At 41.6% G+C, this 288,358-nt stretch overlaps 3 protein-coding genes, 1 non-coding gene and 2 pseudogenes across 17 annotated transcripts; 3 read left to right on the forward strand and 3 right to left on the reverse strand.

The window, feature by feature from the left end:
• Positions 1-901: 901 nt before the first annotated feature.
• On the forward strand, positions 902-965 carry LOC120095382 (U7 small nuclear RNA). The gene has a single exon (XR_015632450.1). It is a non-coding gene; the product is annotated as a U7 small nuclear RNA (small nuclear RNA).
• Positions 966-25,326: 24,361 nt separating this feature from the next.
• On the forward strand, positions 25,327-26,771 carry Aurka-ps2 (aurora kinase A, pseudogene 2; annotated as a pseudogene). The gene has a single exon (XR_015631376.1). The product of XR_015631376.1 is annotated as an aurora kinase A, pseudogene 2 (transcript).
• Positions 26,772-28,503: 1,732 nt separating this feature from the next.
• Positions 28,504-44,339, reverse strand: LOC120095234 (multidrug resistance-associated protein 1-like). The gene is made up of 10 exons (XM_087574833.1): positions 44,306-44,339; positions 43,619-44,232; positions 37,818-37,994; positions 36,424-36,549; positions 33,819-33,956; positions 32,404-32,528; positions 31,840-32,035; positions 30,429-30,595; positions 29,199-29,393; positions 28,504-28,695 (listed from the first exon to the last, which is right to left on the reverse strand). Exons 1-10 carry the CDS (start codon positions 44,337-44,339, stop codon positions 28,587-28,589), a joined length of 1,881 nt encoding a protein of 626 aa, XP_087430959.1. The 3' UTR covers positions 28,504-28,586.
• Positions 44,340-63,342: 19,003 nt separating this feature from the next.
• Potea (POTE ankyrin domain family member A) lies at positions 63,343-205,493 on the forward strand. 3 transcript variants are annotated; one of them, XM_087574849.1, is made up of 18 exons: positions 63,346-63,761; positions 66,674-66,788; positions 67,474-67,647; positions 69,560-69,666; positions 82,497-82,558; positions 98,735-98,771; positions 106,766-106,827; positions 131,469-131,505; positions 139,200-139,272; positions 150,183-150,383; positions 161,497-161,733; positions 164,040-164,153; positions 181,970-182,149; positions 182,237-182,395; positions 184,679-184,927; positions 195,598-195,828; positions 201,554-201,805; positions 203,473-205,493. In XM_087574849.1, the coding sequence occupies exons 1-18, from the start codon at positions 63,508-63,510 to the stop codon at positions 204,022-204,024; spliced, it is 3,096 nt and encodes a 1,031-aa protein (XP_087430975.1). In that variant the 5' UTR covers positions 63,346-63,507; the 3' UTR covers positions 204,025-205,493. The 3 variants fall into 3 exon arrangements, with proteins under 3 accessions (XP_087430974.1, XP_087430975.1, XP_087430976.1); XM_087574848.1 differs by having other exon boundaries at positions 63,343-63,761; positions 181,970-182,395; XM_087574850.1 differs by lacking the exons at positions 63,346-63,761; positions 66,674-66,788; positions 67,474-67,647; ... (7 more) ...; positions 161,497-161,733; positions 164,040-164,153 and adding an exon at positions 165,610-165,708 and having other exon boundaries at positions 181,970-182,395.
• On the reverse strand, positions 165,634-167,343 carry Ctps1-ps1 (CTP synthase 1, pseudogene 1; annotated as a pseudogene).
• A 36,313-nt stretch (positions 205,494-241,806) lies between the features above and the next one.
• On the reverse strand, positions 241,807-271,095 carry Ercc4 (ERCC excision repair 4, endonuclease catalytic subunit). Of its 11 annotated transcripts, none has more exons than XR_015630716.1 (11): positions 270,855-271,095; positions 269,072-269,252; positions 259,724-259,919; positions 258,717-258,924; positions 256,855-257,035; positions 255,723-255,851; positions 254,092-254,202; positions 250,849-251,559; positions 248,873-248,965; positions 245,532-245,644; positions 241,807-243,048 (listed from the first exon to the last, which is right to left on the reverse strand). XR_015630716.1 is itself a non-coding variant. In XM_087572646.1 (11 exons), exons 3-11 carry the CDS (start codon positions 259,762-259,764, stop codon positions 242,315-242,317), a joined length of 2,211 nt encoding a protein of 736 aa, XP_087428772.1. In that variant the 5' UTR covers positions 259,765-259,845; positions 269,072-269,252; positions 270,855-271,095; the 3' UTR covers positions 241,807-242,314. The 11 variants fall into 11 exon arrangements, 9 of the variants coding, with proteins under 9 accessions (XP_087428772.1, XP_087428777.1, NP_001434163.1 ...); XM_087572646.1 differs by having other exon boundaries at positions 250,959-251,559; positions 259,724-259,845; XM_087572651.1 differs by having other exon boundaries at positions 250,959-251,559; positions 258,573-258,924; positions 259,724-259,845.
• Between the last annotated feature and the right edge of the window lie 17,263 nt (positions 271,096-288,358).

The following is a 288,358-nucleotide window of genomic DNA, read 5'->3' on the forward strand; positions in this document are numbered from 1 at the left end:
ATCTACTGAGTAAAGAGCATTTGCTGCTCTTGCAGAGGACCCTGGTTCTGCCAAGTCCTGCATGCCTTGCTAAAGGGAGAGTGTGACATAGTTCCCACTCCTGGAGCAGAGTTAGCAGGGCATGGGCCTCCACAAGTGTTGATGGATGCTAGGCATGAGGCTTGTTTGTATAACAGTGTACATAATTTACTTATGTTTCTCCTTCAGGAGATGTTCTCCCTGACAAGGTTAAAGACTCAATGATAATTAGAAGGAGAATAAGTCCAGAAGGCAAGAGTGTATCTAATGTCCTTAGCAAATGGTAAAGACTGTGACCTTCAGGACAGCCCTTAAAACTGTGGGAAAGAACTCTGAAAACATGAGTTCAAAAATGTATAATTTCTCAACTATGCAAAATATAAAGATACGATATGAACTATATGATACAATATGAATTATATGAGGGGCTTCATGGACCTAAAAGAACAGAGACAGCTATACTATGAGACAGCTTGTCAGAAAGATACTCAGGAAAGAGATACAAAGATTTAGGGATTAGTGATCTCAGAACAGGAGCCACCCAGCTAAATTTATTGTTTGTGCAGGGAGATTCCTGAGTTCAAGGTCAGCCTGGAACAGACCTAGGTTAGGCTCAGGTGTAGTTGGAACTGCTAGATCCCATCCAGCTAGCTTATTGTCTGTGCTTACAAAGGCAGGCAGATCTTGAATTCATTTGCTATATGTATATATATGTGTATATATATATATACATATATATATATATATATTTGCTGTCTTTTCTAAGAATCAAGAGGCTAAGTTCATAAAATGCTGATTCACAGGATAATCAAAAGGGAACTTGGGTAAACAATTAAATTAATATGTAAATAAAAGACCAGGCTGCAAGAAAGAACTATTAGTGAGCAATCACAGCTCTTTTAGAGTTTTTTTCTAGCAGCTTTTCTGGCTTTGGTCAGAAAACCCATGAACTATACAGAGAGCTTTTAGCATTTTTTTCTAGCAAGAGAGAGCTGTCTGGAGATCTCTGGGGAGATGTCTTGAGCAGAACATAGCTATACCCACGATTGACTTGGAGTTGTTTCTTTTACCTCTCCCAAACACCCTTTCCTCAAAAACTCTCCAAGCGAAGGCTAGTCCTTGACAAAGTTCAGTTCTCAGCAGAAGGCTGTCTCAAACCGAGAGCTGCCAAATAGAAAGTCTGGAGCACACTATATAGCCAAAAGCCATCTACAGAGATCTGGCTAGGGAGCCATACTGAGCAGAATACAAGGCTGTCAGCTTGTACCCATGATTGACTTCTAGTCTTTCTTTTTTTTTAAATTAAATAAATTTTTATTGGATATTTATTTATTTATTTATTTACATTTCAAATGTTATCCCCTTTCCTGGTTTCCCATTCATTAAACCCTCTATCCCCTCCCCCTTCTTCTTCTTCTAAGAGGGTGTTCCTCCACCCATCCACGCCCCCTTGACTTTCCCTACCCTGACAGTCCCCTACACTGGGAGATGGGGTGAACCTTTGCAGGACCAAGGGCTTCTCATCCCAGTGGTGCCCAACAAGGCCATCTTCTGCTACATGTGCAGCTGGAGCCATGGGTCTGTCCATGTGTATACTCTTTGGATCATGGTTTAATCCCTGGGAGCTGTGGTTGGTAGGTATTGTTGTTCTTATGGGGTTGCAATTCAGCTCCTTCAATTCTTTCTCTAACTCCTCCAATAGGGACCCCATTCTGAGTTCAATGGTTTACTGCAAGAGTCCACCTCTGTATTTGTCATGCTCTGGCAAAGCCTCTCAGGAGACAGCTATATCAGGCTACTGTCAGGATGAACCTCATGGCAACCTCAGTAGTGACTAGGTTTAGTGGTTGTATGTATATGGGTTGGATCCCTAGTTGGGGCAGTTTCTGAATGGCCATTACTTCAGTCTCTGCTTCAAACTTGGTCTCTGTACCTCCTTCTATGAATATTTTTGTTCCCTCTTCTAAAAAGGCCTCAAACATCCACACTTTGGTCTTCCTTCTTCTTGAGCTTCATGTGGTCTGTGGATTGTATCTTGGGTAATTCGAACTTTTGGGCTAATATCCACACAACAGTGAGTACACACCATGTGTGTTTTTTTATTATTGGGTTACTTCACTCAGTATGATATTTTCTAGTTCCATATACTTGCCTATGAATTTCATGAAGTCATTGTTTTTAATATCTGAATAATACTCAACAATTGTATAAGTGTAACACATTTTCTGTATCCATTTCTCTGTTGAGGGACATCTGGGTTCTGTCCACCTTCTGGCTATTATAAATAAGGCTGCTATGAACATACTGGAACATGTGTCCTTGCTATACGTTGAAGCATCATTTGGGTATATGCCCAGGAGTTGTATAGCTGGGTCCTTAGGTAGTACTATGTCCAATATTCTGAGGAACCATCAGACTGATTTCCAGAGTGGTTGTACCAGTCTGCAATCCTACCAACAGTGGAGCAGTGTTCCTCTTTCTCCACATTCTTGCCAGCATCTGCCGTCTCCTGAGTTTTTGATCTTTGCCATTCTGACTGGTATGAGGTAGAATCTCAGAGATATTTTGATTTGCATTTCCCTGATAACTAAGAATGTTTAACATTTCTTTAGGTACTTCTCAGCCATTCAATATTCCTCAGTCGAGAATTCTTTGTTAAGCTCTGTTATTTGACTCTCTGAAGTCTAACTTCTTGAGTTCTTTGTGTATATTGGATATTAACCCTCTCTTGGATGTAGGATTGGTAAAGTTTTTTTTTCCAATCTGTTGGTTGCTGTTTTGTCCTAATGACAGTGTTCTTTGCCTTACAGAAGCTTTGCAATTTTATGAGGTCCCATTTGTCAATTGCTAACCTTAGAGCACAAGCCATTGGTGTTCTGTTCAGGAAATTTTCCCCAATGCCCATGTGTTGGAGGCTCTTCCTCATTTTTTATTCTCTTTGATTGAGTGTATCTGGTTACCTGTGGAGGTCCTTGATCCATTTGGACTTGAGCTTTGTACAGGGCCATAAAAATGGATCAATTTGCATTCTTCTACATGCTGACTGACAGTTGAACCAATACCATTTGCTGAAAATACTCTTTTTTCCACTGGATGGTTTTAGTTCCTTTGTCAAAAATCAAGTGACCATAGGTGGGTTCATTTCTGGGTCTTCAATTCTATTCCATTGAGCTATCTGCCTGTCTCTGAACCAATACCATACAGTTTTTTATCACTATTGCCCTGTAATACAGCTTGAGATCAGGGATGGTGATTCCCCCAGAAGTTCTTTTATTGTTGAGGATAATTTTCACCATCCTGGGATTTTTGTTATTCCAAATGAATTTGCAAATTGCTCTTTCTAACTCTATGAAGAATTGAGTTGGAATTTTGATGGGGATTGCGTTGAATCTATAGATTGCTTTTTGGCAAGATGGCCATTTTTGCAATATTAATCCTGCCAATCCATGAGCATGGGAGATCCTTTCCGTCTTCTGAGATCTTTAATTTCTTTCTTCAGAGACTTAAGTTCTTGTCATACAGATCTTTCACTTGCTTGGTTAGAGTCACACCAAAGTATGTTATATTATTTGTGACTATTGTGAAGGGTGTCATTTCCCTAATTTCTTTCCAGCCTGTTTATCCTTGGAATAGAGGAAGGCTACTGATTTGAGTTAATTTTATACCCAGCCACTTTGCTGAAGTTGTTTATCAGGTTTAGGAGTTATCTGGTGGAATTTTTGGGGTCACTTAAGTATACTATAATATCATCTGCAAATAGTGGTATTTTGACTTCTTTCCAATTTATATCATTAGTTGATTGCTGTGGCTAGAACTTCAAGTACCATATTGAATAAGTAGGGAAGGGTGGGCAGCCTTGTCTAGTTCCTGATTTTAGTGGGATTGCTTCAAGTTTCTTTCCATGTATTTGATGTTGGCTACTGGTTTGCTGTATATTGCTTTTACTATGTTTTGGTATGGGCCTTGAATTCCTTATCTTTCCAAGACTTTTAACATGAAGGGTGTTGAATTTTGTCAAATGCTTTCTCAGCATTTAATGAGATGATCATGTGGGTTTTTTTTCTTTTGAGTTTGTTTATGTAGTGGATTATGTTGATGGATTTCCACATATTGAACCATTCATGCATCCCTGGGATGAAATCTACTTTATCATGGTGAATGATCGTTTTGATGTGTTCTTGGATTCAGGTTGCAAGAATTTTGTTGAGTATTTTTACATCGATATTCATAAGGGAAATTGGTCTGAAGTTCTCTTTCTTTGTTGTGTCTTTGTGTGGTTTAGGTATAAGTGTAATTGTGGCTTCACAGAAAGAATTGGGTAGTGTTCCTTCTGTTTCTATTTTGTGGAATAGTTTGGACAGGATTGATATTAGGTCTTCTATGAAGGCCTGATAGAATTCTGCACTAAACCTATCTGGTCTCGGGCTTTTCTTTTGGTTGGGAGACTTTTAATGACGGCTTCTATTTCTTTAGGGGTTATGGGACTGTTTAGATGGTTTATCTGATCCTGATTTAACTTTGGTACCTGGTATCTCGAAAATTGTCCATTTCCCCCAGATTTTCCAGTTTTGTTGAGTATAAACTTTTGTAGTAAGATCAGATTTTTTTTAATTCCTTAGATTCTGTTGCTGTGTCTTCCTTTTCATTAATTATTTTGTTAATTTGAATATTCTCTCTGAGTCCTCTTGTTAGTCTAAGGGTTTATGCATCTTGTTGATTTTCTCAAAGAAGCAGCTCCTGGTTTTGTTGATTCTTTGTATAGTTCTTTTTGTTGATTCTTTTTGTTGATTCTTTGTAGAGTTCTTGGTTGATTCTTTATATAATTCTTTTTGTTGATTCTTTGTATAGTTCTTGGTTGATTTCAGCCCTGAGTTTGATTATTTCCTGCCATGTGCTCCTTTTGCTTCTTTTTGTTCTAGAGCTTTTAGGTGTACTGTCAAGCTGCTAGTGTATGCTCTCTCCAGTTTCTTTTTGGAGGTACTCAGAGCTGTGAGTTTTCCTCTTAGCACAGCTTTCATTGTGTCCCATGAGTTTGGGTATGTTGTACCTTCATTGTCATTACATTCTAAAACGTCTTTAATTTATTTCTTTATTTATTCATTGACCAAGTTATCATTGAGTAGAGCATTGTTCAGCTTCCATGTATATGTGGGCTTTCTGACGTTTTTGTTGTTATTGAAGACCAGCCTTAGTCCATGGTGATCTGGTAGGATGCATGGGGTTATTTCAATCTTCTTGTATCTGTTGAGGCCTGTTTTGTGACTGATATGGTCAATTTTGGAGAAGGTACCATGAAGTACTGAGAAGAAGGTATATTCTTTTGTTTTAGGATGAAATGGTCTATAAATATGTTAATTCCATTTGGTTTGTAACTTCTGTGATTTTCTTTTGAGACCTGTTTTGTGACTGATTATAAGGTCAATTTTGGAGGTATCATGAGGTGCTGATAAGAAGGTATATTCTTTTGTTTTAGGATGAAAGTTCTTTACATATCTTGTTAAATCCATTTGGTTCATAACTTCTGTTAGTTTGTCTGTGTTTCTGTTTAGTTTCTGTCTCCATGATCTGTGTATGGATGACAGTAGGGTATTATTGTGTGAGGTATCATGTGTGCTTTGAGCTTTAGTAAGGTTTCTTTTATAAATGTAGGTGCCCTTGCATTTGGAGCATAGATATTCAGGATTGAGAGTTCATCTTGGTGGATTTTTCCTTTGATGAATATATAGTGTTCTTCCTTATCTTTTTTGATAACTTTGGTTGAAAGTCGATTTTATTCAATATTACAATGACTACTCCAACTTGTTTCTTGGGATCGTTTGCTCAGAAAATTGTTTTCCAGCCTTTTACTCTGAGGTAGTGTCTGTCTTTGTCACTGAGATGTGTTTCCTGTATGAAGTAAAATGCTGAGTCCTCTTATATTTTTGGTTGTGCTAGCCTTTAATGGCTGAGCCATCTCTCCAGCCCGAGTCCTCTTTACATATCCAGTCTGTTAGTCTACATCTTTTTATTGGGGAATTGAGTCCATTGATGTTGAGAGATATTAGCGACCAATGATTGTTGTTTCCTGTTATTTTTGTGGTTAGAAGTGGAATTATGTTTGTGTGGCTAACTTCTTTTGGGTTAATTGAAATTAGATTACTTTCTTGCTTTTTCCATGGTGTACTTTTCCTCTTTGTGTTGGAGTTTTCCATCTATTATCCTTTGTAGGGCTGGATTTGTGGAAATATATTGTATAAATTTGGTTTTGTCATGGAAAATCCTGGTTTCCCAATCTATGTTAAAGAGAGTTTTGCTGGATATAGTAGCCAGGGCTAGCATTTGTGTTCTCTTAGGGTCTGTGTGATATCTACCCAGAATCTTCTGGCTTTCATAGTGTCTCATGAAAAGTCTGGTGTAATTCTGATAGTTCTGCCTTTATATGTTACTTGACCTTTTTCTCTTACTGCTTTTAATATTCTTTGTTTTGTGCATTTGGTGTTTTGACTATTATGTGAGGGGAGGAATTTCTTTTCTGGTCCAATCTATTTGAAGTTCTATAGGCTTCTTGTATGTTTATGGGCATCTCTTTCTTTAGGTTAGGAAAGTTTTCTTCTATAATTTTGTTGAAGGTATTTACTGGCCCTTTAAATTGGGAATCTGCACTCTCTTCTATACCTATTATCCTCAGGTTTGATCTTTTCTTTTGTCTTGGATTTCCTGGATGTTTTGGTTTAGGAGCTTTTAGCGTTTTGCATTTTCTTTGATGGTCGTGTCAATGTTTTCTATAGTATCTTCTGCTCCTGAGATTCTCTCTTCTATCTCTTGTATTCTGTTGGTAATGCTTGCATATATGACTCCTAATCTCTTTCCTAGGTTTTCTATCTCCATGGCTGTCTCCCTTTGTGATTTCTTTATCATTTCTACTTCCATTTTTAGATCTTGGATGGTTTTGATTAATTCCTTCACCTGTTTGTTTGTGTTTACCTGTAATTCTTTAAGGGATTTTTGTGTTTTCTCTTTAAGGGCTTCTACCTGTTTACCTGTGTTGTCCTGTATTTCTTTAAGGAAGTTATTTATGTCCTTCTTAAAGTCCTCTATCATCATCATGAGTTATGATTTTAAATCAAAATCTTGCTCTTCCAGTGTGTTGGGGTATCCAGGGCTTGCTGTGGTGGGGGAACTGCTTTCTGATGATGCCAAGTGGCCTTGGTTTCTCTTGCTTAGGTTCTTGCCCTTGCCTCTCATCATCTGCTTATCTCTGGTGGTAGCCGGTCTTACTGTCTCTGATAGTAGCTTGACCCACCTGTAAGCCTGTATGTCAACATTCCTGGAGACCAGCTTTCTCCTAGCAGGATATGGGTACAGAAAGCTGTGTCACAGGTTCATCTCTGGGCGCAAGCAGAAACTGGAAGGCTCTTGTCCCAGGCTGCTCCTCTGTTCCTGTGTCCAGAGGGCTCCTGGCAGGTTCCTCTTGGGCCAGGAACATGAGCAGAAGAGGTAGTCTCACCTGTGCTCTCAGGATTGTCCACACTTCTGAGAATCTGGCTCTCTACCCACAGAATCTGCTAGTTGTTCTTTTGATGTGCCCAAACATAGCTGTCAGCTTGTATCCACAGTTGACTTTGAGTCATTTTACTTCTGCTGCTCCCATACACTCATTCCTTAGGATCCCCTCTTCAAGCTGAGGCTGGTCCTTGGCACCCAGGCTCACTATGCAACTCAAACTCACTCTGTAGATAGGGATACTTAAGTGCAGGTACAATGAAATAAAAATTATAAGGTAGAATAAAAATGGAACTTGATTTAGTCTTTTATGCTACTGTAACAGGATATATGAGATTGGATAATTTAAAAACAATAAAGATGTATTCATCAAAAGTTTAGAGTCTAAGAGGTCCAAGGACAAGGTGCTAGTAAGTTTCATGTCTGGTGAGAGCCCAGTGGTGATTTCTAAGAGAATCCATTGTTGCTGAGTTACAGGGGATGAATGCTGCACCCTTTCATGATAGAGAGAACAGAGGTGGGCTGAGGGTGAGTGCTGGTATAGCTTAGTGACTGTACTCCTGCTGGGGTTCAACACCCATTCCCAAAAGGGGTGTCAAGAAATTCAAGAAGAGACAAAAGGCCTAAAAGAACCTATCACCTCTCCCCCCACACCACAAACCCTCATGTAAGGCTGCAAATCCAGTCCCTGAGACTCTGAACACAACTCAAAGGCATTTTCTTAGTCCCGAGAGTCCCTCTAAAAAGCAGCTTTCAGCTTGGCATGGTGGCACATACCTTTCATCCCAGATCTGGGGCAGAGGCAGACAGATCTCTGAATTTGAGGTTTATAGAGCAAATTCCAGGACAGTTAGGATACACACTGAGAAAACCTTGTTCCTAAATCTTCACCCAAAGAAAATAAAGAGGCTTTCCTACTGCTTTCCATTGTTAACTGGCTTTCAACAAATGACTTTGGAAGAGATTCCATCACATGTTGTTCATCTTTAATATTTTGCATATACAGAGTCCTTATCATTGAGAATATAATTTGTTTCATTAGGTGTTATGGTGGGGGCTTTTTGTTTGTTTTTGTATTTGTATTTTAACAGCTCTCACTCTTTAGCTCTGGCTGTGCTGGAACTTGAGATAACTCTCCTGTCTCTGCCTCCCCAGAGCTAGGTTTAGAGTTACGTGTTGCTGTAAAATTATAAAAAATATAATGCTGTCTTTTACCCCCACTAGGTCTGGCACCGCAGTGCCCCAAGATATCTGATAGATATCTTAATCTCAGTCGGCAAGGCCTCTCACCCGCTTTGCTGTATCCCATATCACACTACCAATGGCCTCTCTCTCTCTGAGCCTGGCAGCAATCTCTCTACCCATCTAGTTCCCAAGGCAGGCTTCACCATGCCATAAATATACATCTCAATTCCGTGGCGGCCCACTGTCTCTGCTGCTACACACTCTCCCAAACTTAAATCGCCACATGAAAGAACACACAACACAATAACCTCTGATCCAATTCAGAAGATATAATTGCCCACCTAGACATACAAAGCCCTGTACACATCCATCCCTTAAGAATATTCATAACAACCTGAAAATACACAGAGTGGAATCTTAACACCTGCCTCCATGTTCTCTCTGCCGCCTTCTCTCCCCGTCTCCTCCAGTCTCTGTCAAACTTTTTTCCACCCATCCTTCCTTCTCATCCAATGACAGGCCTTGTTCTACCTTGTACCTGCCTTCACCTGCGTAATGACATCATCCCACATTATGAGTTACATTACCCGGCTGCTACTTTTTTGTTAGGGGCTTTTTTAAATATTACACTTAAGTCTGGGGTGGTAGCATGCCTTTAATTCTAGCACTTAAGAGGCAAAAGAATCTGCCTGATTTACACAGCAGACTCTAGGACAGCTAGGCCTAAAGAAAAAGACCCTGTTTCAAAAAATAAATATAAAATAAACAAAATAAAATTATATTTAAGACATATTTTAATGGTATTTTATGTGTATTGGTGTTTTTGCCTGCATAAATGTTTGTATACCACATGTGTGCCTGATGTCTTTGGAAACCAATGGAGGGAGTCCAGTCTACTGTGCCTAGAGTTATGGACATTGTGAGAAATCAAACCCAGATCCTCTACAAAAGCAGTCAGTGCTCTTTCTAGCCTCCAAAATTGTGTGTGTGTGTGTGTGTGTCTGTGTGTGTGTGTGTGTGTGTGTGTGTTGTAAGGGTCCATGACTCACTGAAGAATGATACCCCAGACTCATATAATATATAAATGCAAAGAGTGTTTAATTCTGCAGAAGTCCAGCATGCTGGGGTCTCCAAGATGGAGATCCCAAAGTGAGCTCTCAGACCTGATTTAAAGCACATTAGGGGATTTCCAGGGTAGGTGGCTTCTATCTTAATCTGTTGAGTCCATCTCCAGGGACATTCTAGAACCATTTCCAGGACATGGGGCTGGAAACTTTTGCTGAGGAAGTCTGGAAACTGCTGCTAACCCATTGTCCTTACCACAGACGAGGTGGCAGGGCAGCTTCTGATAATAGGGCAGTTTCTGACTAGCTCCCTGAAGCCTGGGTTTTTTGATTTGAGGGTTTTGGTGGTGGTGGTGGTGGTGGTGGTGGTGGTGGTGGTGGTGGTGGTGGTGGTGGTTTATCTAGTAACTGACTTCCTGGGCTTGCCTGGACTTGCCCAGTTCTTCAGCATAGTATCCTGAACTGCCAATTTGAAGCCTGTCATGGAACCAGCCTAGACTTCTCAGTGTGTGTGTGTGTGTGTGTGTGTGTGTGTGTGTGTGTGTGTGTGTGTGAGAGAGAGAGAGAGAGAGAGAGAGAGAGAGAGAGAGAGAGAGAGAACATAAGGACAAAAACAACTTTCAAGAGTTGTTTCTCTCTACCATGTGAGTCACAGGGATCAGACTAAGGTTGTAAATACTTGGCAGTAAGAGACTTTTAACTACTGTAGCCTGCTTTTGGTTTTTTAAATAGCATCTCAAGTAGCCCAGGCTGGCTACCTTCAACTCTGACCTCTGGAGATTTTGACTTTTGATCCTACTCTCCCAAGTGCTGGGGTTACAGAAATGCATCATCATGTCCAATTTCCTATAGTTTTAACTTATTTTTAAAGCTACAACCAATTCTTTATGACTTAAGATAGTTATTACTGGTCATGGACTATTCCTCCCCAACTGTTTCTCAGGGTATGAGGAACTGAATCTATATCCTACATCCTGTCCTATCCTATATCCTGTCCTATCCTACATCCTATCCTGTATCCTGTCCTGTCCTACATCCTGTCCTATCTTACATCCTGTCCTATCCTACATCCTGTCCTATCCTACATCCTATCCTGTATCCTGTCCTGTCCTACATCCTGTCCTATCCTACATCCTATCCTGTATCCTGTCCTATCCTGTATCCTGTCCTGTCCTACATCCTGTCCTATCCTACATCCTGTCCTATCCTACATCCTGTCCTATCCTACATCCTGTCCTATCCTACATCCTGTCCTATCCTACATCCTATCCTGTATCCTGTCCTGTCCTACATCCTGTCCTATCCTACATCCTGTCCTATCCTACATCCTGTCCTATCCTACATCCTATCCTGTATCCTGTCCTGTCCTACATCCTGTCCTATCCTACATCCTATCCTGTATCCTGTCCTGTCCTACATCCTGTCCTCTCCTACATCCTATCCTGTATCCTGTCCTGTCCTACATCCTGTCCTATCCTACATCCTGTCCTATCCTACATCCTATCCTGTATCCTGTCCTGTCCTACATCCTATTCTACACCCTATCCTCAGCACTGTTTACTCTTCAATGATCTTGCAATGCAAGGTAAAAATGGAGGGTGAAAATGGCTTCTTGGGGCTGAATTATAATCTTATAAGCAAACTGACACTTTATAATCAATTTTAATCTTATAAGCAAACTGACACTTTATGATCAGTTTTGACTGAGAATGTAACTCAGTTGGTGGAGCACTGGCCTGACATACAGGAGTCCCTGGGTTCGATCCCCAGCACCATATAAACCATGATTGGTCACAAATACCTGTAACTCTAGCACTTAAGACATAGAGGGAGGAGGATCAAAATTTCAAGCTCATCCTCATTTTCACAGTTTAAAGGAGACTAGGTATAAGAACATGTCTTTTTTTAAAAAGCTAAAATTTTGAAGGTTTCACCTAAAGCATTAAACAATTTTAATTTTATCTTTTAGTGTGTATGTGTGTGTGCAGATGCATGCATGCTGTTGTACATAAGATGTACAACTCTGTGAAATAAATTTTCTTCTACTACCTTTGTGTGTTTTTAGCAGGCTTACAGAGTCAGTATTTTTTCTGCTGAGCCATATTGACTGCATTATTATATCATTGATTGTTTGAGACAGGATCTCACTGTATAGCTATGGCTACTCAGCAAGAGCAGGCTAGCCTAGAACTCATTGAGATCCTGCATTTGACTCCTTAAGTATTTCAATTAAAGGTGCATACCACCACAAGCCAGCTTACTATACTTGTTTAAAAGCTCACTTTTACTCAGGTGTCATTTCTTATAATTCCAACTGTTCTGGAGGACACAGCAGGAGCCAAAATGAGTAACAAAGACACACACGCACACACACATACACAAAATAGGGCTACAGAGCTCATAGGAGCACTTGCCTGGCAGGAGCAAGGTCCTGGGTTGGATGCCAAATACTGCAGAAACTAAATATACATTCATATACACCACATACCTGTAATATACATTCATATACATATACATAAATATACATTCATATATAGCACATGCCTGTAATCTTACCACTTAGGGGGGAGAGACAGGAGAGTCACTTCAAGACTAACTTCAACTACCTAAGACTTGTCTCAAAAAAAAAACTGAAAAATCAACAATGAAAGAATGACAAGGCCAGGGAGATCTACTCTGAGTAATGACAGAGAGATCTGCTCTGAATTATGACAGGGAGATCTGCTCCGAAAAGTGACAGGGAGATCTTCTCTGAATGATGACAGGGAGATCTTCTCTGAATGATGGTCTTGAGATCTACACTGAAAGACTACAATGAGATCTGCTCCAAATGATTTGAGAGGATCTGCTCTTAATGATGCCGAGGAGATCTACTCTGAAAGATGACAGGGAGGTCTGTTCTGAATGATACCAGGGAGATCATCTCTGAAAGTTGATGGGAAGATCTGCTCTGACTTATGACAGGGCAAACTGATCTGAATGATGACAGGGAGGGCTGCTCTGAATGATGAGGCCAAGGAGCCCTGCTCTGACTGATGCCAGGGAGTTCTGCTCTATAAATGACAGGGAGATCTACTCTGAAGGATGGCAGGGAAAGCTGCTTTGTATGATGCCAGGGATATCAACTCTGAAAGATGACAAGAAGGTCTGTCCTGAATGATGACAGGGAGACCTGTTCGGAATGATGACATGTAGATCGGATCTGAATGATGCTGCCAGGGACATCTCTCTGAATGATTACATGGAGATCTGCTCAGAATGATTACATGGCTATCTCTTCTTAAAAATGACAGAAAGATTTGCTTTGAAAAATGCCAGGGTGATATGCTCTAAATGATGACAGGGAGATCTACTCTGAAGGATGAGGCAGGGAGGTCTCCTCTGAATGATGACAGAGAGATCTACTCTTAATGATGATGGGGAGATCTGAACTGAATGAGGCCAAGGTGATCTTCTCTGCATGATGAAAGGGAGAGCAGTTCTGAATGATGACATAGAGATGTACTCTGAATAATGAGACCAAGGAGGTCTGCTCTGAATGATGAGGCCTGGAAGGTGTTCTGTGAATGAGACCAAGGAGGTCTGCTCTGAATAATGAGGCTGGGGAGGTCCAATCTGCTGAAGACTTTAGATCCTATTGACCTACTCAGTTCCTCTTCACGTTCAAGACTGATTTTAAATGATTAGTGGAAATGGGACACTCTAAAGCTGTACACTAAACACATTAACCTTTTGTGACATCTTTTATAATGAGATCACAATCCTAGTCTTTTTTCCTAGTGGGCTTTAAAAAAAAAATCCTTGGCACTGAAATTGCAGTTTTTAGTGCCATGTAGGGTACTGGAAACAAATCCAGTCCTCCAGGAGCCCTGAAAGTGTAGTGTTTTTATTTATTTGATTGATTGATTGATTGAGACACGATCTCTGTACATAGTTCTAGCTGACTTGGAATTCACTATGTAAACAAAACTAGCTTCAGTCTCTCAAAAATCTTTCTGCCTCTGACTACCTAGTGATGGACTCAAAGACGTGCTATCATGCCCAATGGCAAAGTACTGTTTTAATTTTACTTCTTAATGCCTATTTGTATGCAAATTTTATTTATACACATGTTATATAGGACGTCATTTTTCATTTAACTTGCTGGATTGCTTGTACAAGATTAAGTCTACTTTCTTTTTTTTTTTCATCTTTATTAACTTGGGTATTTCTTATTTACATTTCGATTGTTATTCCGTTTACTGGTTTCCAGGCCAACATCCCCCTAACCCTTCCCACTCCCCTTCTTTATGGGTGTTCCCCTCCCGATCCTCCCCCCATTGCCGCGTACCCACTACAATCACGGTGACTGGGGGTTCAGTCTTGGCAGGACCAAGGGCTTCCCCTTCCACGGGTGCTCTTACTAGGCTATTCATTGCTACCTATGAGGTTGGAGCCCAGGGTCAGTCCATGTATAGTCTTTGGGTAGTGGCTTAGTCCTGGAAGCTCTGGTTAGTTGGCATTGTTGTTCATATTGGGTTTCAAGACACTTCAAGCTCTATCAGTCCTTTCTCTGATTCCTTCAACGGGTGTCCCATTCTCATTTCACTGGTTTGCTGCTGGCATTCGACTATGTATTTGCCATATTCTGGCTGTGTCTCTCAGAAGAGATCTACATCCAGTTCCTGTCAGCGTGCACTTCTTTGCTTCATCCATGTAATCTAGTTTGGTGGCTGTATATGTATGGGCCACATGTAGGGCAGGCTCTGAATGAGCGTTCCTTCAGCCTCTGTTCTAAACTTTGCCTCCCTATTCCCTCCCAAGGGTATTCTTGTTCCCCTTTTAAAGAAGGAGTGAAGCATTCACATTTTCGTCTTCCTTGAGTTTCATGTGTCCTGTGCATCTAGGGTAATTTGAGCATTTGGGCTAATATCCACTTATCAATGAGTGCATCCCATGTGTGTTTTTCTGTGATTGGGTTACCTCACTCAGGATGATATTTTCCAATTCCATCCATTTGCCTATGAATTTCATAAGGTCATCGTTTTTGATAGCTGAGCAATATTCCATTGTGTAGATGTACAACATTTTCTGTATCCATTCCTCTGTTGAAGGGCATCTGGGTTCTTTCCAGCTTCTGGCTATTATAAATAAGGCTGCTATGAACATAGTGGAGCATGTGTCTTTGTTATATGTTGGGGCATCTTTTGGGTATATGCCCAAGAGAGGTATAGCTGGGTCCTCAGGTAGTGCAATGTCCAATTTTCTGAGGAACCTCCAGACTGATTTCCAGAATGGTTGTACCAGTCTGCAATCCCACCAACAATGGAGGAGTGTTCCTCTTTTTCCACATCCTCGCCAGCATCTATTGTCACATGAGTTTTTGATCTTAGTCATTCCCACTGGTGTGAGGTGAAATCTCAGGGTTGTTTTGATTTGCATTTCCCTTATGACTAAAGATGTTGAACATTTCTTTAGGTGTTTCTCAGCCATTCGGCATTCCTCAGCTGTGAATTCTTTGTTTAGCTCTGAACCCCATTTTTAATAGGGTTATTTGTCTCCCTGCAGTCTAACTTTGTGAGTTCTTTGTATATTTTGGATATTAGCCCTCTATCAGGATTGGTCAAGATCTTTTCCCAATCTGTTGGTTGCCATTTTGTCCTAACCACAGTGTCCTTTGCCTTACAGAAGTTTTGCAGTTTTATGAGATCCCATTTGTTGATTCTTGATCTTAGAGCATAAGCTATTGGGGTTTTGTTCAGGAAATTTTCTCCAGTGCCCATATGTTCAAGATCCTTCCCCACTTTTTCTTCTATTACTTTGAGTGTATCTGGTTTGATGTGGAGGTCCTTGATCCACTTGGACTTAAGCTTTGTACAGGGTGATAAGACTGGATTGGTCTGCATTCTTCTACATGCCGACCTCCAGTTGAACCAGCACCATTTGCTGAAAATGCTATCTTTTTTCCATTGGATGGTTTTGGCTCCTTTGTCAAAAATCAAGTGACTATAGGTGTGTGGGTTCATTTCTGGGTCTTTAATTCTATTCCATTGGTCTATTTGTCTGTCTCTGTACCAATACCATGCAGTTTTTATCACTATTCCTCTGTAATACTGTTTGAGTCCAGGAATAGTGATTCCCTTGGAAGTCTTTTTATTGTTGAGGATAGTTTTAGCTATCCTGAGTTTTTTGTTATTCCAGATGAATTTGCAAATTGTTCTGTCTAACTCTATGAAGAATTGGGTTGGAAGTTTGATGGGGATCGCATCAAATCTGTAGATCGCTTTTGGTAAAATCCTGCCAATCCATGAGCATGGGAGATCTTTAAATCTTTTGAGATCTTCTTCAATTTATTTCTTCAGAACCTTGAAGTTCTTATCATACAGATCTTTCACTTGCTTGGTTAAAGTCACACCGAGGTATTGTATGTTGTTTGGGTCTATCATGAAGGGTGTCGTTTCCCTAATTTCTTTCTCAGCTTGTTTCTCTTTTGTGTAGAGGAAGGCTACTGATTTCATTGAGTTAATTTTATACCCAGCCACTTTGCTGAAGCTATTTATCAGCTTTAGTAGTTCTCTGGTGGAACTTTTGGGATCACTTAAATATACTATCATGTCATCTGCAAATAGTGAAATTTTGACCTCTTCTTTTCCGATCTGTATCGCCTTGATCTCCTTTTGTTGTCTGATTGCTCTGGCTAGAATTTCAAGAACTATATTGAATAAGTAGGGAGAGAGTGGGCAGCCTTGTCTAGTCCCTGATTTTAGTGGGATTGCTTCAAGTTTCTCTCCATTTAGTTTAATGTTAGCAACTGGTTTGCTGTATATGGCTTTTACTATGTTTAGGTATGGGCCTTGAATTCCTATTCTTTCCAGGACTTTTATCATGAAGGGGTGTTGAATTTTGTCAAATGCTTTCTCAGCATCTAATGAAATGATCATGTGGTTCTTTTCTTTCAGTTTGTTTATATAATGGATCACGTTGATGGTTTTCCGTATATTAAACCATCCCTGCATGCCTGGGATGAAGCCTACTTGATCATGGTGGATGATTGTTTTGATGTGCTCTTGAATTCGGTTTGCCAGAATTTTATTGAGTATTTTTGCGTCGATATTCATAAGGGAAATTGGTCTGAAGTTCTCTTTCTTTGTTGTGTCTTTGTGTGGTTTAGGTATAAGAGTAATTGTGGCTTCGTAGAAGGAATTCGGTAGGGCTCCATCTGTTTCAATTTTGTGGAATAGTTTGGATAATATTGGTATGAGGTCTTCTATGAAGGTTTGATAGAATTCTGCACTAAACCCGTCTGGACCTGGGCTCTTTTTGGTTGGGAGACCTTTAATGACTGCTTCTATTTCCTTAGGAGTTATGGGGTTGTTTAACTGGTTTATCTGTTCCTGATTTAACTTCGATACCTGGTATCTGTCTAGGAAATTGTCCATTTCCTGAAGATTTTCAAATTTTGTTGAATATAGGTTTTTATAGTAAGATCTGATGATTTTTTGAATTTCCTCTGAATCTGTAGTTATGTCTCCCTTTTCATTTCTGATTTTGTTAATTTGGACGCACTCTCTGTGTCCTCTCGTTAGTCTGGCTAAGGGTTTATCTATCTTGTTGATTTTCTCAAAGAACCAACTTTTGGTTCTGTTGATTCTTTCTATGGTCCTTTTTGTTTCTACTTGGTTGATTTCAGCTCTGAGTTTGATTATTTCCTGCCTTCTACTCCTCCTGGGTGTATTTGCTTCTTTTTGTTCTAGAGCTTTTAGGTGTGCTGTCAAGCTGCTGACATATGCTCTTTCCTGTTTCTTTCTGCAGGCACTCAGCGCTATGAATTTTCCTCTTAGCACAGCTTTCATTGTGTCCCATAAGTTTCGGTATGTTGTATCTTCATTTTCATTAAATTCTAAAAAGTTTTTAATTTCTTTCTTTATTTCTTCCTTGACCAGGTTATCATTGAGTAGAGCATTGTTCAATTTCCACGTATATGTGGGCATTCTTCCCTTACTGTTATTGAAGACCAGTTTTAGGCCGTGGTGGTCCGATAGCACGCATGGGATTATTTCTATCTTTCTGTACCTGTTGAGGCCCGTTTTTTGACCAATTATATGGTCAATTTTGGAGAAAGTACCATGAGGAGCTGAGAAGAAGGTATATCCTTTTGCTTTAGGATAGAATGTTCTATAAATATCCGTTAAGTCCATTTGGCTCATGACTTCTCTTAGTCTGTCGACATCACTGTTTAATTTCTGTTTCCATGATCTGTCCATTGATGAGAGTGGTGTGTTGAAATCTCCCACTATTATTGTGTGAGGTGCAATGTGTGTTTTGAGCTTTAGTAAGGTTTCTTTTACGTATGTAGGTGCCCTTGTATTTGGGGCATAGATATTTAGGATTGAGAGTTCATCTTGGTGGATTTTTCCTTTGTTGAATATGAAGTGTCCTTCCTTTTTTTTTTGACGACTTTTAGTTGGAAATTGATTTTATTTGATATTAGAATGGCTACTCCAGCTTGCTTCTTCTGACCATTTGCTTGGAAAGTTGTTTTCCAGCCTTTCACTCTGAGGTAGTGTCTGTCTTTGTCTCTGAGGTGTGTTTCCTATAGGCAGCAGAATGCAGGGTCCTCGTTGCGTATCCAGTTTGTTAATCTATGTCTTTTTATTGGGGAGTTGAGGCCATTGATATTGAGAGATATTAAGGAATAGTGATTATTGTTTCCCTTTATATTCATATTTGGATGTGAGGTTATGTTTGTGTGCTTTCATTCTCTTTGTTTTGTTGCCAAGACGATTAGTTTCTTGCTTCTTCTAGGGTATAGCTTGCCTCCTTATGTTGGGCTTTACCATTTATTATCCTTTGTAGTGCTGGATTTGTAGAAAGATATTGTGTAAATTTGGTTTTGTCATGGAATATCTTGGTTTCTCCATCAATGTTAATTGAGAGTTTTGCTGGATACAGTAACCTGGGCTGGCATTTGTGTTCTCTTAGGGTCTGTATGACATCAGTCCAGGATCTTCTGGCCTTCATAGTTTCTGGCGAGAAGTCTGGTGTGATTCTGATAGGTCTGCCTTTATATGTTACTTGACCTTTTTCCCTTACTGCTTTTAATATTCTTTCTTTATTTTGTGCGTTTGGTGTTTTGACAATTATGTGACGGGAGGTGTTTCTTTTCTGGTCCAATCTATTTGGAGTTCTGTAGGCTTCTTGTATGTCTATGGGTGTCTCTTTTTTTAGGTTAGGGAAGTTTTCTTCTATGATTTTGTTGAAGATATTTACTGGTCCTTTGAGCTGGGAGTCTTCACTCTCTTCTATGCCTATTATCCTTAGGTTTGATCTTCTCATTGAGTCCTGGATTTCCTGTATGTTTTGGACCAGTAGCTTTTTCCGCTTTACATTATCTTTGACAGTTGAGTCAATGATTTCTATGGAATCTTCTGCTCCTGAGATTCTCTCTTCCATCTCTTGTATTCTGTTGGTGAAGCTTGTATCTACAGCTCCTTGTCTCTTCTTTTGGTTTTCTATATCCAGGGTTGTTTCCATGTGTTCTTTCTTGATTGCTTCTATTTCCATTTTTAATTCCTTCAACTGTTTGATTGTGTTTTCCTGGAATTCTTTCAGGGATTTTTGTGACTCCTCTCTATGGGCTTCTACTTGTTTATTTATGTTTTCCTGGAATTCTTTCAGGGATTTTTGCGATTCTTTCAGGCATTTTTGCGATTCCTCTCTGTAGGCTTCTACTTGTTCTCTAAGGGAGTTCTTCATGTCTTTCTTGAAGTCCTCCAGCATCATGATCAAAAATGATTTTGGAAATAGATCTTGCTTTTCTGGTGTGTTTGGATATTCCATGTTTGTTTTGATGGGAGAATTGGGCTCCAATGGTGCCATGTAGTCTTGGTTTCTGTTGCTTGGGTTCCTGCGCTTGCCTCTCGCCATCAGATTATCTCTAGTGTTACTTTGTTCTGCTATTTCTTACAGTGGCTAGACTGTCCTATAAGCCTGTGTGTCAGGATTGCTATAGACCTGTTTTCCTCTCTTTCAGTCAGTTATGGGGACAGAGTGTTCTGCTTTCGGGCGTGTAGTTTTTCCTCTCTACAGGTCTTCAGCTGTTCCTGTGGGCCTGTGTCTTGAGTTCACCAGGCAGCTTTCTTGCAGCAGAAAATTTGGTCTTACCTGTGGTCCTGAGGCTCAAGTTCGCTCGTGGGGTGCTGCCCACGGGCTCTCTGCAGCGGCAGCAACCAGGAAGACCTGTGCCGCCCCTTCCGGGAGCTTCAGTGCACCAGGGTTCCAGATGGTCTTTGGCTTTTTCCTCTGGCGTCCGAGATGTGTGTGCAGGGAGCAGTCTCTTCTGGTTTCCCAGGCTTGTCTGCCTCTCTGAAGGTTTAGCTCTCCCTCCCACGGGATTTGGGTGCAGAGAACTGTTTATCTGGTCTGTTTCTATCAGGTTCCGGCGGTGTCTCAGGCAGGGGTCCTGCCACTCCTGGGCCCTCCCCCACGGGAGCCCAGAGGCCTTATACAGTTTCCTCTTGGGCCAGGGATGTGGGCAGGGGTGAGCAGTGTTGGTGGTCTCTTCCGCTCTGCAGCCTCAGGAGTGCCCACCTGACCAGGCGGTTGGGTCTCTCTCTCACCGGGTCTGGGAGCAGAGAGCTGCTGCAGGCCGGGATCCGTGGGTGTGGGACTTCCGGTAAACACAGAACGTGCCCAGTCCTAGAGAAATTCTGCTTCCGTGTGTCCCAAGCTCACCAGGCAGCTTTCTTGCAGCAGAAAATTTGGTCCTACCTGTGGTCCCGAGGCTCAGGTTCGCTCGTGGGGTGCTGCCCAGGGGCTCTCTGCAGCGGCAGCAACCAGGAAGCCTGATGATCTTTTTACTTTCCTCTGATTCTGTAGTTATGTCTCCCTTTTCATTTCTGATTTTGTTAATTTGGACACACTCTCTGTGTCCTCTGGTTAGTCTGGCTAAGGGTTTATCTATCTTGTTGATTTTCTCAAAGAACCAACTTTTGGTTCTCTTGATTCTTTGATCAGTCCTTTTTGTTTGTACTTGGTTGATTTCAGCTCTGAGTTTGATTATTTCCTGCCTCCTACTCCTCCTGTGTGTGTTTGCTTCTTTTTGTTCTAGAGCTTTTAGGTGTGCTGTCATACTGCTGATATATGCCCTCTCCTTTTTCTTTCTGCAGTCACTCAGAGCTATGAGCTTTCCTCTGAGTACAGCTTTCTTTGTGTCGCATAAGTCTGGGTATGTTGTACCTTCATTTTCATTAAATTCCAAGAAGTCTTTAATTTCTTTCTTTATTTCTTCCTTGACCAGGTTATCATTAAGTAGAGCATTATTCAACTTCCATGTATATGTGTGCGTTCTTTCCTTACTGTTATTGTAGACCAGCTTTAGGCCGTGGTGGTCTGATAGGATGCAGGGGATTATTTCTATCTTTCTGTATCTGTTGAGGCCTGTTTCATGACTGATTATATGGTCAATTTTGGAGTAAGTACCATGAAGTGGTGAGAAAAAGGTATATCCTTTTGTTTTAGGATAGAATGTTCTATAAATATCTGTTAAATCCATTTGGTTCATGACTTCTCTTAGTCTGTCTATTTCTCTGTTTAATTTCTGTTTCCATGATCTGTCCATTGATGAGAGTGGGGTGTTGAAATCTCCTACTATTATGGTGTGAGATGCAATGTTTACTTTGAGCTTTAGTAAGGTTTCTTTTATGTATGTAGGTACCTTTGTATTTGGAGCATAGATATTTAGGATTGAGAGATCATCTTGGTGGAGTTTTCCTTTGATGAATACGAAGTGTCCTTCCTTATCTTTTTTGATGACTTTTGGTTGAAAATTGATTTTATTCCATATTAGAATGGCTACTCCAGCTTGCTTCTTCAGACCATTTGCTTGGAAAGTTGTTTTCCAGCCTTTCACTCTGAGGTAGTGTCTGTCTTTGTCTCTGAGGTGTTTCCTGTAGGCAACAAAATGTTGGGTCCTCATTTTATATCCAGTTTGTTAATCTGTGTCTTTTTATTCGGGAATTGAGTCCATTGATTTTGAGAGATATTAAGGAATAGTGATTCTTGCTTCCTATTATATTCATGTTTGGATGTGAGATTATGTTTGTGCTTGTCTTCTCTTTGTTTTGTTGCAAAATGATTAGTTTCTTGCTTTTTCTAGGGTGTAGCTTGCCTCCTTATGTTGGGATTTACCATTTATTATCCTTTGTAGAGCTGGATTTGTAGAAAGGTATTGTATAAATTTGGTTTTGTCATGGAGTATCTCCATCTATGTTAATTGAGAGTTTTGCTGGATACAGTAACCTGGGCTGGCATTTGTGTTCTCTTAGGGTCTGTATGACATCTGTCCAGGATCTTCTGGCTTTCATAGTCTCTGGCGAAAAGTCTGGTGTGATTCTGATAGGTCTGCCTTTATATGTTACTTGACCTTTTTCCCTTAGTCTTTTAATATTGTTTCTTTGTTTTGTGCAATTGGTGTTTTGACTATTATGTGACGGGAGGAGTTTCTTTTCTGGTCCAATCTATTTGGAGTTCTGTAGGCTTCTTGTATGTTTATGGGCATCTCTTTCTTTAGGTTAGGGAAGTTTTCTTCTATGATTTTGTTGAAGATATTTACTTCTTCTTTGAGCTGGGAGTCTTCACTCTCTTCTATGCCTATTATCCTTAGGGTTGATCTTCTTATTGTGTCTTGGATTTCCTGTATGTTTTGGACCAGTACCTTTTTCCGTTTTACATTATCTTTGACAGTTGTGTGGGTGATTTCTATGGAATCTTCTGCTCCTGAGTTTCTCTCTTCTATCTCTTGTATTCTGTTGGCGATGCTTGTATCTATGGCTCCTTGTCTCTTCCTTTGGTTTTCTGTACCCAGGGTTGTGTCCCTTTGTGCTTTCTTTATTGCTTCTATTTCCATTTTTAATTCCTTCACCTGTTTGGTTGTGTTTTCCTGTAATTCTTTCAGGGATTTTTGTATTTCCTCTCTATAGGCTTCTGCTTGTTTATTTGTGTTTTCCTGCATTTGTCTAAGGGAGTTCTTTATGTCCTTCTTGAAGTCCTCCATTATCATGGTCAAATGTGATTTTCAATCTAGATCTTGCTTTTCTGGTGTGTTTGGATATTCAGCGTTTTCTTTGGTGGGAGAATTGGACTCTGATGATGCCATGTAGTCTTGGTTTCTGTTGCTTGGGTTCCTGCTCTTGCCTCTTGCCATCAGGTTTTCTCTGGTGTTACCTTGTTCTGTTATTTCTGACGGTGGTTAGACCGTCCTATAGGCCTGTGTGTCAGGAGTGCTGTAGACCTGTTTTCCTGTTTTCTTTCAGCCAGTTATGGGAACAGAGTGTTCTGCTTTCAGGCGTGTAGTCTTTCTTGTCTAGTGGTCTTCAGGTGTTCCTGTGGGCGTGTGTCCTGAGTCCACCAGGCAGGTCGCTTGGAGCAGAAAAGTTGGTCTTTCCTCTGGTGTCAGGCCTGGAGTAGCTTCTCAGATCTGGGTTTCAGTTCTCCATGAGAGCAGCAACCAGTAGGGCCTGCCCTGCCTTCGCTCGGGACCCTGTGCACTGGGGGCCCAGATGGAGTTAGGTGTTTTCCTCTGGAGTCAGAAATGTTGGCAGAGTGTAGTCTCCTCTGGCTTCCCAGGCATGTCTGCCCCTCTGAAGGTCTAGCTCTCCCTCCCATGGGATTTGGGTGCAGGGAGTTGTTTGACCGGGTCCCTTCAGATCCCAGCAGTGTCTGGACCGCAGCCTTGAGTACCCCTATCTTCCTGTTCCCAGAGGCCCTATACAGTTTCCTCTTGGGCCAGGGATGTGGGGAAGAGTGGGCAGTACTGGCAGTCTCTTCTGCCCTACAGTATCAGGAGTGCCCACCTGTCTGGGCAGTGAGTTCTCTCTCCCACAGGGTTTGGGAGCAGGGAGCTGTGGGCTGGGATCAGCAAGGTTCGGGGCCCAGCTAGAAACCGGAAATGCTCGGTCCCAGAGGAATTTTGCTTTTGTGAGTCCTGAGCCCACCAGGCAGGTCACTTGGAGCCAAAAAGTTGGTCTTACCTCTGGTCTCAAGCCTTGAGTTACTTCTCAGAGTCGGGTGAAGCCATGGAGAAAACATCCTGTGAGCAGTTCACTCCCCTATTTCCTTTGTATTTTGGTTGTGGCTAAGCACACAGCTGACTTTGACAACGGACTGTGAGGGGACACTTGTCCCCTCCAGTTTTAGAAATGGAAGAGAAGCTGATCGTCATCCACATTCTCTGATCTTCCACTAGGGGACCCAGTGGAAAGACACAATGAATTTGGTTTTTACTCTGGAGAAGAGCCCAACTCTTTAGAGCTGTCAAACCTGTGTCCATTTTGTGTGCACCTGTAGCCCAGAGGCTGCTTGGTATTTTTCTCTACCTTTTAAAAAGTTATTTTATGGGCTGGAGAGATGGCTCAGTGGTTAAGAGCACTGACTGCTCTTCCAGAGGTCCTGAATTCAATTCCCAGCAACCACATGGTGGCTCACAACCATCTGTAATGGGATCTGATGTCCTCTTCTAGTGTGTTTGAAGACTCATAAAAATAAATCTTTAAAAAAATATATAAAAAAGTTATTTTATGTGTATGGGCATTTTGTCTGCATATGATTCTGTGCACAATGATCAGAAGAAACTGGCGTTACAGACACTTATGAGTTGTGAGCTGCCATATAGGTGCTGGGAATTGAACCCAGGTCCTCTGGAAGAAGAACTAATGCTCTAACCACTGAGCTGTCTCTTCAGTCTATCTTTTCTCTTATTCATTTTATTTGTTTTGTGAATGTGTGTAGGTTTGTGTTTATATGCACATGAGTGCAGGTGAGCTTAGAGGCTGGAAACTCAAGTTATAGATAGTTCTGAGCTGTCCAATATGGGTGCAGGGGACTGAACCTGGGTCCTCTGCAGGTGCATCATGCATTCCTAACCAGGGAGCCACTGCTCTAGCTCCTACCTTATGCTCTCACTGAACAAGGAGCTCAGTGACTTGGCTAGGCTGGCTCTCTAGAGAACCCCAAAATCGCTCCTGTTTCCTCCCCAGTGCAGGGGCTTGTATGCATGTAATGTTACACCTGGCTTTTTTGTTGAAGATTGGAATGCAGGTTCCCCTGCACCAGATGGCAAATGCTTTACCAACTGAGCCATCTTGCCAGCCCCATTTCCCAAGATCTTAAGCAATGTCATAACAAATCAGCTCCACCCACTACAAAGAAGTTTTTGGGACACTTGTGACTGAGGCACACAGCTTGCCTAGGGTCACATGTCCAAGAAAAAGAATGACAGCAGGACTCAAGCCTAGACATTTGTGTACTTTGCCATTCCGACTCATTGCCAGATCCGGGCAGCTCTTAACCTTGGTTTCCCCCACCTTGTTTTTATTTTTAATTTGCCCAGAAAGGGGCACTGGCCCCTTGGAGCTAGAGATATAGGCAGTTGTAAGACACTGAACACAGTGCTGAGAACTGAACTTTAGACCTCTGTGAAAGGAGGAAGCATCAACTGTGCAGCCACCTCTCCAGTATCACAGCTGTCCTGGCCTGGGTCTTCCAGAGTAGAGGTTGGAGTCCTTGTGCCCCACCCCCCAATAACAAATAAAGTGGTTTAGAAAGAAGTAAAATATTTTTCTTTACTGCAAATTATTATCAAATAGTGACATTTCCAGTGTCATTACAGAAACTCTCAGGAGAAATCTGGGTCCTTTAAAGTGAAAGGATGGTATTAACTTATAAAAAATAAATATAAAGCGGGTTCCTGCCTGTGAGTCGGAAGGGGACCGGGCTGGTGAGGACGAGCCTGGATGCTGCAAACCGAAGGTTGAGTGGCACCGGGGTGACATGGACAGATGTAAAGAAAACTGTGTCTCCAGGCCTGTTAAGACCACAGTTCCCTTCGGTCCGAAACGAGTCTTGGTGACTGAGCAGATTCCTTCTCAGCACCCAGGATCAGCGAGCAGTGGCCAGGCCCAGTGGGTCCTGTGTCCTTCCAACTCCCAGCGTGTCCCTCCACAAGCACAGAAACCTGTCGCAGGTCAGAAGTCAGTGCTAAAGCAGTTGCCAGCTGCCAGCGTTCCTCGACCTGCGTCCCGGCTAAGTAACCCCCCAGAAGAGTGAGCAGCCACAGCCTGCAGCCTCGGGAAATTCTGAAAAGGAACAGACATCCATCCAGAAAACTGAAGACTCAAAAAGAAGGGAGTGGACTTTGGAAGATTTTGACATTGGCCGCCCACTAGGAAAAGGGAAGTTTGGAAATGTCTATTTGGCGAGGGAGAAGCAAAGCAAGTTCATCCTGGCTCTGAAGATGCTGTTTAAAGTACAGCTGGAGAAGCAGGTGTGGAGCACCAGCTTCGGAGAGAAGTGGAGATCCAGTCCCACCTGCGGCACCCCAACATCCTCGGGTTGTATGGGTATTCCCATGACGCCACCAGAGTTTATCTAATTCTAGAATATGCGCCCCTTGGAACAGTGTATAGAGAGCTTCAAAAACTCTCCAAGTTTGACGAGCAGAGAATAGCTACCTACATCACGGAGTTGGCGAATGCTTTGTCCTAGTGCCATTCAAAGAGAGTCATCCACAGAGACATCAAGCCAGAGAACCCGCTGCTTGGCTCAAATGGGGAGTTGAAGCTCGCAGACTTCGGGTGGTCTGCGCATGCTCCATCTTCCAGGAGACCCACGCTGTACGGCACCGTGGACTACCTGCCCCCGGAGATGATTGAAGGGCAGATGCATGATGAGGAGGTGGATCTCTGGAGCCTGGGTGTGCTCTGCTATGAATTCCTAGTGGGGATACCTTTGAGGGGATACCTTTGAGACACACACTTATCAGGAGACCTACAGAAGGATATCACGGGTTGAATTCACATTCCCTGACTTTGTGACAGAGGGAGCCAGGGACCTCATTTCATGACAGTTAAAACACAACTCAAGCCAAAGGCTAACATTAGCAGAAGTCCTTGAGTACCCTTGGATCAAAGCTAATTCCTCAAAACCTCCAACTGGCCACAGTAGCAAAGAGGCAACTAGCAAATAATCTTAGGGAATCTGGAGCCATGGGCATTGTGCAACTGTGAGAAAGGCCCCATTGAAGGCACCGGAACCATCATCGCTGCCCTCAGGGTGCCTTGCTGAGCAACTAGACCTTGGCCTTGGATCCAGGAAGTCCCACCTGTTGCCCAGCCCCCAAGAACCATGCTGCTTTTTCTGATGTAGTAATCTGGAAGGAAGGTTCCACTGCAGCTGTCCCCCCAGCCTATGCCCCAAGGTGTCCTTCTGGGGGTCTCCGTGGGAAGTTACCAGTGATCACCTGCGTATTAGCCTCCAAGTGCCAGTGTGTAACTTATTGGGTCGCCAGGACAGGAAAAGCTGTTGGAATGGATATGTAATCTTTTAGTGTCAAAATAAAGATTTGTGTAGACTGTTTTTCTTAAAGAGACACCCATTCAAGGCCCTCCTGTCTTAATTAAGCCTCCTGAAGCCTATGTGGGGTTCAGATCCCCAACCACTGTTATAGAGCCTGTGCTCAACCTGTCTTGGGACCTGACTCAGGTGTTTCTGGATGTTAAAGGCTATATTTTATGTTGTTCTGTCATGTATGCAAACTTGTTAAATATATATGTATAACACCATATATATATATATACATATATATACACACACACACACACACACACACACACACACACACACACACACATATATATCGCCACCTAAAGAAAAAGGATACTTCTCTGGGACCAAAATCAGAGCCAAAATTCATAGCAAGTATGAACTGTGGCTGGAATCAAGTTCTTGCTGCCCATGGGGGTCTCTCTTTGGTCTGTAACCCACACACCTAGAGAACCACTTTGAAGTATTCAGACTGAGGATCAAGTACAGAGCTGGGCATGGCCGCTTCCTGAATCTAGTACCTCCTTCCTAGACATCAAATTCTTGGGACTATCTTTCTTCCAGAAACAATGCTCAAAAGTAGGGGGTAGAAATCATTGATATCTGTGAATGGTTCTCTTCTTGTCCTATAGGAGACTCTGGCAGTCTTTGATACCAGATTCTTGCCAGTTCATCCCTCCTGCTCTTGACTTTTGCTGCTTATAACTATTCATATGTTATGTGAGGCATGAGCCCTCTCCACCTACGGACAGAAAGAAACGGAAAGCAGGGGCAGGGTAGAAGTCCTTGTGAAGGGAGTGTTGCCTGGCCTGGTTCTAAGCCTGTTTGACCAGGTCCCTTCACAAAGCTGTGTCTACAGCTCATACTGTGAACACTGCTGAATGTAGGGAACGGTGTCAGAGTGTGTGAAGACCAGATGGCAGGAGGGGGACATCACTGACATAACAGGGACAGGATTTTTAGGAGTTTTCTTTCTTTCTCTCTTTTTTGTTCGTTTGTTTTGGTTTCCATGCTTTCAACTGCAAGACCTGAAGGCAAGATACACTCTTCTGTCACCAACAGGACTGTAGGTGACAGAAGAGCTGGCAGGGCCAGGAGAGGCTCTGGCTTGGCCTCTATAAATGTGGCTGAAGAGGCATGAGGCAGTGGCTTGTGTTTGGTCACTAGTGTGTTTGGCTGCTCATGGCCTTGCTTTGGGATACAGCAGGAGCATGGGTGAACTTTCAGGGAGCCTCACAAGTGGTGCCAGAAGCCAGACGTGTTTGAAGTGGGGCACATCTGTCTTCCGGCTTCTTCGAGGTCAGATCCAGGCTGGGGCAAACTGTGACTGATGCTTTATGTGTTTTGCTTCCTTTTAATTTGGTTTTCTTTCAATTTTTGGTTTTTCTCTGGGGAGTGTAGGTTTCCAGGGTTGCTGGCTCATGCCTGGACACTGGGATCCTGGCCCTGCAGTCCTCATCAGATATGCCAGAGATCAGTTCACACCAAGCCAGCATCCTTGGCCATGCTATAGAAGACGCCTCTTTGCTGCAGGAGCTCAGAGGGTGCACCACACTCCCGAATTTCTCCTTTGTCCAGGACAATCACCCTGCATGGGGAGGGACACAGATGTTAGCGTTATGTAAGGAGATGCAACTGATATCTGTGAGTTGCTTGCTCTGCAAGAACTATTATAAACTCTAGAGGCTGGAGAGATGGGGTTAGCTGGTACCTGCCTTCCCACCTCCTTGTTATCACTTGTACCTAGCACATATCTCTCTTTGAAATCAGCGTTTGTTGCTGTGATCGTTGTCTCTCTCTCTTAAGTAAGTGCCCTGGTCCTTAAGATGGTCCATATGCCTTGTCTGACAGGGGACCCCAGAGTCAAGAATAATATGGAGCCCACATCAGGTATCTCATGTATATGAATATGTTTGATAACCTGTTCTTCCTGTGACAGAAGAGTTCCACCAACTGGGAATGCCCCTGAGCATAAGGATGGATGGTGATGGATGGATGGATGGATGGATGGATGGACGGACGGACGGACGGACGGACGGACAGAAACAGGATTAACCCTGCAAGCCCACAGATCCACTCTGAGGGCCTCACCTTGTATAGTCCATTATGGTATTCAGCCGATGAGCAATAGTGAGCACAGTACTGTCTTCAAACTGCGTCCAGATGGTGGACTGAATAAGGTCATCTGTCTCCAGATCCACAGCTGCTGTAGCCTCGTCCAACACTAGAACCTTTGTCTTCCTCAGCAAAGCCCAGGCCAGGCACACAAGCTGTCGCTGCCCCACACTAGGAATGGAGAAAAACTCAGAGAGAGGGGCTCAAGCTACCCTGATCCTGAATTAGGCTTCAGGCGAAGAAGGCTGGCAGATAGTCTTGGGGTGGGCTTTGGGCAGAAGAACAAGGCCAATCCCCATATCCATACATAGGATGGATATTACTAATCAATTGTTATACCTGGTTATTTCCTGGTGAGCAGGAAACAAGCTTAGGAGCATTCCCAACAAAAGGCTCAAAAGTGATATTCAAAGTACCAGCTCCATTCAGTGTGGGTGACAAAGACAGCAAAGGGGGCTCAGCTACAGAGGCCTTAGCACTGGCTGGACTCAGCCAATGGGATATTGGCCAATGAATGGCCAGTAGAATATTTTTTTTTCATCTTCATTAACTTGGGTATTTTTTACTTACATTTCGATTGTTATTCCCTTTCCTAGTTTCCGGGCCAACATCCCCCTAGCTCCTCCCCCTCCCCTTCTCTATTGGTGTTCCCCTCCCCATCCTTCGCCCATTACCGCCCTCTCCCCAACAATCACGTTCACTGGGGGTTCAGTTTTGGCAGGACCAAGGTCTTCCCCTTCCACTGGTGCTCTTACTAGGCTATTCATTGCTACCTATGAGGTCAGAGTCCAGGGTCAGTCCATGTATAGTCTTTGGGTAGTGGCTTAGTCCCTGGAAGCTCTGTTGGTTGGCATTGTTGTTCATATGGGGTCTCAAGCCCCTTCAAGCTCTTTTAGTTCTTTCTAAGATTCCTTCAACGGGGGTCCTGTTCTCAGTTCAGGTTTAATGATGGCATTCGCCTATGTATTTGCTGTATTCTGGCCAGTAGAATCTTGACATGGGAATGGACATTGAGAATATTCACTGAGGACAAGTAGATCAGCCAATGGTCAAAAGCACCCCCAAACCCTGCCCCAGCCAAGATAAGCAACACAGCCACTGGTTGACCATCCTAGCACTGAAACAAGATAGGAGCTGGTTTCCATGATGATGGATAGAGCAAGTGGGTAGAATCTTTCCACAAACAGTTCATGTTTGCCTACTTACCTCAGATTCTCTCCACCTTCTGCACACTCATGGTTCAGCTTGTCAGGCAAGGCTGACACAAAGCCCTTCAGGTGAGCAAGCTCCAGAGCCATCCAGACTTCTTCATCAGAATACTGACTGAAAGGGTCCAGGTTCATGCGGAGGGAACCCGAGAACAAAACAGGATCCTATGCAAAAACAGTAGATGGCACATACAAGAGTTTAGATCTGGAGGTTCCCCACAGATGGATGCTTTGAGCACTTGTTCCCCAGTTGGTGGTGTTATTCTGGGATGCAAGGAGGTGGAGCCTGGCTGGAAGAAGTAGTTTGCTGAGGCAAACCTCTCAAGGATACACTTGACTTTGATTCTGGCTAATTCCTGTTTCCTTGACATGGAGAAGCCATCACCACACATATCCTACCGCATGACCATGTTTTCCCTACTAGGATGGACAGCAATCCTGTGATACTATGAACCAAAATAAACCTCTCTTCATACAAGTTGATTCTGTCAGGTATTTTGTTACAGCGATCAGAAAAGTAACTAAGAGGAGATGACAACCACACCACACTGAGCAAGGGACGCTCAGAGATGCAGGGCATGCGCTATATACACCGGAGCAGACAGAGCTTTTAGAGGCCTCCAAAGCATGAACGCTGGGGGATTTTTACAACAGAAAATGTCTGAGAACCCCTGGGATAACTGAACTAAAACTAGTACTTTTACAAAATTTCTCCAAATTTTCAGTATGCAAACCCTCTATGTTGCTTTTAGCAGTGGTATTTCATCAGAGCTATAGAAAAAGAACTAATCACTCAACCTACCTCCAAAAGAGACTTTCAGAGAAACTTAAAGAGAATCCTAAGCACAAGCAACACATTAGGGAATTCATACCCATAGGAATTGGCTTAGAAATCATCTGTAGCTCAGCTCCAGATTAACACACTGGCAGAGGACAGTGTCTTACTGAGCCCTACCACCACCAAAATCCATAGATGCTCTGGTTCTCTGTATGAAATGGTACAGTATTTTCACATAACCTACTCACAGCTCCTGTACACAGCCATGTCTAGATGACATACTAACTAATGCCAAGAAAAGGCTAGGAAAATAGATGTGCATTTAGGGATGAAAATCTATGACTGGTATTCCATGCAGATGGCTAAACATGAAAAACACAAAACCTAGCCATGGTCTCCATGACTAAAGGCACATCCCACCAAGCTTGATGACCTGAATTTGATTCTCAGAATCTACATGTAAAAGGAGAAAACAACTCCTGCAAACTGTCCTGACCTTCACATACATGCTCTGTTCCCTTCCTCTCGATGAGTATATGAATGTAAAAACACCATCCCCACTTCCACTTGGTTTAGTCTACGGAGGCAGAGCATGTAGCTTCAGGGTACAGGACCCACCAGCCTCACTTACCTGTGGAATGATGGTGATCTTGAAGCGCAGGTTGTGCAGGCCAATCTTAGCAATGTTTATCCCATCAATGATGATCTCTCCTTCTGCAGACTCATTGATCCAGAACAAACCCAGGGTGAGAGATGATTTCCCAGCTCCTGTACGACCCACAATACCAACCTGCAATACAGAAAGGGGCTGTGGTGAGGTAGGAATGCTGTAGACTCAATCTTCCCCAGCAGGGGTCTGGGTCAGAGCTGGGAGGTCATCTGGTTGATCCAGCTACCACCTTCTCCAGAAGCTACTCACATTTTCTAAAATCACCATGCTAAGTAAAAGTTGCCAGCTGGCTTGTAAGGCACAGCCCAGGACACTGGTATATCCAAGCACAGGTTTCTACCTGACAAGTGAGAAGAATGGTTTTGCTATGGGCTTCTGCAAGAAAGGACTGTGAGTCTGCATTAGTGAAGTGGGACTCAGAACGAGTACCTAGATGGTGTTGGGTTCAGGACCTGAGCCCAATCAGAGTTAGCTACAACTGCCTATTTCTCTCCACCTGGGCATACATGCCTGGGTCACACTTACGGGTCACGGACAGTTTTAGAGAACAAGGGTGAGCTGTCTGAGAAGCAGGACAGCACGAGCTGAATGAACACGGGGGTGAAGTAGAGATAGAATGCAGAATCTCGAAACATGTCCACTTGAGCATCCTTAGAGGGGAGAAGACAGGGACACAGATTAACATAATCTTCCCTGAAGGCAGGGTACATATGATTCACCAAATCCTCAAGTCACAGGTAATGGTGTTCAGTGGCGAGGGCCCATGATGGTGGGAAATGGCCCATCATGGGCCTCTGCAGGAAATCTGCCAGCAAAGCCTTCTCCAGATGCTGCCCCAAAACCTCAGACCTCTCAGCCTTCAGAACCACAAGCTCAATAAACCTCTGTTTTCTCTTAATCAGCCTGACTATGGATTTGGTTACAGCAAGAGAAAAAGGATTAAGATAAGCCCGAAGAGCAGGCTGCAGACAGCCACCTCCCCTGCCACAGACCTCCCCACATTTCCCTCCCCTGAAAACAAAACAGAAGGAAGGTGGCTCCATCTCCTGTTCCTTGACAGCAGGGAGTGGAATAGATCTGCTCTGCTCCTTCTGGCTATGGGACCTTATCCATTTACTTAACCTTTCTATGCCCTGGCTTCTCCACTGCTGAACTTACCAGTAGTCCTCCACCAAGGGTGGTTTTGCCTGCCAGACAACAATTCTAGTAGATTCTGGGAATGTTTGACATTAGCTCCTGACACACCAGGAGCTAAGGGCATGGAGGCCAGGATGGCCCTAGATATCCTACAAAGCACAGGAGAGTGCCCCACAATGAAGAAGCCTCTGTCCACTTGTCAGTGCTGAGGTACAGGTGCCTCATCAGAGTCACTGGGCCATGGTCCTCAGATTATTCATGAGAAATGTGCAGTCCCTGAAGAAGCACTTAGGAAAATACAAACTCAACTGTGCCAGCCACTGTCCCTGTCCACTGTCCTTGTTCTTTCATAAGTGCTCCACATCTATCCTCCCTCCTCCATGCTCCCTCCCTCCATCCTCCTCCATGCTCTTGCCAGTCTCTAGCTCCCAGATAACAAGAAATGACAGACTAGCCAAGAAGTGTATACTCTTCAAATGTTTTGAGAGTGGCACAAGGAGCCAGCCTCAACAACTTCCTGTCAGAGTTACAGTTGGTAGCACCAAGGTCAACATGTCTAGGGTACTTGGGGAGCAGCCACTGGGCAAACATAGCTCCCAGCTCAGCTCAGCTCCAACCCGGCCAGCTTACAGAGGCACTACAGACAGAAGTATAGTGTGAGTTAGCATTTGCCTGTAGACAGGAAGAAGGGTCTAGAGTAGAGATGTTCCTGGAAAAGCAGCAGAACCTATTTGGTCCCCAACCTGTGATTCCCATGGCAACACATGACCATACAAAATGGAGGAAGCATCTCTCCCGATTACCTTTTTTAAGGCAGAGATGATCTTAGATCTCAAGATGGCAAGGGCGCAGAGTAGGGCTACAAGCCAGAAAGTAAGCATTATCCCTGAGGACTGGACTCCTTTCCTTCGCTCAAACTGAATTAAAAAGGTGGCGAGCAGCTGGAAGCGAAAAGTATACAAGAGGTTAGAGAGGCAGGACTGCAGGGTCCCATGGTGTCTGAGTAAGCATGTCTCAGGGGTCCAAGAGCTGCCTGGAGAGGAGGCCTTAGCCCAGTCACAACGGTACCACAGCAGCTACCTAAAGAGCTGTAGTCATTTTCTAAAGGTATCTTTCTTTTTATTATCTGTGTGTATCGTGTGACAGTGTGTAGTATATATGCACATGTCTGCATGGGTGCACTTGGGCAGAGTCCAGAGGATGATTCTGAGTATTCTGCTCTCTCACTCTCTGCCTTATTCTCTTGACACAGAACCTCTCATTTAATTTAGAGCTAGGTTGGTGACCAAGCTGCCTCTGCTTTCCAATTAAAGATATGTGTGGCACGCCAGACTTTTTACATGGGTGCTGGAGATCTGAACAGCTCTTAATGCTTATGCAGCAAGTGCTCTTAACGACTAAGCCGTCCTCCAGTCTCTGAGTCACGGGATTCCAGTAAGACCCGAACAGGGATGTGAGGAAAGCTCAGTTTAGAGGTGAGATCCAGCTTTGAGAGGAGACAATGCAGAGCAGACCCCACTCACTGTGAGGCTGCAGTGCCTTGGGGCCCTCTACCTCCTACTGGAACATCCTCTCTCATCTCCTCCTCTCCATTGCCTGTCCCAGGCACTCAGGCCAAGCCTCCATTTCTTCCTTACCCTGAATGTTGGATCTGCTGCTCTCAACAGAATGGTCCTCTGCCCTCAGTCCCTTCATCCTATTTACCCTTTGGGCTTCAGCTCCACTCTTCTTCCCTTCACTGAAGTTTCCTTAAGTACGAGCCCCAGATCCAAATTCAGAGCTCCCTGCTCAGATCTCCACAGATCAGGACACACAGCTTTAGTCTTTTATAGAGACACCATTTGATCTCTTTGTGCTCAGCCAGGCCACACATTTTTATCTCACACATAGTCAGGGCAAGAATATGTTTGCTAAGTGCCCGCAAGGAATCGAGCCCAGCCAGAGAGCCAGAAAATAAGCCAAGAGCCATCACAGACATCAGAGCAGCATGGGAATGTGGCTCTACCATTTCCTGGCTTTGTGACCTTGGCCCACCTCCTTCACTTCTCTGGACTTCCACTCACTTAACTACAACATGAGAAGAATGTGCAAATACATGAACATAGGTCATTCAGGAGTTAGTCTTGTGCCTGACACCTGGTTAACACAGCCGTCAGCACCACCGTGTCTTCGTTGTCACCACCCCTCCCTCCTGAGCCTCCACTGTTCCTGACTTACAGCCTGTTCTTCCCTGTATATGTCCTTTCAGCTCCAACCCTTCAGATAAACTGATTCTCTGCCCCCAAGTCTGCTCTAAGCTTGCTCTTCCTCCTCTTCTTCCAGCTGCCAAGGTCTCTCTCTCTAAAACCCTTCTGGGTTTCGCACAGGACCCAAGTGTGGCTCAGCTACCCATGACCTCATCCACAGCCCTGGGCCTCTCACCTGTAAGAGGAGACACATGGTGCCTGTCCCACTCTAAAATGACCTCGAGCTCAAGCACAATACCAAGAGTCCTACCGGACTCAAACACATTCACCGTCTATCTGTAAATTTAAAGTCACAGCTGTCTGTGTTGCTTACATGTAGGATCCTAGGGGCCATTCTTACATTACGTCCCTAAAGCCTTCTCGAGGACTCCCAGTCCACCACTCCTGAAAAACTCCTATAAATGACATTCTGTGAGCTGCACTTAAAGATGCAGGGAGCTGCAGGTCAGGGTAGGCAACGCAGCTGCTGCTGACGGCTTCCCTAACATTACAGATTCTGCATGTTTTGTTGAGGTTTTAATATGTTTTATTATTGTGTGTGTGCACACATGCCATAACGAACATTGGAAGTCAGAGCACATAGATGGTTCCCTTCTCCCTCCTTTGCATGGGATTTATACCACTAGCATCTTTATCCTCTGAGCCATTTCTTCAGTATTGTGTATTGGTTTTAGGTTTAAGTTTTGTTCCTTTCAGATTTTTTATTTTTATTTATTGGTATGTGTATGCATCTATGTGTATACCAAATATATTCGAGTACCCGCAAGGTCTGAAGAGGATTCCCCTACAGCTTGCATTACAAAGGGTTGTGAGCCACTCAATGTACATGGCAGAACCAAATCTGAGTCCTCTGCAGGAACAGCAAGCACTTTTAGCCACTGAGCATCTCTCTAGCCCCTATTTCTTGGTTTTGTGAAACAAGGCTCCCATATAGCCCAGGCTGGCCTCAAGTTCACTATTACAGCCAGACTGGCCTTGCCCTCCACATCTCTCCAAGTGCTAGAATGAAAGCATGTGCCACCATGTTTGGCTCACAACGCAGCTTCTCTTTTATAGATGGAACTCATGACCTTGCTCATGCCAGGCAAACACTCTACCACTCAGCCACACCACAGCCCACGTCCTCCATTTCTTGCTGCCAGCCCCACCAGCCAACCCTCACCATGGTGATGCCTAGCAGTGTCGGGCTGACCAGTAGCACCGGGGCTAGGAGCATTCCCTGACTTCTTTCCCAGAAAGAGTAGAAGAGGTCTGCCCAGCAGATGATCCACAGAAAGAATCCTAAGGCCTGGAAGAAAAGGGACATCATGATATGTTTCAGCAGCAATCCTGGGATCTCTCTGAGCACCCCAAAAATGTCACCATGAGGACACCAGCTAACCTCCAAGGTTCTCAGATAAAGAGTCAGCTTCTTACCCTTTCTCTTTCTTCATGACAGGGCCTCACTATGGAGCCCAGGCTGGCTTTGAACTCCGGATTTTCCTGCCTTAGCCCCCCAGGTCCTAGGATGAGAGGTTTATTTCACCGTTCCCAGCTGTGTAATTCTCATACCCCTAGTACCTTGCTCAGAATCTGACCTCTAGTCACAACTTCGAGATGGTTCTATCCCTACCTGTCACTGGTGATACTTAATAAAAGAACAGTCCAATTTTAGGAAAGAAACACTAATGATTGATGGACAAGCCAGGCATAGTGATCTGAAACCCTGGAATGAAGGAAGGGGCAAGGCAGGGGATCTCAGGCCAGCCTGGGTTCCAAAGTAGGAACCTGCCTCAAAGAAATAAAAATAATGAATTAGAGAACACAAGGGCATGTCACCTCTTCACTGATGGCCAAATTTAAAAAAAAAAATGACCGAAATATGTACATGTGGAGAAAGCAGAGACTAAGAAAGAAACAAATGACAAGAGTGGAAAGGCTGGCCAATGGGAGCCTTGGCAGAGGGGCCGGCACAGGCTCTGGTATTATTCTTGCAGTTTCCCTATAACCTAAACTAATTTCAGGACCATAACCTTTTCAGCATGTTAATGTCATGTTTGTACTTGTGTGGGGAGACACACATGTGTGTAGGTACAGGTGCGCACTGAGGCACCTTTCACTCTACTCCCGACTCAGTGTCTCTTATTTGAGCCTGGGATCCCTTTCCAGATAGTCTGGCTAGCCAGCCTGCCCAGAGAATTTCTGTTTCCACCTCAATGTTCACGGGGATTCTGGTCCTCACATTGCGCAGTACTTTACCCAGTGAGCCATCCTCTCGGCCCTGAAAATACTTCCACAGTCAAAATAAATAAATACAAGGAAATTGCTTTAGTAAACAAAGAGCTTATGAGACTCCCCTGAGAAAGTTTCCATCTTCCCCAGTGTAAACACAGGGAAACTGAGGCAATGGAGGTTAAGGATTTCACTCAAATGTCCTGTGGCCTGAGTTTTGACCTATGCTTGCCTCCAAATTCCCAGCCTTGATCTACCACATTCTTCTGTCTTCTTTACACAAGGCTAACCTGTGCTACACAAGTATCTGGATGCCCCACCCCAGAGGGACACCAGGTGACTTACAGTTTTGGCTTTGTTGAGGTGTGTCATCTGGATGTAGCCCCGGTCATGTCGAGAGAGATAGAGGAAGTAGAGGGGGAAACAGGACCAGAGGTAGAAACAAGGCACCCATGTGAGGACCGTATTCTGAAAGCACTTGGTAAAGTCAGGGTTGCTGGTGTGCCATGTGACATTCCAATCCTGGGAACACAAGCACATGCAAAGGGCGCTGTCACACAATGAAGGAACAGGGACTCACAGGATTCCAATCCTGCTGCTGTAGGTTCAAAGAAATAGATCATGATTCCTATATCCAGGGATCTCGCACAAGTATGCAAACTTCAAAGGGTCAGTGACCAGAGAGCTTGAACACCAAGTCACAGGAGCAAAGAAGAGGTGGTCTTAGGGCTGCTGCAAGTCCCCTGCTCACAAGATGGGGGAGGCTGTCACCTGAGGGGACCTTGATCCCTCGAACCTGAAGAACCTGGGCATCATACAGATCATTTGCATGCTTGCTTCATACACTAAAGACCCCAGACCTTTACCTTGATGGTTCAGCACACATAATGCCCAAATGCCAGTACTATGTGTGCATTCCGATGCTAGATGTTCACAGAAAATGGTACTGTCGGGAGCAGAGGTGATGGCTCAGTGGGTAAACACTTGTTGAGCAAGCATTAGGATCCGAGTTCAAGCCCAGAACCCACACTTAAAAAAAAAGTTTGGGCTGGAGAGATGGCTCAGCAGTTAAGAGCACTGACTGTTCTTTCAGAAGTCCTGAGTTCAATTCCCAGCAACCACATGGTAGCTCACAACCATCTGTAATGGGATCTGATGCTCTCTTCTGGTGTGTCTGAAGAGAGGAGCAGTGTACTCATATATATTAAATTATACTATTTTTAAATCAAAGACATTTGATTTTTGAATGACAGTTAAAATGACAATTGAGGATGTCCTCTGGCTTCCACATGTATACATAAACATGTGAGCCACATATGTTTACACAGCACAACTTTTGCTGTTGTTGTTTGGGTTTTTTTGAGACAGGATTTCTTTCTGTAACATCCCTACTACCCTAGAATTTACTATGTAGACCAGGCTGACCTTGAACTCACAGAGATCCACCTACCTCTGCCTCACAAGTGCTGGGATAAAAGATGTGCACCACCACACCTGGCAATACAACACAACTTCTAACATTTTACTGAGTGTGTGTGTGTGTGTGTGTGTGTGTGTGTGTGTGTGTGTGTGTGTGTGACAGCACCTTTATCCACTGAACCATCTTACTGAAGTCACAATTTTTTTTAAAGCACTTTTTTTTTTCCGGAGCTGGGGACCGAACCCAGGGCCTTGCGCTTCCTAGGCAAGCGCTCTACCACTGAGCTAAATCCCCAACCCCTGAAGTCACAACTTTAATGTTATACATAAACCATTGGGCTGCATGTGATGGTCACACCTTTAATCCCAGTACTTGGGAGGCAGAGGCAAGTGAGCCTCTGTGAGCCTGAGACCAGCCTAGACAACATAGTTGAGTACCAGGATAGCCAGGAATACTAGTGAGACCCTGTCTAAAACATAATATAAAATGAAATAATAAAATGTCCTCTCCTTTAAGACTATGAATTCAGTCCTTTACCATCTCCTCTTTCTGATGGCAACACAGAGCGTGTTACTCAGTGCTTGGACCACTGGAGTAGCATTCAAACCCAGCTACTGGATCTGCATAATCCTCCCATGACAGCAGGCTGCTACTATATCCACATATCCCGCATGCCTACACATCACGACCCTGTCTCCTACCTGTCTGTGTGTCTACCTCTCCACCTGTACAACCATCCATTACCTATCCAGGCACACAAAAATTTACCCACAACCCCTCTCTCTCTTTTGGTACTTTCTGGCCCTTCACAGGCTCTCTCTCTGACTCTCTCTGGTTCTCTGGCTCTGGCTCTGGCTCACTATGTAGACCATGCTAGCCTCAAACTTCAGAATCTCACTCGGTAGGTCAGCTTGTCTTAGATCTTAGAATGTAGCCCCAGTTGGACTCAAACTCAGGCAATCCCGTCTCAGCCTCCTAGACTGGGATTTCAGGCACGAACCAACATCCATCCACTCCCTTTTGAGTTTGCTTAATGCTGAGCTTGGAATCCCTTTTCCTATCTTGAGTGTCCCTGTTGTTTATAAAGTCTGCGTGACAACATCGTACAGCAATGAAGTTTGAAAACAAGAACTAGTCAACATTCCTACTGGGTACTGGGACAGTAGAGTATAGTTAGTTATCTGTTGGTCCCAAGTCTTTCAATACATTTCTTTTGGAGCAGTAAATAAAGGGTAACCTAATAGCCATAATATAGTCTGGTTTGGGGATTAACAAGCCCGTTATAAGTTACTTTGTTTCTTAAGACATTTCATGTGTGACATTGGCATCAGGACAACTATTTTGTAAGGCAGTTGTGTGAATTAAGATGTTACTCAAAGTTCCTGTACAAATGTGGATACTAAGTATTCCAGTTCATGGCAGTGGTGGTGGCAGACAGTCAGCACCAGGGCAAGGAACTTGGCCTCCCAGGGTAAGGGACGACAGGCTGAGGGATGAAACTGAGAACTAGTGCCCCCTCAACGTTCTCACTAATTAGTTTGTTCTCACTAATTAGTCTGTGGTTCCTGGTAGTAAGAGAGATCTCCCAGTTCATTAGGTACCTAGAAAACCTGTATGTATCCACTCTCACTGCCTTTCTGTGTTCAACCTTACTGATCACTAACTACGGGGACCAAGATCCTGTCAGACAGAGGAGAGGTGTGTGGAATGGGGCAGTTCCCGTTCACTCATGGGCATGTGCTGCACAGCATCTTTTAAGGGTGCTTCAGTGCACAAAGTGCACAGAGGAAAAATGCCACCGCTGCTGAGTTCTCATTCTATTCTGCTGGAGTTATTTATGATAAGAGCAAAGAAAAAAGTCCATATAGCATATAAATAGCATTTAAATATATTTAAGTAAATAACTCCTGAGTCTCTGGTAGTAGAAAATTCAATTCAGATGGAAACTTGTAGTTTTAAATTGTAGCAAGAGTTGTTGGCCTTTGAGACTATGAGAGCAAACCTTTTATTTTTGTCCAAGCTAAGGGTGGAACTTACCTGTATTTGAACTGTCTTCAGTTGGACTTTTCCTTCTGTAGTGGGCCTAGCACTTCATGATTACCAGGCGTGCCCACCACTGAGGTCCATCCCTAGTTTTTGGAGGGATGATTTGAATGGTTTGCCCTTCCTTCTTCCTTCCCTCATTAGACAGGGTCTCACTGTGTAGCCCTGTCTGGCTTTGAATGGAAGGTGTTCACCACCAGGCCCAGCTGTGACTTGGGTATTCACCTAGGAGTGTGACGATACTGTGGGTCACAGTAGTATGCATGGTAACTGTCTGGGAGGCTGAAGCCAGGGGATGGTTTGACCTGTAAGTTCATTATCAGCTTGCAAAATACTGAGCTCTGTGTTTAAAAGGAAGGAATGAAGGAGAAGGAAAGAGCTAAGGCAAGCCAGAGGCCAGCCTTGCCCTGTGAATGGTTGTGGGGTCGCTGAAAAAGGTCTAAAAGTCCAATCGTGATAAATGCCTTGTAATATTCTGAGGATGTTAGAATGTTGTGTATTTTTAATTGCTTTATGACTTATTTTTCCTAAAGCCTTCTTTTTTCCTTTTAGGTAGAAGAGCTTAGTAAAATACTGCGTTGTGGGAAAAATGAAGATAATCAAACGTCTGATGTAGAAGTACAGACAGAGCCACGCTCCTTGGTCAAGCTCAGGTGTTCTGTGTCTAGTACCCTCGGAACATCCATGGCACACGGGTGCAGTGTTTCTTTAAAAATAATACAGACAAAATATGTAAATATGAAGAATCTGATACAGATTTCTTGCCACTTCTTTTGGTCAATTTATGGATGACAAGCTAGAAATATATTACAATTTCCTCAGTGCTTGTGTGTGTTTTCACTGCTGCACGAAGTGTTCTCGTTGCTCGAGTCAGGTCCTCGGTATGGAGATGAAGGTAGTCTGGAATTGCTGGGTAGCCCAGGTTGGTTTCATTTACCTCAGGCTCTCAAGTGCTAGGATCCCCCTCCCCCATAGGCCCCCATACTGATTATACTGAATAATGTTGTCAATAAACCTTCTGATCCCCACCCTCCGCCCATCCTGCTTACATCTGCCCTGGCCTTGTGGCCAGATGTAATGGATGGAGCTCTGTGTTCCACACTCAGGGGTTCAGTGCGTGCAGGTCTGTGTTTGCTATTTGTTTGCAGTTAACAATTAAACTTTTTCCGAAGACTCACCAGCTGTTTGCTTGTTTCTTGTCTCTACAGACTATTACTATCAGACATATTATAACGATGATAATCTTCCCAGTAAAGAGACAGAACTGTGTGCACAGCAGAGTCAGTTTGTTCAAGCGTCTGCTCTCGACTCTAAAGCCGAGTCACGAATAGACAGTGAGAGCTATAGTACTGAGGTGGCAGAAAGTGTTAACCACAGACACGAGGATCACTTCACCTCCGATTCACAGGTAATAAAGGCTAACCATGAACCCGAGGTCCAGGAGGTGGGGAGAAAGATAGGATTCCTTGGTCCTGTAGGATACAAACATGAATTACAAGTAGTTGTGAGTGAGTTATAAAATGTATGCTTATGCACAGAGCACCAGGTTTGCTTTGTCTTTTGGAATAAAGTTTCGCTTTGTTGCTCAGGTTGGCCTTGTTCCCCGCAGAGTCCGACCTCGGTCTGTGTGTACCTAAGAGCGTAGGTTTGTACCACACACTCAGCCGTGGTTGCTAAAAAACACAAGTGGGAGTGTATTTACAGTTGTGATGATTTCTCTGTATTGATTATATGAGCTATATTGTCAGTACAGTTTCGCTCAGTCCATGAACCTTGGAGCTCAGTGCGGTGACCCCGGAGGTAGAAGGTGCCCGTTACACAAGCCTGACGGCCTGAGTTCAGTTCCTAACTCTGCCACCTCCATAAAGGTAGAAAGAGAGAACCAGGAGCACACAGTTTTCTCTGACCCATATCTGTGAGTGCGTGCAGGGGCTCTCATGTTTACAGTCACACAGGATAGTGAGGCCCAAGAACAGTGTCGTTTTACATGTTTGAACCCAAAGTAGTTATTGGTTATTTTGACATGGGGTGGCCCTCTGTTGCCCACACTGATCTTGAATTCTCAGGCACAAAGTGTCCTCCGACCTGAGCCTGCCAAGTACATACGCAAGCTGGCCACACCCGGAAGTAAAACGCAGTTTCCTCTCTTGTTCCCTCACCCACCAATCCCAGGGCTGCGTGTGAAATGCCTCCTCATTACTTAGATTTCCTGAATGGTTTTCACAGTTGTTTTACTTATGAATGTTTAATCTAGAGTTTCTCTGTCTCTAGTTTTAAAGTGCCTTTATTGTTGACATATCGAATAATTAGATCATTTGTTTTAGAGGCACCTCATAGTCTGTACTTTATGGTTCCTTCCTTGATTTACCACACATTTAACTTTGAATACTTGTTACCATTTACTTTAGTGTCTTTAACACTCAGACAAGAAAGATGCATAAATTCTGGGGAAAATTGCAGCTCATAGTACAGTACTGGCCTCGCATGTGCAGGCTCTGTCTTATCTGCAGCAAAAACAGAAAAGACAAAATTTAGGGCCGAGGTTAAATTAGAAAACATTTGAATGGTCCTGATCATAATTAACGGCGATACGCTTCCATTGCAAACTGGAAACAAACTGAAGCCCGTCCTAAATCCACGTGGTTCCGTTTCCTGGGGCCCAGCTTAGCTGACAGTGTGTCACTTGGTGGCATGTCTCCGCAGGAGAGCGCTTCCGCGGTAGCAGAAGGCTCAGCGCTTGAAGGGTCCTCGCTCGCTGAAAGCTTGAGAGCTGCCGCAGAAGCTGCTTGAAGGGTCCTCGCTCGCTGAAAGCCTGAGAGCTGCCGCAGAAGCTGCTTGAAGGGTCCTCGCTCGCTGAAAGCCTGAGAGCTGCCGCAGAAGCTGCTTGAAGGGTCCTCGCTCGCTGAAAGCCTGAGAGCTGCCGCAGAAGCTGCTTGAAGGGTCCTCGCTCGCTGAAAGCCTGAGAGCTGCCGCGGAAGCTGCTTGAAGGGTCCTCGCTCGCTGAAAGCCTGAGAGCTGCCGCAGAAGCTGCTTGAAGGGTCCTCGCTCGCTGAAAGCCTGAGAGCTGCCGCAGAAGCTGCTTGAAGGGTCCTCGCTCGCTGAAAGCCTGAGAGCTGCCGCAGAAGCTGCTTGAAGGGTCCTCGCTCGCTGAAAGCCTGAGAGCTGCCGCGGAAGCTGCTTGAAGGGTCCTCGCTCGCTGAAAGCCTGAGAGCTGCCGCAGAAGCTGCTTGAAGGGTCCTCGCTCGCTGAAAGCCTGAGAGCTGCCGCAGAAGCTGCTGTGTCGCAGACCAGCTTCACCTACAACGAGAGCACAGGCCTGTACTTTGACCACAGCACTGGATTCTACTATGATTCTGTAAGGGTCTCAGACCTTCCGAATACTGCACTGTTGGCAAAAAGTACATCCCAGTAGAAGAGAGGAGGAAGAGTTGGCCGAGTTTTAAAATTGGGCTCGAGGGTTGGCGAGTAGGCTTCCATGTCTGAAACTCTTCCCACGGTCTTGTCTGTTAATCATGGTGTCTGTTGGACTTTGTAACGTTTTGTTGACTGCAAATGGAGCAGCATTTGCATTTCAAACATTTCTGTTTTTCAGTGTTTCAATCCCTTGTTTAAGTTTTCCTTCCTATTTTGAACTTTTGCCTCCAATTTTCTAACGAGAAACAAAGGAATAGAAATTTAGTGAACATAGTCGTTTGTTTACCCATTTCTTACACCTGATCCCGGCAGCCCCGGTTTCTTTAGTTTGTTATTAAATGTTAAAGTCAAGAGTTATGTAGTGGTATGAGGCTTGGCCCTCCGGTCCCGGGACACTGTTGGTCTCCTGTGCAGTTTGTCATCTGCACCTTAGTGTTTATGCTTCAAAAACGTTTCTTTCATTTCTTTTTAATATGGTCAGTTGAACCATATGAAATTACCATTTCACATAAAGTAGAACATCGTAAATACTGGCAGTTTCATTTGATGCAATTAAGATTAAATTTTTCGCACTGTGGAAAGCAGAGCAGACAATGATTTTTTTTTTAAAGTTGTTTTTTTCTAACTTCTCTAATTCATCTGAAATACAATAACTGTTAAAAACAAATGTATCCACTATTTTTGATTACATTTGGCATTTTTGTTGTTTATTTTTCTCTTTTGTTTCATTATACATGAGTAAAACTTACTGTCTTGACTTTGAAAGGAGAACCAACCGTATTATGATGCTTCCACCGGGATTCATTACTACTGTGATGTGGAAAGTAGTAGGTACCAATTTCACTCGCGCGTAGATTTACAGCCTTACCAGACCTCTAGCCTGAAACCAAGCAAAGATAAAAAATTAAAGAAGAGAAGAAAAGAACCAGGTTTCTGGACAGCAAATGAAGAAAAGATAATGCTTTCTTTTAAAAATTTACAGTATTTTAGTATCATTAATTAAGCCACAGATTTTATGAATGTAAACATCGTTTTGTATCTTTGTATTTTATATTTGTTTTTATATTTGTATTTTATTATTTTATATATTTGTATTTTATTATATTTGTATTTTATTTGTATTATCTTTGTATTTATATTTGTATTTTTATATATTTGTTAAGGTTTCAGATTCTAAAACTAAGGTTCAAGTGAAATGGTTTCGTTTTTCTTTTTTTTTATAAACTCAGTCATTAGAAGTAGGTGTTTTGTAATGTTTCATTAGAAGTATTATGTAAAATATGAAGGAAGTGTTTATTTAAGATATTAAAACATTTTACAATGTTTAATGCAGAAAAAAACATCTAGACATTGATTCAGTAAGTTGGTTACTACAGTTCACAAAGAAAAATAATTTATATATTGGCATGTATGGAGTCAATTTTTTTTTTTTGGTTCTTTTTTTTTTTTTTTTTTTTTTTTTTTGGTTCTTTTTTTCGGAGCTGGGGACCGAACCCAGGGCCTTGCGCTTCCTAGGCAAGCGCTCTACCACTGAGCTAAATCCCCAGCCCCTTGGAGTCAATTTTTTTAATCAACTAGTTTCTCACTTACTAAATTTCAAACTTAAAAGTGCATTCCTGGAGCTGGCGCCCAAACCTCACTGATCCTGGCCCACAGCTCCCAAACCTTGTGGGAGAGAGAGCTCATCGCCCAGATGTGTGGGCAATTCTGAGACTGCAGGACAGGAGAGACCGCCACGTCTGCCCACCTTTGCCCACATCCCTGGCCCCCAGCGCATGCCCTCACAGAGAGCTGAATCCCAGCCCCGAGGAGTGACTTCACGCCCGAGACCAGAGGTAAGACCAACTTTTCTACTCCAAGTGACCTGCCTGGTGGACTGAGGACACAGGCCCACAGGAACAGCTGAAGACCAGTGGACAGGGCCGACTACACACCTGAAAGCAGAACACTCTGTTCCCATAACTGGCTGAAAGAAAACAGCAAAACAGGTCTACAGCACTCCTGACACACAGGCCTATAGGACAGTCAAGCCACTGTCAGAAATAGCAAAACAAGGTAACACCAGAGACAACTGATGGCAAAAGGCAAGTGCAGGAACCCAAGCAACAGAAACCAAACTACATGGCATCACCAGAGCCCAATTCTCCCACCAAAGCAAATACATAGGTAAATGCCAGCAGCAAACCACTGAACTGAGAATAGGTCCCCCGTTGAAGGAATCAGAGAAAGGACTGAAAGAGCTTGAAGGGGCTTGAGACCCCATATGAACAACAATGCTAACCAACCAGAGCTTCCAGGGACTAAGCCATTACCCAAAGACTATACATGGACTGACCCTGGGCTCCAACTGCATAGGTAGCAATGAATAGCCTAGTAAGGGCACCAGTGGAAGGGGAAGCTCTTGGTCCTGCCAAGGCTGGACCCCCAGTGAACAGGATTCTTGGGGGGAGGGTGGGTGGTGCACATCATTAATTCCAAGCACTTGGGAGGCAGAAGCAGGCTCATCTCTGAGTTCAAGGCCAGCTTGGTCTACAGAACAAGTTCCAAGACAGGTAGGGCTACACAGAGAAACCTTGTCTGGAGCTGGAGTTAGAGTTGGTTGGGAGTGGACATGGGTGCTAGAAGGAACTTGGGTCCAGTGCAGGTACTCATTGCAGAGCCGGCATTTTGGCCTGTTTTTTTTTTTTTTCCACCTTGTTTTTTGGAAAAAAGGTTTACTGTATTAGTAATGACAAGGTTTTTTGTTTGCACTAGGTGGAGAACCTCAGTTAGTAATTTATATTCAAAAAAATTAAAGTGAAAGACAATTTCTTTGCTTAATTAACACAGCCATATGCATAAGAAATGGAGGGAATGAGGTCCTGGAATGTAGTATTTGATAGTTTCTGTCCCATGTGTGGAGTGTACCGTACTATTTGATAGCTTCTGTCCCATGTGTGGAGAGCACTGTGAAGAGCATCTCTTTTCCAATGCACATTTATCTCTTGTCTGTACCCCATTTTTAATAGGGTTATTTGGCTCTGTGGACTCTAACTTCTTGAGTTATTTGTATATTTTGGATATAAGCCCTCTTTCAGATGTAGGATTGGTAAAGATCTTTTCCCAATCTGTTGGTTGTCGTTTTGTCCTAACAACAGTGTCCTTTGCCTTACAAAAGTTTTGCAGTTTTATGAGATCCCATTTGTCGATTCTTGATCTTAGAGCATAAGCCATTGGTGTTTTGTTCAGGAAATTTTTTCCAGTGCCCATGTGTTCCAGATGCTTCCCCACTTTTTCTTCTATTAGTTTGAGTGTATCTGTTTGATGTGGAGGTCCTTGATCCACTTGGACTTAAGCTTTGTACAGGGTGATAAGCATGGATCGACCTGCATTCTTCAACATGCTGACCTCCAGTTGAACCAGCACCATTTGCTGAAAATGCTCTTTTTTCCATTGGATGGTTTTGGCTCCTTTGTCAAAAATCAAGTGACCATAGGTGTGTGGGTTCATTTCTGGGTCTTCAATTCTATTCCATTGGTCTATCTGTCTGTCTCTGTACCAATACAATGCAGTTTTTATGACTATTGCTCTGTAATACTGCTTGAGTTCAGGGATAGTGATTTCCCCAGAAGTCCTTTTATTGTTGAGGATAGTTTTAGCTATCCTGGGTTTTTTGTTATTCCAGATGAATTTGCAAATTGTTCTGTCTAACTCTCTGAAGAATTGGATTGGTATTTTGATGGGGATTGCATTGAATCTGTAGACTCAGATTTTATATTATTTGGGTCTATTATGAAGGGGGTCATTTCCCTAATTTCTTTCTCGGCTTGTTTCTTTTCTGTGTAGAGGAAGGCTACTGATTTCTTTGAGTTAATTTTATACCCAGCCACTTTGCTGAAGGTGTTTATCAGCTTTAGTAGTTCTCTGGTGGAACTTTTGGGATCACTTAAGTATACAATCATATCATCTGCAAATAGTGATATTTTGACTTCTTCCTTTCCAATCTGTATCCCTTTGATCTCCTTTTGTTGTCTGATTGCTCTGGCCAGGACTTCAAGAACTACATTGAATAAGTAGGGAGAGAGTGGGCAGCCTGGTCTAGTCGCTGATTTTAGTGGGATTGCTTTAAGTTTCTCTCTGTTTAGTTTAATATCAGGTACTGGTTTGCTGTATATGGCTTTTACTATCTTTACGTATGGACCTTGAATTCCTGTTCTTTCCAGGACTTTTATCATGAAGGGGTGTTGAATTTTGTCAAATGTTTTCTTAGCATCTAATGAAATGATCATGTGGTTTTGTTCATTCAGTTTGTTTATATAATGGATCACGTTGATGGTTTTCCGTATATTAAACCCTCCCTGCATCCCTGGGATAAAGCCTACTTGATCATGACGGATGATTGTTTTGATGTGCTCTTGGATTCAGTTTGCAGGAATTTTATTGAGTATCTTTGCGTTGATATTCATAAGGGAAATTGGTCTGAAGTTCTCTTTCTTTGCTGGTTCTTTGTGTGGTTTAGATAGAAGAGTAACTGTGGCTTCATAGAAGGAATTCAGTAGCGCTCCATCTGTTTCAATTTCGTGGAATAGTTTGGATAGTATTGGTATGAGGTCTTCTATGAAGGTCTGATAGAATTCTGCGCTGAACCCATCTGGACCTGGGCTCTTTTTGGTTGGGAGACCTTTAATGACTGCTTCTATTTCTTTAGGAGTTATGGGGATGTTTAAATGGTTTATCTGTTCCTGATTTAACTTTGGTACCTGGTATCTGTCTAGGAAATTGTCCATTTCCTGAAGATTTTCAAGTTTTGTTGAATATAGGCTTTTGTAGTAGGATCTGATGATCTTTTTACTTTCCTCTGATTCTGTAGTTATGTCTCCCTTTTCATTTCTGATTTTGTTAATTTGGGCACATTCTCTGTGTCCTCGGGTTAGTCTGGCTAAGGGTTTATCTATCTTGTTGATTTTCTCAAAGAACCAACTTTTGGTTCTGTTGATTCTTTGTATGGTCCTTTTTGTTTCTATTTGTTTGCTTTCAGCTCTGAGTTTGATTATTTCCTGCCTCCTACTCCTCCTGGGTGTATTTGCTTTTTTTTGTTCTAGAGATTTTAGGTGTGATGTCACGGTGCTGATATATGCTCTCTCCTGTTTCTTTCTGCAGGCACTCAGAGCTCTTAGCACAGCTTTCCTTGCGTCCCCTAAGTTTGGGTATGTTGTACCTTCATTTTAATTAAATTCTAAGAAGTCTTTAATTTCTTTCTTTATTTCTTCCTTGACCAGGTTATCATTGAGTAGAGCATTGTTCAATTTCCATGTATATATGGGCATTCTTTCCGTACTGTTATTGAAGACCAGCTTTAGCCCGTGGTGGTCTGATAGGATGCAGGGGATTATTTCTATCTTTCTGTATCTGTTGAGGCCCATTTTATGACCGATTATATGGTCAATTTTGGAGAAAGTACCATGAGGTGGTAAGAAGGTATATCCTTTTGTTTTAGGATAGAATGTTCTATAAATATCTGTTAAATCCATTTGGTTCATGACTTCTCTTAGTCTGTCTATTTCTCTGTTTAATTTCTGTTTCTAGGATCTGTCCATTGATAAGAGTGGGATGGTGAAATCTCCTACTATTATTGTGTGAGGTGCAATGTGTGCTTTGACCTTTAGTAGGATTTCTTTTATGTAGGTAGTTGCCCTTTTATTTGGAGCGTAGATATTTAGGATTGAGAGTTCATCTCGGCTGATTTTTCCTTTGATGAATATGAAGTGTCCTTCCTTATCTTTTTTGATGACTTTTGGTTGAAAATCAATTTTATTCAATATTAGAATGGCTACTCCAGCTTTCTTCTTCAGGCCATTTGCTTGGAAAATTGTTTTCCAGTCTTTCACTCTGAGGTAGTGTCTGTCTTTGTCTCTGAGGTGTGTTTCCTGTAGGCAGCATGCAGGGTCCTCATTGCCTATCCAGTTTGTTAATCTATGTCTTTTCATTGGGGAGTTGAGGCCATTGATGTTGAGAGATATTAGGGAATAGTGATTATTGCTTCCTGTTATGTTCATATTTGGTTGTGAGATTATGTTTGTGTGCTTTTCTTCTATTTGTTTTGTTGCCAAGACGATTAGTTTCTTGCTTTTTCTAGGGTGTAACTTGCCTCCTTATGTTGGGCTTTACCATTTATTATCCTTTGTAGTGCTGGATTTGTAGAAAGATATTGTGTAAATTTGGTTTTGTTATGGAATATCTTGGTTTCTCCATCTATGTTAATTGAGAGTTTTGCTGGATATAGTAGCCTGGCTGGCATTTGTGCTCTCTTAGGGTCTGTATGACATCTTTCCAGGATCTTCTGGCTTTCATAGTCTCTGGTGAGAAGTCTGGTGTAATTCTGATAGGTCTGCCTTTATATTTAACTTGACCTTTTCCCCTTACTGCTTTTAATATTCTTTCTTTGTTTTGTGCGTTTGGTGTTTTGACTATTATGTGACGGGAGGAGTTTCTTTTCTGGTCCAATCTATTTGGAGTTCTGTAGGCTTCTTGTATGTTTATGGGCATCTCTTTCTTTAGGTTAGGGAAGTTATCTTCTATGATTTTGTTGAAGATATTTACTGGTCCTTTGAGCTGGGAGTCTTCACTCTCTTCTTTACCTATTATCCTTAGATTTGATCTTCTCATTGTGTCCTGGATTTCCTCTATGTTTTGGACCAGTAGCTTTTTCCATTTTCCATTATCTTTGACAGTTGTGTTGATGATTTCTATGGAATCTTCTGCTCATGAGACTCTCTCTTCTATCTCTTGTATTCTGTTGGTGATGCTTGTATCTATGGTTCCTTGTCTCTTCCTTAGGTTTTCTATATCCAGGGTTGTTTCCCTGTGTTCTTTCTTCATTGCTTCTATTTCCATTTTTAATTCCTTCACCTGTTTGGTTGTGTTTTCCTGTAATTCTTTCAGGGATTTTTGTATTTCCTCTTATAGGCTTCTACTTGTTTATTTATGTTTTCCTGCGTTTTTCTAAGGGAATTCTTCATGTCTTTCTTGAAATCCTCCAGCATCATGATCAAATGTGATTTTCAATCTAGATCTTGCTTTTCTGGTGTGTTTGGATATTCATTGTTTTCTTTGGTGGTAGAATTGGGTTCCGATGATGCCATGTAGTCTTGGTTTCTGTTGCTTGGGTTCCTGCGCTTGCCTCTTGCCATCAGGTTGTCTCTGGTGTTACCTTGTTCTGCTATTTCTGACAGTGGCTAGACTGTCCTATAGGCCTGTGTGTCAGGAGTGCTGTAGATCTGTCTACCTGTTTTCTTTCAACCAGTTATGGGAGCAGAGTGTTCTGCTTTTGGGAGTGTAGTCCTTCCTGTCTACTGGTTTTCACCTGTTCCTGTGGGCGTGTGTCCTGAGTCCACCAGGCAGGTCTCTTGGAGCAGAAAAGTTGGTGTTACCAGTGGTCCCATGGCTCAAGTTGCTCGTGGGGGACTGCTTTTGAGCTCTCCATGAGGGCGGCAACCAGGCGGGCCTGAGCCATCTTTTCCCTGAATCCCCGTGCACCGGGGTCCCAGATGGAGTTAGGTGTTTTCTTCTAGAGTCAGAAATGTGGGCAGAGTGTAGTCTCTTCTGACTTCCCAGGCATGTCTGCCCACGTGAAGGTTTAGCTCTCCCTCCCATGGTATTTGGGTGCAGAGAACTGTTGATTGGATCCCTTCAGTTCCGGGCGGTGTCTGGCATGCAGGGGACCTGCTGCTCGAGTGCCCCTATCTTCCGGTTCCCAGAGGCCCTATACAGATTCCTCTTGGGCCAGGGATGTGGGCAGGGGTGGGCAGTATTGGTGGTCTCTCCCGCTTTGCAGTCTCAGGAGTGCCCACCTGTCTGGGCAGTGAGCTATCTCTCCCACAGGGTTTGGGAGCAGTGAGCTGTGGGCCTGGATCAGCGAGGTTGTGGCTCCAGCTAGAAACTCGAAGTGTCTGGTCCCAGAGGAATTTTGTCTCTGTATGTCCTGAGTCCACCAGGCTGGTCACTTGGAGCAGAAAAGTTGGTCTTACCTGTGGTGCCAAGGCTCAAGTTGCTCGTGGGGGGCTGCTGTTGAGCTCTCGGTGAGGGCAGCAACCAGGAAGGCCTGCACCGCCTTTATCCAGGGCCCCCGTGCACCAGGGTCCCAGATGGCCTTAGGTGTTTTCCTCTGGAGTCAGAAATGTGGGCAGAGTGTAGCTCTTCTGGCTTCCCAGGCCTGTCTGCCCCTCTGAAGGTTTAGCTCTCCCTCCCATGGGATTTGGGTGCAGAGAACTGTTGATCCAGTCCTTTCAGGTCTGGGCAGTGTCTGGAGCGCAGGGGCTGGTGTATTTCTTTTAAGTCTGTCACTTGACCTTTTTCCCTTACTGCTTTTAATATTCTTTGTTTTGTGCATTTGGTGTTTTAACTATTATGTGACTGGAGCAACTTCTCCTCTGGTCCAATCTATTTGGAGTTCTACAGGCTTCTTGTATGTTTATGGGCATCTCTTTCTTTAGGTTAGGGAAGTTTTCTTCTATAATTTTGTTGAATATATTTACTCGTCCTTTAAGTTGGGCATAATCACTTTCTTCTATACCTATTATCCTTAGGCTTGATCTTCTCATTGTTTCCTGGATTTTCTGTATGTTTTGAGCTAGGAGCTTTTTGTGTTTTACATTATCTTTGACAGTTGAGTCAATGATTTCTATGGTTTCTTCTGCTCCTTTGATTTTTCTCTTCTATCTCTTGTATTCTATTGGTGATGCTTGTATCTACAGCTCCTTGTCTCTTCCTTAGGTTTTCTATATCCAGGATTGTCTCCCTTTACTCTTTCTTTCTTTCTTTCTTTTTTTTTTTTGTATTTGTATTTTCTATTTGTTCACCTGTTTGTTTGTGTTTTCCTGTAATTCTTTCAGGGATTTTTGTGTTTTCTCTCTACGGGCTCCTACTTGTTTATTTGTGTTTTCCTGCATTTCTTTAAGTGAGTTCTTTATGTCTTTCTTAAAGTCCCCCATCTTTATCAAAAAATGTGATTTTAAATCTAAATCTTGCTTTTCTGGTGTGTTTGGATACTCAGTATTTTCTTTGGTGGGAGAACTGGGCTCTGACAATGCCAAATACTCTTGGTTTCTGTTGCTCAGGTCCCTAGGTTGCCTCTAGCCATTGGGTTGTCTCTCTCTGGTGTTTGCTTGTCTTTCTGTTTGTGAGAGTGACTTGACCCTCCTGTAGGCCTTTGTGTCAGCACTCCTGTGGAACTGTTTTCCTCTTTTCTTTCATCCTTTCCTGAGAACAGGTGTTCTGATTTCAGGTGTGTCAGTTCTCCTGGAGACTGTCTTCCAGCTCTAGGTGTGAGCAAGAATTAAATGGTCCTGTCCCTGATTACTTGTAGTTCCTTGCACCCATTGGGCACAGTTGGCACTATGCGATTCCCTCTTGGGTCTGGACTGAGGGCAAAGGGTAGTCTCCTTTGACTTCCCAGGATTATCCACACTTCTTAGGGTCCAGCTCTGCCCCTGACATAGGATTTGGGTGCAGGTAGCTGTTTGGCCGGTTCAGTTGAGTCCTGGGTGCAGACTAGAACCTCGGGTACTGGCGACTGTCTGTTCCTATATATGGGTCTAGAGGCACTCTGCAGTTTCCCCTTGGACCAGGAATGTGGGCAGAGGTGTGCAGAGGTGGCAGTCTGTCCTGCAGTCTCAGGATGTCTGCACTCCTGGGTGTTCAGCTCTCTTCCCCACAAGATTTGGGTGCAGGGACCTGTGGGATGGTATCAGTTCACTTCTGGGCAGAGCCAGAAACAGGAAGTACCCTGACCCAGAGGACTTCTGCCTCTGTGTATCCTGAATCCACCAGGCAGGTCATTTGGTCGCAGAAAAGTGGGTCTTACCTCTGCTTTCAAGTGTGGCAGCACTTCTGGAGACTGTCTTCCAGCTCTAGGTGTGGGCAGGATTCAAAGGGTCTTGCCCTTGATTGCTCATAGGTCCTTGTACCCAGCGGGCACTGTTGGCACCATGCGATTCTCTCTTGTGTCTGGACTGTGGGCAGAGGGTATTCTCCTCTGACTTCTCAGGGGTATCCATACTTCTGAGGGTCCAGCTTTTTCCCCCAGGGGATTTGGATCCAGGGAGCTGTTTGGCCAGTTCAGTTCGGTCTTGGGCACAGACCAGAACCGTGAGTACCAGTAGCTGTCTGTTCCTATATCTCTGTTTCCAGAGGCACTGTGCAATTTCCCCTTGGACCAGGGATGTGGGCAGAGGTGTGCAGAGGTGGCAGTCTGTCCTGTGGTCTCAGGATGTCTGCATTCCTGGGTGGTCAGTTCTCTTCTCCACGGGCTCTTTATTGTTTCTAATTCCATTTTTAAATCCTGGATGGGTTTGTTCAATTCCTTCACCTGTTTGGTTGTGTTTTCCTGTAATTCTTTAAAGGATTTTTGTGTTTGTTCTTTAATGGCTTCCACTTGTTTACCTGTGTTGTCCTTTATTCTTTAAGGGAGTTATTTATGCTCTTCTTAAAGTCCTCTATTATCATTATGAAATGTGATTTTTAAATTCAAATCTTGCTTTTCTGGTGTGTTGGGATATTCAGTATTTGCTTTGGTGGAAGAACTGGGCTCTGATGATGCCAAGGAGTTTTGAGTTTTGTTGCTTAGGTTCCTGTGCTTGCCTCTCACCATAAGGTTGTCTTTTGTGTAAACTTGCTTTGCTGTCTGTGACAGTGGTTTGACCCTCCTGTAGGCCTGTGTGTCAGCACCCCTATAGACCTGTTTTCTTTCAGTCAGATCTGGGACCAGAAAACTGATCCTGCATTTGAGTGACTTGAAGCCTCCATGTGGGTTACTTGGCGCAGAACAGTTGATCTTACCTCTGCTCTCAGATGTGTAGGCACTCCTGGTGATAGGGTTTTAGCTCTTGGCACAGGTAGTAACCCAAATGGTCCTGTCCCTGGCTGCTCCTGGGTCCCTGTGCCCAGAGGGCACAGAGGGCACTAGGCGAGTTCCTCTTGGGTCAGGAATGTTGGCAGAAGTAGTTGTCTCCTCTGAGCTCTCAGGATTGTCCACACTTCTGAGAGTCCAGCTCACTCCCCCATGGAATTTGGGTGTAGTGAGCTGTGGGACCATTTCAGTTCTGGGCCCAAGCAGAAACCTGCAGTTTCCTTCTGCTGACTGCTCCTATATTCCTGTATCCAGAGGCCACTAAGCAGGTTCCTCTAGGGCCAGGCATGTGAGCAGAAGTGTCTATCTCCCCCGAGCTCTCAGGAATGCCCACACTTCTGAGGGTCCAGCTGTCTTACCCAATCGATGTAATTGTTTTTAATAGCTGCGTAGTACTCCATTGTGTAAATGTACCACATTTTCTATATCCATTCCTCTGTTGAGGGACATCTGGGTTCTTTCTGGCTTCTGGCTATTATAAATAAGGCTGTTATGAACATAGTGGAGCATGTGTTTTTGTTTTACGTTGGAGTATCTGAATTCACTTTCTAATCTTGCTCTCTCCTTCTGCTCTGATGTAACAATAATTATGCCCTTACTCCCAATGCCTTTACTCACAATTGCCATGCAATGTAATGTTTCTTAGTTTTTGTATTTTTTCTAGGAGAAAAAAATCATATGGTTTTTCCTTGCATCTTTTTTTTTACAAAAGTTCAGTAGATGTTCATTCATAAATTCAAATCATAAATTGAATAAGAACTTTACAACAGAGATTATTTACATGCATATCCATTAAGAGTAATTATCTAGCTAAACATTAATTATCTGTCACTAGTTCTGCAGGTTCTTGGAGAGTTAAAGACCATAACTAAGTTATTATTGAAGTTTTGTAGAGGTAAACCACATCAATGTTTTATCTTCAGTCTTAGCACCTATAGTAAAGTGTTAGTTTCCTTTTTATGAACTTTGGTTGATTGTTTTACAACCTCTTGGAATGTATTCTAAGTTACTTTCTACATCAGAAGCAATTAACTCATGACACTTGAAGATTGATAGAGTTCTCATTGCAGTTTTGACATCAGAAAGGACTTAATAGCTGCCCTATTATAAAAGATCTTAATAATTACTAATATAATTTTAGAAATGATCAATTTGTCTATGTAACATCACTGCAAGACAGTACATCTTCATTGCTCTGCAGACATCTGCTGAAAAGGATGGTCTAATACCTCATGATTCATATATATATTTAAGAACAACTGGAAAAGCATATTAATAGCAGGAATCTTTCCTCAGATGTAATCTCCTCAGCCTTTCCTAAAGAAGCAAAAGTGTCATAGAGTTATAGTCCGTGGCAGAACTATATCAGGAAGATCATCCGTTAGATTTTAGCTTCTGCTTGATGGCTCCTGACATGCTAGAAGGAAAACTCCAACCTAAAGAGAACAAAGGGAATATGTAATCCCAGACCAGAAAACTCAAAAGAAGATAATAAAACACACACACACACACACACATGCACACGCGCACACACACACACACGCATGTGCGCGTGCGCATATACACAAAACAAAATGAAAAAAAACAGGAATCAACAATAATTGGTCATTTATATTCTTCAACATCAACAAGGTGTTCAATTCCTCAATAAAAAGACACAGACACAGTTGAATGGATGTGAAAACAAGATCCATCCTTCTGCTATATTCAAGAAACACACCTTAACATTAAGAATAGATATAACCTCAGGATAAAAGGTTGGGAAGAGATATTTCAAGCAAATGAACCTAAGAAACAAGCAGATATAGCCATTTTAATAGCTGATAATGTACACTTTAAATCAAAACTAATAAGAAGAAATGTAAGAACACTACATACTCTTCAAAGGAAGAATATACCAAGAGGACATTTCAATTCTTAATATCTACGCTCCAGATACAAGGATACTGTGTCTGGAGCAAATTTGTAAATGAAACACTAATATAGCTTAACTCACATATTAATTCTCTCACACTGATAGTGAGAGACTTCAATATCTCACTCTTGCTAGTAGGTCATTCAGACAAAAACTAAATAAAAGCTGGAGCTGCTGTAATAAACCAAGTGGACCTGACAGACGTCCACAAAACATTTCACCCAAACACAAAAGAATATACCTTCTTCTTAGTACCTCTTGAAACTTTCTCTAAAATTGACCATATATCAGACACAAATCAACTCTCAACCAATACAAGAAGATAGACATAATATCCTGCATCTTATCACATCAATACTATCAATGATGGATATCAATAACAAAAGACAGAAATAATGAAAGTAATTAAAGAATTTATAAAATTGAATGAAAATGAACACACAGCATAGCCAAACTTATGGAACACAATGACGGTGGTTCTAAGAGGAAAGTTCATAGTACTAAGTGCATACATGTATAGTTGGGGCAATCTCATACTAACAACTTAACTGCACAACTGAAGGCTTTAGAACACAAAAAAGTCGTCATGCCTAAAAGGATATGACAAGAAATAATCAAACTCAGTGTGGAAATCAGCAAAATAAAAATAACAATAACAGCAATGAAACAGTACAAAGAATCAGTTAAACAAAGAATCAGTTGAAATAATCAATAAAATTGACATACCCATATCCAGATTAACTAAAAGACGGAAATTCCCAATTAACAAAATGAAGAATGAAAATGGGGACATACCACAGACACTGAGAAAATCTAGAGAATTATATAGAAGTTGATCTCATGTATATGTTAACCAACAACAAGGCCTCAAAGAAGGTTGGGGAAAAATACCTCACTTCTACCAGCATTATTGGATAATAAATAAATGGCATTGCCCAAATGAACTTCAAGACTACATCCTACCAAAGGTGAGTCAGGACTGCATCATAGACTTTTGTGGGTGTGAGCTACACGTGGACATAAAAAATGCCCATTCTCTTTCTTTTACTCATCTTCAAGCCCTAAACAAGGCCTCATTTAAAGGCAGAGACTGCTCCTGACCCCAGAAAAGTCTTCAAATCTCTTATATCATATCCCTCATATCTCTTAGTTAATTGATCCATAACTGTACCCTATTGCACATTAAGGTTCAACCTGACTGCAAACATTCTGGAAAATGTTTGTCTATGCAGTACAAAGACCGGGTTGAGACCTGAAGAGCCTGTACTGCTCCCTACTAGATTAAGACCAAACAAAACAGCGACCTTCATGAAGAGGCTGTTGGTGTTAGTCTTACACCTTGCTATCAAGGGATTTTGCTTGGTTTACCCTAACTTCAAGATTGTAAATCTTGTGTCCTGACATCAGAGGTTCTCTGAAGCAGTCTTGGATGTGGATTTTGAGTAAATGCCTGGATTTAGCAGGATGCTGAAACACATATACACACTAGAGGCTGAAAATAAAGTAAGTTTGGGAGAAAGCCTTTTTCTTAGGTGTACACTTCAATCCTTAAGACTCATAGTGGCTGGGAGAGGGGAGCCCCAAAACCAGGGAAAGGGGGAAGAATCCCACCCTCTGGGTTATGCAACAGGTGGAGAACTTAGTCTGTTGATTGGTAAGGGCACTTATTCTGATGAAGCTCACTTGACCTATGAGAGGCAGATCTGAGTGGGTTTCCTGAAGCTTACAAGAATCTTTCTGAATTTACAAAAGGAGATAAATTTGTTAACAGAATGAATGGTCTTTAAGGTAAGCTCAGGGGAGAAAAAAACTCCAAAAACCTCTTGTGGAACAGACAGAAGCAGAAACCTTTTGTGGAGCAGAAGGGACAAGAGGGATTTTTCCCCGTTTATCCAGAAGACGGAATGTACATAAATTTAGCATAAAAGATAGCCTTAAAGATAAACTTAAAATCTTGAGATTATGACTATGATTGTATAAATTTAGCATATGAAACACCTTTAAATCTATAGTTAAAAGACAACCAAGGAAAACTTAAATTTCTGACTATGATAGTTGATTGTGTAATATGGGGCGGTGGGTTGTGAAAGGTATCCTGGTTCCTGGTTGAGCTGAGGTTTGAAACCCCAGTGACCCTAAAAGGGACAGTAGGTGTTTTTCCTAAACTCCCAGGAAACAAGGCCCCTGTCACATAGCTACAGCCCCCCAAAGCCCCTGTAGAGAGGTTTGTGACCATCAGTCACTTAGGAGCAGCATCCCAAGCCCTGCCACATGTAGATAAGGTATCCCCAAGCTCTCAGACAAAGCCAATAGGAAGTACCCACTGTCGGACCCTGACCCACTCCAAAACTATAAATAAGAATCTTTTCCAGAAGGAATAAAGGAGCACAAGAATTACTCCGTCATCTGAGAGCTTCTGTCATAAGAGCTGTAACACTGCCACTTGGGGAAGAGATCTGCTCTCCTGAAATCACTCCAGAAGCTCCCCTGCACCCCTTGCTGGCCAGTCAGCCTCCTGCTGGCTCAGCCCAGCTGATGACTTGGACTAAGCGGCAGTGGCAGACAGAGGTGGAGCAGCACCAGCAGCGGAGGCGGAGGCGGCAGAGGCAATTTCCCTCCCCTGCTGAGTTCTCTCGCCTTCCCTGAACCCTCACACCTGGCTGGGCCAGAGATCTCCGTGGGAAGCCTCCAATGCACAGCCCACAATGTAGTGTGATATTTTATCAGAGTTAGGCAATAATTTATCAGAATTCTATTGATTAATGTTAGAACTCTGAGCTTTCAAAGTCCTAATATAACAGTGATATAGCAGGGGGAGCGGGCGGTGGTGGAGAAGAAATCTGAAGAAAGCACAGCGGTCTCATTGAAAGCCGAACCAGACCTTACCCTCTCCCCTCTCAGGAAAATTCTTGGAAGGTGGTGCTTCTCCATGATTCGTCCTGACTGTCCCTAACAATCCCTGCCCCTCCTACTCATCTCCCCTCCGAGACCATTTCCATTTCTGAGATTTTCCTCAATTGTTTTCATCAGAGACTTGAAGTTCGCATCATAGAGCTCTTTCACTTGCTTGGTTACAGTCACACCGAGGTATATTTTATATTAATTGTGACTATTGTGAATGGCGTCATTCCCTAATTTCCTTCTCAGCTTGTTTGTCTTTTGAGTAGAGGAAGGCTATTGATTCTCTGAGTTAATTTTATATCCAGACATTTTGCTGAAGTATTTTATTCGGTTTAGGAGTGGAATTTTGGGGTCACTTAAGTATGTTATCATATCATTTGCAAATAGTGACATTTTGATAGCTTCCTATCCAATTTGTATGCCTTTGACCTCATTTTGTTGTCTAATTGCTTGTGGACTTCAAGTAGTATATTGAATAGCCTTTTCTAGTCCCTGATTTTAGTGGGATTGCTTCAAGTTGCTCTCCATTTAGTTTGATGTGGGCAACTGGCCCAATTTGGGATCAATCTCAAGGGGAAGCTCAAAGCTCTGATACTATTACTCATGCTATGGTCTATTTGCACATAGGAGCCTAGCATGGCTGTCCTCTGAGAGGCCCAACAAGCAGCTGACTGAGACAGACTAAGATACTTACATCCAGGACTGAAGTTGGGGACCCCTGTCATTGAATTAGGGAAAGGCTGGAAGAAGCTGAAGGGGAGGACCAGCAGTCTCAACTAACGTGGACCCCTGAGATCTCTCAGACACTGAGCCACCAACCAGGCAGCACACATTAGCTACTCTGACTCTCCCGACAATATACAACAGAGGACTTTCTGGTTTAGCTTCAGTGAGAGAAAGGACAGCTAACCCCTGAGAGACGTGAGGCCCCAGGAGTGGGTGAAGTTTGGGGGAGTGGACACATCCTCTCGGAGATGGGGGAGGAGGAACGGGATGAGGAACAGTTGGATAACGGACTGGGAGGGAGAATAACAGCTGCATTGTAAAAGAAATAAAAGTAATAAAAAATTGTGCTAGATGTATAGCTAATAGGAAGAGAGCAGCTGCCTGGGGTGCCACCAAAGCATGAAGTCCCAGAAATACTGAACACAAAAGGATTAATAATTAGCATAAAATACTGTGGTATACCATAGACACCTTATCTTAACACAGGAGATAGTTAAGGAAAGAGCATGAAAATACTGTGTAAAGTGGACTAAATGTAGGAAGGTGTTGACTACATTAGTAAGAATAAAATCAACATTGAAAAATTAGTAGTATTTTATCTCTTTGTAGTGTAAAAAATTTAGTGATATTGGAGGACATAATGATATTCATGTGCAAAATATGATTCATTGTGATAGAACTGGAAGGGAAGTTTAATGTATAGTAAGTGCTATTTGCAAATACAGATGACATATACAAGGTTTGAGGTAAAGGATCTTCGTCTAATCTGTACAAATGCAACAAATATACCTAGGGACAAAATAAAACAAGCTCAAATTTTTCAGACAATGTAGTTCCAGACTTAAAATTTCTTAAGTCATCATTACAGATATGTCAAGAAACAATTGAGAAAGAATATGACTAATTGACCTTTGATCTTGAGTATAAAGCAACATTTTACTCTTGTGACTAGGGTGGAAACACCCCTCTAGCAGCTCACCAGCAACACTATGGACAGACTCTTCAGCTGTTGGTTTTGGCTCTTTTTCAGTTATTGTTTCAGTATGAAATATAAAAGTGCTTTTAACATTCATATAAAAACTCTTTTAGTAAGTATTCTGAGTTCTTATTATGACTTCCCAATGTACCTCACTTTAGAAGTTTTCACATATATTAAACTTGTGTTTCAGGAGTTGATTATGATCAGTCACTGCTTTCCTTACAACTTTTTGTTATGTTGAAGACATCAAGAGAGATTAACCCCCAATTAAAGCAACAGCACTCACCCCCACCCCCCAACAAATACAGACAGAGAAGGGGGGTGTGGTTCTTCCACATGCTTTGTTCTGGTGGCTGCAGTAATTGATGGTGTTTTGTTTACATGCTCATGAAGTTAGTATTCCTATTTCATTCATCCTCCATGCTCCTAGAGAGCAATTCAACCTTGGCTCTGTCTTGATAGCTTGCTAGCATTTCCTTGAGACTAATATTCTTTCCCAAGTAGTGGTAAACTACAAAATTGACCCCTGCCTCCAAGCATCCCTCTCCAGCACATTCAGAATTTTAAATCACTCATGAGTAAATACTGAAACCATCAACTGGATGGTTTTGTGCTCAACAAGCATTTCTGTGTAACACTGAGTCCTTATAACTTACAACCTGTGCCAAAACTCCACAGGAGAACACTTCTTTCCTTTGACTCACTGTGTTCCTGACTATAGCTAAGAGTTTCAGACTCCAGGAGCTGTAGTTAGTAAACTCTGAGATAACAGCTTCGTTTTCCTCTCTTCCATTTTTTGTCACCTCTGCTGAGGATCTGATGGAGTGGACTTTGAACCTCCTCTTCAGAAACTTGTTCAGTAGTGTTTTAGGATATGAGATAAAGACAGAAATATAATCTATACACTATTTCTGCACACTATTGAATGTTTATTTTAATTTTAATTTTAATTTAAATCCATCCCTAAAGAAAGAAAATTTTAAGGGAGAATTTTAGGGCAGAAGTGTCATACCCTTTCTATATTGTCTGTGCTTGCAGGATTTTTTTTGGACACAGCTAAGAGTTGAGGAATACAAATTTTTAATTAAGCATTAGAAAAAAATAGAAATATCAGAACAGATTTTTGTAAACTTAGTCTTTCTAGGAATCCAAGCATATCAAATTTAAAAAGGGTCCTCACACTTTAATTTTAGGGAATAAGAATGACATGACAGATTGACTGATGGGCAATACCTACAAAATGTTAAAAGATGCCAAGAAAAGAACACAAATGGTATGAATTACAGGTTAGCATCAGGAAAAGAGTTCCTTGCAGGGCTCAACCTCAGGGCATCAGGAAATGCAATAACTAGGCCTTCTGAGCTGGTGATCATAGCAGGGCTATAAAGGATTTGAACCATCACTCAGCTCCCCTCAGCAATTGCCTTTGAAAGCTAGAGTGGTAGTCTACTCCAGAGTTAACAATTAGCAGGGCTTTGCAGGTAAACTGTGCAAGGTAGGTGAGGTTCCTGTCGCTGGAGTCTGAAGCAGACAAGTGTAATACACAGTTGTGAGCACATGCACTCACGAGCAGCATGCTTCCTCGTTGCTAGGCAACGAAAAGGGATTCTGCTCAAACTGAACCACTGACCTGGTCTGGCTGGATATTCTTTTTGTTTTTCTAAGTTTTTGTGTGGGGCTTAGGAGGAAGTAGCTGACAAAAGGGGAGGGAAGGGACGACAGCACGGGCCTCCGTGGCCCTAGGCCTCTATCATGCCGGAGGACATCGATTTTGATGGCCAGACACTGAACACCTCTGAGCAGCCACACTGGTATTGGCGCCTGTGGACCTGCTGCTTGGGCTATGGGTGCCTTGATTACCAAGTGGATGAATATCCTGTCTACCTCATCCCATATGAACCTGTGGGGCAGTTCCAAAAGGCAGCCAGCATGGGTGATTTGTCTACAGTAGAGCACTTCATCACCTCCCGAAGATACCATGTGGATAAATATGACAGGAGGAACAGGTAATATGGTCTCGGAGGGGAGATGAGCAGGAGGGGCAGGGATTGTTAGGAACAGTCAGGACGAATCATGGAGAAGCACCACCTTCCAAGAATTTTCCTAAGAGAGGGGAGAGGGTAAAGTCTGGTTCGGCTTTCAATGAGCCCGCTGTGCTTTCTGCTGGCTGTAGACCCCTAAGTATTTGGGACCTGCAACCTTGGAAAGAACCAGCTCTTAGGCCTTCTTTTTTTTTTTTTTTAATTAACTTGAGTATTTCTTATTTACATTTATTCCCTTTCCCGGTTTCTGGGCCAACATCCCCCTAACCCCTCCCACTCCCCTTCTTTATGTGTGTTCCCCTCCCCATCCTCCCCCCATTGCCGCCCTTCCCCCAACAATCACGTTCACTGGGGGTTCAGTCTTAGCAGGACCCAGGGCTTCCCCTTCCACTGGTGCTCTTACTAGGCTATTCATTGCTACCTATGAGGTCAGAGTCCAGGGTCAGTCCATGCATAGTCTTTAGGTAGTGGCTTAGTCCCTGGAAGCTCTGGTTGCTTGGCATTGTTGTTCATATGGGGTCTAGAGGTTGATACTCTCTTTCTCTATTGCTTTTCACTTACTAACAAAATCTGTGTACATTGCATGCCTACATGCGCAATTGTGTGAGTGTACATCCTACAGGTAAGTGCATGGAGGTCAGTAGGTAACTCTATTTGGCAGTTTGGTTTGGCCATATTGTGGGTTCTGCTCATCAATCAGGCCATCAGGCCTCCACTTGGGTCTTTTCTGAGCCACTCTGTGAACCCTAGACCTCAGTTTTTGAGACAAGTTATTTCACTAACCCATATGTCCACTGTATTTGATTTAGTGTATTGAACTTTACTGCATCATCTAGACTTCCACACAAGTAAGTTCCAACATCATCTGGCCTCCACAAACTAGTTTTCCAAGGTTCAGGGGATTCTGAACACAAGTGCCCAAATTACAGGATGAGCTTTTTAGCAATTGAGTTGTTGCCTCAGACCTCTTTTGTTCCTACTTCAAGCCAAGGGATGCCAATATCACTCAACAGTAGATATTCCACAGTTCACATGCTGCTTTAGTCAAAAGTGTAGATCTCAGGAGTTCCTTAGTCTTCTAAGTTGGATCTTTATACATATAAGACATAGAAGAATAAATTATTGTTTCAAAAATAGTATTTTAATTTATAACTGTTTTCTTAAAAATGAATTTTCCAACTGTATTTATCCATTTTGTGAATCTACTTATTTTCTACATGTTACTTAGATATCTACTATACAGCATATACATTCTACTGTCTCTTAAGATCCTTCCATTTTTAAACCTTTATATTTCACCACTGAATCAAGAAGTTAAGAAAGTTAAAACTTGCCTTAATTTTAATAGAAACTTCTCTCCCTTTCTACAAAAAACGACAAATACAAAAACAAATACAAAAACAAATACAAAAATTGTTTTGAAAGTAGACTGTAAAAAAAAATCACATAACTATTCTTTAGTAAAATTATATCACATGCTATAAAAAATTCCTTTTAATGTATGATGTCCTCTTAAGTGTGATATTAAATATTAAAATAATAGGTGGCTTTACAGTCTATAAATTTAAATATTAAATAAAGCAGTGCTCATTTAATCCCTAGGCTCAGTCTTGGTGTGAGTCAATAGATGCATAAATGACTAGAAGGCAACCAAAGATGATCTTCTTTACTAACAATTGGAGTCTAGAGTATCACCTGGGGACTAGGCTATGTTCCTGTTGGCTGCAAACATGGAAAGGTTATCTGTAGGCATTAAAAAATGAAAAGAAGGGGGGGGCTAGAGAGATGGCTCAGTGGTTAAGAGCACCGACTGCTCTTCCTGAGGTCCTGAGTTCAAATCCCAGCAACCACATGGTGGCTCACAACCATCTGTAATGAGATCCAATGCTCTCTTTTGGTGTGTCTGAAGACAGCTACAGTGTACTCATATACAATAAATAAATCTTTTTAAAAAATAAAAAAAAACAAAGTACTGATGACTGAGAGTTTAGATTTTTGGTTTTTGTCTTTGCTATTTTAAATCTCTTTACCTAAATTTGTTTTAAGAGCTAAAATTTACATAGATACAAGATTTACCATGAACCTATGGATTGTGTTTTATATTGCTTGATGTAAAGTGCAACGAACTTATTTTGTACAGTAATAAATTTAAAAATATTACCAATTATAGTTGTAAAATGTCATGAATCATTAGAATTATTCCAGAGATGCTAAAATGTGAATGAAGAGTAAGTAGTAGTTATCCGGCCTGCAAACTTAACTACTAGGAGAATGAGTTAGGAGAATTATCAAGTTCAAGGCCAACCTTGGCAATATAATTTTAAAAAATAGTAAACTTATTTGAATAAAAAATTGTATCTGTACAATTCTTTAATTTGTATTTATTAAGATGTTGTATTTGACAGCAGTAGCAAGAATAATCATCATTATCCACCAAATGCTGAGGTGTCTGGTGCTGGAAACACTTTTACACGCTTTGTGTAGACTTGAACTGAAACATCACAGCAGCACCATGTAAGACAGTTACTGTTTGTTCCTTATCATATGGATGAGGAAACTGAGTTTTGGAGGTCATAGAAACCCTAAGAAGTAGCTAGAGAAGGATTCAAATATAAGCTGTGTTCAGTTTTCTGAGTGTTGTTATTTAAATAGGCTGCTCTGAGCAGGAATGAAGCTTGTGATAGACCAGTTGAATTGGGCAGCCATGCACTGTATCCCTAGTAAGACAAGTGAACACGTGAGTAGAGACATAAATAAATAAGCAAATCCCAGGTGAAACTCTTACTTCAGATGGAAACAAATTACATACTATTTACAATTGAATGTATTTTGTCATAGTATTCCATAATTTCCTAAAATATCCTTTCAATTGGTAGGACTTCACTACACTATGCATGTGCTCATAACCATCCAGAAGTGGTGATGCTGTTAATCAAGAGCAACTGCACTATTAATGCCCAGGACGATGAAGGCTGCACACCCTTGATTAAGGTAGCTATTGGACAGCAATTTTAATATGAAATGGATAAGACTTTGTCCATGTTTGTTTTCTGTTCCTGTGATAAAACAATGACCTAAAGCAGTTCAGGGAAACAAATGTTTATTTGGCTTACACTTCCACATCACAGTCCATCATCAAGGGAAATCAGAGCAGGAGTTCAAGTCAGGAAATTGGAGGCAGGAACGGAAGCAGATACCACAGGGGAAGGCTGCTTTCTCACACCCTTTTCCATGGCCTGCTCAGCTTGCTTTCTCATACAACTCAGGGCCACTGTTGAGTCATGCCATGGCCCCAGTAATCTTGTCCCTCCTACATCAATCAACCGTTCCACAGATTTGCCCATGGGCTAATCTGATAGAAGCAGTTCTTTAAGCTAGGCTTCCCCTCTTTGGCTACTTGGAGCCTATGTCAAGTTATCAAAACAAACTTTCCCTTCCCAATACCAGTCAACTAGCACAGATCTAGGTATTGTAGAACACTTCTAAAACTCTCACATTTGGGAAACTGAAGTAAGAGGATTTTGAATTTAGGACAGCCTGGGGTACTTTACAAGACCCTGTCTCAAAAAGAGAGGGGTAATATACATAACTTAGGCAAGGGTAATTATTCAATGCAATTGTAAGAATGTTTATCTTGCCTTTCTTGAAGAGCAATTTTTTTGAACAACACCTACAGGCCACAGAGCGAAACAACCTGGAATGTGTTTCTATATTACTGAAGCATGGTGCTGATCCACACATGGCAGATTTTACTGGAAATACAGCCCTCCACTATGCAGTGTATAATGGAAACAGAGCAATCGCCAGTGAACTGCTCAAGTACAAAGTAGATATTAACGCCATAACAAAGGTAAAGACCCCAATATATGCTAGCAGTGACACTAGGATCCATTTTCTGCATGCCAAAGTTCAGGCATTCTCACTGATTCTGTTAAGAGTAAAATATTTTTTCTCCAAATGTGTTTTTCATATTTGTGGTAGTGGAAAAGAGCACAATTTTTCTGAGAATTGGGCTTTATTTTAAAACTCAAAAATAAAATTGGTGGATTTGGGCCCACCTATATCACATATACATGAACAATAAAAATAAATAAAATTTTAAGATAAATATTTTTAAATAAACAGAAATCTGTAGCAGTTAGAGGTTATAGGGGTGGTTTGTCTCTCAGAAATGAGGCAGGAATGAAAAATAAGGAAAGATACAGTCAAAGGCATATAGGCCAATTGTGAAACTTAATCATTAAAAAATATCAAGGTTTTAAAAACTTTTTCAGACGAGATCGGGCGCGTTCAGGGTGGTATGACTTAACTTTTTCAAATTTATGTGTACATAAGAAATGCTGTTCAGTTTGGGAGTTAATAATTCTCAGTCTAGAAAAGAAGTATTTTTGAGATACAGGTTAAAGCATTCTGCTCCAGAGACTCCACTTGAGCTCATTCATTCATTAGGGACATGCGAACCATTACCATGTTTTGGATTTTTGGGTATTGAAGGAAAAACTTCATTTAGGTAAGATTCTTTGAATCAGTGAATGTTTGGGAAAAGTACTGAAGAGGAGTGAGGTTCACAGGAGGTGTGGGGCAGGGGATAGGCGTGTCAAAGGAAAGGAGGCACCTGTGTGTGGGAAAATGAGGCAGAGGGAAGGAAAATCTACTCACCACGACTCTTATAAAAATGGTTATTTTATTTATTTACATTTCAAGTGTCCCATTCCCAGCTTCTCCCCAGCAACCCCCACCCCAGCTGTCCTCCTTTTTGTGTCTATGAGGGTGTTCATTTAGTCACTCACCCACTCCCACCTCATAGCTCTATCATTCCCCTGTGCTGGGGCATCAAGCCTCCACAGGACCATGGTCCTCTCCTCCCATTGATGCCAGATAGGCCATCCTCTGATTTGATGCAGCTGGAGCCATGGCTCCCTCCCTCCATGTGTACTCTTTGTTTGGTGGTTGTCCCTGGGAGCTCTGGGTGGTCCCGTTAGTTGATATTGTAATCCTTATGGGGCTGCCATCCCCATCAGCTCCTTCAGTCCTCCCCTCAGCTCTTCCATTTGAGGTCCCCAGGCTTAGTCCAACGGTTGTCTGTGAGTTCTGCATCTGTATTAGTCAAGTGCTGGCAGATCCTCTACCGGCACAGCCATACCAGGATCCTGTCAGCAAGTGCTTCTTGGCATCAGCAATAGTATCAGGGTTTGGTGTCTGTAGATGGGTTGGATCTCAAGGTGGAGTGACCTCTGGATGGCTTTTCCTTCAGTCTCTGCTCCATTTTTGTCCCTGCATTTCCTTTAGACAGGAATAATTCTGGGTTAAAATTTTTGAGATGGGTGGGTGGTCCCATCCCTCAATTGGGGGCCATGGGAGGTTATGTCTCCCTTTTGTTGGGAATTTTGGCTGATGTCATCCCTGTTGAGTCCTGGGAATCTCTCACTTCCCTGGTGCCAGGGACTTTCTAGTGGCTACCGCCAGCTCCCCATCCCCAACTGCTACACATTTCTATTCAACTTCCTGACCCTCTGTCCTTCACCTCTGTCCCTTCCCATTCCAGATCCTGTCCCCCCCTTCCTTCCCAGTCCTCCCTCCCTCTACCTCCTGTGATTATTTTGTCTCCCCTTCTAAGTGGAGTTAAAGCGTCCACACTTGGATCTTCCTTCTTCTTAAGGTTAATAAAGTCTATGGGATAGTATGTATTTATGTACATAAACATCTGTGATGGGTTTTCAGTTGATAAACACGTTGAACTATAAACATTTTTTCTTTTCTAGCATGGCTTCACACCATTTTCCCTTGCTGTATTTGAAAAAAGAGAGAAGATGGCAGAGTTTTTAACAGAGAGGGGTGCAGATGTACATGAAGTCATTGAGTCGAATAGGTACGGTTTCTTCTTTTTCTCAATCTTCGTGTTGTTCTTGTTAGTGACAATGGCTTAAGTCAGGAACACCAAACTGATAGGGGGAAGATTCCCTTAAATTTGAAGGTATATTGTAAGGAACACCATGAACTGTTACCTGGAAAAGAACTGCACCAACCACATCAAGAACACAGAATGCACTAGGGTCCAGCTCCTCTTTGGATACTGACTTTGTTATTCATAATCTGATTTTACTGGTGATTTTATTATCGAATAATTATTTATTTACATTGCAAATGTTATCCCCTTTCCCAGTTTCCCATCCATATAAGTCTCCTATCCCATCCCCTTACCCCTACTCCTATGAGGGTAAGGGTTCCCCCACCCACCTCTTCCAACCTCCCGGCCCTGACATTCCCTTACACTGGAACATCTACCCTTGGCAGGACCAAGGGTGTCTCCTCCCATTGATGCCCAACAAGGCCATATTCTTCTACATATGCGGCTGGAGCCATGGGTCTGTTCCTGTTACTCTTTAGATGGTGGTTTAGTCCTGGGAGCTCTGGTTGGTTGGTATTGTTGTTATTCCTATGGGGTTGCAAACCCCTTCAGCACCTTCAGTCCTTTCTATAACTCCTCCATTGGGGACCCCATTTTCAGTTCAATGGTTGGCTGTAAGCATCTGCCTCTGTGTTTGTCATGTTCTGGCAGAGCCTCTCAGGAGACAGCTTTATCAGGCTCCTGTCAGCATGCTCTTCTTGGCATTAGCAATATTGTCTGGCTTTGGTGGCTGTATATGGGATGAATCCCCAGGATAGGATGGCTTTTCCTTTAGTATCTGCTCCAAACTTTGTCTCCCTATTTCCTCCTGTGAATATTTTTGGTCCCTTTCTAGAAAGGACGAAGTATCCACACTTTGGTCATCCTTCTTCTTGAGCTTCATGGGATCTGTAGATTGAATCTTGAGTATTCCTGTCTTTTGGGCTAATATCCACTTATCCAGCAATACCCTGTGTGTTCTTTTGTTACCGCACTCAGGATGATATTTTCTAGTTCCATCTATCTGCCAAAGAATCTCCTGAAGTCATTTACTTAATAGCTGAATAGTACTCTGTTGTGTAGATGTTCTACATTTTCTGTATCCATTTCTCTGTTGAAGGGCATCTGGGTTCTTTCCATCTTCTGCTTATTATAAAAAAGGCCGCTATGAATAGAATGGAGCACGTGTCTTTGTTGTATGTTGGGGCATCTTTTGGCTATGTGCCCAGGAGTGGTGTAGCTGGGTCCTCAGGTAGTGCAGTGTCCAATTTTCTGAGGAACCTCCAGGCTGATTTCCAGAGTGATTGTACCAGCTTGCAATCCCACCAACAATGGAGGAGTGTTCCTCTTTCTCCACATCCTCGCCAGCATCTGTTTTGATCTTAGCCATTCTGACTGGTGTGAGGAAGAGTCTTAGGGTTGTTTTAAATTGCATTTCCCTGATGACTAAGGATGTTGAACATTTATTTAGGTGCATAAATATGCAGGATTGAGAGTTCATCTTAGTGGATTTTTCCTTTGGTGAATATGAAGTGTCCTTATCTTTTTTGACAACTTTCGGTTGAAAATTGATTTTATTCAATATTAGAATGGCTACTCCAGCTAGTTTCCTGGAAACATTTGCTTGGAAAATTGTTTACCAGCCTCTTACTCTGAGGTAGTATCTGTCTTTGTCACTGAGGTGTGCTTTCTTCATGCAGCAAAATCTTTCTATATCCAGTGTGTTAGTCTATATCTTTTTATTGGGTAATTGAGTCCATTGATGTTAAGAGATATTAAGGAATAGCAATTGTGAATTATGTTTGTGTGGCTCTCTTGTATTTGTTGCAAGAAGATTATTTCTTGCTTTTTCTATGGTGTGGTTTCCCTTTTTGTATTAGAGTTTTCCATGTATTATTGTTTGTAGGACTGGATTTGTGGAAAGATATTGTATAAATTTGGTTTTGTTGTGGAATAACTTGGTTTCTCTATGGTAATTCAGAGTTTTGCTGGATACTGTATCATGGGCTGGCATTCGTGTTCTCTTAGGGTCTATATGACATCTGCCCAGGATCTTCTAGCTTTCCTAGTCTCCATTGAGGAGTCTGTTGTAATTCTGATAGGTCTGCCTTTGTATGTTTCTTGTCCGTTTTCCCTTACTGTTTTAAATATTTCTTTGTTTTGTTCATTTGGTGCTTTGAGTATTATGTGACAGGAGGAATTTCTTTTCTGGTTCAATCTTTTTGGAGTTCTGTAGGCTTCTTGTGTGATTATGGGCATCTCTTTCTTTAGGTTATGGAAGTTTTCTTCCATAATTTTGTTGAAGATATTTACTAACCCTTTAATTTTGGAATCTTTGCTCTCTTCTCTACCTATTATCCTTAGGGTTGATCTTCTCATTGTGTCCCAGATTTCCTGGATATTTTGGCTTAGGATCTTTTTGTGTTTTGCATTTTCTTTAATGTTTGTGTCAATGTTTTCTATGGTATCTTCTGTTCTTGAGATTCTCTCTTTTATATCTTGTATACTTTTGGTGATGCTTGCATCTGTGACTTCTATTTTCTTTCCTAGGTTTTCTGTTTCCAGGGTTGTCTCCCTTTGTGATTTGCTTATTTTTTTCCTATTTCTATTTTTATAATCTGTTGTGTCAATATTTTCTATGGTATCTTCTGCTCTTGAGATTCTCACTTCTATCTCTTGTATTCTGTTGGTAATGCTTGTGTCTATGACTTCTAATCTGTTTCTTAGATATTTTATTTCCCTCAGTTGTCTCCCTTTGTTATTTCTTTATTGTTTCTATTTCCATTTTTATAACCTCTTTGGTTGATTTTTCTGTTTCCTCTTTAGGGACTTTTACTTGTTTACCTTTGTTACTCTGTATTTTTTTAAACGAGTTATTTATGTCCTTCTTAAAGTCCTCTAACATCATCATGAGTTGTGATTTTAAATCAAAATCTTGCTTTTCTGGTGTGTTGGGTTATTTAGGACTTGCTGTGGTGGGGGAACTGGGTTCTGATGATGCCAAGTGGCCTTGGTTTCTGTTGCTTAGGTTCTTGTCCTTGCCTCTAGCCATCTGCTTATCTCTGGTATTAGTTGGTCTTTCTGTCTCTGACAGTGGCTTACCCTCCTATAAGGCTGTGTATCTGCACAGTGGGAGACTAGCTCTCTTCCAGTAGGATGTGGGTACAGATAGCTGTGGCCCTGAGTCAGCTCAGAGTGCAGACAGAAACCAGAAGGAGCCTGTCCCAGATTGCTCCTCAGTTCCTGTGTCTTGAGAGCCCCAGACGGGTTTCTCTTGGGCCAAGAATGTGAGCAGAAGTTGTGTTCTCACCTGTGCTCTCAGGATTGTCTGTGCTACTGGGAGATGTTTTTCTTCCAGCAGGATCTGGGTACAGAAAGCTGTGGCATGGAGTCAACTCTGGGCACAGGTAGTAACCAGCAGGATCTGTCTCAGTTTACTTCTTGGTTTCTGTGTCCAGAAAGCTCCAGGAAGGTTTCTCTTGGGCCAGGAATGTGGGCAGAAATGGTGGTCTTACCTGTGCTCTCAGGTGTGTCAGCAGTTCTGGGAGACGCGCTTTCTCCCAGCGGTATCTTGGTACAGAGAGCTGTGGCACAGCTTTACCGGTTATTTTATGTTACTTATGTCAACTACACATTAATGTTGTTTATTTTGAAAATTATCTACCTAGTTTGACATTATTGACCATGAAATTTATAATCACTTTTTATATTTTCATTTTGTTTCTTACATATATTCCTTTCAAATGCTATATTCGACATTAATAGGTTTAGAAAACCATGCTGTCTCTGACCATTCATTGCTTTGAATGGTGTTTAAATAGTCAAAATACATTAGGTCAAAAACATCATAGCAATTAAATGCCATCACTCATGGTATTCTTTTGTTCCTGTCCTCTCTGAATTGTTGTGTTGCTGTGTTAGTCAGCTATGCACTGTAACTCCTGAAACATCCATGGTTAGGATGTGGAGTACAAAGAACTAAGACTCAAGTTCCTTGACTTGGCTGGGGATCTCATCAGCTGAGGCTTCTGGAAATGGTTCTGTGGAGCAGGATCATGCAACAGAATTGAGGCCAATGTGGAAGCAGAGAGAGCTATTGCATCACAGTTCACCAACTAAAAACCTCAGGAATGGAGCTTAGCCAGGAAGAAATGGGTATGGAGGGACGGTGTTCCTCTTCTGTCAGTTCTGGAACAGGATGTAACTCAACACCACATAACAATATTTGGTGATGTTTTGACATTTAGTAGCAAACAGGTAAGTAACAAAAGCAGTAAGCCTGTTTGTTATACATATAATGGCTGGTGAGAGTGCTGGCAGATTAATGCTTATAAGCAAGATTAATTTCCAATTCCTCCAAGTCATGTGTCTTGGGAGGGAACAACAGACTCACAGTTCAGTGTTGGGACATAGTTTAAGTTATTTATAAATAAATAAATATCTAATGTAAGCTATATTAGGAATTCAAAAATATACCTATGCCAAACATTTGGCAAATATTTTTCATATGAATATTAAAATAACTATTACTTTCTCACTACATCACAGTGAAGCTTCACTTGGCAAACAGTCAACATCAATGCTTATTTATGATGCACAAATCAATACAAGTAGGACTTTTGATACTGCTTTACTCTAAGGCAGAGTTCTCAATCTGTGAGTGACAACGTTTTAAGGGTAGAATGGTCACCTAAGATCATCCTGCATATCAGATATTTAGATTATGATTCATTAGAGTAGCAAAATTATAGTTATCAAGTAGCAGCAAAAATAATTTAATGGTTAGGGGTATCACTGAAACATGAGGAACTGTATTAAAGGGTCGAATTGGGATAGGTGAAAGTCACTGCTCTAAGTGGTCTATCCTAAGGAAATACACAATTATGAAGATTGAAAATTTAAGTTCCGGGCTGGAGAGATGGCTCAGCGGTTAAGAGCACTGACTGCTCTTCCAGAGGTCCTGAGTTCAAATCCCAGCAACCACATGGTGGCTCACAACCATCTGTAATGAGATCTGGTGCCTTCTTCTGGCCTGCAGTCACATATGCAGGCAGAATGCTGTACATAAAATAAAAATTTAAGTTCCCCAGAAAAAGAAAATAAAGTATAAATGCAGAGATAATTTCTACAAAAGTTTATATATCAAACCATATTGTCCAAGGAATATGAGTTTTAGATATTTAAGAGTATATTAATATCTCTTAATACAAAAGAAAAAGGGTTTTTAATATAGTACTTTGTATGTCTTCTCTATAGGTACATTGTAGCAAATTTTTTTTTTTTATTAACTTGAGTATTTCTTATATACATTTCGAGTGTTATTCCCTTTCCCGGTTTCCGGGCAAACATCCCCCTCCCCCTCCCCTTCCTTATGGGTGTTCCCCTCCCAACCCTCCCCCCATTGCCGCCCTCCCCCCATAGACTAGTTCACTGGGGGTTCAGTCTTAGCAGGACCCAGGGCTTCCCCTTCCACTGGTGCTCTTACTAGGATATTCATTGCTACCTATGGGGTCAGAGTCCAGGGTCAGTCCATGTATAGTCTTTAGGTAGTGGCTTAGTCCCTGGAAGCTCTGGTTGCTTGGCATTGTTGTACTTTTGGGGTCTCGAGCCCCTTCAAGCTCTTCCAGTTCTTTCTCTGATTCCTTCAACAGGGGACCTATTCTCAGTTCAGTGGTTTGCTGCTGGCATTCGCCTCTGTATTTGCTGTATTCTGGCTGTGTCTCTCAGGAGCGATCTACATCCGGCTCCTGTCGGTCTGCACTTCTTTGCTTCATCCATCTTGTCTAATTGGGTGGCTGTATATGTATGGGCCACATGTGGGGCAGGCTCTGAATGGGTGTTCCTTCAGTCTCTGTTTTAATCTTTGCCTCTCCCTTCCCTGCCAAGGGTATTCTTTTTCCTCATTTAAAGAAGGAGTGAAGCATTCACATTTTGATCATCCGTCTTGAGTTTCGTTTGTTCTAGGGATCTAGGGTAATTCAAGCATTTGGGCTAATAGCCACTTATCAATGAGTGCATACCATGTATGTCTTTCTGTGATTGGGTTAGCTCACTCAGGATGATATTTTCCAGTTCCAACCATTTGCCTACGAATTTCATAAACTCGTTGTTTTTGATAGCTGAGTAATATTCCATTGTGTAGATGTACCACATTTTCTGTATCCATTCCTCTGTTGAAGGGCATCTGGGTTCTTTCCAGCTTCTGGCTATTATAAATAAGGCTGCGATGAACATAGTGGAGCACGTGTCTCTTTTATATGTTGAGGCATCTTTTGGGTATATGCCCAAGAGAGGTATAGCTGGATCCTCAGGCAGTTCAATGTCCAATTTTCTGAGGAACCTCCAGACTGATTCCCAGAATGGTTGTACCAGTCTGCAATCCCACCAACAATGGAGGAGTGTTCCTCTTTCTCCACATCCTCGCCAGCATCTGCTGTCACCTGAGTTTTTGATCTTAGCCATTCTCACTGGTGTGAGGTGAAATCTCAGGGTTGTTTTGATTTGCATTTCCCTTATGACTAAAGATGTTGAACATTTCTTTAGGTGTTTCTCAGCCATTCGGCATTCCTCAGCTGTGAATTCTTTGTTTAGCTCTGAACCCCATTTTTTAATAGGGTTATTCGTCTCCCTGAGGACTAACTTCTTGAGTTCTTTGTATATTTTGGATATAAGCCCTCTATCTGTTGTAGGATTGGTAAAGATCTTTTCCCAATCTGTTGGTTGCCGTTTTGTCCTAACCACAGTGTCCTTTGCTTTACAGAAGCTTTGCAGTTTTATGAGATCCCATTTGTCAATTCTTGATCTTAGAGCATAAGCCATTGGTGTTTTGTTCAGGAAATTTTTTCCAGTGCCCATGTGTTCCAGATGCTTCCCTAGTTTTTCTTCTATTAGTTTGAGTGTGTCTGGTTTGATGTGGAGGTCCTTGATCCACTTGGACTTAAGCTTTGTACAGGGTGATAAGCATGGATCGATCTGCATTCTTCGATTGTAGCAAATTTTAATGTAATGTAGGATATGTTGGCCCATGACTTACAAGCTCCAAAACACGATTTCCAATTGTTCACAGAAGGAAAATTGAACCAATGACACCATTGTGTAGTACACAGCACTAACTGTACTGTCCTAGTCCACAGAGTCTTACTAGCTTCTTGTTAACAGTGGAAGGAACACTGTCTTCGTATCATCTTTCTACCTTGTCTTGAAAGCATGTTTCTGTGAGGAAATACTGAAATCCAATCCAAATGATCCTGTTCTCTAAAGAGATGAGATGGACAGGGTCAGATTATAACAAGGGGGAGTTTATTTTGTATTTTTATTATGAATATTACTGTATTTTTATTTATGTGGATGAGGATTAACTTAAGGAGTCCCACGTACTGTGGACAAGTTTTGCCATTAAAGCCACAGTACACGTCTATTTGTTTTGAGGGTTCAAATGCTTTATCCTGGTCATGGGAAATGCTAAGAAGTTTTCACTGAGCTTTTACACATTTTTATAATGAAGTTTTAAAACATAATTGTTTTATCCCCTAGGGGGAGTAAAATGGAGGCATTTAATAAAAACGAGTAAATGAATGGTTTATCTATAACCATATTAAAATATTTGTTGTGTCCTACCTTACTCCTGGAACTTCCTTCTCTGTACCCCAGGCTCATGCTCTTCTTCCCTTTCACTATAAACGTAGTACAGGTTGATGAACTACTAAGGTGTCTTTCCACTCGTTCTTGCCATGGGAAGTGATGAGAGCTGATCATGAAATTTCTTACACTGCACAGAACAGGAAGAGCGAGACTAGAGTGCAGGAGACTCTTAGTGTCTTTCCCAGAAAGGGAGGGAATGTGAACCTGCTGAAATTTGCTGCACTGCAGCTGGAAATTTTTGCAAAGATTGTCCCTGGTCTATTTTTGTCATCTGAGTTTTGCCATGCTGCAAGAGAGTCACCACGCATCCATCTTCCTTGTACATGGCATTTCTATTCTAAAGTGAATAATTTTCCACTGAGCAAATAGAAAACACTTCATATTTTAGTAAAATAATTCTACTCTTTTAAAATTTTTGCTAGCACCATTGGTCAAAATCACTACACCACCACACCACCACCATTACCACAATAAGAAGAACAACAACAACAACAAAAATACCCATGTGCTGTCATTGTCAGTTTATACTAGTAAATACCACTTTTTGGCAATCAGTAGTCAGTTGGGATCAGAGTCATTGTCACAGATATTTATTTTCAGCTATAAATGTCATTAACTTTCTTTTCCCTGCATTCGACTGATTCAACAAAATATAAGCAAGATTTCTTAATGTATTAATTACCTATAAAGCAGCATTTACTATAAAATACTCTTCATAATATAGAATGGTCTCCAAGGAGTATCTGAAAAATGTTAGTTTGCCATTTTAATATACTATATTTTTCTACAGTTATTATAAAATACATTCTCCCTCATTTTAGAAGTGGATGACAGTACTGAACATGCATCTTTATCTAGGTAAGAGTTCATGGCTTTTAAATATGTGATGTCATTGGTAAGCAAAGATAAGAAGCTAATACTTCTGCAACACACATTATATATGCCTAAAACAATCAGATAAGGGCTGTGGAGTAAGTATTGCTATCTCTGTAAGCTAGCTCCCACTTTCTAGGGAACCAAATACAGAGAGCTTGATTCTATAATTGATTTTGGCTTCCCAGTGCATCACTTGCCCAGACTGACTGAGATGCACATGCTCTTCTGTCAAGAAGCAGACATACTTTCATACCAGTTCAGAAAGTTAGACTAAATTATGCCATGCAGCCCTGAATGAAACCCCGGTTATATGACCCTATAGCTTGTCTTGATATTTTTGACAATTGCAGCTGTAACCAATACTTTGTTTTTGTCATCACAGGTTTTAAGGCAGATCAGGTTTAGCTCTGGCCAGATATTCATAGATTTTACTTATGCAAAATCAGGCAAATCCTGTAGAGGAGTTTGTATGATAATTGAAGAATAGTTGTTAGCACCTCATTAGAGGGATTTTAAATTGATTTTTCTATTTACTATGATTCTGTGGGATATTTTTGTTCCCTTCCTATTTTGGTTTTTCATTTTATGATTATACTCTTTTTAAAAATTTTACCTTTTGATTTTTTGCCTTTTCGCCTATATTATTTTTCCATTCCTGAAAGTTAAATGTTTATTTTCTTCTGAAGGCACATAAAAGAATCTACAATTTCAAGATTTTAAGGACTCTTAGAGACATATACCTAAAGTTTATATACAGTAAAATAACATATGCATATAGTAAAAGTCAGAAATGAGGTATTTTTCAGTACAGCTCTTTAAGTGTAAGGTTAGTCTCTTTATTTATCCACCAGAATCTAAGAATCTAATAAAGTTAGAATGTATGTAGTGAAGCCACGAAGAGAATAAATGTGGAATTATCAAGATAGCCATATAGAGGAAGGTGGGCATGAGTTAACAGTGCAAAAGAGAGCTTGAAGAGAACAATGGCCTGTGCTCACTTGCATTTTAGAAACATAAACATAATATCATTTCAGTGTATAAGTTTGAAAACAATAGTTTAAAATTTATATTTAAAAATATTAAAATTATTCCAGAAAGCTGAGTTACAGATATTGTGGGTAAAGTTTTAGCAAATAAGTTCATATTGAACCCACTTAAAAGATGGTTGTTGCTAATTGTATTTGCCATCCCTGTATAGTGGGAAGTGACTCTTCAGGCAGCAGTCTATCCAGTTAATAAGTATCAGGTTTAATGAAAGATCTCGTGTGGAAAAATCCCTGGTGGGTAGTGGGTAGCTCACTGAGTAACACTTGCTGTTCAGTCCAACCGATCTAAGTTTAGTGTGGTGTGGAGAGTTTTGCAAGAGCAGTTAGATAGTTCGTTTTTTATCAACCAAATAAAAGGATAAGCCAGATGGGTGTAGCTGGATGGTGTCCTGCAGTAGGTCTGCTGTCTGACAGTGTGTGTCACTCAATTCAGAGCCTCATACATGGTTGGCATATGTTGTGTCGTGATAGTACGTCCACAGTTAGGAATTCTATGACCTCTTCTTTTAAAGTGAAATGAGACTTTTTTTTTCCCGGAGTTGGGGACCGAACCCAGGGCCTTGTGCTTGCTAGGCAAGTGCTCTACCACTGAGCTAAATCCCCAACCTCTTCTTTTAATACCTAAAGAATTAGCAATTTCTTTTGAAATATACCGTCCATATCCATGGGTAGCAAATAGAGTTTCCCAGTGATTTGTTTGACTCTTGAAATGTCCAACTTGGCAGAAAATTACCTTTCACTTGCAGCTTTTAATTTCATTATCCTAGAATTATCCAGAACTTTTGAAGAGTCTGCAGTACAAAATAGACATTTTGTTCTTAGAATTTCAGGTGGAACTTTAAAAGTGGGAATATAGCTAGCTTCTTTTCTGCAGAATCTGGAACTTCAGAATTATAAAAATTGAATTCTGGAAATGTTTAAATATAAAGAAGTTTGTCTTTATAGGTCCATATGCCACATACAATGGAATATACTGAAAGTTCCATTTCAGTAATATTATGTTTAGCCAATATTTCCAAAGTAACAGCTCTCTGCTTGAAGATGAGCCTTTTTTAAAAGAAAAAGATATATTTATTTATTATATACGAGTACACTGTAGCTGTCCTCATACACACCAGAAAAGGGCATCGGATCTCAATACAGATGGCTGTGAGCCACCATGTGGTTGCTGGGATTTGAACTCAGGACTTCTGGAAGAGCAGTCAGTGCTCCTAACCACTGAGCCATCTCTCCAGACCCTGAAGATGAGCTTTTTATAATTATTCATATTTTCTGAGATCAACCTAACTCTCCTCACCTATTAAAAACTTTATTTTTAAAGTTTGTGTGTATCAATGTGTATATGTGTATTTCCCCAAGAATGTGGTATCTGAAGAGGCCAGTAGAGAAAGATCATATGTTTTTGAGTTATAAATGTTTAATGAGCTGCCCAGCATGGGTGTTGGAAACTGAACATGGAGCCAAAGTTGAGTTCTTTACAAGAGCAGCAAGCTACCTTCACTACTGAGTCCTCATTCCAGCATCATATTCAAACCCTTCTGTGAAGTTCAGTGTGAGCTGGAGTTTCACAGGGAGTCACCAGACTGAGGTCTTTTCTTGTCTTCTGTGGCAGAGTACATGAGTTAGGGCCATTCTCAGTCTCAGATCAGGCTATGAAGACAGCACAGTTGCTTGCCTTCTTTCACACCGGATCTTCATGATAAGGTCTTTTTTAAATCTTGTGCAGCAACTTCGTTGATGCAGTTATACTGTTCTAACCCCAGATGGATGCCACCTTTCCATTGCCCCTCAAGTGGTCTGTTTTTCCCAGTAGTGAATTCTATCAATCCAAGTATATTCTTTGGATTTAAGAGCCAAACTATGTCATGACTCTTCATCTGTGTTTAAAGGGGATTTTATCTTTTATGTCAACTAGAAATCAACATAGGAGTGAAGGGCCTTTCCTTTCTGTAATGTGCCTGCTTAGACCAACCGGTTAGGTCAGGAAGTCAAAACAGTAGGAAAAGAGGCCTCAAAACTAAGAAGGCAAGGTCTGACTGTCAAGGCTGACCTCTGATGCACTGGGGCACATGTTCAATAGACAGCAAATATGTGTGAACAGGAATACATATCATACATGGATATTAAACATCATGTCAGGAAACTGATTGCGTATGAGTAGGAGATAATTATCTGCTAAAAGCACTGAAAATACGTCAAGGATGAAAGTTCAGGAGAACCTGGGAAGGTTTTGCACTTCAGCCACAACTTTTGGAGAAGATTTTTACAGCAGATTCAAAGGTCCCATAACCAGTTCCAAGACAATGGTGACACCCAAAGCAGAACCTAGAAAAATCTGTTGCACCGTAGTTCAGCAGCAAGAGGATCTTAATAAAGATTAGCATTTTAGCTTTGTCCAGGGAGAATGTAGCTGAGGAGAGAGCATCACGTTTCTTGAACTTTAGAGTCTATTGTTAGTTATAAAGGCTCAGCATTACACAGAAATGCAACTGAAAGAAACGTCCAGCTGGTGGTCTCAGCATTTACTCAAATAAACTACTACAAAACCACTTGAAGGTAACAAAAATGTGATGGCTTCTGAGAGTTCTGGCCAAGGGATGCTTAGGATAGGAATCAGATTCATGATATATGGAACCCCCTTCTTTGTAGAGAGCACCCCACTCAGTGAAATGCCTCCAAAGTGAAGACAGAGATAGGACTTCATGCCCTAGAGACATGGAGCTGAATGAAACAGGAGCACTAAATCTATGAACACATAAATATAAGGTACTACAGCCATCAGAATAAAACATGGACTATTACTGTCTTCTTTCCCTGTATGTGCCTGTGTGTGTATGTATGGGTGAGTGCATGTGCTTTTGTGGGTGCGTGTGTGTGTGTGTGTGTGTGTGTGTGTGTGTGTGTGTGTGTGTGTGTAGTTTTGTTGCATTAATCAAGAATTAAATTTTTATCATTCTACATGAAGAAAGATGGTAAGGACAGCAGCCACCAATCATAATCGACTTTCGAAGAATGAATTCAAACTTGTTTGTGCCATGTATTTGTCTATGCCTTTAATCCCAGAGCTCAGGAGGCAAAAGGAGGCAAATCTGTGAGTTAACATGGTTCACATTCTGGGTTTCAGGCCAGCTGGGCTACAGAGTGAATTCCTGCATCAGATAAGAACTCAAAAATAAAGAATTTAGAATACCTGCTAAATGTTTTTCATATGGAAAGTAAAATAATGATTGTTTTTAACATGTGTCACAGTGAAGAAACATCTTTCAAACAGCCAGAACAAAGAAGTAAAAAGCATATCAGGTTCAATGAAGGTAAGATTTCTATAATTAATTACTCTTTTTGCTCTTACCTACCCTAAACAAAATAAATACGAGTAAAAATTCAGTACACCAAATGGAGTTAAGCAAATCAAATATAAATGCAGTTATGTTGTTTTAATATTTCTCTAATATTCTAGAAAGTCAGAATTAATTATTTATAAACAATTTTAACTATGAAATGTACTGTCAAAATGTCATATATTTGATTTTGGTGCTCATATATGTACTGTCTTTATTTAAATAAGAGAGCAATTTGGCAAGGGATCCAAGGAGTCACATTGTAGCAAATTGTACTGATTTTCTTTTAGTTTTCATAGCAAACGATTGTACTTTGTACTATATGAGTTTATAGTTCAAAGTCACTAAAATGTAATTATGCCACAAATAAAACTTAATATTCAATCACTTCTCTTCTTTCATTGGTTTTGGGTTTTTTTTTTTTTTTGAAGTGGTTGGGATTGACACCAGCTTTGTGAACATTTTAGGCATGTACCCTTCCTATTAATAATACCTTTATAACTTTTTCCCTTTAGTTTTTGTTAAATAGATCAGGGTATGATAAAACATGGTTTAACTTGTTGTAAAGCACAATTTCCAGAAAAAAGTTGGGCGCAAAGAGGTGAGTTCAGAAGGCATTATTCTGTATTTCAAAGCATTAACTGTACATCCACTGAGTTTGAATAGTTTTTGTGACAGTGGAAGGAACACTCTACAGAGTTCACATTTTTATCAACTGTCATCACAATATCTTTTAAATACCTAACTTGCCATTGGTAACCACCTAGGTAGTGCATCTAAATTCTTTCCTTAAGCTGTATTGCATGTGTCCTGGACAACTCAATGCCTGATCCTACCTGCCCTTGGTGGGTTGGAGGTAAGGTGGTGCAGAGTTAATGGTGACAGCAGGTGAGAAATGTGACAGTAAGCTCATCTGAACAGTGCTGGTAAGCTCCTTTAATTCCTTACACCCTGAATCATTGGTCCAAAGAAAGCATCTTTACTTTTCTTTTTTTCCCCTCCGTCTTTTCTTTATTAAGTTGTGTATTTCTTATTTACATTTCGATTGTTATTCCCTTTCCCGATTTCCATGCAAACATCCCCCTAACCCCTCCCACTTCCCTTCTATATGGGTGTTCCCTTCCCCATCCTCCTCCCATTACCGCCCTCTCCCCAACAATCCCGTTCACTGGGGGTTCAGTCTTTGGAGGACCAAGGGCTTCCCCTTCCACTGGTGCCCTTCCGAGGCTATTCATTGCTACCTATACAGTTGGAGCCCAGATCAGTCCATGTATGGTCTTTGGGTAGTTGCTTAGTCCTGGAAGCTCTGGTTGGTTGGTATTGTTGTTCATATGGGGTCTCAAGCCCCTTCAAGCTCTTCCAGTCCTTTCTCTGATTCCTTCAATGGGGGTCCTATTCTCAGTTCAGTGGTTTGCTGCTGGCACTCGCCTATGTATTTGCCATATTCTGGCTGTGTGTCTCAGGAGAGATCTACATCCGGTTCCTGTCAGCCTGCATTTCTTTGCTTCATCCATCTTATCTAGTTTGGTGGCTGTATATGTATGGGCCACATGTGGGGCAGGCCCTAAATGGGTGTTCCTTCAGCCTCTGTTCTAAACTTTGCCTCCCTATTCCCTCCCAAGGGTATTCTTGTTCCCCATTTAAAGAAGGAGTGAAGCATTCGCATTTTGGTCATCCTTGAGTTTCATGTGTTCTGTGCATCTAGGGTAATTCGAGCAGTTGGGCTAATATCCACTTATCAATGAGTGCATACTATGTGTGTTTTTCTGTGATTGGGTTACCTCACTCAGGATGATATTTTCCAGTTCCATCCATTTGCCTATGAATTTCATAAAGTCATTGTTTTTGATAGCAGAGTAGTATTCCATTGTGTAGATGTACCACATTTTCTGTTTCCATTCCTCTGTTGAAGGGCATCTGGGTTCTTTCCAGCTTCTGGCTTATTATAAATAAGGCGAAAGTATCTTTTCTAAACAGCAGTTCCTGATTGGCTGACATTGTCTGTGCCAGCAGTCCTCGGCCTCTCAGGCAGTCCTCAATTAAGTTCCCTTGCAGGAGGTAATTTTGCAGCTGTGTGGCCCCCAGCATGTAGAGTGGCCCCACCATTCCAGCTATATTTCTACCCCTTTGATTTCAGATTTTAACAGCCTAGTGGGAGCCTGGATGCCATTGCCTTAATATCTTTGACCTTACCTCAGAGGATTCCCAGTACATTGGACTGTGCTTGTCTTAGGTTGTTCTGTCTTCCAGGATCTTACCTGTCATCGACTACAAGCTCTCAAAGAGATATCACTCTGGAGGCATGGCACACAACGGGGAGATGAGGAACAGCCTATATGGTGGTCTCTTGAATCTCTGCTATCCATGCTTTGATCACTTCCTTAGTGATGTGCAATCAGGATTTTCGAGAGCCATCATCACCTGGAGGGTCACCTTATTTATGAAACACTGCCTGGAGATATGCTATGCCAGACACTTAAAATAATTATTAATATAACAATCCCTCCCATCATTAAGTGGCTATCCATGAGGACACTGTCTCACACTTTTCCCAAGAATCCAGCATCTAGGGGAAGCACAGATATCCTGGTCACATTGCGGTTGACAATGCTCTTCATTAGCAGTACAGAATAGTTAAGGAATTTTTCTGATCAGCTACCTTCAAGATTTCAAGCCAACAGTTGTCAAGCTTTAGTAGCATTATGTACCTGGTAATAGGTTAGGCAGATTGAGTGAAACCTGAGGTCACAGGCCAATAGAGACATGTCCCTATCAAGAGCCAACTCTTCTGTTAGTAAATTAATCTGTTGTTGTAAAATGTGGATAACTTGATAAAAATGTTGATTTAGTAACTCCTGTGTCTGTAGCACCTCAGCTGGCTTAGAGACTACAGCATTGACAATCTCTGCCATAGTGGCTGTCTAGGTCAAGGCAACACCAGTTGTCGCTCTGGCAATGCCTACAATGATGGCCCCAGTGATGGCAGCTGTAACACCAAAATACCTCTTTCCAAAATGAAGGGGTTGTGAGTGAGTGAGTCTAGGCCATCAGAGTGATGGCATGAAAGTGGGCGGTATTTGCCACCAGCATCCAATTAGTGGCTGGTTTCTTCATCAGAATACCATTGTTGAATACCACATCCAGCAGATAGTCGGGAGACATTTTTCATTAAAGCAGTTAAGACTGTCTCTGACAATGAAGGTATTGATGACCAGAAAGAAAAAGGTAGATCGGGATATGGGAACCTAGAAGCAATCAGGAGCAGGAATCTTCTGGTTTCTGCCTGCCTTGAGAGCTGAAAGCCAGTTGCCAGGAGTGCTGACACACCTGAGAGCAGAAGTAAAACCAACTCTTCTGCTCCAAGTGACCCACCTGGTGGCCTCAGGACACAAAAAGGCAGAAGTCATCTGGGACAGGACACTTCTAGTTTCTGCCTGTGCCCAGAGATGAACCACTCCCATAGCCCCCTGTACATAAATCCTGTGGGGGAGAGAGCTGGACTCTCAGAAGTGTAAACAATCCTGAGAGCTCAGGGGAGAAAGCCACTTCTGCTCACATTCCTCGACCAAGAGGAACCTGCCTAGTGCCCTCTGGATATGGGAATTTAGGAGCAGTCAGAAGAAGGACCCTTCTGGTTTATGCCTGCATCAAGAGCCGGATGCCAGTTGCCTAGAACGCTGACACAACTGAGAGCAGAGGTAAGACCAACTCTTCTGCTTCAAGTGACCTGCCTGGAGGCTTCAGGACACACAAACCCAGGAGCAACTCTTCCCAGATCCAGCTGAAAGAAAACAGGACTACAGGAGGCTGACACACAGGCTTACAGGAGGGTCAAGCCACTGTCAGAGACAGTATGACTAGCCAGAGAAAACCCGATGGTGAGAGGCAAGCTCAGTAACTTGAGCAACAGAAACCAAGACTACTTGGCATCATCAGAACCCAGTTCTCCCATCAAAGCAAGTACTGGATATCCCAACACACCAGAAAAGCAAGATGTGGATTTAAAATCACATCTCATAATGATGATAGAGGACTTTAAGAAGGACATGAATAACTCCCTTAAAGTAATACAGGACAACAGAGGTAACCAAGTAGAAGTCCTTAAAGAGGAAACACAAAAATCTCTTAAAGAATTATAGGAAAACACAACCACACAGGTGAAGGAATTGAAAAAAACCATGATTTAAAAATTGAAATAGAAAAAATAAAGAAAGCATAAGGGTAGACAACCTTGGAGATGGAAAACCTAGGAAAGAGATCAGGAGTCGTAGATGCAAGCATCACCAACAGAATGCAAGAGACAGAAGAGAGAATCTAAGGGGCAGAAGATACCATAGAAAACATTGATACAATCAAAGATAATGTAAAACACAAAAAGCTCCTCACTCAAAAGATCCAGGAAATCCAGGACACAATGAGAAGATCAAACCTAAGGATAATATGTATAGAAGAAAGTGAAGATTCCCAACTTAAAGTGCCAGGAAATATCTTCAACAAAATTATAGAAGAAAACTTCCCTAACCTAAAGAAAGAGATGCACATAAACATACAAGAAGCCTACAGAACCCAGAAAAGACATTCCTCCCATCACATAATAGTCAAAACACCAAACACACAAAATAATGAAAAAATATTAAAAGCAGTAAGGGGAAAAGGTCAAGTAACATATAAAGGCAGACCTAACAGAATTACACCAGACTTTTCACCAGAGACTATGAAAGCCAGAAGATCCTGGACAGATGTCATACAGACCCTAAGAGAACACAAATGCCAGCCCAGTCTACTAACTATATCCAGGAAAACTCTCAATTAACGTACACGAAGAAACAAAGACATTCCATGACAAAAACAAATTTTCATAATATCGTTCTACAAATCTAGCCCTACAAAGGATAATAGATGGAAAAACTACAACACAAGGAGGAAAACTACACCATAGAAAAAGCAAGAAAGTAATCTTGCAATGAAAGCAAAAGAAGAAAGACACATAAACATGATTTCACCTCTAACAACAAAAATAACAGGAAACAACAATCACTATTCTTTAATATCTCTTAACATCATTGGACTCAATTACCCAATAAAAAGACATAAACTAACAGACTGGATATGTAAAGAGGACCCAGCATTTTGCTGCATACAGGAAACACACGTCAGTGGCAAAGACTAGAAAACAACTTTCCAAGCAAATGGTCAGAAGAAACAAGCTGAAGTAGTTATTCTAATATCAAATAAAATTGACTTTCAACCAGAAGTTATCAAAAAAGATAAGGAAGAACATTCCATATTCATCAAAGGAAAAACCCACCAAGATGAACTCTTAATCCTGAATATCTATGTTCCAAATGCCAGGGCACCTACATTCATAAAAGAAACCTTACTAAATCTCAAAACACACATTGCACTTCACACAATAATAGTGGGAAGCTTCAACTGCCCACTCTCATCAATGAACAGATCATGGAATAAAAAACTAAACAGAGAAATAGAGAAATTAACAGAAGTTATGAAGCAAATGTATTTAATATTTTTATAGAACATTTCATCCTAAAACAAAAGAATATACCTTCTCAGCACCACATGGTGCCTTTTCCAAAATTGACCATATAATCTGTCATAAACCAGGCCTCAACAGATACAAGAAGATCACCATGGACTAAGGCTGGTCTTCAAAAACAACAAAAATGACAGAAAGCCCACATATACATGGAAGTTGAATAAAACTCTACCCAATGATAACTTGTTCAAGGAAGAAATAAAGAAAGAAATTAAAGACTTCTTAGAATTTAATGAAAATGAAGGCACAACATACCCAAACACAATTAAAGCCATGCTAAGAGGAAAACTCATAGCTCTGAGTGCCTCCAAAAAGAAATTAGAGAGGCCATACACTAGCAGCTTGACAGCACACCTAAAAGCTCTAGAACAAAAAGTAGCAAATACACCCAAGAGGAGTAGAAGGCAGGAAATAATCAAACTCAGGGCTGAAATCAACCAAGTAGAAACAAAAAAGAACTATACAAAGAATCAGCAAAACCAGGAACTGGTTCTTTGAGAAAATCAACAAGATAGACAAACCCTTAGCCAGACTACCCAGAGAGCACAGAGACAATAACAAATTAACAAAAACAGAAATGAAAAGGGAGACATAATAACAGAATCTGAGGAAATTCAAAAAATCATCAGATCCTGCTAAAAAAGCCAATATTCAACAAAAGTGGAAAATATGGATGAAATGGACAATTTTCCAGACAGATACAGGTACCAAAGTTAAATTAGGATCACATAAACCATCTAAACAGTCCTATAACTCCTAAAGTAATAGAAGCAGTTATTAAAAGTCTCCCAACCAAATAAAGCCCAGAGTCAGATGGGTTTAATGCAGAATTCTATTAGATCTTCAGAGATGAACTCATACCAATAGTGTGCAAAATATTCCACAAAATAGAAACAGAAGGAGCACTACCCAATTTCTTCTATGGAGGCATAATTATGCTTATACTAACCCACACAAAGACCCAACAAAGAAAGAGAATTTGAGACCAATTTCCCATATAAATATAGATGCAAAAATACTCAATAAAATTTTAGAAAACCGAATCCAAGAACACATCAAAATGATTATTCATCATGATCATGTAGGCTTCATCCCAGGGATGCGGGAATGATTCAGTATATGGAGATCCATCAACATAATGCACTACGTAAAGAAACTCATAGAAAAAAAACCCCACATGATCATTAGATGCTGAGAATGTATTTGACAAAATTTAATACCCCTTCATGTTAATAGTCATGGAAAGAAAGATCAGGAATTCAAGGATCATACCTAAATACCAGAAAAGCAATATAGAACAAGTCAGTAGCTAACATCAAACTAAATGGACAGAAACTTGAAACAATCCCACTAAAATCAGGGACTAGACAAGGCTGCCAACTCTCCCTACTTATTCAATATAGTACTGAAAAGTACTAGTCAGAGCAATCAGAGAACAAACGAAGGTCAAAGAGATTCAAAGTGGAAAGGAAGAAGTTAAAATATCAATATTTGCAGATGAAATGATACTATACTTATCCGACTTCTACAATTTCACCAGAGAACTACTAAGCCTGATTAAAAAAAACTTCAGCAAAGTGGCTGGGTATAAAATGAACTCAAACAAATCAGTAGCCTTCCTCCACTCAAAGGATAAACAGGCTGAGAAAGAAATTAGGGAAATGACACCCTCCACAATAGTCAGAAATAACATAAAAAAACCTCAGTGTGACTCTAACCAAGCAAGTGAATGATCTATATAGCAAGAACTTCCAGTCTCTGAAGAAAGAATTAAAGATCTCAGAAGATGGAAAGACCTCCCATGTTCATGGATTGGCAGAATTAATATAGTAAACATGGGCATTTTGCCAAAAGCAATCTACAGATTCAATGCAATCCTCATCAAAATTCCAACTCAATACTTCATAGAATTAGAAAGAACAATTTGCAAATTCATTTGGAATAACAAAAATCCCAGGATAGGGAAAACTATCATCAACAATAAAGAAACCTCTGGGGGAATCACCATCCCTGATCTCAAGCAGTATTATAGAGCAATAGTGATAAAAACTATATGGTATTGGTACAGAGAGAGGCAGATAGATCAATGAAATAGAACTGAAGACCCACAAATGAATCCACACACCTATGGTCACTTGATATTTGACAAAAGAGCTAAAACCATCCAGTGGGGAAAAAATAGCATTTTTTAAAAATGGTGCTGGTTCAACTGGCCATCAGCATATAGAAGAATGCAAATCGACCCATTCTTATTGCCTTGTAGAAAGCTTAAGTCCAAGCAGATCAAGGACCTCCACATCAAATCAGATACACTCAAAGTAGTGGAAGAAAAAGTGGGGAAGAACCTTAAACACATGGGCACTGGGGAAAATTTCCTGTCAAAAACACCAATGGGTTATGCTCTAAGATCAAGAGTCAACAAATGGGACTTCATAAAATTGCAAAGCTTCTGTAAGGCAAAGGACACTGTCATTAGGACAAAATGGCAACCAATAGATTGGAAAAAGATCTTTACCAAACCTATATCCAATATATACAAAGAACTCAAGAAGTTAGACTCCAGAGAGCCAAATAATCCTATTAAAATGGGGTACAGAGCTAAACAAAGAATTCTCAGCTGAGGAATATTTAATGGCTGAGAAGTACTTGAGGAAATGTTTAACATCCTTAGTCATCAGGGAAATGCCAATCAAAACAACCCTGAGATTCCACCTTGCATCAGTCAGAATGGCTAAGATCAAAAACTCATGTGACAACAGATGCTGGTGAGGATGGCGAGAAAGAGGAATACACCTCCAATGTTGCTGGGATTGTAAGCTGGTACAACCACTCTGGAAATCATTTTGGAGGTCCCTCCAAAAATTGGACATTGTACTACCTGAGGACCCAGCTATACCACTCCTGGGCATATACCCAAATGATGCTCCACTATGTTCATAGCAGCCTTATTTATAATAGCCAGAAACTGGAAGGAACCCAGATGTCCTTCAACAGAGGAATGGATACAGAAAACAGTAAATAGGCCAGAGGGGTAGTGCAACTAAGCTAGAGTAGTAACAAGGGTTGAGGGTGGGTGTTGGGAAGACAAAGGATGATTGAACCAGGTAACTGTTTCGTGGGTTATACACTTTGAGGATATTAACATTGGTTTTAAACAACATTAGATTAATTTAGCTAGACATCATGTTTTTCTTACTATCACGTAACTTTCCCCAAGTTCAGTAGCCATTTGGCTTTGGCAAGAGACTTCATCTATAGCTGAAAGGTCCCAAGTCTGGGTCACAGCTGTAATCTGTGGGTCTTATCAGATGAGGTGTCTGGAGGAAGGCCCCTCTGTTGTCCCAGGCAGGTCCGAGGAGAAAGCGTTCAGTCTCGGCTGGATCTGTGGGAGCAGCACTGTAGGTAAACCTGTAGGGCGATCACAACAGAGGAGCAGAACCCCAGCAGGGGGGTGTCTGCACGGGATGGGTAGCGTGGGTTAAGCCTGTGTTGGTTTGCTTGGGAGCACATCATGGTCTGTTATGATCTTAGAAAAGCAAGGATGCTTGAGGAGTTTAAGTCATGGAAGGCCTTCTTTAAGTCTGCTTTGGATGGCTGAGGAGAAAATATCATGTTAATTATGTATTTGGGATAGGCAGTAATAATTTGTGAAAGAAACTGGTTAATTAAGGATTAGGTGGTTTGACCCATGGGAGTAGATTAGATGACTTTTAAACCTTAGAGGAAATTTGGAAAATTTTTGGACATAAATTTCTAGGGAGAAAATAAACATTTAAATAAAGACACGAAAATTTTGGGTTGAGAAGCACGGACATTGTCTTAGATGTTCCTGTTAGAGAAAACAAGCATTTAAACAAAGCTTGAAAACTTTTTGAGTTTTCTGGTGTTTTTCCATTGTCTTTGGCTGCTGGCCTAGATGTAGCTGGGAGGGGCCTGCTCTGCGGTGCTGCAGCAGCGGTGCTTTAAGCAGGGCGATCTCTGTATTTTACCCATTTGTTTTTCCTTGGCTGGTAAATTCTAAATGTAGATTAGAAGGAATTGGGGGTGATTTGGAAGAGAGTTTTTAGGGTCTCCTTGGGTATTCCATTGTCTTTATAGGTAATATCTTCTGTCCTAATGTGGTCTTTTTCTGGTTGGGCGGTAAGAACTACCTCTAAGGCTTGTAAGAGATCTCCCTAGTTGGATGGGGGGAGGTGGAGTAAGGGGAGGGGCAGGTGGAAGCTCCTTTGTTTTTTAATGCAGCCCTGCCCTTGGGTGGGAGAGGAAGGGGCAGGAGAAGCAGACAGTTTGTTTAGGGTCTCCTGTGTAGCATTGGGAGTGGGGTTGGGGGGAGGGGTCCTGTGTCTGCTCCACCTCAGGGCACAACTGCTAGGGAACACATGATGAGGAAAGTTTGACCATGCTCACTGCTGCCACTGCAGGGCAGTGTTAGGCTGTGGTAAGTGACAGGAACACTGCTGGGGAGAGGGGTGGGGGAGCATGTTCTGGGAGATTTTTTTTTTTTTTTTTTTTTTTTTTTTGGTTGTGGTGGTGAATTGTTCTTTACAGAAAGAGGAGAAAAGCTTTGTCCACTGGGAACATTCCTTTGGTCTATCAGCTTTGGAGGATTCCACAGAGGTCCAAAACGCTAAGCCTTCCCGCAGATTTAAGAACTGGCAGTCACCCTGTGGCTTTTAAGTGACTGCTGCATTACCAGGTTTTCTTTTTGTTTAAAGGAAAGGTTAGATGGAGAGTCTTTGCTAACACTTGTTGTGGGCTGTCAGGATTTAGACAGGAGCTAGAGGGACCTTCTGCCAACACCAGAGAGTAGCTCTGGCCAGAGGCTTCAGTTGCCTCTTCAGCTTGTCCAAACCCACGCGATGGTGCTGACTGAAAGCACAGCAGGAAAGGATAGGTTGCTTGTCTCCAGAGTTGGGGTAAGAGGGCTCACCTTCCCACAGTATCTGTGCAGTCTGTCACAGGTTCAAGCACCAAGTTGTGGGCACCAGTTGTAGGGCTCTAGTGCTGGGATGATCGCCCACGGAGATCTCTCACCCCACGAGCTGTGTGGGTTCAGGCGAGGGAGAGAGAGAACTCGGGTAGGGAGGGGAACAGCTTTTGCGCCCCCAGCTGCCAGTCCTTTTCCTTTCTGCCGCTGCTTGCCACTTCAGTTCCTCGGGCTGGACTGAGCCAGCGGGAGACTGACTAGCCAGCAAGGGGCACAGGGAAGCTTCTGGCAGATTGGGTCAGTGTCTGACTGCAGGTACCTCCTATTGGTTTGGCCTGAGAGCTTGGGAAGACCTCATTTACATATTCGGGGGCGTGGTCCTGTCTCTTCGACTGATCTGTCCTGAACCTATGTAACCTGTGGTCACGTCCTCACCTGTGGAGGAGGGGCTTGGGGCATTGCTCTCTGTGACAGGTCTGTCTCAAATCTCTCTACAGGGATGGGGAGGGGGGGCGCTGCAGCTTGTGAGGCCCTGATCTGGAAGGCTGGGAATGCACCCGCTGTCCCTTTTAGGGTCTCCCGGGGATTTAACCTGTCTTGACCAGGAATCAGGGTGCCTTTCACTGCACACTACCCCACAGGTGGGGAGGTGGGAAGGGGCGGGTGGTTCTTATAGAAGAAGGGGAGGGAATGGGATAGGGGGCTTATGGATGGGAAACCGGGAAAGGGAATAATATTTGAAATGTAAATTAAAAAATATCCAATACGAGAAATAAAAGAACAAAAAAGAAAAGGGGAGGTTGGACACTGACTGGGCTTGCTTTCTAGCCAATCTGGCTGCTAATGGTCACGTTTACATGGGTTGCCCCAGTCCACGTTTTGCCGACCATTTTATGTGGTAATACATCCCATTAAAAAGGCAGACACCTTTTAGGAGAGTAAGGGGACATAAATCAAGACAGAAGGGCCCCATAAATCCCTATTTCTCACAATGGGGTCATACTGGAATCTAATTGTATCCCTGTTAACATAGGAAGTAATATTGTAAGCATCGTGTGATGTAAACCACATGCCAACTGTGAGGTTATATGACAATACTGGGTAATCCCCAGTGAATTTTACACCTAGTGTAGGCTCCCAAGGGATATGAAGGCCCACAAAAGTGGGCATTTGAGAGACCCTTGGACAACGAGGCAGGGGTGGACATGATATGCTTGGGGAATCCTTTGGGGGTTTGTAATCAGTGAGGGGAATGTGAAGTTTCATGCCTACCCTGGTGCCATAGGTTAGATTACCATGAAAGTTCCCCATGGTCACATTGCATAGCTGGATCAAGAGCAAATGGAGGAGACATTGGGCGTAAAGCAGAAAATTTCCTCTGTGGGCCAGTTTCCTTCTAATTGTCTTATAGTAGTGACTAAGTCCATGAATGACAAATTCAAACTCACATTGGAAGAGAAAAGAACAGGGTAGGTCAGCGAATTAACTTCCCCAGGGAAAAAATGGGGGACGAGGGCACCAAAGCCCAGAGCTCATTAGCCCTCCCAGGCTGAAGAAAAATTAATAGACACAGTATGTACATTATGTCTCTTGGTCCTGGTCTTCTTTTGGCCTCTTTATCACCCCTGGTCTGTGGCCAGTAAGTATATCAAAATTAGCATTAAGGTTATATTTCAGGTTAATTTTAGCCTGATTCTCAACCAAGTCATGATATGAAGAGCTCCAGTTAAGAAACAGAGTGAGGGTCTGGAGAGATGGCTCAGTGGTTAATAGAACTGGCTGCTCTTCCAGAGGTTCCAGCAATCCCAGCAACCACATGGTGGCTCACAACCATCCGTAATGAGATCTGATGCCCTCTTCTGGTGTGTCTGAAGACAGCTACAGTGTACTCATATATAATAAATAAATATTAAGAAAACACAGCAGGGTTGAGCACTGTCTTAAGATTATACCAATTTTAATAGGTCTAGAGAGGCACTGTCCATTGCTTCAGTACTTGTTCAAAATAAGGGGAATCTGCGTCAGAGTAGTTGGCAGCTTTTCTGATTAATGCCAAGTCTGCCAGAGGAATAGGAATCCAGGGCCTACTCACTGCATCAAGGACAAGATTGACAGGGAAAGCCTCAAGATATATCTGAGGAGATTGAGGCCCCTAGGGAAGGACAGGTATTGTAGGAACGACCACTGCAGGAGTGCCTGCTGGAAGGCAAAGTCCCCCTAAGTCATGCCAAGGGTAAGCTGGCGGTACCTCTGATGAAGCAGGAGCAGAAGGGCTAGTGAGTGAGGGATCTGGGACAGCAGGTCTAGAGGATGGCTTGGAGTGTTGGGAGTGATGCCCTTGAAACCCTCCATTATTGATGTTATTATTATGGTTAGAATTAAGTATGACTAGGTCCATGGAAAATCCCCAGCCAGCTGCAGAAGACTAATACAAATCCAGTGGTCAGGATGAATAATGAATGATAAGCTCTGACCTTGCTGAGAAATACATCTGACATCAAGATGCCCACTGTGATGACCTGTAACCTTTCTGAAAAACCAACATCCTGCTGACATCAGCTGACCACACGAATACTGTGTCCTTGGCCTGTGTAAATGTTTCCCACTTTCTCCCCTCTCTGTTACCCTGTTATGGTATAAATTCAGCCTTGGGAAAAAATAAAATTGTCGCCTTGATCAGACTCTTGGCATCCTTCTTCGCATCTCTTGTCCCCCATTCTTTTCCAGGTACCCTCTACATCATCATTGACATTGGAGCATGATGGCCAGAGGGCTAGAGCATGATGGCCAGAGGGCTAGAGCCCTCATCCTCATCCTCATCCTCATTGTCATTCTCATTGCTAAAATCAGCCTCTTTGCCCAGAGAAAGCAGGACAGGGTCAGTAATGAAAATGATTAGCCTGATCCTGGCAGTGTTTATTGTGAGCAGCCACCACATACTCTGGGGAAGATTTCTTAAGACTGATGATGACTGTGTGGAGGATGAGGACAAAGAACAAGGGAGGAGTAATCCCAGACTGTACATTGTACTTAAGGGCAAGGAAGAGAACATACATCCAGAGGTCAGGGTCCCACGTGTTCTCTGGCAATATCCAGGGGACCAAAATAGTAGCTTCCTTCCAAAACTGGTCTCGGTCATTAAGTCTTAACCTTGAGATCATGAGTAACCAGAAGGGTTTTCAGAGCCCTACTGTGGGGTTCCTTGATGTTGGAGTGGAGAGAACCCATGACAATAAGCACAAAGGAAACAAACATGAAAAGATGTGACAAACATGACAGAGGAGGTGACAAAAGTCACTTATTAAGCAGAGGACTTCCTCAGTTGTAGCTCAAAGGTTCTTTGCCTGCACAGTGTTCCCAGGATGGAAAAGGCATTTGGAAGTTGATCCCTGATACTACCACCTGAGAGACTGGCCCCTGTGTCAGATACCAGGGTGATTCCAGACCAAAAGTAAAAGTGAGCAGACAAAGACAAAGAAAACAGAAAAGATGCCTATTGTATGCACATCTATACAAATACAAAGAAGAAAAAATTGGCCACCTCAAGCTTACCACAGCAAGTTCACCCAAAGACAAAGAACAACGAGAAGAAGGTCACTACATGCTTACCCTCAAACTAACCAAGATCAAAAGTGACGTCACGGGAACAAACAGCAAAGACAAAGAAGACAGAAAACACCTAGGAACCATCACCAAAGAAGCAACTGAATGGGGCACAATAGCAGTACCACGAGGAGAAAAGCAGATTAGGTCAAACCACATGTATAGTCCTTGCAGCAACGGGCAAAAAATGAGCTCCGAGAAAGGAGGTTCACAAGCAGCCACAAATCGAGGATGATGAAATAGTCCATCAACCACATTGGACGCTAGATGCTGCTTGTGCCCAGGACTACTTGTTGCCTTACCCTACCTATCCTTGGAGGTAGGAGGTGAGGTGATGCAGAGTCAACGAGATGACTCCAGACACAGGTGAGAAACACCGAAGCAATCTCACTTGAGCACTGCTGCAAGCTCCTTTAACACCCTCCACCCAAGCCCCATTGGTCCCAAGAAAGCATCTCCTCTATACAGCAGTTCCAGTTAGCCATAACATCGTCTGCACCAGCAATCTTTGGCCTCTCAGGCAGTCCTCAATTAGGTCTTCCTTCAGGAAATACTTTTGCAACTGCAAAGGCCTCTGGCATTTGCGTAGAGGTGGCCCCACCATTCCTGCTACAAAGATGTAAAATGCCGAGTGTCAGGATTATGATAAAAGAGGTAATTTTCTTATATGACATTTTTACGAATTTTGTTGTTTTGCATTTACGATGATGAGGACTGACTGAGGCCTCCCCTGCCATAAGCGTATTCTTTAACCTTGAGCTACAGACCCAGCCCATTAATTAGTGGGAAATAAGCCCTTCCTGAGTCATAGGGAATGCTAAGATGATACAATGAGATTTTTTTTGAAACCAGACCAAAAAAAAAAAAAAAGGAATAATTTTCATTTATGAAAAACAAATCACTGTTGTACAGTGAAAACTTGAGTGATCTCATAATTTGTGCATGTAAACGTGTAACTTGATTGCATGTCAGAAAGTGGCCCATGGAATGAATGTGCTAGTCCACACTGTTGTTGCTTCTCTGTTGCTCTCTCCTTGTGAGAGACAGCTCAGGGTACATAACTCCCAAGGGAGGAGCCTTTCCCATAATTCTTACCATGAGAGATAATGGACATTGTCATGAGCATGTTTTCAGCTGCCCAGAAGATTGGAAACAGCTGGAACTAAGAAGATGAGTAGATTAAGTATATTATTCTCTCTTTACCTTTTTGTAAGGGTTTTCATTCCTGCTCTGTTTCTGTCTACTATGCTTCAACATGCTGCAAAGGACAATTGCCTTACATCTACCTTCTTATGCTACAGATTTTCATTCTAAACTGAACAATTTCAACTATAAAGCTGAACAAACTTCTTTTGTTTCTGAAAGAAAAAAGATTATACAGTCTTAGATGATTTTCTGTTTTCTTTTCTTCCCTCTTTCTTTCTTTCTTTCTTTCTTTCTTTCTTTCTTTCTTCCTTCCTTCCTTCCTCCCTTCCTTCCTTCCTTTCCTCCTTTCTCTCTCTCTCTCTTTCTTTCTTTCTTTCTTTCTTTCTTTCTTTCTTTCTTTCTTCCTTCCTTCCTTCCTTCCTTCCTTCCTTCTCTTTCTTTCTTTCTTTCTTTCTTTTTGGTGTGTGACAATTTCTCTCTATTAAGGTTTCACCTGCCTCTGCTGCCTTCCAAGTGCTGGGATTAAAGATGTGCACCACAACAGCCAATCTAGAATTCTTTTTAATACTATTGACCAAGAGTTAAGCAACAACTACAAGAATGTCTTGTGACACAGTCAACTTGTGATCCTGACTCAGGTTAGGTTGCCACACTCTCTGTCTGAGAGTGTTTAGTTAATATCACCACAGTTGTTTGTGGGAGTTTATTTTTAGGCACCGATGCTTGATAGGTCTCTCTCTGATTTTAAAAATACAGAGAATGGAAGAGTTCTCCATGAATTAATTGGATACAAATGCATATTGTCTCTATAATAGTTTCCAGATTTGTCTCAAAGGAATTGATACTAACAATGAGTCTGATAATTTTGATATATTTTACAGAGTTGTAATAAAACACATTTTGTCTTTATTTTTAGAAGTGCACTACAATACTGGTTTGAAGCCTTGCTGCAGGTAAGATTTAATATATTTAACAATACCTATAATATATTTAACATTAGGGAAATTTCAGATAAGAAACTAATCCTTGTTGGGTGTGCTCTGAGATAGATACTGTTTTATATACTTAATACTTGCTGTGTATTACAGTCCGCACAGTTTTATGGAATGTGATTTTAGACTGAAAACGTGTTCCTTTTTGTTTATATAAAATTGAGTTACATATTCAACCATCATTTCCCAAGTACTAACTCTCTGCTTTGGAAAAGGAGCCTTCTAGTGTTATTCACAGTCATTGATGCCAAACTGACTCTTCTCACACATTCATAAACTTTTTAAAGTCAGAATGGGAATGTATAACTTCATTAGTATCTGTCCTTTGAGGCATTTATCTTCTCTGAGAGCATACATGATTTAGGATCATTCTGAATTATCAGACAGTATCATAGGCAGCCAATATTTGATTTTCTTCTTTTGACAACAGCTTTAATGCAAATTCCTCTTGGATAAGGTATAGCACCTTTCCATAAATGATGGAACCCCTCCTTCACACACACACTATCTTTATACCAGAAGAGGTCCATTCATCATTTCTCTCCTCAAGTGGTCAGTTTTCCACCATAATGAATTCTGAAACTCAAGTAGGCTATCTGAACAGAAAAGAGACAAATTACAACATAACTATTAGTTATCTGTCTATAAAGCAAGTTATTTACTTCCATAATATTTGGACATGGAAGTGAAGATTCATAATTTTTTGGTACTACAACTGTCCAAAGGCACACTTTACAAATAATCATATGCTAAATTCTACTTGGAATTCAGAGCAGTTTCAAAGTGTATAACAAAAGTTATTCACTATTTTTTGTTTTTGGTCTGTTCATGTTATTACCTTGTTAAGTATTAGTAGAAATGCTTGTTTAGCCAGGCTGTGGTTTCTTCATTAATGCATAAATGGGCTACCAAGAAATAGCTTGAACAAAACAAAAGAGATGCTGGAAGTAAGTGTGTCAGCAGAACCAAGAATCTATTCCATGGTCTACAAACCAACCTCTTGGGAGGTAACAATCACTGAAATGCCAACAAAGTATGATAAAGAAGGTCTTGTGTTACTCTGGGACACAGAATGATAAGTGGAGTCTGAGAACGAGTTGTGTTGAGCATGTAAATATGAAACCATCAGTTACTGCAGCAAACAAAGGACCACCTGTCTCTGCCTCTACCTCGCTCTGTCTGTCTCTCTCTGCCTCTCTACCTCGCTCTGTCTCTCTCTGCCTCTCTACCTCGCTCTGTCTGTCTCTCTCTGCCTCTCTACCTCTGTCTCTGTTTGTCTCTCTCTGCCTCTCTACCTCGCTCTGTCTGTCTCTCTCTGCCTCTCTACCTCTGTCTCTGTCTGTCTCTCTCTGCCTCTCTACCTCTGTCTCTGTCTGTCTCTCTTTGTGTGTTTCTCTGTCTCTGTCTCTCTGTCTCTCTGTCTCTCTGTCTCTCTCTCTGTCTCTCTCTCTCTTTCTGATTGCTTTTGTTGTTGAGTTTTTGTAGGCTGAATTTTTCCTTTTCTTTAACACAAGAAAAAGATGAAAGGACCTTCTGGTCTCCATCAGCAGCAAAGTTAAGGCTATCCCACAGTCCTCCAGACCCCAAACCTGCCCAGAAAGAGCTGGTCTCCCAGGAGTGCTCTTACTCCTGAGCCCAGAGCTGAGACGCCACTTTTTGGCCCACTAACTGTCCCAAGAGGGATCTGACAGGGGTGCACAGGGCTCAGGAACAGTGTAGCAACTTGGGACAGCTAAGGTTGTCCCATAGCCCTCTGGACCCAAACCTACCAGGAGAGAGCTGGTGTCCCAGGACTGCTCTTACTCCTAAGATCACAGGCTTATAGGTCCAGAGGAGGGACAAGCTCCAGTCAGAGACAGCAAGACCAATTAACATCAGAAATAACCAGATGGTAAGAGGCAAGTGCAAGAACCTAAGCAACATAAACAAAGACTACTTGGCATCATCAGGACCCAGTTCTCCCACCACAGCAAGTATTGGATACTCCAACACACCAGAAAAGCAAGATCTGGATTTAAACTCACATCTCATGATGATGATAGAAGACTTGAATAACTCTCTTAAAGAAATACAGAACACAGGTAAACAAGTAGAAGCCCTTAAAGAGGAAACACAAATTCCTTAAAGAAATTTAGGAAAACACAGCCAAATAGGTGAAGAAATTAAACAAAACCATCCAGCATCTAAAAATGGGAATATAAATGATAAAGAAATAGAAAAGAGGGACAACACTGGAGGTAGAAAACCTAGGAAAAAGATCAGGAGTCATAGATGCAAGTGTACATGAATACAGAATACAAGAGATAGAAGAGAGAATCTCAGGAGCAGAAGATACCATAAAAAATATTGACACGACCATCAAAGAAATGCAAAAAGCTCCTAACCCAAAACATCCAGGAAATCCAGGACACAATGAGAACATCAAACCTGTGGATAATAGATATAAAAGAGAGCGAAGATTCCCAACATAAAGGGCCAGTAAATATCATCAACAAAAGTATACAAGAAAATTTCCCTAACCTAAAGAAAGAGATGCCCAAGAACATAAAAGAAGCCTACAGAACTCCAAATAGATTGGACCAGAAAAGAAATTCCTCCTGTCATAAACTACTCAAACCACCAAATGCACAAAACAAAGAAAAATTATTAAAAGCAATAAGGGAAAAAGATCAAGTAACATATAAAGGCGGACCTATCAGAATTACTCCAGACTTCTCAACAGAGTCTATGAAAGCCAGAAAATTCTGGGTAGAGGTCATACAGATCCAAAGAGAACACAAATGCCAGCCCAGGCTACTATATCTATGAAAACTTTCAATTAACATAGATGGAGAAATGGCAAAGCCAAATTTACACAATATCTTTCCACAAGTCCAGTCCTACAAAAGATAATGGATGGAAAACTCCAGCAAAAGGAGGGAAACTACACCCTAGAAAAAACAAGAAAGTAATATTCTTGCAACAAAACCAAAAGAAGAGAGACACACAAACATAATTCCACCTCTAACAACAAAAATAACAGGAAACAACAATCACTATTCCTTAACATCTCTTAACATCAATGGACTCAATTCCCCAATAAAAAGACATTGACTAACTGACTGGATATGTAAACAGGACCTAGAATTTTGTTGTATACAGGAACAGCACCTCAGTGACAAAGACAGACACTACCTCAGAGTAAAAGGCTAGGAAGTAACTTTCCAAGCAAATGGTCCCAAGAAACAAGCTGGAGTAGCCATTATAATATCGAATAAAATTAACTTTCAAAAAGTTATTAAAAAGCATAAGGAAGGACACTGCATACTCATCAAGGAAAAAAATCTACCAAGATGAACTGTCAATTCTGAAAATCTATGTTCCAAACACAAGGACACCCACATTCATAAAAGAAACCTTACTAAAGCTCAAAGCACACATTATAACACACACAATAATAATGGGAGATTTCAACGCCCCACTCTCATCATGGAAACAGAAACTAAACAGAGACACAGTGAAACTAACAGAAGTTGTGAACCAAATGGATTTAACAAATATCTGTAGAACATTTCATCCTAAAACAAAAGAATATACTCAGCACCTCCTTGTGTATATTCCAAAACTGACCATATAATCAGTCATAAAACAGGTCTCAACAGATACAAGAAGATTGAAATAATCCCAAATAACACCCCCATCAGATCACCCCAGACTAAGGATGGTTTTCAATAACAAGAAAACAGAAGGCCCACATACACATAGAAGCTGAACAATGCTCTACTCAATAGTAACTTGTCAAGGAAGAAATAAAAAAAGAAATTAAAGACTTTTTAGAATTTAATGGAAATGAAGGCACAACATACCCAAACTTATGGGACACAATGAAAACAGTGCTATGAGGAAAACTCATAGCTCTGAGTGCCTCTAAAAAGGAACTGGAGAGATCATACATTAGCAGCTTGACAGCACACCTAAAAGCTCTAGAACAAAAAGATGCAAATACACCTAAGAGGAGTAGAAGGCAGGAAATAATCAAACTCACAGCTGAAATCAACCAAGTAGAAACAAAAAGAATTATACAAAGAATCAGCAAAACCAGGAGCTGGTTCTTTGAGAAAATCAACAAGATAGATAAACCCTTAGCCAGACTACCCAGAGAGCACAGAGATAGTATCCAAACTAACAAAATCAGAAAGGAAAAAAAAAAGACATAACAAAAGAAACTGAGCAAATTCAAAAGAATCATCAGATCCCAATACAAAAGCCTATACTCAAGAAAACTGGAAAATTAGGAGGAAATGGAAAACTTTCTAGAGAGATACCAGCTACCAAAGATTAATCAGGATCAGATAAACCATCTAAACAGTCCCCCAAAATCCTAAAGAAATGGAAGCAGTCATTAAGACTCTCCCAACCAAACAAAGCCCAGGACCAGATGGGTTTACTGCAGAATTCTAGCAGACCTTCAAAGAAGACCTAATTCCAATACTCTTCAAACTATTCTTCAAAATAGAAACTGAAGGAACACTACCCAATTTGTTCGTTGAATCCACAATTATGCTTATACATAAACCACACAATGATCTTACAAAGAAAAAGAACTTCAGACCAATTTCTCCCAGGAATATTGGTGCAAAAATACTCAAAGAAATTCTCATAAGCTGAATCCAAGAACACATCAAAACTTGATCACCGTGATCAAGTAGGTTTCATCTCAGGGATGCAGAGATGGTTCAATATATGGAAATCAATCAATGTAACTTACTATATAAACAAACTCAAAGAAAAAAATCATGATCATTTCATTAAATGCTGAGAAAGCATTTGACAAAATTCAACACTTCATTAACATGTCTTGGAAAGATCAGGAATTCAAGGCCCATACCTAAACATAGTAAAACCAAAAAACATACAGCAAACCAGTAGCCATCATCAAACTAAACAAAGAGAAATCTGAAACAATCCCACTAAAATCAGGGACTAGACAAGGCTGCCCACTCTCTATCTATTCAAATAGTGCTCAAAGTCCTAGCCAGAGCAATTACACAACAAAAAGAGGTCAAAGGGATACAAACTGGAAAGGAAAAAGTGAAGATATTACTATTTGCAGATGATATGATAGTACACTTAAGTGGCCCCAAAAATTCCACCAGAGAACTCCTACAGCTAATAATCAACTTCGGCAAAGTGACTGGATATAAAATTAACTCAAACAAAATAGTAGCCTTCCTCTCTTCAAAGGATAAACAGGCTGAGAAAGAAATTAAGGAAATGACACCCTTCACAACAGTCCCAAATAATATAAAATACCTTGGTGTGACTCTAACCAAACAAGTGAAAGCTCTGTATGACAAGAACTTCAATTCTCTGAAGACAGAAATTGAAGAATATCTCAGAAATGAAAAGGTCTCCCATGGTCATGGATTGGCAGGACTGATTAGTAAAAATGGTCATTTTGCCTAAAGCAATAGACAGATTCAACACAATCTCCATCCAAATTCCAACTCAATTCTTCATAGAGTTGCAAATTATTTGGAATAACCAAAAATCTAGGATAGCAAAAACTGTTCTCAACAATAAAAGAACTTCTGGGGGGGAATCACCATCAAGCTGTATTACAGAGCAATCATGATAAAAAACTGCATGGCATTGGTACAGAGACAGGTAGGTAGATCAATGGAATAGAATTGAAGGGTACTCAGAAATGTACCCACACAATTAAAGTCAGTTGATTTTTGAAAAATGAGCTAAAACCATCCAGTGGAAAAAGCCAAAACTTTCAACAAATGGTGTTGGTTCAACCAGAGATCAGCATGTAAAAGAATGCAAATTAACCCACTCTTATGTCCTTGTAGAATGCTCAGATTCAAGTGAATAAAAGACCTCCACAGGATACACTGAAACTAATAGAAGAGAAAGTGGAGAAGAGCCTCGATCACATGGCACAGGGAGATTTTCCTGAACAAAACACCAATGGCTTATGTTCTATGATCAAGAATCAACAAATGGGACCTCATAAAATTGTCACATGTCTGTAAGGCAAAGGACACTGTCAGTGGGACAAAATGGCAACCAACAGATTGTGAAAAGATCTTTTCCAGTTCTACATTTAGTAGAGTGCTAATATCTAATATATACAAAGAATTCAAGAAGTTTGACTCCAGAGAACCATATAATCCTATTAAAATTGGGGCACCGATCTAAACAAAGAATTCTCAGCTGTGAGGAATATTTTAGTGGCTGAGAAGCACCTAAAGAAATGTTCCACATCCTTAGTCGTTAGGGAAGTGCAAATCAAAAGAACCCTAAGATTCCACACCACACTAGTCAGAATGGCTAAGATCAAAAATCAGGTGACAGTAAATGCTGGCGAGGATGTGGAGAAAGAGGAACACTCCTCCATTGTTGGTGAGATTGGAAGCTGGTACAACCACTCCGGAAATCAGTCTGTTGGTTCTTCAGAAAATTGACACAGTATTCCCTGAGGATCAAGCTACACTACTCCTGGGCATACACACAAACTATTATCCAACATATACCCAGGACACATGCCCAACTATGTTCATAGCAGCTTTATTTTTAATAGCCAGAAGCTGGAAAAAATCCAGATGCCCTTCAACAGAGGAATGGATACAAAAAAGAAGAAGAAGAAGAAGAAGAAGAAGAAGAAGAAGGAGGAGGAGGAGGAGGAGGAGGAGGAGGAGGAGGAGGAGGAGGAGGGAAGAAGAAGAAGAAGAAGAAGAAGAAGAAGAAGAAGAAGAAGAAGAAGAAGAAGAAGAAGAAGAAAAGAAAGAAGAGGAAGAGGAAGAGGAGGAGGAAGAGGAAGAGGAAGAGGAAGAGGAGGAGGAAGAAGAGGAAGAGGAAGAAGAGGAAGAGGAAGAGGAGGAAGAGGAAGAGGAAGAGGAAGAAGAGGAAGAGGAAGAGGAAGAGGAAGAGGAAGAAGAAGAAGAATGGATACAGAAATTGTGGTACATTTACACAATGGAGTACTTCTCAGCTATTAAAAACAATGAGTACATGAAATTCTTAGGCAAATGTATGGGACTAGATATATCATCCTGTGTGTGGTAACACAATCCAGAAGAACACAGATAGTATGCTCTCACTCATAAGTGGATATTAGCCCAAAAGCTTAGAACACCCAAGAAACAATTCACAGACCACGTGAAGCTCAAGAAGGAGGAAGACCAAAATGTGGATTCTTTTGTCCTTAGCAGGGGGAACAAAATACTCATGGAAGGAAACACAGGGGAAAAGAGTGGAGCAGAGACAGAAAGAAAAGTAATCCAGAGACTTCCCCACATGGAGATCCATCCCAAACGTAGCCTCCAAACCCAGTCACTATTTCTGATGCCAAGAAATGCTTGCTGACAGGAGCCTGATGTTGTTGTTTCCTGAGAGGCTCTCCCAGAGCCTTACTGATACAGATGAGGATGCTTGCAGTTACCATCAGACTGAGCACGGGTCCCCAATGGAGCACTTAGAAAAAGGACTGAAGGAGCTGAAGTGGTTTGCAACCCCATAGGAAAAACAATAATATCAACCAACCAGATATCCTAGAGTTACCAGGGACTAAACCACCAACCAAAGAGTACACATGGAGGGTTCCATGGCTCTAGCTGCATATGTAGCGGAGGATAGAGGCCCTTGGTCCTGTGACAGCTCGATGCTGCCCCAGTATAGGGGAATCCCTAGATGGTGAAGTAGAAGCAGGGGCAGGGGAGTGGGGATGTGAGAGAGGGGAAGGGGAAAACATTTGAAATATAAATACACAAAATATCCAATAAAAATAAAATAAAAAAGAAAACGTTGAAAGGACAGTTACCCAAATAGTCAAAGTGCGGAAGAGCAATTAATTGTTGTTTGTAAGTTAATAACATAAAGTATAAGAACTGAAACAGAAATGAATTTCAACCATTTGTAGATGTTTTTCATATTGATATTAAATTATCACTTTTAAAAATATTCCACAGTGAACTAAGACCTCCAGAACAGCTAAAATCAATACTTAAAAAACCTGACCAGATCAGTACAGGTAAGATTAATAGTGAAAGCTCTACTCTACACTAATTAAAAAAGAGTAAAAAGTTTTGTTCCTGATAAAGGGAGCCAAGGAAACCAATTGTAAATGGAATTGTATTTTTTCTTAATTTGCTTCGTAACATTCTTAAAATTCAAAATCAGTTAAATTATTTCTGAGAAATTTTATGTCTCAAAACATATCATCTGAAACATCTTTGTTCATTTAATTTGAGGTAATGATGAATGTAATATATTTATATAAAAAAGAAATTTTAATCTAGTATACAATATGTGTCTTCTACAGTCACATAATAGCAAGTTGGCTTTATTACAAATTGGATTGTTTTTCAGTTTTTATAATAAATGCATTGCATTTTCTGCTATATATTATAAAGTTGTGTGTCATGTAAACCAAAAATACAACATTCAATTGTTTTCATTATGTTTTCCATAATTGTAATTAAGATTTTCTGAGTTTTCCTTTCTGTAATTTTTCACACACTGTCTTATTGCCATCTTTAAGTATCTGCCACTTAATGCAAATACATAATTGGCTCATTGAGTAAGTTTTAAAAGTCAATGGATTTTGAGTTTTGTAGTAAGTATTAGGAATTGAACACTGTCATTATGAGCATTGTAGGTGTCCTAGTTAGGGCTTTTATTGTTGTTAAGTGAAGACTTGACCAAGGCAGCTCTTATAAAGGATAACATTTAATTAGGGCTAGCTTACAGGTTCAGAGGTTCAGTCCATTGTCACCAAAGCAGGACACATGGCAGCATCCAGGCGGGCATGATGCTGGAAGAGCTGAGTGTTCTATATCTGGTTCTGAAGTGAAACATGAGAAAACTGACTCTTCTGCACTGGGCAGAGCTTCAAAGCCCACCCCCACAGTGACACACTTCTTCTAACAAGACCACACCTCCAAATAGTTCCACTCTCTGGGCCAGACATATTCAAAAAACCAGAGTAGGCAAGTACTCTCCCTGTTGACTATGATACCAGTACCCTTTCCCTTTTTTTCCCTTAGTAATTAGCACAGGAAATGATGACATTTGGTTTATATGTTACAAGACATAATTTCCAGAAAAATATTGCCATAAGAGGAGGAAAATTGGGAAGAGGACACCATTTTCTAGTAGGCAACACCGATTCTAGAATCCTGGGTCCCTGAGTCTGGGTAAGACTCTAACAGTGAAAGGAGCACTGCAGAGTGTGAGCTTTCAGAGTGTGAGCTTTCAGAGTGTGAGCTTTCAGAGTGTGAGCTTTCATAGTGTGAGCTTTCAGAGTGTGTGCTTTCAGAGTGTGAGCTTTCATAGTGTGAGCTTTCATAGTGTGAGCTTTCAGAGTGTGAGCTTTCATAGTGTGAGCTTTCACAGTGTGAGCTTTCATAGTGAGCTTTCAGAGTGTGAGCTTTCAGAGTGTGAGCTTTCAGAGTGTGAGCTTTCATAGTGTGAGCTTTCAGAGTGTGTGCTTTCATAGTGTGAGCTTTCAGAGTGTGTGCTTTCAGAGTGTGAGCTTTCAGAGTGTGAGCTTTCAGAGTGTGTGCTTTCAGAGTGTGAGCTTTCAGAGTGTGAGCTTTCAGAGTGTGTGCTTTCAGAGTGTGAGCTTTCATAGTGTGAGCTTTCATAGTGTGAGCTTTCACAGTGTGAGCTTTCATAGTGAGCTTTCAGAGTGTGAGCTTTCAGAGTGTGAGCTTTCAGAGTGTGAGCTTTCATAGTGTGAGCTTTCAGAGTGTGTGCTTTCATAGTGTGAGCTTTCAGAGTGTGTGCTTTCATAGTGTGAGCTTTCAGAGTGTGAGCTTTCAGAGTGTGTGCTTTCAGAGTGTGAGCTTTCAGAGTGTGAGCTTTCAGAGTGTGTGCTTTCAGAGTGTGAGCTTTCATAGTGTGAGCTTTCATAGTGTGAGCTTTCATAGTGTGAGCTTTCAGAGTGTGAGCTTTCAGAGTGTGTGCTTTCAGAGTGTGAGCTTTCAGAGTGTGTGCTTTCAGAGTGTGAGCTTTCAGAGTGTGTGCTTTTAGCAGCTGTCATCACACCTGCCTTGCTTTTGGAAACACACCCAGGGAGTGGACTGTGTAGACGAATCTGTTTTTTTTAAACTCATACTTAAGAAGTTATTCCCCCAAAATTTCAAACCTGAAACTATATTAAGATAAAATGACTTTCAGTTAAATTAAATACCAATATGCCAGGCAATATGTGCCCACTGGTATAATAGTGACGAGACTATCTTCATGATAGTCAAATGCTCTCTTGATTATAGTTGAGGACTGCTCCACTTGGACTTGAGTTTTGCGAGGGGAGAAATTTAGATCGACTTGCATTCTTCTCCATGCAGACATCCAGTTTGACTTGCACGTTTTTAGAAGATGCTGTCTTTTTGGTTCCAGTGCATGTTTCTACCTTCTTTGTAAAAATCAGGTGTATACATTTGTTTGTATATAGGTCTGGGTGTCCAATTTCATTCATCAGTGTGTCTGATTTTATGCTAGTACCATGTTTTTTATACTATAGCTTTATTATAGAGCTTGACAGTCAGATATGACGGTACCTACAGAAATTCATTTATTGTATAGGATTGTTTTAGCTATCCTAATTTTCTCGTTTTTTTTTCTATATGAAATTGAGTATTATCCTCTCAAGATCTCTTAAGAATCATATTGGAATTTTGATAGAAATTGCATTGACTATGTAGATTGGTTGTTTTTACTGTGTTAATCCTATTGAATCAAGAGCATGGGAGTTCCCATCTGATATCTTCTCCATTTTCTTTCTTCCAATACTTGAAATTATTATCAAAGATGTTTTTCACTTGCTTGATTAGAGTCACCCCAAACTATTTTACATTACTTGTGCCTATTGTGTAGGGATTTGTTTTCTGATTTCTTTTTTCATCCATTTGTCATGTGTATCTAATAGAACTAATAATTTCTTTGAGTTAATCTTGTATCTAGCCATTTCATTGAAAGTGTTTATCAGCTGTAAGAGTTCCATTACGGAATTCATACAGGGTCACTTATTTATTTTATAACATCATCTGCAAATAACAATACTTTAACTTCCTTTCTGATGTGTATCCCCTAGATCTCTTCCAGTTGCCTTTGTGCTCTAGCTAAAACTTCCAGTAGTATATTAAATGGATATAGGAGGAATGCACAACTTTGTCCTGTTTCTGATTTTAATGGATTTATTTTGAGTTTTTCTCCATTTAATTTGATGTTGGCTATAGGCTTTTCGTAAGTTGAGTTTATTATATTTAGGTATGTTTCTTGTATCCATAAACTCTCCAAGACTTTTATCATGAAGGTGTGTTGGAGTTGGTCAAAGGCATTTATTGCATCTAATGAGATGATCATGTGTCTTTTCTGTCAGTTTGGCTATATGCTGGATTACAATTACTGATTTTCAAATGTTGAGCCATTTCTGCACCTCTGGTTTGAAGCTTCCTTGATCTTGGAGGATGATTTTTTTTATGTGTTCCTGGATTTGGTTTGCAAGCATTTTATTAATTATTTTTGCATCTCCGTTCATATGGGAAATTGGTCTGTAATTCTCTTTCTTTGTTGAGCTTTTTTTTTTCTTCGATTTGAGTATCAGGGAGGGTAGTTGGACCTGTTCCTTCTATTTCTATTTTGTGGAATAGTTTGAGGTGTATTAGCAGTATCTCTTCTATGAACATCTGGTAGAATTATGCACTAAAGTCCTGACCTTGTTTTGGTTGGGAGAATTTTAATGACTGCCTTTATTTCATTAAGTGTTACAAGTTTATTTAGTGTGTTTATCTGATCTTGATTTAACTTTGTTAACTGGTATTTATTGGTAAAACTATCTCTTCTGAATTTTTAAATTTGTTGGAGAACAGATATTAAAACCTGTTCTTATGCTTTTCTTGATTTCTTTGGTGTCTATTGTTATGTTCTCCTTTTTTTTCTGATGCAGAGCCTAAAAATGATTTAACACATTTTTATCATTCCCTTAGTTTATTATTTTAAAAGTTACTGCTATAAAATAAGTAACTTTTGGGCTGGAGAGATGGCTCAGCAGTTAAGAGCACTGACTGCTCTTTCAGAGATCCTGCGTTCAATTCCCAGCAACCACGTGGTGGCTCACAACCATCTGTAATGAGATCTGGTACCCTCTTCTGATGTGTCTGAAGACAGCTACAGTGTACTTATATACATAAAATAAATAAATATATACAATAAGTAACTTTTAAGCAACCTATTTTCTTTTTTTTAGTTTTTTATTAGATATATTTCTTTACTTACAAATTGCTCTTTCTATATTCATCCTGCCAATCCATGAGCATGGGAGGTCTTTCCATCTTCTGAGATCTTCAATTTCTTTCTTCAGAGACTTGAAGTTCTTGTCATATAGATATTTTACTTGTTTGGTTAGAGTCACACAGAGGCATTTTATGTTATTTGTGACTATTGTGATATTTTCACTTCTTCCTTTCCAATTTGTGTTCCTTTGACCTCCTTTTGTTGTCTGAGTGCTCTGGCTAACACTTTGAGTACTATATTGAATAAGTATATAGAGTGGACAACCTCTAGTCCCTCATTTTAGTGAGATTGCTTCAAGTTTCTCTCCATTTAGTTAAATGTTGGCTACTGGTTTGCTGTATATTGCTTTTACTATGTTTCCATATGGGCCTTGAATTCCTGATTTTTTTCCAAGACTTTTCACTTGAAGAAGTGTTGAAATTTGTCAATTGCTTCCTCATTTCTTCATTGGGTTTGATTACATAGTGGAATACATTGATGGATATCCATATATTGAACCATCCCTGCATCCCTGGGTTGAAACCTATTTGATCATGATGGATGATCGTTTTGATGTGTTCTTTTTTTTTAAAAAGAATAATTGTTTAATAATTTAACATAATGAAAATCAGAATAGTTATAATATTTTGGCACTTCATATAACAATATTATTTCCCATTTTAAAAATTTGAACCGTTTCAACCCCTAATTTGGTGCAAAGTGCCTCAGAATGAGAACTGTGTGACGACTTTTTGTCATTAATTGAAGACATATTTCTTGCAATGATGATCAGTGTGTATTTGTATGTAAGATTCATAAAAAGATCTGTCAGAATAACTCTATTAAAAATGGGGTTCAGAGCTCTCTGCTCCCAGACCCGGTGAGAGAGAGACCCAACCGCCTGGTCAGGTGGGCACTCCTGAGGCTGCAGAGTGGAAGAGACCACCAACACTGCTCACCCCTGCCCACATCCCTGGCCCAAGAGGAAACTGTATAAGGCCTCTGGGCTCCCATGGGGGAGGGCCTAGGAGCGGCAGGACTTCTGCGCCTGAGACACCGCCGGAACCTGAAAGAAACAGACCGGATAAACAGTTCTCTGCACCCAAATCCCGTGGGAGGGAGAGCTAAACCTTCAGAGAGGCAGACAAGCTTGGGAAACCAGAAGAGACTGCTCCCTGCACACACATCTCGGACGCCAGAGGAAAAAGCCAAAGACCATCTGGAACCCTGGTGCACTGAAGCTCCCGGAAGGGGCGGCACAGGTCTTCCTGGTTGCTGCCGCTGCAGAGAGCCCCTGGGCAGCACCCCACGAGCGAACCTGAGCCTCGGGACCACAGGTAAGACCAAATTTTCTGCTGCAAGAAAGCTGCCTGGTGAACTCAAGACACAGGCCCACAGGAACAGCTGAAGACCTGTAGAGAGGAAAAACTACACGCCCGAAAGCAGAACACACTGTCCCCATAACTGACTGAAAGAGAGGAAAACAGGTCTACAGCACTCCTGACACACAGGCTTATAGGTCAGTCTAGCCACTGTCAGAAATAGCAGAACAAAGTAACACTAGAGATAATCTGATGGCGAGAGGCAAGCGCAGGAACCCAAGCAACAGAAACCAAGACTGCATGCCATCCTCGGAGCCCAATTCTCCCACCAAAACAAACATGGAATATCCAAACACACCAGAAAAGCAAGATCTAGTTTCAAAATCATATTTGATCATGATGCTGGAGGACTTCAAGAAAGACATGAACACACTTAGGGAAACACAGGAAATCATTAATAAACAAGTAGAAGCCTACAGAGAGGAATGGCAAAAATCCCTGAAAGAATTCCAGGAAAACACAATCAAACAGATGAAGTAATTAAAAATGGAAATAGAAGCAATCAAGAAAGAACACATGGAAACAACCCTGGATATAGAAAACCAAAAGAAGAGACAAGGAGCTGTAGATACAAGCTTCACCAACAGAATACAAGAGATGGAAGAGAGAATCTCAGGAGCAGAAGATTCCATAGAAATCATTGACTCAACTGTCAAAGATAATGTAAAGCGGAAAAAGCTACTGGTCCAAAACATACAGGAAATCCAGGACTCAATGAGAAGATCAAACCTAAGGATAATAGGTATAGAAGAGAGTGAAGACTCCCAGCTCAAAGGACCAGTAAATATCTTCAACAAAATCATAGAAGAAAACTTCCCTAACCTAAAAAAAGAGATACCCATAGGCATACAAGAAGCCTACAGAACTCCAAATAGATTGGACCAGAAAAGAAACACCTCCCATCACATAATTGTCAAAACACCAAACGCACAAAATAAAGAAAGAATATTAAAAGCAGTAAGGGAAAAAGGTCAAGTAACATATAAAGGGAGACCTATCAGAATCACACCAGACTTCTCGCCAGAAACTATGAAGGCCAGAAGATCCTGGACTGATGTCATACAGACCCTAAGAGAACACAAATGCCAGCCCAGGTTACTGTATCCAGCAAAACTCTCAATTAACATTGATGGAGAAACCAAGATATTCCATGACAAAACCAAATTTACACAATATCTTTCTACAAATCCAGCACTACAAAGGATAATAAATGGTAAAGCCCAACATAAGGAGGCAAGCTATACCCTAGAAGAAGCAAGAAACTAATCGTCTTGGCAACACAACAAAGAGAATGAAAGCACACAAACATAAACTTACATCCAAATATGAATATAACGGGAAGCAATAATCACTATTCCTTAATATCTCTCAATATCAATGGCCTCAACTCCCCAATAAAAAGACATAGATTAACAAACTGGATACGCAACGAGGACCCTGCATTCTGCTGCCTACAGGAAACACACCTCAGAGACAAAGACAGACACTACCTCAGAGTGAAAGGCTGGAAAACAACTTTCCAAGCAAATGGTCAGAAGAAGCAAGCTGGAGTAGCCATTCTAATATCAAATAAAATCAATTTCCAACTAAAAGTCATCAAAAAAGATAAGGAAGGACACTTCATATTCATCAAAGGAAAAATCCACCAAGATGAACTCTCAATCCTAAATATCTATGCCCCAAATACAAGGGCACCTACATACGTAAAAGAAACCTTACTAAAGCTCAAAACACACATTGCACCTCACACAATAATAGTGGGAGATTTCAACACCCCACTCTCATCAGTGGACAGATCATGGAAACAGAAATTAAACAGTGATGTCGTCAGACTAAGAGAAGTCATGAGCCAAATGGACTTAACGGATATTTATAGAACATTCTATCCTAAAGCAAAAGGATATACCTTCTTCTCAGCTCCTCATGGTACTTTCTCCAAAATTGACCATATAATCGGTCAAAAAACGGGCCTCAACAGGTACAGAAAGATAGAAATAATCCCATGCGTGCTATCGGACCACCACGGCCTAAAACTGGTCTTCAATAACAATAAGGGAAGAATGCCCACATATACGTGGAAATTGAACAATGCTCTACTCAATGATAACCTGGTCAAGGAAGAAATAAAGAAAGAAATTAAAAACTTTTTAGAATTTAATGAAAATGAAGATACAACATACTCAAACTTATGGGACACAATGAAAGCTGTGCTAAGAGGAAAACTCATAGCGCTGAGTGCCTGCAGAAAGAAACAGGAAAGAGCATATGTCAGCAGCTTGACAGCACACCTAAAAGCTCTAGAACAAAAAGAAGCAAATACACCCAGGAGGAGTAGAAGGCAGGAAATAATCAAACTCAGAGCTGAAATCAACCAAGTAGAAACAAAAAGGACCATAGAAAGAATCAACAGGACCAAAAGTTGGTTCTTTGAGAAAATCAACAAGATAGATAAACCCTTAGCCAGACTAACGAGAGGACACAGAGAGTGCGTCCAAATTAACAAAATCAGAAATGAAAAGGGAGACATAACTACAGATTCAGAGGAAATTCAAAAAATCATCAGATCTTACTATAAAAACCTATATTCAACAAAATTTGAAAATCTTCAGGAAATGGACAATTTCCTAGACAGATACCAGGTATCGAAGTTAAATCAGGAACAGATAAACCAGTTAAACAACCCCATAACTCCTAAGGAAATAGAAGCAGTCATTAAAGGTCTCCCAACCAAAAAGAGCCCAGGTCCAGATGGGTTTAGTGCAGAATTCTATCAAACCTTCATAGAAGACCTCATACCAATATTATCCAAACTATTCCACAAAATTGAAACAGATGGAGCCCTACCGAATTCCTTCTACGAATCTACAATTACTCTTATACCTAAACCACACAAAGACACAACAAAGAAAGAGAACTTCAGACCAATTTCCCTTATGAATATCGACGCAAAAATACTCAATAAAATTCTGGCAAACCGAATTCAAGAGCACATCAAAACAATCATCCACCATGATCAAGTAGGCTTCATCCCAGGCATGCAGGGATGGTTTAATATACGGAAAACCATCAACGTGATCCATTATATAAACAAACTGAAAGAACAGAACCACATGATCATTTCATTAGATGCTGAGAAAGCATTTGACAAAATTCAACACCCCTTCATGATAAAAGTCCTGGAAAGAATAGGAATTCAAGGCCCATACCTAAACATAGTAAAAGCCATATACAGCAAACCAGTTGCTAACATTAAACTAAATGGAGAGAAACTTGAAGCAATCCCACTAAAATCAGGGACTAGACAAGGTTGCCCACTCTCTCCCTACTTATTCAATATAGTTCTTGAAGTTCTAGCCAGAGCAATCAGACAACAAAAGGAGATCAAAGGGATACAGATCGGAAAAGAAGAGGTCAAAATATCACTATTTGCAGATGATATGATAGTATATTTAAGTGATCCCAAAAGTTCCACCAGAGAACTACTAAAGCTGATAAACAACTTCAGCAAAGTGGCTGGGTATAAAATTAACTCAAATAAATCAGTTGCCTTCCTCTATACAAAAGAGAAACAAGCCGAGAAAGAAATTAGGGAAACGACACCCTTCATAATAGACCCAAATAATATAAAGTACCTCGGTGTGACTTTAACCAAGCAAGTAAAAGATCTGTACAATAAGAACTTCAAGACACTGAAGAAAGAAATTGAAGAAGACCTCAGAAGATGGAAAGATCTCCCATGCTCATGGATTGGCAGGATTAATATAGTAAAAATGGCCATTTTACCAAAAGCAATCTACAGATTCAATGCAATCCCCATCAAAATACCAATCCAATTCTTCAAAGAGTTAGACAGAACAATTTGCAAATTCATCTGGAATAACAAAAAACCCAGGATAGCTAAAGCTATCCTCAACAATAAAAGGACTTCAGGGGGAATCACTATCCCTGAACTCAAGCAGTATTACAGAGCAATAGTGATAAAAACTGCATGGTATTGGTACAGAGACAGACAGATAGACCAATGGAATAGAATTGAAGACCCAGAAATGAACCCACACACCTATGGTCACTTGATTTTTGACAAAGGAGCCAAAACCATCCAATGGAAAAAAGATAGCATTTTCAGCAAATGGTGCTGGTTCAACTGGAGGGCAACATGTAGAAGAATGCAGATCGATCCATGCTTATACCCTGTACAAAGCTTAAGTCGAAGTGGATCAAGGACCTCCACATCAAACCAGACACACTCAAACTAATAGAAGAAAAACTAGGGAAGCATCTTGAACACATGGGCACTGGAAAAAAATTTCCTGAACAAAACACCAATGGCTTATGCTCTAAGATCAAGAATTGACAAATGGGATCTCATAAAACTGCAAAGCTTCTGTAAGGCAAAGGACACTGTGGTTAGGACAAAACGGCAACCAACAGATTGGGAAAAGATCTTTACCAACCCTACAACAGATAGAGGCCTTATATCCAAAATATACAAAGAACTCAAGAAGTTAGACCGCAGGGAAACAAATAACCCTATTAAAAAATGGGGTTCAGAGCTAAACAAAGAATTCACAGCTGAGGAATACCGAATGGCTGAGAAACACCTAAAGAAATGTTCAACATCTTTAGTCATAAGGGAAATGCAAATCAAAACAACCCTGAGATTTCACCTCACACCAGTGCGATTGGCTAAGATCAAAAACTCAGGTGACAGCAGATGCTGGCGAGGTTGTGGAGAAAGAGGAACACTCCTCCATTGTTGGTGGGATTGCAGACTGGTAAAACCATTCTGGAAATCAGTCTGGAGGTTCCTCAGAAAATTGGACATTGAACTGCCTGAGGATCCAGCTATACCTCTCTTGGGCATATACCCAAAAGATGCCTCAACATATAAAAGAGACACGTGCTCCACTATGTTCATCGCAGCCTTATTTATAATAGCCAGAAAATGGAAAGAACCCAGATGCCCTTCAACAGAGGAATGGATACAGAAAATGTGGTACATCTACACAATGGAATACTACTCAGCTATCAAAAACAACGAGTTTATGAAATTCGTAGGCAAATGGTTGGAACTGGAAAATATCATCCTGAGTGAACTAACCCAATCACAGAAAGACATACATGGTATGCACTCATTGATAAGTGGCTATTAGCCCAAATGCTTGAATTACCCTAGATCCCTAGAACAAACGAAACTCAAGACGGATGATCAAAATGTGAATGCTTCACTCCTTCTTTAAATGAGGAAAAAGAATACCCTTGGCAGGGAAGGGAGACGCAAAGATTAAAACAGAGACTGAAGGAACACCCATTCAGAGCCTGCCCCACATTTGGCCCATACATATACAGCCACCCAATTGGACTAGATGGATGAAGCAAAGAAGTGCAGACCGACAGGAGCCGGATGTAGATCGCTCCTGAGAGACACAGCCAGAATACAGCAAATACAGAGGCGAATGCCAGCAGCAAACCACTGAATTGAGAATAGGTCCCCTATTGAAGGAATCAGAGAAAGAACTGGAAGAGCTTGAAGGGGCTCGAGACCCCAAAAGTACAACAATGCCAAGCAACCAGAGCTTCCAGGGAATAAGCCACTACCTAAAGACTATACGTGGACTGACCCTGGACTCTGACCCCATAGGTAGCAATGAATATCCTAGTAAGAGCACCAGTGGAAGGGGAAGCCCTGGGTCCTGCTAAGACTGAACCCCCAGTGAACTAGTCTTTGGGGGGAGGGCGGCAATGGTGGGAGGGTTGGGAGGGGAACACCCATAAGGAAGGGGAGGGGGGAGGGGGACGTTTGCCCGGAAACCGGGAAAGGGAATAACACTCGAAATGTATATAAGAAATACTCAAGTTAATAAAAAAAAAATGGGGTTCAGAGCTAAACAAAGAATTCACAGCTGAGGAATGCCGAATGACTGAGAAACACCTAAAGAAATGTTCAACATCTTTAGTCATAAGGGAAATGCAAATCAAAACAACACTGAGATTTCACCTCAAACCAGTGAGAATGGCTAAGATCAAAAACTCAGGTGACAGCAAATGCTGGCGAGGATGTGGAGAAAGTTGAACACCTCCATTGTTGGTGGGATTGCAAACTGGTACAACCATTCTGGAAATCAGTCTGGAGGTTCCTCAGAAAATTGGACATTGAACTACCTGAGGACCCAGCTATACCTCTCATGGGCTCACCCACACCCAAAAGATGCCCCAACATATAACAAAGACACGTGCACCACTATGTTCATAGCAGCCTTATTTATAATAACCAGAAGCTGGAAAGAACCCAGATGCCCTTCAACAGAGGAATGGATACAGAAAATGTGGTACATCTACACAATGGAATATTACTCAGCTATCAAAAATAAGACTTCATGAAATTCATAGGCAAATGGAATAAACCAGAAAGTATCATCCTGAGTGAGGTAACTCAATCACAGAAAAACACAGTTGGTATGCACTCATTGATAAGTGGATATTAGCCAAAAAGCTCAAATTACCCAAGATGCAATCCACAGACCACAGGAAGCTGAAGAAGATGACCAAAATGCAGATGCTCCCACTCCTTCTAAAAAGGGGAAAATATCCATAGGAGGGTATAGGGAAGCAAAGTTTAGAGCAGTGACTCAAGGAACGGCCATCAGAGCCTGCCCCACATGTGGCCAATGTATATATAGCCACCAAAACTAGATAAGATCGATGAAGCTAAAGAATGCATGCTGAAAGGGACTGAATATAGATCTCTCCTGAGAGACACATCCAGAGCATGCCCATTACAGAGGTCAATGCTAGCCAGCAAACCACCAAACTCTGAACAGGACCCACTTGGGGGGAATTAGAGGAAGTATTGAAAGAGTTGAAGGAGCTTGCAACCCCATAAAAACAACAATGCTAACCAACCAGATCTTCCAAGGACTAAACCACTACTGCAAGACTATTCATGGGCTGACCCAGGGCTCCAACTGCATATGTAGCAGAGAATAGCATTGTTGGGGCACCAGTGGAAGGGGAAACCCTTGGTCCTGTCAAGGTTGGACCCCCAGTGCAGGGGAATATGGGGGATGGGCAGTAAGGGGGAATGGATCGGGGAAATACCCATATGGGGGAGGGGGAGAGGAGAGGATGGGGACTTATAACAGGAAACTGGGAAGGGGAATAACTTTTAAAATGTAAGTAAAGAAATATATCTAATAACAATTAAAAAAATAAGTCACTCAAATTCTAGTAATAAACTCTCTGAAGAGATAAATCCATGTAAAATTGAAAAAAGGCTTGCAGAACGCCAGCAACCCATTGTAAAGGATGTACTTCAATCAGACTCTCTTGGAGGACAAGGAACATAAACTGTTTCAAAAAGCTGACAGTTCTTTTTTTTTTTCCTCTCTCTCTCTTTTTTATTAACTTGAGTATTTCTTATTTACATTTCGATTGTTATTCCCTTTCCTGGTTTCTGGGCCAACATCCCCCTAGCCCCTCCCCCTTCCCTCCTATATGGGTGTTCCCCTCCCCATCCTCCCCTCATTACCACCCTCCCCCCAACAATCCAGTTCACTGGGTTCAGTCTTGGCAGGACCAAGGGCTTCCCCTTCCACTGGTGCTCTTACTAGGATATTCATTGCTACCTATGAGGTCAGAGTCCAGGGTCAGTCCAGTCTTTGGGTAGTGGCTTAGTCCCTGGAAGCTCTGGTTGCTTGGCATTGTTGTTCTTATGGGGTCTCAAGCCCCTTCAAGCTCTTCCAGTTCTTTCTCTGATTCCTTCAACGGGTGGCCCGTTCTCAGTTCAGTGGTTTGCTGCTGGCATTTGCCTCTGTATTTGCTGTATTCTGGCTGTGTCTCTCAGGAGAGATCTACATCCAGTTCCTGTCAGCCTGCACTTCTTTGCTTCATCCATCCTATCTAATTGGGTGGCTGTATATGCATGGGCCACATGTGGGGCAGGCTCTGAATGGGTGTTCCTTCTGCCTCTGTTTTAATCTTTGCCTCCCTATTCCCCGCCAAGGGTATTCTTGTTCCCCTTTTAAAGAAGGAGTGAAGCATTTGCATTTTGATCATCCGTCTTGAGTTTCATGTGTTCTGTGCATCTAGGGTAATTCATAGCCACTTATCAATGAGTGCATCCCATGTGTGTTTTTCTGTGATTGGGTTACCTCACACGGGATGATATTTTCCAGTTGCCTCCATTTGCCTATGAATTTCATAAAGTCATTGTTTTTGTCTTTATGTCTTTTTCAAAATCCTCCATCATTATCAAAGGATGTGATTTTAAATCTAAATCTTTCTTTTCTGGTGTGTTTGGATATGCAGACTTTTCTTTGGTGGAAAAACTAGGCTTTGATGATGCCAAGCAGTCTTGGTTTCTGCTGCTTAGGTTCCCGTGCTTGCCTCTAGGCATTGAGTTGTCTCTGGTGTTTGCTTGTCTTGCTGTTTCTGACAGTGACTTGACCCTCCTGTAGGCCTCTGTGTCAGCACTCCTGTAGAACTGTTTTCCTGTTTTCTTTCAGCCCTTCCTGAGAACAGGTGCTCTGATTTCATGTTTGTTGGAGCTCCTGGAGACTGCCTTCCAGCTCTAGGTGTGGGCAGGAATCAAATTGTCTTGCCCCTGATTGCTCCAAGGTCCTTGCACCTAGTGGGCACAGTTGGTACTATGCAATTCCCTCTTGGGTCAGGACTGTGGGCAGAGGGTAGTCTCCTCTGACTTCTCAGGAGTATCCACACTTCTGAGGGTCCAGCTCTCTCCCCCATGGATTTGTGGCAGGGAACTGTTTGTCCAGGTCAGTTCGGTCCTGGGCGCAGAACAGAACCACAGGTATGGGTGGCTGTCTGTTCCCATATCCCTGTGTCCAGAGGCACTGTGCAGTTTCCCCTTGGACCACAGATGTGGGCAGAGATGTGCAGAGGTGGCAGTCTGTCCTGCAGTCTCAGGATGTCTGCACTCCTGGGTGGTCAGCTCTCTTCACCATGGGACTTGTGTTCTGGGAACTCCTGATGTGCTTTTGGATTCAGTTTGTGAGAATTTTATTGAGTATGCTTGCTTCAATATTCATAATCGAAATTGGTCTGAATGGTCTGAAGATTTTTTTTTTGGTTGGGTCTTTGTGTGGTTTAGGTATAAACATATTTTTGGCTTCATAGAAGGTATTTGGTAGTGTTCCTTCCATTTCTATTTCATGGAATTGTTTGGACAGTGTGAGCATTAGTCTTCTATGAAGGTCTGTTAGAATTCTGCACTAAACCCATCTGGTCCTGGGCTTTTGTTGTTGTTGTTGTTGTTGTTGTTTTTGTTCGGGGACTTTTAATAATTGCTTGTATCTCTTTAGGATTTATGGGACTGTAAATATGGTTTGTCTGATCGTGAGTTAACTTGGTACCTTTTATCAGCCTAGAAAATTGTTGATTTCATCCAGATTATATTGAAGATTGGCATTTGTAGAAGGGTCTGATGATTTTTTGAATTTCCTCAGATTCTGTTGTTATGTCTCCCTTTTCATTTCTGATTTTGTTAAATTGGGTACTCTCTCTGTGACCTCTGGTTAGTCTGGCTAAAGGTTTATCTTTCTTGTTGATTTTCTCAAAGAGCCAAGTCCTGGTTTTGTTGATTCTTTGTATAGTTCTTTTTGTCTGTACTTGGTTGATTTCAGCCCTGGGTTTAATTATTTCCTACCATCTACTCCTTGTTGGTGTATTTGCTTCTTTTTGTTCTAGAGCTGTCAGGTGAGCTGTCAAGGTGTTAGTCTATGCTCTTCCAGTTTCTTTTGGAAGGCACTGAGAGCTGTGAGTTTCCTCTTAGCACTGCTTTCATTGTGCTTTATAAGTTTTGGTACGTTGCACCTTCATTTTCATTAAATTCTAAAATGTCTTCATTCATTTCTTCCTTGACCAAGTTAGCATTGAGTAGAGTGTTGTTCAACTTCTATATGTATCTGAGCTTTCTGTTCTTTTTGTTGTTATTGAAGACCAGCCTTAGTCTGTGGTAATATGATAGGGGATTATTTGGGATTATTTCAATAACTTTGTATTTGTTGAGTCCTAGTTGTGACTAATTATATGGTCAGTTTTGGAGAAGGTACTATGAGGTGCAGAGAAAAAGGTATACTCTCATGTTTTAGGATGAAATATTCTATAGATATCTGTTAAATCCATTTTGTTCATAACTTCTGTTAGTTTCTCGTCTCTGTTTAGTTTTTGTTTCCATGATCTGTCTATTGATGAGAGTGGGATATTGAAGTCTCCCACTATTTGTGTGAGGTGCAATGCGTGCTTTGAGATTTAGTAAGGTTTCTTTTATGAATGGAGTTGCCCTTGCATTTGGAGCATAGATATTCAGGACTGAGAGTTCATCTTGGTGGATTTTTCCTTTATTTATATAAAGTGTCGTTATCTTTTTTTGAAAGCTCTTGGTTGAAAATCGATTTTATTCTATATAAGAATGGCTACTCCAGTTTGTTTCTTAGGACCATTTGCTTGGAAAATTGTTTTCTAGTCTTTTACTCTGAAGTAGTGTCTATCTTTGTCAGTGAGATGTGTTTGCTGCATGCAGCAACATGTTGGGTCCTCTTTCCATTTCCAGTCTATTTGTCTATGTCTTTTTATTGGGGAATTCAGTTCATTGATATTCAGAGATATTGAGGAGTAGTGAGTTTTGTTTCCCATTGTTTTTGTTGTAAGATGTTGAAGTATGTTTATGTGGCTCTGTTCTTTGGGGTTTGTTGCAAGATTACATTTTTGCTTTTTCTAGGGTGTACTTCCCCTCCTTGTGTTTGAGTTGTCCATGTATTATCCTTTGCAGAGATTGATTTGTGGAAGACATTGTGAAAATTTGGTTTTATCTGAGATCTTCTGGCTTTCATTGTGTCTGTTGAGTAATCTGGTGTAATTCTGATATGTCTGTCTTTATATGTTACTTGACTTTTTCTCTTACTGATTTTTATATTCTTTGTTTTGTACATTTGGTATTTTGACTATTATGTGACAAGAGGAATTTCTTTTCTGGTCCAGTCTATTTGGAGTTCTGTAGACTTCTTGTTTGTTTATGGACATCTCTTTCTTTAGGTTAGGGATGTTTTTGCCTATAATTTTGTTGAAGATATTTACTGGTCCTTTAATTTGGTAATCTTCACTTTCTTCTATACCTATTATCTTTAGGGTTGATCTTATTGTGTCCTGGATTTCCTGGATGTTTTGGGTTAGGTGGTTTTTGCATTTTGCATTTTCTTTGATGGTTTTGTCAATGTTTTCTATGGTATCTTTTGCCCCTGAGATTCTCTCTTCTATATCTTTTATTGTGTTGGTGATGCTTACACCTATGACTTCTGGTCTCTTTCCTAGGTTTTCTATCTTCTGAGTTGTCTCTCTCTTTGATTTCTTTATTGTTTCTATTTCCATTTTTAAATTCTGGATCATTTTGTTCAATTCCTTCACCTGCTTGATTGTGTTTTCCTATAATTCTTTAAGGAATTTTTGTGTTTCTTCTTTAAGGACTTCTACTTGGTTACCTCTGTTGTCCTGCATTACTTTGAGGGAGTTAATTATGTCCTTCTTAAAGTCCTTTATCATCACCATGAGATGTGAATTTAAATCCAAATCTTGATTTTCTGGTGTGTTAGGATATCATGTATTTGCTTTGGTCTGAGTACTGGGCTCTGTTGATGCCATGTAGTCTTGGTTTCTCTTGCATAGGTTCCTGAGCTTGCCTTTCACCATCTGGTTGTCTCTGGTGTTAGCTGGTCTTGCTGTCTCTGACAGAGACTTGACCCTCATATAAGCCTGTGTGTCAGACTTCTGAAGATTAATTTTGTCCCATCAGGGTGTCAGTACAGAGGGCTGTGGGCCCGGGTCAGTTCCTTGCACAGGCAGAAACTGGGAGCGTCTTGTCCTTTGTGTGTCCTGAAACTCCATTGCAGGTCCCTCAGAGCACAATTAATGGTCTTACCTCTGCTCTGATGTGTATCAGTACTCCTGGTGACTGGCTTTCAGCTCTCTCTGTTTTCTTTATATCCATCTTTAATCTATGATGGTCTGGTGGGATTTATTTCTTTTATCTTTTGAGACTTGTTTTGTGTCTGAGTATGTGTTTAGTTTTGTCAAAAGATCCATGCTGAGAAGAAGGTATATTCTTTTGAATACGGCTTTAATGTTCTGTAACTTCCTATTAAGTCTATTTGGCTTATTATGTCTGTTAGCTTCATGGTTTCTCTGTTTAGTCTTTGTTTGGATTACCTGTACATTAATGAGACTGCAGTATCAAAATCTTCAACATTCATCATGTGCCAGTCAATATATGATTTGAAATGTAGTAATGTTTCTTTCAGAAACTTTGGTGCCCTTTCATTTGTGGCATAGATTTTAAGAATATAAATGTCTTCTTGTAGGATTTTTTTCCTTTGATGAGTACATAGTACGCTTCCCCATCTTTTTTGATTAGTTTTCATTTAAAGTCTATTTCGGAAGATTATTAAAATGACTACATTAGTTAGCTACATAGATTCATCTCTTTGAATTATCTTTTCTCAACCTTTTACCCTGAGGTGATGTCTATCCCTGTTGAGTTGTGGTTTTGGATGCAACAGAAGGACAGATTCTGTTTTTGCATTTATCTGTTAATCTTTTTTTTTATATAAGGGAATTGAAACAAGTGATATTGAGAGATATCAATGATCAATGAGTGTTGATTTCTGTTATTTGTTGTTGTTGTAGGTAGTGTTGGTGGTAGTGGTGATGCTACTAGTAGAGGTGACGGTGGTATGTGTACACTTCTTTTCATTTAGTTTTGCTCATGTGAGATTATATATTCCATAATGTTCATAGGTGAAATTTACCTTCTTAGGTTGGAATTTTCCTTCTAGCACTTTCTGCTTTGTATATATTGTTTAAATTTTACTTTATCATGGGCTATCTTATATTCTCCATCTTTTGAAAGTTTTACTGGAGATAGTAGTCTGGGCTGGCCTCTGTTGTCTCAGAGAGTCTGAAGGACATCTTTTCAGGCTCTCTTGTCTTTTAGAGACTTCATTGAGAATTCAGGTACAGTTCTATGATGGTTTTTTTTATATGCTTGTCACTATTAGAATGTGTGTCACTGAGGGTATGGACTTTAAGAACCTCATCCTAACTGACTAAAAGTCAATATTCTGCTAGCAGCTTTCAGATGAAGTTGTAGAACTCTCAGCTCCTCCTGCACCATGTCTGTCTGGATGCTGCAATCTTCCTGCCATTTTGATAATGTACTGAAGAAACTTGGAACCTGTAAGCCAGCCCAATTAAGAGTTGCCTTGGTCATGATGTCTGTTCACAGCAGTAAAACCCTAACTAAGACAAATTCTAACAAATTTGCCTTATATGTTACTTCATTTTTTTTCCTTGAAGCTTATAATTTTTTTGTTGTACATGTTTAGTGTTTTGATTAATACGTGGCAAGAGGACCTTCTTTTTTTGTTTAAATCTATATGATGTTTTGTGTGCTTTTCTAACCTTTGTAGGCATCTCCTTTATATTAGGAAATTTTTCTTCCACGATTTTTGTTGAAAATATTTTCTGGGCCTTGGAGTTGGGATTTTTCTCCTTCCTCTGTTTCCATTATTCTTAAGTTTGGTTCTTTCCTAGTGTTCCAGATTTCCTGGATGTTTTGTGTCAGTAGTATTTTAGATTTAAATTTATGATTATTGTTTCCATATCGTATATTTTATCTTTAATTCCTATGGTGGTTTTAATAAGTGTGGGCCATGGGAAATGCTACTTTTAGGAGGTGTAGTTTTGTTGGAATAGATGTGGCTTGCTTGAGCAAGTATATCACTGCATAGCTTGGCTTAGAGGTCTCCTACTGCTCACATTCTGCCCAGTGGAAGAGACCCTCTTCCTGGCTGTAGAAGAGAGTCTTTTTTCTGGCTGCCTCCGTATCAAGATGTAAAACTCTGGGCTATTTCAGTATCATGTCCGCCCGAACACTATCATGCTTCCCACAATGATGATAATGGACTGAACCTCTGAAATCATAAGCCAACCCCAATTAAATGTTTGCCTTTATAAAAGTTGCCTTGGTCATGGTGTCTCTTCATAGTAATAAAACCCAAACTAAGGTGTTTGGGTTTGGGATTGGGATATTGCTGTGATAAGCCTGACCATGCTTTTGTTTGGAAGAATGTGGATTTGGGGATTTTGGATTTGGAGAGCAATGGAATGCTTCAAGTGAAGCTTAATAGGCCATCCTAGTAGAAATAAGAAGACATTGGTGCTGAGGGTATTGAACTTGGGAGGCGTGGCTCAAGAAGTTTCACAGGGAGGAATTTTGGTATGTTTCCTGTAGACCACTTTTGTCATCTTTTGGTGAAAAATGTGACTGAATTTTCCCTTTTCTGGAGAGTCTACCAGAGGATAAGGTGAAGATATTCAGATTGATTACTTTGAAAAAGGAGATCTCGAAATAGCCTAGCATTGACTCTCTCCTGTTGTGCACCCTTATGAAGAACCTTTTTTATCAGATGTATCAAACAAAAAGGAAAAATACAAAATGTACAGCTTAGTAATTAAAGGAACATGGGGAAGTGGAATGAACCTAAATCCTGTGTTCAAGGACATTAAATGTAGTTAAGGGACAAGATCCCGCACAGCTAAGCTTATTGTTTATGCTTTTGCAGTTGAAAAATGGATAGTTATGTTAGGTATTATTATGAACTAGTTATTTTTATTTGGACATAAGGAGATATGATTATGTGTCAAATTGACAAGGGATGGATTGTGATGACTATTATCAGTTGTCAACTTGACTATATTTAGAATGAGCTACAATCCAGAACTTATAATGATCTTGTGAAAATGTAAGAAAGGCTAGGTGGTATAGATGCCTTTAGTCTCAGCATTCAGGAGATGGAACATACAGATCTCTGTGTTTTGTTTTTTTTTTTTTTTCATCTTTATTAACTTGGATATTTCTTTTTTTTTGAGATGCATTAACTTTTATTTTATTTTTTATCTTTATTAACTTTATTTCTTATTTACATTTCAATTGTTATTCCCCTTCCCAGTTTCCTGGCCAACATCCCCCTAACCCCTCCCCTTCTATATGGGCATCCCTTCCCCATCCTCCCCCCATTACCACCCTCCCCACAACAATCACGTTCACTGGGGGTTCAGTCTTGGCAGGACCAAGGGCTTCCCCTTCCATTGGTGCTCTTACTAATGAATACATTGCTACCTATGAGGTTGGAGCCCAGGGTCAGTCTTTGGGTAGTGGCTTAGTCCCTGGAAGCTCTGGTTGCTTGGCATTGTTGTTCATAAGGGGTCTCGAGCCCCTTCAAGCTCTTCCAGTTCTTTCTCTGATTCCTTCAACGGGGGTCCTGTTCTCAGTTCAGTGGTTTGCTGCTGGCATTTGCCTATGTATTTGCTGTATTCTGGCTGTGTCTCTCAGGAGAGATCTACATCTGGTTCCTGTCGGCCTGCACTTCTTTGCTTCATCCATCCTATCTAATTGGGTGGCTGTATATGCATGGGCCACATGTGGGGCAGGCTCTGAATGGGTGTTCCTTCTGCCTCTGTTTTAATCTTTGCCTCCCTATTCCCTGCGAAGGGTATTCTTGTTCCCCTTTTAAAGAAGGAGTGAAGCATTTGCATTTTGATCATCCGTCTTGAGTTTCATGTGTTCTGTGCATCTAGGGTAATTCAAGCATTTGGGCTAATAGCCACTTATCAATGAGTGCATCCCATGTGTGTTTTTCTGTGATTGGGTTACCTCACTCAGGATGATATTTTCCAGTTGCCTCCATTTGCCTATGAATTTCATAAAGTCATTGTTTTGATAGCTGAGTAGTATTCCATTGCATAGATGTTCCACATTTTCTGTATCCATTCCTCTGTTGAAGGGCCTCTGGGTTCTTTCCAGCTTCTGGCTATTATAAATAAGGCTGCTATGAACATAGTGAAGCATGTGTCTTTGTTATATGTTGGGGCATCTTTTGGATATGTGCCCAAGAGAGGTATAGCTGGGTCCTCAGGTAGTTCAATGTCCAATTTTCTGAGGAACCTCCAGACTGATTTCCAGAATGGTTATACCAGTCTGCAATCCCACCAACAATGGAGGAGTGTTCCTCTTTCTCCACATTCTCGCCAGCATTTGCTGTCACCTGAGTTTTTGATCTTAGCCATTCTCACTGGTTTGAGGTGAAATCTCAGTGTTGTTTTGATTTGCATTTCCCTTATGACTAAAGATGTTGAACATTTTTTAGGTGTTTCTCAGCTATTCGGCATTCCTCAGCTGTGAATTCTTTGTTTAGCTCTGAACCCCATTTTTAATAGGGTTATTTTTCTCCCTGCAGTCTAAGTTCTTGAGTTCTTTGTATATTTTGGATATAAGCCCAGATCTCTGTGTTCAAAGTCACTTTATAGAGCAAGTTCTAGGATAGACAAGAAGAGGCAGTGAGGGATGTCATAGATCAAAGAAGCCATGTTCCAGCCTCAGTAAGCAGCAGAACTTGGCAGCTTCAGCCACATGCCTCCAGCTTTAGAGCCAAGAATAGTAGGGGTTATTGGGACAATTGATGCTGTTAGCTGGAATTGAGAAATTAGCTGTGATTAAGAACAGAGCAGCATTACTGAGGTGAAGTCTTCTGGGAAGTGTTTTCTGAGAGCACAAAGAAGCAGTGTTCTAGAGATCAGCATCATGCTAGCAGCTGGACTTGGTAATATCATCCTTGATAAGAATCATCCTGGTGGTACTGGTTTTGGCAACATAAAGGGGACCTGGTGAACAGCTGAAGCTTAAGACTGTGAGAGATCAGGAAAGATCATTGACAGAGGTACAGCCTCGGTTGCAGTTGACAGCACAGGACTGAAGTGGTCATCCAAAGAAATTGAGAATGCACCATAAAGAGAGCCTTTAGCAGCCTATTGATGAATCCTAGTTTTAGTGAAAGACACCAGTGTATTGGAGATGCCAGTACCATGGCAACAGTGGGCTTGAATCAACTAGAGTCTAGAGTGTTACAAAGGAAACAGCTGAAGATGTGACTGAAGCCCTTTCAGGATCCCTGATCATGTGTGTCTCCCTGACATGAACATGACATGACAAATAACTGTAAAATTCAAGTTGCCTTGGATACCCTAAGATGCTAGAGCTGTGGGATACCTGCTGAGGAAAGCTGATAACAGGAAGCTTAAACAGTCCAAGAGAACAAAGTCTGTTGCGGTCAGCAAAAGTGAAAGAAGTTGGAGATCTGAAGAGTGCTTTGACATCAGACATGGAGATGTAGAATTTGGAATTTACCCAGCTGGTGTTCTGTCTTGTTTTGGTTCGATATTTCCTCATTATGACATTTGGGAGGGGTAATGCATATTTTGTGTTATTGGAAGTATGTGGTCTGCTTTTGATTTTGAAATTATAGGGCATTGCTCTTAAGAGATTATCTGAATCTCAGAAGAGACTTTGAACTTTGGACTTTTAAGCATTTTTTGAGACTATGATAGACTATGGGGACTTCTGAAATTGAACTAAATGTATTTTGCACTTTGTTACATCTAGGTATGGCTCCCATAGACTTATGTGTTTGGACAAGGCTAAAGGATGCAGGGAGTGGAATGCGGTTGTTTGAATATGCTTAGTCCATGGGGAGGCACTATTAGGACAGGTGGCCTTGTTGGAACAGGTATGACCTTGTGGAAGGAAGTATGTCACTGTGTAGGTGGACTTTAAAGTTTTCTAGTGCCCAAGTTCTGCACAGTGTGGAAGAAATCCTCTCCATGGCTGCCTACAGAAGATTGTCACCTACTGGCTGCCTTCATATCAAGTACTAGGCTCCCCTAGTACTGTTTTTCTGGACACAGTCAGCTCCCAATTAAGTGTTTGCCTCGGTCATGGTGCCTCTTCACAGCAATTAAACCCAAATTAAGACATTGCCTTGGATAACCCAATGAGATTCTCTGTTTCATCTTTTGTATTCTCGTGGCGAGGTTCTTGTTGGAATCCCTACAATTTTCATTTCCAGAATTCCATTATTTTGTATTTTTTTATTGCTTCTATTTCCATGTTGAGATATTGAATAATTTTGTTTGCTTCTGTCAATTGTTTTGTCCACCTATCCTGGGTTTTAAGGGATTTATTCATTTCCTCCAATTGTTTTTATTTTCCCGGATTTCTTTAAGGAGTTTATTGATTTTTCTCTTTAAGGACCTCTATCATCTTCATATATTTGTCTTTATCTTGTGCTTCAGCTATATTGGAATATTCACTGCCTGCAGTGATAGGAATAATGGTTTCTAGTGAATGCATTTGTCCTGGCTGTTATTGATTATGTTCCTACACTGCCATCTAGGCATAGTGGGGTTGGGATGACTCTAGACTTATGTGCTGATTTCTGGGGTTGTATTTGCAGGGTGGGTGCTTTGTTCTTTGATTTCTATTTGTTGTCCAGAGTTTTGGAGAGTATGATGGTTGTGTGTTGCTTGTTTTACTGGACTACTTAGCTGGTGTGTTCACAGGGAATGGCTGCTGCTGTTGGAGGCTGGGGTGGAATGATGAACTAGGAAGGGAAGACTGGGAGCGGGGGATGTTCTGTGGGACCCATAGGAGATAAGGGAAAGGAGGAGTGTAGTACGCAGCTGGTAATCTAGGAACGAGACTGAATGAATGGGTCTATGAGGAGAGAGAGAGAGAGAGAAAGAGAGAGAGAGAGAGAGAGAGAGAGTCAGAGAGAGACAGAGAGATAGACAGAAATACAGAGACAGACAGAGACAGAGAGAGCTGAGAAGTTTTGCGGGCAGCCTACTTGTTTTTCTGGTAAGTGTGGTTTGTGTTTGAACAGAAGGTGCAGGCTGTTCACAACAATTAATGTGGGTAGGGAGGTAAGGAGTAGATAGATGATCTATGAAATCTACAGGAGATATAGACAGGAGTGGAAGGGAGACCACAGCAGATATTCTATTATAACACTAGGGATGAGACTTAGATTAAATTTGGGGAGAGATCAGAAAAGTTCTTTAGATAGCCTACATGGTTGTTATAAAATACATTTTCATTTACTTTTAGAAGTGGATAACAATATGGAAGAGAAGTCTTTATCCAGGTAAGTCTATATAATTTAAAAATAAATGATGAAATTGGTAAGTCCAAAGTAAGAAAGTATTATTGTTGAGTGTACTTTGACATAGGCACAATACTATGTGCTCAATGCTTGCTTATAGTAACCATGGCCAGTTTGCAAAATATCTATTTTTTTAATTTTATTTTTGCTTATCCACACTTTACATCTCACTCACTTCCCCGCTCCTGGTCACCCCACCCACAATCCTTCCCCACTTAGTTCCCCCTCCACACCCTGGTACTTCAAATCTCTGTGAGGCTAGGTACTTCCTATCTCAGGGGGGCCAGGCAAAGCAGTCCAGCTAGTAGAACATACCACATATACAGGCAACAGCTTTTGGGATGCCCCCCAAAAAGCTGCACATCTGCTACATATGAGCAGTGAGGCCTAGGTCTAGCCTATGTATATTCTTTGGTTGGTAGTTCAAACACTGAGTGCCCCAACAGTCCAGGCTAGTTGACTCTATTGGTCTTCCTGTGGCATTCCTATCCCCTTTGGGGTCTGCAATCCTTCCTCCTATTCTTCCATAAGAGTTCTTAAGCTCCATCCACTGTTTGGTGTCTGCATCTGTCTGAACCAGCTGCTGGGTGGATCCTCTCAGAGGACAACTTGCTTCTGTCTCATCCAGGATACCATATGTTCAATATCAATGTTCTTATAACCTCTATAGAACCAATTAGATAACTGTTTTCCCAAGAGCTTGAATTTGTGAAATTTTCATTTGTGAAAACTTAAGCATTAATTTTCTTTTGTAGACAGATTAAAAACATCTACAGTTTCAGGATTTAAAGACTCTTAGAAATGTAGCAAAATGCCTGTTAGTGCTTCTTGTGTTTAACCTCTGTTATGGTTTGTGTATGCTCAGTCACACCTTTAGAAGGTATGGCCCTGTTGGAGTATTTGTGGCCCTGTTGCAGGAGGTGTGGCACAGTGGGCATGGACTTTAAGACCCTCATCCTAGCAGCCTGGAAGTCAGTATTCTGCTAGCAGCCTTCAGATAAAGACATAGAACTCTTAGTTCCTCCTGCACCATGCCTATCTGGGTGCTGCCATGTTCCTGCCTTGGTAATGAACTGAACTTCTGAACCTGTAAGTCAGCCTCAATTAAATGTTGTCCTTATAAAAGTTATGTTGATCATTATGTCTGTCCACAGCAGTAAAACCCTAACTTAGAAAGAAGTTGGTACCAGGAACTAGGGTATTGCTGTGATAGGCCTGAACATGCTTTTGTTTGGAAGAATGTGGATTTAGGGACTTTGGATTTTGAAAGCAGTGGAATGTTTTAAATGGGGGCTTAAATCCCAGCATGAATATTAAAAACTTTGTTACTAACAGTGATTTAAATTGTGTGGATCTTGTTTCAGTGGAGAATTTCAATATGTGACCTAGAGACTGTTTTTGTGATATTTTGGTAAAGAATGTGGCTAATTTTTGCCCTTGTCTGAAGAGTTTCCCTGAGGCTAAGGTGAAGACTAAGATTAATTGAATTGACAAAAGAAGTCTTAAAACAGCCTGGTGTAAATTCTGTTGTGTGATTACTAAAGTTTACTCTTATGAAGAGCATTTTAATGAAAAGCAAGATGAGGTAGGAAAAATATAAATTATGTGTTTCAAGTATTAAAAGGCACCAGGAAGGAAATGGAGCTGAATCTTGTGTTCAAGGATATTAAATTGAATTGAGGGAATAGTGACCTTGGGGTAAGATCCTACCCAACTAAGCATAGATTCAGGCATGGTGGTATACACCTTTAATCCTAGGAGATAAAGCCAAACAGATCTCTGAGTTCAAAGACAGCCTGAGACAGAGCAAGTTCTAGGTGAAGAAAAGCTTCAATCCAGGCATGGTGGTACACACCTTTTATCTCAGGAGACAGGCATGCAGATACATGAGTTCAAGATCAATCTACAGAGCAAGATCCAGGACAGCCACATTTAAGCAGTGAAGGAGTTGGAAAAGAACGAAGCTAGTGATAGTGTAATTAGAAAAAAGGTGCCAAGTTCCACCTCCTGCAAATAGCAGAACTTGGCAGCTTTAGCCATATGGCGCTGCTTTAGAGTCAAGAGGAGAAAGAGACTACTGGGACGATTGATGTTGGGTAGCTGGAACTAAGAAATTAGCAGTGATTAAGAAGAGACCAGCATCACTGAGGTGAAATTTTCTGGGAAGTCTATTCTGAAAGCACATAGAAGCTGTGTTCCAGAGATAGTCAAGGTTGTACCTTGTGCTGCAGCTGTACTTGGCGATGTGTAAAAGTCACCCAGGTGGTACTATTTTTTAAGGCATGAAGGAGTCATGAAGAGCAGCTGAGACCATGAAGAGACCATGGAAGGCCATTGGTGAAGGTGTAGCCCCAGTTGCAGTTGACAACCCAGGACTGAAGGAGTCATGCAAAGGATTTGAGGCATGGCACCATGAAGAGATCCTGTGAGAGGCTACTGGCGAAGCCTAGGTGCAGCAGAAGTGTATTGGAGATGCCAGTACCATGGGATGATCATCAAGGACAGCAGCAGCTATGGAGTTGATCAAGTGCTACAGAGGGCAGAGCTGGAGAAATGAAGCCAGCCCTTCAGAGGAGCTCAGAAGATAATGTGTGGATCCCAGACACTGAAACAAGAAGTTGTAATATTGAAGTTGCCTTGGAGACCTCAAGATGTTTGAGATGCCAGATCCATGGGCTATCTGCTAAGGAAAGTTGCTAAGAGGGATTGGAACCAGACCAGCAGAAAGAAGTTTGTTGCAGTCAACAAAGATAAAAATGGAGTTGGAGATCCAGAGCACTTTGACATCAGACATGGAGATGCAGAGTTTGGAGTTTCCCCAGTGGTTTTTCTGTCTTGATTTGGGGATTACAGTTAAGTGATTTGATAAATCTCTGAAAAGACCTTGAACTTTGAACTTGTAATATTGTTGAGACTGCTATCGACTATGGGAATTCTGGAAGTTGAACTAAATGTATTTTTCATATGCTATATTTAGTTGAATAAGACTATGGAGGCCAGGGTGTGGAATGTGATGGTTTGTATATGCTCAGTCCAGGGAGTGGCACTATTAGAAGGTGTGGCCCTGTTGTAGTATTTGTGGCCCGGTTGGAGTAGGTGTATCACTGTGGGTGTGGGCTTTAGAACTCTCATCCTAGCTGCCTGGAAGTCAGTATTCTGCTAACAGATTTCAGATTAAGGCTCCTACTTCAACATGCCTGCCTGGATGCTGCCATGTTTCTGCCTTGGTGATAATGAAATGTTGTCCTTATAAGAGTTGTATTTATCATAGTGTCTGTTCACAGTAGTGAAATCCTAATCAAGACAACTTTCTTGTGTTTAATTGTTCTATTGGGGGTCCTGAAGTTCAAACACATGAATGAAACTTATGTCAAACACAGTATGTGTCAGAAATGGAATTTGTACTCTAGCTCTAGTTGTAAAGGAAATAGTACCTTATTTATTCACAGGTATGTGGATATTTAGTAATAAAATAGAAAAGCACAAGTAGCAAGGCACATGGAAGAGGGTGAGTGTGGACATAGTAAGTTAATCTAGTAAAGGATGTTGAGAAGGAATTTGTGAATAGTGGGGATTAAAGAACATTAGTTTGGGCAGAAGTGAGAGTCTTAGAGAAGTGATAACAACAACAGAGTATACGACAGATTTGACAGTGAAAATAATAAAATTCAGATCTAGAGATACTAAAAGTATTGCGAAATTCTTTTTTTTTTTTTTTTCGGAGCTGGGGACTGAACCCAGGGCCTTGCGCTTGCTAGGCAAGCGCTCTACCACTGAGCTAAATCCCCAACCCCCGCGAAATTCTTAAAACAAAAAATTGAAGACTACGGAAAATGCTGTTGCTGTTTAGACTGACCAACTGGAAGACCTGAAAATATCAAAGTGTCTCTTGAAAGTACCAGTTTGGGGCTGAGGAGAGAAACCCTTTAATGAAATGAGTTGCTATAGACAGAGGGTACTGAGTTTGATCTCAGCATACAAATAAAAACACAGGCATAATTGCATATGGTTGTTTCTATCCATCACTGAGAAGGCTGTGTTATAGTTATCTCTTATGGCTTGCCAAAAAACCAACCTAGAAGAGTTGATTTGTCAATTCAACACCCCTTCATATTAAAAGTCTTGGAAAGATCAGGAATTCAAGGCCCATACCTAAACATAGTAAAACCAATATACAGCAAACCAGTAGTGGCCCACATCAAACTAAATGGAGAGAAACTTGAAGCAATGCCACTAAAATCAGGTACTAGACAAGGCTGGCCACTCTCTCCCTACTTATTCAATATAGCACTCAAAGTCCTAGCCAGAGCAATCAGACAACAAAAGGAGGTCAAAGGTATACAAAATGGAAAAGAAGAAGTGAAAATATCACTATTTGCAGATGATATGGTAGTATACTTAAGTGACCCCAAAAGTTCCACTAGAGAACAACTAAGCCTGATAAACACATTCAGCAAAGTGGCTGGGTATATAATTAATTCAAACAAAACAGTAGCCTTCCTCTAATCAAAGGATAAACAGGTTGAAAAAGAAATTAGGGAAATGACACCCTTCACAACAGTCACAAATGACATAAAATACCTCGGTGGACTCTAACCAAACAAGTGAAAGATTTGTATGGCAAGAACTTTCAGTCTCTAAAGAGAGAAATTGAAGATCTCAGAAGATGGAAAGACCTTCCATACTTATGGATTGGCAGGATTAATATAATAAAAATGGCCATTTTGTCAAAAGCAATCTACAGACTCAATGCAATCCCCGTCAAAATTCCAACTTAATTCTTTGTAGAGTTAGAGCAATTTGCAAATTCATTTGGAATAACAAAAAACCCAGGATAGTGAAAACTTTCTTCAACAATAAAAGAAATTCTGAGGGAATCACCATCTCTGATCTCAAGCAGTATTACAAAGCAATAGTGATAAAAAGCTGTGTGGTATTGGTACAGAGACCGGCAAGTAGAGCAATGGAATAGAATTGAAGATGCCAGAAATGAACTCACATACCTATGGTCACTTGATCTTTGACAAAGGAGCTAAAAGCATCCAGTGGGAAAAAACATAGCATTTTCAACAAAAGTGCTGGTTCAACTGGAGGTCAGCATGTAGAAGAATGCAAATCGACACATGCTTATTATCCTGTACAAAGCTTAAGTCCAGGTGGATAAGGGACCTCCACATCAAACCAGATACACTCAAACTAATAGATGAAAAAGTGGGGAAGAATCTTGATCACATGGGCATTGGGAAAAGTTGCTGAAAAAAAAACACCAAAGTCTTATTCTTTAAGATCAAGAATTAACAAATGGGATCTCATAAAACTGCAAAGCTTCTGTAAGGCTAAGGACACTGTCAATATAACAAAACAGCAACCAACAGATTGAGAAAAGATCTTTACCAATCCTACATCTGATAGAGGGCTAATCTTGAATATATACAAAGAACTCAAGAAGTTAGACTCCAGAGAGCTAAATAACCCTATTAACAATGGGGTACATAGCTAAACAAAGATTTCTCAGTTGAGGAATATTGAGTGGCTGAGAAGCACCTAAAGAAACATTCAACATTCTTAGTCATCAGGAAAATGCAAATCAAAACAACCCTGATATTCTACCTTACCCCAGTGAGAATGGCTAAGATCAAAAACTCAGGTAATAACAGATGCTGGCAAGGATGTGGAAAAAGAGGAACACTCCTCCATTGTTGGTGGGTTGCAAGCTGGTACAACCATTCTGGAAATCAGTCTGGAGGTTCCTCAGAAAATTGGACATAGTACTTACTACCTGAGGACCCAGCTATACCACTCCTGGACATATACCCAAATGATGCTCCAACAGACAACAAAGACACATGCTCCACTCTATTCATAGCAGCCTTATTTACAATAGCCAGAAGCTGGAAAGAACCCAGATGCCCTTCAACAGAGGAATGGATACAGAAAATGTGTTACATTTACACAATGCAGTACTACTCAGCTATCAAAAACGATGACTTCATGAAATTCATAGGCAAATGGAATGAAATGGAAAATGTCATCCTGAGTGAGGTAACCCAGTCACAAAACAACACACATGGAATGCATTCACTGATAAATGGATATTGGTCCAAAAGTTCAAATTACCCAGCATACAATCCACAGACCACATGCACCTCAAGAAGTGCGGATGCTTCAGTCCTTCTTAAAAGGGGTAACACAAATATTTATAGGAAGGGATATGGAGACAATGTTTGGAGCAGAGATTGAGGAATGGCTATTTAGAACCTACCGCAACTTGGGATTCAGCATATATATATCTCCACCAAATCTAGTGCATGCTGACTGGAGGCTGATATATCTGTCTCCTGAGAGGCTCAGGCAGAACATGACAAATACAGAGGTGAATGCTAGCAGCAAACTATTGAACTGAGAACAGGGTCCCCATTGGAGAAGTTAGAGAAAGGATTGAAGGAGCTGAAGGGGCTTGCAACACCATAAGAACAACAATACCAACCAACCAGAGCTCCTATGGACTAAACCACTACTCAAAGAGAACACATGGACAGACCCATGGCTCCAGCTGCATATGTAACAGAGAATGGCCTTGCTGGGCACCAGTGGGAGGAGAAGCCCTTGGTTTTTCCAAGGCTGGAGCCCCCCCCCCCCCAGTGTAGGGGAATGTTGGTGGGGAGGCGGGAAGTGGGATGGTTGGGGAGGGGAACACCCTTATAGAAGAAGGGAAGGGAGAAGGGATGGGGCTTATAGAGGGGAAACTGGGAAAGGGAATAACATTTGAAATGTAATTAAAAAATTCCAGTAAAAAGAACACACACACACACACACACACACACACACACACACACACACACACACACACCACCCACCCATATATCTATACACATGTGCATCCTCCCCCTATCCCCAAAGGTGTTAAGGTAATTTGAACCCCTTACAGAGATCTCTATAGCAGATATGCTTGTGGTATTTTATATTCCTTTATCAATTTACATAAATAAGGCACTTAATCTTACTGAGATGTAGACAGTAGACAGGACATGCAGAGATGGGTTTTCAGCCAGAGTTAGCCATTGGAGCAGACGTAGCCAATATTCTACCTTGTTTTAAGCAATGGATTAATTTCAGTTCAGGTAGCAGACATATGTACTTGTTAAGAAAATTATCGGTTCAACTTTAAGACAGATAATTTATACAGGCAAAAGTCAATACATCGGCTCTCTTTCTGTGTATGTGTATTGCATATGTTGCATATATTTGTGTGCACGCTTGGAGGTAAGAGGAGGATATTGGTGTCTTGTTCTATCAATCTACCTTATCTAAGGTGTCTCATTGAACCTGGAGCTTTACTTGAAGTCAACAAGTCCCCATGATACCCCTGTCTGTGCCACCCACAGTACTGGGGTTACAAGAGCATGCCCAAGTATTTATGCATATGTTGAACATCTAAACTCAGGTTGTTGTGTATGGGCAGCAAGCACTCTTATTTTCTGAACCATTTCTGAAGATTAGGAACTAGTCTTTCTTGAATGTTTTACACATTGAGATAAGCTAAACAAAGACAACCAAAAGTTTTAAAACACCTGCTGACTTTGAATTATATAAATGCAGAAATGTCACTCAATATATAGGTAATAGATATTTCATGAGAATTGTTCAAATGATCAAACTATGTTTTTATTCTAAAGGCTCCCTGACAAACCTGACCCTGATATTCCTGGGCCTACAACAGAGAACAATGACAGTATTTCCATTATAAAGGTAAATACTAGTTTGTGAAGTTTATTTTCTTACAAATTTTGTTAAAATTAGAGTAGTCTGCCTATCTCAGTTTTGGAAAGATGGTCAGAGAAAACCATTTTTTAGATGTGGACCTTTCTATATATTCTATAAATTCGAAGTGAGCTGTAAGTTCTTGTAGCTAGTGGTACCTAAGTAAGAGAACGGCCTGTAAATACACAGTGAGTGGAGATTGAGTATAGTTCTTCAGCAAAAGATATCTCTGATATTTTACCAAGGGTGGTTGCAGAAATAAATCCACATTAGAGGGAATATAGTTTAATGACTCCAGTTATTTTAATGATTTACCATCAGCATAAAGGCAGTTAGGTGTTTTCTTTCTCAGACACTCATATTTCAGTATCACACATGAGAGCATCACTTCTGTTCCCATCTTTACACCTGTATGGAGAATAACAGAAATTATGGAAATTTAGCTATATGTAATTTCCTTTTTTCTAGTTTTTTAAATTTTTTATTAGATATATTTCTTTACTTACACTTCAAGTGTTATTCCCCTTCCTGATTTTCTGTACATAAGCCCCCATTCCTCCCCCTCCCCCTCCCCCATGCTGGTATTCCCCCTATATATCCCCCTTATTGCATCCTCCATATTCCCCTGCACTAGGGGTCCAACATTGGCAGGACCAAGGGCTTCCCCTTCCACTGGTGCCCCAACAAGGCTATTCTCTGCTACATATGCAGTTGGAGCCCTGGGTCAGTCCATGTATGGTCTTTCAGTAGTGGTTTAGTCCCTGGAGCTCTGGTTGGTTGGCATTGTTGTTTTTATGGGGTTGCAAGCTCCTTCACCTATTTCAATACTTCCTCTAATTCCCCCCAAATGGGGTCCTATTTTAAGTTTGGTGGTTTGCTGCTAGCATTGACCTCTGTAATGGACATGCTCTGGATGATCTCAGGAGAGATCTCTATCTGGTTCTGTTCAGCATGCATTTTCTAGCTTCATCAATCTTTTCCACTTAGCACTGATTTCATTGTGCCCCACACGTTTCATGCCTTAATTATCATTACATTCTAAACAGTCTTTAATTTCTTTATTTCTTCCTTGATAAAGTTATCACTGAGTAGATAAAATTTTGTTCAGTTTCCATGTGTATGTGGGCTTTCTCTCAGTTTTGTTGTTATTGAAGACCAGTCTCCTTAGTCTAAGGTGACCTGATAGAATGTATTGGATTATTTCAATCTTCTTGTATCTGTTGAGGTCTGTTTTGTGACCTATTGTGTGGTGAATTTTGGAGAAGTTACCATGAGGTGCTGAGATAAAGTTATATTCTTTTGTTTTAGGATGAAATGTTCCATAGATATCTCTTAAATCCATGTGGTTCATAACTTCTGCTAGTTTCACTGTGTTTCTGTTTAGTTTCTCTTTCCATAATCTGTTCACTGATGAGAGTGGGGTGTTGAAGTCTGGTTTGTAGTTTAGTAAAGTTTCTTTATGAATGTGGGTACCCTTGCATTTGGAGCATAGATTTTCAGAATAGAAGGTACATTGTGGTGGATTTTTCCCTTGATGAGCATGAAGTGTCCTTTCTTATCTTTTGTTGATAACTTTTGGTTGAAAGTGGATTTTATTTGATATTACAACCAGTATTCCATCTTGTTTCTTAGTACCATTTGCTTGGAACCTTTTATCCCAGACTTTTATTTTGAGGAAGTGTCTGTCTTTGTCACTGAGGTGCAGTTCCTATATGCAACAAAATGCTGTCTCTTGTTTCTATATCCAGGCTATTAGTCTATGTCTTTTTTTTTTTTTTTTATTAACTTGAGTATTTCTTATATACATTTCGAGTGTTATTCCCTTTCCCGGTTTCCGGGCAAACATCCCCCTCCCCCCTCCCCTTCCTTATGGGTGTTCCCCTCCCAACCCTCCCCCCATTGCCGCCCTCCCCCCAACAGTCTAGTTCACTGGGGGTTCAGTCTTAGCAGGACCCAGGGCTTCCCCTTCCACTGGTGCTCTTACTAGGATATTCATTGCTACCTATGGGGTCAGAGTCCAGGGTCAGTCCATGTATAGTCTTTAGGTAGTGGCTTAGTCCCTGGAAGCTCTGGTTGCTTGACATTGTTGTACTTTTGGGGTCTCGAGCCCCTTCAAGCTCTTCCAGTTCTTTCTCTGATTCCTTCAATAGGGGACCTATTCTCAGTTCAGTGGTTTGCTGCTGGCATTCGCCTCTATATTTGCTGTATTCTGGCTGTGTCTCTCAGGAGTGATCTACATCCGGCTCCTGTCGGTCTGCACTTCTTTGCTTCATCCATCTTGTCTAATTGGGTGGCTGTATATGTATGGGCCACATGTGGGGCAGGCTCTGAATGGGTGTTCCTTCAGTCTCTGTTTTAATCTTTGCCTCTCCCTTCCCTGCCAAGGGTATTCTTTTTCCTCATTTAAAGAAGGAGTGAAGCATTCACATTTTGATCATCCGTCTTGAGTTTCGTTTGTTCTAGGGATCTAGGGTAATTCAAGCATTTGGGCTAATAGCCACTTATCAATGAGTGCATACCATGTATGTCTTTCTGTGATTGGGTTAGCTCACTCAGGATGATATTTTCCAGTTCCAACCATTTGCCTACGAATTTCATAAACTCGTTGTTTTTGATAGCTGAGTAATATTCCATTGTGTAGATGTACTACATTTTCTGTATCCATTCCTCTGTTGAAGGGCATCTGGGTTCTTTCCATTTTCTGGCTATTATAAATAAGGCTGCGATGAACATAGTGGAGCACGTGTCTCTTTTATATGTTGAGGCATCTTTTGGGTATATGCCCAAGAGAGGTATAGCTGGATCATCAGGCAGTTCAATGTCCAATTTTCTGAGGAACCTCCAGACTGATTTCCAGAATGGTTTTACCAGTCTGCAATCCCACCAACAATGGAGGAGTGTTCCTCTTTCTCCACATCCTCGCCAGCATCTGCTGTCACCTGAGTTTTTGATCTTAGCCAATCGCACTGGTGTGAGGTGAAATCTCAGGGTTGTTTTGATTTGCATTTCCCTTATGACTAAAGATGTTGAACATTTCTTTAGGTGTTTCTCAGCCATTCGGCATTCCTCAGCTGTGAATTCTTTGTTTAGCTCTGAACCCCATTTTTTAATAGGGTTATTTGTTTCCCTGCGGTCTAACTTCTTGAGTTCTTTGTATATTTTGGAAATAAGGCCTCTATCTGTTGTAGGATTGGTAAAGATCTTTTCCCAATCTGTTGGTTGCCGTTTTGTCCTAACCACAGTGTCCTTTGCCTTACAGAAGCTTTGCAGTTTTATGAGATCCCATTTGTCGATTCTTGATCTTAGAGCATAAGCTATTGGTGTTTTGTTCAGGAAATTTTTTCCAGTGCCCATGTGTTCCAGATGCTTCCCTAGTTTTTCTTCTATTAGTTTGAGTGTGTCTGGTTTGATGTGGAGGTCCTTGATCCACTTGGACTTTAGCTTTGTACAGGGTGATAAGGATGGATCGATCTGCATTCTTCTACATGTTGCCCTCCAGTTGAACCAGCACCATTTGCTGAAAATACTATCTTTTTTCCATTGGATGGTTTTGGCTCCTTTGTCAAAAATCAAGTGACCATAGGTGTGTGGGTTCATTTCTGGGTCTTCAATTCTATTCCATTGGTCTATCTGTCTGTCTCTGTACCAATACCATGCAGTTTTTATCACTATTGCTCTGTAATACTGCTTGAGTTCAGGGATAGTGATTCCCCCTGAAGTCCTTTTATTGTTGAGGATGGCTTTAGCTATCCTGGGTTTTTTGTTATTCCAGATGAATTTGCAAATTGTTCTGTCTAACTCTTTGAAGAATTGGATTGGTATTTTGATGGGGATTGCATTGAATCTGTAGATTGCTTTTGGTAAAATGGCCATTTTTACCATATTAATCCTGCCAATCCATGAGCATGGGAGATCTTTCCATCTTCTGAGGTCTTCTTCAATTTCTTTCCTCAGTGTCTTGAAGTTCTTATTGTACAGATCTTTTACTTGCTTGGTTAAAGTCACACCGAGGTACTTTATATTATTTGGGTCTATTATGAAGGGTGTCGTTTCCCTAATTTCTTTCTCGGCTTGTTTCTCTTTTGTATAGAGGAAGGCAACTGATTTATTTGAGTTAATTTTATACCCAGCCACTTTGCTGAAGTTGTTTATCAGCTTTAGTAGTTCTCTGGTGGAACTTTTGGGATCACTTAAATATACTATCATGTCATCTGCAAATAGTGATATTTTGACCTCTTCTTTTCCGATCTGTATCCCTTTGATCTCCTTTTGTTGTCTGATTGCTCTGGCTAGAACTTCAAGAACTATATTGAATAAGTAGGGAGAGAGTGGGCAGCCTTGTCTAGTCCCTGATTTTAGTGGGATTGCTTCAAGTTTCTCTCCATTTAGTTTAATGTTAGCAACTGGTTTGCTGTATATGGCTTTTACTATGTTTAGGTATGGGCCTTGAATTCCTATTCTTTCCAGGACTTTTATCATGAAGGGGTGTTGAATTTTGTCAAATGCTTTCTCAGCATCTAATGAAATGATCATGTGGTTCTGTTCTTTCAGTTTGTTTATATAATGGATCACGTTGATGGTTTTCCGTATATTAAACCATCCCTGCATGCCTGGGATGAAGCCTACTTGATCATGGTGGATGATTGTTTTGATGTGCTCTTGAATTCGGTTTGCCAGAATTTTATTGAGTATTTTTGCGTCGATATTCATAAGGGAAATTGGTCTGAAGTTCTCTTTCTTTGTTGTGTCTTTGTGTGGTTTAGGTATAAGAGTAATTGTGGCTTCATAGAAGGAATTCGGTAGGGCTCCATCTGTTTCAATTTTGTGGAATAGTTTGGATAATATTGGTATGAGGTCTTCTATGAAGGTTTGATAGAATTCTGCACTAAACCCGTCTGGACCTGGGCTCTTTTTGGTTGGGAGACCTTTAATGACTGCTTCTATTTCCTTAGGAGTTATGGGGTTGTTTAACTGGTTTATCTGTTCCTGATTTAACTTCGATACCTGGTATCTGTCTAGGAAATTGTCCATTTCCTGAAGATTTTCAAATTTTGTTGAATATAGGTTTTTATAGTAAGATCTGATGATTTTTTGAATTTCCTCCGAATCTGTAGTTATGTCTCCCTTTTCATTTCTGATTTTGTTAATTTGGACACACTCTCTGTGTCCTCTCGTTAGTCTGGCTAAGGGTTTATCTATCTTGTTGATTTTCTCAAAGAACCAACTTTTGGTTCTGTTGATTCTTTCTATGGTCCTTTTTGTTTCTACTTGGTTGATTTCAGCTCTGAGTTTGATTATTTCCTGCCTTCTACTCCTCCTGGGTGTATTTGCTTCTTTTTGTTCTAGAGCTTTTAGGTGTGCTGTCAAGCTGCTGACATATGCTCTTTCCTGTTTCTTTCTGCAGGCACTCAGCGCTATGAGTTTTCCTCTTAGCACAGCTTTCATTGTGTCCCATAAGTTTGAGTATGTTGTATCTTCATTTTCATTAAATTCTAAAAAGTTTTTAATTTCTTTCTTTATTTCTTCCTTGACCAGGTTATCATTGAGTAGAGCATTGTTCAATTTCCACGTATATGTGGGCATTCTTCCCTTATTGTTATTGAAGACCAGTTTTAGGCCGTGGTGGTCCGATAGCACGCATGGGATTATTTCTATCTTTCTGTACCTGTTGAGGCCCGTTTTTTGACCAATTATATGGTCAATTTTGGAGAAAGTACCATGAGGAGCTGAGAAGAAGGTATATCCTTTTGCTTTAGGATAGAATGTTCTATAAATATCCGTTAAGTCCATTTGGCTCATGACTTCTCTTAGTCTGTCTACATCACTGTTTAATTTCTGTTTCCATGATCTGTCCATTGATGAGAGTGGGGTGTTGAAATCTCCCACTATTATTGTGTGAGGTGCAATGTGTGTTTTGAGCTTTAGTAAGGTTTCTTTTACATATGTAGGTGCCCTTGTATTTGGGGCATAGATATTTAGGATTGAGAGTTCATCTTGGTTGATTTTTCCTTTGATGAATATGAAGTGTCCTTCCTTATCTTTTTTGACGACTTTTATTTGGAAATTGATTTTATTTGATATTAGAATGGCTACTCCAGCTTGCTTCTTCTGACCATTTGCTTGGAAAGTTGTTTTCCAGCCTTTCACTCTGAGGTAGTGTCTGTCTTTGTCTCTGACGTGTGTTTCCTGTAGGCAGCAGAATGCAGGGTCCTCGTTGCGTATCCAGTTTGTTAATCTATGTCTTTTTATTGGGGAGTTGAGGCCATTGATATTGAGAGATATTAAGGAATAGTGCTTATTGCTTCCCGTTATATTCATATTTGATGTGAGGTTATGTTTGTGTGCTTTCATTCTCTTTGTTTTGTTGCCAAGACGATTAGTTTCTTGCTTCTTCTAGGGTATAGCTTGCCTCCTTATGTTGGGCTTTACCATTTATTATCCTTTGTAGTGCTGGATTTGTAGAAAGATATTGTGTAAATTTGGTTTTGTCATGGAATATCTTGGTTTCTCCATCAATGTTAATTGAGAGTTTTGCTGGATACAGTAATCTGGGCTGGCATTTGTGTTCTCTTAGGGTCTGTATAACATCAGTCCAGGATCTTCTGGCCTTCATAGTTTCTGGCGAGAAGTCTGGTGTGATTCTGATAGGTCTCCCTTTATATGTTACTTGACCTTTTTCCCTTACTGCTTTTAATATTCTTTCTTTATTTTGTGCGTTTGGTGTTTTGACAATTATGTGACGGGAGGTGTTTCTTTTCTGGTCCAATCTATTTGGAGTTCTGTAGGCTTCCTGTATGTCTATGGGTATCTCTTTTTTTAGGTTAGGGAAGTTTTCTTCTATGATTTTGTTGAAGATATTTACTGGTCCTTTGAGCTGGGAGTCTTCACTCTCTTCTATACCTATTATCCTTAGGTTTGATCTTCTCATTGAGTCCTGGATTTCCTGTATGTTTTGGACCAGTAGCTTTTTCCGCTTTACATTATCTTTGACAGTTGAGTCAATGATTTCTATGGAATCTTCTGCTCCTGAGATTCTCTCTTCCATCTCTTGTATTCTGTTGGTGAAGCTTGTATCTACAGCTCCTTGTCTCTTCTTTTGGTTTTCTATATCCAGGGTTGTTTCCATGTGTTCTTTCTTGATTGCTTCTATTTCCATTTTTAATTCCTTCAACTGTTTGATTGTGTTTTCCTGGAATTCTTTCAGGGATTTTTGCGATTCCTCTCTGTAGGCTTTTACTTGTTTATTAATGTTTTCCTGTGCTTCCCTAAGTGTGTTCAGGTCTTTCCTGAAGTCCTCCAGCATCATGATCAAATATGATTTTGAAACTAGATCTTGCTTTTCTGGTGTGTTTGGATATTCCATGTTTGTTTTGGTGGGAGAATTGGGCTCCGATGATGGCATGTAGTCTTGGTTTCTGTTGCTTGGGTTCCTGCGCTTGCCTCTCGCCATCAGATTATCTCTAGTGTTACTTTGTTCTGCTATTTCTGACAGTGGCTAGACTGTCCTATAAGCCTGTGTGTCAGGAGTGCTGTAGACCTGTTTTCCTCTCTTTCAGTCAGTTATGGGGACAGTGTGTTCTGCTTTCGGGCGTGTAGTTTTTCCTCTCTACAGGTCTTCAGCTGTTCCTGTGGGCCTGTGTCTTGAGTTCACCAGGCAGCTTTCTTGCAGCAGAAAATTTGGTCTTACCTGTGGTCCCGAGGCTCAGGTTTGCTCGTGGGGTGCTGTCCAGGGGCTCTCTGCAGCGGCAGCAACCAGGAAGACCTGTGCCGCCCCTTCCAGGAGCTTCAGTGCACCAGGGTTCCAGATGGTCTTTGGCTTTTTCCTCTGGCGTCCGAGATGTGTGTGCAGGGAGCAGTCTCTTCTGGTTTCCCAGGCCTGTCTGCCTCTCTGAAGGTTTAGCTCTCCCTCCCACGGGATTTGGGTGCAGAGAACTGTTTATCCGGTCTGTTTCCTTCAGGGTCCGGCGGTGTCTCCGGCAGGGGTCCTGCCGCTCCTGGGCCCTCCCCCACGGGAGCCCAGAGGCCTTATATAGTTTCCTCTTGGGCCAGGGATGTGGGCAGGGGTGAGCAGTGTTGGTGGTCTCTTCCGCTCTGCAGCCTCAGGAGTGCCCACCTGACCAGGCGGTTGGGTCTCTCTCTCACCGGGTCTGGGAGCAGAGAGCTGCTGCGGGCCGGGATCCGCGGGTGTGGGACTTCCGGTAAACACAGAACGTGCCCGGTTCTAGAGAAATTCTGCTTCCCTGTGTCCCAAGCTCACCAGGCAGCTTTCTTGCAGCAGAAAATTTGGTCTTACCTGTGGTCCCGAGGCTCAAGTTCGCTCGTGGGGTGCTGCCAGTCTATGTCTTTTTTTTTTTTGGTTCTTTTTTTCGGAGCTGGGGACCGAACCCAGGGCCTTGCGCTTCCTAGGTAAGCGCTCTACCACTGAGCTAAATCCCCAGCCCCAGTCTATGTCTTTTTATTGGTGAATTGAGTCCATTGAGGTTGAGAGATATTATGGACCAATGATTGTTGTTTCCTATTATTTTTGTTGTTAGAGGTGGAATTGTTTTGTGTGGCTATCTTCTTTTGGGTTAGTTGAAAAAAGATTACTTTCTTGCTTTTACTTGGTTGTAGTTTCTCTCCTTGTGTTGGAGTTTTTGATCCTTTGTAGAGCTGGATTTGTAGAAATATATTGTATAAATTTGGTTATGTCATGGAATATCTTGGTTTCTTTATCTATGGTAATGGAGAGTTTTCCTGGATATAGTAGCCTGGGCTGGCATTTGTGTTGTCCTAGGGTGTGTATGACATCTGCACAGGATTTTCTAGCTTTCATAGTCTCTGTTGAGAAATCTGGTGTAATTTGGATAGGTCTATCTTTATATGTTACTTAACTTTTTTTTCTCTTACTGCTTTTAATATTCTTTCTTTGTTTTGTGCATTTTGGTTTTTTTTTTTTTTTTTGGCTATTATGTGATAGGAGGAATTTCTTTTCTGGTCCAATCTATTTAGAGTTCTGTAGGCTTCTTGTATGTTTATGGGAATCTCTTTCTTTAGGTTAGGGAAGTTTTCTTCTATGATTTTGTTGAGGATATTTACTGGCCCTTTAAGTTGTACTCTTCGCTCTCTTCTATACCTATTATCCTTAGGTTGGTATTCTCATTGTGTCCTGGATTTATTGGATGTTTTTGTATTAGGATCTTTTGCCTTCTACATTTTCTTTGTTGTGTCAATGTTTTCTATGGTATCTTCTGCCCCAGAGATTCTCTCTTCTATCTCTTGTATTCCATTGGTGATGCTTGCATCTATGACTCCTGTTCTCTTTCCTATGTTTTCTATCTCCAGGGTTTTCTCCTTTTGTCATTTCTTTATTGTTTCTATTTCTATTTTTAGATCCTGGATGATATTGTTCTACTCCTTTACCTCTTTGGTTTTATTTTTCTGTAATTCTCTAACGGAATTTTGTGTTTCCTCTTTAAGGGCTTCTAACTTGTTTACCCGTGTTGTCCTGTATTTCTTTAAGGGAGTTATTTAAGTCCTTCTTAAAGTTCTCTATCATCATCATGGATGTGATTTTAAATCCAAATCTTGGTTTTCTTTGGTGTGTTGGGTTATTCAAGATTTGCTGTTGTAAGAGAACTGGGTTCTGATTATACCAAGTAGCTTTGCTTTTTATTGCTTAGGTTCTTAAGCTTGTCTCTTATCATCTGGTTATCTCTGGTGTTAGTTGGTCTTGCTGTCTTTGACTGGAGCTTGTCCCCTGAGGGCCTGTGATTTTAGGTATGTAAACTCCTTTTGGAGACCAGTTCTCTCTGGTTGGGATTTGGGTATGGAGAGCTGTGTCACAGAGTTAGCTTTGTGGCACTGATGGAAACTGGAAGGATCCTGTCCCCAGCTGCTCCTCAGTTCCTGTGCCCTGTGAACTCCTGGTGGGTCCCTCTTTAGACAGTTAGGAGAGCAAAAGTGGTGATCTTAACCGTAAGCCTAGGAGTGACAGCAATCCTGGGACACCAGCTCTCTCAGGTTGGGATTTCTGTATGGAGCTGTGGGGTGCATGTGGAGACCAGAAGCTACACTGTGTTTTCTATTTGATTCCACTAAGTTTATGTTTAAATCTCTTCATCCAGTTAAACAGTTTCTCCAGTTTCCTCTAATTAGTTGTCCATTTTGGAAGTAATGATTCACACACCGTAGTAACATTTTAATTTTTTATATTATTTTGCATTTTGAGATAATATAAACTTACACTATTTGTGCTACACTTTAGGATTTGAAATATTAGAAGGTTTTTATTTAGATAATACATTTCACTTTCAAGTGACTTCATAACCATGAGCTTCTAGAGGTTACCTAGAACCCCAAAGTGGGGGTTTATATGAATTATAAGTTGCATTTTTCATGATTTTTGACTGCGGATAATGGACAAATGGGTTTGTAAACCAGTTTCACAGGTGCTACGACATGGACAACACTAGCAATTAACCTACTGTTTAATTATTTAAATAAATATACACATGGTAAATAGAATGAATTTATACTTCACAATCATGAAAGAAGACAAAGATTGATGAAAATGGGACTATTAATATTAATAATCATCTTATACAGGGTGTAGAAGTTTTGAAACATAATGAATTAAGTTTAATTCAAATTCCAATGACAAGACCAAGGTTCCCAGTTCATGATTTTCTTGTAGTCTAGCCTAGCATAAATATTTTCACTTCTTAATGATATTCTAGTAATACACGAATAAACATATTTGATGATATTTCATTGTTTTTGTTTTTACTTTTTGTGTGTCAATGCCCTGTAACTATGAAAGAGTAAAGAAGTGTTAAAAATATGCCTCCTCACCCCACCCCCAAAAGTTAATTTTGGAACAAAACTAAGAAAGTTAATTCTCTATATTTCCATTATAGAAAGTATCTAAAGACCCAGAAATTAATATAAACAACACTGAGTGTATCTCTATAAAAACTTCATCGAGGTTTTTACATCAGAGCAAGCTGGTCAGAAGAGTAGAGAACAGAGTTCGAAAACTTTTAGGAAGACATGAAGTTAATGTTTGTTCTCAGGGAGAGCCACTACCTATTACCTCTGAAGGAAAAACACCTATAAAGGTAATTTCCACTAATTTGGGAAATGATATACTTGCTTGTGTGTATCCATATGTGTGTTTGTGGGATGCATGGGTGTACTTATACCTGCAGTATTGCAGATGGTGTTAGAAAAGAGGAGCCCAGCCTCAAGCATGTCCTGTACCGCCTTCACAGCTTTATTCTTGGAAACACCTTGCCAGTCACTTCCTAAGGTGTAAATAAAAATAAGTTAAGCTATGGGAATAAAAATTCAGAGAGTGAATATACTTTTAACCCAGGTCAGGAGAAGTCATCAAAATACAGGTAATAAATAGTAAAGACTCCTGCAGTAGTTACATTTAACATGGGAATAATCAACATGCTTGTGCTTTAGATTTATATATTTTTATGTACATGGGTGTTTTGCCTGTATTATATCTGGGTACTATGTGTGTGGCTGTTGCCCACAGAGGTCGAATGAGGGCATTAGGTGCCCGGAAATCAAATATATACAGGTGGTTGTCAGCCACCATGTGGATGCTGTGAATTGAACCCAGCTTCTGTGCAAGGGCATCACATGTTCTAAAGCACTGAGCCATATCCTTGGTCCCAAAACCAATGTGTTTGATATACAAATGTTTACAGTATAAGCAAAGATATAAGAAGTGGAAATAAGTAAACATTCTTAGAATTTTTGCTAACCCCTTGGAGCCCTGGCATCATTGTCTTTCTAGTTTTTTTTTTTAATTTTTATTAGATATATTCCCCTGCACTGGGGGTCCAACCTTGGCAGGACCAAAGGCTTCCCCTTCCACTGGTACCCCAACAAGGCTATTCTCTGCTTCATATGCAGTTGGAGCCCTGGGTCAGTCCATGTATAGTTTTTCGGTAGTGGTTTAGTACCTGGAAGCTCTGGTTGGTTGGCATTGCTCCTCCAACTCTTTCACTCCTTCCTCTAATTCCCCTCAAGGGGGTCCTATTTTAAGTTCGGTGGTTTGCTGCTAGCATTGACCTCTGTATTGAGCATGCTCTGGATGTGTCTCTCAGGAGAGATTTATATCCGGTCCCTTTCAGCATGCATTTCTTAGCTTCATCAATCTTACCTAGTTTTGGCCACACATGGGGCAGGCTCTGAATGGCCATTCCTCGAGTCACTTCTCCAAACTTTGCTTCCATATTCCCTCGTATGGACGTGGAAATCCAGAGAATATATGGCAGTAAGATCTGCAATAGGAAGCTGGGTGTGTTGCACATGCCTTTAATCCCAGCACTTAGGAGACAGAGGCAACCATGCCTCTGTGAGTACAGAGACAACCTAGACTTAATTATTTGGCAGAATAGAAGGCAGTGCACATGTGTGCCATTGCAGAAATATTAGGGTAAGAAGGATGATTTATGGCTGTCAGTTCTCTCCTCAGACCATGCCAGTCTCTGGGCTCAATCAAATTTGAGCTGTCAATCTTGGTAGCAAGTACCTTTATCCACTTAGCCATCTCATCATGGACCTCTAATTTACTCTGACTAAAAACATTTTAGCATTAACACACACACACACACACACACACACACACACACACACACACACACGCACACACACACACACCACAAATACAAAGGCTTGTGTGTTTGAATACTTGGTTCCTGTCTTGGGTAATTGTTTAACCTTTGGAATATGGCCTACTCCCCAGAAGAAAGTTGCCTATGATAAATCTTAATGGTCATCAACATTCTGGCACCTTTCTGAGTTGTCTGTTTCCTGGTCTACCAAAGTATAAGAAACAGCCGACAACTGACACAGACCAAGCCAACCTATTTGCCTTCTGCACTGTAATACACTGAAATTTCTGGCAGCCATGCGATTTCCTTCCTTATATAATTTCTGTTAGAATTTTGTCAAAGCAACTAAAAACTAATATCCCTCTTTTCTGTTTTAAGGCCCACTTAGAAGGTAGAAAGCAAGCAGAAATGATAGCTCTTTTTGCAGTCCACTTACACCAAATGCTCATCTTCGCTGCAAGTAGCTAATTGCCTTAAAGTGTATAACTTCAACATTAGGAAAGGGAGGCGCAGATTAGACATAATTATTACACCCAATGAATCCATTACTCACTAATAATGGTCAGAAATCAAAGCTAAATCTTTCTTTGAACTGTAATTCCAATTGGTTTTCAAATTAATATTCACTATTTTATGTGTGCTTGGTTGAATGAACATGGATAGACTCATAGGGAGTGGCACTGTTAGAGTATATGCGGGCTTGTTGGAGGAAGCTATCTCTGGTGTGTGCTTTGTACTTGCAGAATCTCAAGCCAGTCTAGTGTTTCTCTCTCTTCTTGCTACCTGATGATCTGGACATGGAACTCTCAACTACCTCTCCAGTACTATGTGTGCCTGGGTACTGCCTCGCTTTCTGCAATAATAATAGACTAAACCCACGAACCTCTAAGAACAAATTAAATATTTTCCTGTATAAAAGTTTCTATAGTCATGGAGTTTTGTCACAGCAATAGATTCTTAACTAAGACAATATGTGATGATGTTCAGTAATGTTTGACCGAAGGGAACTTAGCAGGGAGCTAGATCTCAGACACATCATCTGAGCCAATGACACGTTAGGTAAGACATGGCTAACAATCTGTCTTTTGGCAGGCATGTTGTCCTCAATCCCTGATGAGAGAAGTAGGGAATTTTAGAGCATATTTAGGTTATTTAAAGACTTATTAAGGAGCTGGAGTGATGGCTCAGAGAGTCAGAGCACATACTGTTCTTGCACAGGACCCAAGTCCTGTTCCTAGAACATGTCAGGTGACTCATAACTGCCTGGAATCCAGGATCAGACAATGCAACAGCTCAGGCCTTCATAGGCAAATGTATTAATTTACAGATACCACAAAAATCATTTTAAAAAAACCAATCTTAACCCTTTCCCCTGGCTGGCAGCACGGAGACCACATAATGCCTTAACAGACACTAAACTCCAGCAGGAGTTTGTCAGAGCTCTGGCAGCCTTCCTTAAAAAGTTTGGAAAGCTGAAAGTCCCGAATATGTGGACACAGTCAAGCTGATCAAACATAAAGAGCTCGCCCCATATGATGAGAACTGCTTCCACAGCACAGCACCTGTACCTCCGTGGTAATGTTGGGGTTGATTCCTTGACTAAGATCTACAGAGGATGGCAGAGAAACGGTGTCAGGCCCAGCCACTTCAACAGAGGCTCTAAGAGTTTGGCACACACACTGGAGAATTCTGAACTAAAACTATCTGGCCCCGGACTTCATTATGGCTGGGAGAATTTTAATGACTACTTCTATTTTCTTAGGGGTTATGGAACTGTTAAGATGGTTTGTATGATACTGATTTAACTTTGGTACCTAATATCTGTCTAGAAAATCATCCACTTCATCTAGATTTTCCAGTTTTGTTGACTATAGGCTTTTGTCATAGACTCTGATGAGTTTTTTTTTTTTTTCAGAGCTGAGGACTCTGATGAGTTTTTGAATGTCCTCGGTTTCTGTTGAACCAGCACCATGTTGAAAATGCTATCTTTTTTCTACTGGATGGTTTTAGCTCTTTTGTCAAAGATCAAATGGCCATACATGTGTGGGTTCATTTCTGGGTCTCCAATTCTATTCCATTGATCTACCTTCCTGTTTCCGTACCAATAACAGGCAGTTTTTAAAATCACTATTGCTCTGTAATACAGCTTGAGGTCAGGGCTGGTGATTCCCCCAGAAGCTCTTTTGTTGTTGAGGATAGTTTTTCCTATTCTGGGTTTCTTTTTATTCCAAATGAATTGCAAATTGCTCTTTCTAACTCTATGAAGAATTGAGCTGGAATTTTGATGGGGATTGCATTGAATCTGTGTATTGACTTTTGGCAAAATGGCCATTTTTACAATATTAATCCTGCCAATCCATGAGCATGGGAGATTTTTTTCCATCATCTGAGATCTTTTTCAGTTTCTTTCTTCAGAGACTTAAAGTTGTTGTCATACAGATCTTTCACTTGCTTGTTTAGAGTCACATTGAGGTATTTTATATTATTTGTGACTTATGAAGGATGTTGGTTTCATATTTTTTCAGCTTGTTTATCCCTTTGTGTAGAGGAAGGCTACTGATTAGTTGGAGTTAATTTTATATCCAGTCACTTTGCTGAAGGTGTTTATCAGGCTTAGTAGTTCTCTGGTTGAACTTTTGGAGTCACTTAAGAATAGTATCATATCATCTGCAAATAGAGATATTTTGACTTCTTCTCCTTCAATTGTATCCTTTTTTGTTGTCTGATTCCTCTGGCTAGGACTTTGAGTACTGTATTGCAAAAGTAAGGAGAGAGTGGGCAGTCTTGTCTAGTCCCTGATTTTTGTGGAATTGCTTAAATTTCTCTCCATTTAGTTCGATGGTGGCTACTGGTTTGCTGTATATTATTTTTACTATGTTTAGGCATGGGCCTTGAATTCCTGATCTTTCCAAGACTTTTAACATGAAGGGGTGTTGAATTTTGTCAATTGCTTTCTCAGCATCTAATGAGATGATCGTGTGTGTGTGTGTGTTTTAATTTGAGTTTGTTTATATTGATGGTTTTCTGTATATTGAACCATCCCTGCATCCCTGGGATGAAGCCTACTTGATCATGATAGATGATTGTTTTTATGTGTTCTTGAATTTGACTTTTGAAAATTTTACTGTGTATTTTTGAATCGATATTCATAAGGGAAATTGGTCTGAAGTTTTCTTTCTTTGTTGGGTCTTTTGTGGTTTAGGTATAAGTGTAATTGTAGCTTCATAGAAGAAATTTGGTAGTGTTCTTTCTGTTTCTATTTTGTGAAATAGTTTGAACAGTATTGGTATTAAATCTTCTATGTAGGTCTGATAGAATTCTGCACTAAACCCATCTTGTCCTGGCCTCTTTTTCATTAGGAGACTTATAATAACTGTTTCTTTTTCTTTAGGAGTTATGGAACTATTTATATGGTTTGTCTGATCATGATTTAGTGTTTTTCCTGGTATCTGTGAAGATAATTGTCCATTGTATCCAGATTTTCAAGCTTTGTTGATATAGGTTTTTTGTAGTAGGATCTGATGATTTTTTGAATTTCCTCAGATTCTGTTGTTTTGTGTCCCTTTTTATTTCTGATTTTGTTAATTTGGATACTCTCTCTGTGACCTCTGATTAGTCTGTCTAAGGGTTTATCTATTTTGTTGATTATCTTGAAGAACCAGCTCCTAGTTTTGTTGATTCTTTGTATAGTTCTTTTTGTTTCTACTTGGTTGATATCAGTCCTGGGTTTGATTTTTTTCTTGTCATCTACTCCTCTTGGGAGTATTTGCTTATTTTTGTTCTAGAGCTTTTAAGTGTACTGTCAAGCTGATAATGTATGCTTTCTGCAGTTTATTTTTTCGAAGCAATGAGAGCTATGAGTTTTCCTCTTAGCACTGCTTTAATGGTGTCCCATAAGTTTGGGTATGTTGTGCCTTCGTTTTCATTAAGTTCCAATAGTCTTTAATTTCTTTCTGTATTTCTTCCTTGACCAATTTAGCATTGAGTGGAACATTCTTCAGCTTCCATGTGTATGTGGGCTTTCTGTCATTCTTGTTGTTATTGAAGACTAGCCTTAGTCTGTGGTGATTTGATAGGATGTATGGAATTATTTCAAACTTCTATGTGTTGATGCCTGTTTAATAAGAGACTATCTGGTCAATTTTGCAGAAGGTACCATGAGGTGCTGAGAAGAAGGTATATTCTTTTGTTTTAGGAGATGTCTGTTAAATCCGTTTGATTCATAACGTCTGTTAGTTTGTCTGTGTCTCTGTTTACTTTCTATTTCCATTATCTGTCCACTGTTCAGAGTGGAGTGTTGAAGTCTTCCACTATTATTGTGTAAACTGCAATGTTTGCTTTGAACTTTAGTAAGGTTTCTCTTATGAATGTAGGTGTCCTTGCATTTGGAACGTAGATATTCAGGACTGAGTTTTCATGTTGGTGTATTTTTCCTTTGATGAATATGGAGTGTTCTCCTTTATCTTTTTTGATAACTTTTGGTTGAAGTTCAATTTTATTGGATATTAGAATGGCTACTCCTGCTTGTTTCTTCAGACCATTTGCTTGGAAAATTGTTTTCCAGCCTTTTACTCTGAGGTAGTGTCTGTCTTTGTCACTGAAGTGTGTTTCCTGTATTCAGCAAAATGCTGGGTCCTTTTTACTTTTCCAGTCTGTTAATGTGTCTTTTTTGGGGAGGGATTGAGTCCACTGATGTTAAGAGATGTTAAGGAATAGCGATTGTTGTATCCTGTCACTTTTTTGTTCGAGGTGGAATTATGTTTGTGTGGCTCTGTTCTTTTGGATTTGTTGCAAGATTACTTTCTTGCTTTTTTATGGTGTAGTTTCCCTCCTTGGACTTTTCCATCTATTATCTATTGTAGGGATGTATTTGTGAAAATATTGTTTAATATTGGTTTTGTCATGGAATATCTTGGTTTTTCCATCTATGTTAATTGAGAGTTTTGCTGGACACAGTAACCTATGTTGGCATTTGTATTGTCTTTCTGTCTGTATGACATCTGCTCAGGATCTTCTGGCTTTCATCATCTCTGGTGGGAAGTCTGGTATATTCCAATATGTCTGCTTTTATATGTTACTTGCCCTTTTCCCCTTACTGCTTTAAAAAATTTTTTTTTTGTTCATTTGGTGTTTTGACTATTATGTGATGGGAGGAATTTCTCTTTTTGTTTAATCTATTTGGAGTTCTGTAGGCTTCTTTTTTTTTTTGTTTATGGGCTTCTCTTCTTTTAGATTAGGGAAGTTTTCTTTTATAATTTTGTTGAAGATATTTACTGTACCTTTTGTTGGGAATCTTCACTCTCTTCTATACCTACCTCTTTTCCTTAGGTTTGGTCTTCTCATTGTGTACTGGATTTTCTACATGTGTTTGGTTAGGAGCTCTTTGTGTTTTACATTTTATTTGATGGTTGTTTTAATGTTTTCTATGGTTTCTTCTGCCCCTGAGATTCTCTCTTTTATCTCCTGTATTTTGTTGGTGATGTTTGCTTCTATGGCTCCTGATCTCTTTCCTAGGTATTCTATCTCCAAGGTTGTCTCCCTTTGTGATTTCTTTATTTTTTTCTATTTTCATTTTTTGATCTTAGATGGTTTTGTTCTATTCCTTCACCTGTTAGATTGTAATTATTTAATAGATTTTTGTGTTTCCTCTTTAAGGACTTCTATTTGCTTACCTGTGTTGTCTTGTATTTGTTTAAGGGATTTATTTAAGTCCTTCTTAAAGTCCTCTATCATCATTATGAGATGTGAATTTGAATCCAAATCTTGCTTTTCCGGTGTGTCGTGGTATCCAGTATTTGCTTTGGTGGTAGAACTGGGCTCTGATGATGCTAAGTAGTCTTGGTTTCTGTTGCTTAGATTCCTGTGCTTGCCTCTTGACATCTGGTTATCTCTGGTGTTAGCTGGTCTTGCTGTCTCTGACAGTGGCTTGACCCTCCTATAAGCCTGTGTGTCAGCATACCTGAAGACCTGCTTTCTCCTTTGGGATCTGGGTACAGAGAGCTGTCTCACAGGGTCAGCTCTGGGTGCAGGTGGAAACTGGAAAGATCCTGTCCCAGAGTGCTGCTTGTTTCCTGTGTCCAGAGGGCAGCAGGTGGTTTCCTCTTGGCCCTGGAATGTGAGCAGAAGTGGTGGTCTCACCTGTGCTCTCAGGATTCTCCACACTTCTGAGAGTTCAGCTCTCTCCCCCATGGAATGTGGGTACAGAGTTCAGTGGAACTGGGTCAGCTTTGGGCACAGGTGGGACTGGAAGCCTGACTATCTCATTGGATGCTGAAAACCCCATAGCCTGTCTTCCTAGATTGTACTTGCACCCCTCTGAGCTCATTGCAGGGTCACAGAACCACCCAGCTTCAGAACAGAGCCTAGAGCACCATCTTGTTAATTTTAGTACTGTCTCTGTGACCTCTAGTTAGTTTGCCTAAGGGTTTATTTATCTTGTCAATTTTCTCAAAAAAAAAAAACAAAACAAAACAAAAAAAATAACAAAAAAACAAAAAAAACAAAAAACAAAAACCAAAAACAAAAACAAAAACAAAAAACCCCCACAGCTTCCAGTTTTGTTGATTCTTTGTACAGTTGCCTTTGTTTCTACTTAGTCGATATCAGCCCTGACTTGGATAATTTCCTGCTATCTACTTCTCTTGAGTGTCTTGCTTCTTTTTGTTCTAGAACTTTCAGATGTTCCATTAAGTTGCCAGTGTAAGATCTCTCCAATTTCTTTTTGGAGGCACTCTGAGCTATGAGTTTTCCTCTTAGCACTTCTTTCTTTATGTCCCATAAGTTTCAGTATCATTTTCTCTAATTCTAGAAAGTCTTTGATTTCCTTATTTCTTCCCTGACCAAGTTATCATGGGTAGATAGTTATCCAGTTACCATATCTATGTGTGCTTTCTGTTGTTTTAGTTGCTATTGAAGACCATCCTTTGCCTGTGGTGGTTTGATAGAATTCATGAGATCAATTCAATGTTCTTTTATCTGTTAGGGTTTGTTTTGTGACTGATTATATGGTCAATTTTGGAGAAGGTACCATGAGGTGCTGAAAAAAAGGTGTATTCTTTTGTTTTAGAGTGAAGTGTTCTGTAGGAATCCATTAAATCCTTTTGGTTAATAACTTCTGTTAGTAGTTTCACTGTGTCTCTGTTTAGTTTCTGTTTTCATGATATTTCCATCGGTGAGAGTGGGGTGTTGAAGTCTTATACTATTCATGTGTGAGGTTTAATGTGTGTTTAGAGTTTTAGTAAAGTTTCTTTTATGAATGTGACTGCCCTTGCATTTGGGATATAGATGTTCAGAATTGAGAGTTCATCTTTGTGGATTTTTCCTTTGATTCTTTACCATATTTTTCATAACTTCTGGTTGAAAGTCTATTTTATTGGATGTTAAAGAATGACTACTTCAGCTTGTTTTTTGGTATCGCTTGATTGGAAAAATGTTTCCAGCCTTTTAATTTTAGGTAGTTACTGTCTTTGTCATTGAGGTGTGTTTCTTGCATGCAGTAAAATGCGGGGTCCTGTTTACAGATCAGTACGTTAACTTATGTCTTGTTATTGGGGAGTTGAGTCCATTGATGTTGAGAGATATCAAAGACCATTAATTGTTGCTTCTTGTTATTTTTGTCAGAGGTCGAATTATTTTTGTGTGGTTCTCTTCTTTTGGGTTTGTTGTGAAAAGAGTAATTTCTTCTTGTTTTTTGTTATTGTTTTTTCTGTCATTGTGTTGGAGTTTTCCTTCCATTATCCTCTGTAGGTCTAGGTAAGTGGAAAGGTATTATTTAAATTTTTTTTCTGAAACATTTTGGTTTCCCCGTCTATGGTAATTGAAAATTTTGCTAGACATAGTAGCAAATGGGCTGGCACTTGTGTTTTCTTAGGGTCTGTATGACATCTCTTCCAAGATCTTCTGTTTTTTAGAGTCTTTGTTAAGAAATCTGGTAGGTCTGTTTTTATATGTTACTTGACCATTTCCCCTTATGGCTTTCAATATTCCTTCTTTGTTCTGTGCATTTGGTGCATTTTGATTATTTTGTGACAAGAAGAATTTCTTTTCTGGTCCAATGTGTTTGGTGTTCTATAGGTTTCTTGTATGTTTATGGGCATCTCTTTCTTTAGGTTAGGGAAATTTTCTTGTATAATTTTGTTGAAGATGTTTACTGGCCCTTTGAGTTTGGAATAATACCTGCTATTCTTGGGTTTAGTCTTTTCACTGTGTCCTGGATTTCTTGAATATTTTGAGTTACAAGCCTTTCACTTTTTGCATTTTTTGACTGTTGTATCAATGAGTTCTATGATATCTTCTACCCCTGAGATTCTGTCTTCCATCTCTTGTATTCTATTGGTGATCCTTGCATCTGTCATTTGTAACTCTTGCTATCTTTCCTAGGTGTTCCATCTCTAGAATTGTTTCTCTTTGTGTTTTCTTTAATGTTTCTATTTTCATTTTTAGATCCCAGGTAATTTTTTTCAGTTCCTTCACCTGTTTGATTGTATTTTCTAGTATTTCTTTTAGGAGATCTGTCTTTCCTCTTTAAGGACTTCTACTTGTTTAACTGTGTTTCCCTGGATTTTTTTTAAAAGGGGAGCTATTTATGTCCTATCACCATCCTGAGGTGTGATTTTAGGTTTGAATCTTCCTTTTCAGGTATATCCAGAGCTTGCTTTAGTGGTTGATGTTGTTAAGTAGTACTGATCTCTGTTGCTCATGTTCTTGTGCTTGCTGCTCAACATCTGGTTATCTCTTATACAGATGTAAACTCTAAGGAGCTTGTGTCTTTTGCTGGTTGGGGATCCTGTGTTCCCTGGAGTACTGTGAGTCCCAGTTAGGCCAGGCATCGTGGTAGGGGTTGGTGCCCTACCTGCTGTCCTGAATGTGTCAAAACTCCTGAGGGTCAAGCTTCATCTGGATGTAGGATGAGTGAATGAGGATGCCAAGCATAGGCTCCACTGTTGGGTGCAGGTACAAACCAGAAGGATTTTATTTCTCTGGCTGGGTGGGCTCAAGGCCAATTTCTTTTCCTGATAGCCTTTCTGCAGTTATGTGTATAATTTCCTTATGAAATGAAGATGAGATCAACTTCGAAACACTATCTAGGTGTTTGAAGTTATGAGCAATGTGACCTTGATTGCCAGTATGGTAGAGCTGATGAAAAGAAGTTCTTTCTTCGTGCTTTAAATATGTAGTTTCATGTTGTGATGGATTCTTGACTTAAGTGTCTTAAGTCAGTTTTCCACATTATAGAGAATGGTGTAATCTTTTAATGCACAGATTGCTTTGCCATGTTAAAACCATACAACTTACTCTTTGCAAACTTAATGTATACTTAGGTTTGTTTATTCCAATCCAAACTGAGTTATGTTTGTGGTTTCTGCTTTGCTTCTATTCCAGGCTAATTTAAATTATCCTGACTTCTCAATAAGAGTCTTGTGTTAATAGCTAAGCATTTACAGAGACATTTAGCTGTTAATTACTAATTTGTTCCTATTTCGGTATGTCCATACCCCTATGACTTTGAAGGATAATGTCATTTTTAAAACAAGTGTTTCTAAATAAAAACAGCAAAATGTTTGGCAATGAAACTAATCATTCACCTTCTCATCTGCAGAATCTATCTACAGACTCAGCAATAGAGATGCTTGATAGAGAATCTGTACCTTTGAGACTTCCTCCTGAGGACAACAGTGATGATATGTTGCTGGTGCAAAAGAATACTCAGGGTGACAACCCCATCCAAAAGGAGACACCAAAGTTGGTTTGTAGGCTCTCTAGAAAAACTGAAGTGAATGTTACTCTTGAAGAAAAGATACTACCTAGTACCTCTGAAGGAAAAACATATTCTATGGTAAAATCCACTAATTTGAAAAGTGCTCTTCTCTGTGATTAATCATAAATTTTTAGAAAGCAATTTGAGAACATGTCCATTTAGCAAGACAACACCATTAGCTTCTTCCCTAGGGTCTGTTACTTTCCTAGCCACTGTCTTTTGGCTTGGTTTTCAGTACTAAGAATGAATCATTGCCTATAAAACAGGCCTCAAGTCTAATTCAAAACTGGTTGAATCACCTTAATCTTTGTGCTACATTTACACCAATGTATATTTTTGGTGTCTTGGTTGAAAAGCATGTGGCTTTAGTTGCATGGCCTTATAATTAGGTTCTCTATTCTATTCCAGTAATCTCTGAATGTGTCTGTGTCATTATAATGGTAATTGTATTACAAGGGCACTGTAGAATAACTTGGAACCATATATGGTGACACTCAGATCATTGTTCATTTTACTTGGGATTACTTTGGTTATTTAGGGTTGTTTTGTGCTTCTTTATGAAGATTAAAATTCTTTCCTCAATTTCTGTGAATAATTCCATTGGAATTTCAACTATAATTGTATTGAATCTCTAGATTGCTTATGTAAAATAGCCATTTCTCACAATGTTGAAAATTTCCAATCCATGACCATGAAAGATCTTTGCACCTTCTAATATTATCCTCAATGTTTCCTCCCTTTGGTATCTTAACATTTTCATTAATGAGGCTTCCTTGACATGCTTGATTAGGTTTATTTCTAGATATGTTTTCTTGAACTTTTTTGATTGTCTTTTTCAACATGCTTGTTATTGGTATATAAAAAGGCTACTCACTTTCTAGGATTATTATTTATTATATTTGTATTATCTTTGCTTTTCTTATAGTTTTACTTTTTGTTGTGTCCTGTCCTGATTCTAAGTGTAATATTGGCTTCACAGAAAGGAATTTGAAAGAGCTTCTTTTTCTTCTTGCCTTAAAATCAGCCAGTGCTCTTAGCATCTGAGTCACAGAACACATTATTTGAAATAATTCCTTTATTATATTCTGAATTTCTTGATGCCTGTTATAATGTTTCCCAATTCACCTCTTTCCTTCTTTTAGTTTGTTGGGTAAAGGTTTGTTGATTTATCTTCTTAAAGAACTAACTCTAGCTATTTGGTGGTATATGACTTTAATCTGAGAACTCAGTATGCAGAGACAGGAAGATCTCAGAGTTCTAGGGTAGCCTGGTAAGCAGAGTGAGTTTCAGGGCAGTCAAGACCACATAGAAAAATCCTGTCTTGAAAAACAAACAAATAAATATCAAACCAGTCTTAGATTCATTGATTCTTTCTATTGTTTTGTTTCTAGTTCATTAATCTCTGAGAAAGTGAATTTTTTTTTTGATGTTATCTTATAGCCTTTCTTTGGTTGTGTGCCTGGTGTCAGATCTTAGCCTGTCTTAGTAGGGCCAATATGAAAGCTGTGGACTGGAGCTAGACCAGGAAAAGCTGGTGCATGAGCTTCTAGACTGGACCGATACCAGGCAAAGCCAATGTGAACCATGGTCTGGAGCTATGCCTATGGGTGTAGATATGGCAGAGATGAGAGTAAAGGAGGGTACTCATCAGCTAACATCAGACAATGAGGGTCTAAAGTATATCCTTGGGTGTTGAGATGGCTACATGAGGGTAGGATGTAACTATTTTTACTTCTTAATGATAAATCATTAATTTTGAGTAGCTAAGTATATATAAGGACATGTAACTATGAAAATATTATTAGTTCTATTTTTTTGTTATTATCTGGTGGTTAGTAAGTGCACAGAAATCATTTGAAGACATGTGCCCCAAAACAAACAATCAATCAAACAAACAAACCCTGAGAGTACTACAAGCAAATATATATTATACCTTTCTTATATGTAGAGAATAGCTTAAAACTAAAAAAAATAAAAGTCAATGTGACAGGGAATATAAAACTGTCCATTTCCAGCCTCGATCTGAGGACTCAAATGAAGAAAAACGGGCCCATCTAGTTGCAACACAATACTCATTTCTTTTTTTTTTAATTTAGAGAATACTTTATTAGTTTTTGTAATCAAACCCACGTAGATAAGACCTTACATATTTAATACAGTGTGTTACCCCTGTACAAATGGAAAAAACTTAAGTTCAACATTTCTAGACCAATATGGCTGTTAATTTCTGTACAGTGCCAACTCAACACAGTAAACGGGGATACTTTTTTCCAAAGTTGACAGCACAGCTAAAGTTTCAAAAAATTCAAATTATATATCTGTATATATATATTTATATTTATATAAAAAGACCAATAATAGCACAATACTCATTTCTTAACCAGTACCTGAAGGAAAGATTAAAGGAGAGGATGAAAGAGGGTACTGAAAACTCTGAATCTGATACTTCTGATGAAGAACCGTTTCCCAGTACCTCTGCAGGAAGAACACATTCGATGGTAAGTAGTTTTCCCTAATTTGAAAGTGGTCTGTTTCATGAAGTATGAACGTAGAAGGTCTCTCCGAGGTACTGCAGAGGGATTTTGAACAAAAGAGCCCAGCCTTGAGCATGCCCTTGCACTTCTGTTCTCTTTGTCACAGGAACACTCTTGTTAGTCGTCATCCAAGATTTATATGCAAATAATTTATACTATGAGGATAACAAATCTTAAATCTGCCGTGGTTTAAACACTAACAGGAATTCCAGCACTGACACACAAAATAAATGACGATAATACTAGTGAGGGAATGGAGAATTGTTATAATTGAAATGATATTTGATGTAATAAGCCAAAACATAAGTAATTGAAAATTTGATGTTAGATATATGCTTAAGCCTTGTGATCTCACGTGCAGTGGCTTCAAAGCAACAAGTCAGTAACTGAGAGAAGACGCCATATTTCTGTATTAAAGAGGTAAGGCTGGGGACCGTTGAATTCTTGGTTTTTGTTTTGTTTTGTTTTAACATTCTACCCTGAATTACTTTAAATGTTTGAGAAATTTCTCTAGATTTACGTGTCTTTTTAGGTCATTGAGAATCTCATACAACGTTTTTTGATCACATTCATCACACATTCCCTCAAAGATTACATTCCTCTTTCCTACTAATCAAATTTGTATCCTCAGTTTGGCTTCTAAATTTCTTAGAGTCAGATTTGTTTTGCCACTGGAACATGAGTCCCTTACACCCTTAAGAAAACTAACCGTCCTTCTCACAGCAACTACTGCCCTTAGCTCCACAGCAGGGGTGACACTTCAGGGTCACCTCTCTTTTTCAAACTGGGTTGTTTTTCTTCTGTGACTTGGACTCACACAGGTCTTACAGAAGCTATCACAACTGCTGTGAAGCTCATATATTCAACTGCCCTGTTTCTTTCAGAAAACATTGCTTCTTTGTAGTCATCCATCACTTTTGGCGCTTATATTCTTTTTTTCTTTTTTTCAAGTTGGTCACTGAGTTTTATTTAGCACCAGGCATCTCCCTGACTTCATTCCAAGTAACATCTTCTTTCCTCCAAGGTTACTAATTATACTGAGTCTTTTTTTTTCCCTGTAGCTCTTAATTCAGAGAGATAGAAAAGAGATTTGTGGATTTTAGGTAGTTCTTGAATATAGAGCACTATTTTCCTGTGTTCAACAATTTTACCTTTCTTTAAAAACACAGAACCAAGTCTTAATGAGTGACATTTTTGGAGTAATTTAGAGCTTCCCACATAAAGTTAAGCGTTCCAGACAATGTGTGGGTGTTGTTGCCATGTCTATGTAATAAGGCGGTGAGTGAAGCAGTGCACTGTTGCCAAACAGCACGATGTCACCAGTTCTCCACATGACCCTCCTTTAGTCCTCAAGTGTTTCCTCATCAATGCTTCACTTGTCTTAAACTGTGAGGTAGTTATGTAGGGAAGAGCCACTCTCTCAGTGCTTTGTGGCACTCCCAGATCAGTCCTGACTTATTGATGGAAACTTCAGTTCAGTGATTTCAGAGTCAGGGGAGCTGCTCCTACTTCTGTCACTGTAAGTGTCCTTGGGTGAGAGCCAGCAACCTTTCTGAAGGTAATGTGGGAGCCGCTCCACAGAGGCCAGGAGGGCAAAGTAGGGTAGGGAGGGCTTGATAGGCCTGGACAGGAACTCGGGGTGATACTGCACTCCAACAAAAAACAGATGGTCCTCCAGCTCCACGATCTCCATCCTCTCACCTTCAACATCCTGGCCAACAAACTTCAAGCCTTGCTCTTCCAAGCACCTTTTCAGGACTGGATTCACTTCAAATTGGTGGCGGTACCTTTCTTCCAAGTAGTCTGTGTCTCCATGGAGTTTCCTCATGACTGAGTTCTTGGTCCGGAACAGGGTTCTCCTCGTGCCTAGCCTCTTGGTTCCACCCATTTGCCCAGGGTTATGTTCTGATATGTCTATGACCACAGGATGACTAGTCTTAGGGTCAAACTCTGTAGAATTGGCATCTTGCCATCCCAGCACATTTCTTGAAAGTTCTACCACTGCTAGTTGCATTCCTAAGCACACACCCAAAAAAAGGCTTCTTCTGTTTCCGAGCCCAGGCAATTGCTTGAATTTTTCCTTCTGTTCCCCGAACACCAAATCCTCCTGGAACCAGCACTCCATGAGCACTGCAGAGCTTCTGCCAGGCCTCATGGTAGCGCACAGGCTCTTCCTGCAGGGTGCTCGGCTCCAGGTCTGTGGAATCGATGTACTTGATCGCCAACTTGTGGTTAATCGCCAATGCAGAGTGCTCTAGAGCTTTTGACAGAGGCACATGAGTCTGAGAATTTGGTGTATTTGCCCACAAGAGCGATAGAGCAGCTCTCCAGCAAGCGATCATATCTGTCTGCCAGCTCCTTCCACTTTATCAGCATCTTCCGTGACTGTCTCTCAACAGGAAGGTCAAGTCTCCAAAGAAGGTAGTCCACAACCCCTTGCTCTTCTAAAAGCAAGGGTACCCGGCTCTTTCACAGATGTGTCAAGAGGATTTGAGCATCTGCACACCACTAAGTCTGGAGACAGACCGAGTCCTCTAAGTTCCCGAACACTGTTCTGGGTGGGTTTTGTCTTCTGTTCCCCTGCTGAACTTGGCTGAGGAACCAGACTGACATGGATATTACAAAAGTTCTCCCTCTTGACCTTGACCTGGAACTGGCGAAAGGCCTCAATGAAGGGCGTGCCACCAAGCTCAATAACACACACTTGAGGTTCTAAGCCATCTTCGTCTTCGTATTAACGCCTGTCTCATCACCCACTCTTGGATTGCATCTGTCATGTGAGGGACAACCTGAACAGTTTTCCCTAAGTAATCTCCTTTGCGCTCCTTGTTAATGACGTACTGGTGTATCTTCCCTGTGGTCAGGTTATTGTCCTTGGTGAGGCGGATATCAAGGAACTGCTCATAGTTTTCCAAGTCAAGGTCAACTTCTCCACTATCATCCAGCACTAAGACTTCTCCATGTTCATAAGGAGTGAATGTTCCTGCATCAATGTTAATATAGGGGCCAATTTTAATTGCTGTTACATGTAAACTGCATGACTTGAGTATTGTGCCCACACTGCTGGCGATAACTCCTTTTCCAATTCCTGATATAACACCACCAGTAACTATTTTGTACTTCATTTTTCTTTTAACCTGGAGCGGGCTTCAGAGTCTCGTGTCAGCCACAGCAAGGCCAACGCGTGCGCCGTGACTCGCGGAGCCAGTGCTCAGCCAGGCCGCATGCGCCAGCCGTCGTTCTGAGCGGCGGGCTCTAGGCGGTGCGCTGGTGCTTATATTCTTTTGCCCACTCTTCTGCAATGATTCACGAGCCGTAAGAGAGGGTAGTGGGGTACGTGTTTCATTTAGGACATGTTGCAGAGACAAGTTGTATGTCTCTGCTAATCACCATCAGCTGCCAAATTAATCTTCTCTGATGAGTGTACATGTACACACACTAATTGTGGACTTACTGAATGAGATAGTTACGTCATTAGTTGTCAGTTTAGTGCTGACCTCTATGGCTATTCCAATTAAAACATGTATATCGGGGTTGGGGATTTGGCTCAGTGGCAGAGCGCTTGCCTAGGAAGCGCAAGGCCCTGGGTTCGGTCCCCAGCTCCGAAAAAAAAAAAAAAAAAAGAACCAAAACATGTATATCTAACAGGATATCTACGGATATTGTTCAGGGTGAGAAAATAAGAATCAGGTTTCATTCTTCTAAATGTATCTTCCCTGTTTAATCACTGCCATTTGTTGAAGATGCTGTCTTTGCAACAAGGTGTGATATGGGCCTCTTTGTCAAAACTCAGGTGGCTATATGCTTTTAGAATGTATGCGTATAATTCCTTCAGTCTCTGCTCCAAATTTTGTCTCCATAACTCCTCCTATGAATATTTTTGTTCCCCTTTTTGAGAAGGACTGAAGCACTCACTTTGGTTGTCCTCCTTCTTGAGCTTCAAGTGATCTGTGATTTGTATCTTGGGTAATTTGAGCTTTTGTGCTAATATCCACTAATCAGTGAGTGCATACCATGTGTTGGGTTTTTGCTGTTGTTGTTGTTGTTGTGACTGGGTTACCTCACTCAGGATGATATTTTCTAGTTCCATCCAATCCATTTGCCTATGGATTTCATGAAGCCATTGTTTTTGATAACTGAGTAGTACTCCATTGCATAGATATACCATATTTTCTGTATCCATTCCTCTGATGAAGGGCATCTGGGTTCTTTCCAGCTTCTGGCTCCTATAAATTGGGCTACTATGAACATAGTAGATGATGTGTCTGTTATATGATGGAGGATCATTTGGGTATATGTTCAGGAGTGGTATAGCTGGGTCTTCAGGTAGTACAATGTCCAATTTTCTGAGGAGCCTCCAGACTGATTTCCAGAATGGTTGTACCAGTTGCAATCACCAACAATGGAGGAGTGCTCCTCTTTCTCCACATCCTCGACACTATTTGCTTTCATCTAAGCTTTTGATCTTAGCCATTCTGACAGGTGTGAGGTAGAGTCTCAGGGTTATTTTGACTGTATTTCTCTGAAGACTAAGGATTTTGAACATTTCTTTAGATACTTCTCAGCTATTCCTCAGCTGAGAATTCTTTGTGTAGTTCTGTACCCCATTTTTAAGAGGGTTATTTGGTTCTCTGGAATCTACCTTGAGTTCTTTTTATATATTGGATGTTAGCCCTTTATGGTATGTAGGATTGGTAAAGATCTTTTCCCATTTTATTGGTTGCCATTTTATCTTAATGACAGTGTTCTTTGACTTACAGCAGCTTTGCAATTTATGAGGTCCCATTTGAGAATCCTTGATCTTAAGGAATAAGGCATTGGTGTTCTATTCAGAAAATCTCCCCCAGTGCCCATGTGTTCAAGACTCTTCCCCACTTTTTCTTCTATTAGTTTGAGTGTACCAGGTTTATGTGGAGGTTGTTGATGCACTTGGACTTGAGCTTTGTGCAGGCTGATAAGAATGATTTTCATTATTCTACATGATGACTACCAGTTGAACCAACATCATCTGTTGAAATAGCTATCTTTTTTCCCCCAGTGGGCGGTTTTAACACCTTTGTCAAAGGTCAAGTGAGCATAGATGTATGGATTCATTTCTTGATCTTCAATTCTATTCCACCAATCTTGTTGCCTGTCTCTGTACAAATACCATACAGTTTTTATCACTATTGTCCTCTAATACTGTTTGAAGCCAGGGATGGTGATTCCCCCAGAAGTTCTTTTATTGTTGAGGATATTTTTCATTCTCCCGGGTTTTTTTTTTTTTTGTTATTCCAGATGAATTTGCAAATTGCTCTTTTAGACTCTATGAAGAATTGAGTTGGAATTGTGATGGGGATTGCATTGAATCTCTGGATTGCTTTCAGCAAAATGGCCATTTTTATAATATTGATTCTCCCAATCCAGGAGCCTGAGAGATCTTCTTAAATATATTTTTTCAGAGACTTGAATTTCTTGTTAAACACATCTTTCACTTGATTGGTTAGAGACACACCGAGGTATTTTATATTAATTGTGAGTATAGTGAAGGGTGTAGTTTTTATAATTTCTTTCTCAGCCTATTTATCCTTTAAGTAGAGGAAGGCTACTGATTTGAGTTAATTTATATCCAGCCACTTTGCTGAAGTTGTTTATCAGGCTTAGCAGTTCTCTGGTAGAGCTTTTGGGGTCACTTAAGTATAGTATTAGATCATCTACAAATAGTAATATGTTGACTTCTTCCCTTTCGATTTGTATCCTTTTGATGTATTTTTGTTGTCTGATTGCTTTGACTAGGACTTTGAGTACTATATTGAAAAAGTAGGGAGATAATTGGGAAGCCTTGTCTAGTCAGAGATCTGTGTCACACGGTTAGCTCTGGATGCAGATAGAAACTGGCAGGATTCTGTCCCAGGCTGTTCCTGGGTTCCTGTGACCTGAGAACTCCATTTGGCTCCCTTGGAGCAGAAGTGGCGGTCTTTCTTCTGCTCTCATATGTGTAAGAACTCCTGGAGACTGGCTTTAATCTCTGGGCACAGGCAGAGATCGGAAGGACCCTGTCCCTGACTGCTCCTTGGTTCCAGTGTCCAGAGGACTCTAGGCAGGTTCCTTTTGGTCCAGAAATGTAGCAGAAGTGGTGGCCTACCCTGAGCTCTCAGGATTGTGCAACTACTGAGAGTCCAGTTTTCTCCCCCAGTAGATGTGGTTACAGAGAGCTGTGGGATCACATCTGCTCCAGGCACAGGTGTCAATGTGTCTCATGTATATATATCTTCTGTAAATCATGTGCATTTTACAGTTAAGGCTATCTTTTTCTCATATATGAAGTCAATTTTGCCTTACAAGTATTCTGGGTATCTCAGATTCCATGGACCAACCTGAAGACAATGTCCTTTACTGTTCCCTGATACTTTTCTGGCTAGTATTCTGTGTTATCATTTTTTCCCATCAGTGTAGGTGTACGTGGTATGCTGAAACACTGAATGTGGAAGTCATAGGCTTTTACCTAATTTAATGCTAGTCTAGTGACATGTGTAGCTGATCATAGATATGCATAAATTTACCTGTCAATTACCATTTTCTGCTTTCTCTGTGTCAAAACCTTTGTCTTGTAAAGTTAGTCATCCTAAAAACTTAAGCGCTCCAAATAAAGGGCACTCAGAATAACGCAATCATCAAATTAATCTTCCATCTTTTCCTCAGCAAGAAATGCCCCCAAACCAAAAAGTAAGGACTAACTGTGACACAGAATACACATCTACACAATCAGAACATCTTTCTGCAAAAGTGAGTGAGGAAGGGGATTGGGCCCAGCTGAGTGCACTCCAGTATGCACATCTTAACAAGCTGCTCAGGCAGGATTTAAAGAAGAAAATTAGTAAAATGTCTGAAAACTCTGAAAGTAATGTCTGTTTTAGTAAAGCACCAATTCCTGACAAGCCCAAACAAAGAAAACTCTTGAAGGTAATTCTTTTCCCTGTGATCTGAAAAATTGCATATTTGAATGTGAAGGAAAAGTTATCATCCTCTGTGCGTGTCTCTGCAGTATGGTAAATATTTTCCAAACAACAGAAAAATCCAAATCATGAAAAAAAACTTTCATTTCTTTTATGCTCCCACTTCTAGGAATACATTAGCCAGTCATCATCTAAGGTTTAAGCAAAAACAATAGATTCTAGGGGCTCTGAAGATTCCAAACTGAAAAGCAAACACCAGAGGAAAAATTCATACAAATGTGCTGAAAGTAAATAATAGTAAAAATAAAGGCCATGAATCATTCTAGTTGATATGAAAAGACCAAACATGGTGGCTCTGCAAGTGATAATAGAACAAACAATATTCTAAGGAAGTGGGGATTAGTTGGTAGACACATAGCAAATTCTAGTAAATCTAATGCATCCAGGGTCATGTGACTGAAATGAAAACCGTACCACAGTTTTTCCACTCTAGATTTACCTAATCAAATAGTTGAATACTCTGGCTTGTTTCTCCTTTGCATTTTTAAATTAAATATTCCAGAATTTATATCAGTTTGAATCATAGAAGTATAAATTTATTGAATTTTACAGATACATACATTCTTAGGTCCTTATACATCTCTACAAATAAGTTCACCTTTTACTATGTGTGCATTAGCTCAGTTGTGCTTTCTAAGTTTTCTGTGTAGAGGGAAGTCCTGAAGTTAAAATCCTGTTCCTCAGTTGGTTTTTAATTTGTCAATAAAGAAAGCTGGAGGGGGTGGGTTGCTGGGTGGAGGGTACAGGTGAGATTTCTGGATCCCAGGAAGAAAAGGGAGACTCAAGGAAAGACAAAGGCTTTTTCTGCCATGCTTCAGAGGAAAAAGGACAGCAATCATGCCAGGCCTCAGGGGCCTGTGGCCTCCACTACAGGCAGGTGGCCAAAATTTGGAAGGGTCTTAGTGGAACAAGCCACGAAGTGTAGGGTAGGAGAGACGGAGATAATAAAATTGGAGGGGGACATATTTCCAGGCAGGAGATATTTGTTCCTAGCAATTGTGCCTAGCAAGTTAAGGTAATAAGGCTGTGTGTGTGTGTGTGTGTGTGTGTGTGTGTGTGTGTGTGTGTGTGTGTGTTTCTTTTACTCACATATTCAAGAGTCTCAGGAGTGGCCTGGTAGTGAGCCTTCCTACCTCCCCCCAAGCAAAGACAGGTGGAAAGAGAAGCCAGGTCAGGACTAGCAGTGGCCAGTCCTGGAGATAAGGATGGTGGAACAAAAGGAAGCTGGGACGGGCAAGAGTGCGGGCTACATGGTCCCACATAAAAGCAAGAGTTATTAAAACTGCTCGAAACATTTCTGAGTGCTTCAGATTTCATGTAACAAACTGAAGACATTGGCTTTTATCCTTTACTGAATTTTGCCTGCCCATTATTCTGCTCTATCTTCTGTTTTCTCCAACCAAGTAAATAACATCATGGCCTTGAAGAGAAACTTTAGTTGTGAAGATGTCTTCATCAGATTGCTTGTAGGCAAGAGCGTGGGGATATTTTCTGGCTTAATGATTGGTGTTGGGGGAGGGTAGTTGAATATAGACAGTACTGCCCATGGGTGGACAGTCCTGGGTTGTATATGAAAACAGGTTGAGAAAGACACAAGGAGCAAACCAGTAAGCAGCTAAGAATCCATGGCTTCTGCCTGAGTTCCTACTTTGAACTCCTGCTTGACCTACCTCAATAGATTCTGATCTGAGATATAGAAGCCAAGTAATTTTGTTCCTCTCCATGTTACTTTCTTTCATGCATCTTTACCACAGCATCAGGAAGCAAACCGAGACATCCTCTCAGCCACTAGTCCAACCTCACCTCATCTTCCACTTCCTTAGAGAAAACTGGATATTAAAACAAGAACACATTTCACACTCATATATTTGTTTTGTACATACTATTTCAAAATGACGTGTCTAAAACAGAAATGTGTCCCAGAGATGACACGCATAGTTGCTTACATAAACTGAATTAGCCACCAAAATTTCAAAGATTTCAACAATATGGATTTTCAGTTACCTACAAGGAGCTGAATCCAACGTGTTTTGAGTGTGTATACAAGTTTCCTTTTACATATGAGGCACATATGTGCATCTGTTTGCTAAAGATCCAATTTGTGCTGTTTTAATTAAAAGTTTTTGAAATAATAATACAATTACATCATTATTTCCCCTTTCTTCTCCCCACAATTCCTCCCATAGACCCTTAGCTTTCAAATCCATGGCCTCTTTTTCTTTAGTTGCTAAATACATACATACATACACACATGCATACACATACATACATACATACATACATATTCCTAAGGACATAAATACAACATGCTCAATCATTATAATTTTACATATACATATATGATGTCAGGGGTGGCCACTTGTATTTGATAAATTCATTCAGAGAGGCTCTTCCCTGGGGAAGACGATTTATTCCCCTCTTGGCATTTGCTCATAGTTCTTCATATAGAGTTGAGGCCCAATGCTTTCCCTTTCCACATTAGTTGGTGTCATATTTGTTTAGGTCGTGTTTAGGCATTCATGTTGATAAAACTCAATGGATGTAGCTACTCTGATCTCTCAACTCACAGCAAATGTCATCTACTCAACACTTTGTCATACACTGTGATGAAGATTTTAGTGTTTTTAAGGTGCTTTATATGAGTTTATATAAGAAGGTTTGAATTACATGTTCATTCTGGAATATAGGATTGCATACCTGGTGCTAGAATTTGTTAATTTAAGAACTTTCGATTACAAGACAGTGGTGGTGGTTCAGCATTTGAATTCTTTCCTAGCATAAAACAGTGGCTTAAATCCAATACTTGTACTTCATTTATACTATATATACTATATATAATCATATATCCATAAAGCATATAGTGGTTGTATTTGGACAAGTTATGCATGACTCTCAAACATATTATATCCATCTCTTTATTTTCATTCCTGAAATGTGTACATGACTTGAACAGTTTTTCATTCTATATGCAGTTCATACCAATTATACCTGAATTTTCCTTCGTAAACCATTGTATCTTTATTTCTGACTAAATTTTGACAAATAATTATCTAGAAATATTTTATAAGGCATAATATGTTTACACATAAACTGTAACACTTATTTTCAAAGGGATGGAGAGATAACTCTGAATTGAAAACCCTTACTACTATTTCAAAAGAACCTGGGTTTAATTCTCAGCATCCCCATAGTAACATACAGGCACCTGTAATTCAAATTCCAAGGGTTATGATGGCTGATTCATGCCTCCAAGGGCTCCAGCACATGCATGAAGACACCTAGGTGTATATTTACATAAACAAACTCTTAGAATCTAGAAAAATTCTGCTAAACCTTATCTGTAGACTGTCTATAATTGAGGTAAATTTAATTCAGAATAATTTGCACTCTCTCACCTATATAATGTCCCCTAATGCTATATGTGTGGTAAGTTTAAGCCTCCTGATTGTTACTGACATTATGAAAAATGTGTCTGTGATAACCAGCATGTGAGGGTAGGCTAAAAGAGTTCATTCCCTGGGACTAAAATTTGTAGTCTCTTTCCAGTCACATTCATGGCAAGTTTAAAGAGTTAGTTTTTTCTTAGTTTCTTTCTTTCTCTCTTTCTTTTTTTCTTTCTTTCTTTCTTTTTTCATCTTTATTAACTTGAATATTTCGTATTTACATTTTGATTGTTATTCCCCTTCCCGGTTTCCTGGCCAACATCCCCCTAACCCCTCTCCCTCCCCTTCTCTATGGGTGTTCCCCTCCCCAGCCCCCCCATTACCGCCCTCTCCCCAACAATCACGTTCACTGGGGGTTCAGTCTTGGCAGGACCCAGGGCTTCCCTTCCACTGGTGCTCTTACTAGGCTATTCATTGCTACCTATGAGGTCAGAGTCCAGGGTCAGTCCATGTATAATCTTTGAGTAGTGGCTTAGTCCCCGGAAGCTCTGGTTGCTTGGCATTGTTGTTCATATGGGGTCTTGAGCCCCTTCAGGCTCTTTCAGTCCTTTCTAAGATTCCTTCAATGGGGGTCCTGTTCTCAGTTCAGTGGTTTAATGATGGCATTCGCCTATGTATTTGCTGTATTCTGGCTGTGTCTCTCAGGAGAGATCTACATCCCTGTTAGCCTGCACTTCTTTGCTTCATCCATCTTACCTAGTTTGGTGGCTGTATATGTATGGGCCACATGTTTCTAATTGTCATTAGTGCCAGTGTTAGAGATAAAATCAACACCGACATACTTAGCATGGTGAAGATATATATATATATATATATATATATATATGAATTTCATAGTTTTAACATAACAAAGCAATTCTCAAACACAAAGTTTTTATACCCCCTCACATCTAAAAAAGTGTAATCCAGACTCTACATGCAAATATTCAAGAAATATGTACACAGTTACCTAAAACACACACATTCATATATAAATGTCTATATATGTACATACATATATGTGTATGTGTGCATACATCTATACATATACATGTGCATATATACATAGTCATACATAAAAAGAAATAAAATTTGGCAACAAAAAAAGAGAAGAAAAGCACACAAACATAACCTCACATCCAAATATGAATATAACAGGAAGCAATAATCACTATTCCTTAATATCTCTCAACATCAACGGCCTCAACTCCCCAATAAAAAGACATAGATTAACAAACTGGATATGCAACAAGGACCCTGCATTCTGCTGCCTACAGGAAACACAGCTCAGAGACAAAGACAGACACTACCTCAGAGTGAAAGGCTGGAAAACAACTTTCCAAGCAAATGGTCAGAAGAAGCAAGCTGGAGTAGCCATTCTAATATCAAATAAAATCAATTTTCAACTAAAATTCATCAAAAAAGATAAGGAAGGACACTTCATATTCATCAAAGGAAAAATCCACCAAGATGAACTCTCAATCCTAAATATCTATGCCCCAAATTCAAGGGCACCTTCATACGTAAAAGAAACCTTACTAAAGCTCAAAACACACATTGCACCTCGCACAATAATAGTAGGAGACTTCAACACCCCACTGTCATCAATGGACAGATCATGGAAACAGAAATTAAACAGAGACGTAGACAGACTAAGAGAAGTCATGAGCCCAATGGACTTAACAGATATTTATAGAACATTCTATCCTAAAGCAAAAGGATATACATTCTTCTCAGCTCCTCATGGTACTTTCTCCAAAATTGACCATATAATTGGTCAAAAAACGGGCCTCAACAGGTACAGAAAGATAGAAATAATCCCATGCGTGCTATCGGACCACCACAGCCTAAAACTGGTCTTCAATAACAATAAGGGAAGAATGCCCACATATACGTGGAAATTGAACAATGCTCTACTCAATGATAACCTGGTCAAGGAAGAAATAAAGAAAGAAATTAAAGACTTTTTAGAATTTAATGAAAATGAAGGTACAACATACCCAAACTTATGGGACACAATGAAAGCTGTGCTAAGAGGAAAACTCATAGCGCTGAGTGCCTGCAGAAAGAAACAGGAAAGAGCATATGTCAGCAGCTTGACAGCACACCTAAAAGCTCTAGAGCAAAAAGAAGCAAATACACCAAGGAGGAGTAGGAGGCAGGAAATAATCAAACTCAGAGCTGAAATCAACCAAGTAGAAACAAAAAGGACCATAGAAAGAATCAACAGAACCAAAAGTTGGTTCTTTGAGAAAATCAACAAGATAGATAAACCCTTAGTCAGACTAACGAGAGGACACAGAGAGTGTATCCAAATTAACAAAATCAGAAATGAAAAGGGAGACATAACTACAGAATCAGAAGAAATTAAAAAAATCATCAGATCTTACTATAAAAGCCTATATTCGACAAAACTTGAAAATCTGCAGGAAATGGACAATTTCCTAGACAGATACCAGGTACCGAAGTTAAATCAGGAACAGATAAACCAGTTAAACAACCCCATAACTCCTAAGGAAATAGAAGCAGTCATTAAAGGTCTCCCAACCAAAAAGAGCCCAGGTCCAGACGGGTTTAGTGCAGAATTCTATCAGACCTTCATAGAAGACCTCACACCAATATTATCCAAACTATTCCACAAAATTGAAACAGATGGAGCACTACCGAATTCCTTCTATGAAGCCAAAATTACTCTTATACCTAAACCACACAAAGACACAACAAAGAAAGAGAACTTCAGACCAATTTCCCTTATGAATATCGACGCAAAAATACTCAATAAAATTCTGGCAAACCGAATCCAAGAGCAGATCAAAACAATCATCCACCATGATCAAGTAGATTTCATCCCAGGCATGCAGGGATGGTTTAATATACGGAAAACCATCAACGTGATCCATTATATAAACAAACTGAAAGAACAAAACCACATGATCATTTCATTAGATGCTGAGAAAGCATTTGACAAAATTCAACACCGCTTCATTATAAAAGTCCTGGAAAGAATAGGAATTCAAGGCCCATACCTAAACATAGTAAAAGCCATATAGAGCAAACCAGTTGCTGACATTAAACTAAATGGAGAGAAACTTGAAGCAATCCCACTAAAATCAGGGACTAGACAAGGCTGCCCACTCTCTCCCTATTTTCTCAATATAGTTCTTGAAGTTCTAGCCAGAGCAATCAGACAACAAAAGGAGGTCAAGGGGATACAGATCGGAAAAGAAGAAGTCAAAATATCACTATTTGCAGATGATATGATAGTATATTTAAGTGATCCCAAAAGTTCCACCAGAGAATTACTAAAGCTGATAAACAACTTCAGCAAAGTGGCTGGGTATAAAATTAACTCAAATAAATCAGTAGCCTTCCTCTACACAAAAGAGAAACAAGCCGAGAAAGAAATTAGGGAAACGTCACCCTTCATAATAGACCCAAATAATATAAAGTACCTCGGTGTGACTTTAACCAAGCAAGTAAAAGATTTGTACAATAAGAACTTCAAGACCCTGAAGAAAGAAATTGAAGAAGTCCTCAGAAGATGGAAAGATCTCCCAAGCACATGGATTGGCAGGATTAATATAGTAAAAATGGCCATTCTACCAAAAGCGATCTACAGATTCAATGCAATCCCCATCAAAATACCAATCCAATTCTTCAAAGAGTTAGACAGAACAATTTGCAAATTCATCTGGAATAACAAAAAACCCAGGATAGCTAAAACTATCCTCAACAATAAAAGGACTTCAGGGGGAATCACTATCCCTGAACTCAAGCAGTATTACAGAGCAATAGTGATAAAAACTGCATGGTATTGGTACAGAGACAGACAGATAGACCAATGGAACAGAATTGAAGACCCAGAAATGAACCCACACACCTATGGGCACTTGATTTTTGACAAAGGAGCCAAAACCATCAAATGGAAAAAAGATAGCATTTTTAGCAAATGGTGCTGGTTCAACTGGAGGTCAACATGTAGAAGAATGCAGATCGATCCATGCTTATCACCATGTACAAAGCTTAAGTCCAAGTGGATCAAGGACCTCCACATCAAACCAGACACACTCAAACTAATAGAAGACAAACTAGGGCAGCATCTGGAACACATGGGCACTGGAAAAAATTTCCTGAACAAAACACCAATGGCTTATGCTCTAAGATCAAGAATCGACAAATGGGATCTCATAAAACTGCAAAGCTTCTGTAAGGCAAAGGACACTGTGGTTAGGACAAAACGACAACCAACAGATTGGGAAAAGATCTTTACCAATCCTACAACAGATAGAGGCCTTATATCCAAAATATACACAGAACTCAAGAAGTTAGACCGCAGGGAGACAAATAACCCTATTAAAAATGGGGTTCAGAGCTAAACAAAGAATTCACAGCTGAGGAATGCCGAATGGCCGAGAAACACCTAAAGAAATGTTCAACATCTTTAGTCATAAGGGAAATGCAAATCAAAACAACCCTGAGATTTCACCTCACACCTGTGAGAATGGCTAAGATCAAAAACTCAGGTGACAGCAGATGCTGGCGAAGATGCGGAGAAAGAGGAACACTCCTCCATTGTTGGTGGGATTGCAGACTGGTACAACCATTCTGGAAATCTGTCTGGAGATTCCTCAGAAAATTGGACATTGAACTGCCTGAGGATCCAGCTATACCTCTCTTGGGCATATACCCAAAAGATGTCCCAACATATAAAAAAGACACGTGCTCCACTATGTTCATCACAGCCTTATTTATAATAGCCAGAAGCTGGAAACAACCCAGATGCCCTTCAACAGAGGAATGGATACAGAAAATGTGGTACATCTACACAATGGAATATTACTCAGCTATCAAAAACAATGACTTTATGAAATTCGTATGCAAATGGTTGGAACTGGAAAATATCATCCTGAGTGAGGTAACCCAATCACAGAAAAACTCACATGGTATGCACTCATTGATAAGTGGCTATTAGCCCAAATGCTTGAATTACCCTAGATGCCTAGAACAAATGAAACTCAAGACGGATGATCAAAATGTCAATGCTTCACTCCTTCTTTAAAAGGGGAACAAGAATACCCTTGGCAGGGAATAGAGAGACAAAGACTAAAATAGAGGCAGAAGGAACACCCATTCAGAGCCTGCCCCATATGTGGCCCATACATATACAGCCATCCAATTAGACAAGATGGATGAAGCAAAGAAGTGCAGGCCGACAGGAGCCGGATGTAGATCTCTCCCGAGAGACACAGCCAGAATACAACAAACACAGAGGCGTTTGCCAGCAGCAAACCACTGAATTGAGAATAGGACCCCCGTTGAAGGAATCAGAGAAAGAACTGGAAGAGCTTGAAGGGGCTCGAGACCCCTTATGAACAACAATGCCAAGCAACCAGAGCTTCCAGGGACTAAGCCACTACCTAAAGACTATACATGGACTGACCCTGGACTCTGACCTCATAGGTAGCAATGAATATCCTAGTAAGAGCACCAGTGGAAGGGGAAGCCCTGGGTCCTGCTAAGACTGAACCCCCAGTGAACTAGATTGTTGGGGGGAGGGCGGCAAGCGGGGGAGGATGGGGAGGGGAACACACATAAAGAAGGGGAGGGGGGAGGGGGATGTTTGCCCGGAAACCAGGAAAGGGAATAACACTCAAAATGTATATAAGAAATACTCAAGTTAATAAAAAAAAAAAAGAAAAGAAAAGAAAAAAAGAGTAAAAAAATGAAAAAAAAAAGAAATAAAATGGATTTATTAAAACAGGCAACAATGATGCTCATTAGACACTTCAAGTTAGCAATCGTTAACAATACGAAGCCCATTGTCAAGAAGGGGTTAGCTCAGATTTGTTGACTTGTGAGATCCCATAAACTTTCAAATGTTACAGGTTATTTCCATCGAATAAATCTATTTTCATCACTAAAATAGAAATTCGCTATGCTTTTTTAATGGGTTTGCTGATTTGGCTTATAAATCACTTGCAAAATTCAAAGTTTACTAATGTCCAGAAAATATTTGTATGTAGAGTCTGGATTACAATATTTTAGATGTGAGGGGGTCTAAAAATCTTTGTGCTTGAGAATTTTTTTGTTATGTTAAAGTTATTCAATTCATTACTTTTGGTAATTTTTTAATCTTATAATCTTTATTATAAATCATCCAATATTGAGACCTTCTGTTATTTTAATTATGTTTTAGAAGCCCTTTAAAATAATGTTGATAATAAAATTTATAACTGGAAGAATGTTTCCAACGGTTTCATCAAAGCATTCACTTTCTCTAAGCAGCAACATCAAAATAAAAGTGGTTTTTGGTGAAGTCGCTTTCATTAGTGCCAATGGCCTTTGTTTGGTGGTGTTCAAACCACAAGTGCCCAAGATCTACTGTCCACTGGGACAGTGGTTCTTCACACACACCTTGAAACATGCCTTGCAATCGACTGTTTCAAGTCTTTTATGATTGAAGAGTAATATCTTCTTTACTCTCAAGCTATCTTATCATTTTTTGATGAAAATTTTAAGTCATTCCCTTCAAGTGAAAGTATGTCCTTAGTATTTTTTATGGCTTTTAAATGAGCGAAAACAAGAACGCTTACAGAAGTTCTTATTGAAACATGAGGCTGAAAGCCCAAATTTCAATTTAAAAGTAAATCACACTGCCAGTCTGAAGTCCCAGATGACCTTAAAAATATATTCAAAGTGAAAAATATCATTTTAGTGTTGCAGGGTTGATTTTTAAGACCTAGTTTTCAGTCTTGTCAGACTCTAATGGTTCAACCTACTGCAACAGTAGATTCACATAAAAGATTTATTTTTCAGACTAGTGTTTGGTTTATTGACTTTTTAAAATTTTTATTTTTCTTGGATATTTTATGCATTTACATTTCAAATGTTACCCCTTCTCCCTTCTACCCCTGCTCCCCCTGCTTCTATGAAGATGCTCCCACTCCCACCCACCTGCTCCCACCTCAACACCCTGGCATTCCCCTGCACTGGGGGAATGAGCCTTCACAGGACCACAGGATTTTCTTCCTATTGATGCTGGACAATGACATCCTCTATTTTTGGTAAATTTAACACACCACAAGATTTGTTTACTTCAAGCAGGGCTGAGAAAGCTTGCTGATTCATCATTTGTCTCCTACTCTTGGTGTAGATAATCATTTTCAGTTGCTGATGATAGCCCAGTGATTTGTGAGTAACCTAAGAAATGAAGAATTTTTGAAATGTACTTTCGACTTTCCCTTTCTGTTCCCTATAACCTGTAAGGACAAAATCATTTTGAAAACAAGTGTCGCAAAACAGTGACAACGACAAATCTGAGAATGAAGCCAAGCGAATTAATTTCCCTTCTTCTTCTTATCAGAAAATGACAGAGAAAAAGAAGGAACATGAAGGGAAAGATGCATACATGCATTCAAGACATTCTTCAGTCAAGAGGAATGAATACATAAAGGAGCAAGCTGACTGGCGCCATGAGCAACTGAAGGGACTCCTCAAGAATGACATAAAGGAAATACTGATGGAGCAATTGGCCACAGAGCAGGCAAGGATGAGGAAACTCCTTAGAGAGGATGTGAGGAAAACTAGTGAGCTACTCAGGAATGAATTAAGGCAAATGTGTGTTGAACAGGTGGCTCTTTTGCAAGCACACGTGACGGAGACACAGCAGGAGCAGGACCTCTTCAGAAGGGACTTAAAGGAGGTGGTTCACGAACAGAGTAAAAAGTCTATTATTTGTCCTAAAGAAAAGCCACTACCTGGTCCCTTTAAAGGAACTGCAGACTTACAGGTAGGTGGTCCTCAGTGGAATGGTCTGTGTTTGCTCAGCAGGGGAAAGATGCATTTGTGCACCTGAGCCTACAGTGCTGCAGAGAGTTCCCCTCCAGGCACCCAACCTTAATCATGTCCCAGCACCTCATGTTCTCATTTCCAAGAATACGCTGAGCAATTTTCAGTGTCCATGAAATATGACAATAACAGATTAGGAAGTGAGCATGATGTTAACCCAAATGCACACATTTCTCATCAAGGATGTAAAATAAGGAATAATAACAAACCAGACAGTAGATATAGCTGTCAGGAAAGAAGAGACTTGTTAGACATGGAAGTGGTAAGTGTACAAACAAACATAGAATTAGAAGTATGCAGTAAGTGCATGCTAAAGTCTAAGAAAATGAGACATCATTTTACATATTTCAAAAAAAAAATCATATGACTAAAATACAACCATACTCTATAGCAACAAATGCAGACAGATTATAGAGTTGCATGAAATAATTCTAAGTTATATCTTCCCTCTTGCTTATGTTAAATGTTTCTGACTTCTGTGTATATTTGCATTTTTTGCATTTTACATTACAGGTTTAGTATAGACACTTACAAATGTTTATCTTCTTTTTCTTTTCAAAGTGTATGGTAGGTTTTTCCACTGATTATTTGCTTAACATCCCAATCGCAGTTTCTTCTCCTTCCTCTCCTCTCAGTCCCTTTCTCACATCTCCCTTCCCTCAGTCTTGCACTTTTTTTGTCCTCAGAGAAGGAGAGCCCTTCTGTTAATATCAAGCAGGTTGGTATATCAAGTCACAGTAGGCTGAGGGACATCTATTGAGGCTAGACAAGGCAGCCCAGTTAGGAGAAATTGAATCGTCACCAATGTTTAGAAAGAGAGTCTGACTTTCCAGAATATGACCTTTGAAGTTAGAGTCACTCTATTTACTGGTTGTATTGTCACAAGTGGACAGTAGACAGTACTAGAACTTGATGTAGCACAAATCGTCCTGTGCTACATGGTCACAGCATGCAGTTTGAAATAAAATTCTGTGTTTGTTGTGCCTACGGCTTGATTCCTCGTGAAAGGGACATGAATTTGTTGATCTCTTCTCCCTCACCTTTTAAAAAAAGCTTTACACTGATGCTGAAATATTTTTTCAGAACAGACTTGATCTTTCTTACACTTTTTGTTTCTATTGTTTGTTAATTTGTCTGTCTCTGAATAATAGGCATACATGGCTTTATTCATCATTACCCCAAAGTTTTCTTTTTTACAAACTGCTTCTTCACTCTCTCAGATGCAGCTGAATTCATACAGTCATGTGTCTCTAGCTGTTTGACACACTAAATAGAACTCCATTCTACTGTTTGTGACTTCAAACCAGTCTAATATGTGCTATTTAAGATGAAATATGACTCCCCCAACAGCACTTTATAAAGTGTTGTAAACATGGAAAAATTAAAAAATAGTTAAGCTAAGTTTTTAACTGAAGAAAAATCTTACATGATACTTTAAAAAATCATTTTCTTCTGTTTATATATGTAATTAAAAGTCTGGGGGGGTTGGCGGGGGGGACTTCCGTGTGGAGATGGGTGGGGGCAGGGAGGAGGTATGGCATGTGGAACAGTTGGAGGGTGGACTGGGAGGGGAATGAAATGTGGAGTGTAAAAAAAACAAGATTAAATAAAAAGAAGGAAAAAGAATCCTGAGATCAGAACACTTAATGGTAAATTAAACAACTCTACCCCATGCTGGATTTTAAAAAAAAAAAAAAAGGTAATTAAATTGTGCTATGTGCTAACAGTATAAAGTAAAAACATATTATCGTATTGATGTTTATCAAGAAAAAGTCATTAATTTGAGACACCATTATCATTAATTTGAGAAAGAGAATTATAGTTTAATAAACACTCCTAAGGGGCAATATTACAAGTTCTCTGATGAGAGAGGTAGGTGAGGTCAAATCTTTGGATGTGAGAATTGTTTATTCATGTTAAATCTCATCTAATTCATGTTTTTTGATATGTCACACATCATAACATTGGTTTACTACAACACTGACACAATTAAGGCCACAGGTTAATGATTTTTAGTTCATTCTAGAATAGGTTAAGTCATGTGACTTAAGACCACCTGAGTGTATTTTAAAAAGTTTAAGTGTTAAAAATTAAATACTTATAACTTTTTCTGGGTCTATACCCTGTGACTTTTAAAAACAGTAATTTAAAAAACAATCACCTCAAGAAAAAGAACTTCTGCTGGGAAACCAAGCAAATTAACCCTCCATCTTTTCTCCTGCAGAGAACATCTCTACAACAAAAAGTAAAGAAAAAATATGGAGACGACCATGACGGTTTCCCTTCACATTCAGAAGAGTCCTTGATGCAAACTGATGAGGGCAGGCAGAGTGATTCCCATTGTATGCCTCTAAACAAATTCATCAAAGAAGAATTAAAAGAAGCATTTTGTGAAATATTTGAAAGAAATAAATACGACACCTCTTTGAAGAAAGAGCTACCTCATGTCTCTAAAGAAAGAAAACAGCTAAGGGTAAATTCCTCTCATTTTAAATGCAATACATTTCATGTGTTCTGGGAGATGCATCTGTGAGCCCTTGTCTGCAGTGCTGCAGAGCTTCTAGACAACAGGACTACAGCCTTGCATTTGCCATGCACTTTGCCATTCCCAAGACTGTTTCAGGAATTTCCAACCTCAATAAACCCATATAAAACCCCTACAATCCAGTTATTATAATTATAAGTTATATGCCTAGATTCAGCAGATCTCAAACCCAGTTGCACCTTTCTCTTCCACTGCCTAATCACATGCTCTAGCCTTTATTGTCCAGTCAAAATGGGGAGAAGGGTCATAGGAGATCACCTGAGTACATGCTTTTTGGGGCAAACCCCTGTGGAGGAAACAGAATTAACATCAGAATACAAATAGCATCCGGATAACCCACTACATAGAACCCTCACATTCTTCTTCTCAAGTTTAAATGAAAAATATTGGGCTATAAAAATATGACAAATGTGCCTTTAAGATAGATGAAAATATTTTTATATAAAGATAGTATAGAAAAATAATGATAAAGCCATTACAGGATTTGCAGTTCAATGAAAAGAACAAATATGCTTGCTATGCAAATATCACCATAAGTCAAATATAAAATGACCTGGAAATTGAATATTAGATATGTGCCTAAGTCTAGTACACCAAAAGGACTGTGGCTCACATAATTCAAATATAGAAATCATGATATTGTTTTCAGCTGTGCCTTTTCTCTTAATTTAATTTTTAATTTAATTTTTTTACTTATTCACTCTACAGCTCACTCATTGCCCCCCTCCTAGATCACCCACTCCCACAATCTTTCCCCCTTCCGCATCCCCTTCTCTTCTGGACAGTGCCCCCCTAGGTATCCCTGCTCCCAGCCTGACACTTCAAATCTCCAGGAAAGGTGCCTCCACTTCCACTGAGGTCAGAAAAGGCAGCCCAGCTAGAAGAACATAATCACACATGCAGGCAACCGCTTTGGAATAGCCCCTGTTCCTGTTTTTTGGGACCCACATAAAGATCGAGCTGCACTTCTGCTACATATGACTTGTGAGGCCTAGTTTCAGCCTGTGTATAGTCTTTGTTTGGTGATTCATACTCTGAGAGCTTCAAGGGTCCAGGTTAGTTGACTCTGTTGGTCTTCTTGTGGAGTTTTATACCCTTTGGGGCCCACAATCCTTCCTCCTATTCTTCCATAAGAATCCCAAGCTCCATCCACTTTTTGGTTGTGGGTGTCTGTATCTGTCTGAGTCAGCTGCTGGGTGGAGCCTCTCAGAGGACAAATTGTTCCTGTCTGCAAGCGTAACAGAGTATCTTTAATAGTGCTATGGATTGGTGCTTGCCCATGGGATGGGTCTCAAGTTGGGCCAGTTATTGGTTGGCCATTAACTTCGTCTCTGCTCCCTCCCCCATGTCTGCATTCTCATAGACAGGATAAATTTTAGGTTGCAAGTTTTGTGGGTGGTAGATGTGACTATTTCATTGGGGTTCCTGTCTGGCTATAGGAGTTGGCCTCTTCAGGTTCCATACCCTAATGTCACTCCCAAAATGTCTTGGGTGCTTCCTTTGTACCAGGCAATGTCTTCTCCTGGAGATGCCTCTACGATTCGATCATCATGAGTTGTGATTTTAAATCAAAATCTTGCTTTTCTGGTGTCTTGGTATATTCAGGCTTGCTATGGTGTGGGAACTGGGTTCTGATGATGCCAAGTGGCCTTGGTTTCTGTTGCTTAGGTTCTTGCTCCGGCCTCTCTCCATCTGCTTCTATGTGGTGTTAGCTGGTCTTGGCGTCTCTGACAGTGGCTTGACCCTTCTGTAAGCCTGTGTGTCAGCACTGCTGGGGATCAGCTCTATCTCAGAGGTATCTGGGTACAGAGAGCTGCGGCACAGGGTCAGCTCAGGGTTCAGACAGAAACCGGAAGGATTCTGTCCCAGACTCCTCCTCAGTTTTGTGTTCTGAGATTTCCAGGAAGGTTCCTCTTGGGCCAGGAATATGAGTAAAAGTTGTGGTTTCACCTGTGCTCTGTGTTTGCACTTCTGTAAGGCTAGCTCTCTCCCAGCGGGATCTGGGTTCAGTTCGCTATGGTACAGGGTCAGCTCAGGGTGCAGACTGAAACTGGAAGGTTTCTGTTCCAGACTGATCCTTGATTCTTTTGTCCTGAGGGCTCCAGGTTGGTCCCTCAGAACAGAAGTGGTGGTCTCACCTTTGGTCTTAGCTGTGTCAGAACTCCTGGGAGATCAGTTTTCTCCAAGCTGGATTGGGTACAAAGAGCTGTGGCACAGTATCAGCTCCAGGCACAGGCAGAAACCGGAAGGATCATGTCCCACACTGCTCCTTGATTCCTGTGTCCAGAGGGCTTCCTAAGGGTTCCTCTTCAGCCAGGAATGTGTGCAGAAACGATGGTTATCACCTGTGTTTTGGATGTGTTAGCACTTCTGAGAGATCAGCTTTCCCCCAGCAGGATCTAGGTACCGAGAGCTGTGACACAGGGTCAACTCTGGGTGCAGACAGAAACTGGAAGCTCTCTTCTTTCATTACTGATTTTGTTTATTTGGATGCTATCTTTTAGTTAGTTTGGCAAAGATTTTGTCTATCTTGTCGGTTTTCTCAAAGAGCCAGTTTTTGGTTTTGTTGATTCTTATATTGGTTGTTTGTTTGTTTGTTTCTAACTGATTTCAGCCATGATTTTGGTTATTTCCTGACTTCTACTTCTCTTTTGTGTGCTTGCTTCTGTTTTTTTCCCTAGAGTTTTCAGGTGTGCTTTTAAATTGCTCATATGAGGACTTTCTAATTTCTTTATGGACTCACTGATTGCTTTGAACTTTCCTCTTAGTACCTCTTTCTATGCAACACATAAACATGGGTATGTTGTGTCATAATTTTCATTGAATTCTAGAAAGTGTTTAATTTCTTTCTTTCTTCTTCCCTGACCCAGAGATCAGAGAAGTGTTCAATTTTCAAAAGTGTGTAGGCTTTCCATTGGTTTTGTTTTTGTTGAAGTCCAAGTTTAATCTATGGTGGTCTGATAAGACACAAGGCCTTATTTCAATTTTCTTGTATCTATTGAGTTGTACTGCATATAGTAGAGGATTTTTAGAGTTTGCCAGACTCTTCTTGCTTTTAGAGTCTCTGTTGAGAATTTTGGCGTAATTTTTATAGATCTGCCTTTGTATGTGACCTGGCTGTTTTCCCTTTGTGCTTTGAATATTCTCTTTGTTCTGTAGATTTTGTGTTTTGATTATTATGTGCCAGGTGGATTTTATTTTCTGGGCAAGTCTCACTGGTGTTCTATAAGCCACATTTACATTTACAAGTCTCACTGGTGTTCTATAAGCCACATTTACATTTACAGGTATCTCTTTCTTTAGGTTGGCAATGCTTTCTTCTATGATTTTGCTGAGATTATTTTCTGGGCCTTGGGCCTGGGACTCTCCGCCTTCTATTGCTATTATTCTTAGGTTAGGTCTTTTCATGGTACCCCAGGTTTCCTGGATGTTGTGTCGGGAACTTTTTGGTTTTAATATTTTCTTTTACCAGCATATCAATTCTTTCTATTTTATCTTCTATGCCTGAGATTCTCTCTTCCGTCTCCTATATTCTGTTGGTGATGCTTGCATTAATTGTTTCTGTTCTCTTCCCTAGGCTTTCCATTTTTAGGAATTCCTCAGTTTGCATTTTCTTGCCTCTATTGCTTCTATTTCTACTTTCAGGTCTTGCATGGTTTTATTCATGTTCTTCACCTACTTAATTGTATTTTCCTGTATTCTTGGGTTGTGTGGTTCTGTTCCTGTAGTTCTGTATGGTTCAGGAGTCTCAGTTATGATGAAAGTGAGCAGAGAGGTGTCAGGAGAATGGATGTCCCCTGTGATTTCAGGCTGCTCAGAGCAGCTTAGCTTGGTCCAGAGACCTCAAAGAGCAGGGAATATAGGTGGTATGTGAGACACTTCCCTGTATAGTTCAGGAGTCTGATGGAGGTGGAAGAGAGGTAGCAGGAGAATGGAGGTAACTTTGGGACGTCAGTCTGCTTAGGGTAGGTTTGCGTGGCCCAGAGGGCTCGGCCAGCAAGAGAGATGGGTGGAGTAAGGAAGCTTGCCTGTATTACTCAGGAGTCTGATGCAGGTTTAGGAGATGCAGCAGGAGAATTGAGGTCCCCGTGGGATGTCAGGCTGCTCAGGGCAGCTTTTCTTGGCCCAGAGGGATCAGCTAGCAAGGAAGATGGGTGACTAAAGGAAGCTTTCTTGTATGGTACTGGAGACTGATGGAGGTGGGAGAGAGATAGCCAGAGAATTGAAGTCTGCCTGGGATGTCAGGCTGCCAGGGTAGCTTGGATTGGCCAATCCTGTGATTTTAAAAACAAAATATGATTCCAATGAAAAGCCCACATTAGCAGGTGACTGGCTCCCCTAGCATTTCTGCCTTACATTTAAAATATTTCAGAATATTGCAGTTTTTAATATGAATTATATTTACAAATGTAGTACATATTTATAATCATAACAAGCACATATTTAAAATAAGGTATTTTATTTACAAGCCAAATGGCTAGAATGAGCAGATCTAGGGCTATATTAACTTACTCTCCAGCTATAAATCCCCTTATTACTTGCCATTTCTCCTGGCCCTGTGGTTCTGGTCCATGGCATCCCCCCCCCCCTTCTTCTTCTCCCCCGTCTCTCTACCTATAACCTCCTCTCATGAACCTCCAGTCCCACTTTTCTCTCTCTACTGCCCAATTACAATTACAGGCTCTAGCATTTTATTGACCAGTTAAATTGGGGAGATGGATCACATTGCAACTCTTGGGTACCTGAGGAATCCCTCATGGAGGGGCTCCACAGTTTGAGGAACCAGTATTTTGCATTAGAATACAAGGAGCATAAGACCAATGCATTATATACCAATGTTTATCTTCTTGAATTCATATATATATATATATATATATATATGCCACATCTACTTCTATCTTTCTATCTATCTATCTATCTACTTATCTGTGTATCTCTATCTCTAATCTATATTTTTATCTATCTACATTTATATCTATATCTATGTCTATGTTGATATCGATGTATGTATGTATGTATGTATGTATGTATGTATGTATGTATGTATGTATTATGGGCTACATCCTCCTATCCACACAGTTGTATCTTCTGAGGTCTATGGTTGTCTAAATTTCAGATTACAAACTAACAATATCCTTGACCATTCCCTACTTTCTTGACTGATCATTGCTCTGTCAGCTTCTTTCTCTATTTGAGTAAATAGAAGCTGGTAAATCTAGTCCTACTTCAAAGCACCAACTAGTTACCAAGTTCTAGTTTTAAAGTGTTTTAATCTGGAGAAAACAGAGTCATTTAATGACATTAGGATTCACACAATAGCATTTACCTTATTATGCTGAAGAAACAGTTAAAGATCATCAGGTACATTGCTCATTAGCTCATGTGGACACTATCTCAGATGACTCAATGCAGATATACTGTGTGCAGGTCACTGTAATGGTATACAATCTGAAGTACAATTTAGACCCTGTTGTACCTGCCAGTTAATGTCCCTTGGTCTCCATAGTCATCTAATTATTTATACCTTTTTTAGGTGCCCTCTAGTTTTAATTTGACAACCTCCTTTCATTGAAATATGACATGCAAAAAAAGGTACTCTCCTAACAACTGATCACATTTTTGTGTGGCAGAAACAGAGAAGACATGGGTTTGGTGCATATGCCTGCCCCGCCATGTACTTATAGCGCTCTGTAAGCCGTAAGAGCTACTTCTTTGCCGGGGACTTTGCTATGGTGGACACCAGAGTAAAACACTGGTTGCACAATAACTAGTTCTATTCCTTATATTTACAATTGGTATACCAATAAATGTAAATTAACACTACTTCAGATAAGACACACACACTAGTTATAAGTAGATGTAAAAACCGAAACTCTCTAGGAAGAACTAAAACCGTGTTTTTTATTCAGTTCCTATTTTTTCATTTGCCCTCATGTTTTACTGTTCCTGATAGTGTCTGTGTCATGTAAAACTGTTTTTTTACCCTCTTACTCTCTATATCTTTTTTCTTTCTTTATATTTTTTTCTTTTACTGGATATGTTTTTATTTACATTTCAAATGCTATCTCTTTCCTGGTTTTCCTGACATAAGCACCCTATTCCGTCTCCCCCCCCCTTCTTCAATAAGAGTGCCCCCCCAGTAACCTCCCTTACCAACTCATCCTTGACATTCCCCTGCACTGCGGTCCAACCTTGGCAGTAACAAGGGCTTTGCCTTCTACTGGTGCCCAACAAGGCTATTCTCTGCTACATAAGAAGTTGGAGTCATGGGTCAGTCCATGTATAGTCTTTGTGTAGTGGGAGCTCTGCTTGGTTGGCATTGTTGTTCTTACTGGGTTGCAAGTCTCTTCAGCTCTTTCAATCCTTTCTCTGATTCCTCTAATGGGGATCCCATTCTCAGTTCAGTGGTTTGCTGCTAGCGTTCACCTCTGTATTTGACATGCTCTGGCTGTGTCTTTCAGGAGAGATCTATATCCAGTTCCTGTCAGCATGCACTTCTTAGCTTCATCAATCTTACCTAGTTTTGGTGGCCACATGTGGGGCAGGCTCTGAATGGCCCTTCTTTCAGTGTCTGCTCCAAACTCTGCCTCCATATCCCCTCCTATGACTATTTTTGTTCCCCCTTTTAAGAAGGGGTAAAACATCCACACTTCAGTCATCCTTCTTCTTGAGTTTCATGTGGTCTATGGATTGTATCTTGGGTAATTTGAGCTTTTGGGCTAATATCTACTTATCAGTGAGTACATGTGTGGTTTTCTGTAATTGGGTTACCTCACTCAGGATGATATTTTCTAGTTCCATCCATTTGCCTATGAATTTCATGAAGTCATTGTTTTTGATAACTGAGTACTACTCCATTGTGTAAATGTACCACATTTTCTGTATTATTACATTGTTGAAGGGCATCTGGGTTCTTTCCAGTGTCTGGCTATTATAAATAAGGCTGCTATGAACATAGTGGAGCATGTGTCTTTGTTGTATGTTGGAACATCATTTGGGTGTATGCCCAGGAGAGGTATAGCTGGGTCCTCAGGTAATACAATGTCCAATTTTATGGACATTCCAATGGAACTTCCAGACTGATTTCCAGAGTGGTTGTACCAGTTTACAATCCCACCACCAATGGAGGAGTGTTCCTCTTTCTCCACATCCTCACCAGCATCTGTTGTCATCTGAGGTTTTTATCTTAGCCATCCTGACTGGTGTGAGGTGGAATCTCAGGGTTGTTTTGATTTCCATTTCCTTGATAAATAAGGATGTTGAGCATTTCTTTAGGTGCTTCTCAGCCATTCGATATTCCTCAGCTGAGAATTCTTTGTTTAGTTCTATACCCCATTTTTAATAGGGTTATTTGGCTCTCTTGAATCTAATTTCTTGAGTTCTTTGTATATTCTGGATATTAGCCCTCATCAGATGTAGGATTGGTAAAGACCTTTTTCCAATATGTTGGTTGCCGTTTTGTCCAAATGACAGTGTCCTTTGACTTACAGAAGTTTGCTCTTTTATGAGGTCCCATTTGTCAGTTCCTGATCTTAGAGCATTAAGCATTGGTGTTTTATTCAGGAAATTTTCCCCAATGACCATGTGATCGAGACTCTTCCCCACTTTTCTTCTATTAGTTTAAGTGTATCTGATTTAATGTGGAGGTCCTTGATCCACTTGGACTTAAGCTTTGTACAGGGTGATAAAAATTGATTGATTTTCATTCTTCTACATGCTGACCTCCAGTTCAACCAGCACCATTTGTTGAAAATGCTACCTTTTTTTCCACTGGATGGTTTTAGCTCCTTTGTCAAAGATCAAGTGACTACAGGTGTCTGGGTTCATTTCTGGGTCTTCAATTCTGTTCCACTGATCTACCTGCCTGTCTCTGTGCAAATACCATACAGATTTTTATGACTATTGCTCTGTAATACTGCTTGAAGTCAGGGATGTGATTCCCCCAGAAGTTCTCTTATTGTTGAGTATAGTTTTTGCTCTCCTGGGTTTTTTGTTATTCCAAATGAATTTGCAAATTGCTCTTTCTAACTCTATGAAGAATTGAGTTGTAATTTTGATGGGATTGCATTGAATCTGTAGATTGCTTTTGGGAAAATTGCCATTTTTTGATATATTAATCCTGCCAATCCATGAGCATGGGAGGTCTTTCCATATTCTGAGACCTTCAATTTCTTTCTTCAGAGATTTGAAGTTCTTGTCATACAGATCTTTTACTTGCTTGGTTAGAGTTACACCAAGGTATTTTATATTATTTGGGATAATTGTGAAGGGTTTCATTTCCCTAATTTCTTTCTCAACCTGTTTATCTTTTGATTAGAGGAAGGCTACTGATTTGTTTGAGTTAATTTTATACCCAGCCATTTTGCTGCAGTTGTTTATCAGGCTTAGTAGTTCTTTGGTGGAACTTTTGCAGTCACTTAAGTATACTATCTTATCATCTGCAAATAGTGATATTTTGACCTTCCAATCTGTATCCCTTTGTCCTCCTTTTGTTGTCTGATTGCTCTGGCTAGGACTTTGAGTACATATTGAATAAGTAGGGAGAGAGTAGGCAGCCTTGTCTAGTTTCTGATTTTATTGGGATTGTTTCAAGTTTCTCTCTGTTTAGTTTGATGTTGGCTACTGGTTTGCTGTATATTGCTTTTACTCTGTTTAGATATGGGTATTGAATTCCAGCTCTTTCCAGGACTTTTATCATGAAGTGGTGTTAAATTTTGTCAAATGCTTTCTCAGCATCTAATGAAATGATCATGTGGCTTTTTTCTTTGAGTTTGTTTATATAGTTGATTACATTGTTGGCTTTCCATATATTGAACCATCCCTGTCTCCCTGGGAAAAAGCCTACTTGATCACGACAGATGACTGTTTTAATGTGTTCTTAGATACAGTTTGCGAGAATTTTATTGAGTATTTTGAGTCAATATTCATAAGGGAAATTGGTCTGAAGTTCTCTTTCTTTGTTGGGTCTTTGTGTGGTTTAGATATAAGCATAATTGTGGATTCTTAGAAGGAATTGGGTGGTGCTCTGTCTATTTTTATTTTGTGGAATAGTTTGGACAGTATTGGTATGAAGTCTTCTAGAGGTCTGATAGAATTCTGCACTAAGACCATCTGTCCTGGGCTCTTTTTGGTTGGGAGACTTTTAATAACTGCTTCTATTTCTTTAGGAGTTATGAGGTTGTCTAGATGGTGTGTCTGTTCCTTATTTAATTTTGGTACCTGGTATTTGTCTAGAAAATTTGCCATCTCATTCAGATATCCCTGTTTTGTTGAATATAGGCTTTTGTAGTAGGATCGGATGATTTTTTTAATTTCTTCGTATTCTGTTATGTCTCCCTTTTCATTTCTGATTTTGTTAATTTGCATATTCTCTCCATGCCCTCTGGTTAGTCTGGCAAAAGATTGATCTATCTTGTTGATTTTCTCAAAGAACCAGCTCCTGGATTTTTTTTAATTATTATTATTCTTTGTATAGTTCTTGTTGTTTCTACTTGGTTGATTTCAGCCCTGAGTTTGATTATTTCCTGACTTCTACTCCTTTTGGGTGTATTTGCTACTTTTTGTTCTTTTTGTGCTTTTAGGTGTTCTGTGAAGCTTCTAATGTATGCTCTCCCCTGTTTCTTTTTTGGAGGCACTCAGAGCTATGCTTTTTCTTCTTAGTACTGCTTTCATTTTGTCCCTTAAATTTGGGTATGTTGTTCCTTCATTTTCATTAAATTCTAAAAAGTCTTTAATTTCTTTCCTCATTTCTTCCTTGAGTAGGTTGTTGTTGAGTGGAGCGTTGTTCAGCTTCCATGTACGTGTGTGCTTTCTGTCGTTATTGCTGTTATTGAAAACCAGCCTTAGACCATGGTGATCTGATAGGATGCGTGGGATTATTTCTATCTTCCTGTATCTGTTGAGGCCTGTTTTGTGGCTGATTTATATGGTTAATTTTGGAGAAGGTACCATGAGGTGGTGAGAAGAATGTATATTCTTTTGTTTTAGAATGAAATGTTCTATAAATATCTGTTAAGTCCTTTTGTTTCATAACTTCTGTTAGTTTCTCTTTGTCTCTGTTTAGTTTCTCTTTCCATGATCTGTCCACTGATGAGAGTAGGGTTTGGAAGTCTCCTACTATTATTGTGTGAGGTGCAATGTGTGGTAAGGTTTCCTTTATGAAAGTAGGTGCCCTTGCATTTGGAGCATATATATTTAGGATTGAGAGTTCATTTTGGTGGATTTTTCCATTGATGAATATGAAGTGTCCTCCGTATCTTTTTTTGATGACTTTTGGTTGAAGTCTACTTATACCTTTCTATGTAGTAGTTTCCTGTGGCCATTTACCACCTGTTTTTTCATCTTAGAAGCAGATTCATTTTCTAATTTATATTTGTTAATGTTCATTACTCACTATTCCTTGTAAGTATAAACTACACAGTATACAACATAATGTAAAATTTAGCAACTTATTTTGCTTTTTGATGATGTTTAGCAATTGACTGATACATAATAACTAGCTGCTCCTTTTTTTAATCCATATAATGTAATATGTAAGGTCTGAGTCATTTTGCAAACAAGCCCCCGCAACATGAAACATTCCACTTTCTCATCTTCAGAAAATACCTAAGGAACAACAGCTAAAGAATAAATATGACAGCAAATCCCGACAGCCTGGTGAGCAGGTTTCTGCCAAGACAGCAAAGGAAGTAGAGTGTGTACATCTTAAAGAAATTGATAAAAAAGATTTCAAAGTGAAAATTTGTGAAGTTCTTGAACAACAGGAAAACAATGTTTGTCCTAAGGAAGAAGGAATACATCACATTTTTAAAGGAAAAACAAGAGTTAAGGTAACTTAATTTACAAAACTATATATTTAATTTGCGTGCAAAGATGCATCTGTGAGCCCATGTCTGCAGTGTTACGTTGTTTAGACAATAGGACCCCAGCTTTGCCACATCCTCCTTTACACTCTCAGTTCCAGCTGCATCCTTCTCACTGCTCCTTCAAATTCTATGTGAAAACAAATTAGACTATGAATGTAAAGAACCTGAAAGTTACAAACTCCTTATACAAATGGGGACAGTTCCTTTAAAGTGATAAATAAAAGTAACAATAACAGGGATGATGATAAAAGACTTCTAAAGCAGTTACAGTTGAAATGAGAGGAACTAACATGTTTGACATGCAAATGAGTACATCATAAATAAAAACATAATTAACCGTAGAAAACCATAAGAGCAGTAGTACCTGTAATTCAAAGATTATAAAACAGCATGTGAGTCTATTGGAAAGCGCTATGTCACTGGTAACTTGATCTGTGGCTCTCCTGCCTTTGGAATTTCATATGTAATATTTCAGAATTCTGTGTAAGTTTGCAGTTTAAATAATTTTGCAAATATTTATGTACTTAAGTCCATATACTTTTTCCATGTACGTACACCCCCTTCTATTCTAGTGATTTGGTTCTTTCAAGTCCTATGCTTCAAATTTTATAGGACAAACTGAAGACAATGTACGTATGTCTGTTTATTATTCTACTCTGTTAGCTGTTGTCTCCGTTTTATTTAATAACATCACATATAATCAAATAATGACATATAAATTGTTTTGAAATACTGATATTGGGGCAGTTTTGGGCTCCACCTATTTTCCTTAACCCAGTCACTAAGTTCTTTGTTTGTACTCTGTCTCTGTTGAAAAAGAGAACATTATTTTTTAACTAATTTATTTTAATGTTTGAAAAATGTTATAAATTCATAATCAGATCCACCCACACTTTATTCCCCTCCAAATCTTCCCTACTTGCCACCAACACTATTCCTTTTCAAATTCATCTTTTCTTAAAAACATGGAGTCCACTTACAAGTGCAGATGCTGGAAAATTACTGGTTCATGAATAGCCTCTCAGGATTGCATCTTGGAAGAAGGCTGTCTTCTTCCCTTAGCAGCCATCAGTTGCCTATAGCTACTTACCTAGGGGTGAGACTTAATGAGCCTCTCCCTTAGTAATGCTGGAGTGTTGGTTGGCCATATCAGTTTTCATTCTGAATATGTTTTCTACCCATTTGTATAATGTCCCCAAATGATACATGTATCTTCAAATTTAAGACATCTGAATAAAGATTGGCATTATTAACAATGTGTCAGTAATAGACATTAAGTCAGGTTGAACTAAAAAGAGCATTTCCAGGGGTTAAATTTGTAGATCCCTCTTACCAGTCACTCAGGGCCGTTTTAGGGAATTTTGTCTACTTAGTGGTCTCTAGACAAACATTTTCTTTGTCTACGTTGAGAGAGAGAGAGAGAGAGAGAGAGAGAGAGAGAGAGAGAGAGAGAGAGAAGAAGAAGAAGAAGAAGAAGAAGGAGGAGGAGGAGGAGGAGGAGGAGAAGGCATAAAACAGCACAGTGGTTCTTAATATAGGTTATAGTCTAAGCATTTTCTACTGGTGGAGAAGACACCATGACTGAGGCAACTTACCACAGAAGGCATTAAATTGGGAGTTTGCTTACAGTTTCAAACAGATAGTCTATGTCCATCATACTTGGTATCTTGGCAGCAGGCATGCAGGCATGGCAATGAAGCAGCAGCTGAGAGCTTATGTCTGATCCAGAAGCATGAGGCAGAGGTGGAGTGGGTAAGCCCTTCAGTGACATACCTTCTCTAACAAGACCATGCCTCTGAATCCTTAACAAAGCAGCCGCACCAAATGTACGCCAAGCACTCAAAAGTGTGATCCATTAGGTCCCATTACCATTTGTGCCACTGTTGTTCATTTCCATACACCAAATCAATTATTTATTTTATTTTTTTTATTAACTTGAGTATTTCTTGTTTACATTTCGAATGTTATTCCCTTTCCCGGTTTCCGGGCAAACATCCCCCTAATCCCTCCCCGTCCCCTTCTTTATGGGTGTTCCCCTCCCCACCCTCCCCCCAACAATCACGTTCACTGGGGGTACAGTCTTAGCAGGACCCAGGGCTTCCCCTTCCACTGGTGATCTTACTAGGATATTCATTGCTACCTATGAGGTCAGAGTCCAGGGTCAGTCCATGTATAGTCTTTAGGTAGTGGCTTAGTCCCTGGAAGCTCTGGTTGCTTGGCATTGTTGTTCATAAGGGGTCTCGAGCCCCTTCAAGCTCTTCCAGTTCTTTCTCTGATTCCTTCAACGGGAGTCCTGTTCTCAATTCAGTGGTTTGCTGCTGGCATACGCCTCTGTGTTTGCTGTATTCTGGCTGTGTCTCTCAGGAGAGATCTACATCCGGCTCCTGTCGGCCTGCACTTCTTTGCTTCATCTAATTGGGTGGCTGTATATGCATGGGCCACATGTGGGGCAGGCTCTGAATGGGTGTTCCTTCTGTCTCTGTTTTAATCTTTGCCTCTCTATTCCCTGCCAAGGGTATTCTTGTTCCCCCTTTTAAAGAAGGAGTGAAGCATTCACATTTTGATCATCCATCTTGAGTTTCATGTGTTCTATGCATCTAGGGTAATTCAAGCATTTGGGCTAATAGCCACTTATCAATAAGTGCATACCATGTGTGTTTTTCTGTGATTGGGTTACCTCACTCAGGATGATATTTTCCAGTTCCAACCATTTGTCTATGAATTTCATAAAGTCATTGATTTTGATAGCTGAGTAATATTCCATTGTGTAGATGTACCACATTTTCTGTATCCATTCCTCTGTTGAAGGGCATCTGGGTTCTTTCCAGCTTCTGGTTATTATAAATAAGGCTGTGATGAACATAGTGGAGCACGTGTCTTTTTTATATGTTGGGGCATCTTGTGGGTATATGCCCAAGAGAGGTATAGCTGGATCCTCAGGCAGTTCAATGTCCAATTTTCTGAGGAATCTCCAGACTGATTTCCAGAATGGTTGTACCAGTCTGCAATCCCACCAACAATGGAGGAGTGTTCCTCTTTCTCCACATCCTCGCCAGCATCTGCTGTCACCTGAGTTTTTGATCTTAGCCATTCTCACTGGTGTGAGGTAAAATCTCAGGGTTGTTTTGATTTGCATTTCCCTTATGACTAAAGATGTTGAACATTTCTTTAGGTGTTTCTCAGCCATTCGGCATTCCTCAGCTGTGAATTCTTTGTTTAGCTCTGAACCCCATTTTTTAATAGGGTTATTTGTTTCCCTGCGGTCTAACTTCTTGAGTTCTTTGTATATTTTGGATATAAGGCCTCTATCTGTTGTAGGATTGGTAAAGATCTTTTCCCAATCTGTTGGTTGCCGATTTGTCCTAAGCACAGTGTCCTTTGCCTTATAGAAGCTTTGCAGTTTTATGAGATCCCATTTGTCGATTCTTGATCTTAGAGCGTAAGCCATTGGTGTTTTGTTCAGGAAATTTTTTCCAGTGCCCATGTGTTCCAGATGCTTCCCTAGTTTTTCTTCTATTAGTTTGAGTGTATCTGGTTTGATGTGGAGGTCCTTGATCCACTTGGACTTAAGCTTTGTACAGGGTGATAAGCATGGATCGATCTGCATTCTTCTACATGTTGACCTCCAGTTGAACCAGCACCATTTGCTGAAAATGCTATCTTTTTTCCATTTCATGGTTTTGGCTCCTTTGTCAAAAATCAAGTGACCATAGGTGTGTGGGTTCATTTCTGGGTCTTCAATTCTGTTCCATTGGTCTATCTGTCTGTCTCTGTACCAATACCATGCAGTTTTTATCACTATTGCTCTGTAATACTGCTTGAGTTCAGGGATAGTGATTCCCCCTGAAGTCCTTTTATTGTTGAGGATAGTTTTAGCTATCCTGGGTTTTTTGTTATTCCAGATGAATTTGCAAATTGTTCTGTCTAACTCTTTGAAGAATTGGATTGGTATTTTGATGGGGATTGCATTGAATCTGTAGATTGCTTTTGGTAAAATGGCCATTTTTACTATATTAATCCTGCCAATCCATGAGCATGGGAGATCTTTCCATCTTCTGAGGTCTTCTTCAATTTCTTTCTTCAGTGTCTTGAAGTTCTTATTGTACAAATCTTTTACTTGCTTGGTTAAAGTCACACCGAGGTACTTTATATTATTTGGGTCTATTATGAAGGGTGTCGTTTCCCCTATTTCTTTCTCGGCTTGTTTCTCTTTTGTGTAGAGGAAGGCTACTGATTTATTTGAGTTAATTTTATACCCAGCCACTTTCCTGAAGTTGTTTATCAGCTTTAGTAGTTCTCTGGTGGAACTTTTGGGATCACCTAAATAAACTATCATATCATCTGCAAATAGTGATATTTTGACTTCTTCTTTTCCGATCTGTATCCCCTTGACCTCCTTTTGTTGTCTGATTGCTCTGGCTAGAACTTCAAGAACTATATTGAATAAGTAGGGAGAGAGTGGGCAGCCTTGTCTAGTCCCTGATTTTAGTGGGATTGCTTCAAGTTTCTCTCCATTTAGTTTAATGTTAGCAACTGGTTTGCTGTATATGGCTTTTACTATGTTTAGGTATGGGCCTTGAATTCCTATTCTTTCCAGGACTTTTATCATGAAGGGGTGTTGAATTTTGTCAAATGCTTTCTCAGCATCTAATGAAATGATCATGTGGTTTTGTTCTTTCAGTTTGTTTATATAATGGATCACGTTGATGGTTTTCCGTATATTAAACCATCCCTGCATGCCTGGGATGAAGCCTACTTGATCATGGTGGATGATTGTTTTGATGTGCTCTTGGATTCGGTTTGCCACAATTTTATTGAGTATTTTTGCGTCGATATTCATAAGGGAAATTGGTCTGAAGTTCTCTTTCTTTGTTGGGTCTTTGTGTGGTTTAGGTATAAGAGTAATTGTGGCTTCATAGAAGGAATTCGGTAGTGCTCCATCTGTTTCAATTTTGTGGAATAGTTTGGATAATATTGGTATGAGGTCTTCTATGAAGGTCTGATAGAATTCTGCACTAAACCCGTCTGGACCTGGGCTCTTTTTGGTTGGGAGACCTTTAATGACTGCTTCTATTTCCTTAGGAGTTATGGGGCTGTTTAACTGGCTTATCTGTTCCTGATTTAACTTCAGTACCTGGTATCTGTCTAGGAAATTGTCCATTTCCTGCAGATTTTCAAGTTTTGTTGAATATAGGCTTTTATAGTAAGATCTGATGATTTTTTGAATTTCCTCTGATTCTGTAGTTATGTTTCCCTTTTCATTTCTGATTTTGTTAATTTGGACACACTCTCTGTGTCCTCTCGTTAGTCTGGCTAAGGGTTTATCTATCTTGTTGATTTTCTCAAAGAACCAACTTTTGGTTCTGTTGATTCTTTCTATGGTCTTTTTTGTTTCTACTTGGCTGATTTCAGCTCTGAGTTTGATTATTTCCTGTCTTCTACTCATCCTTGGTGTATTTGCTTCTTTTTGTTCTAGAGCTTTTAGCAAATCAATTATTATTATGAAAGTTGTATGCAATGTGTTCAATAGAACTAGACCATCTAAAAACTGCACTTTATACTCCTTATTTCTGGGCCTGTATCCTATAATGAAATGACCAAAAGAAACTCCATTTTGAAAACCGGTACCCCAAAATACAAAACTCATGAGGTTTAATCAATCAGAAACCCTCCACTGTCTCATGTGCAGAAAGTATCCCAAGAACAAGAAATGGAGAAGGAGTACAATGTTGGATATGCATCCTTCTGGTCACAGCCTTCTATGAGAACAGATGAGGCCACAGTAGGCGAGCAGAATTTACTGCAGCACAAACATCTGAAAGTGCACTTCCAAAAAGACTTAAAGGAGATGGTTCGTGAACAATTTGAAAATTCTGAAGTTCTTCTTTATCCTAAGGAAGAGAAGCCACCTGATGACTCTAGAGGAGTAAGGCACATAAAGGTAATTCCCACCTCATTGAAAAGTACACTGTTTTACTGTAAGATACATGGTGTTTCTCTGCAATGCTGTGAGTGTTCCAGACCCCCCCAAGCCTAACCAACCCCCCTGAAAATGTTCACCCATCTTTCTTATGTTCTTCATCACAGAAGTTAATTTGCCAGCCATATTCTAAGACTTAAGTGAAAATTCATTAGAAAGTAAGAACAACCAAAGTAGTTAACATGTTTAATACACATAGAAGATGTTTATACAAATATAGGATTTTTATAATACAGAAAGTAAATGATAATTGGGTTGAATATAAAGACAATGGAGTAATTAGAATTGTCATGAGAGGAACCAACATCTTTGATATTCAGATGGTTAGACTATAAACTCCATTGTCACTAATTACAGATCGATATTAGACATGCCTGAATCTACTAATCCAAAAGGGCTATAGTTTTCATCCTTCAAACAAATGAACAATGTGTCTTAAATAAAACAAAAAAAACCACCACTTTTCTGCTGCTAAACACAAAATCAAGCTAGCATGAAACTTTCCCTGAAGTTATTACCTGCTACTTGCAGTATAAAAAGTATAATATCACAGACCTGAGCAAGATCATGTCAGTTCTCTATCACAGACTAACAGATCTTTGTAAAGAGGTAAAATAACACAAGCTTTAAATGCCACAAGCAGGTTACAAGGACCATGTCTTGCTTTAGAAAAAGAGAAAGCCTAGGAAGCGGGAGGCCCTGGGTTCAGTCCCCAGCTCCGAAAAAAGGAAAAGAAAAAAAGAGAGAGAGAGAGAAAGCTCACATTCCAAGGAATTGCTGCTCTTCAGGTTTTTCTCTTTATCATTTTTATTCTGAACTGCTAACAAACAAACACATAGTTATGTATGGGCCCAGTGCATCATAGCAATCTGAGTTCCATCCTGGAAAACACAAGAGGCAATTGTTTCACATATGTAATCCCAGAACCTTTAAATCCAGATAGGAGGCCAAGAGAGTGGAGGAAAACACAATCTAGCCAGAGGGGAACACACAGAGCAACAGAAACAGTGAGAGAAACTACTTCACTTAGGAAAGGGATCCAACTCCTGAAAGCCATCCTCTGGCCTTCACACATACAGCAGCCTAGCATACACACAAACACAAATGCACACGCACACACACACACACACACACACACACACACACACACACACATATACACATTACAATAATAAATGCATTTTAGACTAGTACATATAAAATTGCATATTCTAATAAATAAGTGATGTCTTCTAGAATTCGTTAGTACTATTGTCTGTAAATAATGATTCAGAATTAAATATCTTCAGGGCTTTCTCGGTCATCTTTAGTGTTTCTCTGCCATGTGTCATGTGTCCTGGAAAACAAAGCATTCCTTTTATAAATGGTTTAAGATTACTAATGAGGAGGAAGCATGTACCATTAGCAATTTTGGCATAGAAGGAAAAAGAAGACTGCTAAGTTTCTGAAAACTCTGTAACTTTTGCTCGAGCAAAAAAGAAGCAGAGGTCACAGGATATGGGTGACTGTAATGACCGATGTAGCAACTGGGGACTAAAACCAAGACTGTAACATTTACAGACAAATGATAAAATGAATGAAAACCATAAAATTTTAATGGAAAGTAACATCTCAATATTTCTTTAAAGGTTGAAGAAAAGAAGACAGGGTATTTATATGTACCCCATTTTAGCTCTTTTGAGCATAGACTCGCTGCCTTGAGAGCTACTGCACACATCGAACCAGCTCCTGCTGCCTGCCCTGGTGGTGCAGGTGACATGGGTGACATGGACAAAGCTCAAAAGTCTGAACTGGCTCTCCCACTTGCTTTAGCTCTTCAAACTGAGCACCCAGGGGGCCAACAACAAATTAAGCCTGAGCCTGTTCCTGAGTACTGTTCTGATGAGATCACTGACCCTGATCACAATGTTGACTTTGCTCTTAACTCCTGTCTTCTTGCTCCAGGCAAGGGTGACAGGCTCAGTACTGATCCTGAATCTGCTCCTCTTTGTGGCCCCTGTGACATGGAGGACCCTGGTAATGATGCTGACCCAGATGCCCATGCTGCACATTCAAATGACCACTTCACCCAAAGCATGAACACCAACACCAGGCCTGCTCCTGCTTGTGGCAGAGGTGACACCACTGATCATGATAATGGCACAGATCTGGGATCTGCCCTTCCTGTTGTTGTTGACTGATGGTTGATACACCAAATCCTACAAGGGTGGTCTGGGGGACTCTAACCAAGAAGCTGTTTACTAGTAAGAAAAATGATGATCAGGGTAAGCTACCATACAAACAGTGGTTTAAAATAGAAGATGATTTCTGTCCTTGAAAACTAATTTTTTTGGTACTAAAACTTATGATTAATAAATTCCATGCTTCATATAGGGTTTTCTAAACTTTACTTGGTACCAGGAAAAAAAATTCTCTTTTTGCCAATAATATTGAAGATACACTATATTTAAAAAAAAGTCAGTTTAACCCAAAAGACCTGACCAACTAATGTTGGTTCATGGTTGTTTCCTATTCTGGAATGAGGAAATTGTTTTATTTTCCCATGATTTCTAAGTTTTCAGAGTAGGTAAGCACATGCAGTGATATATAACTGTTAACTATCAATCAGTATCTACTTTTTCTATGCTGATATACTGACTTGCGGGAATACCATCATCTTGAAAACAAACATTACAAAACAAGCAGCATTTGAGAAAACAAAAACAAAATGAGCCTCCTTCCACTTCTCATACCTTCTCATGCACTGATGTTATTACCCAAGATGCTACAGACGATGCCACCGATGATGCTGCTCATGATCATTGTGAGAATGCTACCAATGCTATTCCTGATGACACTACTAATAATTGTTTTCCTCTCTAGTGCTGCAGTTGATTGTCAGTCCTTTGAAGCATCTATCAGGACACTTACTACTATACTAGAAAGAATTAAAATTCTTTTAAAGAATTTATAAAATACAAATTTTAAGATATAAAATTTCAAACTATCTGTTGGCATTGGATAAAATGACACTATGACCATCCTATGGTATGGTTAAGGGGCAGGTTTTTAATGTAGACATTGTAGCTGGAACTACCAGGAAGCATCTAGAGAAGACTGAGCATGGTCAGTACAACCGATGTGGTCATGAGAGAATCCCAGCAGAACAGAGAGATAGAGGAAGGGAGAGAGGAACATGAACTAGAGAGAACAAGAAATAGCATGGCTATAAGGAGAATGAGAAGCCCATGAGTTAGAGGGAGAAATGAGAGGAGCTAATGCATTAGTATGGACTTTAAAGTGGGTAACAGGTACCTGTGATACTGAGGGAGCTTAGAGGCTAGTGCAAGCTTTGGTGTGCTCATAGACACCAGTCCCTCCAGCTGGTCATAAAAGAAAGTAACTCCTTTGGTAGAGTGGAACCAACTTCAAAACTCCAAAGTCCAGATTAAACTCAATTCTGGATATCACACTGCCTTTTGGAGTTTTTGGGACTGAAGTTTCCTTTGGACCTAACCAGCATCAATGGATTTTACTAGATTTTGCAAGTCAAATACAGCCTTGTTCACATTTTTATACTCAGTGTACAAACATCTATACAAACACCACCCAAACAGTCGAGTTGCTCATAATACATCAATAAAGTTAAAATGTGGTTGCTTACCTGAAATTTCTTTACTTTTAATTTTATGATACCCCCTAGCACCCATATTCTATGCCCTATAGTCCCTCACTGAGGGGTGGGGCCTTATGAGCCTCTCCTCATAAATAACAAAATGGCGATGGTCCAGTTTTATGGTGGTCTTCTGTAGGTAATCACAGATATAGTGAGCATTCATAAATGTGGGCCAATGGTTGTATACTCCATTTTACAGAATTCACCTGAAACTTCTGCCTCCCTCCTCCAAAACAGTCCCCAAGCCTTGTAATGTGTGATATAGATGTCTTGTTCAGGTCTGAGCACCTGACAGATATGCACTTGGCCTGTTATTGGTCTGTGCATTTGACACAGACAACTGCATAAAGAAACATCTCTGATGAGGGCTGATGCCCTAATGTGCAGTTATAAACATATTTAGAAAGCAACTTGACACTATGTCATTGGAGGTTCTCTTCTAGAGACTACCATGTGGAGTAAACACATCAGTGGTTAAATCTAAGTCACCCATAATGCATCAGTCTGTAGTGTGGCAGATTGTTTCTAGAAACATGGTATATATTTAACAAATACTTCTTCTTAAGAAGTTACCTGACACTGACTTTACAATAGTAACTGTGGCCTGAAAGTAAAGAAAAATATCAAAGAATCCAAGAGAAGAGACCATATATTACTGTAAACTTATGATTAATAAATTCCATGCTTCATATAGGGCTTTCTAAACTTTACCTGGTACCAGAAAAAAAATTCTCTTTTTGCCAATAATATTGAAGATACACCATATTTTTTTTAAAAAAGGCAATGCTAGACTGTCTCAAAATGTGATTAGAGGAGTTTCCCTGGCAGGAACATGACTTAGCAGAGAGAAGGATTTCACATCAAGTTTGATGGCCAAAGTTGGACCCCAGAACATATATGGAAATAAAGAAATGTCCAAACTCAGTCCACTGTCCTCTTTATACCCCACACTCATACAGAGGGCAGGGGGCTGTATAGAAAGACAACAAGAGGGGGCATATTTGGGAAGTATCTAGGAGGAATGGAATAGAGACAGTCGGGTAGATATGATTAAGATTCATTGAATAACTGTTTATTTGTCAAATGATAAACATCAAGTGAATGAATGAGGCTAAAAAGTAGTTGCAGGCAGGCAATAGTAGTGCATGCTTTTAATCCCAGCAATCTGGAGGCAGAGGCTGGCAGATTGCTGTCAGTTTGAGGCCAGCCTAATCTATAGAGTAAGTTTTAGGATAGTCTGGGTTACACAGAGAAACCCTGTCTTAAAAACACAAAAAGAAAAATGAGAGAACATTCTCATGGTCAATGTTAATTGCCAGAAAATGCTATAACACACAGCTTCCTTCAGTAGTGTTTTGTGTAGCCTCATGCTGCTGCAAAATCAAAACAAAGACTAACATATCTTTTCATCAACATCTCAGTTACTAGAACATTGCTTCAAAAGTTAAACATTTCATCATATTAACATTATATTATATGTGCAATAGCATTTTAAAAAGTGCGACAACTCACATTCCAGCTGGTGCCTTCTGTCTGGGCAGATCATCAGTTTGTCTGCTCCTCTGAAGACCCCATAGTCTGAAGGCATCCCAGGAGGTCTGCCAGGGCAACAGCTAAGGCACCCTTCCAAATAACTGCAGCAGCTGGAAACCCCAAGGAATCCAGCAGAATTGGGACACATCTCCAGCCCCACCCTTTGCATGGGCCTTTGCCTCCTGCTGGGGAAGATCAACAGCTTGTCTGCTCCTCTCAAGACTCTATAACCTGAAGGCCTCCCAGGAAGTCTGCTATAGCCAATGCCACGGGTCTCCCAGGAGACCTGCAGTAACCCAAGAACACAGCAACACAGGAGGCAAACTCCAGACAGAGCCACTCAGGCCCGTTAACACCAGAGATAACCAGATGGTAAGAGGCAAGCACAAGATCATAAGCAACAGAAATCAATATACTTTGGCACCATCAGAACCTAGTTCTCTCAATACAGCAAGCCATGGATACACCAACACACCTGAATGTCAGATACTATTTTATGTCAGGAAGATAAGAGTCCTTTAAGAAGGATATACTTAGCTCACTGAAAGAAATACAGGAAGACACAAACAGGTGGAAAAATTAAACAAAATGGTCCAAGACCTAAAAATGGAAGTAGAAACACTAAAGAATACACAAACAGTGGCAACCCTGGAAATGAAAAACCAAGGAAAGAGGTCAGGAACTACAGATACAAGCATCAACAAGAGAATACAAGAGATAGAAGAGAGAATCTCAAGCATAGAAGATACCTTAGAAGATACTGACACAGCAGTCAAAGAAATTTTCAAAACATAAATTCCTAACCCAAAACATTAATGAAATCCAGGACACAACACAATAAAAATACCAAAGCTTAGAATAATAGGAATAAAAGAGTGAAGATTCCCAGATCAAAGGACCAGAAAATGTCTTCAACAAAATTAGAGAAGAAAACTTCCTCAACCTAAAGAAGGACATGGTCATAAATGTACAAGAAACCTATAGAACACCAAATAGATTGGACCAGAAAAGAAAATCCTCTCATCACATAATAAAACACTAAATGCACAGAACAAAGAAAGAATATTAAAATCTGTAAGGGAAAGAAGGCCAAGTAACATATAAAGGCAGACCTATCAGAATTACACCAGACTTCTCAACAGAGACCCTAAAAGTCATATAGATCCTAAGAGAACACAAATATCAGACTATGCTACTATAACCTGCAATACTCTTAACCATCATAGATGGAGAAACCAAAATATTTCATGACAAAACCAAATTTAAACATTATCTATCTACCAATCCATCCCTACAGAAGATTCTTGAAGAAAATCCCAGCACAAGGAGGATACTTACACAAAAGAAAAAACACTGTATTAATCATCTTACAACAAAACCAAAAGGAGAGACTCACATACACAAAATGCTACCTACAACAACAATCATAAAAGGAACTAACAGTCATCTGTCTTTAGTATCTCTCAATATCAATAGAGTCAATTTCCCAATAAAAAACATAAGCTAAGAGACTGGATATGCAAGAAGGATCCAGGATCCAGCATTTTGTTGTATGCAAACACACACACACACACACACACACACACACACACACACACACACTACCTCAGAGTAAAAGGTTGGAAAAAAATCTTTCAAGCAAACAGTACCAAGAAACAACTGGGAGTTACCATTTTATTGTCCAATAGAATAGACTTTGAACCAAAAGTTATCAAGCAAAATGGGGAAGAACACTTCATCAAAGGAAAAATCCACAAAAGAAAGTCTCAGTTCTGTGCCACGGACCACTCAGATGGAGGACACCGCAGGAGAAGGAGGGCTCTGGTACTCAGGAAGGCACAGGTTCGGCGCAATGACAGACAGACACAACACAATCAGGGAGGTTTGAATCTGCTGTGATTTTACTGAAGTCTGCTTTGTGGTTATATACAATGCTTGAACAGAAACTAATTTTTTTGACCCCTTGCCAGGTTACACTCAAACAATAACCAAGAAAAAGTTTAACAGTTTACATGAAGTTCAGAACAGAAAGCAAGACAGGAAGTAAATTTTCCTGAGAATCAGACTGGTGCCAGAAGGTGGTCATAAACCTCATTTACCTCAATCTCTAAATATCATCTCTCAGATAACAGGACAGCCAGCTGTAAGGAATCTTTAGTCTTTTACTCTCTATTAGCCAAAATTTATGTAATTGTCTTTATAAAGGATAAATTTAAAGGATAGTTCCTTTTGATAGTAGGCAAGCATGGGGACATGATCTGGCCAAGCGTTCTATAAAATTTAAAGAATATAGTACTCTCTTTCCATCAATATTAACCCATCTATTACCTTTTTCATCATGTGTCCATGTGTAGGGCAATGGCTCTGCAGCGGTCCTGTATCTACTCAGGCTGTTTTTACCTAAAGGGGCGGCCCACCACCTTCCTCTAATTAAATAATGTTTTCTTCCATGTAACTACTTGATAGAATTCATAAATGTTTGGATTTTTATAATTGACAGGACTTTCCCCTCTAATAGCTAGCGCCTTAATTCTTTCACTATCTAGGAGATCTGGATTTCCACAGTTAATTCTTCCTGTTGTAAGTTATTGATCACATCTCTTAGAGTTTCATTCTGATTCTACTTAATTTTTGCTAGTGCTTTCAAAAGAGGCATGATCCTTAAAGACCAAATCAGGTCCCGATGTTGCTATTAGTAGAGTAGAGAAAGAAACAAAAGAGCCAGTGTGTAACTCCCGATCTTACCAATTCCAATCAGCTTGGCAGAAAGTCAAGAAGGAAGTGGCCAAGTGTCTCCAGGAGACCACGTTCTGAGGAACACATGTCTCTGGCCTGCTGACATGATTGTTTCATGTCCGACAGACTGCACTGGAGCTGGCGCAGCAATTCTGAACATCTATGCCCAAATGCAAGGGAAACCATATTCATAACAAAAACTTTACTAAGGCTCAAAACACACATTGAATCCCACACAATAATAGTGGGAGACTTCAACACTCCACTTTCACCAATGGACAGATCATTGAAACAGAAACTAAACAAAGACACACTGAAACTAATAGAAGTTGTGAATAAAATAGGTTTAGACAAATACAGAGCATTTAACCCTAAAAAAGAGAATATATCTTCTTCTCAGCACATCATAGTACCATCTCCAAATCTGACCATATAATCTGTCACAACACAAGCTTCAACAGATAAAAACGTTTGAAATAATACCGTGCACCCTATCAGATCACCGTGGACTAAGGATAGATTCCAATAACAACAAAAACAACAGAAAACCCACACACCAATGGAAACTGAACAGCTCTCCACTCACTGATAACTTGGTCTGGGAAGAAATAAAAACTAAAACCTTTTTAGAAACTAAAATGAAGGCACAACATACACAAACTTATGGGACACAATGAAAGCAGTGTTAGGAGGAAAAATCATAACATTAAGTGCCCTTGTAAAGAAATTGGAGAGATCATACAGCAGCAACTTAACAGCACACTGGAAAGTCCTAGAACAAAAAGAAGCAAATACACCCAAAAGTAGTAGATGGCAGGAAATAGTCAAAGTCATGGCTGAAATCAACCAAATAGAAACAGAGAGACCACAGGACAGACTGCCACCTCTGCATAGCTGTGCTCACATCCTTGATCCAAGGGGAAACTGCACAGTGCCTCTGGACACAGGGATATAGGAACAGACAGCCACCTGTACCCACGGTTCTGGTCTGCGCCCAGGACCCAACTGAACTGGACAAACAGCTCCCTGCACCCAAATCCTGTGGAGGGGGAGGGGAGAGCTAGATACTCAGAAGTGTGGATACTCCTGAGAAGTCAGAGGAGACTACCCTTTGCCTACAGTCCAGACCCAAGAGGGAATTGTATAGTGCCAACTGTGCCCGCTGGATACAAGGACCTAGGAGCAATCAGGGGCAGGACCCTTTGATTACTGCCCACACCTAGAGCTGGAAGACAGTCTCCAGAAACACTGACACCTGAGAGCAGAGGTAAGACACACTTTTCTGCTACCAAGTGACCCGCCTGGTGGATTCAGAACACACAGAGGCAGAAGTCCTCTGGATCAGGGCACTTCCTGTTTCTGGCTCTGCCCAGAAGTGAACTGATACCATCCCACAGGTCCCTGCACAAAAATCCCATGGGGAAGAGAACTGACACACAGGAGTGCAGACATCCTGAGACCGCAGGACAGACTGCTACTTCTGCACAACTCTGCCCACAGCCCTGGTAGAAGAGGAAACTGCACAGTGCCTCTGGAGGCAGGGATATAGGAACAGACAGCTGCCGGTACCCGTGTTTCTGGTCTGTACCCAGGACTGAACTGAACTGGCCAAACAGTTCCCTGCACCCAAACCCCATGGGGGAGAGAGCTGGACCCTCAGAAGTGTGGATACTCCTGAGAAGTCAGAGGAGACTACCCTCTGCCCACAGTCCTGACCCAAGAGGGAATCACATAGTGCCAACTGGGCTCACTGGGTTCAAGAACCTAGGAGCAATCAGGGGCAGAACCCTTTGATTCCTGCCCATTCCTAGAGCTGGAAGACAGTCTCCAGGAGCACCAACACACCTGAAATCAGAACATCTGTTCCTAGGAAAGGCTGAAAGAAAACAGGGAAACAGTTCTACAGGAGTGCTGACACAGAGGCCTACAGCAGGGTCAAGTCACTCCCAGAAACAGGAAGACAAGCAAACACCAGAGACAACCCAATGGCTAGAGGCAAGCGCAGGAACCTAAGCAACAGACACCAAGACTACTTGGCATCATCAGAGCCCAGTTCTCCCACCAAAGAAAGTACCGGATATCCAAACACACCAGAAAAGCAAGATTTAGATTTAAAAATCACAGTTTTTGATAATGATGGAGGACTTTAAGAAAGACATAAAGAACTGCCTTAAAGAAATGCAGGAAAACACAAATAAACATGTAGAAGCCCTTAGAGAGGAAACACAAAAATCCCTGAAAGAATTACAGGAAAACACAACCAAACAGGTAAAGAAATTGAAAATGGAAATAGAAACAATAACAAAAGCACAAAGGGAGACCACCCTGGATACAGAAAACCTAATGAAGAGAAAAGGAGTCGTAGATACAAACATCACCAGTAGAATACAAGAGATAGAAGAGAGAATCTCAAGGGCAGAAGATACCATAGAAATCATCGACACAACTGTCAAAGACAATGTAAGATGCAAAAAGTTCTTAACCCAAAACATACAGGAAATCCAGGACACAATGAGAAGATCAAACCTAAGGATAATAGGTATAGGAGAAAGTGAAGACTCCCAACTGAAAGAACCAGTAAATATATTCAACAAAATCATAGAAGAAAACTTCCCTAACCTAAAGAAAGAGATGCCCATAAACATGCAATAAGCCTACAGAACTCCAAATAGATTGGACCAGAAGAGAAACTCCTCCCGTCACATAATAGTCAAAACACCAAACACACAAAATAAAGAAAGAATATTAAAAGCAGTAAGGTAAAAAGGTCAAATAACATATAAAGGCAAACCTATCAGAATTACACCAGACTTCTCGCCAGAGACTATGAAAGCCAGAAGATCCTGGACAGATGTCATACAGACCCTAAGAGAACACAAATGCCAGCCCAAGTTACTGTATCCAGCAAAACTCTCAATTAACATAGATTGAGAAACCAAGATATTCCATGACAAAATCAAATTTACGCAATATCTTTCCACCAATCCAGGCCTACAAGAGATAATAGATGGAAAACTCCAACACAAGGAGAGAAACTATACCTTACAGAAAGCAAGAATATAATTTCCTTGCAATGAAACCAAAAGAGATACAAACAAACATAATTCCACCTCCAACAATGAAAATAACAGGAAGCAGAAGGACACTTCATATTCATCAAAGGAAAAAGCCAACAAAATGAACTCTCAATCCTAAATATCTATGCTCCAAATGCAAGGGCACCTATATTCATAAATAAACCTTAAAAGCTCATAATAAAGCTTATAAAGCTCAAAGCACATATTGCACCTTACATCATAATAGTAGGAGATTTCAACACCCCACTCTCATCAATGGACAGATCATGGAAACAGAAATTAAGCAGAGACATAGAGAAACTAACAGAAGTTATAACCAAATGGATTTAACAGATATTTATAGAACATTCCACCCTAAAAAGAAGGATATACCTTCTTCTCAGCACCTCATGGAACCTTCTCCAAAATTGACCAAAACAGGCCTCAACAGATACAGGAAGATAAAAATAATCCCATGCATCCTATCAGAACAGCATGCACTAAAACTGGTCTTCAATAACAACAATTATGAGAGAAAGCCCACAAGTTGAATAATGCTCTACTCAATGACAATTTGGTCAAGGAAGAAATAAAGAAAGAAATCAAAGACTTCTTAGAATTTAATGAAAATGAAGATACAACATTCCAAAACATATGGGACACAATGAAACCAGTACTAAGAGGAAAACTCATAGCTCTGAGTGCCTGCAAAAAGAAACACAACAGAGCATATGTCACCAGCATAAGAGCTCAGCTAAAAGCTTTACAACAAAAAGAAATAAATAAACCCAGGAGGAGTAGAAGGCAGGAAATAATCAAACTCAGGGATGAAATCAACCAAGTAGAAATGAAAAGGACTATACAAAGAATCAACAAAACCAGAGTTGGTTCTTTGAGAAAAACAACAAGATAGATAAACCGTTAGCCAGACTAGCCAGCAGTAACAGAGAGGTTATCCAAATTAACAAAATCAGAAATGAAAAGGGAGATAACAGAATCTGAAGAAATTTTAAAAAATCATCAGATCCTACTACAAAAGCCTATATTCAACAAAACTGGAAAATCTGGAGGAAATGGACAATTTTCTAGACAGATACCAGGTATCAAAGTTAAATCAGGAACAAATAAACATCTAAACAGCCCCATAACTCCTAAAGAAATAGAAGCAGTTATTAAAAGTCTCCCAACCAAAAAGAGCCCAGGTCCAGATGGGTTTAATGCAGAATTCTATCAGACCTTCATAGAAGGTTGAAGCAAAAGGCTTTTAAGTTCAATATCAGCCTAGGCTTCCCAAGAAACAAGGAATATGGTCCAAGGACTAACAAATATAAAGCCCTGCCCACATGTAGCTACCTGGTGACTGCAATGCTCACATTGTTAACACAAGCACTGGGCTGGCCATCTCCAAGGGCCAGACGCTTCAAGGTATTTTCAGATTCAATCCTGGTGTCCCCTCTGGTGGACCCTCCTATGAGTTCCCTTTACAAAGGAAGACACACTAAGGCCATAGCTAAGATCAATTTCTCTAGAAGTGAGACTATCTGTAGGTAGGTACAAGGTGTCAGCTTTCCATGTCTTCCACCATGTAGGTGTCTCAAAACATTATTAGTGTCTCAATGCCATGCTAGTGAGAAATGCAGGCTTGTGAGTCAGAAAGCCTGGCTTCAGCATATCAGTGAAATGTTGCCAGGGTAGGATCTGAAATTCAGTTTCTTAATCTGTACAAAGATCAGAGTCAGGCATGGCAGCACGTGCTTATAATCCTAGCAGAGTCAGGAAGCCCCTGGGTTCAAGGATAGCCAGGGCTACGAACTGAGATCCTGCCTCAAATCTTAACACCCCAAAGCTAAGGGTGGTGGTACTTGTAATCTCAGCCTTCGGAGGCAATGACATGCTGATCCCGGGAGCTCACTGTCCACCCAGCCTATTCTTGGTGAGTTCCAGTCCAGGAAGAGATTCCAGCGTTCACAGGACCAGGGAGCAGCTCTGCGGGGCCTGAGAGACCCATGGAGGCTCTGAGGAGAGACGCTGTGCCTGAGGAGGAGTGTGCAGAGTCACGGAGGGCAGAGAGTTGTGCAGCGGCCTGGAGTGAACCGGGAGCTCCCAGATGTCCTACCCAAGACCAACCTCACTCTGGGCAACAATAGGGTATCTGAGTAGAGTCTTAGCCATATCCAGTACTTGTGGTGTTTCGGGAACCAGAAACCTTGCACCAGGCCAATGTCTCATTGTAATCAGTATTTTCATGTAAAGCTGTTTGGGCCAACACACACACACACACACACACACACACACACACACACACACACACACACACACACATTGTGTGACACACTGCAGTTTGTAATGACACCTTGAATGAATAAATGGGAGCTAGAGAGGCTGAGCTGAGAGGAGCAGTGCTTGCCTGAGGTGGGGAGAGGCAGAACAAGGGATAGGCAGCTGGCGGTGGGTGGGCAGGGCAGTGACAAGTGTAGGAGTGCAGCTGTGAAGAACTGGGGTGAGGGGTAAGGGGTGAGGACTGAGGGGTGGGGGAGCAGTATGTCAAGTAAGGACAGCAGGGTGGTGTGCAACAGCAGCCTGGAGCTTACTCAGGCTCCACCCCTGAACTCACTGCCAAGCCACATGATCATCCCGACTAAGCAATGCAGGCATGTCCAAGATGGGGACAACTCTAAAAGCCTCCTCAAAAAGCCTTTAAGGTTGGTGATGCCACCACAGCCATGTTGGTGTCCATGATTCATGCTAATATCCATGGTTTGTGATGCTGTTGAAGGTCACGTGCATATCCATGGTCTGTGCTGCTGATGGAGGCCATGTTGGTATCTGGGGTCCATGCTGTATGCTGTCTATGCTGCTCCATGCTGCCACGTGTTGAGGTCAGTGTTCCCAGCTGCTTACAGAGGCTGTTGTCTGTGGTCTATGCTGCCGCAGGAAACCATGTGGAAGTCCATGATCTGTGCAGCTGCCGGCTTCTATGGACTAGGAAGCTTCTTTTGCAGTGGTATCTATGACTGTGGACTTGTAGTTGAGAATGAGAAACATGTGACCACACATGTGATGATCCCCCCAAGAAAAAAGAAAAAAAAGAAGCAATCTAGATAGGATGCCTTTGAAGAGAGTCCTTAAAAACCGGTGACCAATTGGCTAAAGTGTAGCTGTTCACAATTGATGGCTTCAGAGGGAATGGGGAAGGACTCAGAGGAGAATGGGAAGGACTCAGAGGGGAGTGGGGAAGGACTCAGGGGTGTGGGGAAGGACTTAGAAGGGGGTGGGGAAGGACTAAGTTATCTTTAAGTGGCTGGCCACTGGGAGCTTGACCATACTCCAGTGAGTATATTGGCAACACAAATTGGTCTTGCTGTATTTTTTCTTTTTGCAGGGAGGGCACAAGGGTAGGAGGGTAGACCTAGGAAGGAATGAGAATTGAGTATGATTGGGATAGATTGTATGAAATTCCCAATAATCAATAAAAATATTATGTTGGGAAAAAAAGAATTTAAAGGTAAATAACACCGAAGGCCATCTGACCTACACACACATACACTCACACACACACACACACACACACACATTCATACCTCTCCCAAAGAGCCGTCCCCCAATTTTAACATTTGTAAGTCCTAGCTATTCTCAAATATTCTGATTTGTGTTTCTTTGGTATCTGAAAGATGATTAGTCTATTTTCACCCACGTTGAAGTTAACCTTGACCATATGTTGCCCCCACTGGTATAAAAATGAAAGCGATTTCTTGTTATTAGGTAGAGGTTTACACAACATTAGAATAGTTCATATTCATGTGTGCTGTGTTCATGTGCTGTGGCTATAACAGAAGACCACAGGACAGAGGCATAATGTCAGATCCAGTGAGAGCTGAGCTCACCCTCCCACCACTTTAGAAGAAACAGACATGTGATGAAGCCTTATTCCATCAAACAGGGTAATGTCATAACAGCTCTTAAGTGTTCTCTACCTCCTACAATGATAAATGTCACCATGAGGTTTTGGAGGGACATTAAAAACATAGCAGCCTGCTCTTTTGTACCCAGAGTTGTCCTCTGACCACACAGACAGACAGACAGACACAGACACAGACACACACACACACACACACACACACACACACACACATACTGCCACACCTCCCACCACTGAATAGTCCCTCTCAGAATCACAGATGAACGCCACCTCTCCTTCAGCTTCCGAGTGTCACTAGACAATCAGTAAGAGTTGGAAATAAACCTTTGCATTTGAAGCTTTGGGGGTTTGTTACCACATGGCCTATCCTGACCATAGTATTATTTGTTGAAGAAAAAGACACACATAGAAAACTATACCCAAATGTGCCTGACCTTTTCTATGCATATGATAGACTAGTTATAAAACAACCAATGGAACAAACAAAAGACCCCAGACAATATAAGATGTTAAGAATGGTGTACAGAAGCCAGAATATGTCTGTACTGACTCTTAGAATATAGAATGGTATGATAACTTATAAAAATGTACAGTTTATTTAAAAGTTAAATGTAAGTTAATTATACAATCTGATAACTTTGCTCCAAGGATTCTATCCAGGATTGGAAACATATGCATGCAAAAAATACTTGGAGGCAAATATTAACAACAACATTACTTATAATAGCTAATCAGTTGAAGTGATCCAAAATGTCTATCAGTTTGTGAATGGATACACAAAATGTGGTACATCTATCCAATGGAATATTACTCAATTACAATAAAAAGAATTAAAATACTGATGTATTCTACTCTATGAATCAGACTCAAAAACACCATAGCAAGTGAATAAACCCACATGGACACAAAATACTATAGGTTGCATAATCAAATCTCTATGGAAACATGAGATGGAAACATGACAAACATGTAGAGGGAGGGCAATAGCTGCCTGGAGCTGACATGGGGTTGTGAGACTGACAAGAGCTGTAAGGGAGCTCCCAGAGGTGGAGGCACAGTCTAAGACTGGACTATGACAAGCGTTGCAAAACTATGTTGTTGTTTGCTCTAGAGTTATCTGTATTTTGATGCTAATTCCACTGCCCCAAGGACAGCTGCCTAGTCACAAACTCAGGACTCAGGTGACTTCAGTAAAACCTTCAGCCCATTGAATTTGCAAAATACAGGTGAGGGGCAGGTACAGGATAGGAGGAGGCCTGTCGTTGGAGGAGAAGGAAGGATGGGCGGGAGAGAAGTTTGAAGGAAGAGGAGGAGACTGGAATGGAAAGGAGGAAGAGACAGGAGGGAGAGGAAGAGAAGCCATGGCAGGTGACGTTAAGATTATGCTCTGTGTGTTTACAGGTTGTTATTAATGTTCTTAAGGGATGGATGGTACTGGATTTTGTATGTTTAGGTTGGCAATTATATCTTACCAATTGGGTCAAAGATTATTGTTGTGTGTTCTTTTATGTGACGGTTTGAGTATAGGAATGTGTGCGGCAGCAAGAGACACTGGGCCGACCCAGAGTTGGGATGTGTTTCCACTGAGATATCTAGGCACTGCAGTGTGACCTACTGGGGATAAAAGACAACCCTACTTTTTTTATTTTTTATATTTTTACAACAACAGATGGTGAACCGACCTATGGGCAAGAATCCACTAGTAATCCTAAGAGTTGAGAGAAAGTTTTATTTTCTACGTAAGAGGAGGCTGGCGCCATGTTAAGTCATGTGATCTCTCAAGGGGGTGGGGCGGAATTTAAAGAAACAGGGAAGTAGCTTGGGCTGGCAGGTTGTAGATCCCCTGCTGTGTGATAAGTAATGGCAGATGAGAGTGTTGGAGATAAAAAAGCTGCTTTTTAAAGAAAGATGTTTAGAAAGTCTTTCAGAATACTCATATTCCTTCTAACATGGGCTCCATGGGAATTTTGGGTTGAAATCCTAGTTACACAAGCTACTTCTTAATGACAGGTATTATTGGAAGGTGATTAAGTTTGTTTTTAGAAAGAAGAGAGTAAAAAGATTACCTGAATCATGTGGGGATTTTCACCCATGGTTCAGAACTTAGATAGGGAAAAATTAGTCACTAACTCCAAGTAGAGAGTTGTAATAAATTTCTGTAACACCAGGCAGAGTGAATGCAGACATATATTATAGAAGTTATTAAGGTTAAATAAAAATCTGTGGCTCCGGATAGAGAGCTTAACAGACAGATATATTTTGGGCTAAAGTTCTGATTTTAAGTTGCTTATTGGTATTAGAATTGATAAAAGGTGTTTAGTTTGTTTTATGAATTACTCTGCTAAAGGCCATATGGCTCGTTGATGCCAGCTAGTGATGTTTTGTTCTTACTTTTGATATTTACAACAGGAAGCTCAGATTCTCTTAACGTGAGCTTGAAAGATCCCACGCAGAGAGACCCTTACTCAAGTCTTGGGAAATCGCGGATCCCAGACACAGAGAGACCATTTTGGATGTAATAAGCAAAGGCGAGGTTTATTACAGAGACCTATTACAGAGATCTCCGGGCCGACACATATCCCACGCAGGAGACAGAGGTGTCGACCCAGAGAGGCTGGGAGAAAGAGTATTTAAAGGCAGAGGCTGTGAGCACCAGGGGGTGGGGGGATGTCAAAGGGGAATGCACCACAAGTTACAGGATTGTTTTATGGCTCCAGGAGATAAGGGGACGCTAGAAGGTTTTATGGCCCCCTGGTTCCTGGAACAGAGCTACTAAATCAGGAGAAGGGTAGGGTCTTCAGGTCCTCATTATTTTTAAAAGTTTGTCAAAATTGATGGAGCATCTGTATTTGAAACACCTCTGGTTAGGCTTGGGCTGCCCGGTTTCTTGGAGTGCTCTCTGCAGGACACAATGGCTGGAAAGCACAAGTAGGGGCTTATCAGGGTCTGGAGGACATCTGGTTAAAGTATGACTCTGAGTAAGCTGGGGGGACGTCTTTGGATGGTTTATGGCTCAGTCCTCCATAGCCTGAGCTGGTTTTTGCATTCCTTTTCTTTATCTTTATGGCCTGCTATTCCTGGCGGTAGGGCTTAGCCCTGAGTTTGTGGCTTTTGGGGCTTACTCTTTTAATTTTATATTTTTAAACCTAGAATTTGTATAATTTTCTTTTCAAGCTCCACAGGAATTTTGGGTTCATTTCCTGATATCATAGAGTACAAAAGCCTATCAGGCTCATTGTTTAACTTACTTACTTCCATTTTTAAAAAAATGTTTAATCTTTATAATGGGTATAACTTTGAGTTTTATGGTTATATTATTACTCTGGGAGAGAGTGCAAGATATAAGCTTTTCTGGTTACAGACTAAGAAACACAGTATTTTGGGAGAAATATTTTGTCTTTGTGTTTTTAAAAAATGTGATTAGGCTCTGAAAACCTCACAAAGTCAGACTGATCAGATTTGATAGAGGTAGACCGCCTGAAAAAAGTGATTCAGGAGAAATCAAACAAAAAGATATCTCGATTCTAAACTTTTGTCTTGAGAGTTGTATTTTACAGAGTGTGCCTACTTGGATTCCTGGTCTCAAGGACTTTCAGCTGGGTCCAGTCAGGACACATCAGCTACAGCATTTGCTTCGTTCTTCCCACCCCCTACCCCCAAGGATATCTCAACACCTATGTACAGCTTGAAGAAGTTATGGAGGAGTCGCCCCAATTCCATGGACTTTTGGGGGGCTGAAAGCAGTTATTCTAAAGTTGTTTTTATGAGGAATTTAGAAATGGTTGTAATGTAACAGGGAGGAATTAACTATATTGAGTTATACAGTCATAATATCATTTGGTAACTAAGCTAAAATAATATCTTTGCTTTGGTATAGAATTTATTTGTCAAAAAGGTTTAAAAGTACAAGGTCGAGAGCCAGTCCTTCTAATGATGTCATTACAAACTTCTGAGTTGATTACACCTGTGAGTTAAGGGCCAAATAGCAAATTCATGGCTCTGAGTTTGTGAGAGTATTTTCAAGATAATATTAAGATATAAAGAGAACAGTAGAGATTGTCTTATATAGATAGATGTTTTTCAAAAACATCAGAAATCCACAAAATTTGAGATTTAAAGTTATTTATCTTTTGTTGAGACATATCTGCTCCTAACAGTTCCCCTTTGGTGGATTTAATGAAGAATTTGAACATTTCTACCTCCAGGTGAGGCAGTACTTTGTGGCTAGGCAGCCACTGGGCAGAACTGCCTGTTTCATCTGCAGACTAATACTGTCCAAAAAAGGACAAATTATGCAGAATAGTTGACTGATAAACTGCCAAGACAGGGTGATCAGCCCTTCAAAATCTGCATTTCAATAGTCTGTCAGTTGATTTTGGGCCAGAAGGCTGAAGACTTGAGCTCACATGTTGCTAACAGGGGACTGTGCTAGTGGAGATTTGTCTCTACAACCTCTCAGTTCTGCAAACTGTTTTAGGCTTCCTATGTGTATAGATATTTGGTCATTCTCAGATTTCTGACGTGGTTGAAGACTGGTAGTCTTGTAAACAACCCAAGCTATTTAGCATTGAGAAGGATAATAAATTTGAAAGGGTAGTTTTTCAGATGGCGTACCATCTCAAACCAGGATATAAGTCAGGTATAGAACTATACTTTAAGGATAGGTGACAAGGTGCTTTAGGTAATATGGACAAAATTAATGGACTGGGTATTGAGTGTATCTTATGTTTTATAAATTGTAGAATGGTAATAATAGTACTCAATTTTATATAAGTGAATAGGCCTTTTAACTGGACAAAAAGGGGAAAATGTTGTGGTTTGCCTTGGAATTATCTGTATTTTGATGCTAATTCCACTGCCCCAAGGACAGCTGCCTAGTCACATACTCAGAAATCAGCTGATGTCACCACAACCTTCTTCCCATTGAATTTGTAAAATACAGGTGAGGGACAGGTACAGGATAAAAGGAGGCCTGTCACTGGAGAAGAAGGAAGGATAGGCGGGAGAGAAGTTTGAAGGAAGAGGAGGAGACTGGAATGGAAAGGAGAAGACGGGGAGAGAGGGAGAGAAGCCATGGCAGGACAATGGATGCTGATGTTAAGATTCCACTCTGTGTATTTACAGGTTGTTATTAATGTTCTTAAGGGATGGATGGTACTGGGCTTTGTATGTTTAAGTGGGCAATTATATCTTATCAGTTGGGTCAAAGATTATTGTGTTGTGTGTTCTTTTAACTGACGGTTTGAGTGTAGGAAAGTGTGCAGCGGCAGGAGACACTGGGCCGCAGTGGAGTTGGGATGTGTTTTTGCCAAGATGTCTAGCAGATACCTTTTTTTATTTTTTATATTTTTACAACACCACCACCTAGGTTTTTTAGAGTTTGTTGTTGTTGTTGTTGTTGTTTCTTGTTTTTTCCTTATTTTGGCCAGGTTATATCATAGCAACAGAAAGGAAGCTGGAACCAAGAATGGTCTTTAAATGCATGCACACAGGAACAGAGGGAGGAATGTAAAGTCAGAGACACACACAGCTGAGATGTCCGTGCAATACCACACAGGTACGGTTGGAATCAGCAGGCTGGCCAGGGGCTGTGGCTGGCCAGGGGCTGTGGCTGGCCAGGGGCTGTGGCTGGCTAGCATGCACAAGGTCCTGGGTTCAACCCCAGTGCCACAAAACAAAGTGAAACAACACAGTTCAGCAGGTAGCCCCCCATCCTAAAAGCTGCTCTCACCAGACACACTGACATGTTTTAAATGAAATACTGACAAATATAAAAACAAGAACAAGAGTTCCAGAAAAATTTGGATGTATTTTACCTGTCAAACAAAAGGGGACTGAAAAACAATGAGATTTAACAGCATCCACATTTAATGGGAAATGCAAAACAGTTAAAAGAAATAAGGCAAATGTAAAAAAAGACTTGACATGTTTAAATAGTATTTGTGATGGATATAAAATACTTACACATTAATATGAATGAACATTTAAAAGCTAAAAAGAGGAACCGCACCACTGGTCTGTGTACATACACACACACACACACACACACACACACACACACACACACACACACAGAGTCACATTCACACCACTGGGCTGTACACACCCACACCCACCAACACACACACCATTGGGGCACACATATATTCACACGCCCACAGCCACACCCACACACTCCAGAGACAAGCAAACACAAATGATAGACACGTGAAAAATGTATCCTTAGCAGCTGAAGACATTGCACACTGGATAATAAGACTGTGTGGCCTTAGAGGCAATGTGAGAAGCCAGGGTGAGACTGTGCTTAACAGGGATGCTGAGTCAGAAGCACTCTCATGACTGAGTGTGAGTTAATGAAACTGTGCATAGTGTATAGCACTTATTTATTGTATGTGCATGGCCACCGGAATGTGAAGGTGTATGTGTGGAGATCAGGGAACATGGGAGTTGGTCCTTTTTCCCAGCACATGTGTACTAGGGGTTGAATCAGGACCTTTAGCTTTGAGACTTTGTCTTTCCCTTCAGAGCCATCTTACTGGCCCAGTATAAAACCTTCTTGGGATCATACCTTTGTTTTGGAATTACCACTTACCCTGAGAAAGTGACCATTACTGTGCACAAAGTTGTATTGTAAAAAGATGCTCGTGTCATCTCTGTTTCCAGAAAAGCACAACCTGCAAGTGCAAACTCAACAGTATGGGACTGGTTGGGCTAGGACAAATGGCTCTGGCAATCAAGTGCCTAAGGTGAGTCACAGGCTGATGAGAGACAATGAGAGACATCACAAGGTAGATGACAGTCAAGGAATGACACCTGAACATGCATGCACATGAAAAAAATACAGTGATTTAAATCCAAGATTTAAAAACTTAACACTGGTAGATGCTCCTGCAGGGCCAGGGGCATCTGGCTGGTTGGGGGCAGGGGGCAGGGTTATGTCCTGGTTTACAGTGCTAGGCTGTATCAGGGCTTCTAGCCTTTCAGGAGAAGAACACCATACCACGAGATGAGATGCTGAGTACACACAATGAAAAGCTATGATGGGGTTGTAAGTTTCATCCTCTTTCCTTTCTCTATAGACCTTTGTCTGTATCTCAAGTTTGACAAGATAAAGTTATGTTTGTTATGACCAAGAAAGAAACCACGCACAGCTAGTAAATATCATAACGCTGTACTCTGTGAATCCCACCAGAACCTGGTGTCTGGATATTTCTTCTTCCTCCCAGGCTGCAGAGTTTTCCACCCTGTTGTTCCCTAATCCTCTCTGTATCCACACAGTCTTCCTGCCAGGGAGGCTTTCTCTTCTTCCAGTTCTGATCTATCCGTAGTAAATTCCCAAAAGTGCCCCACCCCCAATTCCCCCAAGAACACTGGCTGGAAAAGCAGTTTGCATATTTCCTGAAACAAAATTTCAGTAGCCCCAGAGGGAATGCTAAATTTGAGTTCTTGAGAAAAAGTAGACCTTCAGTGGTAGTCTTTTGCGATGTTTTTAATTTATTTTTACATGTATGAGTGTTTAATTACATGTATGACTATGTGTCATATGTGTGTGCTGTCCACAGAGGCAAGAGGACAAGAGGAGGGTATCATATCCCCTGGGACTGGACTTCCAGGCAGTTGTGAATGGCCACATGGGTGCTGGGAATTAAAGCTTGGTCCCCTAGAGAAGTAGCCAGTGCTCTTAACCACTGATATGATCCACTATGAGGATTTACCATGGGGACATTAATTCTCTTTCCTTTGACTTTCTTAGGATGTTTCATGTCCGTCTTGAATGTGAATTGCTGTTCACTCATTTATCCCAAATGATCCCTGAGAAAATGACTGAAATGTCGACATTTTCCAGGAAAGGACAGTTTCAGTGAGCCAAGCCTTCTTTAGTCTGTTTTCACGTTTTATTAAGATTTCAGATTCCCTCGCTATGATGTGTATTGAACCTTGATATATTTGAAATTTAATTTGAAATAAATTCAATTTTAAGTTTAATTCATTTTACTCTGAAATATGAAAGGAACAGAAAACATTGAAAAATACACTTTGAAAAATAGAGAAGATGCTCAAAAGTATCAAGAGGAATAAAAGAAACAGAAATTAGAGACAGGAGATGCTTTGATTTTAGTAGGTAGGGGCCAGCAAGATGGCTCAGTGGATAAAGGTGCTTGCCATCATATCTGGTGACCTGAGTTTGATCCCAGGGGCCACTTGGGGAAAGGTGAGAACTGACTCCCATAAGTTGTCCTCCACCCTTCACACATGCACAATGGAATGCACACACACATGTGCTCACACTTAGAAATAAAATATATATATAATAAAAAATTAAAAACTGTTTTAGTGGGTTAACAATACTTAATTGTAAAAATTATTTGTTTTTATTTTGCTATTTTTTGATTTAACATTATTTTAGGATTTAATTGAGGGCTTCACAATGCTACTACCTTTTAAAATATTCTTGAAAATTTTTATTAATCATGTATGTGGGCATGACATATGTCTATCACAACACTTGTGTGGAAGTCAGAAAACAACTTTGCAAGTTGGTTCTCTTCTTCAACATGTATGTGGATTCCTGTGATCCAGCTCAGGTTATCAGACAAGGCAAACACGTTTACCAACTCCTCGACCTCTTGTTTGGAGCAATGTTTACGGGGCGGGTATACAATGGCAGAGCACATGTCAAGCATTGTATAAATCCTGTGTTCTGTCTTCAGTAGGGAAGTCCAGAGAAGACCACAGAAAGTACAAAGTAATCAGGCATGGCGCCTCATGCCTCTAATGATGGAACTGGAGAGCTTAAGCCAGGAGAATTCCCACAGGTTTGAGGCTACAAAGAACAGTAACAAATAAAAAATAACAAGGTAGCATGCTATAAGGTCACTTGCTACATTCACTTTTAGCTGTCAGTCTCAATTGAGTCAACAGCCAGAAACCGCCTCTCAATTACAGATACTATTCCAATATTCCAATTAAAACCACATGCAGGGGCTGGAGAGATGGCTCAGTGGTTAAGAGCACTGACTGCTCTTCCAGAGGTCTTGAGTTCAAATCCCAGCAATCACATGGTGGCTCACAACCATCTGAATGGGATCTGATGCCCTCTTCTGGTGTGTCTGAAGACAGCTACAGTGTCCTCAAATGCATAAAATAAATAAATCTTAAAAAATAGTTGGTACTTTGCAGATTTCAGTATACTGATCATTTGGCAAATTGGGTTTCTGTAAATTAATTTTCTGTGACTTGATCATAAAATGAATTGACTAAGAGCTATATACCCAGCATATTATTTAATTTTCTTCTAGTAAACGTATGCTTTCTGTACTGTTGTCTCCCTTTTATGAATGAAAGCAATAGATGCTTTTATGGGTAAGGCTGTGGAAGCCCAGAGCTCATACTATAAACCTGACCATAGAACCAGATTCTAGGTCCGCAATCATTGAGTTACTGTAAGAGCTCTGGCTTCACCTTGGGCTTTTCTTTCTCCATGAAGCCTTTGCTGACCTACAGGACTAGACACAGGCCCTGTGTCCCAGCATATTTACTGCTCTGGAAGTGAGGAGTTGCCACTCTAGGTGTCGGCCTTGTCATGATATTGTGAGCTCCTTGAGCTACTCGGAGACGGAGGGAGAAGAGAGGAGGCCCAAGGAAGGGGCTTCTTAGTCTCTGCCTTTCTCATTTCCTCATTTTCCACAGGGAAATCACTCTGCAGTGCTTTGGCTCCGTCCATCCCTCCTCTAGCCTTGCAGGAATTTCTGGAAAGCTCTGTAGTAAGGTGCCAGGATTAGCATGGTAGGCAGTACAGAGCTGGTGTTTCTCACCTGTCTCCAAGCCAAGTGGGGACACTGTGGTCTGACTTGGGACTTCTCTGGGGATTTGGCTCAAGGCATCTTACAACTTCCTAGCAGATTATGAGGAAACCAAGTTGGGTCTGGATGGTTGTCACGGTGCACGTCTGTCATCACAACTCCAGCAGTCTGAGGGAGAGGGATTTCTGTGAGTTCTATGCAACGCTATCTCTAAAAACAAAACAAACAAACAAAAAGGCTGAGCTGGGGAAACAGTTATCAGACGAAGGTGCTTGTTGCCAAGTCTGATGACCTGCATTTGACACATGGCCAAAGGACAGAAGTTGTCTCTGACTTACACACATGAGGCATGCTGTGCCTCACAAAGACAAACACAAACACATAAATAATCACACCTTTAAAGTAAACAATATAAGTAAAAGGAAGATGAGGAGGGGCAAAAGCAAACCTGGATGGACTGTGAATTGTTACAATGCACCCTACACAGGTGCTTGTTGTTGGAGCCAGGGTCTGCCTTGGTTGTCTTGGCTCACTTGGAATGTGTAGCCCTTCTCCCTCAGTTGCTGAAGGACCAAACCACAGGCTTATACCTTCTCAAGGCGTATAATTCATAAATATCCTGACAGCAGTATCTGACGTTGAAATTTAAACAGAGATGCATCACTTAAATAAAGAGCTCCTCAAGGAGATAGAGAAATAGGGCATGTGTGGTGATGAGCTGCAGGGACTCCAGGAACTTGATGCAAACCCCCACACACTAACTGGCTGGGATGTAGCTCAATGGTAGGGCACTTGGCTAGCATGCTGAAACCTAGGCTTGTTCCTCAGCAACGCACACACCAAAATGTTAAAAAAATATTTGCTTATATGCCGCATTACAAAGGAACTTGACACCAACTTCATCCAACAATGTATGAGAAGTGTCCAGGACAACTTAATAAGAAAAACCAATTGAAGGCACAGAGATCCGAAAGGAGGGATAAAGAAAATAGCAAGGTGAAAATATGGAGATATATATATATATATATATATATATATATATATATATACACACACACATAATTAAGATTTAAGTTGTTATACATGGAATTTAACCACATTCCTAAATATCACATTCAAGTGAGAATCCTGATTGCATTTAACATGCTAAATCAGAAGAAATCAACAGTATCAGATAATGTAAAATAGCTTAAAATAATTTGAATATGGTGTATCTGTGATTCCTGCTTGAAAAAAATGATAAGGCTTTGTTAAGAGATGTTAAAGGAGGCTAAACAGGTAGAGAGACATTCTATGCTCATGAGTAGTGTGAAAACTGAATTTAGATTCAAGGTCATTGCAATTAAAGTCACAAGAAGGATCTTAAGGAGCTTGATAAAATGATTCTAAATTTTATTTGGGGTCCGGAGTCACTAGGACATTTTTGAAGAAAAACAAGAGAGAGCAGTCTGGCCCTACTGTATATTAGGACTACGAATGAAGCTTTAGCAAGTGAGACATCTGTTAGTGAGGGGAGAGCCAAGATGGCTCAGTGGGGAACCAGACCTGTTGCCAAGCACAATGACCTGGGTTTGATCCTCAGGAAGGACACGGTAGAAGGAGTGATACAATTTCAAAATGTATTGTTTATTTGTTTGCTTGTTTGCTTTCTTCTTTCCTTCCTCCTTCCTTCCCTCCTCATCTTCCTCCTCCCTCCTCCTCCTCCTCCTCTTCTTCCTCCTCCCCTTCTTCTAGAGGCCCAACCTCAAGATCACCTATAAAAGATGCTTGGCACGACTGTGAAGATGCTAGTATCAATTATGTGATACTCACTAACTTGAAATTGCTAGGCATAAACTAAACCTGATAATACCAGAGGACTGTGTTAGAAGCTTTTACAGATCCATTGACCCTCATAATATTTTTATTTACTGTCTTCTGGCCTCTACATGTATGCCATGGCAGGTTTGTGTGCACTTAAGAGCACACACACAAGATAATTAAATAAACATAAAGAGAACAAAAGACTACTATCTCATGCAAAAGAGAGCAAGCAGTAGTAAACATAATGCAGGTTGACGATGGATTGGCAGGGGGAGGAAGACAGGATGGACCATGGACATACACACAGATGGATATACACACGGAAGGATATACACATGGATGGATATACAAACAGACAGATATACACACGCATGGATATACACAGATGGATATACACATGGACAAATATACACATGGACAGATATACACACAGATGGATATACACACAGAAGGATATACACACAGAAGGATATACAGATGGATGGATATACACATGAATGGATATATACACGGATGGATATACACATGGATGGATATACACACAGATGGATATACATACATGAATGGATATACACACAGACAGATATATGCACAGGGTTGCATGTAGGTGATAGTCTTGTCAAGGCAGAGGAGTATGGTTCTGAATTATTAAAAAGCAACTAACTAAATTAAAGTAGGTCATGCTTGGACCAATAATGTGCTTCACTGAATCCAAGCATGTGATTACTGTTATTCTATGCCCTGGTGGCCAAATTAAAAATACAGTAAACATCAGAACCTGATGAAGCTTGCATGTAGACCAGATACTAAGCATTCTATTCAAAGAGACAGAACAACAGTTTGGAGTCCCCTACCAACAAAATAATAATAATGATTCCAGATCGCCTCTGAGGAATGCATTTCAAAGGTCCACCTCAGAATCTTTTTGTTTTAAATTCTCTTCCGTCTTAAAACCCTCTCTCCTACACCCAAGGGAAGCCAGTGAATGTCACAGAGACCTGTTACTCCTTTATTCTCCCACTGGTCAGGACACACATCCTTGTTCTTTCAGTCCTACAAGGAATTAATGTGAAATGAGGCCTTGCCCAATGGTTTGCCATAGAGTAGGATCAGTTTACAACTTCTATAATTCGTTTTCACAGCACAGAACCCTGTGAAGCACATCAGAACACTCTGTACTTTGGATCATTCCGAGGTAACCAGAGTTTGTTCAAAGTGTCAGGAATGTGCCAGTGTGAGTGCATCTTTACAATGTAACTTCTTAGATTCTTTAGGGCCTGGAAAATAATAATCACATCTTATCTCCACCATATTGGCTGTGTTCTACTATTCTGGCACACAGTAGACACCTTGGTATTTCTTGAACACTTGGCATGGTTTTCTAAGGAATAGTTTTGAAGACCCTGGTTTTAAGGAGAAAGCACTTGTTGAGTACCAGGGAGATGGCTCAGTTGGTAAAATGGTTGCTGTGTAAACCAAAGGGTCTGAGTTTGAGCTCAGAACCCAACCAATAAACCAATCAACCAACCAACCAACAAACAAACAAAACGAAACAAAACAAAACATCCCCAAATCCAAACCAGCACCACTGGGTGGGGGACAGCAAGGGGAGACAGGAGCTTGTTGGCAGATAGCCAGGCAAAGTGGTGAGCGTTATCTAAGCAATGATTAAAATTGACTTCTGGCTACCACTGACAGGTGTACAGACACACACACACACACACACACACACACACACGCAAACATACACAAACACAAACATACACACACAAGCATACACACACAAACACAAACATACACACACAAACACAAACATACACACACACAAACACAAACACACACACACACACACACACACACACACACACACACACACAAACTGACAGAGATTTGAAGACAAAGACAAGCCACTTACATGGGGCTGAAAATGTCTCTGCAGTTAAAAGCATGCATTGTTCTTGCAAAGGACTCAAGTTTGGGTTCCCAGCACCCAGATATTGGCACTCACAACCTCCTGAAATCCACATTCAGGAATCTGCTGCCCTCTTCTGGCCTCCTAGGCACCTATACTCACATATCCCCACATAGATACATATACATAGAATTAAAACTAAAATAAGCCTTTTTTCTAAGATGTGCATATATGTTAAAAGACAACCATAAGAACAGACAAGGGCTACATGGAAACTGTGGGGAAAATCAAAGAAATAATTAAGCCTTTGGAGTAAGGTGTGCCATCAAACTGAAAGCAGTAAAGCCCTTTCTCATAAGGCTAGCTGTCAGAAGCAGGTGTCCCCAAGAAAATACCTATTTAGAAAAAAAGAAAATGTCTGTTTACTATCCACTGAGAGTGTTTTAGAAGGCAGAAAAGCCCTACATATTTTTGAGAAGCTCATAAGCAAACCCATGTCTAGACACATGCTCATATTTTTCCAATCGAAGATATTTACATTAAAAAAAAAAAAAACAAAACCAAACCCTGGGCCACCCTGCCTCTGAGACTCTGTGGTCTGATTAACTCCACTTACCAAGATGCTTTTTTTTTTTTTTGCCACTTTAAGTGCATAAGTGTTCATTTCCCCCTGATTTAATCCAAGTGTCAGTAATTTTATGTGTGTTTTGCAAGCACAGGTGACAGCAGCCCTCTCAGGCTGTGGACTTGACTCAACTTGCTTTCACACTGGATCAAGAATGGGCTTCTCTGGCCTGTGGCTGCCTGGGGTGGGGAGGGGTGGGGGACACTCAAGGTGCCTCAGTTTTCCACTGCCACCTAAGATTTCTACCCACACCTTCTCCACCTTCTCCAGAGCCGTTGCCCATCCTTGCTCACCTGATCCCCCTGGCTTCCACCCCCTCCAGGCCAGTGAACAGGAAGTTGAGTAAAAATGAGCAGAGCACTCAGCAGCAAATACTCTGGAAGCCTTAACTTGGCACTCAGCACTGTGGTGTGGTCCCTTCACACTGGCCATCTTTTGTGTCTTCACTAAATACAAGGCAAACAAGGAGCCTCTGGGAGGTCACAATGAATGTACTATGTTGGGCAGCTGCTTTTTCCTCCACTAAATGTCTGTCTGTCTGTCTGCCTGTGTATCTATCTGAACCACTGGGTCATGGGCATGCCAGGAAAACACTAAGTTATATATTCACAACCCTCTCTTTACCTTTCCTTTTGAGATAGTCTCACTGGGTTGCCCAGGTTAGCCCTAAACATACTGTACAGTCCAGTTACTTTTTATTTTTCTTTAGTGGTTGGGATTGCAGGTCTGTGTCACCAGGCTTGGTTAACTATATTTCTTCTTTAAAAACAAAAAAACAACCACATTATGCTGTTGGAAGATTTAATCGGGTTCCTATGCAGTAAAGGTGCACAGAGCCAGGCGATGGTTTTGGTATATGTGCCATAGAACCGCTGCTGCTACGGTCACAAACCTTTCTACCTATTCTTTTTTTTTTTTTTTTTCCGGAGCTGGGGACCGAACCTTGCGCTTCCTAGGTAAGCGCTCTACCACTGAGCTAAATCCCGAGCCCCCCTTTCTACCTATTCTTGTTGTCTTTGCGGAGGTGGCCAATTTTTATCTTCAATCAGGAAACTTCCTGGTTTTGAGGGATGCAACTTCTCCTAGAAGCCCAGGGTTTAACATGGGGTTGCCGACAATATTAAGAAATCCGACCACTTCCTCTAAATACATTTCTCCCTTAAGGGAAAAATTCTCTCTGACCACCAGACTCAGGACTGTTGGTCTGACTCAGGCTTGACCTGGGGCGTACTGGAGCTCCGATAAGAGGCAGCGAGCCTGCCCTCCGTTTGTTCATTATGAGTCATGCTGCGAGTCAGGAATCTTTTCCTTTTTCTTTTGCTGCAAGTTAGGAATCTTCTTCTTTTCTTTTCCTCGCCCCACCTCACCCCGCTTTCCCATGTCATGCTTAGGCAAGAACCAGAGGCAGATACGCCCTGTCCAAAGCGTCACCATCCTGAGTCCAGTAACCCCAGCGTACTGTAAGACGCTCGACTCAATGAGGACCCCTACTGTCGAGATCCGGAAGGACAGTGTGGGCGCGGACGTCGGCTTTGAGCACTTCTCAAAGGCAGTGTTTGTTCCTCTCCGTGAAAATACAGGCACATTTCTATTCGTTTTGTTTTAGTTAGTGAAAATGCTAGGTTTCATCACGGCGTTTTCATACATATCACACTCCTTTGCTCACATTCACTCTCAATTACCTTCTCGTGTCTGTCCTTTTCCCCGCCACAGGTCTTCACCCTCGTCTACTGACATGCCACATATATTTATGATTTAAGAAGTCCAGATTCTTCATATGAGAGAAACAGTAATATTCGTCTCAGGCTGGCTACCGCTGCCTCCCCCTGAACCAACAGGAGTCTTCTTGGTGTCACAATGTACAATCCCTGGCTCTTGCCCGTAGTGCAGCAGTGACCGTCAGTGTGCAGTAACCAGGCAGGAGGCCCCAGAGCAGCCGCTGGATCCTTAGTACAGTCCCACCCTCATCTGCCCCACCCTCACCCGCCCCACTCTCGTGCCATCTATTTGTGACAAGTGTGGTCTGCGTCTCAGTTTTCAGCCTCTGTTCGCACTGGAGCAATTAATCATAGTTGCTTCCAGGATGAACCTTCCCCAAGCTGCAAGTCTCCCTCAGAGCTTCAGGCTGAGAGCCAATAGTTTTTACGAGTGTGAGGGCTGAGAAGACCCCGCTCGAAAATGCCCAAGCTGCAATTTTTTTAACCAGTGCTTTTTGGGCCCTGATCCCAAATTTCCCTTCCATGAGTCCTGATGGGAGTTTGAGGATTCTTCAACAAGAATGAGTGTCATGACCATGTCACTGTGCTGTGTGGATGTGTGGAAGCACAAGGCTCTGTTTTGAGACCCAGTCACCATAGCAACCCATCTGTCCCAGTTACAGTGCTCTCAGCACCACCAAAATGAAAATCCTCTCTGAGCTGCTGAATGTCGACTTTCAGTTTCCAGGGGACATTTCAACTTCATGTTTTCGGAAAGAGGTTTTAAGTAATAATAGTAAAATTATGAAGCTGGGTTACACATGTAAAGGGGTTCTAGGCTGATCCTTCCAACACCCACAGATCACAGAGCCACACAGCAGCGCTGTCACAAGGCAGCGGGCAGGAGAAAGCTCACTGTGGTTTACTGGGGCTTGCCAGTTCCATCCCAGGTTAGGGGTGACATAAAACACAAATGATGATCTTTAGAAGAGGCGGCTCAGAAAGGTTTTCTGTAGGTGTGACAAGCTAGAAACGCAAAATCCATCTTTATTTTTCTCTACCCAACCCCCTTCTCAAGTTTATTCAGTGTGTGTGTGTGTGTGTGTGTGTGTGTGTGTTTACATCCTGTGTATGCTTGTGTCATTGCATTCAAGCCATGTGAGCAACTTCAGCACGCGTGGCTCCTGTTTCGCAGTTCATGGCTCTTTGACCAGCACAGCTCAAGTCCCACCTGTTCCTGTGCTAATCTGGTCCAATGGGCCAAGTGTGCACCCCTACATCTGTCTGACAAGTCCTAGCCATTTCCCAACTCAGTTGCTGTGTGTTGGCTGGCCCCGTGTGGCTGTGACTTCTTCCTCTGATCTCTGGAGCCCTTTCATCTCTGCTGTGGCCTTCTGCCTGTGAATTCTCGTTGCTGCAGGACTGAGTGAGGCTTGATGACCTGGACTGTGTGGTACATCAGAAACAGGGCTCTTTGCCAGATGCAGAAAGCAGACTTGCCCTGCCATGCGTCCCACACTCTCTCCTCAGCAGCCACTGCATGCAGCTCTGCCCAGAAATAAAGCTGCACAGGGAGACAAGCCCTGACTAAGCAAGAGGTGCTCTCTTGCTGACAGATTCTGGAGTCAAAACGACAGGCAAAGCCCCCAGTGTGACTTCGACAGGCTGGGTCAACATTTCATTAGGACTCGTTCAGTTACCATTTTAAAGTATTAAGAAATTACATTTATTTGTGTTCATGAGTCATTAGGCTTGGTGGCAGCACCTTGGCCTGCGCTAGCTCCCTGGCTCCTTTTTACTGTAGCCTAGAACCCCAGGAACCCTTTTGTCTAACAGCAGAATGGAGTTTGCTTGGCCACAGCTCTCCGGGAGCTGCATTCTCTAGTGGGACGAGATGCCTGGAAACTAGTCACAGTTCTTCCTTGTCACTCACAAATCTGTGGGAACAGAGACTCCCCTGGCACATGCACCGAGAAGGCACTTAAAAGCATCTGAAAATGAACTATAGTTCTTAAAATTGTCACCACTGGGGCTGCAGAGATGGATCAGTGATTGACAGCACTGCTCCTCCAGCCTGAGCTTGGTCCCCAGCACCCCTGCCAGGCGCCACCTTCTGATCTCCTTGGGCACTGCACTCACATGTGTACACACACACACACACACACACACACACACACACACACAAATCTTTAAAAGTAAGCATTAACATGCGGTTTTAAATATAATAATGTCTTAGTACCAAATTATACTTCCAGAACACGGATGACCACACTCTGAGAACAGAAGGGTTTATTTGAGAGAAGCAAGAGGATCCAGAGGAGGGAAGATGGGTGAGGCACAAATATGACCCAAGTGTCATGGGATATATGTTTAACAATGTTGTAATGAAATATTCTGCATGCTCTCTAAAACATGAAAATGTTTATTTTTCATCCTATCTTTATCTTATGTAAATGTATATTTATTTTAATATATTTTTATTTATACTATTTACTTTATTATATGCTTATTTTATATATAAATATATACAAATATATTTATATAATAAACATAATAATGCATATTTTATATAATTTTACTTACATAAATATAAAAGTATATATACATTTATGTTTCAAATACCAATTAAAATATACATTTACATATATTCAGCATATATCCTTTTAAAAATGTACTTTTGTTGAGTTTTATGTGTGTGGGTGATCCAGCTGCATGTATGTCTGTGTACTATGTGTGTGTCTGGTGTAGAACAGATGCCAGATCTGAAATGGAGTTGCAGATGGCTGAGCTAACATGTTAGTGTGGGGAATTGAACCTGGGTCCTCTAGAAGGGCAGCCAGTGCTCTTCACTACGAGCTATCTTTGAAGCCCACAAACTCTTTTCTTTAACGAGGTGTAACTTGTCGATATATAATGCTGGAAATAGGTTTTATCCCTGGGAGTCATGGGCGCTTGTTTGGCAATGCTATAAAAAAGTAGTTTTCAAAAGTCAAAAACCATGATTCACAGAAAGAATTAAGCTAAACAGTTTTTTCAGAATTGTATGTGTGAGCGCGCGCGCGCGCGCGCCACTGATGGCAAGCAGGAGGGCTGGCCCTCACTTGCTGCAGCATTTGGGAGAACAGGTCCTGCACCTTGCTTGGCTGGCACAGTAGAGTTGGCCCTGGATTTGGGAGTTATAGATGAGCTGCCTGAAGGTCCAGGGTGTGAGGTCAGGAGAGACAGCCCTGCCTCTCGTCTGCTGTGAGGTGGTCCAGCTGCCTTCCACCCATCCCCTGGCCACCTATGACAGGCAGAAGAACTGGCTTCTAGGTAATGAGACTGGGATAACTGGCTGTGTCCCTCACTGGCTGCAGGTCCTGTACCTCACCTAGGCAGCAGGGGAGGGCTGGCTCTGGTTGCGTGGGGGTGGTGGAGCAGGGATGGAGGTGGGAGTATCAGGGGGGTGTTGGGGACGGGACTTTCCAGTGAGCCAGCCCTGGGGTTTGAGAGCAGGACAGCCCACTCCCGTCTATCTCACCAATGAATTGGCTGGAGTGCAAGAAGGACCTGATCCTACAGGATCTCATGACACAGGGCAACAAGAGAATTTCTGAGGTTCCAGTCTTAATAGAGAGGCAGAAGCCAGAGACTTCGAACCAGACCAACACAATGCACAAATGCAAGCATAGGAATGTAGACCAAAGGGTCTATACTGTGGGACACACTGTGACACACTACAGCTTTCACAGGGTCTTTTCTCTGGTGCGGGGAGGTTGCAAGGGTGGAGGGTGGGCATGAAAGGAGGGAGAGGTGAGTGGGATTGGGGTGTATGATGTGAAATTCACAAACAGCGGACCAAAGGTTAAAGAAATTGATATACTTGCCTGTAGAAGCCAAGGGAAGACACAATGGGTGCTTTCCCATTGCTTTCTTATGTTTTTGAGATAGGGTCTCTCACTGGATCTGAAACTCACCATTGCTGGGACTCACATCTCCACTCAGCAACACTGAGGCTGCAAGCTGAGTGATGCCCAGCTGCTACTGGGGTGTTGGGAATTTGAACTCAGATCCTCTTACTGGGGCAGGAAATACTCTTCTTCACTAAAGTGAACCTCTGGGTAGCTCAGAGATCTAGGGAAGAACCAAACACAACCTGTAAAACACACAAAATCAATGAGGTGATTCCTAATGCTGTTCTGCTATGCTCAGTGCCTTGTGCAGGGGTCATTGGAGAGGCTTCCTCTGGCAGCAGGTGGGGGTAGAGGCCCACAGCCAGCCATGCGGTGAGAGTCTAAACTGGAGGTCTCCATCCCATCCCTCCTCAGAGCTCTAGGAACCCTGTGGAGTAGGGGAAGGAGAAACTGTGGGAATCAGAGAGGATGGAGGACCCACTGAATCTAGTAAGCAGTGCTCACGTGGGCTTATAAGAGACTGAAATGGCAAGCACGCTTTACCATATGTATGTTAAGGCCATACACTAACTTACACTAACTCCTACGATGGGACTGGCTGTATCTCTGACTCTTTTGCCTGCTTTTACCTCCAGTTGGGTTGCCTTATCTAGCCTTGATCTGAGGGCTTTTGCTGTGTCTAATTGTATCTTGTTTTATCATGTTTGGCTGTCATCTGGGAGGCTTACTTTTTTCTGAAAAGGAAACAGAGTTTCTTTTTTTTTTTTTTTTTTTTTTGGTTCTTTTTTTTTCCGGAGCTGGGGACCGAACCCAGGGCCTTGCGCTTCCTAGGTAAGCGCTCTACCACTGAGCTAAATCCCCAGCCCCAGAAACAGAGTTTCTAAAAGGGATCTGGGAGTGAGGGAGGAAGGAGGAGCCGGGAGGAGTGGGTGGAGAGAACACTGTGGTTGTATTATATAAGAAAAGAATCAATTTCAATAAAAAGTATTTATTTTATATGCATTAGTGTTTTGTCTAAATCAACATATGTGCACTGTGTGTATGTAGTTGAAGAGGCCTGGGGAGGGTATTTGGATCCTCTGGAACTGAACTTTCAGGTGGTTGTGAGCCACCACGTGGGTGCTGGGAACCAAACCCGTATCCTCTGAAAGAGCAGCCAGTTCTCTTAACCGCTGAGCTCTCTCCAGACCATGCTCCACACCGAGTCCTGGTTATTATGTAATTGAACTAATAAGGTTATCAGGACGATGTGAAGACTGGGTTAGAAATAAATCAAAGACCTAGATATTTACGCAGAAGTCGTTCAACAACACACAGAGCTGACTCAGAGGTGCCCAGCAACCCTTCCTGTTCCTGGGCAAGAATCAAGAACACTGTTATTACTTGCTACACGTGAATCTGCCATACAGCTCAGGCTGGCCTTGAATTTCACCATCCTCCTGTCTCAGTCCTGAGTGCTGTGCTGGGATCTCAGGCAAGTGTTGCCATAGCTAGAAAAATCTCTAGTTTTTTTATATATATAATTACAGAACCATCTTCTTAATCAACCAGCAGAAGGTGGCTGTGATGGTTTGTATGTGCTTGGCCAAGGGAGTGGCCTTATTAGTAGGTGTGGCCTTGTTGGAGTAAATGTGTCACTGTTAGGTGTGGGCTTTAAGACCTTCATCCTAGCTGCTTGGAAGCCAGTCGTCTCCTAGCAGCCTTCAGCTGAAGATGTAGAACTTGCCTGGATGCTGCTGTGCTCCTACCTTGATGATACTGGACTGAACTTCTGAACCTATAAGCCAGCCCCAGTTAAATGTTGTCCTTTATAAGAGTTGCTTGGTCATGGTGTCTGTTCACAGCAGTAAAACCCTAAGTAAGATAATGGCTAGCCTTTCAAAGTCTGAGGCAACAGGCAGCTGGGCAGGGGGGCTCTGGGCATTCTCTGCCCTCTGCAGGTCTGCACACTTGATCTTGACTGGGAAACAAGCCTATCTGCCTTTCCTTTAGGGTATTTGGAACTATAGACATGAAAATGGGCACCCACACATCCTCAAACAGCCCCTACCCAGGAACACTCCCACACTCATGCTTCATGAAGTCAGACCATGAGGCTTTCACATCATGGCTTTATGAATAACAGTTATGGGCAAACTGCTTGAGCTCTCTGGTCACAGCTTTGTTACCACAGAGGTCTGTGCACCTGCGTGGCTTTGTGCTGGCGATTAAATGAGATAAGGCACGAGTGGCCAATCAGCAGCACCATGGCACTATTGTGAAGAAACGGTTCAACAGTTTGCCAGTCTTTATTAGGAGTGTACAACTAGGAGTGAAAAATAACCGGTCTCCTGGGCATTAGAAAGGGCTGTGCTCGAACACTCAAAGCAGAGGCAGTGATGGGGACACCACGGTGGTGACCCAATTCAAAGTATAATTAAACTTGCTTAAGAAATAATAATAAATTCCTGTGCTATCAAAGGAACGATTTACCTCTTCCAACTTGTGAGTTAAAAGGACCGAAATACAGGGGTTGACCCTTTGTTTGGATGCCCCGGACACCACACACACTCACCATTTTCAACCAACTGTTATTTCCAAAGGACAACAGCTTTTCTTCCCCAGCTTCTTTGGTAAGAAGACGTCACAGCATGTCAAGAAGGGGACAACCAAGGACATTGATGACACAGAGCATGGGTTACTGAGAGCCAGGCAGAAGCGATGACTCAGAGTGAACTTGCATTAGCCATCTATCTACTGTGCATAATGAACGCCTTCACTGTGTAGGGCACACGTGTTGCTGGCAGCATGTACTCTCTTACTGTGCACTGCCACTTTCACTTTGCCTAGGAAGCCGAGGGAGATGCTAAATAATTACCCCCACCCCCATTTCGAGTAAATATACTCCAGTTTTATCAAATCTTGGCTTACGGAACCATAAATGAAAACAGCATTCAAACGGAAACAGCCCTCCAACAGCGCAATGGTGCAGACTACCAAGTGCCTGCTGAAAAAGGTGGACAACTGTGTCCCACAGCTCAGGATCAGACAGGAAATAGCATCAAAATGAGAGCAAAACAACCAAGAAACATGACAGTTCTTGTCAAAGCCTGGACACACTGTCTTTTTTTTTTCTTAAATTCTTTTGAGAGGACATTTTAAAGTCAAAGTAAACTAATGGAGAATTTCCCTCAACAGGTTTTCCATGGTAGCGTGACATCAAATCCACTGGAGAAGCAAAGGGAACTCTAGAACAGAGCCTCCCTCCTCACGAAGTCCCTGAATCTCTACAACCGGACCTCGAGTTCCTGGCCTGCCGGGGGCTGGAAGAGAGCATTTCCTGTCCCCTGTGAGCTGCAGGGCTACAGTCTAGTGAGCTTTCACCAAAGGAAGTCAGGACCACTGGGGACAGTGCTGATGGCCACCACATTTGTTTGGTTTTGGGACAGGTCTTACTATATAGCTATACTCTACTCACTGTATAGAGCAGGCTAGCCTTAAAGTCACAGAGATCTGCCTACCTCTGTCTCCCCAGAGCTGGGATTAGTTAGGGCTGAGGGCCACCAGGCTTGCCTTGATGGCCACTATCGAGTAGGATATAACCTCATATAGTTTTAAGAACAGTAAGAAAGTAAATTCAAGGATAATGTCTTGTAATCAAGGCTCTATGTAAACAGCTGGTAAACACAATGCTGACCTTTTAAATGTCTTTTAAAAGCTACCCAGGGGCTCATCAGTATTTATGATGTCGAACAACATCAAAGGTAGCAAAATGCTGCTGGGAAACAGATTCTAAAAATGTGTGAAAAAAAGTCTGAGAAAACTAAACAACGGATGGATGTGCCGGAAGCCTTCCACCCCAGCAATGAGCAGCAGAAGTGAAGTCAGCAGAGGAGGAGTGAGGCAACAGAAGTCCCCAGTAATGGGGGTCGCAGCAAACAGCTGACTTGATCTGACAGACATTGGAAGCCAGTGGGTTAAAGACTGCTAGCTGCACTAGGTTACAAGGATTGTTTAAAATGCTGTCCAGAAGAGCTTTGACATTTTAACTTTGAATGAAACACCCATCAAAGCAAGAGCTATGCTAAGATTTTTGTTTTATGGAACAAAACGACAAGGGGGGCGGAGTTACATGGAGGAAGGAGACTGCTACCATAAGTGGAAGTGGCACGTCCGTGGTCATGAGCTGGGAACGACCACGCAGTCCAGTGCAACTCACCAGGCATTTCTGTCAGGTCCAGAAGGCACCTTTAACCCTGATTGAACGCAGACCCCTTTCCACCATAAGCTTACTGCTTGACCTTTTCCACTTTCCACACCTCCAGTAATCAACTACGTCTCCACACCCCTTGACATCCATTCCTGAAGGGCTCTGCATCATTGGGTTTAACTAACCAAGGACTGGGAATATAGGAACAACCACATCACGCGGGCTCTTTTCCTGTCATTGAGGAACATGTGGAACCGGTCCTTACACACTACATGTCCTGCTGTGAGCCACCTAGAGAGGGTCTGAAGTCCACAGGGGAGGCAGAGGCTCTAAGCAAACACCACTGAAGCCTCCACAGCGGTTTCCACACACTGTACCATGAGAGGGTCCTGGAAGGAATGTCCCAATAATCAAGATGCCAACAAATAAGGTTCTGTCCAGAGTATTTTGCTAAAGTGGGAGGAGATAGTAGTTTTGTTACAAGGTCCACTGTTTCCTCAGTTCAGGCAAAGATGGCTGACAGCGATGGAACACTCAACCATGTGGCAAGGCTGACATTATATGGTATTAGCTCTTGAGGTAGAAAGCTCACTGCCTGTCACTGAACACATAAGCAGCTAATGCTTAAGTATCGCAGTTTACAACAACATGAAGATGTGATGAATCCCATTTTTTTTTTCTTTTCTTTTTTTTTTTTTCGGAGCTGGGGACCGAACCCAGGGCCTTGCGCTTGCTAGGCAAGCGCTCTACCACTGAGATAAATCCCCAACCCCGATGAATCCCACTTTAACACAGAAAATCCAGTCTAAATCAATCATGAGATTGGTTTGTGGGTCTTTAAACAAACTATGTAATTTTTTTTCTGAATTTTTGTGTTCTCTGCACCAATTTATCCATTTACCCACAATCCTTTAGGAAGAAGGAGAGAAACCCACATTAGAAAGCACCTGAACCCCCTTGCTCACATTCAGTCCTTACCCAGGCAAGGAGAAGCAGTCAAGACACAACCACGGGCAGGGCAGAGATGGTGTGCTTCTGGTATGGCACTGGTATCTTATGTCAGTGAGGTCTAGGGGACACTTGGACTCGTTATTTGGGTTCAGAGTAGGAATTTGGAGATCAAACATTTAGAAACCAAGAATTCTGAGGAGCCCTTTATTAACTCATCAAATCTTGTCCATAAGCAATTAATTCTGTTAAAAACACTGGTTTAAACAACCGAGTCACAGTACATGTTACATATACCTGGTGACCAGGAGACTAGTGAGCCAGTTTGTCTCTGTGAGTGGGAGGTGAAGAAGCTCGTTAGGAACAGCAGCCGTGTCTCAGGCCTACCAAGCCCTGTGTAGCCAGTGTTAGGACCAAGATGGCGTGCTTCCACTAGCCTGAGAAGCAAACTGGGTTGTGTTTGCTTCAAGGGGCATGATCTCACCACACCTTACTGAAAATGGGTCACTGCAGGCATGGCATAGACAGAGCACAGAGGGGCAAGAGCCAGCAAGAGGGGGCAAACACACACCTCAGCACAGAGCCCAGGGGGAAATCCTGGCTTCTGGACAAATGCCCTGGGGGACAGAATGCCAGGCCCTAATTGCCTGGGGAAAGAATGAATGCTATGCAAATGACGATACGTAGCCCTGTGAGAACAGTCACTTTCTCACTCTGCCTTTGGACACCAAGTCTGCATAGGCAGTGTGCAGGAAGTCATGCAGCTGCTTGGCATTTCCCGAGTGCCCCAGGATACCCGTGAGTCGCTCCAGGGACAGGGTGGCCAGCTCTGCGATGTTCTGCACTTGATTCATCAGGGAGCGACAGTTCTTGGCATTGACCCCAGGCATCTTTAGCACAAAATCTTGGGGGCCAGGGTTATACCTGTCTGACTCAGGTAGCGTCTCTGAGTCTGCGGTGATGGCCATGGCTGTGGCCGCATCAGGTTGTGGCTTGTTCTGCTTCAGCTCCTCAAACAGCTCGGCTGTGGCATGGGGCGAGGGGCACCAGAGCAGCCGCAGGCGTGGGAAGTGCAAGGTGAGGAGTGTGAGCTTAGAGCTCACATCACTGCTGCTCATCTCCTGGACGAAGGCACCCCGTGGTGCCAGGGAGAAGGGCTTGCTCGGGTCAAACTCGATGAGTAGCACAGGCCTCCGGTAGTAGCGGGACATGGCTAGGCACTGGCTGTATAGGCGGCCACTATGCAGCGAGCCAATGAGGTCGCTCACACTTTTGCGCTCCACACAAAGCTCAGGTGTCAGGATGTAATCACCCACTTCCAGAGTCACTGGCTCTATGTCAATGCCCCTCCGATGGATTAGAGATGGGAGCTCGCTCCGAAACTCACGCATGTCCACCACGATGCTGGGCTGTGTGCCGTTCCGCTCCTGGCCACCTATGAAAAGGGGAATTTAGGTCGTGGCACAGGGAAGAGTACTTAGAGATGACTTTGCATAGGGTTAAATGTTTCTGTTATTAAACAGGTGAATAGCTGTAACACTTTCTATCACTCTGAATGGAGTCAATAGGAAAGTTAGACTGCACTCATAGTTTATGATTTACAATGGCACACAAACACCTTTGCTCTGGTTCCTCTGCTCCCTCATGGAGAGTATGTATTTATGTGTATATGTATGTATGCATGCATGTGCTGGTTCTTATATCTCCAGGCCCTATGTACTGTAGGGGCTAAGCAGACTGCCTTCTGAGCTGTTGCCATTACCTTTGGGTCTAGAGATGGGAAGGGAAGATGTTGGGAGCAGCTTACATACTAATGCGCATACCTGGGGCTACAGAGCAAGCAGAACAATGCAGATGTGGAATCAAAGGCTCAAAAAGTACATTTTCAACAAACCCCAGGGATGTTAATGCTGCTGCTTTAAGAACCTCATTTGGGTATGAGTGTTATCTGTGTGTGTATATGTGAACATGTGTATGCGAGGGATTGTGTGTGGGCATGTGTATGTGCAGCTATGTTGAGCCCATGTGTGGAGGCCAGAGGAAGGTAGTGAGATGAGGTCACAGCCGAATGGACCACTGGGAGATAGGGCCGCCAGAGGAGGCAGACCACCAGGGCAGGCCACTAGGAGGTGTCCTGCACTTACCCAGACATTTGTCTGCTTGCTGTCACAAATGAACAACTTTCATGTCCCACAGCCTTCCACCACAGTTCTGACTCATCATAGGCCTAGGAATAATGAGGCTGGCTGGGTGTGGACTGAGGCCTTTAACATAGGTCCAGTTATCCCCCTCTAAGTTGTTTCATGAGGTATTCGTTATAACAACAGAGAACAGACAACTTGGCCTGGTTCAGCACTGAGGAAAGGGAGAGGCACTAGGGTCAGAGAAGACATCAGCATGGCTATGAGGGTAGAGGAAGGGCCATGAGCCAGGACCTCAGGTAGACTCTAAGGCACTGGAAAAACAAGGGGATGGCTCTTCTACAGACCTGCAGGAAGAAAACAGCCCTGAAGCTAATGAGTGGCAGCCAATGGGGATCTGCATAGCCTACAGACCTGAAAGGTCAGTGTGCGGCTCTCAAGTCACTGAGTCTGTGTAATGTTTACAGTACCAACAGGGAACTCCGGCTTCCAAAGCGCAGAGCTCTAGGAATTGCTTTGTGTGTGGCACCTCGAGCAGGACCTCACCTCCTCCATCCTGCCTTACAGGCTACAGTTCTTCCCAAAAGCTCACCAGGCAAGGCAGAGTCTGCTTCATAAAGGGTACAGACATTCTGAAGCAGGGCTCCCTAGAGCGTGCCGCCCGAGGCCCTCTCCACCCTGTGCCTTTGGGATGAGAGCCCAGTTCAGCACAGACGCAGAATCTCTGCGTTCCAGACTAGCACCCTCACAGCTTTAATAAGCATGGCAGGCCGAGTGGGCACCGCACATGTGTGGAGATTAGAGCACAGTTCTCACAATGGCTTTTCTCTCGCTACCCAGTAGGAGGGGCCTTGGAACTAAGATTTTCAGGCCTTCATGCAAGTCTCTAACCTCTGAGCCATTTCTCCAGTCCTCTCTCTCTAGCCCCTGACAAATGCAGGTAAAACAAGGGAAGGAAGGCAGTCCTTAGGCTCAGGGTTTCAGTGCACAAGCAGCTGGCTCTGTTGTTTCTGAACCATGGCAGGCAGAACACCACTGGGAAGGCAGGAGCATGAAAACTGTTCACCTTAGGTCTAAGTGTACCCAATGTTGGCAGAGGTTAAATCATCTTTAACCCTACTGTTTCTCTTAGGCTGCTCGGCTGACATCAGCTTACACGGAAGTGGAAGTCCTTGTGAATAAGGGTGCTATACTTGGAGTCCAGCGGACCTTGGTAGCATGCCAAACACCCAGGAGTTGAGAGATATCAAGAAGCGGAAAACGCTTTGGAGCTGGGAGGGTGCCTGTGTTCCCTTAGGAAGTCCCAGTAACATGTGACCCTGAGACTACAGGCACAGGGACTTGGGGAAATCATCCTTCAGCTGTTGTGGGAGTCAACTGGTTCCTCAAGTACAGAGCCCAATTAGATCTCTGAAGGCTTTACTGGTAGAGTTCACCTGCTGTCTCCCCAAATCATTTCCTTTTCATTAAAAATCATTTATTATTATTTAAATCATGCATATGTGTGTGTGCCTGCATGAGTTTATATGCAGCACATGAGTGCATGTCCCTGAGAGGCCACAGGATGGTGCTAAATCTATAGGCAATTGTGAGCTGCCTGGTGTAGGTGCTGAATGGAACTCAAGTTCTCTGCAAGAACAGTCAAGAGCTCCTTACCAGTGAACAATCTCCCCTGCCCAATTCGTGTTTTTAAGAGTTTATATAAAAAGCTCAGCTATGTGGCTCTGCGGTTTCACAGCTTCCTCTAAAGGCAGAAAAGGCTCAGGGTGGGGCTTACCAGCTTTCCGAGTGTCAGTGGGAGTGTCCATGGCTGCTGTGCCTCTTGCCAGGTCCAGGTTGGTTTCATCTCTGCCTTCCCGTTCTTCAGGGACAACCATGCTAGCTTTTTCCCTGGGAAACAATTACATAAGCACCACTTGACTAATCTCAATGCTCTAGATTAATCTTCTGAAAATCTAATCTCTAAGATGATTTATACGCTGGCAGTCGGGGTGCACACCTATAATACAGGACTCAAGAGGCTGAGGCAAGAGGATGTCTCTGACACATGATTGGAGGGTAAGGTGAACGCAAGAGATACATTAGAAATAAACGGGAGGACGGGTGCCAGGGGAGCCCAGCCAAACCACTGGCCTCCTTTGCCACCCTCTAGAGTGCAAACAAGAAGCTCCTTTATAGTGTCTGATATAACTGAGCTTGCCCCAACCTGCTGTACGGCAGGTGGGAGGCCCCGTCAGCCACCTTTAGTTCAAAGGAGAGTCAAGGTCAATACATGGATAAAGCTTATGTCAGCCATTACAACAGACGACAGCATCTGGGAAAGAGCTGGGGACAGCAGCCACTCCCCGAGGGTGTGCTTGCAAGCATTATGGAGTGTTCCCTACTCTTAAGGGATCAGGATATAAATGTGATCACTGGGCTGGCAGACGGCTCAGTGGGTCCAGGTGCTTGCCATTGAGTCCAAGCTCCACCACTCTTCCACTTGGTGTGAGAACGGACTCCTGCAAGCTGTCTTGACCTTCACATGGTGTGCATGCATACATGCATGAACAGACACACACATGAAACACAAAAACAAATGTACCAAATATGTTCATACAACCCTTCTGGTCTTCAGAGTAACCCAGTGTCTCATACACATGTGTTAGGATGTGTTCCTGGACCACAGTAACCTGGGTGGTTCCTGCTTAAAACCACGGAGCATGTGACGATTACCTCACCAGGCTTAAGCACTAAGAGTCTAATCTGCGCCTGGTGCCACAGCACGTGCAGCTGGACCGGCTTCTCTTGAGGCCTGCAGCAGAACTGAGGAAGCAAAATAACCATGAACAAGCCAACAGAGCGGAGAACTTCAGCAGACCGGCTAAGAGATGCAAGAGGGGTGTGTCTCCCCAGGCCTGAACAACATGCATTTTCCAGAGACGCGCCAGAGCACGACTTCCTTAAACACTATGGAAAATAGAATGGTCCTGGCTTCCTTACCACCCCCTAGGCCAGGGCCAGGGGCTCTGTGAGTAAACCCTTGCCTGTCATTGACCCCAGCAGCAACTCTCATCACACCCAATGTGCCCCAGAGGACAAAGGCAAACCGTCAAGATACTGAGAGCCAGCGGGTCCTCAATATCGTTTTCTCTCTTTCTCCCACTTTCACAAGTTAAGCCACAGATCACATGGGGGTGTGAGGTACGGGGGGAGTGTGGGGGACACTTCCTGATGAATGTGCCATCTGTGGGTGGATAACACAATCAGGAGCAGAGATCTAGTTCTTATTGGCAGTATGACCTGGAACAAGTCTTTCAGTGGCTCCTTGTCTCGATTTGTACTTTTTTATCTGTAAAATGGGGATAATGCCAATAAAATCTATCTGAAAAGACTGACTACAGGGTGCAAAGAACGCACTGGGTGGGGTCTTGGAATCCCACACATGCAAAGGTTATCCAGGGTTACACTGAGACATCAGAGGTCTGCTCTCAAGCGACTGGTGCTGTTTCCATTTCTGAGAAAATTTACACCCCAGGAAGGAGCTGCAGATAATAAAGAAAGCAGGTCTCGCTGAGCAGCACACAGGACCTTAGTCGTCTCCACCAGAGTCAAAGGCACTCACTCCTTACCTACATCAGGCACTGAGGTTTGCTATTGTTGCTTTAGTGCCAATGACTCCCCTTTTCTCACTGTGTAGCCCGTGCTGGCTTGCAGTGCTGGGATGTTGAGCAGCAGGTGAACGGCTCTAATGATGTGAGGTGAGGTGGGAAGGAGCAGCTGAGGAGCCTTTGTGGACGGCATCAGGCAAGCCCTCTTCTGCATTGAGTGTCTTACAGCAAAGCCGAGCTAGTGATCTTGACTGTTCACTGTGAACTGCTTACTTGTCCATCAGGTAGCACCTTGCCCTTACTCTCCAGCAACTGAATCTGCTCTCTACTTGTCTGCAGTCTTCTTCTCTCTAAGCCAGCTGAGAAGCCCTCATTTTCTCCCTGTCCTCCTGATTCATTCCTCTCTGGTTAGTTTAAATGGCAGCCCAGTGTTGCTCTTATAACATCTCCCATGGAGGTCTTGGCAAAAGTCTGCTCTCTTACTGTCACAGTAAATTTTCTCAGGCAAGGTGCAAATGCCCTACTGGCAATATACCACGTGCAGCTTTGTAATTTAAAAACAAACACCAGCACACAATCTGGGAGAATAAGCTTCCTAAGGCCCTACATGGTGTAACCACTTGATTGCTGTGCAAAGTGGAAGCCTGTAAATAAATATAAGTAGGCACTGAGTTTAGGAAAAAAGTGATGCTAGGTTTTAGGTAAAATACTGTGAAAGTGGATGAGTATTTTCTCAGGGCTGGGAACTAACCTGGGATGCTACGTGGGTCGTCTACCCTGATGATGGCTCCGTCTCTGACGACCAGTCATCTGTATAAGCCAGCAGCTGTATGGGGGTGCACAGCTCACTACCGCTACTGGCTCCTTTCTCTCAACTAGACTCCTTGATGAACCAGGGGAGAGGCAGCAGCTGAAGCTTTAGGGGACTCCAGCCTCATATCCCATCAGCTCCCTGGCAACAACAGGGCACCAAAGAGGAGAGAACAGCAGAGCAGTGCACAGGTGCTCAAGCTTGGCAAAATTCCAAGAAAGGCCTGCGTGCTTATGGCTGGCCAGAGTGAGATCTCAGGGATGTGCACTGAACTCTGCAGGCCTGCGGTTACAGGGACAAGTGTTTGGTCAGAATATGTTCCCTGTGGTTGCTGCTGAGTGCCTGCTTTTGATCTGGCATGCTGCAGTTAGAGACCGAGTCGCTCACAGGGGTGCTGAGCCTATAGGCCAAGCTTCAATGAAGGCTGTGGACACCAAGGCTGAACGAGTGTCTCTGCTGCCATGACTGCACGTGCCGTGGCCTGTGGCTGCAGATAGACTTGAGTGCACCTCCATGGTTCAGAAGACTTTACCCCGGTTTGGCTCCTGAACTCTGTGACTTTCCTGGTGGTGCTTAGCTGTGTCCTTTTGCTGTGGCAACCTAATAATGGGTCCTTCCAAGCAGATCTCTGACTGGAGTGTGACCTTTTAATATTCCCACCAGAGTAGGACTCAGAAGGACAGGCACAGCATGGTTCCTGAGGGCCACATGCCTCACCTTATGAGCTTTTCAAACGCTTCCTTTTCTTTGCGCAGAGCAGTCAGGTAGCGCTGCTCTTCTGTGGAGCCTCCATATACAAAAAAGTAAACCCTGCGGGATAAGACAGAACTCTTTTATTCTTAGTCCCTACAAGGTACAGCACAGGGGAGCATCTAGAGCAGCAGCGCTGGAGACTCAAGACATTGAGGAGTAAGACCTCCCCCACCCCACCCAGCATGCAGGCTCCCACCTGCCTGCTCAGTAGGGCTGTCACCCAGGGAAGTTTTTTTTCTTTTCAGCAAAAGGAAGAACACAGTTCAGGTAAACACTGAGCTAGAACTAGAGGATAAGAATTCTTCATAACTATAAACAAAAAAGCTTTTTAAAAAAACCTTTTCTTTGAACTTCTGCCAGATGATAGCTTAGAAGTGGGAGATCATCATTAAAGCCAGCTTAGGGAAATGCAATGTCAATGACAAGCGAATGAATTAACAGCTCAGACCTCTCCCCCTGTGCTTTCTCAGTCCCCTCATCTATGTCACAGCAGAAGGGGGCCAGGGATGTTTCACACATGGATAACATTGGGAACCTTAATTTGTGTCTTTTTCCTGTTTGGGGTCTATAAAGGGCTTTGCTGTGGGGCTGAAGAGAGGGCTTGTTGGGTAGGAGTGCTTCCTGAGGACCAGAGTTCAGCTTCCATCACTCACACTGGGTAGCTTAGCGCTGCCTGTAACTCCAGCTTTTACTCCCTCCTCTGCCATCTTTGACAACTGGAACACACACACACACACACCATTAAAAATAAATGTCTTTTAAAAAATCAATTAAGAACTCGCTTCTTTCTTGTTTGCGGCTGAGGCTGAATCGAGTGTTCCCACCACCCCATTCCCATTAGAGGTGTCTCCTCTTAAGCCTGCTTTACTTGCAGCACACATCTCCCCAGACGTCTTACTCTGACGTTAGAGAGGGGAAAGGTCACTGGCTGAGTTAGGCGATTCCAGCTGCTTCATGGATGATATGTGACTGAGGCCAACAACTTCCATTTCTGAGTCTGAGCTTCCCATTGAGCGTGAGCGGCTGAATTTCCAGATCTCTTCTGCCCTTGACAGGCAGTGCCCTGTTCTTGGGCAGGAAGCCAGGTGCACATAAGCTAGGTGGGAGCTGGAGGCTAGCAGGCTGTAGCTATTAGACAATGCTCTCGCAGGGTCTCTACCCCTGGGCACCTTCTGTGCTGCCTCTATTGCCTCTGCTGTGAAAGGCTGCCTTACTTACCCTGTTCCAAAGGTTTCTCTTGGCTGTGTTTCTGGTTCAGACTGAGTTCAGGAGATTAATTTTGATATTTATTTCCCTTTAGTTAGCTGGAGAGCGAGAACACTGTATTCTTTTTTTTTTTTTTTTCCGGAGCTGGGGACCGAACCCAGGGCCTTGCGCTTGCTAGGCAAGTGCTCTACCACTGAGCTAAATCCCCAACCCCGAGAACACTGTATTCTTTCTCATCTGATAGATCGGTAGATTTTTAAAGGTATTTCTAGAAACCCAAGAAACTTGGTATAGTAATTCCTAAAACATGTTAGTTTTATGAGAAAGACTCAAGTCACTTCGTAAGTTTGTGAGCCGTGAGATGGTGGGATGGCTCAGTAGGTAGAGGTGCTCTCTGTCTAATATGAGTGTGGGTGGCCCCTGCAGCCCCCAGAAAGGTGGAAGGCATTAACAAGTCCTGTAAGCTGGGATGGTGTGCACACAACCATAAGGACAAATGTTTAAGAGTTTATAGGGTGTTTCAGAAGATTAATAACATTTGGCTAAGTCATTAGCATATTACTTTGGTATTGCACAGAACATTATCAATGTCCTAGACTTTCCAGATACTGTACCTGAAAGGACACACTCATACATAAAGAGAGAATGTGAGTAGGAAGGGAAAACGCCAGGGGCGCTGGAGGCTTGCAGTTTAGCCTAGGTGGCTGGCATCCATCTGAGCTTCTCTTACTCACCAGAAAGCAGCCTCAAACCAGCATCATCTTGGGTTAAAGGTAAGAAAACCACCATGCAGGCCAAACAGCTTTTGCATTAAAGCCCGAAGAACTACCAGGCACAGACTTGCCTCAGAGGTTTCCCAGGCCTGCTGGCCCTGTAGATCTCCAGCTGCCGAACAAAAGTGAGCTCTGCATCATACAGAACCACGTATCTAGGCTCCACCTCGTGCAGTACTCGTGTCAGGGCATAGGGGTCGCTGCATCCCAGAAGCGGATGGATGATGGTCAGGGGCTCTTTCAGTATGCCATAGGCTGCATCAGATGACACGTTTAAATCAAATGATTCATGCTGAATCTCTCCCCCGCAGACTTCTGGGCTACTTCCGGTCTGTTTGTGCAGGTCTTCCTCCACAGCCCCTTCCTCTGGCGGCTCCTCAGCAGTCCCCAACACTTGCGTCAGAGTCAGCTCTCGCTTCTTCTTCCTTTTGAGAGCACCCCTTTTGGTGGAAGCACGCTCTTTGTTTTGGGCATCTTTGGGTCTTTTGTCAGATTTCATAGTTCTCTTTGGGCCATCTCCCTTTCTAAAATTTACCCATACTTCTTCAGCTTTGCCGTCCTTCTCGAAGGTTTTCCTGTAGAGCCGCAGTAGGAAGGCTTCTGCGCCAGCAGTCAGGTAGTCTCTGAGCTGGCAACATGTGCGGTCATCGCTCGCACAGATCAGCACCTGGCCTGCAATTAGAGAGAACGGATGCTTGCTTGCTTGCTTGCTTGCTCACTCACTCCCATTCTTGGCTCCCTGGGGCTGCCCTGAGTGCCCTAAAGGAAGGCATCTTACCCTCGCTAAAGAGCCTATTTACAAATTGTTCAAAAGGGGGCTTGGGTAGCAAGCACATGCTTTCACCTCTGGACCAATTCAAAGGGCAAAGCTGAAGCCAGTTAGAGCCAAGGTACCACGGAGGTTTTAATGAAGCTTCAAATAATAATTTTCTAGAGGCTCTTAGACACTAAAACACATTTCCAATGGATTATAGAGTTAAATGTACAATCTTAATCACAAGAAAAGATGGCTTGTCTTCACTCCCAAGATGGAGGTGATTTTCTAGCCTTAAAAGTAGAAGAATAATTTTCAGAAGATTGTATCTAATGGTTGATTTTAGAGCAATAAAAACAGGATTAAAAACTGTAAAGACAGAAATCAGCAATGATAGATGATGCCATTATTACTAAGAAAGAGCAAGCAAACTGGTGTAGTTTAAGTTGGCCAAGGCAAACAAGACTACATGTATTAAAGACCTGCTGAACGCAGGTCACTAATGTCAACATTTTCGACGACTCATTACAGTTGCTATGTATATGTGATTAATGGTTACGGTTAGCTAAGGAAAATGAAAATGAGCCTTATAAAAACCAATGTCATAACACACCTCGAGTGAGTCCCAGCATTTAGGAAGCAGAGGCAGGAGGACGGCTCTAAGTCCAAGGTAGTCTGGTATACAAAGTTTCTGTTAGCTGCTTGAGAACTATGCAATCAAGTTATAATCAAGTTATAAAAAAGTCACAAAATCCCATCAGCTTTTTAATTAAAAGTTTTTAAAAAGATTTATTCATTTATTATATATAAGTACACTGTGACTGTCTTCAGACAACACCAGAAGAGGGCATCAGATCCCATTACAGATGGTTGTGAGCCCCCATGTGGTTGCTGGGAATTGAACTCAGGACCTCGGGAAGAGCAGTCAGTACTTTTGACCACTGAGCCATTAATTCATTCATTTTACTTAGTTTATTTAGTGTGTGCACAGGTCAGAGAACCTTGTTCTCCTCTACCACCACGTGGCTTCCAGGGAATGAACTCAGGTCATCTGGTTTGTCAGGAAAGGCTTTACCCACTGGGCCATCTCACCAGCCCCCTCATAAAACTTCAAGTACAAGCTTTTGTGTCAGGCCATATGCGTAGCTATCCTTGACTGCAGGCCAAGGGGTGGGCACATCCTATTGACGTTACAATGTGAAACAGAAAACATGTGAAAGAAATCTAGAGGAAAATATACTAAAGTCAATATCCTCACTGTCTGCTAGAGAAAATCTTGCCCCATCCCCATATTTATTATTCTTTCCCAAGTGGGCATGTGCAATGTTGGGTTGTGGGCCACAGTACTCTAAGTTCTGGGTAATTAGCACCAGGATCTACTCATATAGGGATTGAATGCCCTTTAAAAAAAGATGTGAGTGTGAACATGCAAATACCTGTGGGGGCCAGAAGAGGGCACTAGAGGTCTTGAGCTGTCTAACGTGGGTGCTGGGACTGAACTGTCCTCCACTGCAAGAGCAGCAAGTGCTCTTAACCACTGAGCTGTCTCTCCAGCCCCTTGAGTGACTTTAGAAACACTAAGGTTAGGGCACAGCCATGGGTTTCCCAGTGGAGTCCTCAGTGTCATTACACTTTGTCTCATTCCCCGTGCCCAGCACACCACCCCGCTTGCCTTAGTACTCTGCAGGGGCTGGAGAGAGGACTCAGCGGTTAAGAGCACTGACTGCTCTTCCAGAGGTCCTGAGTTCAATTCCCAGAATCCACATGGTGGCTCACAACCATCTGTAATGGGATCTGATGTCCGCCTCTGGTGTCTGAGAAAGCAACGGTGTACTCACCTACATAAAATAAATAAATCTTTAAAAAAAAAATCAGTATTTTCAAACATGCATTTACTCTCTATCTAATTTAATTTTTTATTTACACTTTTGTCTTAGTCTACTGTGCTCATCTGTGCTCATGTTTGAAGGCAGAAGGCCTACAACTGGAACTGTTTCTCTAGGACTCGGTCAAACGAGGCATTTAAGCCTCTTTGGAAGGACACGTGGCTGGGCGTATAAAACAGGGGGCCAGTAGCTGATTCCTGGGGAGTCTAGGTTTAAATCCTGGTGAATACATACATGGAAATGTGCTCAATCTTTAATAGAAGCCCCGAGAAGCTGAGCAGTGAAGACTGTGCTTCCTGAATACAAAATGACTCAACCCGGGGAAAAGCTCAGCGAGCAAAGGAACCGAAGCAACGCTGGCTCCAGGGAGGGGACCGACCGGACACCTGTGTGCTGGATGGTGGCTCCTGCCTGGGGTCCAGTACTGGGACGCAGGAGGAAGGGGAAGCAGAACGCCAAGGCCGGCCTCAGATGCAAGCAAGCTCCAGGCCAATCTGGGCCAATGAGATCCTGTCTCAGAAACAACAAAGACAAGGCCAATGTCACCACCTCCTTTGTTCCTACCTGGGCCACCAAGGGCTTCACTCTCCTTATTTTCTGTTTCGATTTCTTTCAGGACTTCAGTCAGCGCTTCCCACTTTGGATTGCTTTCTAGGACCAGTTCTTTTTTTGTTTCTGTACAAAAATAAATGATAACCTTATTCTGTATGATGTTCAGCTAAAACCATGCCAGTGGCTTTCCCACACCAGAAACTAACATCGCTGTGAATGGCTGTCCTTAGGCTTCCACCACGCAACACAGGAGCTGCTTCCCAGAAAAAGCCTCCCGACAAGTCTAGCTGAAATGTGCAGAAGTGGCGGGTGGACAGGCCATGTGCACAGCCGACGGAGCCTGCTCAGTGATGTTGAAAGGAAAATTATACAAATTTAAGGTTTAAAAATATAAAATTAAAAGAATAAGCCCCAAAAGCCACAAACTCAGGAGTAACAGGCCATAAAGATAAAGAAAAGGAATGCAAGAGAACTACTTTGCTTATCACCCGGTGTGAATAACTGTTCTTTGTTCTGCCCCTGTGATGTTTATTTAAGCCCCTACTTGTGCTTTCCAGCCATTGCGTCCTACAGAGAGCACCCCAGGAAACCTGCGGCCCAAGCCTAACCAGAGGTGTTTCAAATACAGATGCTTCATCAGTTTTGACAAACTTTTAAAAATAATGAGGACCTGAAGACCCTACCCTTCTCCTGATTTAGTAGCTCTGTTCCAGGAACCAGGGGGCCATAAAACCTTCTAGCGTCCCCTTATCTCCTGGAGCCATAAAACAATCCTGTAACTTGTGGTGCCTTCCCCTTTGACACCCACCATCCCCTGGGCTCACAGCCTCTGCCTTTAAATACTCTTTCTCCCAGCCTCTAGGGGTCGACACCTCTGTCTCCTGCGTGGGATATGTGTCGGCCCGGAGATCTCTGTAATAGGTCTCTGTAATAAACCTCACCTTTGCTTATTACATCCAAAATGGTCTCTCTGTGTCTGGGGTCCGCGATTTCCCAAGACTTGAGTAAGGGTCTCTCTGCGTGGGATCTTTCAATGTCAGTTGTGATGCTGCCCATAAGCAGCTACACAAAGCGGGGGGGGGGGGGGCAGCCATGCTCATTATTTCTTTTCCTTGCTCCTTTTCTCTCTTTTAGAGTCAGGGTTTCTCTGTGTAGTCCTGGCTGTCCTGGAATTTACAGAGATCCGCCTGCCTCTGCCTCCAGAGCCCTGGGATTAAAGGCACAAGACACCACTGCTGCCGCCTGACAGTATCTAATAGGCCTGTGCTTTCTACAACCCTGAACATGGACAAAAGCAGGCAACAGCTATTTTTCTATTCTGTAAGTATTCAAACATATGATAGACTATTTTGAACAGATCTTTAAATGCTAAAATGTTTCACTAAGACTTTAAGTGCCCAAGATAGTAACAGTTGAACTGTTTCCTATATAGCAGTGAGAACACTCTTGCCTGATGTCTGGACTTTGACACTGGTGTCCTCTGGCCATGGATCTCATCCTGGTTTCACTGAGTGCTCTTCCCACGCTCTGTACACATCTCTATGCATAACAGGAGATGCTACATCTGCTTTAGGCTGACACCTGCTTCCACACCACTGTGGCCCTTGCGGCCACTGTGAACAGAGACATATGTAAGGCCTGACCTTGCTCTTCTGGACCTGCCATCTTCTCCGATGTTTTGGTCTTTTTGCTCAGTTTGACATCTGGGACACGGTAAACTCGGGCACGAGCATTCACGAACATGGAGGTGCTAGCATCCAGGAAAAGCCAACCTAATAGAATTTTTTTTTTAAAAAAAAGGCTTCAATTAGTGTCAGTTTTAAATACTCTTGATAGTCACATGACCCACATAGACCACTGGCTGCCATCTTGCTTTCACAACTGTGTCTAATTCTCTCTTATTGCTGTAGCCTCTGCTTGGCTAGACCAGTGGTTTTCAAAATGTGGCCCAGGGCCTCCTTGACTCCTCAAGAGGTTTGCATGGGTATGAGATCTCAAAACTCTGCTTATAGTAATTCTAAGATAACCATGTGGACATTTCCAAGGAGGTATTGGAGAACTCCACATATAACCTTGCATAATCCAAGGCAGTGACACCAACTAACGAGTTCTTTCTCATGTACCTCTGCACTTCATCCTTTTTGTATGTCCATGACACTGGGGACTGCATGCAGGGCCTTACATGTGTTAAGTATGTACTCGACCATGGTGCTTTATCCTCCCTCCTTCCCCCCATGACACTGGGGACTGTATCCAGGGCCTTACATATGCTGGGTATGCACTCTATCATGGTGTTATATCCCAAGGTCTGTACTTTGTTACTTGAGGAAGTCCTGAGGAAGTAGTGAAAATTATCAATTGCACATATTTGACCCGACAGCTCAGCATCTCTGGTAGTTAGCATTACAGTCACTGTACACGTGTGCACTTCTACACGAATCTCATAAGCCTTTGACATTCTAGTGGATGAATGTCTTTGAGTAAAATTAATCTTAAGTTTCTACCAACCAAACTCCCAGAACACAACCTATTCCCAAGTTAGGCTGTCTGTACTACAAACTTCTTCTCTGGAAATAAAACTGTCGGGAATGATGAATATTTATTATACAGAACAGAACTTAAGTAGGTGGGAACATTAGCAGCCAATAAAGCTCTACATCCTTGTGCACTGAGCATGAAATGCAATTTATAACATGAGTTGAATACAGCACTCCTTTCATTAACACATTATTCAAACCAGCTCTTAGAATAATATTGGTATTTTTAATCTCACACCTGAATTCTGACCAAACACCTTCTCTGTTGCTCTCAGAGATTCCAGAAGATTTAGAAAAGTAACACAGTCGTACTGAGAGAGATACTGCAGTAACGTTCTTAGTATCTTCAAATCCTGCACCAAGGATTTAGTCTTGGCTCCAAGCTGATGCCACAAAGGGTCCAAGTAATGGCGGATTGTCTGAAAAAGGATACAATTTACTGTTGTTAAGATATGTCCAATATAGCTTTTCTTAACACAGCCATACTTTCCTTAAGGGTTATTTACTAGATATGTAAAAATATATTTAAGATGCTAAATGCTTTGTTATTTGCATTTTACTACAAAAAGATTCCCTTATATTCTTAATATTTCCTTAGTATTTCTTTCCAAGGAAGTGGCTAGAAAGTTTCAGGTCACTAAATCCTAATAATGTTTTAGTTTTTCAAGCATAATGTTTTATTACTGTAATTTTTATGACCAGATAGAGTTAAGCTCCCTTAGTTATTTTTAACATTACTGTCAGGGGGCTGGGGAGATGGCTCTGTGGGTAAGAGTGTCCATTGTGCAGAAGAAGGACCTGAGTTCAAATCCCAGCATCCACATAAAAAGATAGGATGTGCCTCTAACCCTGGAGCTATGCGGGCAAAGACATGAAGACCTCTGGGACAGTCTGGTTTCACCTCAGCTCTAGATTCAGGGAAAGACCCTTTGCTCAATGAAATGAGGCGACGAAGTAATAGAGGCCACTCTGGCCTCTGTACATTCAAGAGCATGTGCAACACACACCAGACATGTGTACTCAGCACTCACAGACACAACACACAGCGATGCATGCACATGTATGCAGACATGCACAAACATGCATGGTCATACACAGCAGAGATAGAACGGCTTGGTATGCATTGGAAACCATGACTGATCCTTAGGAATAGAGACAGCAGCATAAGGAGCATCTCATCAGACACACTGAACAGACGTGGTATCTGTGTGATCTGACGGTTCATGCTCCGGACTGGGATCCATATGCACAAGACACCAGATGCTACAGTGAAAGGAGGCTAGAGCCAGTCTACAGCAGACCACTTTGTTAGAAGACGTATGGCTCCTCAAGGTTTTGTCTGACTGATGCAATCTCCGTCTACGTTTAGATGTGATTAGAGCAAGAATGTCTAAAATAATCTCTGCTTCCCAGCTGTCAGCGACGTCACACAGAAACCAGTGCTCAGGAAAGCATTCTGCTTCTCTAGGGCAGGTTTCTTCTCGGCACGCACTAAGCTACCCACACTTGAGGATGAAGGCGCTTGGCATCCACAGTAGCCTCCTCTGGGCATCCTCACACACTGCTCCCAGTGACACAGACTGACCCATAATTCAACTAGATGTGACCTGGAATTTCTTAAAGATCGCATTTTAGAGTTCTATAATTCACTATAACACACTATAGGGCCACATGGTGAGACCCTGCCTCAAAACAAAAACAGCCCCACAAAACCAAACCAAATCCAAAACTAAAACAAAAAATTGCGCCTGACTTCCTATTTTAAAAAGGCAGTATATTTCAGGGACGTCCAATTATGAAGCATTCCTTTATAGACCTGTTGTCGTCTACAGATACCCAGATACTGTCAGTTGGAATAAAGATATTGATTACATTACAATAAGACATTCACTTACTACATAACTGAAAGAGTCAGCCTTGTGCTTACATGGCAATCCATATGTCACTGTGACTTACCATTTCCCAGTAGGCAAAGCAGCCCCAGTCTAAGTCACCTACAGTTTAATTTCTACAAAGCACTCGGCGAACACCGAAACGCCTTCCATTCTGCAGAACAACAACCTAACCAGCTGTGCAGCAAAAGGAAGAAAAGAAGTGGACCTTGTCGAATGGCTTCCCCAGAGCATTTTCTAACGACAAGTCTTCTACTTCTAGCGACGGGTTGTGGTACTTAAGTTCCTTCAGACACGCGTTTAAGACGTCCAGTATGGCTGTCTGGATGGCAAGCATGGCCGGAGTCATGGACACGTGAATCTCTACGACTTCAGGCTTGTGTTGTTCCAAGAATGAGTTGACTGCTACATGGAACCTATGGAGACAGTTTCCAAATCAGCTTCAACAGCTAAAAACAAAACAGAAGCACAACGGCATACGAACACACTGGGCCTCACTTCGAGCAAGCATCACTCAGGCAAGGCAGGCCCAGAAAACCTGTCAGCCGACTGTGTATGGCAGCTTAGTGCTCTCAAAAACCAAAATGAAACAACAAAAAGGCGTGTCACACTTACTGGTGTGCATGTGCCACAGTGCATGTGTGGTGGCTGCAGGACACCCTAGTGGGTCCTGGGGATCGAACCCCGTGAACCATCTTACTATCCTCGCCCTCGCTCTTTTTGAAAGATATATTTATTTATCAACTTGTGCATGTGTGTCTGTGCACTCAGAGCTCAGAGGACAACCCATGGTCAGTTCTCTCCTTCCATGTGGTTCCCGGGGATTGAACTCAGGCAAGTGTCTGTACCCCTGAGCAATCCTGCTGGTTCTGCTTTTGTGCCTCTAATGGCAGAGCTGACCTGACTGGGCCTCCACCACCAAAACATTTACCATTTATGGGTGGTTTTTAGTTCTGAAATAGGAAACAATTAAAAGAATAATTATACAACTAGTAGTCTTCATAAAATTGAAACACACACACAAATGTGTTTAAAAAAGAGGAGGAGGAGGAGGAGGAGAAGGAGAAAGAGGAGGAAGAAGAAGAAGAGGAAGAGGAGGAGGAGGTCCTTAGAGACTGGATAGCATATTTTACACTGTACTGTCAACTGCATTAAAATGCAGCTCAGTTAAGGCCCTTCTGCTCATGGAGCATGCCCCATGACTTACGTCATTACCTTGGCCACAGGTAGAGCTTCTTCACGAAAAGGTTCCTCATCACTCTTTCCACGTGACAAAAGCCAGTGTCAAAGGCAACAGCGTTGTCGGTGAAAGCTTTGATGAAGCCACGTTTGTTTTTCTGGCGGAAGAGGCGCAGAATGAAGGCTTCCTGGCAAGACTCAATGATCCTGTGTGCTCTGTACACGAGGATGCCTGTTGGGGGTTGTATTAGTCAGGGCTCTCTAGGGTAACAGAATGTATAGGATGAATCTCTCCATATATAGATAGACGGGGAAAGGGGATTTATAGGTTGCAGTAGTAACCCTGTGGTTTCCTATTCAAGGGTGGTGTCCTGCCAAGGTCACCACTGCTGTGATGTAACACCATGACCAAAAGCAAGTTGGGGAGGAAAGGGTTTTTTCTGCTTACACTTCCACATCACAGTTCATCATCAAAGGCAGTGAGGGCAGGAACTCAAGCAGGGCAGGATCCTGGAGCCAGGAGCAGAGGCCATGGGGGCTGCTCAGCTTGTTTCTTATAGAGCCCAGGACCACAGCCCAGGGATGGCTTCACCCACAATGGGCAGGGCACTTCCTCATCAATCACTAATTAAGACAATGTCCTATATGTCTGCTTATAGCCCAATCTTGCGGAGGCCACTCCTCTCAATGACCCTAACTTGTGACAAGAGGACACAAACCAACCAGCACAAGAGGCAGTCTGTGTTTTAGCTTCAGTGAAGAGTGTGCACAAGAGAGGTGAAGTGAGGGAGTGAGTCTCCCAAGCCACTGGGAACATGAGTGTCTAGACCAGAGGGGGGAAGGTTGAGGGAGTGACAGAGATCATGGGTCTTGAATGGCCCACTATGTTAACAGATAACTACATAAAATAACTTCATTTTAACAAGTCTGGATAGCATCTGCATCCCATTAGATGAAGTCAGCTTTGAGGATACAGTCAACAAAGAGCTAAATTACAACATTTAAAACAAAAACCTTTAGTGATCAAACTTAACACAACATTTTGTTTTGTTTATAGAGGCAGGCACATGATATTTAACCTAGTTGGCCTTAATTAAACTCATGATCCTCTTGCCTCAGCCTCCTGAGTACTGGGATTATGAGCAGGCACCACCAGGCCTGGCATTATGTGGCTTTTGTGGTCTGAATGGTACAATGTCCCTGAATCTAAAAAACAAGAACAAGGGCTGAGGAGGTGCCTCAGAGGCTAAAGAACTAACCACAGCGGTGATGACTGAGCTTGTACCCCTAGAACCCACGTAACAGCCAGGCGGCTGTGGGTCACCTGTACCAGGGAGCTACTGACCCTGCCTCAGTAAATAAAGCAGACACAGACTGGGACATCTGATGGCAAGTTTTGGGTCTCCACACACATGCACACATCTACTTACATGAGAGCACACACAAATACATGCACACACAGAAAAGGTAATAATTATACGTGTTTCCTAATTTTAAATATCAGATGCTAAACAGGGGAGCTTTAACATACTACCATTCTATTCCATTTCTTTCTTTATTGTGTGTGCACACGTGAGGGAGGCAGGGCATGCAGAGTGGCAGTTACAGGACAACTTCTAGGAGTCTGTTCTCCCCTTACACCACGTGCATGCTGGCGATGGAACCTGGGTCAGGCAAAGTGCCTTTACTCACTGAGCCATGTTTTTGACTCATTTAATACAGTGTGTTTAGTGACAATCTAGAGAGAAGCATGAGTTATAACAGGGGACGGATGTCATTTCTGTCAAACTCATCATTCCATAAGGATTCTCAGTCTTTATATCGGCATGTCCATGCACACACATGCATTGGTTTTTGGACCTACCTGCCTCACTCACAGGGTCCTGAAAATGACACGCCAATACAGTTCCTTTCTGCCATTCAATAACTTATGGTACAGTGTATTACTTTGCTGGTCCAGCATGACCTTGGAATGACATGGTTCCTGTCCCTGGGACAAGGCCAGCAAGCGTGGGTGAGTGTCGATGGCCACTGTGGGCTAAGGCATGTTTGTATAATAATGAACATATTTTACGTTTGTTCTTCAAGGAATGTTTTCCCTGTTAACATTAATGACTACATAATAATCAGAGACAGTAGTGGGGTGGGGGCAAAGGTGTGGCTAATGTCTCAGCAAAATGGTAAATGCTGGGACCTTCGCAATAACCCTTAAGGCTGTGGGAAAGAACTCTAAAAACATGAGTTCAAAAATATATAATTTCTCAACTATGCAAAATATAAGACTATAATATGAATTAAGAAGAGCTTCATGAGTCTAAAGGAACAAAAGCAGCTGTGCTGTGAGCCAGCTTGTCAGAAAGATACTAAGGAAGAAATGTAAAAAAATTAAAAAAACCCAGACATGGGATTCCTTCCCACCTTTAACCATTTATGTTCCTGGATGAAAGACACACACACACAGCCTTTATATTTAATATGCCTTGAGCAGCACAATAGCTGGGCAGCTGCCCAGCCTCCATGATGTTAGAATCTATTTTCTCATCAATAAACCCAATTGGGCAACCCTCTGGGTTACATTCTCTTGGCCCTCTGGGCGCCTTTTTCATGGTCTCTAACCCAGGAAACCCTTCTAGCTATTGGCTGTTGGCATCTTTAGTTACCAATCAGAATTAACTCAGGGCAGAGTCGCTCAGACTATGTGCAGATCCTGAATCATGGAGGCCAGCACTTAGCATTACAATAAACAATAAAAGACAACACCTCAACAAAGGAGATAATGAGACTTAGGGAGTAGGGATCACAGGAGATCCCACCCAGCTGAAAGTTTTTGTTTATGCTTATGAAAGCAGACAGAGTTGACCAGGGACATAGAAAGGTTAGGCCCTGTAGTGGGTTGGCCTAATCTGCTTGTATTCCAGTGCTAATTTGGGGCCCCCCAAACTGTTTGTCCCAAGGAAGAGAGTGATGTTGCCCCTAGATAATTGTGATTGGTGAATAAAGATGCCAACAGCCAACAGCTGGGCAGAAGAGAAATTGGTAGGGTTAGGCTTTAAGGGCTTAGAGAGAAGGCACCACCAGAGGAGAGGAGAAAGAAGTCGCCATCATGTAAGAAGAACTGCAGGAGAGGAAAAAAGGAGAACCAATATGGGTTAGCTGAGCCATAAAAATGTGGCCATGTGGGCTGGCCAATTGGAGCTAAGAGCAGCCCAAGTGGAACACAGTAAATAACAGCATGGGGGGGGGGGGGGCAGCTGCCCAGCTATTGTGCTACCAAAGGCTATTTAAAAATCAAAAGGCTATGTGTATCATCTTTCAACTGGGAACATAAAAGGTCAAAGCCTGGGAAGAAGCCCCCACCCACCCACCCAAGGCACCAGGCACCAGGATTATCTACTACAGGCCCAGGAGTGATAGAAATGGTAATTTCAGGGTGGGGTCTCACCCAGCTAGCTTATTGTCTGTGCTTAAGAGAGGCCTCTGAATTCTTTTGCAATGTTAAAAAAAATGTATTTGTTGCCTCCTAAGAATCAAAGGGCTGGGGTCCTGGGATGCTGGTTCAAGGGATAATCAAAGGGAACCTGGAGCAAATGACTGGCTTGATAAGTAAAATAAAAGACTCCTAGGATAGAGATGAACTATCCAAAGATGAACAGAACACACACACACACACACACACACACACACACACACACACAGAGAGAGAGAGAGAGAGAGAGAGAGAGAGAGAGAGAGAGAGAGAGAGAGCGCCCAGGATTTGACTTCCAGTCGTTTGTTTCCTCCCAGACACCCCCTCCCCCAGAACCCTCTCTCCAGGCCAAGGATGGTCTCTGGCATTACTTTAGATTGAAATTCTGGACCAAAGTAGCTGGCACTAAATTTTACTCTCACTAACTACCTAGCAAGAATGTAAACATTCATTTACAAGTTTACGGACAAAGACCTTCCAAGCACTCCAGAACACATGACATACTCTCTGGTTAGAAAACATTTGGCTTTCTGAAGGACTCCACAGGCCGGCCACACTTGGTTAGCTTGTGTTGAAACATTTACACAGGACCTGAGTTCAAACCCTCAGCACCCTTACAGAAAGCCAAGCGCAGCTGCCCTGTGCATGCTGGCAACTCCAGATCTGTAGGAGACAGAGACAGAAACATGGCCACCTTGTGCATGGCAACCAGAGCTGTAGGAGAGGCTGGTAGCTAGCTGCCAGCCTGCCTCCAAGTTCAGTGGGAGAAAAGCCCTGTCCCCAGGGAGTAAGATGGGGAGTGACAGAGCAGGACACCCAGTATCTTCCTCTGACCCATGTGTGTGCACAAGGTCCAAACACTCCCATATATACTTGCATACCACATACAACAGAAATATCACATAAAATTGAAAACAATAAAACTGGACTTTCAAACTACAGGTGAGCCTCAAATTAGGACAACATGCTCTAAAAGGGCTGCATTGTTTCAGAATCCAGGAGAAAGGAGAGTGCTAACCCTAACCCCAGGTGCAGGCTTTGATACAGGCTCAGGTAGGCCTTCAGAGGCTGGGTCACCCTGGCCCATCTGACATTATGATTTGGTTATGGAATGTCCCCAGAGGCTCATTGAGTAATCGGGGCTTGCCCCTGCAGGTGTGCTCAGAGGACTCATGGAGGTATTATTTTAAGATTAAAAAAAGGGGAAGGAGAAGCAACCTGACTGCGGTCACCCAGAAACAGGGTAGACACAGAAAGAAATTCTAAACCACATGCTTCCTGCTGAAGCCTCCATGGGGTCCTTGTAAGAACAGCATCTGAGCAGGGTGAGTGTGGGGTGGTGTTAGTGCTGTAGGAGTTCCTTGTGAGACAGGATAGCATGTGACCCAGGATGGACTCAACTTTGTCAGTTTCAGTCAAGAAGCCACCTGTGAGCTGGGCTCTGAGGGGGTGTTGATCAAGAATGTGCAGGCCTACTCTGGTGACTGATGGTGTAATACTGACATCTAGTGGTAGTTTCTAGACAATGTTCTGATGTTAGCAGCTTAAAAATCCACTTAGACAACACAGAGCAGTTCAGATAAGGGCTTTAGATCACTAACATCTCCAGCTACAATGCCCTTGATACCGTTTAATAAGGGTTTACTGTGTTAAAGCAGCATAGCAGTGCTATCATTCTAACAGTGTTTTTTTCTTTAAAAAATATTTCATGTGTTTGGGTGTCTTGCCTACTTGAACGTCTCTGAACCACATATATGGACACCTGATTTTTTTTAATAAAACAAAACAAAACAAAACAACAAACCCAGAAATACACACTGGTAAAAAAGGTGCCTAACTGGATGTTGGCTTGTAGAAGAATGCAAACAGGTCCATACCCATCTTCCCGCACAAAACTCACGTCCAAGTGGATCAAAGACCTCAACATCAAACTGGATACACTGAACCTGATAGAAGAGAAAGAGGGGAAGAGCCTGGAACTCGTTGGCACAGGAGACAACGTTCTGAACACAATATTAATAGTGAAGGCACTAAGTTCAATAGTTGATAAATGGGACCTCATGAAACCGAAAAGCTCTGTAAGGCAAAGGGCACTGTCAATAGAACAGAAAAACAGTTAATAGGACAGAGAGACAGCCTATGCAATGGGAAGATTTTTACCTATCCCAGACTTGATAGAGATCTAATATCCAAAATACATAAAGAAGTCAAGAAACCAGATACTGAACAAAAGAATCCATTAAAAAAAAATAGGGTACAGATCTAAACAGAGAATTCTCAATAGAGGAATCTCAAATGGCTGAGAAGCATTTAAAGCATGTTCGTGTTCAACATCTTTAGCCACTAGGGAAATGCGAATCAAAACAACTCTGAGATCTCCATTCCATCACAGTGGTTAAGATCAAAAATAGAAGTGACAGCTCACGCTAGCGAGAGTGTGAATTAGGTGGAAGACTCCTGCACTGTCGGTGGGAGTGCAAACTTGTAAAGTTACTGTAGAAATCAATATGACGGTTCCTCAGAAAGCTGGAACTGATCTACCTCAAGACCCAGCTCTAGCTACCACTCACAAGGAGACTTTTCAACTGTGTTCACTGAGACTTTATTCAGAATAGACAGAAACTGGGAACTATCTTAACTGAAAGAAAATGTGGTACATTTACAGGCAAATGGATCCAACTAGGAAAAAAAAAATCATCCTGGCTGAAGTAAGTCAGATCCAGAAAGACAAACATGGTCTGTATTCACTTACGAGTGGATATTAACTGTTAAGTAAACAAGCAAGCTGTAATTCACAGACAGAGGCAAGGAAGAATACAGAGTGAAGCATAGATCTCCTTGGGAAGGGGAAATAGAATAGATTCTGTGACTGGGGGCAGAAGGGGAATAGGAGTGGGATGGGTGGGGGATGGAGGGAGAGAATGCAGGGAGAGAAGCTGGAACTGGGGGATGGTGTGGAAACCTGGTGCTATGGAAACTTTCTGCAATCTATGAGGGTGCTCCTAGTGACTTCTAGAAATAGAGAACACTGGTCTGAACTGGCCTTACTTTGAAGCCAGGCAAGGTTGCCTTGGTTAAGTTGCTGAGAACATCTGGTGGAGATCTCTAAAAACCCAGACTGATGTTAGAAGGCCACCCTCTGAGAACTGTCAGCTGTAGGCGGGGTTCCCTGGCTGAGGACAACTTCCACACAGCTCATTGAGTGTAGAGAGGTCAGGCTGGTGTGGGCTTGGATCCTCCACCTCTACATTCTAGTCTCTCTAGCCCAAGAAGGTACTCTGCAGGCTACTGAGAGAATCTCAGACACCAAGCCAGCCATAACGTCCTCCACCTTCAATCTCCCTGCCTGCAAGATGTTCTGGGGCAATGGTGGTGCAGAACTTGTGGGAGTGATCAATGTCTGACTTAAGCTGAGGCCCACCCCATGAAGGTGAGCCCTTGCCCTACATTGATTGGATGGCCAGAAACCAGAGACTAGATAACCCAGAGACTTAGGGGTAAGAACCAAGTATGATTGTCTTAAAAAAAAAAAAAAAGATCAATGAAATGATTCCTAATGACATGGTGCTATATGCAGAGAATAGTGCCTTGTCCGGTTGTTATCAGAAAGGCTTCTTCAGGCAGCAGACGGAAGTGACGAGAGAGACCCACAGACAGACACGAGGAGAAAGAGTCTAAATTGAAGGTTTCCCCTTGGAGATTGGGAAACCCCATGGAAGAGGGTGAAGAAAGACTGTAGCAGTCAGAGGGGATGGAGGACACCAGGAGAACATGGCTTATGTGGGCTCACAGACACTGAAACAGCAAGCATGAGGTCTCCATGGGTGCTTAATATACATGCAGGCCTTCTACATATGTGTTATAGATCTTAGCTTGGCATTTTTATGGGACTCCTAACAGTGGGAGTGGGGGTGTCTCTGATTCCTTTGCCTGCCCTGGAGACTCTTTTCCTCCTACCAGGCTGTCTTGTCCAGCCTTGATAGGAGAGGGTTTCTGCCTTGTCTCAGTGTGTCTTATTTTGTACTGTTTGTTGTCTTTCTTTTTCCTGAAGAAGAAACAGAGAAGCAGTGGATCTGGGGGAGCCACTAGGAGGAATGGAAGGAGGAGAAATTGTGGTTGGGATATATTATATGAGAGAAGAAATCTATTTTCAATAAAAAAAAATGAGAAAAATGAAGTTCAGGAGATCTTCATTTGGACCTTCCTTCAAAAAGGATCTTGTTTGAGTGGAGTGTTAGCTGGCTGTGATGATGCTCAAGACACTGTCTAAGACAATGAAAAATGCTTGACATGAATGATAAAACCTGATTCAGCCAATTAGGTGCACACAATGGGAAGTGTGTGTATGAATCTGTTTCCTGCCATCTGAACACTCATTGCTAAGCACCGGACACTGAGCACTGGACACGCAACTCAACGGGAGCCGTTAAATATGGGTGAGTCACATATCCTGGTTATTGAGTCTGGGATGAACAAGTGCTTCCTGGAACGAAGCTTATGGGCGAGCCAGACATACACAGGCAAGTGCAATGTAGTGCTCTGCGTGCTCTGGGTAGAGAGGCACGGGGCAGTTTAATGGCAGCCTGGCAGGGCTCTTATATTAGCTCCAGGCCAGTCAGAGATTTCTGAAGGGACAAATGATAGTGAAAGTCAGTTGTTTCTACACTACCCCTGGCTGAAATTATCTCCTACCTTTCCCCTCTGAAGTATTGAGTAACTATTCAGTTTAATTTAAATCATGGGAAAAGGAAGGAAAGCAAATTTACTTAAATTTATTAGAAAAGTATTGATAAACACATCAAGTCTGGCTATACCCAAAAGGCAAATGTCTGTCTGTCAACTACAACATTACCGGAAGTCAGGCTGGAAAACAATGGGCCACAGCTTACATCCAATCACACACTGTATCATGATGCTTCAACCTGCAGTGAGCCACAAGGTTAAAACAGAGCAGAAGGTGTACCATGTTCCAGGGTACACCTCTGTCAGAGCACGGCCCTTTCTGGGTTTGTATGCAAATACAAATACTGTGGCCAGAGAGGGGGTTCGGTGGCTACAATCATTTATTCTCTCAGAGGACCCAGGCTTGATTCCCAGGACAACTATCCAGGAGTCTAACCTCTTCTGACCTCTTAGGTACCAGACACATGTGGTGCAGTCATGTGCGCAGGCAAAACGTCTCTAAACATAAAAAATAAAGATTAGAAATACCTAAAACAAATGTGCCACTGTGCCAGTGGTCACACAGCATACAATATGTACAATTATGTGCACTGTGCACAATACTCAGGATATACTAAACGACTGTCTAGTTCTGTACTTTTCTTCCTTATTTTGGAGGTCTCCTACTTATAAAAACCAGCCAACCGTCAAACAGTGAGCCGTGTTAATAGTGGCATTAGGCCCAAACAGCTGTGTTTACTAGTCTCTTGGTTATATCAAGAGGTCAATGTCTAATTGAGATTTTTAAAAATTTTTACTTTAAAAATTATGCATATCTGTTTGTGCATGTGTGATGCAGTGGGGGTGGGAGGTGTTGTTCTCAGAGGGCTAAAGAGGGACTCAGAGCCCCTGCAGTTGGAACTGTGGGCAGCTATGAGCCACCTTATATGGTGCCGGGAACTAAGCGCTGGTTTTCTGCACGAGCAGCAAACACTCGTACTCTCTGACCCACCCCTCCAGGTCACCCATGCAGGTGTTTGTCTGGAAGCTCGAAGGCCTTCATGCGATGGCTAAATCACGGAGCCGTAGTGTTGTGGCATGGAGCCAGACGTACTTATGTCATAAACTCTACAGTTGTCAGGCAGTGTGCCATCAGCTCAGCTACAACGCTGTGTGACAAGAGCAGAGTATTTAGCAGGAGACAGACGAGAAATAAAAATATTCACATTGTGTATAGGAAGATTTCACATTCTTACCAGTTATTAAATCTGAAGGTATTCTGCCAGTCAAGAAATCAACCACGAGTATTCGACTTGTTGCAAATATAATACCGCCCTGCGTATAGACTTCATAGCGACTGTTACTTGCGATTTCATTTGTCACCCGTCGAGGGAGGTGTTCAACTCCTTCGATCTTCAACTGATTGATAAAGTACTCCTGAATCAAATTAAACTCATTAGTAAGCTGCTTGGTACAGGGCAGGGCACTTTTAAAACAGGCTGCAGGGATTTAAAATGAGGTCTCGGTTCTCAGAGCTCCCGAGCATCACAGAGAATATACAACCCATCAGCCAATCGGGTCACTTTAATTAAGTTTGGTAAACTTAAGTTGTGCTTTGGAGTTTATTTAAGAAATAATTGTGCTTCCGTCATTATTTCCATTTCAACACCAAGCCACAGAACCTTTTAAAATCTTGGGTTAAAAGTTTTCTTTTTTTTTTTTTTTATAAAGATTTATTCATTTATTATATATGAGTACACTGTAGCTATCTTCAGATACACCAGAAGAGGGCACTGGATCCCATTACAGATGGTTGTGAGCCACCATGTGGTTGCTGGGAATTGAACTCAGGACCTCTGGAAGAGCAGTCAGTGCTCTTAACCACTGAGCCATCTCTCCAGCCTTAAAAGTTTTCTACTACCTAGAAACCACTTCCGGCCGAAGCCGGGTGAGACAAGGGATTCCTCTCTGCAGACAATGCATCAGAATTGATGCTTCCTGGAGCGACCTCAGAATGTCCATAGACGCAATGGCCCGTTAGTCTCTCAGTCCAACGCCACTTTTCCGGGCATCTTACATTGCATGAAGTCCCTTGCCAAGCACTGGAGATTCCTAGGGGCAACCAACAGGGCCTCAGCCTTTAAAGGTGACTGTTCTCAGCTGACATTTTCTTCCTGGCCAATATACCTAGGGGATCGTCGGATTTATCATGCTAGGCTAAGTCCCCATTTCTCAATGTCCCCATCAAAGCAGGACTCATTCCATTGTCCTCAGGATCACCAGTTCTCCTTAACCCAGATTAATCGCTCCCCTAGCTTTAACTTCCAGTCTTCCCCCACCCCCTTATTTCCCTAGTCCCTCTTCTTTTGTGCAACCTCAAGATCTCCCTTTCCACTTTCTAATCACTCTCAGAGACCCTGTCATCCCCATCACTGCCCTTTTAGGGGCCACACTCTGTCCCCCAAACACACTTAATATCCAACTTCAAATCCAGACGCTATTCCTACACAGATTCCGATACCTTCTCTCCTTTGTAGTGCAATCCATTCCACTCCTCTACCTCAATGTGTAGCCTAGTCGTCCCTCTCTTATTTAGTGTTAGGGAGTGTGTGGGACCCTTTTTCCCAGTGTCTACGAACTGTGTCTTGGCTCTGTATTTCCCTCAAGGACCTGTATTCAACGCTCTCCCATGTCAACTGAGGAACCCAAGACTTCTTTGGGATGTGTTCCATACTTTGCAGAGTCATCCCGCAGTGTCAGAGTCCTGGATCTCCTTCAAGCACCTTCACTCAATGCCCTCCCCGTGTCGTGGCAGTCACTTGGACTTCCCTGGGGTTCCCTTCCCTCCTCCGCAGCGACCTGGAACTGTGTAGGTGCCTCGCATCTCCCCCTAGGGATCTTAATTCATTCCTTTTGTTGCCCTGTTTGAGACCTGCAGGTTTCGGGGTCCCTGCAACCGTATAGCTTCACGTTCCTGCCGCACCAATCTCGGCTCCGATGTCCCCCAAACCCTCCGGTCCACCCATCCCTCGGTCGCACCTCCTCGGCAGGCTGCGTGTTGAGCACCAGCACCAGGCAGGCAGGGTGGCAGTGAAGCCGCAGGAAATGGTAGAGGAGCCGGTCGGCGCCGAGCCCGCGGGCGCACACCACCAGCCCGTCGCTGTCGAGCAGTTCCAGCACCTGCTGCCTCTCGTACTCCAACAGAGGCGCCATACTCTGGCGTTCGCCCGGCAGGCCCCGCTCCATGGGCGCCCTTCCGGGACCGCGGCCGCGCGTTGACGGAAAGAGCCGAGTCGAGCCGAGCGCTGGCCGAACGCAGAGCAGGCAAGCGAAGGTGGGAGGAGCTTGGAACAGAGGTGGCTGCAAACGCCAACTCTGAGAGTAGGCCGGATGTGGCCGAAGGGAGCCAAGTTCAAGAGGACAGCCTGCCGATTGTAGCCGAAGAAGAGTCGAGGCGGGAACAAGTGTAGTACGAATGTGCCCGAGTCAGAGGGCGGATCTAGTTGAACTCAGCCGAGAGGTACCAAAAGCGTTAGCGCGCGGAAAGGCGTCTGGGTTCGGACCGCAACCTGGTGGCGTCGGGGTCCCCATCCTTTAGTTCTCTAGCCCTAGATATAAACTAACAAAATGTAAACCGAGAAAACTAATCCACGTGATCCTCCTATACCGACAGTTCAAAATGTTAGCTGTCAGTATTCCAAGTGCATCCAGAATTGACAGTTTTTTTAGCGTGCAGGTTTAGTCTCTACTTTTACAAGTATTTCCTCCCTCACCTTTAAAATTTTGAATAAGCATAATACCTTATGAGTTTCAGTTTCTTGTTTGCAAAGGGCTGGAATACAATAAGATATTTTACAAAGCCGCACTCAGGTGCCAGTTACAGCCGCGTTCCACCTTCCAGTAGAGGGACATCTTGGGTCAAGTTTGTAACTACTTAAAAACAAACAAACAAACAAACAAAACCAAAAACCAAAAACCCAGGTAAGCAATCTAGGAGACATTCTCTCTCAGAATCCCCTATTCCCCTTCATTGTCAGCCCATAAGAAATACAAATGAAAGCAAAATAAAAACTCAGGAGCAGCCATGGTTAACAACGTGAAATCTATACTTTTTAGTGCCCCCTGTACCGCGTCGTTGCACACACATACACACACACACACACACACACACACACATACACACACGCACACACCCCTCTTTATGAAATAATAAACAACCAAGATTCGAAACCCAAGTTTTGGTTTACCAGGTGGGACACGCTATCCCCACATGCTGGAGTAAATTCAAGGCCAGCTTGAGCTAGAGATGGGGACCTTAGTGGTAGATCCTGAGTCTGTCACTAATACTTCTCAAATCTCTGATGTAATCGTCTTTTAAAGGCCTTTATGTGGCTGGGTTTTCTGTAATGTAGAGGCATATGCTTGTGTAGTTACTTCCTTGAGAACATTTAGTTGACTCCCACTCCTCCCCACCAGCATTCTACAGCATTTCACTAGCTGCATTTATACAAAAGTTCATCAAGCCCTCACGGTGCATTTCTGGACTGATGATTAGTGGGGTAAAAAGGTTACCACATTTATTTGAGTCTGCACAACCCTCATTACGTTGCCTTCTTGTCCGCCATTCTCCAGATCAGCCGTCTGAGAGCAGGTCTGTTTTTCCTCCCTCCTTGGCTTTCTCCAGCGTTTTCCTTACACTTAGTCACAATGAGAACGGCATATAACAATTCCTGAATCTTCCTGAAGTGGACAAAGATGCCTGCAGATGGCTTCCATGCAGCATTCCTGAGAGCCAGGAGATAATGCCTGAGTTCAGCAAGTTATATAATCAGGCAAGGGGACAGGCTGGGATGGTGCGTTTTAGTTCAGGGTGCAGTACGTAGGCACCCAGCATACATTCAGAGGTGGGTGCGTGGGTCACAGTGCTGATCTTTATACCAGAGTCCCCCCAGGCTGTGGCAGGTAGAGCAATGCAACCCCAAAGATGCCCACACTGAACTCCCAGAACCTATTATTTTTCATGGCAAGGGAGACTTCATAGATGTGATTAAGCTAAACTCTTTCGATGGAGAAGTGATTTTGGATTATCCAGGTGTGCCCAATATTTTATAAAGATGTGCTTAGGGGTAAAGGGAAGGCAGGGGAGTTAGCTTCCAAGGAGACTGTGAAGGGAAAACTAAGGCCAGAGTGAAGTAGAAGGGACCAGGAAAACAGCCTTGAGTAGCAGAGGAACACCTTGGTTCTCCCTTGGAATGTCAAGAAGTAACCCAGCCACCATCACCAACCCATTGTGCCTTTCTGGTGCCTAGACCGGGAAGCCATTGCATTTGTGTTATTTTTAAAATCCTCGGTTTGGGGTGCTTTGTCATAGCATTAATGGGAAAGAGATGCACAAGCTTTTCTTATTTTGATCACACTGAACTTTGAAGATGAAGCTCCCGGCTTATCAAAACAAACAAACAAACAAACAAACAAACAGAAAAACAAACAAAGCTGTAGATAGGGCCATGCGAGGGAGCAATTATTTTAGAAGGTCAAGACTTATTGGAAATTCAAGCACATGTACAGTGGTGGGATAGAGCTCAGCTGAGGAAGTGCTTACTGTGAAAGCAGGGGTACCTGTGTGATCCCTAGAATCCAGGTGAGAGGTCGCACTGGAGGCTGTAGTTCTGCTGCTAGGAGGTGGTGACAGTCCCTGGGGCTTGCTGTCCAGGCCAGTGAGAGAGCCTGTCTCTAACACAAAGTAGTCGTCATGGTGGCTCAGCTGGTAGAGTTTGTCATCTAAGCCTGCTGACCTGAGTTTGATCTCAGGAATTAACATGCTGGAAGGAGAGAATTGACTCCTGAAAGTAGTTCTCGGGCTTTCCACCTTTGTGCTGTGGCTCACGACTTTTGTAAATAAATGAATGTAATTAGAAAAAACAACCAATGTGGACAGTGACTGAGAATTGACACTCAAAGTTGACCTCGGGTCTCCACATGTGTGTGCACTCAGTGCATATACATGGACATATATGGGTGAGTGCACACACGCACACACAATAGCCATGGAGATGCATAAATATGCATGCAGTTTTCCTTCTCCCAGTGAATGTTAATTGAGCATACAATGTGTCAGGTGCTGTACCAAGTGCTAGGGTCTCAGGGAGCAAAGCAGGCAAAATCCTTGTCTTCTGTTCTTAGGGAGCTAGTGTATGAAGAAGTCCGTTGATCTTCTCATTATGTGAACTGTGGTTATTTCTTGAACATTCCTAATGGTCCAATCACAAGAGAGTGCTTGAAAATTTTTCATGCACCCCTAGTAAGCAGACTCCCAGAGAGCTATTAAAGTCTGAATGTGGACAGGGACCAATATCTAATATATACTGAAGAAATTGTAGAGCAAAAATCGATAGCATGGTTCCACTTGTCTAAAAATATCAATAGTATTTTCACAGGGCTGCATGAAATGTGTTGGAAAGAAATGAAATCTCTGGGAGTTAAGACAAGAGGTCAGCATCACCTTTGAACTTTACGTTTTCTGTTTATCCGCCTCTGCTCTGTCTGATTTTCCTTCCTTGAACTTACATTGCCTTTATAATAAAAATGAAAGAAGAAACTCTCCAGCTCCTGTGTAAACCCTTGGTCAGCACCAGAAACGTTACCCTAGGAAGTCTAGATTTAGTCCTCACATGGCAGGTGTCAGCAGGTGTCCCAGGCTGGTCCCCGAGCAGATGGACCTTTGCACACACTGACCTGTTCATCTGCAGTTCATCTTTGTCCTCAGTGGCCTGTGACATAAAGTTGACAAGGAGATTAAGCATCGTTTTTTCCCCTTGCACACCCCAGTCTCATCCCAACAGCCAAAGCCAGGGCATTGGCATTTCTCTTAGCATGTAGTCTTTCACACTATATGCAGTCATCCTTCGGTATTCATGAAGGATTGTCTCCAGCTCCCCTTCCCCAACACTGCCTTAATATGCAAATTCTCAAGTATGTTGCAGAAAGTAACACAGTGGGCTGGGAATAGATCACACGCTTGCCAAGCATGGGCAAAGCCCTGGCTTTTATTTCCTGCCACGGAGCCAAAATGTTAACTGGAAATGGTGTGGTCTTCACATAGAACCTGGGGAGTCTTGTTGCAGTTTTGAACTATCGTTGGAGACTTTCGATGTCTAACACAAGGCACATGCTATGTGAACATTAGCTGTGGCTCACTGGGGGAATAGTTTGACAAGAGACAGTTTATTCATGTTTAGCATAGTTGTGACTCTTTCCAAGTTGCCTGTGGTTGGTTGGATGCATGGATGTACAGTCTACGGATACAGAGAGGTGTCACACCAAAAGCCCATTAACTCTAGACTCCAGACTCAATGTTGAGGGTTCAGGGATGATCACTCCTGGAGTTCTCACTCAAACAGAAGATGCTAACCAGATGTTTTAATTTTGTTTCTGTTGCTATGATAAAGCATCCTATCAAAAAGCAGCTTAGGGAAGAAAGAGTTATTATAGCTCACAGTTTCAGGCTATAGCCCACCACTGTGGTGAAGCTAAGTCAGGAACTCAGTTACATCACAGAGCAGGAGCAGAGAGGAGTTCATGCACGCATGCTTATTTATTTGCTTGCTTGTTATCCTCAGGTCAATTTCTTGACTCGCAAAACCCTGCCTAGGGAATGGTATCACCCACGGTGAGTTTGGTTTTCCCACATCAATGAACTTAAGACCAATCTCCCGTAGAAATCCACAGGCCAGCCCACTGTATATAATCGTTCTATGAGACTCTTTTCTAGGTGATTCTAGATTTAATATGTTCCTGGTGTACAACAGCTGATGTTGGTGTTTGTGCCAAGCTGATGATTGAAGTTAAACATAATACAAAATAAGCCAATATTAATAATCGGGTGCAGTAAGGCACACAAGAGTACATGGTAAGGGTTCTTCTGGTCTGGTTGTCTAGTGTGGTTTGTCCAAGGAGGTGGTGCCTGAGCATTAACTCTGAGGCCTGGCTAAATAGGGCAGGGAGACAAAAACATGTCTCGGGTAGAGAAACCAGAAGTAGAAATTCTCAAGACATAAAGGAGACCAACTATGGGGGAATTGATCTCCTGGCTCGCCTGATTTTAGGGCCAGGTCACCATGGGGTTTGTAGTGTTTGCTGTGGTGGTTTAAGGGCTCAGATGGGCTGTGGGGTGGTTTTAGCACCAGATGAATGTTGGGTGATAAGGCTGGGATATGACTTGATTCTTTGTAGACCAGTGTTTATCAGGTTCCCCTGTTGGGCATGGGTAGGAAATAATGATGATGATGTTATCACAGTACCAAAGCTTTGGGAGGCTCCTACTGTGTGTCAGACAGGAGACTAAGCTCATTCCCTTATTTCTCTGCAAAGGTGTGGAGTATTGCTCTCTTCACTTGTCAAGCAAGGAGAATAAGACTCAGAGATATTAAATAACTTTCCTAAGTCTACTTGGCTAAGCATGGAGCAAGAGCCCAGGGTGCCTCTCTACCTGTTATCCATCCTTTCCAACTTGCTGCCCAGATGTCTGACTTAAGTCTGTTGGACTTGAACTTGAGACACTCGGGTTGTTTTCATCCTTTCCTTGCTTAAACATCTCTCTATCATTAAGTCAGAGAGGTTTTGGATCAACACATCATAACTAAATTTGATTTTTATGTCCACGGAAGGCTTAAATAAAGATTTATTTTACGTGAGTATTTTTCTTGCACCATGTGTGTGCAGTGCCCAAGGATGTGGGTGCTGGGGACTGAACCTGATTCCTCTGCAAGAGCAGCAAATACTCTGTAACTGCTGAGGGCACCTGCAGTATCACGATGCCATAGGACTTTTATATAGCAACACTCACATACAGATTGTGTCTTACTAACCCTACAGTGTTTGCAAATGTCTAAAATAACTTAGAATATGTCTTTAGGTTATGTTTTTAAGAGATTGTATTTTGAGACAGTGATAGATTTATATATATAAATTATATATAAAAATATAACAGAGATAGAGACTAGTGAAATGGTTATGCATCTCTCTATACATTGTGGTTCTGTTATAGTAGTCAAGTTTGTCTAAAATGTTCGTGAGGGGAACCCAGCAGTATGTATCATGGTAGTTCTCTGTAGAGAAAGTCACCTGCATAGTGATCTTTAGCCACTGAGAGGAGACGCTGTATTTGGTAACTAATCATCACTAAGAGGTGGAAGGAATTAATTAATTAAATAAGCATCATAAATATACACAGTAGAGCTTTATTTAGCTACAGAGAAGAATGTAATTTTGTCATTTATAGGGAAGTGCATAAAACTGGAGATCATCATGTTAAGCGAAATAAAACACCTAGAAAGTTAAGTATTGCATTTCTGTCATATTCAAAATCTAGGTTAAGAAGAAAAAAAATCAGTAAAACTAGAAGGGAGGGGTCCAGGAAGTGGGACATTGCAGTCTAATGTGCTATGGCTGAAGCATCGTATGTGCGTGTGAAAGTACATAAAACAGGAAGCAATGCTTGTGTGTTATTGGGTGCACACATACATGGCGATTCATCGTAGGGAATTGGCTTACCAAAGAGGCTGATGAGTCCTTTTTTTTTTTAAATATATATCCATTTTCCAGCTCCCCCCATCCTCCCTTGCTCTAAATTGGAAATCCATCAATTCTTGAGGCAAATGGAAAATAAAGACAGGGGGGCACATACAACATACTCTCGCAGGCACTGTGCATCAACACAACACACAGTTGTTCCGACTCAAGCCATACCGAGCTAGTCTTTTAAAATCCTGGTCTCCTAGATCTTGGAACAATGTTACTTAGGAGCCGATGCCAAAAGAAAATAGAAATCCTGAAAGAGAATTGCCCACCCCACCCCTTTCCAGTCTTATTTCTTGCTTTATTGATATAGGTACAACAACAATAAATCTAATAATAATAATTAAAAAGAACATTTATCAAGCGCTCACTATTTACTAGTCCTGTCTCAGGGATTAGTTCATTTATTATTCTTGTCATCTGAATGACAGGAAAACTGTGATTATTCTCAAAGCTGCAAGAGAGTCTGGAAAACACAGAGGTGTGCTCACACAGAGAAAGAGGCAGGATGAGAAGGTGAACCTGGGTGAGCTGACTCCAGAGCCAAGTCTAGCCTGTAACTGACTCCGAGACCTATCATGCTGCCATACCTTAATTTCCTTATCTACAAAGTTAGACAGTAAGACCCACCTCACTGGGCCCTTGGAGCACATGCTCAGTGCTGAGCACATTCTGAAAGCTGTTCATTGCTGTTAAAACACCATTGTCAGAATTATTAATTCCTTGTACAAATATTTTCTGCTTGCCTACTATGTATCAGGCCCACTCTAGACTTGAGGGTCCAACAGTGACCTATAAGATAAATAGCGTGTGCTCCAAGATACATACACTCAAGCGAAGGAGATAAACAAGAAGCAGCAAGCTATGCAGTATGTCAGATGCAGCTTCCTGTTGCCGAGGGACAACACAGGTGATGGATATATGGGAGCAGGCAGCAGTCTTATACTGTTGGCCAGGGAAGGTCTTTAAAAGAAGGGAATCTTTGGGGAAAGAGATAGGGAGGAAGAGGAGGAAGACAAATCCTCATCTTGGGAACGAACATTCTAAATGGTGGAAACAGCAAACCAAAGAGGCAGAAGCAGCCCAGAGGAGGATGAAAGAGGGGCAGGAAGATGAGTGGGTAGAACACAGGTACATAGAACACAGGTACATAGAACACAGGTACATAGAACACAGGTACATAGAACACAGGTACATAGAACACAGGTATATAGAACACAGGTACATAGAACACAGGTACATAGAACACAGGTACATAGAACACAGGTACATAGAACACAGGTACATAGAACACAGGTACATAGAACACAGGTACATAGAACACAGGTATATAGAACACAGGTACATAGAACACAGGTACATAGAACACAGGTACATAGAACACAGGTATATAGGACACAGGTACATAGAACACAGGTACATAGAACACAGGTACATAGAGCACAGGTATATAGGACACAAGTACATAGAACACAGGTATATAGAACACAGGTACATAGAACACAGGTACATAGAACACAGGTATATAGAACACAGGTACATAGAACACAGGTACATAGAACACAGGTACATAGAACACAGGTATATAGAACACAGGTACATAGAACACAGGTACATAGAACACAGATATATAGGCAGTCTCATTCCCTGCCTGTGTTACATGCCATAGGGATCTGCACATGGCAAGCCATAGAGAGCCAAGAGGAATGAGCCTAGCAATATGATATCCAGTGGTGTTTACTGTCCCTGTGGTTCCTATAGGGAGGCAAGAGCAAGGCAGAAAGATCATCAGAGGGCCAATGTGACTAATGCAGGCGACGGGAGACTGTAGGTGTCTGCTGGAGTCTTTGGTGATGTGTAACAAGGAGAGTAGAGCCTAGAGGTACACAACAGGGTAATACAGCTATCTGGAGACTGAGAGGAAGATCATGAGTTCAAGGCCAGCTTATGTTCTTATTTATACAGCAAATTTAATAGTAGCCTGTATAATTTATGGAGCACTTGCCTCAAACTTAAAACAGAGGCTGGAGCTGTTGGTCGATAGCAGAGCATGTGGAAGATCCTAACTTCAATCTCCTGCACCTCAGAAAAAGAGGAGGTGTGACTGATGGCCACACAGGTGGAAGACTGGAGTCTCAACTTGTCACAGAGGGCTAAAGTGGGAGGGGAGGATGCTATGCACTGAGTCGTGTCCCCTAAGACTAATGCATGCAGATGAACTAGAGAGATAGCTCGGTGGATGAAGTTGTCGCCACCCAAGCATGAGGACCTGAGTTTAAATCTCAGAGTTAAAACCCTGATGCAGTAACATACATACATCCATAATCCCAGGGAACCTACAGCGAGATGGAAGGCAAAGAGAGGAGAATCTCTGGTATCCTATGACTCAGCTAGCTGTGGGTGAGAGACCCCACCTCGCCAAAGGTACAAGGCAAAGACCAACACTCTAGGTGGTCCTCTGACCTCCACACACTAGGTGTGGCAATCACACAGCCCCACTATCATGCATGAACATGCTCACAAACACACACATACAAACACACAGAGACTTTTTAATGGGACAGTATTGGACAAGGTGATCTTATTTGGAAGAGGGACTTTGCCGATATGATATTAAAATGACGATATTCTGGTGGACCCTGATGGAGAATGAGTAGCATCTTGAGACAAAGATGGAGATACAGAGTCTGATGCAGACATGTGGGATTTTGAGGGTGAGGTAGAAACTTTGTGCAGTGGAAGCTCCTTAGAACCTATGGGGGCGTGGGTAGCAAGGACTTCTAGTAATAGGGGATATCATGCCTGAACCATCTTCTGTAACCAGGTTAGGCCTCAAGTGGAGGGACTGTGACACCAACCCAGCCACAAAACCTCTGACCTACAGTTGGTCCTGCCTGCAGGAAGTGCTGGGACTGGAGCCTAGCAGAGCCAGCACCAGAGAGACTCTGTTTAGCAACTAACGGAGCAGCTGCAGACATGCCTAGCCAAACATTAGGTGAATGGAGCTCAGGGAGTCCTTCGGAAGAGGGTGAGAGAGCTTTGGAGGAACCAGAGAGATCAGGGACAGGACAAAAGCACAACTGGCTAGGACTCCTGGGGGCTTACAAAGTTCAGCAAGCCAGTATGGGTCTGACCTCCATGCTCTGCATATATGCTATGACTGAACAGCTTGGTGTTCTTGTGGGAGTCCTAACAGAGGGAGCAGTGGCTGTCTCTGACTCTTTTGCCTGCTTATGGGACTCTCCTCCTGGGTTGCTTCATGCAGCCTTGTGGTGATGTGTGTGCTTGGTCTTATTTTGTTATGCTGAATTTGGTTGATGTCCCTGGGAGGCCTGCTCCTTTCTGAGGGGAGGTGAAGCAGGGGTGAGGATGGGGTAAGACTTGGGGGAGTGGTAAACTGGGGAGAGTGACTAAGGAGTAGAGGGAGGGAAACTGCAGTGGGGATATAACATATGAGAGAAGAATTAAAAAGAGAAAAGAAAAAGACCCTTATACAAATTCCTAGAATACTGTCCCACCAGCCACACCACAGCCCGGTCAGGCTGAGAGTTAATTAACCATCATAAGTTTCAGTGCCTCTGAAGCTCTGCCCAGGGTCCGAGGTCCACAGTAGACCCTGGTATGTGCATAATTTACACCAATTGTCTGAAAATGGGAGGACCCAGCAGTGTGTATCATGTTAATTCTCTGTGGAGAAAGTCAGCTGTGCACCTATCTGTGTTCACTGAGAGGAGACACTGTATTTGGTACCTAGGAGGTGGGGGATGGTGGGGGATTTAATCATTAAATCTTTTCTCAGAAAAAAAGACTTCTGACAACTAATTAAGTTAAGCATTCTTTACAAGGTTTGACAAGCCATTCATCATTAACAGAAGAGGGGGAGAAAGGCTGGGATGAGGCTGAACAGGAACAGCAGCCACCTGCCCCTCTTTGGAACACGCTAGTATTTCTTTTGGATTAGGCAATTAACCTCCTGCAAGGATTTATCAGATGCCTCAGGGAAGCTTTTCTGTGGAGAAAATAGCACACAAGTCAGATGGGCTTTGTGAAGTATTTTGTTGTCGTTTTGTTTGTTCGTTTGTTTTGTTGTTTTTCCCTTATTTTGGGGGAGCATTCATTTTCCATTATTGTTTTGTCCTTCTTGGTAATTATTCTGAGAAGAGGCAGAGGAAAGAGCTGGTTACACAATCCATGGCTCTCTGTCTCACCTGTTAAAACCTTATCAAAGGGTTGGGACAATGGCTTAGCAAGAAGCTTATCTTGTAAGCTTGGGGACCTGAGTTCAATTCCCAGAACCTACCTTAAGAATTCTAGGCACATCACTCGGGAGGTGTAATCAAGAGAAGTTTTACCTGCATGCCTGTGAACACACACACACACACACACACACACACACACACACACACACACACACACACCAATGACCATGCACCTACATGTATACACACAAACACACTTCTTATTGGTGTTTTCGAGATAGTGAGAACAGAGCAATTAATTGAACAAAGTCCTTTCTAAATGTGACTACATGAGCTACTCACTCTGAATCCCATTTCTACAACAGATGAAAAGATTCATGTATCAGACCCACCAAGTAATAAGGACAGGAGACTGCTGGCTTGATTGACAGCATGGCCTCCGGACAGTTATGAGACATAACTAGGCAAGGGTGGGCTGTGGAGTAGCACCATCTGGTACACAACGTAGTCCTCAGGGAAATGCCAGTCTATGGTACATGTCACCCATAAGAATAAGTCTTGGAAACAAGGGGCGGGGTTCCCGAGACTCACAAGAATTTATACATTCTGTCCACACAGACAGGCATCTTGAGGATTTAGTGGTCCTGACTCCCAAGAGGGAATATTCAGACTAGAGTAAAATCCATTAAAATGTTCTTGGGCACTGAGGTTTGTGCTGAAAGATGGTGACCAAGGACAGGGCCACTATTTGGACAGGTGCAGCCAGACTTAATCATTGGAAGGATGCTGGGCTTCTGTGTACAATAGAAATGCTAGAAAATGGACAGCAGCCACTTCTAAGAAGCACAGATAACCAAGTGCTTGGACCTCTTGGTGATGAGAATTTTCATTTTCTCAAGCAGATATCTGTGCTATCATGGTAAAGAATCAAGAATAGCTTCTGGAATAAGGGAAGGAAGGAAGGAAGGAAGGAAGGAAGGAAGGAAGGAAGGAAGGAAGGGAGAGAAGGAAGAGGGGAGGAAGTGAAGATGATAAGAAGGAAGTAACCTCTAATGAGGAATGGAGTCATAGTCATTGCATTAACTGCCCTCTTTCAAATTCATCCCAGAAAAGATGCCTGGAGGACTCCTGGGTAGCTATTTCCAGATTTTATTATTGTAAATACACAACTGCTCAGAAGTGGTAGACAACTGTGGGTACTGCACAGTACAGAGCAGATCGCTCCGCTCCAGCAGTGCAGACAATTCCTCAGCTGCTTGGGGTGTGGCAGCTGCAAGCTCTTAGCCAAACTCTTTTCAAAGATTGGTCTTCAGCTGAAAAGCTTCTTTGCTCATGGTTAGGGGTAGGTCATATATAATGTCTTGTTTATGCAAGGACTAAGCTGTGGTTTCATCCCAATTCAGGGTGACACAAGTTCCCCTCAAGTTCAGAGTCCCTCCTGGAGTCTTTGTGACTTGGGTCAGTTCAACTTCTCTACTGGGACAGCTCAGGTCCTCTGTTCTCTTGAGGGTGTTGAGAATTCCCTAATGAATTTCCTATATGCAAACGAGTTTCATGGAGTCATCTTTTGGGAGACCATGATGGTGGAAAGACACTTATCAATTATTAAACATTTTAACATTATTATGCACATCACACAGCGTAATAATCAGGAAATACAGACTAGTTAAGGGAAGAAATGAAGTCAGCCATAACCATTGTTTTGTGGGTAGCTTTTATTTTTATTTAAATGATACCATAAACATTGTATTACATTTTTGCCTAGTGACATTATTTGGGAATTAATTGAGACAGATGTTGAATGGCTAGCAACTGAAACAGATTCTGGCTTACTAAAAAGCCCAGGAGTTTGAGACCAGCTATTGTGTGATTCACACAATTTTCAAGGAGGTGAAGAACCAGGTTGCTTAAAAGGAACCGGGTTGGGCAGACAGCCTATTCAATTGCCATACAAGCTTGAGTATCTGAGCTTGATCCCAGAACCCATGCTAAAAAACTGGATGCAGTGCTGTGGACGTCTAACTGCAGAGCTGGGAAGGTGCAGATGAGAGTACTCCTGGGGTTCTTAACAGTCAGCCTAGTCTAGCCATTGAGAACCCTGTCTCAAAACATGAGGTATATCTGGATAGCTCCTGAGCAATGGCCCTGAAATGGTCATCACACATGTACACACACATGTACACGCATGTGTTGTTGTACAACAGGGGTTGGACAGGAGGGGGGAGGGAGGGTGTGTGTATGTGTGTGCGATAAATAGGGGAGGGAAAGGGAGGTTGTAGGGTGTACGTGTGTGTCACACACACACACACACACACACACACACACACACACACACATGCGCGCGCGCGTAGAAATCCAGGATGATAGAGATGAAGTAAGGGCTTGGCCCTGTAGATGCAGGATGCAGTTCTCTGCCTTTATAATCTCTTGGTGCAGATTCAAGAGTCTTTGTGGAAGTGCCTGTGAATAAACAAGCAGCTAGGGAATCTTAGGGTCTATAAATGGACTTTTCAGGGTCTGGAAAGAGAAGCGGCAGCCATTTTTTCTAGAAGCTTCTTTGGTTCCATCTTGCCTGTTGGAGGCGTCTAATGTGCCTGGAGACCTGTGACTCTCTGTTACAAGAGAAGGACAGGATAAAAGAACCTGATGGCTGGCTGCTGGTGCTGCGCATGCACGAAGCAGACCTCTGGGCCTCCCACCTCTAGCACTTTCCTCTTGACCAGGTTTGTTTCCGTGAAGATGAATCCACTAGCCTTCTACAAGCCTAACTCTCCGGCATCCAAAGTCTGAACCTCGGCCATTTTTCTGCAGATCCAAGTTTAATGACAGCCATGTTTTCCCTTTGCCTCCAGATCTGCCCACTTTGACATCTGTATGCTCCTGCTCTGTGATAGTGTCATATACCATACTTTCTCTTTGTAAGTTATGAATTGGAAATGGATATTGAACTGTATAAACTATCTCAAACACTTACTGCTGTGAACAATTGAATCTTCCCCTTGACCTGTCATAGAAGTGGGCTGGGTTTTTAGTGTCCTAAGATTCATCCACACTTGATTTTTACCTGCCTTTTAGCTGATTAGGTAATAGTACTTTTAGAAGCCTATAGACGTACATGTGAGATGTTGCCATAGTAACCAGAGATGGTACTCCATTCCAAGGAGGTTCAGCGTGTTCTGCTGGAGCCTGAGAGTATGTGGCCGGCCTTCCACTTTCAATGTGTACATGATATGTACACAGATTCCTTTAATGTAAAATGGGTATACCGAATTGGAGACCATCTTATGGGAACGTCTCAAGAGATCAGAGGCTGTTAGGAGAAAGAAATCTAGAAAGAATCTAGTTAAGTAGATCCTTGTAAGGTCAGAGTAATTTGTGACCGTAGGTTTATAAAAGACAGTACATATATAGTTTTGCCGGAGTTGCTGCTTTAAAAAACTACGTTGTGTATTATATATACACTTTGGGAAGGTACATTTTATTTATTTCTTATGCCAGCTCACAGTAAAATATGTTATTAAGGAGTTGGAGAGATGGTTCAGTGGGTAAGAACACTGGCTGCTTTTGCAGAGGACTGTGTTTATTCCTAGCGTCCACATGGTGGTTCCCCACAACCCTCTATAATTCCAAATTCCAGGAATCTGATGCCCTCTTCTGGACTCCAGATGGTATGCATACTGAAATACAGGCAAGTGAAAAAATAAAGAAACTCTTTTAAAAACTTAAATATGTTACTGAATAAAATAAGAATACATTCAAGTGAAACTTCCCTGTACTTTCAACAGAAAGGTAACAAACAAAGGACACTGGGAGGGAGAATGTTAAATGCACAAGGGACTTATTCTGAGTTGCCAGTAAATCAGAAGGAAGGAAACATAAACAGGGTGTCAATTTGCTTTAAATATAGATGCATCGTCAGTTCATACACATATGCACAGTATAATTTTGTGCTTTACCAATGAGCGGCACATGGAGGATGTGTGAATACAGCTATAAATCTCGACCTAGCTTCTTATGTGTATAATTGTTGTGCTTTGCTATTTTTGTCCTAATTGACTCTCAGCAATGCAGATTCTGACCTCGATGTGACCAGCAGTAAATCATAAAGACTATCTTATCTTTTTGTGTCTTGCTGCCAAACATGGAGCCCATATCTTGTGAGATAGGAGAAATTGCTTATGTGTTTTGATGAAGAAAATAAATTACTTTGCTATGATATTAGGGTGGTTCTTTAATCTTATTAGACAAAGAACTTTAAAGGCTCCAAAACTATTCAAACGAGTTAATAGCATCTTAATTATCTCACATCATTTTAGTGAAAGCAAGAGTGTCCCTCTGGGATATATTTTGTCTCCATAGAAATGATGACTGACAGGGTCTAGGGAGCAGGTGTTTTTTTCATGTATCAAACTCTTCAAGAAGAAACAAATGACTCAAGCTAGATTTCCTAGCTGAGCTCACCGGTGAGCAGAAACACTGTGAGTAGGAGGAAGGGCCAGATGTTAAGAACAGAGTGGAGAGGCAGTGGATCAACGCTTTGCAGTCCAACTAATTTACTGCATAGTTTGGTGCTAGTTTCTCCTGAAGGGAAGGAGTGAAGTTGCACTTAGCTGACAGACACCATTACCTCCAGATCGATGGCCTTGGCATTGCTACTTTTGTCAGAGCAAGTGCAGGAGAAAAGCCAACTGACCTGTGAGAGAACCCAGGTGCTGTGGATTGGGTATAAAATCTCCTCCAAGGCTCATTACTTGTTACAAGTGCTTCATTACTTGGCCTCCAGATGCTAGGGATGTGACAGGAAGTTGAAAAAAATTGGGGTGGGAGGAATGGTTGGTGGAGATGGGTCACCTCAACTTCTTGGTCGGTCATAGTATGAACAGGTTGCAGAATCTCACCAATATGACTAAGCCATGCTATAATGTTATCCCACCATGATGGTCTGTATCCCCTAACCTATGAGGCAGAGTAAGCTACTGCTACCCTCAGTTTTGTCTGTTGGAAATTTGGGCATGGCGATTAACGTATACAACCCACAATATGGAGAGCCTTGGATGAAAGTCAGCACTGAAAGTCAGTACCACCCTGAGAGCTAGAGCAGCTACAAGAATGGAGAGAACAACTTCACAGATATTGCTGAATCTCTCTTGACACTTTCAGGGACATTGCACCTATAAGCATTATATCTGTGGTGTTCATAGGGTGAAGGAGAAGACTGGGAAGGAATGTGTGGAGAGGAATTAGGTGACCACTAAAATCTGTCAGGGACTTGATTGTCAACTATTTACAGGCATGCACTGCAGACAACACAATCAGAGGTGGTGGGAAACAAGACACAACCTCTTCCCAAACTCAAGGGGGATATAGAGCCCACAGACACAAATGCTCACTTAAGGACAGAAAGGAACAAGGGCAGAGGGACGAGAGTGAGAATTTCAAAGAGTAGTTCAGAGGAATAACAGGTGATAAATACTTTTAAAGGAACAAGAGCTTAGTTGCGACATTTATACCAGTGTGGGTGAAAAGAAACTGACAACAAAAAAAATCGTATAACACACAGAGCACCGGGCTAGGAAGGGATTTGGGGTTCAGAAGTGTCAGCGGACAGGACAGTGATTACTTACTGTGTGGCATTCCACTGTACCACGCTGTTGCAGAATGAATAACGTTGAGGGGAAAATTTATCTTTGTGCTCATAGTTTTAGTCCATTGCCCATGAAAAAGCAGAGCAAAGCCATCAGCTCTGTCACCACTAGAAGATGAGAGAGAGAAGAAAGGGACCGAGTCCCACTATAAAGGGCCCGCTCAATTGTCTTAAGATTTCAAATTAGCCAGCCTTCCTAGGAGCTTCACAGTAGTAACCAAACCTTTGCCACACGTACTTTCTGGAGGCAGTTAAGATTCAAGCTAGAGCACTTTCCCCAGACAGACGGAAAACCTCTCCTAATCTATATAGGTCATACTGATTATTTTAAGTGTTAGCATTCTGCCTAAGCTGGTCTCCTGCTGCCAATGTGATGTCACCAAATGTGGAGTTGGGAAGAGCTGTGTACAGCTAGTTCTTGTGAACAGGTACAAGATGATTCCAGTATACTCTGTCCATTTCATGTATGTGCTAACCTCTCACATGCTTGGCCTTGTACCATAATATTTTTTTTCTTTTTTTCTTTTTTTCGGAGCTGGGGACCGAACCCAGGGCTTGTGCTTGCGTACCATAATATTTTTAAAATCAGCATATATTAATTGTATAAAATAGTGAGTTTCATGACTCTTCCCTAAATGTGTATAATGTAGCCATATTTTATCTTTTTTTGCCTATACTTACATTTATTTATTTATTTATTTATTTATTTATTTATTTATTTATCTATCTATTTATTTAGGGATTAGAGCATCTCTGTGTAATTCTAGTGACCTGGACCAGCAGGTCATTCTTCAGTGACAGGTGACTGGTCTCAGATAGATAGATAGATAGATAGATAGATAGATAGATAGATAGATAGATAGATAGATAGATAGATGACTAGGGAATAGGAAAGTTTGGGATTAGAAAGTCTTCCACAAGCTATGTTTTATGCCAAACAAACTCATTAAGAAGCACATCATTGTTCTTGCTCTCTCTTGCTCTTACCTTGCTCCTGCTCTCTCCCCATTCCCCTCCCCCTCTCTCCCCACAAGCTTATGACTGCCTCTACTTCTCTCCTCTCTCTCTCTCTCTCTCTCGCTCTCGGCCTTTCACTGCCTCTACTACCCCCTTGACTCCCCTCC

Source organism: Rattus norvegicus, chromosome 10, assembly GCF_021556685.1.
Source record: "Rattus norvegicus strain SHRSP/BbbUtx chromosome 10, alternate assembly SHRSP_T2T, whole genome shotgun sequence".
Lineage (NCBI taxonomy): Eukaryota > Metazoa > Chordata > Mammalia > Rodentia > Muridae > Rattus > Rattus norvegicus.

Coding starts and splice junctions, on each gene's coding strand:
- Potea (XM_087574848.1), top strand. CDS start 63,508: ATGCCGGAGGACATCGATTTTGATGGCCAGACACTGAACACCTCTGAG. Junction 82,559..98,734: donor GCATATCAGGTTCAATGAAG/GTAAGATTTCTA, acceptor CTTTATTTTTAG/AAGTGCACTACAATACTGGT. Junction 161,734..164,039: donor AAGGAAAAACATATTCTATG/GTAAAATCCACT, acceptor TTTCTTAACCAG/TACCTGAAGGAAAGATTAAA.
- LOC120095234 (XM_087574833.1), bottom strand. CDS start 44,339: ATGTACTTTTTGCCAACAGTGCAGTATTCGGAAG. Junction 33,957..36,423: donor CACTGCTAGGCATCACCATG/GTGAGGGTTGGC, acceptor TTTCGCTTCCAG/CTGCTCGCCACCTTTTTAAT. Junction 30,596..31,839: donor AGATCACCATCATTCCACAG/GTAAGTGAGGCT, acceptor GTTTTTGCATAG/GATCCTGTTTTGTTCTCGGG.
- Ercc4 (NM_001447234.1), bottom strand. CDS start 271,061: ATGGAGCGGGGCCTGCCGGGCGAACGCCAGAGTATGGCGCCTCTGTTG. Junction 269,253..270,854: donor ACACGCAGCCTGCCGAGGAG/GTGCGACCGAGG, acceptor AATTTGATTCAG/GAGTACTTTATCAATCAGTT. Junction 245,645..248,872: donor GCGTTTGAAAAGCTCATAAG/GTGAGGCATGTG, acceptor ATTGTTTCCCAG/GGAAAAAGCTAGCATGGTTG.